The 283451-nt window shown below is 44.1% G+C and overlaps 7 protein-coding genes, 1 long non-coding RNA gene and 1 pseudogene across 17 annotated transcripts in view; 5 read left to right on the top strand and 4 right to left on the bottom strand.

Moving 5' to 3' along the window:
- The window catches only part of LGALS12 (galectin 12), a 9738-nt gene extending 552 nt beyond the window's left edge, over positions 1–9186 (top strand). The window contains exons 2-9 of one of the 3 annotated variants that reach the window (XM_068556352.1): positions 1243–1331; positions 1426–1639; positions 2493–2612; positions 3176–3214; positions 3837–3863; positions 4482–4570; positions 6247–6397; positions 6859–9186. In XM_068556352.1, coding sequence (XP_068412453.1) covers positions 1243–1331; positions 1426–1639; positions 2493–2612; positions 3176–3214; positions 3837–3863; positions 4482–4570; positions 6247–6397; positions 6859–7005 — 876 coding nt within the window. In that variant the 3' untranslated portion in view covers positions 7006–9186. Of the gene's footprint in view, positions 1–1242; positions 1332–1425; positions 1640–2492; positions 2613–3175; positions 3215–3836; positions 3864–4481; positions 4571–4862; positions 5120–6246 lie in introns of those variants that run through there. The other 2 variants (XM_068556353.1, XR_011075475.1) reach the window with 2 other exon arrangements.
- Positions 9187–22778: 13592 nt separating this feature from the next.
- Positions 22779–71713, bottom strand: LOC137771556 (phospholipase A and acyltransferase 3). Of its 4 annotated transcripts, none has more exons than XM_068555055.1 (6): positions 71638–71713; positions 70875–70952; positions 55961–56063; positions 51031–51299; positions 25397–25489; positions 22779–23788 (listed from the first exon to the last, which is right to left on the bottom strand). In XM_068555055.1, the coding sequence occupies exons 2-6, from the start codon at positions 70887–70889 to the stop codon at positions 23630–23632; spliced, it is 639 nt and encodes a 212-aa protein (XP_068411156.1). In that variant the 5' UTR covers positions 70890–70952; positions 71638–71713; the 3' UTR covers positions 22779–23629. The 4 variants fall into 4 exon arrangements, with proteins under 4 accessions (XP_068411156.1, XP_068411154.1, XP_068411155.1 ...); XM_068555053.1 differs by lacking the exon at positions 71638–71713 and adding an exon at positions 71438–71631; XM_068555054.1 differs by lacking the exon at positions 71638–71713 and adding an exon at positions 71401–71631.
- Positions 71714–75449: 3736 nt separating this feature from the next.
- ATL3 (atlastin GTPase 3) lies at positions 75450–136797 on the bottom strand. 2 transcript variants are annotated; one of them, XM_068554529.1, is made up of 13 exons: positions 136733–136797; positions 124507–124721; positions 124223–124366; positions 116560–116664; positions 116009–116059; positions 104289–104345; positions 103402–103494; positions 102249–102387; positions 83836–83963; positions 83166–83222; positions 81854–81925; positions 81031–81462; positions 75450–80244 (listed from the first exon to the last, which is right to left on the bottom strand). In XM_068554529.1, the coding sequence occupies exons 2-13, from the start codon at positions 124711–124713 to the stop codon at positions 80158–80160; spliced, it is 1572 nt and encodes a 523-aa protein (XP_068410630.1). In that variant the 5' UTR covers positions 124714–124721; positions 136733–136797; the 3' UTR covers positions 75450–80157. The 2 variants fall into 2 exon arrangements, with proteins under 2 accessions (XP_068410630.1, XP_068410629.1); XM_068554528.1 differs by lacking the exon at positions 136733–136797 and adding an exon at positions 136387–136692.
- Positions 136798–142884: 6087 nt separating this feature from the next.
- RTN3 (reticulon 3) lies at positions 142885–197068 on the top strand. 2 transcript variants are annotated; one of them, XM_068556229.1, is made up of 9 exons: positions 142885–143231; positions 152706–152756; positions 162798–165140; positions 189467–189674; positions 191585–191723; positions 192164–192233; positions 192714–192760; positions 194402–194460; positions 196097–197068. In XM_068556229.1, the coding sequence occupies exons 1-9, from the start codon at positions 143087–143089 to the stop codon at positions 196140–196142; spliced, it is 3108 nt and encodes a 1035-aa protein (XP_068412330.1). In that variant the 5' UTR covers positions 142885–143086; the 3' UTR covers positions 196143–197068. The 2 variants fall into 2 exon arrangements, with proteins under 2 accessions (XP_068412330.1, XP_068412331.1); XM_068556230.1 differs by lacking the exons at positions 152706–152756; positions 162798–165140 and having other exon boundaries at positions 142906–143231.
- Positions 197069–201590: 4522 nt separating this feature from the next.
- On the bottom strand, positions 201591–206915 carry ZFTA (zinc finger translocation associated). The gene is made up of 5 exons (XM_068556231.1): positions 206750–206915; positions 204097–204594; positions 203162–203551; positions 202309–202860; positions 201591–202146 (listed from the first exon to the last, which is right to left on the bottom strand). Exons 1-5 carry the CDS (start codon positions 206886–206888, stop codon positions 201683–201685), a joined length of 2043 nt encoding a protein of 680 aa, XP_068412332.1. The 5' UTR covers positions 206889–206915; the 3' UTR covers positions 201591–201682.
- Positions 206916–237425: 30510 nt separating this feature from the next.
- LOC137771584 (single-stranded DNA-binding protein, mitochondrial) lies at positions 237426–238056 on the top strand. Its single transcript, XM_068555095.1, has one exon. The coding sequence runs from the start codon at positions 237507–237509 to the stop codon at positions 237951–237953; it is 447 nt and encodes a 148-aa protein (XP_068411196.1). The 5' UTR covers positions 237426–237506; the 3' UTR covers positions 237954–238056.
- Positions 238057–245086: 7030 nt separating this feature from the next.
- LOC137772300 (large ribosomal subunit protein mL40 pseudogene) lies at positions 245087–246453 on the top strand (annotated as a pseudogene).
- Positions 246454–257838: 11385 nt separating this feature from the next.
- LOC137771840 (uncharacterized) lies at positions 257839–260528 on the bottom strand. Its single transcript, XR_011075414.1, has 4 exons — positions 260185–260528; positions 259463–259594; positions 258034–258185; positions 257839–257940 (listed from the first exon to the last, which is right to left on the bottom strand). It is a non-coding gene; the product is annotated as an uncharacterized lncRNA (long non-coding RNA).
- Positions 260529–260635: 107 nt separating this feature from the next.
- Positions 260636–272545, top strand: SPINDOC (spindlin interactor and repressor of chromatin binding). 3 transcript variants are annotated; one of them, XM_068555526.1, is made up of 6 exons: positions 260636–261021; positions 264334–264663; positions 264744–264893; positions 265045–265197; positions 265337–265537; positions 271751–272545. In XM_068555526.1, exons 1-6 carry the CDS (start codon positions 260895–260897, stop codon positions 271960–271962), a joined length of 1173 nt encoding a protein of 390 aa, XP_068411627.1. In that variant the 5' UTR covers positions 260636–260894; the 3' UTR covers positions 271963–272545. The 3 variants fall into 3 exon arrangements, with proteins under 3 accessions (XP_068411627.1, XP_068411629.1, XP_068411628.1); XM_068555528.1 differs by having other exon boundaries at positions 271789–272545; XM_068555527.1 differs by having other exon boundaries at positions 265045–265182.
- Positions 272546–283451: the final 10906 nt, after the last annotated feature.

The following is a 283451-nucleotide window of genomic DNA, read 5'->3' on the forward strand; positions in this document are numbered from 1 at the left end:
TCCACCCTCCCACTAATGAGCACTAATTATCACTTTCTCTTTACTTGGTCCTCGCCTCCCAGGAGAACCGCTTTGGCTCAGTTAATTACAGGCCAGGCCCAGGGCCTGGGAAGCAGGAGGGACTGACATGCTGAGCCTGGGTAAGCTGTGAGTGCCCTGACAGCCCGGGGTCTCCCACACCTCCCCAGGTGCCTGAGTGATGGGATCAAGCAGCCGCCCTGGTTACAGTGGCTCCTTGCTTTGCAAGTTGCGAAATCCCACCTGGAGGGCAACACGGTTGGATCTCAGCTCTTTCTGGGCAGTTCAGGCTTCTGAAGGCTGCTAGGAGTTGGAGAACACCGCATGAGGCCCAGTCTTGTGATACGGCCCAATGTGTACCTGCTGCACGTTCACATTTATTCTGCACATACCTCCTCAGAGTCCGCTCTGTGGCACGCCAGGCACTGAGCCTGTAGAAGCGACCGACAGGGCTTTGGCTCTGAAGGGCTTGTGCCTTCCAGCATGAAGAGCCAGCCACACGGCTCCCTCTAAGCCAGACGGCCAAGGGCCAAACTAGCCATGCCAGTGGAGAGCACGGTGAGGGAAGGAATAATTCAGGCACCAAAATGGATGATTCTTGGAGAAGGTGTCAGAGCCTAGAAAGTCAAGTCAGATTTCACAGGGTAGAAGGAGAGCAGAGGAAACAGCCCCAGAAAGGGTCAGGAGTGGTAAAAGTGTACGCTGTATTTTAGGACTGACAGGGGAAAGGTGAGCTGGGAAGGTAGGCTGGGTCATTATCAGGTATCTCTCCAGGCGTCCATATCAGGGTCTACGCTCAGATCCCAATTTGTCTACCCTTCTGCCTCCCACTTCCCAGGCTCTGGCCAATAAACAGTCCCTGGGAAGCCTTGACACCAGGCTTCTAGAGGCCAGGGTGGCAGCCAGAGGACAGTAAGCCTCACTGGGGACACTACTGTGCCCTAGGAGCTGGGGTAAGGGGCTGGGCTGGTGCTCCAAGGGGGCAGTGGGGCTGAATCTGGTTTGCCCGTGCAGTGTGGCTTTGATGTGTGATGGTCCAGGTAAGGGGAGTAGGTGCAAGAGAACACTTCAGAGAAAACTAATTTTTCCCCATTAGGACATTTTCTGTTTGGGGTGGGAGAGCTGAGTCTTCTTGTTCCTCTTCCCTCCCCACCCCGCCCCCGACCCAGGGGTCCGTAGGCCCTTTCTTCAACCCTGTATGGATGGGTTTCTCCCCTTGTTCAGGTGGTTCCTTATGTCACGACAATTTTTGGTGGCCTGCGAGCAGGCAAGATGGTCATGCTCCAGGGAGCGGTCCCTCTAAATGCACGCAGGTAAGGGGAGTGCGCCACAGGGCTCCCTCTCTACCTTCAGGGTCTCTGGGAGTCTCTGACCGGAGGTGCCCTTTGAGGGCCTCATCTCCCCTAGGTTCCAGGTGGACTTCCAGTGTGGCTGCAGCCTGCACCCCCGGCCAGATATCGCCATCCACTTCAACCCTCGCTTCCACACCACCAAGCCGCACGTCATCTGCAACACCCTGCACGGTGGGCGCTGGCAAGCCGAGGCCCGGTGGCCCCATCTGGCCCTGCGGAGAGGAACGAGCTTCCTCATCCTCTTTCTCTTTGGAAATGAGGAGATGAAGGTGAACGGAAGGGGAAATCAGGGGATCTAGAACTTGTGTCCTTCTGCTTCTCTTTCCTTCAGCCGAGTTCCCCATGTCACTGTGTTAAGGGGTATTTGGGGGGATGGGGCACAGAGTCCAGTACCCAGAGGACCAAGGAGCTGCCAAGCCCGGATCCAAGATGCCCTGGGCCCACTTGGCCCGATACACATGGCAGCATTCAGCAGGCCCTATGGTGCCGGCCCTGCAGAGGGCGCCACTGCCACCATCGCAGGAGCATCTAGAGAGTGCCTGCAGTATGCCGGGCGCTGTTCTAATCCCTTAAATATCAGCTCACTGCATCCTCACAGCAATCCACGAGGAGGGCACTTTCATTCTCCCCATCTCACGGAAGAGGAGGAAGGGACAGAGAGGGTGAAGCCTCAAGGCTTTCACCGCTGATGTGAACTCCTGCCAGGAAGATCTTCAGACTTCTCCAGGGGAGAGGGAGCCGCTGGGAGCCAGCAGTGGAGGGAGGGACCTGTGGGACAGGGGTCACACAGCCTCCTGAGGGTCCTCACCTGTGGATGGTGGGGAGGGCTCGGAGGGCTGTTGCTCCAGCTGCTGGTGGGTCAGCTGAGAGGCGAAATGGGGCCAGCATGGGGTGCCAGGGGCCAGGAGGGGCACTGAAGTTGCCAGCTCCCCAACCTTGGGGAGGCTACTTAAGCTCCCCAAGCCTCGGGCACCTGGTCTGTAAAACATGTCTGCCTCGTAGAGTTGGTGTGAAGTTAAATGAGGAAAATTCCAGAAAGGATGCTCATGATGCCTGGCACGTTAGTGTGAACTCAGGAACATCAGCTGCTGCTGAGCCAGCCTAGTCTGTCTGTCTCTCTAGGTGAGTGTAAATGGACAACACTTTCTCCATTACCGCTACCGACTCCCGCTGTCTCGTGTAGACACCTTGGGCATATATGGAGATATCTTGGTGACGGCCGTTGGATTCCTGAACATCAGCGTAAGTTCCCTTGGGGTCAAGTCCTGGGTGGCAGCAGCCTCTGACTTCCCCTGATGCCTGGACAGGCCCAGGACCCCCTCCCGCCCCAGACAAGCCCTGTCACACCAACTATAGCCAAGGTGGAGGGCATCCATCCAGGTGCTGGACATGAGGAGGGGTGAGGTGACCACAGAAGGTGGGTCCGAGAGCCTCGGGCAGCATCCTGTCCTGGGCATGGGGTCTGGTCAATGAGGAGCGGTGGCCAGAAGGCAAATGACTTGGAGTCTTGGACCCGTGGGGTATCATTCCCAGCTGAGGAGCTGATTAAAAATGCAGATTTCTGAGACCCGCCGTCAGAGATTCTGATTCAGTAAGCCAGAGGTGGGGCCCAGGAATCAGCATGTTCAAAATGCCGGGTTTGAGAAGCCCTGACAAGGCCTCGGGGGAGAGGAGGAGGTATCAAGGCCAAAGCTGGCCTCTGCCCCCTCCCAGGCACAGGAGGGCAGGTGGGAGCCAAATCAATCAAGCTCTGGGGCTTGCAGTGCTCCCGAATCTGGCCTGTTGCTTTTTCTGTCTCCTAACAGCCATTTGTGGAGGGCGGTAGCGAGTATCCGGTTGGACACGTGAGTCTCCTGGGAGCAGGGTTGGCCCTCGCGGTCCCAGCCACACCAGCTGAGCCACTGGCTCTCCCTCCTCCCCCAGCGGGACCTGCCCCTCGCTGGGCTGCTGCTCATTTTGCACAAGGCCCAGCTGCCCCCTCCCTCACTGGGCGGTTGCCATGGAGACGGCTGGCCCCGCCTCAGTCCCTGGGAGCCTTGATTTGCCTCTCCCAGCGCTGGGGTGGGCTGGCTTCCCGGAATGGGCAGGGCCCCAGTCTTCCTATCAGAAGATCCGTCTCAATTGGCGCTTTCACTTCTTAGCCTCCCTGTGAGGTAGCGGGTTGGCCTGCAGGGCGGAAGGGGAGCTGAGGCCCAGGGACTTGCTCAGAGGCACAGAGTGAGTGAATGACAGGACCGCCCCCACCCCTCACCGCCCCACCCCCGTCCAGTTCTTCTGCATTATTCCAGAGCTGCCGTCCGTCTGAATTCAAGAGGGCCCCACTGGGGTTCCAGTCATTTCCCCGTATTATCTCTGAGAGGGGCAAACCCCAAATATCCCCATTTTTTAAAGAATAATATCAAGAGGTTCCCTTTCAATGAGCAAACACCGTGTGGCCTCCATGTCCCCTCTTTCTTTCCTTGACAGCCTTTCCTGCTGAAGAGCCCCAGCCTGGTGAGTGACTTCCTCCTCGGCCTGGCAGAGGGACAGTCCCTCACCTGCTCCATCAGGAGTGGGAGGGCACCCCCTCCCACTCATATCCCATACGCTGGTGGCATATGGCCTCAGCATCAGGGTCTCCCCTTCTTTATAGGACACTGCAGGCTATGGGTGGGCCAGTCGACTTCAGGCTGAAGCTCCAGCTTCATTTTACCTTTTCTCCATTTATTCTGCACACAATTATCTGATACTCTCCTGTGCTAGGCCCAGAGCCAGGCTCTAGGATGGAGGGACGAATCAGTCCCAGCCCCCCAGCTGCCCACAGGCTGGTAGGGGGGCAGACCAATGAATGAGCCATTACAGTTTGGAGCACAGCATTAGGGGCTCCCAGCACGGGGGCTGGGCGGGTGGGGGGAGGCCAGAGAGAGCAGGGTACTGGAGACAGGCCTGCAGTAGGTGTTTAATAACTGAGCAGAGCTGTCTCCTCCTGGCTGCAGGCCTAGAGGCAGAGATTAACCTGCCCCGGGGCTCCCTGGCCCCTGAGGGCAGCCCATGCAGCAGCTCCTAGGGGCAGTATCCCTTCCCGGTCCCCTCTGTGAGTCCCCCTCTCAGTCATCTCCCGTGTTCCTTCAGGAGGTGCCCTGCTCGCGTGCCCTTCCCCAGGGTCTCTGGCCCGGACAGGTCATCATAGTGAGGGGGCTGGTCTTGCCAGAGCCAAAGGAGTAAGTATACAGACGGAGGGAAAGGAGGAGCGTCTCTGTGCCAGGCACAAGCTTGATAAACATCACCGCTTTAATCTCCAGCACCACTACTTAATCCCCATCTTCCAGATCAGGAAACAGAGGAGCAGAGAGCAGAAGTAAGTTGCCCAAGGCCGCAGAGCTTGTGAAAGTCTGATCTGGGATTGGGTCCAGGGCTCAGGTGCCTTCGTGGCACCAGCAACTCCCACTTCTGGGCGTATCTTCCAGCAACTCCCACTTCTGGGCGTATCTTCCCTGCCTGTGCATGTGGTCAGGCCAACCAGCCTCTCACCGCAGGTCCCAGCCGGAGCCTCAGGAGAGGCCCTTTAAAGGCACAGGCTGAGACCCAGAGAGAGGATGTGACCTCCCACAGTGCCCTGGTTTAGGAAACACAGCCAGGCGACCCCAGAGAAGAGGCCCAGCGCTGGGAGGTGGGGACTTGGAGGGACTCGGTAACCCAGTGGACGCTGCCTGACTTCTCCCACAGGGGGGGCTCCTGCCCCATTTCCCAAACCTGCGGACTCCAAGCCAGTAAGACAAGTGTCCTCCTCGTTCCCTTTCTTTGTTTCTTTCCTTTTCCTTCTTTCCTTTCCTTCTTCCCCTCCATCCTTCCTTCCCTCCTCCCTTCCTTCCTTCTGGAATTGCATGGGATTTCATGACTTTTCTGGGCCAGATTTCCTGGGTTTGACTTCTGCTGAGGACACTTAAAACCTGTGCAACTTCACAGCAGTTACTTTTCCTTTCTGTGCCTTAGTTTCCTTGTCTGTAAAAAGGGGGAAAAAAGTGCCAGCTTCAGGGATGGTGTAAATACGGAGAATTGTGCCAGGCACATAGCAAGTGGTCCACAAATGTGGTGATATCAGAATTCTTTGGGTGGAGGGCTAGGGAAGTAAGGCTAGTGCCCTATGTTCTCCCTGCCCTACCCCCTTCTGTTTTGTTTTTGTTTTTGAAGTCACTGACCTCACTAACCCTTGCCCTGCATGCTCTTGATCAGGCCTGTGAGTTATGGGCAGGCGTGCAGCACAGCCCTGGATAGCGTGAGCCTCCAAAGCCGGGCATGACAGGATTGGATTCCTGGTTTTGCCTCTTAAAAACTGTGGTCTTGGGCAAGTCACTACACCTCTCTTAGCCTGGAGTGCTGAGTTCCCCCATCAGAAAAAAAGGAGAAAGATAATCCCACTCTACAGGGAAAATGAAAAAGTTCCCAGTGAGGGAAAGAACCCCCACTCCTCCCCAAGCTTGGAGACAGGAGACCAGGTGCTTATCTTAGCTCAATTCACATGGTTATTATTAGTGACACAGCGAATGATTTTACTGCTTTCTCTCAAGGGCCATGAATTCACGTGTCCTCAGAGGCCAGGCAGGTCACATAAATAGTGAGGCACCAGGCTGGGAATGTGGTGAAGTGGAAAGAATATTTCCATAGATCTTCTGATGCCAGATCTTCTAATTATTTTAAAAGAGAAGCTGAAAGCTATCTTTTATATATAAACTTCCTCAGTTTTTGAAAATGGTATTACTTTAAAGTTAACGAATACCGTGGACCAGCCAGAACAGTTCTACAGGTTAAGTCAGCCCTGGGCCACCGACATCAAGGCTTAGCACCGCACCTGGCACTTAGCAAGCCTGCAAGCCCCTTCTCCGGCCCCTTTCCGCAGTTTCACGCTCAGTCTGCTGGACGAGGCCGCCCACGTTCCTGTGACGCTCAGGGCTTCCTTCGCCGACAGAACTCTGGCCTGGGTCTCCCGCTGGGGCCGGAAGAAACTGATCTTGGCCCCCTTCCTCTTCTACCCACAGCGATTCTTCGAGGTGGGTCGGAGCCAAGATGCCTGGTCCCTCTGGGGTGGAGTGCAGAGCTGCATTCCCATCCGGGAGACTGGGGGTGCGTCGGGGAGGCAGGGAAGCCAGTGCCCGCTGGGGGAGAGGAGATCTGGGCTGGGGATCCCATGCCCAGAAACCCCTCTTTAATTAATCAGGGGGGGCCCTGGCCTCAGCATTATCAAAAAGCCCCCCTAATGACTCCAGTGTGCTGCTGAGGTTGAGACCACTCGTCCAGGGAGAGCAACGACCCCTTTTACAGATGGTGAAACTGAGGCCAAGGCCTGGGCAGATCCTTGTGGAAGGGCTGATAACGAGCTGGGCCCCTAGTCCTGGTCTTTTCCACCACTGGGTGCCCCATGGGTCCAGTCTTTGTGTCCTTGCCAGGTGGGGCATCCGGCAGGCAAGGGGGGGTCTGGAAGCCTGCAGAGCCCCATGCCCTCCTTTCCCAGGTTCTGCTCCTATGCCAAGAGGGAGAGCTGAAGCTGGCGCTCAGTGGGCAGGGCGTGGGGGCCACCAGCCTGGGCCAGCAGGCCCTGGAGCGGCTGCGGGAGCTGCGAATCAGTGGCAGCGTCCAGCTCTACTGCGTCCACTACTGAGGAGGGATCCAGAGGGCCCAGCCGGAGAAGAAGAGGGCCAGCCTATAGCCGGGGCCCCACCAGATGCCCCCACTCTCCTACCCTCGTTAAAATCTCCACCTGTCACCACGGTGTCAGGCCTGGCTCACTTCTGGAACCAGGAGCCTGAGTCTGCAGGTGCTTTGGACCCCACAGCAGAAAGGGGGCACAAGAGTGTGAAGGCTCCGGAAAATCTGCAGTTCCCTCCACCAGGAGCCTGGGATTTGGCTCTGCCTTCCTTCAGGGCCTAGACAAGGAGGCAGGCTTTGTAGCCTAATGAAGATACTCTAAAATACAGCGGCTTTAAAAATTTAGATGTTTATTTCCTTCTCATCTAAACAGAAAAATCGTCCAGGTCAGTGGGGCAACTTTGCTCCTTATGGACCTTCTGGGTCATCCTAGTCATCACCCCACCACCCCCAGGGCACCAGCATCACCTGCGTGGCAGAAGCTCAGTAGCCACCATATCTAGGTTTCAACCACTGAGAAGGCAAATAGAGAATATGGACAAGGCCCATCTGATGTCATAAGCCCAGACCTGGGATTAGCACACGCTATTTACACTCACATCTCATTGGCGAGTACTCAGTCACGCAGCCACATTATCTGCAAGGGAGGCTGGAAGTGTCCTCCACGGGATGACCACGTGCCTGGCCATAGCTCTACTCCTGTGATTCCTGGAATATTTGGTTTTATTTATATTATACCATCTAATTTTGTGTTTTCTATTTACCATTGCTATTTTCCCTCATATTTTCAGCTTTCGTACTTGCTATTGGATTGATAAAGTCTTCTTTATCACCCTCCCCCTTTTTTTTCTTATGCTGATTTGGAAGTTGTAAATTCCATTTTATACTTCTAGTGGTTATCCTTACTTTTTATTTTATTTCTTAGTTAACACAATAAAATTGACCTTTGGGGGTGGGTAAAATTCTGTTTTAACATATATGTAGATCTGTGTGGCCACTACCACAATCAAGATATATAACAACTCCATCATTCCAAAAAATTCCCTGCTGTTACTTCTGTGTAATTGCACCTCCTCCACCCCCTCCCTTAACCCCCAGCAACTCCCTGATCTGCTCTCCACTACTATATTTTGTGTTTTTGAGAATGTCATATAAATGGAATCAGGTAGGATGTGACCTTTTGAAACTGATTTCTTTCAATCAACATTACCCTTTGGAGATTAATCTCCAAATTAATTAATTGCTGTATGTATCAGTGACTCATTCCTGTTTATTACTCAGTAGTATTCCGTTGTACCACAATTGACCCACTGAAGAACATTTGGGTGGTTTTCAGTTTTTTACAATTAATGAATAGAGCAGCTAAAATCATTTGTATACAAGTCTTTGTATGAATGTAACTTTTCATTTCTCTTGGGTTAATACCTGCTAGTGAGATTGATAGATCATATGCTAAATGCATGTTTAACTTTATAAGAAACTGTCACAATTTTCCAGAGTTGTTTCAGAGTAGTTTTGGGAATTTTGCTTTCCCACCAGCAATCTAGGAGATTTCCAGTTGTTCTGCATGCTCATCAATACTCATAATTGGGGCTTCCCTGGTGGCACAGTGGTTGAGAGTCTGCCTGCCAATGCAGGGGACACGGGTTCGAGCCCTGGTCTGGGAAGATCCCACATGCCGCAGAGCAACTGGGCCCGTGAGCCACAACTACTGAGCCTGCGCGTCTGGAGCCTGTGCTCCGCAACAAGAGAGGCCGCGATAGTGAGTGGCCCGCGCACCACGATGAAGAGTGGCCCCTGCTTGCCGCAACTAGAGAAAGCCCTCGCACAGAAACGAAGACTCAACACAGCCAAAAATAAATTAATTAATAAAAAAAAAGAAAAGAAAATTTTTTTAAAAAAATACTCATAATTGTCGGTATTTTTTATGTTAGCCATCTTCATTGGTGTGTAGAGGTATCTCATTGTGGCTTTAATTTGTATTTGCCTAGTGGCTAAAGATGTTGAGCATCTTTTTATGTGCTAATTTTCCATCTGTGTATTCTCTCTGGTGCAGTGCCTGTTCAGATCTTTTCTCCATTTTTAATTGAGTTGTTTGTTTTCTTATCACTGACTTTTAAGAGTTTCTTTATATAGGCTGGATAAATGTCCTTTGTCAAATATGTGATTTGTAAGTAATTTCTCCCAGTCTTAGCTTATCTTTTCATTCTCTAAACAGTTTCTTTCACAGAGCAAAAGTTTTTAATTTTGATAAAGTCCAATTCATCAATTTTTTCTTGAATTGTATTTTTGGTGTCATAGCTAAGAAGTTTTTGCCTAATGAAGATTTTCTCCTTTGTTTTCTTCTAAAAGTTTTATACGTCATAGTTCACATATAGATCTATGATCCATTTTAAATTAATAGTTAATTATGTTGTGCAGTTTAGGTTGAAGTTTTATGAGGTTTCTTTTGGTTTGGTTTGGTTTGTTTTTTGCATTTGGATGTCCAATTATTCCAGTAACATTTTTGAAAAGACTATCTATCCTCTGTTGAAGTGCTTTTGCAACTTTGTCAAAAATCAATTGGCCATATTTGGGCAAGCTTATTTTTGGACTCTGGTCTGTTCCATTAATCTATGTGTCCATCTCTTGGCCAATACCACACTGTCTTGACTACTGCATCTTTGTAATAAATCTTGATTATGGGTAATGTAATTCCTCCAACTTCATTCTTCTTCAACATTATTTTGGCTCTTCTTGATCCTTTGCCTTTTCTTATAAATTTTATAAGCAGCTTGTCCATACCTACAAGATACCCTGCAGGGATTTTGAAGGGAATTGCATTAAAATTTATAAAGCAACTTGGGAAAAATTGACCTCTTTATTATGTTGAATCTTTCAATCCATTAGCACAACAGGTCTTAGCATTTACTTAGGTCTTTGATTTATTTCATCAGCGTCTTCTAGTTTTTAGTATACAAATCCTATACATGTGTTGTTAGATTTATAGCTAAGTATTTCATCTTTTTAGGGTTATTGTAAGTGGTATTTTTTAACTTCAGTTTGCAATCGTTTATTGTAATTATATAGAAATATGATTGATTTTCTATATATAGAAGTGTTTTTGTCTACTACATAGAATCTGTTACATAAATCTTTTACATGTTGTCTGTGAAAAGGGACAATTTTACTTCTTCCTTTCCAATCTATAAGGCTTTATTTTTCTTGCCTTATTATGCTGGCTAAGAATTCTAGTGCAATGTTGAGTAGGAGGAGTGAGAGTAGACTTCTTTGCCTTGTTCCCAATATTAGGGAGGAAACCTTATGATATTAACTGTAGATTTTTTGTAGATGCCCCTTATCAAGTTAAGGACATACCCTTCTATTTTAGTTTACTGAGAGTTTTTATTATTATTACTATTATTACGAATTTATCACAAATTATTACAAATGGATGTTGAATTTTGTCAAAGGTTTTTTCTGCATCAAATGGTATGACCATTTGTTTTTTATTCTTTAGGCTATAAATATGGTGTATTACATAATTGATAATCAAATATTGAACCAGACTTGCATTTCTGTGATAAACTCTACTTTGCCGTGGTGTATTATTCATTTTGAAAATATAGACATACCTCGTTTTACTGTGCTTCATTTTATTGTGCTTCACAGATATTGCATTTTTTAACAAATTGGAGGTTTATGGCAACCCTGTGTCATGCAAGTCTATCAGTGCCATTTTTTCCAACAGCATAATTTTTTAATTAAGGTATGTATGTTGTTTTTTAGATATAATGCTATTGTATGCTTAATAGACTACAGTACAGTGTAAACATAACTTTCATGTGCACTGGAATACCAAAAAATTCCTGTGACTCTCCTTATTGTGATATTCGCTTTATTGTGGTAATGTGGAACCAAACTCACAATATCTCTGAGGTATGCCTGTAGCTGGACTTGATTTGCTAAAACATTTTTGAGGATTTTAACACCTGGTTTATGAAGGATAATGATCTCTAATTTTACTTTCCTGCACTATCATTGTCTGTTTTTGGTATCAGGGTAATGCTGTCCCCTCCTCTATTTTCTGGAAAAGTTTGTAAAAATTGGGGATATTTCTTTAATCTTTCATAGAATTTGCCAGGGAAGCTATCTAGACCTGGATATTTCCATTTGGAAGATTTTTAATTTAAAATTCAATTCCTTTAATAGGACATAGAAATAGGCTATGTATCTATTTCATCTTGGGTTGGTTTTGGTAGTTTGTGTTTTTCAAGAAATTGGTCCATTTAATCTTAGTCATCAAATGTATATATGTAGGTAGAGTGCATAATATTATTTTCTTATCATTTTAATGTCTGGGGGATCTTTAGTGAAAGCCCTTTTTTCATTTCTGATATTGGTAATTTGAATCTTTTTCCCTTTTTTTAATTGACCTTTTCAGGAAAACAGCATTGACCCTGTTGATTTTCTCTTCTGTTTTCAGTTTCCAGTTTTATAGATTTCCACTCTTATCTTTATTATTTCCTTCTTTCTGCTTGCTTTGGTTTATTTTGCTCTTTTTTTCTAATTTCTTCAGTTGGAAGCTCAGAATACTGGTTTTAAACTTTTCTTCTTTTCTAGTATAAGCATTTAATACAATAAATTTCTTCTCGGCACTTTAGCTATAACACACAAATTTTGATATTTTGCGTTTACATTTTGTTCATTTTAAAATATTTGCTAATGTCCATTGAGACTTCTTCTTTGACCAATGGATTATTTAGAAGTATGTCATTTAATTCCAAGTGTTGTAGATCATTCTGATATCTTTCTGTTATTGAGCTGTAGTTTAACTCACACTTTGTATAATTTCAATTATTTAAAAATTTTTAATATTTTCTCATGATCCAGAATATAAGCTTTAGTGAATGTTCTGTGGACACTTGAAAAGAATGTGTACTCTGATGTTGAGTTGAGTGTTCAATAAATGTCAATTAGATCCAATTTGTTGATGGTGTTTTTCAGTTCTTCTATATTATTGCTGGTTTTCTGGTCTACAGGTCCTATCAGGTTTTCAGAGAGGAATGTTAAGTCTTCAGCTACAATTGCATATTTATCTATTTCTCCTTTCAGTTCTGTCTGGTTTTGCTTCCTTTATTTTGAAGCTCTATTGTTCGGTGCATATCAAAGTGTGTTTTAGATATGATACTGTTTCTCCAGGGAAGTGGGGATATTTTGTATATTACTCATGTAGAATAAAAAAAGTACTGTGCAAAAAACTTTGGATTATTATGTCGTGCAGAAAAAAATTACCATGCTAGTCCTGAAACAGTGATTCTTAGAAAAGCCTGCTTGCGAGGTTGGCTCTTGGCTAGTATCTGGGAACTTAACTGGTAAACAACTCCCTATACTGACATAAAACATTCGTAAATATTAAGAGTGGCTCACTGTGCCTAAACTGTTTATATAAAAAATATAGTTTATGCTGAATACCCAGTTTCCTTCTGGGAATCTAGAATTTTGGTACATGCTAGGCAGAGGGTGCCTATATTACTTACCCTTTATAAAAAGCCTGAATTTCTAGACTCAAAGAACTTCCCTGGTAGACAGCACTGTACATGTCACAACTCATCAATGGAAGAACTAAGCACATCCTGTGTGAATGCACTGGAGAGAACTTTGGAAGTTTGCCTTTGGTTTTCTTCTGGACATCACCCCATGTGCCTTTTCCCTTTGCTGATTTCACTTTGTATCCATTACTGTAATAAGTCTTAGCTGGAAGTATGACTATATGATAAGTCCTATGAGTCCTTCTAGTGAATCACTGAACCTGGGGGTGGTCTTGGGGATCCCCAACACATATGCCTTCTTCTTAATGAATTGACTCTTTTGTCATTTTGTAAAGTCCCTAGTTATCCCTTTACTCTGAAGTCCACTTTGTCTGATATCAATATAGTCACTCCAGCTTTCTTTGATTAGTGTGTGTATGTTGTATCTTTTTGGCATCCTTTTACTTCTTTTTTTTTAATTGGAGTATAATTGCTTTACAATGTTGTGTTACTTTCTGCTGTTTGTGGATCAGCTATATGTATACATATATCCCCTCCTTCTTGGACCTCCCTCCCACCCCACCCACCATCCCAGCCGTCTAGATCATCACAGAGCACCGTTTTACTTTTAACCTATCTGTATCATTATACTTGAACTGAGTTTTGTGTATATAGCACATAGTTGGGTCATGGTTTTAGTTTTTGTTTGTTGGTTGGTTGGTTTTTTTAATCCATTCTGACAATATCTTTCTTTTAATTGGTGTGTTTAGACCATTTACATTTAAAGTAGTCATTGATAGGTTTGGATTTAGGTGTACCATTTTATTGTTTGTTTTCTGTTTGTTCCCACTGTTTTTTAGTCCTCTGTTTTTCCCTTTCCTGCCTTTTTTTGGATTATGTGAACATTTTTGGCATCCAATTTTAATTAACCTATTGTCTTTTTTTACTATATCTCTCTGCATAATTATTTTAGTGCTACCTCTAGGAATAATAATATACATACTTAACTTTTTTTAAAAAATCGTATTGAGATGTAATTGACATATAACATGATATTAGTTTCAGGTGTACAACATAATGATTCAATATATGTTTGTTTGTTTGTTTTTTAAATAAAGATGATCATCTCTGAGGTGGATTCATCAACTTAATCCATGAAGACAGCCTGGTTTTTTTGTTTTGTTTTTTTTTTATTAATTAATTAATTAATTTATTTATTTATGGCTGTGTTGGGTCTTCGTTTCTGTGCGAGGGCTTTCTCTAGTTGCGGCAAGCGGGAGCCACTCTTCATCGCGGTGCGCGGGCCTCTCACCATCGCGGCCTCTCTTGTTGCGGAGCACAGGCTCCAGACGCGCAGGCTCAGCAGTTGTGGCTCACGGGCCTAGTTGCTCCGCGGCATGTGGGATCTTCCCAGACCAGGGCTTGAACCCGTGTCCCCTGCATTAGCAGGCAGATTCTCAACCACTGTGCCACCAGGGAAGCCCCGAATATATGTATATATTGTGAAATGATCCCCACAATAAGTCTAGTTAACTCCCACCCCCATACATAGTTACAATTTGTTTCTTGTGATGAGAACTTATAAGAACTTATAAGATCTACTCTCTCGGGACTTCCCTGGTAGCGCAGTGTTTAAGAATCCACCCGCCCATGCAGGAGACTCAGGTTCGAGCCATGGTCCAGGAAGATCCCACATGCCGCGGAGCAACTAAGCCCGTGGGCCACAACTACTAAGCCTGTGCTCTAGAGCTTGCTGTCTCGTTTCATCCCTCCCCTATCCCAAAGGGTGACAAGTATTATCATCTCCCCTTAAGAAGTTGTCTCTTGAGCCTCAGGGAGATGGAGTAGCACGCAAGGACTCTGCTGAGATATGGTGGAGCCAGGATTTGGAAGCAGGACTTGCAAGCTCTGAAGGCCCTGCCCTCTCCTTGGAGCCAGACTGACGCTGTGTGGATCTTTTGCAAACAAGTTCCTCTGGGGACACGTGAGAGGGTTTACCAAAAAGTGCAACTCAATCAATGTACAACAAATTCCATCCTATGGAGAATAAAGTTTCGGAGTCTTTTACAATATGTCCAAAGAACTCAAGGTGCTCAGTGGGAAAGAACACAATTCAGTGTGCACACGTTCATGCTTCCAAACTCAAGGGATGATATTTAGACAGAAAATCCTTCCCTGCTTGCGGGGGCCAGATGGATCATGTTCTCATCTCGTAGCCACTTTGAAAAATCTCAACCAGGTCTCCAGGTGTAGTGTTTGGCCTGCCTGCCCTAGAACAGCCAGATGTACATGAACCTGAGCCCCACCGCCCAGAGAGTGGCTGCTTTGGGGGTAAGGGGGGATGCTTCAGCTTCATCAACTGGTGGGAAACTCGGAAGGTGCAAGCAGTTGTCTCGGCCGGCACCCTCACCACCACCACCCCCCACCGAGACATGGGAAAGGAGGGAGGGTCCAGGGACTGTGCTGGCTGAGTACACGTTCATTCAGATATGCCTTCACATGCACAGGGCTGTGTGGATGTGTTTCTGCACATGTGTACTCATGACATGGTATGTACAGCATCTTTCCAACATGTCCAAGAGCCAGGCCCACCCAGGACGACACCGAGCAGTCAGTCTCGAGTCCCTGCCCTTCTTGCACACTGACCCTCGAGCCCAGCACCCCCTGCTCGTGGTGTTCAGGGTCACACTGAGTCCCCCACTTAGATCCCCTCCTGGCCTCAGGATGCCCTTCTCTCAGAGCTGATGTCCTGAAGATGCAAGTTGAAGGGATCTTAATGTGACCCAACAGGCAATTCGGCCAGGGACCAGGACCTTGTGGGATCACACAGCTGTCTGCAGTCGGGTGGACACCTGCCATGTGGCCCTCGAGGGCGATGACTTGCTCAAGGTCACTTGTGTGAAGAGCTCGAGCTGGGTCTTTCCTCTGCCCACGTCTCTCACTAGGCACCCCATGGTCCTGACTTTCTTCCCTTCCTCACCCCATTCCTCACAGCCCATGTTCCACCCCAGGGCACCCCGGCTGCCAGAACTAATACTCTTTCTACTCCCTCTACATTCCTGATCTGGGGAATGACATCCCCCCTTCCAACCCCTCCTCCAGGTTTCCCAGTCCCAAAAGAGGGCCATCCTAAGTCTTCCATCTCCCTAGCACATCCTTTCCCTCTGCCCCTCCTTCACCCCAACTCCTGCCACCTGCATCCAATCACGAAGTCCAGTCAATGCCAACCCTGGAAGTTTCTCCTGAATTCACTGCCTCGTCCGTCTCCCATCCACTGACTTGGTCCAGGGCAGCCCCGTCCCTGCCTCTGTGACCCCTTCGGCCCCCTGACTGCCCCCCCCACCTCCTGCTCCCATCACTCCACATCCAGTCTCCCCAAGACCCTCTGTGACCTGCCTCCTAAGGGCACGTCTGCCCGTGACCTTCCTCTGATCTCAGAGCACAGGGCAGGTCCTTTGGGCAGCTCACAGCCCTTCCTGACCTGCCCTCCTCACCTCTCCTCGCCCTCCCTGCTCCACCCAGGCTGACTGGATGACTTGCCCTTTCCCTGACCCGCTGCTTGTTGTTGCCTCTGCTCCTGTGCACATCCAGTTCTCTCTGACCCCACACCCTGCCCCATACCCCCCTTCCTCTTCTCCCCCATCAGACACCCCACATCTGAGAAGCTGCCCTGCAGGACCCAGCCTGGTCAGCTGCCACCCTCTGGGTCCCCAGGCGCCCAGGACCTCTCCGTCTCCCCCCTGGTTGTGTCGTGCTGTGATTCCCTGTTCCAGTCTGCACCCCTCTGGGCTTGGAGCTCCATTCAGGCAGGATTCTGTGTGCTCGTCCCTCCCTCTCTGCATCTCCAGCATCCAGTGAGGGGCTTGGCTTGGGACAGGAGCAAAGCAATTGTGCAAGCAGGAGGGCTGGGGGCTCCGCGGGGCCGGGGCTCCGCGGGGCCAGGGCTCCTGCGCAGTTCCTCTGGTCTCTCACCCCAAGGCACCTTGTCAGCCAGGGCAGGGCCAGAGATGGTCTCCATCCGCAGAACATGTAGGGACTATTCACTCCATCCCTAAATGTCCCCAGATGTCTAAAACCATGGCCAGGGCACTGTCAATAGCAGTGCTGAGCTGAAGTCTACACTTGGCCCCCATCTGGATGAAGAAACAGGGGATCGTCACTAGGGGTGGGGAAGTTCCCTTCTGGAAAGAGGCCAGACAACCTCCTTTTTTTAAGATTATGATACATGCCTTCCTGGAATTGTTCCATTTCCTGGAATAAATGTATAAACACAGCTTATCTTTTTCAGCTGCACACCACTGAGCTGAATCCAACCCCGCCTAGAACTTCAATCACACAGAAAATCAAGGCTGCTGGATATTGCACAGCTGAAACTAGAATGGTCTTGAACTGGGAGGAAAAGACTGTGAAAGGAAGAGGGGGGACAGAGGTGCTGTTTGGGGGCTAAGAAGGGTCTAAACCCTCACCAGCAGCAGAGGGAGGCAAGACAGGGATTAGTTCGCCTCCCAGAGACCCAAGGTTTCCCCCATAGACTCAGTATCGAGGCTCCTCTGTGAACTGGGTGTGAGCAAGCTGGGCCCCAAGACCCAGACAGACACAGCTTCTAGAACAAGGACCAGGTCCCCGCATGTAATCACTCACAGTGCCTCCCCCTCCCCATGTGCCAGACATGTAGTCTGTGGTCACAGAAAGGAGATATCCACTCTGCAGAGACCTCATGGTCCCCCAGGGAAAAGAGGCTCTTATATAATAACAGAATCCTTATACAAGTTTTCAAAATAGCAGCTGGTGCCCACTCTTCCCAAGACCAGCAAAGGGAAGTGAGGGAGCCAATCCACTACGGATTTTCCCTTATCAATCAAGAGGACACAGTGTAGACATCACGGAGCCCAGGCTGAGTGTGCTCTCCTGCCCGGCCTTCTAGATGGACTCCAGCACCTCATTCTTGATTTCATCTGCACTGCTCAGTCTATGATTCACTGACCAAACTTGGATCAAAACTCCAAAGTCTGAGAAGGGGACCACAGTATGCAGTTGGCCCAACACGCACGGAAGCAGGAAATTAAATTTATGTTCACATAAATACCTGGACACAATTGTTCATGGCAGCTTTATTTGTAATTGCCAAAAACTAAAAACAACTAAAATTATCCTACAACAAGTGAACTGTTAAACGAACAGTGATACATCCATATCAAGGAATATTACTCAGCAATAAAAAAGGAACAAACTGTTGATGCAGGCAACAGCTTGGATGGATATCGAGGGAAATATGTTGAGTGAAAAAAGCCAATCTCAAAACTTCACATGTGTGATTTTATTTATACAGCATTCTCAAGAAAGACAAAATTGTAAAGGACAGATGAGCATTTTCCAGGGGTTAGCAATGGTAGGACGGAGAGGAAGAGCTGTGATTATATAGAGGTAGCTTGAGGGAGAGCTTTGTTGTAATGGAATTGTCTGTCTCCTGATGGTTATGGTGGTTACTTGAGTCTATACATGTGATAAAATGACATAAAATTGTACATACGCTTGTACCAATGACAATTTCCTGGTTCTGATATTGTACTATAGTTTTGTTCAATGTAACTATTGGGGGAAACTGGCTGAAGATAATAGGACTTCTCTGTATTATCTTTGCAACTTCCTGTGAATCTCTGAACTATTTTCAAAAGGGTTTGTAGCCACTGGACAGCGACAAAGATCCTTGATAGAAGGGACGTGTTGGAGGCAAGGTTCACATGTGCCCAGACTTATGCCTGAGGGTATTTCCCAAACCTTGGTGCAGGTAAACAGCGTCAGACATAGACTGACAGTCTCATTAAGGGCAGGAAGCAGATCAGAGTTCAGGGATTTTCTAAGACCACTGGGATTCAAGGATCAGGGTACCAGAGAACAGGGAGCTGCTGAGAAAGAGGCCCCCAAAACTGCATAAAAATGTCCCTTGGAAGAGTGAATGTGAATGTAAACTATAGATTTCAGGTGATAATGATGTGTCAATGTGGGTTCATTGATTATAACTATAATATAATACCTAGAGCAACCACCAAAAAAATCTACAAAAACACTATAGATAATAGAATTCTAAAAATGTTCAGGTAAGACATAGAAAGGCAAGAAAAGTGAAGCAGAAGAACAAAAACAGAAGGAACAAAGAAAGTATTTAAAACAGTGTAATGGCAGACCAATGCCCCTAACATATCAACAATTACATAAAATACAAATAGTTTAATAAATCAATTAAAAGAGAGATCGATAGGATGGATTAAAAAAAAGCATGTTGTCTACAAGAAACTCATGTCAAGTATTGATATAATGATATGTGGAGGTCAAAAGTAAACAAAGAGAAAAATATACACACACAAACATTACTCAGAAGAGAGCAGGGAGACCATAATAATATCGGAAAAAGTAGGCTTCAGAGCAAAGAAAATGACCAGGGACAGAGAGGAACATTTTATAATAATACAGGGGTCAATCCACCAAGAATACTTAGCAATCTCAAATATGAATGTACCGAACAACAGAGCTTCAAGTACATGAGGTGAAAACTGATTGAGGTGAAAGAGGAAATATATTTCTTATAGTGCAAGAGTGCTGGCAGTGAATTCTCCTAAGTGTTATTTTTTTTTTTTTTTAATTATTAGCACCTTTAATTATTATTTATTTATTTATTTATTTTTTGGCTGTGTTGGGTCTTCGTTTCTGTGCCAGGGCTTCCTCTAGTTGCGGCAAGCGGGGGCCACTCTTCATCGCGGTGCGCGGGCCTCTCACTATCGCGGCCTGTCTTGTTGCGGAGCACAGGCTCCAGACGCGCAGGCTCAGTAGTTGTGGCTCACGGGCCCAGTTGCTCCACGGCATGTGGGATCTTCCCAGACCAGGGCTCGAACCCGTGTCCCCTGCATCTGCAGGCAGGTTCTCAACCACTGCGCCACCAGGGAAGCCCCTCCTAAGTGTTATTTATCAGAATCCATTTTTCTTTCACTTTTGCTCTTGAAAAATATTTTAGCTGGATACATACTCTGATTTCTTATTTTATTTTTCATCACTGTACAGATGTTTAATTGTCTTCTGGCTTATTCTGTTTCTGGTGATAAACTGTTCTACTGTATTTAATGTGTCTTTTTTCTCTAGCTGATTCTAAGACTTTTTAACATTGCTTTTCAACAATTTGGTTATGCTGTGCCTTTCTGTGATTTTCTTCGTTTTTATCCTGCTTGGGATTTGTTGAACTTTGCAAACTTTGAATTTATATTTTTCCTCAGATTTGTAAAATGATTGGGTCCTTGGTGGCCTTGGTGAGCTGCTGAACTGAATCTGAGTCACCTGCCTCTGTCTTTTTGTTACGGAGACAGTGACTATCTAGGCTGTCAAAACCCCTTTTAGTTAAGGTCTACTTCTTGCAGCCAAATGTGTCCTACAGGGGCAATGAACTCCTGGGACCCACATGCTCCAAGGCACTCACCTCCTGAAGGCTTGCCCTGTGGAGTGCAGCACCCCATCTGGCCTGCCCCATGGCTTCTGACCCAATATTTCCTGGAGTTTTTATGATGGCCTAGGTAAGTGCACTCGGGGTTGGCACCTCTGTGCCTCTAAATGCCCCCCTTCCTGGAGTAGGAATAGTTGTCCAGGTTTTTGCTGAAAGAGACCTTGGTTTTCTCAAGCAGGAGCAGATTATAAGGTCTCCCTCCTACTCTGACTACTTTCAGGTGGCTTTAAAGCCTCGGTGATTCCATGTTTTGATGTAGGTAACTATTGACCTTTCCAATTAAAGCAAATCTTTAGTCTCCCTTAAAAAAAAAGTTTAGTGTTGAAAGCTTTTCAACAGTGTCAGAAGGAAAATGAAAGCAAAATTCTTAACTTTAACATAAAACTGGGTTCAGGAGTAGCTGAACTCCAGACACAGCCTTGGCTTCCAGATGGCTTCGGTAAGTGCCCTGAAAGCTCCCATCACTGACTCTGTGGTGAGAGGGCAGCTCCGCTCGTATTAAGGCCTCAGTCTGGCTGCCAGAGCCTGTCTTGAGAAGGCTTTCATGCGAAAATATATTTGGTGTTTGAAAGTCCCTTTTCCTGTAGGACCATGAGGTCACTGGGCAGAGAGAGAGTGTCCTCTCTGCATCCAGCGCCGTGAGGGGCAGGGACCTCCGCGGGGAGGAACAGCGGGTGCTGTGGGCGACGTGGGGGAGAAGCTGGGGGGGGGGTCGGGGGATGAGGGGGGGACCCTGGGACTTGGGGAGTGAGCACATCCCACCTATTCTGCCTCAGCCACTGGCTGGAGTTTGGTGCCTCCTCCATCCCCCAAGGCATTTGTCCTGCTCTGGAAAGCGCATTTGCATTTCAGTATTCTGACTCTGAAATCTCCCCTCCCAAGTAGCCCAATGTTTCTGAATGAGAGGAGTTTCAGTGGGCAGCAGGCTCCTTTCCTGGCGTGCAGCTGGGAAGGAAAAAGCCAGACTCCTGCCATGACTGAAAATCAACCAGTTCCAGGGAGAGGTGTCTCAGATTTCACAGGAAGGGGGGTGGGTGCGGCATCTAGCCTTGCTCTGTGCTGCTCTGTGCCTACATCCTGCCCCATTTCCTTTCCAAGTAGAGACACAGCTGAAGTCTTGCCTTTCCACCGGCTGCTGTTGTCAGTGCCCTGGCCATGGTCTTAGACATCTGGGGCCATCTAGGGATGGAGTGAATAGTCCTTACATGTTCTCCGATGAGGACCGTCTCTGGCCCGGCCCTGGCTGACGGGGCGCCTTGGGGTGAGAGAGCAGAGGAACTGGGCAGGAGTCTTGGCCCCTTCAGCCTCCAGGCCTCCTGCTTGCGCAATTGCTTTGCTCCTGTTCCAATCCAGGCCCCTCACTGGATGCTGGAGATGCAGGGAGGGAGGGCCGAGCACATGGGATCCTGCCTGAGATCTAGTCCTCACCCCTCTGGGACTACCAGATGGAATGACACTATCTTTCTATGACCAAATTGCCCATGGCTCAGCTGCCCCTGGGTTGAATGCTGAAAATTAGCCACCTCAATTGTTAGGTCAGTGAAACTACTCTGTATGATACTATAATGGCAGATACATGTCATTATACGTGTCCAAATGGGTAGAACGTACAACACCAACAGTGACCCGTAAGGTAAACTATGGACTCTGGGTGTTTATGTTGTGTCTGTGTAGGTTCATCAGTTGTAACCAAATGTACCATTCTGGCCTGGCATGCTGATAACGGGGGAGGCTCTGCATGCTGTGGGCGTGGATAGGGGATGAACGGAAATCTCTGTACCTTCTTCTCAGTTTTGCTGTGAATCTAAACTGCTCTTACAAAATAAAGTGTTTTTTGTTTTTTTAAATTAGCTGCCTCAGACTATTCCTCTGCTAATTCCCGGCATGTGCTGGGTGTGGTCTCAGAAGGGCCCAATCCCCATGTGCTCCTGCTTCCTCAGTGGCCTCTGCCACCAGGGACCCTCCTGAATGGCCACTCTATCTGGCCATCCTCCATGGTGCCACCACAGCCACTACCACTCTGGCTTGAGGATTAGGGACATCACCCTTTCCTGGGCTCTACCTTCCCAAGCCTGCAAAAGCTGGTGGGTCCCTCGATCCCCCAGTGCAGTGGAGACCAGGCTGGAACAATTCCCAAGACTCCTCTGGAAGCTCAGGGCTATAAGAAGGTTGAAGAACAAGGAGAGTCACTTACAATTGCTGCTTATCAAATGGGGCCCTGCTCATATCCCCAGGCTGAAATGTCAGCCTCCATTTGGGGGTTCCAGAAAGGTCCGTGCCTACCTTGCTTCAGGGCTCCCTTTGGCTCAGCGAGCCCTGCTGCTCTAGGCAGAGCCCAGGCCCAATAACCAGACGAAGGAGAGAGAGGAGGAGGCCTTCCCGCTTCTTACAGTCTAAGGCTCACCCCCCCAGACCTCATTTCCGGTCCAGGATCTATGGTTCCAGCGTCATGGACAGTGTGTGCTTGGTCTGCACGACCAGGTCACGTCCCCATTAAGAGTCTCAAGTGTCCATGTATCTGCCCTTCATGGGGATTCTCACAGTTACAATTGAACATTGATCCATGTGGTTATTTTACTTATATCCCACTCCCTGCTACAACTGCAGGGGTCCCAAGAGCTGGGACTGTCTAAGCTTGTTACCATCAGACCCCAGCATCAGTCACAATGTCTGGCCTACTATAGGTGCTCAATAAACAGTTGTTTCCTTTATTAATAAATTTACTAACCAATACATTAAAAACACAACTATTCTCTGCAATTGTGAGAAAAATTTTGATATGAAAATTTTAAAAATTTAAGCCATCATTATACAGGTTACCATCCACCAGATGTGTGTTGCTGTGAAGCTTAAAAATATGCTGGACTGGTTCCAGGGCCCTGCCCTCTGGACTGACTTCCATGAACTGGATTCCATTAAAATGTGAAAAGTATATATGTACATATAAGTAATAAAAAGCATGCTTTATTTTTTCATCATAAACTCATAAAATGTCTGAGCTATCTCTGGACAATCCTTGGTCTCAGCAAAACGTGTTTTTAAGACTATAACTTGCTTTCAAGAGCGTGCATATATTCCACAGCCTGATTTTTACGTCAAGAAAAGTTTAAGACCATGGTGATTGGTGCTGGAGAAATAGGAACCTTGGGGCCTGCATGGTATGACTAGGGTTGCCCTTCTGACGTCATTCTGTCACTTTTGTAAGACAGCATGTCCGTCCCCACTCTGGGGACTGTGGGACAGCTGGCAGGTCACCTGGAGCTTGATCCCCAGCGTGCCTGTGCCGGGCTCTGGATTGGATTCTGGTTGCCTGATGCTATCTGGGCACCAGAATCCTGCCTTCAGTGAGCCTGTCATGCAAGGTGTGGTCACAGCCCCTGAAAGGACGAGGGCTGTGTCTTCATTCTGCCTTCAGAACAGGCTGGACGGACGGCTCAGCGCCTCTTTGGTGAACACATGTTTAATAAATGCCTAGGTGTGTGACGGAATTTGGTCTGAGATTTGCTTTCATCATAACCTGAGGGGGAGGCTTGGGAGAGTATCTAACATGAGCTCATGGGAACGTTCCAGTGGTTTCCGCTATTGACCAAACAGAAGCCCAAGAGCTGTGCCTGAGCTGATAGCTCAGCTGGATTTGCTCAGGGAACCGGTTCTGCACCCACAGTGGGCCCCTCACAGGTGCTGGAGCTCTTCCTCTTCACCTTGCGGGCCCTCAGCGCAGACAGGACATCTGGCCCGGTGAGGGGTGGAGGTGGAGGGGACAGAGCCTTCTTCTCTCTCACTGCTCCTGATGGCTTCTAAAGAAACAGGCATTTGAGACATGAAAAAAATAAACGAAAAGTTTGGATTCAAAGATTTTCTTTTCCAAATAGTAGTGGTAGACTGGAGAATCAGATCTTATGAGAGATGTGAGCTGCAGTCTCTAATGCCAGTCAATGAATGTCCCCTGGGACAAGACCCAGGACCTCAGCAGCTTTCCAGGGGCCAAAGCTTGGTGCTGGCCCTGCCCCCTCCCCTGGGTGCCCTGAACCAATCATGCTTGTCTCACCCACAAATCCCTCCGAGTGAAACTGCCTCTCCTGTCAGTTTTGAACTATGTGATCACACTGCCTCCCGCAGAGCTGATTGGCCTAGTGGGATCACCTGACCCAAGGACAGCCAATAGGTAGGCGGGGCTAGGGTGTGCGGAGCTGAACCAATCAGATTCTCTCTCGGGAACTTGCACTGGGAGCCGCAGGCAGCTTGAGAGATGGAAGTGAGTGGATGCAGGAAGAGTAGCCGCAAGAGGGCATGCGCAATCAGACCTTGGGGGAAGACGGCTAACCCACGTGGTGAGGAGCAGGAGCGGGGGCGTGAAAGTAACAAGGCACAGGAAAGATGTGGAGAGCAGAGGGAGGTCATGACGCTAACGGTTCCTGGAATCCAAAGAAACAGGGAGTTACAGGAAGAACTGGGAGCCCACAGTCACTGGTGGCTGAGTCACGTTCGTGGTTGAGAATCTTCAACACAATTCCAGCTGCTGAGGTCCCGGGCTCTGGCAGGCGGACAGTTCTGGTTCTTGTTCATCACAGGTGTGTCTCCCCTGCCCCTCCTGTACCCTCACACCATAAAAAGAACACAGCCCTCCAAGAGGAAACCTGAGAATAGCAGTGAACAGCCCAGACGCACCTCAGTGTAGCGGGGAAGGAGCCCGTATTAGTCAGCTCTGGTGCCATAACAACACACCACAGACTGGGTGGCTTAAACAACAGACATTTATTTCTCACAGTGCTGGAAGCTGGGAACTTGAAGATCAAGGTGCTCCCAGATTCAGTTCCTGTGAAAACCCTCTTCCTGGCTAGCAGATGGCTGCTTTCTCACTGTGTCCTCACAAGGAGGAGAGGGAAAGAGAGAGCTCTGGTCTCTCTTCTTCTTATAAGGGAACTAATCCCATCATGGGGGGGGGGTCCAACCTCATGACTTCATCTAAATGTAATTACCTGCCAAAGCCCATCTCCAAATCCCATCACATTGGAGGCTGGAGCTTCAACATGTATTATGGGGGGACACATTCAGTCCATAACAGAGCTGAACTGTGTCTTTAATAGAATTCACGCTAGTCTGCATTTCCCCAAAAAACTCTTCCTGTGCTTTTATTTAGCTCCATTAAAATAAGCCTAAGGACTTCTCTGGTGGTCCAGTGGTTAAGACTTCGAGCTTCCACTGCATGGGCCACGGGTTCCATTCATGGTCAGGGAACTAAGATGCCGGATGCCTCACCGTACCGCCAAAAAAAAAAAAAATTCTTTTTAAAACCTAAAGGATGACGAAATAGTGAAATTAATAAAGCAAACTCCATGCCTGCTGGCTAAGTAAGATTCCTCTATATTAAATGGCTGCTGTCAGGACAATTCCTTGAACTTAACTGCTTTTCCTGCTTGCTTCTGGCTGGCAGGATCCCAGTGAGCTGGCGGCCAGGCACCTACTGTCCCGCCTACAGTCATGACCATGTGAGTGACCTGCAGCAGAGGAGAAGGGGAGGTCACACTCACCATCAGGAGTCCGACCATGGATATGTACGCCAAGAACCTTCAGCTCCGGAAAGACCCATCTGGCCCTTGTCCTCTTCAGAGCAACCACAGAGGAAACAAATATTTGCAGGGAAGGGGCCATCCGAAGAGGGCAGGCCACCCACAAAAGAGGGGAGAAGGTGGCTGGTGGGGAAAGAATGAGTGGGAGGAGGAGCTGTAGGTATGGAGTGCAGGGAAGGGAAACTCAGTAGCCCTGTGGGTACAACAGATCCACAGGGGGTGGGAGCCCAGATGATGTAGATCAGGGCTGACCAACTGGGAGCCTGGAAGCCAGTGTAGAGTGCGGGAAACCAGCCCTGGGACCTCTCACTCCCCAGAGCTTGAGGGCAGGGGGCTCGCCTGGATTGTTCTCTGTCCCAGGTGCTCAGCCACCGCCAGGCACATAGTAGGCTCGTGATTCATCTGCTGAACAAATGTCTTGACTCTGAGTAGCACTGAGGCTCTGCGCTTATGAGATAAGATTACCTGGCTTGTATGCTGTCAGGGAGGGAGAAATGCCCGCCCCCCTCTATCCCTCTTGAATTCTTGTGGCTGAACTAATAATACAATTGACTCAAGACAGACTGCCGGAGAAAAAGAAAGAAATCTTAATGCGTGCACACGGAGGCCTCGTGGAAATGGGACCGAAGAAGTGGCCAAAGCAGGCCGCTTTTATACTTTTTTAGACAAAGGAACAATAAATTTGTGAGAAATTGACAGGACAAAAAAACTTAGGTTTTGCAAACTATGGCATGTGGGTCAAATTGAGCCCACCACTTGTTTTTGTAAAAAACACTTCATTGGAACACAGCCTTGTTCACTGCACTACATATTGTCCATGGCTGCTCTGGGGGCTACAAAGCTACAACGGTAGAGACAGAGACCACCTGGGCCACGAAGCCTGAAATATTGACTATGTGGCCCTTTACGGGAAGAGTTTGCCTGCCCCTGACATGACCCAGGCTTTTTCCTCCTCCTGGCTCACACTGTTTGTTTCTTCTGTCTATAGTCCTATCACCCCTGTTTCCCAGTAAGCCTCAGCTCATTTTCCAGTTTCAGATTAACCAAAAGAATTAAATCAGACTCAGCTCAGGTGTCAAGGTGTCCTGTGAAGCCTTCCTTGATCAGGGCCTTTGGAGCAGAACCCACCTGGGTTCCAATCCCACCTCTGCACCATGGCTGTCATGGTCTAGAGACTCAGCACCTAAGTGTTGAATGAGTGTGGACAAGCTGCTTCAGTGCTGTGAGCCTCCGATTCTCCATCTGTAAAGTGAGGATAGTAAAACCTGCCTCTGGGGCTGCGGGAAGGGCCCGTTTCAGGGCCTGGTGGCCAAAGAGGGCTCGCCAACCGGACCAAGCATCATGGCCATGCTCACGCCCTCGGCCACGCCACCTAACCACACTGGGTCTGCAGAGCCCGTCTCCCCACCCCCGTCCCCTTCGACCGTGACATCGAAGGCAGGGGTTCTGTCTCTGCTACTTAGCCTTGTTTATGCCTCTGTCTCCACCCCAGCCCAGGATGCCCAGCCACTGTCTGCTGAGGTTCCGGGGGGCTCATTCTCTGTGTGGCCTCAAGCAAGTCCCTCCTCTTCTCACCTGCTTTTATCATGTATAAATTGAAGGGATTGGGCCTGGTGTTGTCCACGTTCTCCCAGCTCTAAATTCTCTGCTTCGCCTCTAAAGGGGGCCCTGGCCTCCTGCCTCACCCAGGCTTCCGGGAAGCTGGAACGAGAAGGCCAGGTGATGGCACCTGGAACCCTCAGGGAGGGGCTGATGGACCTGCTGGAAGCAGCAGGGCTCACAGGAAGCCTGTGGTGTAATGCCAATCTCTGAACAGCCAGTTCATCTAATGACCAGCTTCTAAATTCACTTGTGTGTGTGTGTGTTTAAACTTTAGTTCACCGGTTTGATTTTCTTTGCAAAAGGGCATTTTTAAAAGTCTCTGCCCCAGCTCAATCCAGCTGTAGGAGCAGGGATGGGGGCAGAGAAACCCTCTTCTGAGTCAAAACCAGGAGGGGCAGCACCAAGCTTTGCTGGGCTGCAGATCATTAACGAGAAGGGGTGGGTGGAGGAAACAAGATAAACATAGGCATGAAACTATGTCACCAAGAATGTATTCTTTTGCATGAGAAAAACACATTGTCTCCTCCATCTCCGCTCCCGGGGATCCCCCAACCCCGAGTCTCTCCTGGGTTCATTTTCCCTTTTCTGCCTCTCAGCTCTGAGATGGGCATCTTCCTTTCCTGGGTAGAGGGCGACCTCTCCTACATTGCTGTGAGGTACTTGGACAACAGCTGGGCAATTTCTTATGATAAACATTCACCTCCCATATGACCCCACAATCCTACTCCTAGGTGTTTACCCAAAAGAAATTAAACTCTATGCATACAAAACAAACCTGAATGGGAACATCTGTAGTGGCTGTAATCATTATTGTCAAAAATCAAAAACCACGCAAACGTCCTTCAGGTGGTGAATAACAAAGGGTGGGGCGTCCAACCAACGGGATACCACTCAGCAGTGAAAAGCAACAAAGCCCTGTCACTACTCTATTTTGCTACAATATAAATGAACCTCAAACGCATTCTGCTAAGTTAAAGAAACCAGACACAAAAGGCAACCTTCTGTATGATTCCGTTTATATGACATTCTGGAAAAGGCAAAACTATAGGGACAGAAAAAAGATCACAGGAGCTGGGGGTTAGGGGTTGGCTGACAACAAAGGGACGTGGGGGAACTTTAGGGGTGAGGGAACTCTCCTATATCTGTATTGTGGTGATGGTTACACGACTATATGTGTTTGCCAAAAGTCAAAGAACTGTATAATAAAAAGGGTAGGGCTCCCCTGGTGGCGCAGTGGTTGAGAATCCGCCTGCCAATGCAGGGGACACGGGTTCGAGCCCTGGTCTGGGAGGATCCCACATGCCGCGGAGCAACTGGGCCCGTGAGGCACAACTACTGAGCCTGCGCGTCTGGAGCCTGTGCTCCGCAACAAGAGAGGCCGCGATAGTGAGAGGCCCGCGCACCGCGATGAAGAGTGGCCCCCGCTTGCCACAACTAGAGAAAGCCCTCGCACAGAAACGAAGACCCGACACAGCCAAAAATAAATAAATAAATTTTTTTTAAAAAAAGGGTAAATTTTACTGTTCATAAACTGTTCCTCAATAAGCCTAGTTTTTAAAAATTTATTTGAAAATAAACCTACATATTTACACATATGCATACGTGTGTATACACACCTGCTGTACAGCTGTTTTAATGGTTACATAACGCGCCGTTAAATGCAGCTATCTCTTTTATTTGGCCAGCTCCCTGCTATCGAGTGGTTTCCCGGGTGCGGCATCTTCGTTAATGCTGTGATGTCCCTGAAGGAAAGGGGGCTGGTCCAGCACCTGGCCCAGCGCTGCACCAGCGCCTCCCCGGGCCCTCCTTCAACCGCTCCTTGCACGGCCCGGGAGGTAGGGATCCTTACCTGCTCTGCAGAGGGTGCAGCTGGACTAGCGAGGGGGAGTCGCCTGTGCAAGTGGCACAGTCAGTGAGCAGAAGACCCGGGATTCCAAACTGGTTCTTCTGGTTGGGAGGCCCACGCGCCTCCCCTTACGCTGTGCAGCCAGTTGTAAACTATTTGAAGGAAATAGCTGTTCCTCGCTCTTGTTTGTCCCTCCAGAGCAGCTAATAGACGTAGGAGATTGGACCCATGAAGGGGTGCTTCCCAGGTACAGCGGGTTGCCTGGAACTGAACCCCACTCTCTGATGGAATGAAGGTCAACAGTCTCTCCACGAACTCACTGCTAACGAAGACTAGCCGATGGTACACCCTGCAGGGGAGAGCACGATGCATTCAGGAAACGGCGGTTGAGTGCCCGTTGTGCCGGGCACTGAAGTGAGAGCCCGCACACGATCGTACAGCCGTTCCCACTCTCCACCTCAACGCTGGTGCTTAAACAGAGCATCTGTCCTCACCTGAGGGAGCCAGATGGACCACACAGCCGCATCCCAAAGAGAAGGCCCAGGGCTCACCACCAAAAGCAGAAATCCCCAACCGGTCTCCAAGTCTCAGTCTCAGCTTGGCATGAGACAGGAAAACCAGAGACAGGGAGAGGTGAGCCCTCGCAGGGAACATTCTAGAACCTGACCCTCAAGGAGCCCCAGTCCAGCCTGCAGGCTCCCTGTGTTCACCACCTGTAGGAGACGGGGCAGGGAGCTCTTCTCACACCGGGGAGAAGCCACTCTCTTTCCTGAGACGGCTGGGCTGGAAAGGAGCTCTTCAGAGGACAAAGAAGAGAAGGACGGGGGTCCAGGAGGTGGTATGGGTGGGCGTGCAGCATGGGAGTGGGTCAGAGTGATGTACACAAGCTGGGTGTGAGTGCATTGTATGCACAGAGCATGTGTGTGTCAGCGAGTGAATCTCTGACTCTCAGGACGTCTAAAATGTCTCGTAAAGGGCCACCCGCCTCGTACCCAGGCCCGTGTCTCTCGTGAGGGATGGAGCTCCGAATTGCACAGCTCAACGTGTCAGACGCAGTGCTCAACACTTGACCCACTTTATCCATCACTCCTTGGAGTAAGAACTGTCACTGCCCCACTTGACAGATGAGGAGACTGAGTCCCAGGGAGGTAAGGTAACTTGCCAAAGATCCTTACCTAGTGAGTAGAAGAGCAAGATTGAAACCTAGGTCTGAATGTTTCCAACGTTATGCCCTTAACGATCCCAGAACATCCCAGGCAGTCCTGGGGCACCTCAGGTCTGGGCTCCAGGCCAAGATCTGGGCTGGGGATCACAGTGCGGTTAGAGTTGGCAGTGGGGCAGCGCCCTTCTGGAGTTTACAGGAGCAGGAGGTAGGTGGCCCTGGTCACACTCAGAATGCGAGATACGCCCTTGACGCAGGAGTTCTATTTCAGGAACACTCTGAGGCCAGCCAGCACCCCACCTCCCCATGACTCAGCTGAGCCAGCCGAACCCGAGAGGGGGGCTGAGCTGCCGCGGGGGGAGCAGAGAGGAGACATGGTTGAGAGCAAAGCCTTTGACTACAGAAGTCATGACTCAACTTGGCCCAAGATGGGACAATTTGAACATCAAAAAGAATAACTACACGTAGATGGAAAAAATCCAGTAATTGAAATCTGTGTGCTCATCGTGATATTTTTTAAAAATTTGTCACCTTTGGAGGGTGCAAAAGACTCACCATGTCGTTTGAAAATCTGGTAAACAAAGGAAAAGATTCAAGCATTTCCTAAATGAACTATACTCAGGGAACCAAATTAAAAACTACAAGAAAATGCAAAGTCACAAAACAGCGCTGAAAAGGGAGCCCTACCTATGTATGCAAATGAGCAGAAAAATTTTCTGGAAGGACACACACCAGGCTGTGTAAAGGAGGAAGGAGCGTGGAAAGAGACTTTAGCCTTAATGCCAGCAGTTTTGATTTGGGTTGGGTTGGGTTGGGTTGTGTTGTTCCTGTTGTTAACAAGGAAAATGTATTCACATATTTCTTGTGGAATTAAAGAAACTGATTGTTTTTAAGGTAGGGCTTTGGAGCCAGACTCCCCTAAGTTCAGATCCCCGCTCCGCCTCTTGGGGAAGTCCCTTTACCGGAGCGTCAGTGCCCTCAGTGCACACCTGGGGGTAATTATGCCTGCTTCAGAGGGTCATTGCACAGTTTCGAGAAAAGCCTTTCTCGTGCTGCAGGCTGCAGCGAGCACTCAGGAAGTGTGGCTAGTTTTGAGCCACAAGGAAGAAGGAGCACGTGGAAGGAGGATGAAGGGATGGAGGGAAAAGCAAAGGGGCGGCGATGTTTGGAGATGAGAGGGAGACAAGGACGCCTTCTGGCGGCCCCCCCCCCCAGGGCTCACCACTGTGAACCATTTCCCTGGTCGCACCGACGAGGACAGTGAGACGGAGGAGGTGGGCCTGGGCACTGGGCAGAGGCTGCCCTCCCCGAGCCCACCACTCCTGCCCCCTCAGGACGGCCCAGAGGAGCGCTCCTCCCCCCACCCGGCCCCGCAGGCCTCAGCTTGTGCCCGCGCCCCTCTGTGCCAGAGCTGCAGACCAACAAGGAAACCCCACACAATCACCACCAACAGAGCTATTTTCAAAATAAAAGCTTATTGTAAGTTTGGGCTGACAGAGGCCATCCTTCTGTCAAGATGGTGTCTGTGTGTTGCTGCCTGGATGCCCAGCCTTTATCACTTTAAGAGTTTGGTTTTCCCTCTCATGCTGCCCAGGCATACAAATATTTAGAAACGTGAATCAAAGTTCACGTGAAAACTGCTCTGTCTTGAAGCAGGGCAGGGTACAGGCCGGGTCGACAAGCAGGCCTGGAAGAAGAGCCATCGGAGTTTGAGAGGTAGGTTCAGAAGGAGCTGGTGGTGGGTGAGGTCAGGGTCACGGTCAACACTCACCAAGTCTCAGGGCAGAGTGGAACGGGGAGGAGGGCAACGAGCCAAGCCCGGGGGGGCGGGGCCAGGCAGGGCGGAGTGGCAGAGCCCGAGGGGAGGAGTTTCACCAAGGAGGAGGAGCCCCAGGGAGACCCGAAAACTGGGACTGCTCTCCACCAGCCTCAAAGCCGATGGAACAAGACAAAGCAAGTCATCAGAGGCACCCTGCCCCGCCACACACGGAAAGAGAATGAGCCGCGCAGCCATCAGTATGGCAGGGGATCACTCCCCTTTCTCCCTGCGGCTCACAGTTCAGATACCTATTCTAGACCAAAGGGGAACCCCAAATCCACGACTGCCTGGGGATGGAGGGGCTGCCCTTTTAGGCACCAGAACGCTATCCTACCCAAAGCCTCCAATAAGTATCTCTCATACGACATGCACCTATGGGCTGTTACATCCTGGGCAAACTGGGCAGGGGTGGGTGGGAGCGGGGACCCTTAGCATCCTCACTGTGGGGCACGTGGTGGGGAAGCAAGGACCAGTAACCTACATCCTTCAGGCTTTCAGCAAAAAGGGGGGCTTTACCGTCAGGATACAGGTAGACTGGAATGAGACTGGACAACGATTGACGATCCGCCCCTCTCTGCAGACCATCTGCTCTCACAGCCCACGTGGTCGTGTTCCCGAGGAGACGCAGCGCCTCTCAGGATCTCCACTCCATTCTCCTCTGGTTTCAGGGGACAATCTTGGAAGTATCTCTCATCCTCCATTCTGGAAGGAGATAGCGGGGTTGGCTTAGCTAATTACCTCCCGGACCGTTGGCCAGAGCCCTTTGGGCCAGCCCCCACTTGAGGACGCTGGACACCTTTTGAGTGGCCAGCCTGGAGTCATGTGATCTTGCTTCCTCCAATCAGTGCCGTCCCCTTGCCATGACGTCACAACCCTGTTTCCCTGAGCAGGAGGGCTCGCTGTGCCCTGTCAGCTAAAGGAGCTTCAGATGAGGCCAGCATAGTGAGTAATGCAGTCGTGCATGGTGGCAACAGGAAGAAACGTCACTGTCACCGTGCTGCGGCTTGTGGCTTCTCACCTAATCCAGTCTGTTCAGGGTGTCAGAAAATCAGACCCAAGTGCCATATGACAGTCATCAAAGCCAGGGCTGGCGGGCTGGGGATTCTGCTTGTCCCTGTACTGTCCATGAAGCTGCTGGGCAGGAAAGAGGCCAAAGTGCCCCCCAACTGTGCAGAGAGTGGGGCAGGGGCAGGCCACACGCCAGCCTGCTGGCAAGCAGGACCACAGCCTGGAAGACATACCTTTTTGGTCTTAACTGTGTTTGTGTTCATGTATATGTAATTTTTTAAATTTATAAAAGGATATAAAATGAAAGATAAGCCTCTATACTCCCCACCCCCATCCCCTAGCCACCCAGGTCCCCTACCTAGAGGAAACCTTATCAATTTCTTTCTTTTTTTAATAAATTTATTTATTTTATTTATTTATATTTGGCTGCGTTGGGTCTTCATTGCTGCGCGCAGGCTTTCTCTAGTCGCGGCGAGTGGGGCCTACTCTTCACTGCGGTGCATGGGCTTCTCATTGCGGTGGCTTCTCTTGTTGTGGAGCATGGGTTCTAGGCATGCGGGCTTCAGTAGTTGTGGCTCGCGGGCTCTAGAGCGCAGGCTCAGTAGTTGTGGCACACGGGCTTAGTTGCTCCACGGCATGGGGGATCTTCCCGGACCAGGGCTCGAACCCGTGTCCCCTGCATTGGCAGGCGGATTCTTAACCCCTGCGCCACCAGGGAAGCCCAACCTTATCAATTTCTGATATCCTTCCTGGAATATCTTAGACTACATATACTTTTTAATGAGTTTTCTTAAATCTTATATCTGTATAAAAGAACAGTCATAAGTGTAAGACATAAGAAATAACAATAAAATACCCATGCACCAACACCCAGTTGAAGAAATAGAAAATCACCAATATCTTAAATAAGCCCCGTGACACAAAAAAGTCTGTACACAAATGTTCACAGCAGCATTATTCATAATTGCCAAATGGTGGAAGGATACTGATGAATGGATAAAAAACATGGGTAGGGACTTCCCTGGTGGTCCAGTGGTTAAGACTCCATGCTCCCAATGCAGGGGACCCAGGTTCGATCCCCGGTCAGGGAACTAGATCCTGCATGCCACAATTAAGAGCCCGCAGGCTGCAACGAAAAAGGTCTCGCGCACAGCAACGGAGATCCCACGTGCCACAACTAAGACCCAGTGCAGCCAAATAAATAAATAAATATTTTTTTTTAAAATGGGTATCTATCCATACAATGGAATATTACTTGGCCATAAAGAAGAAGGAAGTAATAATTCATGCTACAACAGGGAGGAAACTTAAAAGCATGCTGGTGAAAGAAACCGGTCACAAATGCTACCTATTTTAAGATTCTATTTATACGTAATGCCCAGAATGGACAAATATATAGAGACAAAAAGTAGATTTATGATTGTTTAAGAGTAGAGGCACAGGCAGTGCTCGGAGGTGATAGCTAAAGGGTATGGAGCTTATTTTTGAAGTGGTGAAAGTGTTCTAACATTGATCGTGGTGATTGTTTCACAGCTCTGTGACTCTACCAAAAACCACCGAATTATAGACTTTAACTGGGTGAAGTGGATGGTATGTGAATTCTATTTTAATAAAGCTGTTATAAAAAAATTAACCCAATCTCTCTCCCTCCTAGTACTGTTGTAGCCACTCTCCTGAATTTTGTGCCTATTAATGTCTTGCTTTTTAAAAGTTTTTACAAATAAAAAGGTATCCCTTAACAATATTTTTTTAATTTGGTAAAAACAGAATCAAACATCACACATTCTACAACTTGATTATTTTTGCTCACGATTAGGTTCCATGCTGACGGATTGTAGCCATTGTTCATTCACGTTCACAGTATTCCCTTTGTAGAATGCAGCACAGCTAATCATCCTGTCTCGGGTCAATGGACATCGGGGGTGTTCACTGGTGCTGACAAAACTGCCACGAGCGTCCTCATGCAAGCCTCCTGGAGCACCGGGTGGCTCTTCTCTAAGCAGAGGCTTTCAAACCTTTTTGACCAAGACTCAACGGTGACAAATACACTTTACAATGCATCAGGATATTGATGTATACAAGCAAAAGTCTTATCAAAAAATTTGCCAAAAAACAAGATGAAATTCACTCTGACAAATCCTATTCTCTATCATTGTGTTTCACTGAATGATTTTTAAAATATTGACTGTGACCCACTAAATAGAAGTTATCACTCACTAAAGGAGCACAGACCAGAGTTACTGGGTTGTAGGGTATGACCTTCAGCTTTATTAGAAAAAGAATGGAAAATTAAGCTTCCTACCAGCAGAATACCAGAGACGTAACTGCTCAATATTTAAATATTTGTCAGCATGGTAGCTGTAGATTAGGATCTTTTAATTCACATTTCTATAATTGCTTATGAAGTGCCCCATTTTGTCATGTGTTTATTTGACATTTGTATTCTCTCCTCTGTGGAAAGCCTGTTAATATATTTGTCCACCTTTCTGTTGGGTTGTCTTTTCCTTATTTATTTATTTATTTTTAATAGATTTATTTATTTATGGCTGCGTTTCGTTGCTCCCCGCGGGCTTTTTCTAGTTGCAGCGAGCAGGGGCTGCTCTTCGTTGCGGTGCGCGGGCTTATTGCGGTGGCCTCTCTTGTTGCAGAGCACGGGCTCTAGGCACTCGGGCTTCAGTAGTTGTGGCACACGGGCTCAGTAGTTGCGGCTCGCAGGCTCTAGAGCGCAGGCTCAGTAGTTGTGGCTCACGGGCTTCGTTGCTCCGCGGCATGTGGGATCTTCCCGGACCAGGGATCGAACCTGTGTCCCCTGCATTGGCAGGAGGATTCTTAACCACTGCGCCACTAGGGAAGCCCGCTTTTCCTTACTGATTTGTATGAGTTATTTATATATACTAATCCTTTGTCAGTTTTTGTGTTACAGGTATCTTCTCCCAAGTGTTGCCTATCTTTTCATTTACTTTATTATTCTTATTTGATGAATCAAGTTTACCTTTTGGTGCTTTACTTTTTTCTTCTGTATTATTTTGTGCTTATGAACTACAGAACGGTCATAAAAGTGTTCTCCTATATTTCCTTCTAAAAATTTTGTACTTTTGCCTGTGATGGTGGTGAATTTTGAGTCAACTTGACTGGGCCAAGGTATGCTCAGATAGCTGATAAATCATTATTTCTGGGTGTGTCTGTAAGGGTGAGTCTAGACGAGATTAAGCATTTGAATTAGTAGACTGAGTAAAGATCAGCCCTTACCAATGTGGGTGGTGTGAAATGTGAAATAAAATGGGGTCACTTATGTCAAGGGGTTTTTAAATGGAACCAGGAGGCCATTAAGGAGGTGGACTTTACCCACATCCTCCCTGAGCAGAACCTGAACTTTTGAATTGGGTGAAACCACAAATATTCCAAGGACTCTGCAAAAACACTTGCAACTTGTCATAGCAACGGGTTATTACCTCGCTCTAGTGATAGCCTTAGCAATCCTGTTCAACCAAGACTAGCTTCTGCGTCCAGCTCCAATTAAAATTCTTTGCAATGCAAACCTTCCTTCTTTGCCTTTAAAAACCCATGACATTAACTCCCTGGTAGGACACTGTTTAGGTTGCTATCCAAATCTGTGTGCCCTGCATTGCAGTTCTTTGATCCCAAATAACTGCTTTCTGCCTGAATATGGCCTCCTAGTTTTATTTAGGTTGACAGTGAGCATCAACCCATCCGCTGAAGGCCTGAATAGAACAAAGAAGGTGGAGGAAGGACAGTCTCTCTCCTTGAGCTGAGAGGTCCATCTTTTCCTGCTCTCAGATATCAGAGTTCCTGGTTCTCTGACCTTTAGACCCCAGGACTTACACTAGCGCCCTACCCTCCATGTGCTCAGGCCTTCACTGGGACTTAGACCATCGGCTCCCTTGGTTCTCCGACCTTCAGACTTGGACTGAATTACATCAAGAGCTTTCTGTTCTGTGCTTGCAAATAGCAGATGGTGGGATTTCTCAGCCTCCATAGCCATGTGAACCATTTCCTATAATAAATCTCCTCTTGCATCTATCTATCTATCTAGCTATCATCTATCTATATCTTCCATCCATCCATCTATCTATCTATCTATCTATCTATCTAATCTATCTATCTATCTATATCCTATTGGTTCTGTTTGTCTGGAGAGCTGCAACTTATATATTGCCTTTCACATTTAAGTCTGAAATCCTCCCCAAACTGACTTTTTCTGTACAGCGCAAAGTCCATAAGATTATGCAGTTTTTTGAGTACCGTTTATTGGTTGAGGATCAGCAAACTATGGCCCACAGGTCAGATCCAGCACTTTCCCTGTTTTCATACAGCCCAGTAGCTAAGACTGGGTTTTGCATTTTTAGATGGTTGAAAAAAATCAGAAGTTCATATTTCATGACCCATGAAAAGTACATGAAATTTAACTCTCAGTGTACATAGATAATGTTTTTATTCTTTTACAAATACAGTTTTATTAGATACACACCCATGTATTACAGTACATAGACGTGAATTGACTATGGCGGCTTTCCTGCTACAACAGCAGAGCTGAGTAGTTGCATCGCTTTGAGGCCTACCAATATTTACTCCCTGGCCCTTCACAAAAACTGTTTGCCAACCCTGAATAGTTCATCCTTCCCCACTGATCTGCAGTGTCACCTTTGTTGTAAATTAAGGTTTCATATATTTGTGGGGTCTGTTTTAGAGGTTCTACTCCATTCCATTAGTCAGCCTAACTATCCCTGCACCAAAAATGCACTATTTTGATCACAATAATAATTTATAATAAATCGATATTTGATAGTGCGAGTCTACCTGCCTGGTGTTTCTTCTTGGTAATGAAAAAGCTAACCTTGCCTCTTTACTTTTTCCAGGTCCATTTTAGAATCTGGTTGCAAATTTCAGGAAAGACCCTGTTGGAATTTGGTTTGGAATTGCACTGAATCTAGAGATGAATTTGGAAAGAAACTGACATATTTATGATATTGAGGTTTCCTAGCCATGCAAAGTCCTTCGATATTTTCTCCAGAGAGATCTCATTCATGTATTGCTTGAATATTTGGGGAAACTCCTCTGTAAAACCATCCAGGAATGCCATTTCTTTGTGGGACAAATTTTAAATACTGATTTAATTCCTTTAATGGTAATAGGACTACTTAGATTTTTTTACTTATTCTTGGTTCAATTTTGATAACATGTTTTCCTTAGAATGTATTAATTCCATCCAAATTTTCCAATTTATTGTCATGAAGTTATTTATTGATTTCTTGTTTTTTGGTCTCCTTAGCATCTGTAGTTATATCCCCCTTTTAATTCCTAAAACATTAACTTGTGTATTCTCTTTTATATGCTTATTTTGATTCATTTCTTTTGGTTCATATCTTTTTACTTTCTTCCTATGTTTTTCCTTTTGCCTCTTTCTCTCTCTCTTTTTTTTTTTTTTTTTTTTTTGGTATAATTGACATACAACATTCTCTTAGTTTCAGAAGCACAACATAATAATTTGATATTTGCATATATTGCAAAATGATCACCACAACAAGTCTAGTTAACATCTGTCATCATACATAGTTACAAAAAATTTTTTTCTTGTGATGAGCACTTTTAAGATCTATTCTCCTAGAAACTTTCAAATATGCAATACAGTATTATTAACTATAGTCACCATGTGGTACATTACATCCCCATGACTTATTTGTCTTATAAGTGGAAGCTTGTACTTTTTGACCCCCTTCACCCATTTCACCCACCCCCAACCCCCAGCTCTGGCAACCACCAATCTGTTCTCCATATCTATAAGCATGATTTTTTTGAAAGATTCCATGTATAAGTAAGATAATACAGTATTTGTATTTCTCTGTCTGACTTATTTCGCTTAGCCTAATGCCTTCAAGGTCCATTCGTGTTGTCGCAAATGGCAAGATTTCATTCTTATGACTGAATAATATTCCGTTCTATATGTATACCACAATTTCCTTATCCATTTATCCACTGATGGACACTTGGCTTGTTTCCATATCTTGGCTGTTTAAATAATGCTGTGACAAACATGGGGGTGCACATATCTTTTCAAGTTATGTTTTTCCTTTTCTTTGGATAAATATCCAGAAGGGGGATTGCTGGATCGTATGGTAATTCTATTTTTAATTTTTTGAGGAAACTTCATGCTGTTTTCCATAGTGGCTGCACCACTTTACATTCCCACCAACAGTGGACAGGGCTTGTCTTTTCTCCACATCCTCACCAACACTGGTCATTTCTTGTCTTTTTGATAATAGCCATGAGGTGATATCTCATTGTAGGTTTGATTTGCATTTCCCTGATGATTATTCCTGTTGAGTATCTTTTCATGTACCTATTGGCCATCTGTATGACTTCTATCTTCTTCAATTGGATGATTAACTCATTAATTTGTACCTTTTTCTTTCTTAATGTAAGCATTCATGCTACACATTTCTTTCTAGGTATCCCTTTACCGGAATGACCCAAGTACTGACCTCTAGTATTTTTGTTATCCAGTTCTAAATATTTTCTAGTTTCCATCATGTTTTCTTCTTTGACTCATAATTGATCTAACAATGTGTTCTAAAATTTCTAAAAGGATAGAGTTTTTCTAGCTATCGCTCTCTTATTGATTTCTAACTTAATTTCATTACGGTTAGAAAAGATGACCTCTATGTTACCAGCCCCTTGAAATTTGTTGCGACTTGCTTCAAGGCCAAGGGCGTGGTCAGTTTTCATGAGCATTCTTTTGTGTGTGGTCAGAAAGAATCTATATTCGACAATTGTACTATATGTGTTCATTAAATCAGCTCGTTGGTTTTTCAAAATTGCTGTATCTTTTGTGTCTCCTTGATTTATCAGTTCCAGAGAGAGGTGTATTTAGATCTCCCACTGTCATGGGGAATTTGTCATCTTCTCCTTGCAATAGGCCAAAATTTTCAGTATCTATTTTAGGACTTTTATTAGGTGCAAACAATTTTAGAAGTATTATACCTTCCTAGTGAGTTGAAACTTTTTTCAGAAACTTTTTTGGAGCCTTTTTCAACACCAGCAACTAATTCTCTGATTTCCCAGATACCAACTGGGTGTTCAACAATTCAGTTCAGTTTTGACACTAACCACTGGGAGCTGGCACAGACCTCAGAGCTTAAGTGCTCGGTCCCCTAAGACTGCCCTCCTTCACCTTTAGACACCTTTCACCATTCGCAAGACCCAGGCCACCTGTACTTCTGTCAATGGGCTAAAAATCAGGGGTTCCCACAACTCTTCCTGAGGTTCAATAATTTGCTAGAACAGCACACAGAACTCAGGAAGGCACTTTAATTATGCTCACTGGTTTATTATAATGTACGGAACTCAGGAACAACCAAATGGAAGAGATGCATAGGGCAAGGTGTGTGGGCAAGGAGCTTCCATGCCCTCTTCAGGCAGCCACTCTCCTGATACCTCGATATGTTCACCACCAGGAAGCTCATCAAGTCTCCTTGATCAAGAGTTTTTATAGAGCTTAATCTTCAGCTTGCCCACCCCTCACCTCCCCTTCTTAGAGATCAGTAGCCTGAAAGTTCCAACCCTCTAATCACTTGGTCTTTCTGATGACCAGCCCCACCTTAAGTTATCTTAGTGTCCCCACCCTAAGTCACCTCATTAGGACAAACTCAGGTTGATCAAAAGGGGCTCCTTAGGAACAGGAAAAGACATGCCTATCACTCAGGAAATTCCAAGGGTTTTAGGAGCTCTGGCCAAGAACCAAGGATAAAGACCAAATGTATTTCTTATTATGCCACACCTTTTATCTTTTTTCTGTCTAGTTATCATTTTTGGTTTAAAGCCTATATTGTCTGATATTGATATAGATATACCAGCTTTTAGTTAATTCGTATTAACTAATTAACCAGTTTTTAGTTAGTATTTGCCTAGTATATCTTCTTTTAATTAAAAAAATTATTATATAATTTATTGAAATAATTTCAAAAGTTTCATTTTATTTAAATTTTCACGTTCAAATTTCAGATACTTTTAAGATGCTTACTAGGTAAAAATTTTAATATACAAAAAGTACTAGAAAGACTAGTACAGTGGTTACCCATATACCCGATGCATAGATTAAAAACTTGTTTTGTCATATTTGCTGTATCTGCATCTATTTTGTAATAAGGTCATGTGTTGTACATAAATCTCATACCATTTTCACACTTCATAAGATTCATAATTTCTTAATATTCTTTTTTTTTTTTAATTTATTTAATTATTTATTTATTTATTTATGGCTGTGTTGGGTCTTCGTTTCTGTGCGAGGGCTTTCTCCAGTTGTGGCAAGCGGGGGCCACTCTTCATCGCGGTGCGCGGGCCTCTCACTATCGCGGCCTCTCTTGTTGCGGAGCACAGGCTCCAGATGCGCAGGCTCAGTAATTGTGGCTCACGGGCCTAGTTGCCCCGCGGCATGTGGGATCTTCCCGGACCAGGGCTCGAACCCGTGTCCCCTGCATTGGCAGGCAGACTCTCAACCACTGCGCCACCAGGGAAGCCCTCTTAATATTCTTAAATACCCAGTCCGTATTCAAATTTTCCCTATTATCCTGAATTGCTTTTATAGTTGTTTTTCACACTTAGTTGTTTTGTCTCCAACATGTCTTTCAGTCTAGGACAGTTTATACACACCGCCAATTTTTCTCCTTGATAACATTAATGTTTTAAAGACATCAGATGAGTTATCATGCACAATGTCCATCTTTTTAACTTCAGTCTTTGTGTCCTTATATTTCAATTGGATCTGCTGTAGACAGTATTCCCTGGATTAGTTGTCTAATCCAGCATAATGTTTGTCTTATACTTGGCAAATTTAGCCCATATATACTTATGGTCATTACCAATATATTTGGAATTAGTTCTTCCGTCTTCTCTGGTCATTTCTACACACCCCACTTTCTGTATGTAATGTTTATTTTTTAATTGAACTGGGTGTTTTCGTTTTGCTTTCTTGTGTTTATTCTACTTCATTCTTTTTTACTCGATAATTAATTTGGAGGTTTATGCTCCACGCCTCTGCATCACCTTATGCCATGCGACAGAGGGGGCTTCAAGAAACCCACCCTTTAATTTGGGCCTGTGTCCCTTGGGTTTGGGGAGCTTGAGAACTGGCACGACATGTGACATCAATAGAACAGAAACAAAAAGAAAGAAAACTACACTGGGAGACACTACTCTTACATCAACACTGGGACATGAACGGGCACAAGCTTATCCTGGACCAGGTGTGGGCCAAGCAGGAGGGAGCTGGCCAGGAGCCATTTGTAAGTCCTGTCCAGGATTCCAAAAGACTGATGGTCCCCAGACAACCAGGGCTGACGAAGGAAACATTCGCAAGCAGACAGAGGAGAAGACTTGCCCTGTGGAGGGAAGGACAATCGGCCCCAGCAGGGTACTTCTGAGGAACCCACAAAAGCCCCTTTCAGGAAAATGGTCACTTTGAACACCTGCCAAGCCCAGCGAGCAGCAGCAGGAAACCTCAAGCGACCAACCACGAAGGGTCGTGCCTTCTCCCCCAGACCCTCCCCCGAGGGCTCAGCAGCACCTACATCAGTCATGGGACCAGCCACACCCCCAGCCCGAAAGCCCCGAGGCAACCTTGTACCAGGTGACCTGGCCCCACTGGGCAGAGCTGATTGGCCTAGTGGGGCCACCTGACCCGATGGCAGCCAATCAATCAGTAGGCTGAGTTAAGTGTGGTGAGCTGAGCCAATCAGATTCTCTCCCAGGAGCTTGCGCTGGGAGCACCTCGCAGGCCACGGGGAGGGATGAAACTGAGCAGATGTGGGGAGAGAAGCCGCAGGAGCCGGTGTGGGATCAGAGACTTGGCGGTGGGGGGGTGGGGGGGAGGGGGGGAGGGGGGGAGGGGTGTCGTGACAGCCCAAGTGGAGAGGACGCAGGAGTGCTTCGGGGTGGAAGTGATAAGGCTGAGAAAAGCTGTGGAGATCAGAGGGAGATAAAGGAGGTTTTAACAAGATTGGCAAGAGCATATAGTCTTTCCTTATGGCTGAGGTTTGAACCCCGCGGACATAGACTCCACTACTGAGTCCTGGAAGCCAGCCTGGGTCTAGCTCCAGGCCAAAGGTCCTGGGTGTGCAGTGGTCCCTGTTCTTGCATATCAATCGGGTTTGTCTGTCTCCCTTGCTGCCCACCTGTATCCTCACCACTAGAAACCCCCATTACTTGAGATAACCAGAGTTGGACTTTGTTTCCTGCACGTAAAGAATGCAGCCCACAAATAGAAAGTGAGAGAAAATCACCGAAGAGGCAGAGAACAACATGGCATCAGCAGGAACAGAGCGCAGCTGCACCCTCAACAGACTTCACGCCAGGCAGTTCTTGCTGCATTTCCCCCAATAAAATCCTCCTTCGTTGGGCTTTATTTTATTCTGTGAAAATAAGCCTTATTGTAAGACAGAATAAATCCACAAACCAAACCTCAAACCCTCTAGCAAAGAAGGCCCCCTTAATGTATAAATTCACTGCTGACAAGAGAGTCCCTTCAAGTCATTGCTTTTGTTTCTTGTTTCTTGAGAACATGATTCCAATGAGGCCCATGGCTGCCAGGCCCACTCCTGCGATGCCAGCTACCATGATGGCATCTCTGACCTGGAAGAGAGAGGAGGGTGGATGAGGTTGTGTGTCAGGAATCTGAGTACACGCCGTACATTCAACAGGAACATCCAGCTCAGGGAGCCTCCTGTGCCCCTTGGCCTTCTTGACAAACTCAGGAGTCAACTAATATTGGCAGGGAAATGGGGAGAAGAGGGCAGGATGGGGAAGGAGTGGTGGATGGGGCCAGCTGGCCAATGACATACACAGGTCTGAAGCGGGAAACTCACTTCACCCTGTGAGTACTTAAAGCACACATCCCCAGAGGGTGGCTGTGAAAAGGACAGGGAGATGAAGCCAGATGGCTGAAATCCTGGCTGGCCAACAGGGAGCTCTCGAAGTAAGTGTGAAGTTGAAGAGTCATTGCCATTGAATCCTCAATAAACTGTGACCTCCGTCAGAGCAAAACCCTCACTTGCCTTCATCTTCGCTGTATCCCCAGCACCCGGTCCTGCCAGGCGCAGAGGTGCTCTTTGCATGTTCTTAAATGACTCAACTATGAAGAGTAGTAATGTTATACTTTAAATTATTAAGATATCTGACTTGTATTGTTTGTACTAGAAAAAAAAAAACTGTTGCAAAAGTAAGAGTAAGTTTCAGGGTAAAAATTGAACATGTATCAAATTTCACTCTTTCCTAAATCCAACTAAAAGTAAAATAAGGCATTTGTTTTAGGCATAATTCCACTAGGACCCAGAGAACACTAAATGCAATGAAGGCACAATGCCCGAAATCATGAAAACTGTACTTTTTCCCACTAACGGTATCATGAACATGGATCAAGAAATCTCACCCTAAAACCAAGCCAAGCATTTAAGCAGAACCAAGAACTGCAAAGGAAAAGATTCTTAATGATTTTACACCAAGAAGTCCAATGAGACAGTGTACTAAAAATCCCAGTAATAAAAAGGATGAAAATGTGGACTTGGTACCCCAAACCCACATCCTTACATGACACCGCCAACTCTGCCCTTGGTACCCTAAGCACAGAGCTTGCCTAGGTTGTGTATGTTGTGGCCGAAAAATTCCCAGATGCCCACCATAGAGAAGACTTTGAAAAACTTCAGTGGTTAAAAAGAATATATGTTGGCACTGCCCAGGCTTATCTGAGCCATAAACGTGTCCAGCATAGCTGTGTGAAATGCCAGGAAATACACCAGTGTAACTAACATCACAAGGTACCCAGAACACATGTCGACAAAAGTTTGAATGAAGCTACTGACCTAAGGTTTGACTGCCGGTCAGTCTTTAGACCTTCCTGTTAAATTAAAGGTAATTAGGCTTGGCTTTGCGGCAACCGTGGTCCTGTTGGGTTCTTGCTAGGGAGCCTGCATAAAACCACTTGTACCCAGTGTTTTCCTTGCTAAGCTATGTGTCAAGGTGGGAGAAATGGTTTGCAGATAATGGAGTAGGAACAATAAGCCCCCAGTTCTTTACAGAACCTCATAGTGTGAGGAGAAATGCTGATGGAGCCGGTTCATACAAAAGGTACTTTGTCAAGGAAAACAACAATAGCCTCATTGTTTGTGCTCATGCTTTGTACAGAGTCAAAGTGTGTAACTGAATACAAGAAAGTAGTATTTAGTTAGTCCTGAGAGTGCAGATTTTACGGAAAGAATGATCTTCCCAGGAGAGACAGAGCTACCTGCAGATGCCATTGATGATTTTCTTGTTGTAAGGCTGCTGGGTCCACACCGGCCACTGTGCTGAAACTACAACAGTTCTGATCAAGAAAATGGGCTACATGGTGTGCACCAGAGGTCTTCAATCAGAATATTATGAAAGAGAAAAACTGCCCCTCATTATCTTTTCTTTAAAGTGGGCAAACAGTAATCCTATCAGACTGCGGACAATTAGCTGTTTATGCTACACGTCTACTATGAGTTAAGCCCTGGAATTGTTTCTGGGAAAAAAGACAATTCTAATGTGCTTTCTTCACTTTCAGCAATGTTCTAAGTGGATATAAGAAGAGTAATATTATTCAGAAAGCAATTGAATTCAGACTATGAGAGGTTATAAAATAACAATGGTTATAAAATATGTGTACAGAAAGTTGGCTTTAATATTTACAGTAATTTTTAAATAATACCCTATAATTTATCCAGGTTTATGTAATATACACAATACCATTGGCCACATCTTCAATTTCTATTTAGCTTAAAATTTTATCTGACACAGAGTAGACTTCAGCATGAGTGTAGCTCCTAGTTGCTTTTTGCTAGAGTACTATTCAGTACAAGAGCTTACTAAGTATACATTTTTTGAAGCCTGAGTATTTTTAAGTAGGTAGGTGGAAAATAGGACCATCTTGATTAGAATACTCTTAGGCATGGAAAGCACAAACAACATTTTAGTTTAAATCCATTGTTTCCGTTTCTAACTGGAAACTTAGATGAGTCACATATAGTCCGTTGAAGGAAAATCTAGTCTGCTTCAAAGAGCTGAACACAAATAAACATAATGACCAATAAGATCCTTTTCACACAGAAAAATATCCTCATGAGTTAAGTGAAAAAGAGAGCTGCTGCTTTGATGGCTCTTACAAAAAAAAGTACTGCTGGACGTTATCCAGCACCCACTAAATCCACCCTCTCTAGTGAGATGGGAGAAGTGCAGAAGCTACATTATAATTTGGCCACGCCGTGTATTATGATCATTACTCACCTCGGCCAGTACTTCCCAAGGGGGTATAGGCTTGCCCTCTGGGGGAAATTTGGCAATATCTACAGACATTTTGGTTCTTACACCTGGGGGCGGAGGGTGCTACTGGCATCTAGTTGGGAGAGGCCATGGATGCTACTAAACATCCTGCAATACACAGGGCAAGTCATAACAATGAAGACTTATCTTCATTGTTAATGACTCAAAATGTCAATAGTGCTGAGGCCGAGAAACCCTCATCTAGGCCAAGAAATGAAAGAGGAAATCTTTGGAAACAGTATAAATGGCACCTCTTTTTGTTTTGTAGTATGTTCTGGTTTCATGTTCTCTGAGGGGGTCCAGTAGAATTGTTGATGCTGTTTTATCATCGTTGTGTTGTCATCGTTTTGCCTCTTTCAGGTTGCTGGCTAGTACATCGGGCTAAAGCCTCAGGAAGAGAATGGGATGTGTCCAATTTGTATTGTTTCATTTTGCAAGAAGGTGCTTGTAGAAAGAGGAAATGATAAAAAATATTTCTTGGTTCTTTCAGTATCTCAAGGTTTGGAATTGTATTTAAATGCTCTAAATATTATTTGTGCAAAATGGATTAAAGACCTAAATGTAAGGCCAGACACTATCAAACTCTTAGAGGAAAACATAGGCAGAACACTCTATGATATAAATCACAGCAAGATCCTTTTTGACCCAGCTCCTAGAGAAATGGAAATAAAAACACAAATAAACAAATGGGACCTAATGAAACTTAAAAGCTTTTGCACAGCAAAGGAAACCATAAACAAGACGAAAAGACAACCCTCAGAATGGGAGAAAATATTTGCAAATGAAGCAACTGACAAAGGATTAATCTCCAAGATTTACAAGCAGCTCATGCAGCTCAATAACAAAAAAACGAACAACCCAATCCAAAAATGGGCAGAAGACCTAAATAGACATTTCTCCAAAGAAGATATACAGATTGCCAACAGACACATGAAAGAATGCTCAACATCATTAATCATTAGAGAAATGCAAATCAAAACTACAGTGAGGTATCATCTCACACCGGTCAGAATGGCCATCATCAAAAAATCTAGAAACAATAAATGCTGAAGAGGGTGTGGAGAAAAGGGAACCCTCTTGCACTGTTGGTGGGAATGGAAATTGATACAGCCACTATGGAGAACAGTATGGAGGTTCCTCAAAAAACTAAAAATAGAACTACCATACGACCCAGCAATCCCACTACTGGGCATATACCCTGAGAAAACCATAATTCAAAAAGAGTCATGTACCAAAATGTTCATTGCAGCTCTATTTACAATAGCCAGGACATGGAAGCAACCTAAGTGTCCATCATCGGATGAATGGATAAAGAAGATGTGGCACATATATACAGTGGAATATTACTCAGCCATAAAAAGAAACGAAATGGAGGTATTTGTAGTGAGGTGGATGGAGTTAGAGTCTGTCATACAGAGTGAAGTAAGTCAGAAAGAGAAAAACAAATACAGTATGCTAACACATATATATGGAATCTAAGGAAAAAAAAAAAAAAGGTCATGAAGAACCTAGTGGCAAGATGGGAATAAAGACACAGACCTACTAGGGAATGGACTTGAGGATATGGGGAGGGGGAAGGGTAAGATGTGACAGGGTGAGAGAGTGGCATGGACATATATACACTACCAAATGTAAACTAGATAGCTAGTGGGAAGCAGCCGCATAGCACAGGGAGATCAGCTCGGTGCTTTGTGACCACCTATAGGGGTGGGATATGGAGGGTGGGAGGGAGGGAGATGCAAGAGGGAAGAGATATGGGAACATATGTGTATGTATAACTGATTCACTTTGTTATAAAGCAGAAACTAACACACCATTGTAAAGCAATTATACTCCAATAAAGATGTTAAAAAAAAAATTATTTGTGCACACTGACATATGTATTTTACTAAATTACGTAACAATTTTGTGAAGAAATGTTCTACTTATATTAACTTGTGACTCTCTTCTTTAGTCTATTAATAATCACTAAAGGATAACTAAAAATGAGATGATTTGGAGATATTTTATAAATCTACCAAATCTTCTTAAAATAGCACCCTGAATTTGGTATCTTATACTTCCCAAATTTGTATAGTAATCTCTATTTGGAGTTTATTGCTGCATAGCAGGGTGGACATTTACCTGAAGTAGAAGCCAGGTGTAATCAACACCTCAATTGTTATGCAGGATCACCCATGAAATCAGATTTATTTAGCATATGTTCCTCTGTTTTATGCTGATATCATCACTGCTACTTTTTAAAAAACTTCTACTGTACCCAGATGTACCAATAAGTGTTAGTTTTCTCATTGAAAAAGATAAATAATTGGAAAACAGGAGAGAGAAGAAAAGAAAATCAGAGGAGCAGTGTAGGGGTACAACCTCTGAATAATCAGTGGTCCCGAATGAGAGAAGAGAAAATGGAAAATTTCCCAGAATTGAAGGAATAGGGTTTCCACATTGAAAAGTGTCATCAAGTGCCCAGCACAATTCATGAAAACAGATCCACACAAGGTTTATCATAGTGAAATCTCAGAACACTGAAGATAAAGAGAAGATTCTATAAGCTTCCAGAAAGATAAAATTGATCACATACTAAGGATCAAAAATCGGAACCAATTCAGACTTCTCGTAAACAATAGCATAAACTAGATGACAATGGAGCAATACCTTCACATTTTTAAAAAAATTCTTTTCAGCCTAGAATTCCATACCCAGCCAAACTATCAATCAAATACGAGGATAAAATGAAGACATTTTCAGGCATAAACAGTCTTTTTAAAATGCATCCTTTCTCAGAATCTATTAGAGGTGGTATTCCACCAAAACAAGAGAGTAATCCAAGAAAGAGAAAGATGTGAGTTGCAGAGGATAAAAGCATTAATACAGGAGAGAACTGAAGGGCATCTCTAAAGGATGCTAGTAAAGAGAGATACCAGGATGACAGTATGCATCAAATGTGACTCAAAACAAATGTTTTGAAGGCCATTATCCCCCCTAGATAGATATGTTGAGTGTCATCATCACCCAGATTCCTTCTGGTTGCCTCACACTTGTAATCTGAGTCATGAGGTTCCTCTCATGGACCTGCCCACTGACTTTCCCAGAAGGAGCCTCTTATAAACTGTCAGGGAAATTGAAACTAGACTCTGACTCAGAGATTCTGGGACTCTTCACCAAACATTGGCAGTATTGCCCTATCCTTCCCTAGCTAGGTGTGTACTTGCTACTAGTCAATTTTTGTATTAATCATCTTTCACATTCACATATATATATATACACACACACACACTTTTATTTATTGTATGTATGTACATATATGTATATGTAAATATATGTATCACATATACATGTACTTATAAACATTTTTATATATTTACATACATGTTTATTGAATAATAATAACATGAGTGATTGAAGAAAAAAAATAAGAGAATACCCATTGGAAGATATCTACTGTATCATCACAGAGCATAGGATGAACTAACCAACATGCAAGTCAGTGTAGTAAACACAGCTGATTATCAGCAGTATGAGGAAGGCTGAGCATGATCCTTGTAGGGGGTGTTGGTGGATGCCTCCCCAGCAAGTCACTGTGGCCCAGACAGGCCAGTGGACAAGACACTGGGTGAACCAAGAAAAAGAATGAAGATGAGGACCATTATGACTACTTCAACTACTACAATTTATTAAGTGTATTTTCTGAGTTGCCACTCTGCTAGCCTAAGGATGCTCTTATTTAATTCACACAGTAACCCTCCTAGATCAGTATTATCACTTGTACTTTACCAGGGTTTAGAGAACATGAATCAATCTGTCTGCCAGGCCATGCCCTTGACCACCACAATGACCAAGGAAGAAGAGACCAGATCTCAAAAAATTAAAAAGTACTGAAAATCAACAACCTGATGGATCTTAAACTCATCCTTTACTGAAAGAAAAAAAAATCATACTCTTTTGCATCAACAGGCATCCAAGAACTTTTTCAAACAATTTCTCACACACACACACACACACACACAAAAATGAGGGGGCTGCAGGGAAGGGCCAGAAAAGGAGAGCAGAAAGTGAGAGAAAATGGGAAGGAATTTAGTTACCCAGGTGAAAAAGCAATTCAAAGAAGAGAGTGGCCATGGCCAAAATCAGCTAAGTAAATAAACACACCTGCATCCCCTGGGGCCTCCCGGACTGCCCCTTGGCTTCAGGCAGGGCTAAGCACAGGGCTTTTTATAAGTCCCGGCAGACCTGGGCTTCAGATCCCACCTCTGCTACTTATCAGCACAGTTGGAGACAACTCTCAGGAAAAGAGACAACACAGATTTGTTTGATGAAATGAATGGCCATCAACAAGTGCTGTGAGCCTCAGTTTCCACATCTGTGAAGCGGGATAGTAAAACCTGCCTCTGAGGTTGTGGGAAGGGTATATCTCAGGGCCAGGCAGCCAGGGAGGGCTGGGCACCGGGCTGACAGTGAAGGCTGTGCTCACACCCTCGGCCATCGTCCCCCGACCACACTGGTCCGCGGTGCCCATCTCCCCACCCTCCTCCCCACCCCAACTGTGACATCCTTGAGGGCAGGGTTCTGCCTCTGTTATTCTGTCTTGTTTGTGCCCCTGTCTCCAGCCCAGCCCAGCCCACACTGATGCCCAGGTCAGCTGAGGAAATGGTCTGGTTCCCAGGGATGGGGACACACTGAGGACGCACCTGGTCACTGCGGGGGACCCCGTAGCGCAGCTCGTTGACGAAGTGCTCGCAGTTCTCACTGGTCAGCTTGTAGAGAACTTCCTGGCCCACCAGCTCCTCCGCCCGCTGGACAATTTTGTTGGGAGGCAACGGCGCGTACTTGCCATCGTGCTTATTGTTGACCTGGTACCGGTCTCTCCCGGCCACGTCGCACAGCCGATCCTTCTTCACTATGGCCTTGTCGGCCAGCGCAGACATGGCACTGGCCATACCAGCTCCCGCGATTTCACCTATGGATTCAGGATGAGAAACAGCAGGACTGGTCCTGAGCCGGCCCACAGGGGCTCAGAGCAGCCCCAAGCCTGGCATCCACCACATCCACAAGGGCATGAGCAGATGTGAAAGGGCCACAGCTGTGTGGCTATGAATAAGGCGCTTATGGTCTCTAGGCCTTGGTTTCCTTATCTGAAATGAGGAGGAGTAAAGTTCCATGATTTGTTGTGATTATTTTTAACCTAGAGAAGCTGGCCTCGTACACCCTCTTGTTTGTGCAAATATGGGCCCTGAGCACACCCACCTCCTGGGAGGAATAGAGTGTGAACTTTTTGTGATCCTAAAAATGCTACACTTCCTTGACACATACAAAGCTGATTACTGCAGAAAAGGTAGATGGATTTGCAGAAGTGGATCCCATCCTTCTTGGAGCAAAGGGACCAAAACCCCACAGCTGCTCCCAGAGGTGTGACACCAGGGAGGTCCACGGGGAGGGGCTGGAAGAGGCAACAAGTTTCCAGAAATGAAACTGCCTTGAAGCAAGGGATTTTGGCTCAGTGGAAGGACCAGGATAGCTGGGAGGGAAAGCTGATGCCAGCACAGAGATTGGGCATAGCTCCTGAGGCAACCAGCCTACCCCGTGGGGGGAGGGGCAAGCTTTTGGTATGATGGCTGAAGAGGTGGGCTTGCACTACAGAGGCGGACCCCAGGGAACATCGCAGAGGAGGCTCACTGTTCCTCAAAGAGCCTCTGTGGCCCTGCCGCGATCGATCGGGAACCCCCAGGGCTCTTCTCAGCAGGGGAAACATCCTATTACACTGGGCAGGACCCATCTTCCGCTGTGACACCATGTGACAGCAACAAGCAATGGCAAGAGGGTCTGACCAGAGGCCAGGTCCTGTTCTGCTAGGCTTTCCAAAGAGGACTAAACCCCTCTGCCCTGAGCATAATCCTGAGATTTTAGAAAATCAGAAGAATTCAGACTTGCTACTAATAGGGCACGAGGTGCTTGAGGATTCAGTGAAGTAAATAAAAGATGGTGCTGTGTTTGAGCCCCGAGTTTGTGGAAAGGCTCAGTGTGGTGATTGGATCAGGGGAGCTCCTGAGACCCATCCACCTTCAGCCCCTAGGCGCGTGGGTGGCAGGGCTGGGACTGGGGCGAGGCAAGCAACGTGCCTGGAGCACAGAATTTCTGGAGGTACCAACTCTCAGGGATGCAAGTTCAGAGTCAACACCTAAGAGTGAGGGCTTCCTTACACTTCACACCCTGGGTACCACCCTGGTGAGTGAGTGCACAGGCTGACAGTCAGAAGCTCTGGGATCTGATTCTGGCTCCATCACTGAATGGTCTTGACACGTCACTTAACTTTGCTGAGCCAACACTGGGAATCCACAAATACCAGCTAAGATGGATTCACGGACACACATCAATATAGGAATTTAAAGTTCCTTTTAAAAGAATTATTTGACTTTTTAAAGTTAGTCTATTAAAGAAAATACCAATTAAATAATTGGAGAGAGGACACAAGGATATGGCAAGCAATCAGTGACTAAATTTTGGGAAACCTCAGACTTGACAGTATAGCAGCATGTGTAAGGGCAGGGAACAGAGAGTCAGATAGCCAGGGTTTGAGTCCCACCTCCACGACTTTCCTGCTATGTGACCTTGGACAAGTGGCTCAATTTCTCTGAGTCCACAATTCCTTGTAGAATAGGGTCAGTTCTACCTGTGCCTACAGTACTGGACGGGGAGCTGCAAGGATTAAAGAAACTGACTAGGTAAGGTGCCTCCACCAGTGCCTGGCACAGGGTGAGTGCCCAGCAAGTGTCCGCTCTCATTAGTATTGGGTTGTTCTCTAAGCTTCCTTCCAACTCTAATTTCCACCGTTTTCTCAGTAGCAGGAGGTCAGTCCTCCTTGCCTCACCTATTTCACGGGGCTCCTGTGAAGCTCGAGTGAGAAGATGCAGATAGAAGCACATTTCCCTCTAAGGAGCATCACTCACCCAATGAAGGGTGTCACACCTGTCCACCCAGATCTCCTGTCATGCCGTTCCCTGCCTCCTGTCCAGCAGTTACACCCACTCAGTGCAGTCAAGCAATCCTGAGGCCCTACTACGTGCCGGGCCTTGCCCAAGGTGCTGAGCACAGACATGAACTAGATAGCGCACCTGCCCTCAACTAGTTTACACTCTAGTGAAAGGACACTGACAAGGAACAAATAGAAAAAATAACACACTTTCAGGTACTGGAAATGCTATGGAGAAGATTACGTGAAGTCACATAGGAGAGGATGACCAGGGCAGGCTGCTCTCACTCGGGGTGGGGAGGGCCACGCCCAGAAACAGGCATTTGAACTGAGACTTGAACGATGAAGAGGAGGCAGCTGTGCTGAGAGCCAGGAAAGAGCGTCACAAGCAAAAGGTAGAGCAAAGGCAAGGACCTCGGGAAGAAAGGCACGTCGCATGCTTGAGGCTGCGAGGAGGCCAATGTGGCTGAAGTCTAGAGACCCAGGAGGAGAGAAGAGGAAGCTTCAGGAACGTCAGAGAGGCAGGCAGAGGCCAGACCACGTCAGGCTCACAAGCCACAGCACAGATCTGAAACTTATTCTACGTGTGATGGAAAAGCCAGTCGAAATTAAAAGAAGATGAGTGACATAATCAGATTTACACTTTGGAATGATCACGCTGGCTGCCCAGTGAAGGAAGGACTGACCGTAAGTAGACAAGAGGCAGAGAGACCAACCAGAAGCTGCAGTAGCATCAGGTGAGAGAGGATGGTAGCTTACCCCAGGGAACAGCAATGGACATGCTGAGAAGTGATCAGATTGGCGGTCTGATTTGGAGGTAAAGCCAATAGGATTTCCTGATGGATTAGACGTGGGGTGAGAAGGATCAAGGATGATGCCTAGACTTTTGGCCTAAGCAACTGGATGGTACTGTCCACTGGAGCCCTCCATTTGGGGTGTGTCAAGTTCAACATGCCAACTAGACACCCAAGTGAAGATGCCAAGTCGTCAAGAGGTTACACACGTCTGAAGCTGAGCAGGGTTAAAATCAAGTTAAGGTAATGGTCTAAGGGAGACACCGACAAATAGAAGGTGTTAGAAGCCAGGGGACCGGATGAGGGAGGAGTAAGGATTAGGGGTATTGGAGAGGAGGAGCCCCCCACACACAGGAGGCCAAGAAGGAAGGGCCCAGCGGGAAAGGAAGAAAGGCAGCGCCAGGTGAAGAAAAGAGAGAGGCCACTCATGTTAAATGCTGCAGAGAAGCCAAGTAAGCCGTGACCAGGATATTGATTGTATTGATGTAGCCTTGATAAGAGCTGCTCCAGGAGGGGGGTAAATACTCCCTGGTGGAGGGAACAGAAGAGAGGATGGGAAGTGAGGAACCAGCAGGGGCCACGGCAGACAAGAGATCTGCTCCATGGGAAGTTAGCTAGAGAGGATGTGAGGTCGAAGGGGTGTTTGTTTGTTTTATCAGTGGGAGATATTCCAGTGGTTTCTAGGCCAACAGGAATAATACAGAATTATTATTAATTTGAGGGCACAGTGCTTGTGAAAGTAAGAGAAGGGGGTCCAGGGCCCACACCTAAAGGCTGGCTTTTAAAATAAGGGCAGGGGCACATTTGCACTGTAACAGAAGAAAAGGCAGATTATGTGGTTCTAGATGTTGGTGGTTTGGTTGATCAGGGGTGGGGATGGTGACATCTACCCTGGTTACTTCTGATTTCTCTATAAATACAGGGTGAGGTCATTCATTTTGCTACCATTCTTGGTCAGCAAAAGACACATCCAAGAATGTCCACAGCAGCTGCACCCAGAGCAGCCCACTGATGGAAGCATCTGATGCCCATCAGCAGAAGAACAGATAACAAACTGGGCAATGTCCATATAACCAAGGACACGCAGCAATGGAAAAGTAAGAACAACACAGATGACCTCACGGGCCCAGGGAAAGAGCCGGACACAAAAGAGCACAGGCTGTGTGATTCCTCTGCTCTGAAGTTCTACAACAAGCACAGCTAACCGACGGCAGGAGAACCTAGAAGAGTGGTTGCCTCTACGGAGGGAGAGAGCACATTGAAGAGGCACGAGGGGGTCTTTTTGGGGAGCGGAAATGTTCTAGATCTTGATCCGGTCATTGTCACATGGATGGATACATTTTTTTAATTCACTGACTATACACTTGACGATATTGTGCCCTTTACTGTATTTCGGTTATACCTCAGTTTAAGTAAAACGTTTGAGAAAATGGGTGGGGAATTCTCCCAATAATCCTCCACATTAAGGATTCTTAACATCAGTTTACAAATGAGGAAACCAAGGCCGGAGAGTGAAAATGGATTCACAGCCAAGTCTGCTGCCCAAACACCTGTGCTCTTCCCAGGAGATTTGCACTTCAGGATCGAATGTGTTTTATACGAAGTCATAATACATAAAATACATGAAAAGCAGAACTGCCCCCTTGGAAGCCCACCTCAGTCTCTCTGCATGGCCCTGGTGTTCCAAGGTGCAGAGTCTGAAAACCACTGCCCCACACCGAGCTGTCTTCTTGTAGCACCCAGGAACCAACCGCCAGTTGGGGGCGAAAGAAGAATGTTGGGGTCCCCTGTGAACCCCAGCTCCCCCATCTCCCTCTGCTCCCAGCCCCAGCACAGTGGAGCCCTGGGCACCCTTACTTGGGGGGGCCAGGTGGATCACATATCCATCGCCAACGTAGACGGCCCAGTGTCTGTAGAAAGGGCGGAAAATCTCGATCAGGTCTCCAGGCTGGGGCTCTGACTGCAAAACCAAGAAGAGGACTGTTTCAGGTGATACAAGTGCTTGGAACCAGGGGCAGGGCTCAGCTAGGAGGGTGCAGCTCCGCGGCCTCCAGCTAACAGCTCTCCAGGGTTTCCTCCTGAGCCCCGCCCAGCCAGTCCAATGCCAGTCCGACTTCACAAGCCTGTGTCCCAGACCTGCAGGGACTACGGGCCTGCCCACCTGTCATTACAACCTGCAAAGTGCATGCCTAAAGGGTTTCTTCATTAGCTGGGGTTTCTGCCTTATTGTTCCTCTTTCTAGGAGTATTATTTATTGAACTCTTACTCAGAGCCAAGCAGTCTGCTAAGTGTTTTACAGGCGTAGCTCAATAAATTCACACAACCCTCCTATGAGGTGGGCACTGCTGTGAACCCCATGTTATGAACGAGGATATCAAGGCTCAGAGATGCAAAGGAATGTTCTCAAAGCCACACAGCCCCTGAGTGACGTGGCCAGGACTCAACGCTAGGCTGCCTGATTCCCAGGCCCAGCGTCTTGACCACCACACTGACCGTCAGGCAACACCACAGGTTATTTGATTAGAGCTGTGCATCTGGAGACTCTGCCGGGGGGTCAAATTGGGGGGTGTCACACAGACACTCCCCGACCTGGCCCAGGGCCTGGCAGAGAACTGGTGTCAACCTCTGGCAGTAATGTCTCCCTGACTGCTCATCCCAAGGATAAGAGGGTGTATGTGTGTGTGTCAGTGTGTGTGCGTGTGTGTGTGCGTGTTGGGGTGTATGTGTGTGTGTGTGTGTGTGTGTGTGACAAGCAAAGGAAAACTCTCCCCTGCACTGTGCCCGCACCAGTACTCCTGACACTGGATGTGTGGGTTTTCCAAGCTAAGCGATTCAATCCTCAGTGCACGCTGACCGGCACCCACAGTTTACCTCAGTTCTGACACTAACGGCCCGGAGTTAGCACAGACCCACAGGCTTAGTCCCAGAAGACTGAGGTCCCCCCACACACTTTAGACGCCAACTGCAAGTTGCAGGTTGTTAGCTGTGTTCTGAACAACCGGCTGTAAATTGGGGGCTCCCACAGCCCCCTCCTTGGGTTCAGTACTTTGCTGGAACACCTCATAGAACTCAGGAAAACAGTTTACTTGCTAGATTACCAGTTACTAGAAAATATACAACACAGGAATAGCCAGAAATGCAGAGGGCAAGCTGTGGCGGGAGGGGCACAGAGCTTCCATTACCCCTCTGGGGACCGGCACTCTCCAGCACCCCCATGCTTTCACCAACAGCCTAGGTTAGGGGTTTTATGGAGGCTTCATTATGTAGGCACGATTGATTAAATCATTGGCCACTGGTGATTAATGCAACCTCCAGCCCTCTGATCACCCGGTCGGTTGAAAGGGGCTTATTCTGAATGACGAAAGACATTCCTCTCACCTCTACTGCTCAGGAAATTACTCGGGTTTTAGGAGCTCTGTGGCAGGAACCCGGGACCAAGACTAAATATCCATTTCTCATTATATCACAGTGAGCGTGTGTGGGAGTGAGGGTGTGAGCGTGTGTGCAGGGGAAGGTGGGAAGGATGCTGAAATGCTCCTTGGAGCCCCGCCCTGTTAGGGGAGCACAGCAGCCCAGAGCCTGAGAAAACCTGGGGAGGTTCAAGAACACTTTCATTCAACCTATTGAGGTCCCAGTGCCAGACACTGGGCTAAGTACTGCGGGTAGGGACACTCTGACCTGGACCAGGATCAGGGCTGATGAGCTTCTGTGGTCCAAACCAACCTTAAATCTCTTTCGAACACCTGGAGACAGAGCCCATCAGTGGTCGTTCCAGTCCTCTGTCCTTTCCTGCTCACCTGCTTGCTCTTAGGGGACAGACCCATAGGGGTTTGCCCACATCCCACTGCCAAACTCTGTGGGCCTGACTGAGAGATTCCATCAAAGATGATGGGGGAGCATGGACTCCCCCTTGTATGGCCTCCCCTGGGATAAGAATGATGGTCAGTGGAAGAGCCAATCACAACTCTATAATGGCTAGGAAGCAGGGTCAATGACAGTTCATTTCTACTTATAGAAACAATAAAACTGCAAACAAACATCCCACGTGGTAGGAAAAAAATCTTTTCACAGGAATTTTACAGATAAATCATATTGTCTTATTGCAGTGATTATAATTTATCTTCCCAGAGGAAGGCGCCCAGAACTTACTGGGAAGCTTTCAGAACACTGGACAATGGTCACAATTGATGAATCCCATTTGTTTTCCAGAATAAAAGAAAAAGTATATATTAATTGTTTGGTGAGAGTTATGGGGTCTTCAAGGATCCCCAAAGAGCAATTTAACTGGACATTTCCATGAATAAGCCAGGACATAAAAGCAAGGCAGAGACCCAGCCCTCAGGGAGGCTACTGATTAGAAAAGGAGACAGTTGGGACATCAGTAATATGACGTCAAGTAATAAGCAGCCAGTAGGTACACAGACCCAAGGAGCTCAGGAGCTCACTGTGTTCCAGACGGATATCAATGAAAGATATTGATATACAGAGAAACATGCTTGCAAAAATAAATAAATAAATATAAATATATATATACATACACACACACACAGACACACACACACACAGTGACAAAAATATCTACAAAGAAACTCAGACTTTATAACACTAAATACTGATGCTAAGTGAAAGAAGCCATACCAATAATCTACATACTATGTGATTCCATTTACATGTCATTCCAGAATAGGCATCACCATAGGACAGTAAAGTAATCAGTGATTGTCAGGGGCTAGGAGTCAGGAGAGGGGTTGACAAGAAAGGGGAATGAGGAAATTTCAGAGCAATTAAACTTTATGTACTGTCCTGTATTTGATGGCGGTGAATGGTTACTCAGTTGTCCATGTTAATCAGAACTCATCGAACTGAACACTAAAAGGGTAAATTAGACCTTAACTTTTTTAAACACTAATTTTTTTAATAAATAAAAAATTTTAACTTAAAAAAAATGGATATCCACAATTTGAAAGCAAAAAAGCTGTGATTTTCTTTTTAATACTCAGTCATGTTGCCTGTCCCTTGTAAGGGCAAAAGGCACATATTTCCAAATATGCACTAGCTTAAAACATGACACCACTCAAGGAAACTTCTTTTAAAAAATGAAGTGAAAGGTGCTGGACTCGCCCACGGAGCCCTGTGCACTAGTTAGAAGCAAGGACTCGATGTTCACATGACCATGTGGATAATCTTTTAGATACAGTGCTGAGTGAAAAAATGAGATTGAGCTCCGCAAAATACCACTTATACATATTAAAGATATCCACACACAAACCAATAATACATGTCTTAACCAGAACCATACCCAAAAAAACAATTTTTAAAAACAACAACAAAAGAATCTAAAGAATACATATTAAATATATTACAATGCTACATAGCCATTGGGAAGATGGAGAGGGAGAGGAATGATGATAAAAGGGAACTTAAAAAAAAAAAACAGAAGACAAGGGGTCTTGCAGGGACCAGTGAGAACAGGGTGCCATGAACAGGGATATAAATAATTCACACCCTTTCACTAAACTCTAATTGGAGAAACAACTGCTTAATGATACACACAGCCAACTGAGCTGAATCAAAATTAAGAACTCAAGAAAGCATGTTATAAAATTAGAAATATGAGAACAAAAGTCCTTGGGCCAAATTTGTGCCTCTGCTTATTTTTGTATGCAGGCAAAGAATGATCTTCACATTTTTCAGTGGTTGGGGGAAAAGTCAAAAGAAGAAGAATATTTTGTGACACATGAAATTATATGAAATTCAAACTTCAGTATCTATAAAGCTTTATTGGCACAAAGCCACCCCCATCATTTACCTTGTGGCCGAGGCTGCTTTCTCTCTACAGCAGTAGAGTAGTTGCAACAGAGACCAGAGATAGTAAAATATTCACTCTCTGGCCCTTCAGTTTGGATCAACAGTGATCCTTCTCTCACTCAGCTTGATCCCCAGTCCCAGAAACCTAGTTGTACCCTGTTGTCAGGTGGTTCTTCCCCCAGGAACAAGGTGAGCCAGCAGGAAGCCAGAAACTCTCCAGAGCACAGTAACCAGGGCTCTCCCACACAACACAGCCAATGACAGTGGCAAAGCAGAGACTCTGCACCCACAGGATTTCAGAACAAAAAGTCTTTATCCTCTCCACAAAAGCACGGTTTACAAAGAGCTGTGTAACAGCCATTTGCCTTAGCAAGCAAATGGAGAACAATATCTGGCCTCTGCAATTCACACTGGAAAAACCACCTAAACGACCATTAATAAGGACCAACGAAATTAATTATGTTATATTTATATGTACAAACAGCCAATAGAGAGAACAAGTTGGATTTACGTAAGCAGACATAGAAATAATCAAAACAAGTAAGTTGGAAAACATTATCCCATTTTTGTTTAAAAAACATTGTTATACATTCACATGCAAAATGTATTATACACTATGTATGAGCTGAGGAAAATACACCAAACTGTTGTGTATTATATACAGTGGGGGTTGGGATTCAGAGACTTTTATATTTTGCTATATTATTTTATTATTTTCTTACCAATGTGAATTATTTTTATAATAAAAACTTTTATTAAAAGAGTTTTAGATGGGAAAACATACTTCATATTGATGAACTTGCAGTTTTTTAATTGAAAAAGGTGGATGTTATCTGTCACCAAAACCTCTTGAAACCATCTCCCATCTGGAGCCTGTAAATATTACCATGTTAATGATGCTTAAAAATCATTAACACTTAAATGTAACACATAAAAGCATAAAATAAAATTTAAAATAATATAGATGGATATGTTTCAGATCTTAGAATAGAGGAAGAAATTCTAAAGATAAAGTCCAAAGAAAAAGGCATAAAGTAAAAGACTGAGAGTTTTTACAATTGAAAAATGTTACAGTTCTTATTAAAAGTTTCTATCATTGCCTGTTAACGTTCATACTCCCTTTTAAGAGAAAATGACCACCCACAATCCCGACTGCCCAGGCAGCCATATTTTATATCATGTGACCATTTCATCCCAGCCTCCATCAGCTAGACTAGAAAAAGGCACGGTTCCCAAGCAGGTCACCATCCTATGATCCTCCATGATAAGTGGACCTGGGCCAACCAAATTTTCTCTCTCTCTCTCTCTCAAAAATCGGAACCAAGTAATGAAAAAGAAAATAGGTTTTGGCAGAGAGGCTAAAATTGAAAAGTCATGACAAAGAGGAGGCAAGGGAGACCCCAGTGAACCACAGGCCAAACCAAGGGTTGGAGTTCTCACACCCACTCTGACCAAGTAGAAGACCCCTGTTGACAGTGGGAGAGAAGGAAGCAGGCACATCAAGAACAGCTAGCTGAGTCACACCAGTGGTGGAGCACTAGAGGAGAGATGCACAAACTCCAGCTGCTGAGTGCCTGGAATCACCATGATCCTGAACTGCCTCCCAGCCCCTGGGAGGCCCAGCCTTAATACAGCTCCTATACTTAGATTTTCAAGAGAATCCCCTTACCGCTCCACATGTGTCCTTAGAATAAACTTTTTTCACTTGAGCTAGCTTAAGTGGGCTGCTGGTTACTTATAACCAAAAGAGCCAGACCAACTGGAAGAAAATGACAGCTTTAATACATAAAGAGTTTTTATGAATCAATAAAAAATGTAAACACCAAAATAGAAAAAAATGGAGAAAGGGTATAATAAATAATTTTAAAAGGAGAAATACATATTACCACTAATACAAGAAAATACATTCTATCTCACTAGTAATCAAATTAAATTAAAAACTGGTTTGGGGGAAGATTAAAATACTAATATTAAATATAGGAAAAGATGCAGGTAAACAGGCACCCTCAGTCACTGCTGGTAGGAGTATAAATAAATACAACTTTTCTGAAGGTCAATTTGGCAATCTGTATCACTAACCTTAAAAATATTCGTATCCTTTGACCCAATTTCTATTTATAGACCAGATCTTAAGGAAATAATCTGAAATACCTACAAAAGATGTCACAAAGTCACATCTAATGGCAAAAAATTAGATACCTAAATATCCTACATAAAGAGATTAGTTAAATATTGCCATAATTATATATTAATATACAGTTATGTTTTAAAAGTTATATTTAAAGGAATACTTAAGGACAAGAAATGTCCATAATAGAATGGTAAGTAAAAAAGCTTTACAATCAACGATAACTCAATTTTTTTTAAGTAAAAATAAAAAAAGCTTTACACAAAACGGTATTTTTTTTAAACTTTGTTCAAAAAAGATAACCAACACATTTTTTTTTGAAAACTGTGGAAATACACCAAAACGTAAACAGTGTTTATTACTAGGTGGTGAAACTTGGGGTATTAATTTTCTTTTTAATTCTGTTCTAGTTTTCCAAATGTGTAAATACATATATATTTGTTTTAGAATCAGAAAACAATGTAAGGCTTGACAAACACCAGTGTGTTCAATCTGGGGTAATCCGTACAATTACTATTATGTAACAAAATAAATACACACAACAAAAAACTAGAAAGATGTATACTAACATCCTAACAGAGATTCCCGCCAGGGGCTGGGGCTAAGTGTGGTTATTGTGATTATTTTGCTTCCTTCTATTTTTCTGCATTTTCCAGCTTTTCTGCAATGAGCAGAAAAGTTTATAACATGCTTTGCAACACTGTTATGAAAATTATTCAAACATTAGTTTGAATTTTCAAATGTTCAAAATTGAAAGCATTTTTCAGTAAACATCTGTATGCCCCACCACCTACATCTACTGTTATGCTACTGAATTTGCTTTATCACAAATATGTCCACCTACTCCACACAAATTACAGGAGGGGAGGTTGCTGGCATGCGTGCAGAATCACCCTGCCCTTAGCAAACACCCTCCCCCACCCCAGGGAAACAGTGTAACTGGTCAACGACACTCCTTGAGAATCCCTTCACTTTGGGGATACCCACCTCTGCCTGAGAGGGTCAAGGAACTCTTTCATTTGCTCATTCATTCTACAGATGTTCACAGAGCTGGGCACCTGGGCTACGCCTATGAACAAAAGCCGAGATACCTGACTTCACGGAGCTTTTGTTCAGCATCAAGGAGAGAGACAGAAATTTTTTTTCAATTTCTTTAAAGCCTTAGTAAATGAGTAAATCATACAGAATAGTAGAAGAGATACCAAATAAAAACAAAAAGAAAGAAAGAAAAGGTAGGGCAGGGTTAAGGGGCTGGAGTGGGATGGGAAGGGGGAGGGGATTGCAATAGTAAAAGGGGGTCAGGGAAGGCAGAGAGTGGGCCCTGCAGATGTTGAGAAGACCCAGGCCGAGGGGACAGCCTGAGCAAAGGCCCCAGGTAGGAGTATGTTAGGGGAACAGCCCGGAGGCCAGCGTGGCTGGAGTGGAGTGGGGAGTGGAGGAGGGGAGGATGGAGGTTGGAGGATGGAGAGAGAAGCTGATGGCTCAGACAAGATGGGGGGAGCAGGGGATGAGAAGTAATGCATTCTGGATTTCTTTGAAGGCAGAGCCAACAGGATTTGCTGTTGCAATGAGGTAAGGTGTGAAGGAAAGAGGAGTGAAATGTGACTTCAAGGTTTCGGGGAGGCTGAATGGGCAGGCTGCAGACACGGAGGGCACGCTGGGTTGAAATAGCCACCAGGTAGCCACCTGGAGAGGCAGGGAGGCAGCTGCATGCGCGAGTCTGGAGGTCAGAAGAGGGGTCTGGGGTGAGGGTCACTGTCGATCTTTAGGAGAACAGCTCCTGTTGGGAGTTGGAGGCGAAAGCCGGCTGAAATGGGTATAAGAGAGACTAGGAGAGGACCTCCTCCTAGAAAAGGGAGCAGCTGAGATTTTGCTGAAGTCTTAAAAGATGACAGGGAGCGTGTACATGGTAAACACAGAATTCAAACCCAAATCCTGCACTTTTGTTTTGTTTTGTTTTGTTTGGCCACACCTCGAGGCATGTGGGATGTAAGTTCTCCCACCTGGGATCCAACCCGTGCCCCCTGCAGTGGAAGCGTGGAGTCTTAACCACTGGACCACCAGGGAATTCCCCCAAATCCTTCACTCTTTTTTTTTTTTTTCCATATATATGGAATCTAAAAAAAAAAATAAATGTTTCTGAAGAACCTAAGGGCAGGACAGGAATAAAGACCCAGACGTAGAGAATGGACTTTAGGACATGGGGAGGGGGAAGGGTAAGCTGGGACGAAGTGAGAGAGTGGCATACAATACCAAATGTTAAATAGATAGCTAGTGGGAAGCAGCCGCATAGCACAGGGAGATCAGCTCGGAGATCAGCTCGGTGCTTTGCAATCCTTCACTCTTAACCCTCACACTCTCCTGCAATCAGAGGAGGCAGTGGGGAGGAAGTGGCCAGAAAGGGGAAATATGGAGACGGGGCAGACAGGAGCAAAAGCACAGCGGTGCGGGTGTCTCCAGGTGATCTTGCGGTTGGGTCAGAAGCAGGATCCCTGGGGTGGAACCCAGGCCTGGCAGTTTTGTAAGCTTCCAGGTGATTCTACCGTGCAGCCCAGAGAACCACAGGAGAGACGGGTTAGGCAGAGAGGGGCAGTCATACCTCACTTTGCAGGTGGGGAAACTGACGCTAAGGAAATGAGGTCACTTATCCAGGGTCAGCCCGAAAGTAGCAAAGCAGGAACTTGAACCACAGCCTGGTCCCCAGCACGAGGAGAATCTGCCAGCCTTCTGGCAGATTTCACCATCTGCCCCTGCATGTTAATCCACATTCACTCCTGCAACTCTGAGCCGGTGTGAGACCCTCAGCCGTGGGCAATGGACAGGACCAGATGGAAAAGTAAGGGCACTTCCAGAAGAATTTTCAACCCAAGGGTTGAAACAAAACAAAAAGAATGTTTTTCTTTATTCTTTTTAAATTTTACTTTGAATGGGGTACCTATATTTTTAGTTAATTTTACTTATTTATTTTTTAAAATATTTATTTATGTATTTATTTTGGCTGCGCCGGGACTTAGTTGCGGCACATGGGATTTTCGTTGCAGCAATGCAGGCTCTTTAGTTTCAGCATGTGGACTCTTAGTTGTGGCATGCATGTGGGATCTAGTTCCCTGACCAAGGATCAAACCCCGACTCCTGCACTGGGAGTGTGGAGTCCTACCCACTAGACCACGAGGGAAGTCCCTAGAATGTTTTTCTTTCATTCAAGGCCACTAAGGAAGCATTCCAATCTGCCTACACACAGCTCCATTTAGCCTCCTCATCAGAAGTTTGCAATTTTTTTATTTTAATGAAATATTTCAGGCATACAAAAAATACAGAAAGTAGGCTAATGAGCGTTACTGCTCTGCATTTAAATTAGGATGCATTTGGTTTTCAGAAACTGCATACTGATTACAGCCGTGGGGCTCTGAAGCCAGACAGCCTGGGTTCAAATTCTGGCTCTGCTACTTAACTAGCTGGATAGCCTTGGGCATGTTACCCAAATTCTCCCAGCCTCAGTTTCCTCAGCTCTAAAATGAGGATAATTATAGCACCTGATTCATGAGGTTGTCCTGAGGATCAAATAAATTAGTACCTATAAAACACTCAGCAAATACTACCTGGCACATAGGTAAACGGCAGTATTTGCTGCCACTGTTCTTGGGGGTGCTTTTATTATTTTGGATTTGGAAAGGTCAGAGGCAGCTCCAGGAGTAGCTGGAGACACTATGGAGGTTGTGAAACCCAGCCTGAGAGCAAGTTCTTGTTCCCAAATCACATGCTGTGGTGAGTGTGGAAATCCCCCACCTCACCCACTTCATTTCTGATACTCTGGGGAAAGCATCTACAAGCATGTAATTCAAAAACCTGAAGTCCAGGGAGGGTGCTGAAAAGGGACTTTTCCAGCAGAGAGTTGGGAGTTTTGATGACAAGGCTTTAAGAAGAAAAGAAACCCCCGAAGAGCCCACCATCAATCCTGTCTATCTGAGGCTGTGTTGTCAGAAGCAGGACCCAGGCCCCCTGCAAGTGAGGCCCCTCTGCTCTATTGCTGTGTGACCTTCAAGAATCATTTAACCTCTCTGAGCTTCTCTGGTAAAACAGCGCCATTAAGATCCATCCAGCAGAGTTTGTGTGAGGAATAAGTGAGATAATGGGGGTGAAAAGCTGCAAAACCCCTTAACGTTTATTAGAGGGTTGAGACACTGTGCCCCAGGCTGTGTGGGTCCGGGGAACTCGAGGTTGGGGGCAGACTCCCCAGCCTCGGGCCCAGTGAGAAGGTAGAGGAGGGATTGGGCTGACACATCACCTCTTCCCTTGCCAGCCTCTGGGAGAGGGACAGTGGCAGCTCCAGTGGGTACCAGGTCCAGCCACAGCAACCCAAAGGTCATGTGTATCCTGGAAAAAGGAGGCAAAACTCATTCGCCCTCCCAGGCTCTTGACCTCCAAGCCTCAGACCTGTTCTACATGTTGAACCTCCCCCCACGGGAACCAGGATTCCCCCTGAACTCATGTGGGAACCACCACCGCTGTCACCATGCACTCCTTGGGGTTTTCACAAGTTACCTGGAATCCTTACAGCAGCCCATTTTACTGACCAGAAAACAGCTCAGAGGTAGGAAGTAACTTGCCCAAGAGAACTCCCTGAGAAGCAATGCCAGGATTACACTGCTGGTCTTCCTGCATCCAAAGGCCAAGTTCTGTTCACGCACCCGGTAATTCACACGAAGCTACTGACATCTGATCAGCATCCCCATGGTGAGCTTTGCCTCCACATCACTGTGTTCTAGTCCTGAAATGCCCCTGACTGTTCACTGCCAGATTCCTACTCATCCCTCACGTCTCCACCTCCTCAGTGCCTCCCCCAGACTCCAGGGCAGAGAGTGTTTATCAGCCGCAGCCCTGTGTATCCGATGACGATAATTGTTGGGCTGAGCCCCTGGGAAGGAATGATCAGTTTCCCTGCCCAGCTCTCCAGCTGGACTGAGCAACCAGCCAGGCACATACAACATTCTCAGCAGAGGTTTGTGGGCAAGAGGGACACACTGCTTCCTCCTCAAGCCCCTCCCAGCCTCTGGTCCCACCCCCTCCCTTTTGCACCTTAACTAACCCCACAGAGATCTGTCAGATCATCCGGCAAACCTAGAGGGTCATAAAGAAGTCAATAAGTGAGTCTAGAGTCAGAGACCAGAGCAGGCCCATCGATTTCTGCATATCTGGAGCCTCAGACGCCCTTTGGAGCTTCACGTCCCCAGCAGCCGCTGCTCAACAAGCCACAGGTTTAAGGGCAGGGTGGGTGGAGAAGGGAAGGCAAAGCTCCTGGCCCACGAATTCTAAGTAAATTTAGAACACAGAGGGGAGGGAAATGGTCAGCGCTGGCCCTGACCAGGAGGACTCAGGGCTGGGCTAAAGGGCTCGGAGAAACGTGGGCCCATATGGTAGACACACAGCCTCTCCGTCCCAGGGAGGTCCAGGCAGCTGCTTTAACAACAACTAACATTTGTCAAGCCCTAAGAGCCAGGGAGTGGCACACCCAGAGCGGGAAAGTGAGAGCCAAATCCTCTGGGTGCAGACAAATAGGGGAGAGTTGTCCATAGAGAATTTTAAAACCATAAGACACACCAAAAATCAGTCTGCTGTTTATTATCACCATGTGCCAACACTTTTAAACAATATCAGTGATATTGGTCTAAGTTCTAACTCATGCAATTCCTGTTGAGAGTTAATAATATAGGGACTTCCCTGGTGGCACAATGGTTAAGAATCTGCTTGCCAATGCAGGAGACACAGGTTCGAGCCCTGGTCCAGGAATATCCCACATGCCGCGGAGCAACTAAGCCCGTGCGCCACAACTACTGAGACTGCGCTCTAGAGCCCACGAGCCACAACTACTGAAGTCCGCGTGCCACAACTACTGAGCCCACGTGCCACAACTACTGAAGCCCGCACGCCTAGAGCCCGTGCTCTGCAACAAGAGAAGCCACCACAATGAGAAACCCACACACCGCAGCGAAGAGTAGCCCCCACTCAACGCAATTACAGAAACCTGCACGCAGCAACAAAGACCCAACACAGCCATAAATAAATAAGTAAATAAATTTATTTTAAAAAAAATAATAATAATATATATGTGAGCTTTAAATTAGCACACTTTCATTTCTTATTCTTTCAGTCTTCTCTGTGGAAGTTTAATCAGAGAACACCCAGCTATACGGTCAACCTCCAACACACACAGACTCAGCTACATGTGTCTGTTCCAACAGTAAGTTCTGAATGGCTCAGAATGGTTCAAGTTCACTTTCAGCACAGTCTGGGCTGCCAACCCCTGTGGTCCTACATTTTCCTGTGTTTAAACAGAAGACAAGAGTCTGCTCTCCCAGCGCCAGAAGAAAAGTGTTTGAAAGAGAAGTGTTTGGAAGTCTGGACCATTTTCACCAAGAACTAGACTCTCATTCTAAAGCAATGGATTAAATAAATGTCAAAGTTCACCATCATTCAGCCATTTTCTCTGATTTTTGCCAAGGAAGAAAAACTGGGGAGAATTTTGCCGAATAAGATAAAAGCTTACAATGAATTTTCTGTTGAATATGTTTCAGTGAAAATGTTTTAAATGTGGATATATTTAAAAGCCACTAGAATGAGGACTTCCCTGCTGGTCCAGGGTTAAGACTCCACGCTCCCGATGCAGGGGGCCCGGGTTAGACCCCTGGTCAGGGAACTAGATCCCGCATGCCGCAGCTAAGAGCCTGCACGTGGCAACTAAGACCCGGCATAGCCAAATAAATAAATAAATGTTTTAAAAAATAATAATAAAAAATCAAAATTAAAAAAATTAAAGCCATTTAATTACAACAAATGTCCTACTGTATAGCACAGGGAACTATATTCAATATCCTGTGATAAACTATAATGGAAAAGAACATGAAAAAGAATGTATATATGTGTATAACTGAATCACTGTGCTGTACAACAGAAATTCACACATTGTAGTCAACTATACTCCAATAAAATAAATTTTAAAAATAAAAATAAAAAATCGGGAATCCCTGGTGGCCCAGTGATTGGGACTCCACACTCGCACTGCCGAGGACCCAGTCCAATCCCTGGTCTGGGAACTAAGATCCCATAAGCCATGTGGTGCGGCCAAAAAAAAAAAAGAGAGAGATATCTAGAGATCAGCAAAAATAAATAAAAATAAAAAATAGAAGCCACTAGAATTAATTTTTTTAAGACATAGGCAGTGTTGCAATTTCTCCAATTTATTATGAAATGGGATTTTTATGAATTTCTGACAAACTTATCCTAATGTTTAAGGTTTTTCCAATTTGTATATCTGTTGTTTCATATGAGAGAAGCTTTTGAAATTAAGATTAATAAAAAGTGTCTTCTCGACATATACACACTACTATATATAAAATAGATAACTAATAAGGACCTACCGTATAGCACAGGGAACTATACTCAATACTCTGTAATGACCTATATAGGAAAAGGATCTAAACAGTGGATATATGTATATGTATAATTGATTCACTTTGCTGTACAGCAGAAAGTAACACAACATTGTGAATCAACTATACTTCAATAAAAAAAATTTTTAGCAAATTTAAAAAGTGTTCTTCAACTGTGAATAAAGATAAATGGACAAATCGAGCTCTACTGAGTGTTGAACATGAATATGCAAAGAAGATCAATTTTGTCAAAGTCAAGGACAACTTTTCAGAAATTAAAGTTCCAAAACAGAAACTGTAATGGCATTATTATTCACTACTGTGACCAACCTATATGTAAGAATACGTTTTCTTCAAAAATAAACTAATGCAATTAAAAATTATTAACCCATTACTTCTATTTTTCTCTATAACACCTACTTTATTTTTCAGTTTCTATTTTTTCACTGGCATGATTTCATATACAAAGCTCAACAGAAGAAACTTGACTGTGTTTCTTTTCTGGCCATTATTACTATTCATTTCATGATTATTACTGAAAATAATGTTGCTAGATAAAGGAGAGGATGTTTTCAAATGACCGCTCCAGACATCAAATATTCCAGGTACACCCTAATACCAGGCACTGTGCTAAGCCCTTTACATGGATTAAATCATAATCATAACAACAACATAATCATAATCATAATAACAACAATGAATTACAGTTGAGCACATAATATGTGTGTGAAGCACTGTTCTGAGCACTTCATAAGTATTAAGTCATATAATCCTCACTCTGGGGAACAGAGTGGGTTTATTTGAAACTTGGTCAAAGTGCCACAGCTAGGTGCTCAGCAGGAACACAATCCCGGGGGGGAGACTACCTCAAAAGCCGGGCTCAGAACCTCTCTGGAGCAGGTCCAGCTAGGCTGAAAGGAAGCATTTGCTAAGCCCCTTTATGATTTCTGAACCATAGGAAAAGTGAGAGTTGGGAACTTGCTGGCAGGGCTGGTCATGAGGTGCATCAGCTGAGGCCAGAAGAAGTACCTGTTGCCAGACCCAGGCGCGGAGGCAGCAGGTGCAGCCCCAGACACTCAGCCCCAGGAGCCCATCCAGGTGTTCTGGTCTGACTCGGGAAGGCAGCACAGGGCCTTGGTGGGGCAAATCTCTCCTTGCTGCCTCCCCGCTCCTGGGGGCCTGTTTCAGGCAGGGCGGCCTCCCAACCCACCCACTCAAGTACTCACACTGAGACAACTCCAACGGATACCCACCGACGCGCACCTCACACCTGATGCCCACCGGCCAGTGGGGCATCCACATCTGGAGGCCACATCCTCAAGGACCCTCCCTCTGAAGTGATGACTCAGACCCACCGAAACACGGCCCCCACTCCCAGCCCACTCGCGCCCCACCCCCCGCAACTTACCATTGGGGCGCGCATCTTCTTCGGTAATGAAGGCCCTCAATTTCACGCTGGAGTTGGCTTTATCAGCTGCGTAAACGCCTGAGGCAGCGGGGGAGCAGGGATTCATGGTCAGTAGCAGGAAACAGCGTCCCCAAGACCCCAGAGGACTGTGGCTTCTGGCGAGGGAGACCGTGCCCGGTTGGTCTCTAACCCCTCCGAGAACAACGGGCTCACTCCCTGCCAATTCCTCGCCCGCCTCCTCCCTGCCCCTGCACTTGGTCGTGAACGGATGAATCCCTTGCAGGGGGCAGGGAGGTACACCTGATACCGGAGAGCCGGGCGGCGCAGCGGCGGGGAGCGCGAGCCGCCGTGTCACCTACCAGGGCGCGCTGCGCCCCCAGAGAGTCAGCGGGGCCGCCCTCGCGCCCGGCCCTCCCTCCCCGGCCGCTGCCCTCAGCTGCTCCCTAACTTGTTTACTCCCGCCTCACCCAAGCTCTCCATCCCCCACACAGCCTGGAACACCTGAGAGCCACCCCAAGCGTCTCACCCTTCCTTAAGCTCCCGGGAAGTACCGCTCCACCCACCTCGAGGACTTGGAATGCAGTGCGGCCTCCACTGCAAAGGGAACTGGCTAAATGGCCGCAGAGTCCAGGCCAGCGTGAGGTCACCCGGCCCCTCCCCGTGAGACTGACTAATTAAGAGCCTCGCAGAGCTCCCTGCCCCGGCGACAGTGACAGCCTGCTCCCGCCTCTGGGGCAGACAGACCAGGACGCTCCCCGCTCACCCCGAAACCTCTCAGCACACCCTCCCCTGCGCGGAAGCGCCTCCAGAACCCAGCGCAGGGCCACCGCCTCCTCCCCTCGTCTACGCACGCGCTGCGGCCCGCTCAACTTAAGTTCTTGTATACACATCACACTGGCGTGTCATCAATCTGCTTATTTCCTCCACTCAAGTGGGCTTATACTGTAGTTTAAAACTACAATAGGCCCCCGTTATCCGCGGTTTCTTTCTCTGCAGTCCGCTGGGTAACAAACAGGGAGACAACACCGTGGATAAGCGGGGACTATCTTAACGGTTGCGTACTTCCTGCGGTTTCAGGCATCTGCTGGGGGCCTTGGAACGTATCCCCCTAGGAAAAGGGGGGACTACTGTATATTAAGCTGTAAAGCCATTTAAAGGCAAGGGCAGGGCTTCCCTGGTGGCGCAGTGGTTGAGAATCTGCCTGCCAATGCAGGGGACACGGGTTCGAGCCCTGGTCTGGGAAGATCCCACATGCCGTGGAGCAACTGGGCCCGTGAGCCACAACTACTGAGCCTGCACGGCTGGAGCCTGCGCTCCGCAACAAGAGAGGCCGCGATAGTGAGAGGCCCGCGCACCGCGATGAAGAGTGGCTCCTGCTTGCCGCAACTAGAGAAAGCCCTCGCACGGAAACGAAGACCCAACACAACCAAAAATAAATAATAAATAAATAATAAATTAATTTTAAAAAATTAAAAAATAAAGGCAAGGGCATACCAGAGAGAAAGTACTTTTACCTATTGGGTCTTAAGCCATTAGATATCCCCAAAACCTGGCACCCACCTGGCACACAGTAGGTATTTCATGAATGAATGAATGGATCAATGAATCAATGAGTGAACGAGTGACCAAAGACAGGCCCTTCCTGTGCACTGGTCTGTGACTCCGCAAGGGTAGAAGCAGCTCCTGGTCATCTCTATTTTCCTGCCCCCTCCTGCCGGCACTGAGCTTGGAATCAGGACACGTGGGCCAAATCCTGTCCCTGGCTACCTACAGGGTCCAGGGCACCCTTCCCTCTCTCAGCCTGTTTGTTCATCTGTCAGTGGAGTGGTGATGATATTGTACAATATATAAGATAATATTTAAAAAATACATTCCCCAAAGGGAAAGCAACAGATGAAATGAGGCTTATAAAGTGGGAGCCCGATGTCTGGCTCCGGTCAAGTTCTCATTCGGGACCCACTGGCTGTTGTTAACAGGAAGAAGGAAATGCTCATCAATCACGTTATTCACCAGCTTCCCAGCAAGGAGAGTCAGAGGCGCTGTAAATAAACACCAGAGCTTTATATGCATTACTACTCACTCAACAAATTGTTATGTGTATTGAGCAAGAGACTACCTGTAAGGCAGTCAAACCCAGGATGGAAAGGTTCGGTTTTGAGGAACCACACTGATTCTGCCTCTTCTTACTCTCCGCTTTCAGTATTGCCCAGATGTCACTTCCTTTACTTATTCTTCCTTCCTTCCTTCCTTCCTCCCTCCCTCCCTTCCTTTTTTTTCCCTGTTGCTCTGCCAGGAAAAACAAAATAAAAAGAACGCTGAGGGGCGGGGATGTCAAGGAAGTGATTTTGACCTTTCACACAGCTCTCAAAAGTGGAGCTCTGTAAGAAAATCCCCAAGAGAAGATACCATGTGATGCCACCACCATCCCCAGCAAGACAGTCTGCCCTTAAGCCCCATTCCAAGTCCAAGACAATGATTTGGGTGGAGAGCCAAGATCAAAACAGCCAGGATCAAACTGCTATCTGCCCACGAAGCCTCCAGTCTTTTCTGCAACCAGCTGTGGAGCCCCGGTCCTCTTCTTGTGACAGGTGGAAAATATTAATTTTTAATTCTTTGCAATCTCTCCATTCTCTGCCTTCTGACGGTTCTCCTCCAGGAGATCCATTGTCGTGCTGCCTCTGAGGAAGAAGTAACTGAGGAAGTGGGAGGAAATGGCACGAGGCTAAATGCCGAGCAGGCCTGAGAGACCCTGCGGGGATTCTGAGCAGGTGGGGGGCGGGTCTGAGAAGCAAGGCCAGGCCAAGAGGAAAGGGGGCGGGGGAGGAAGAGTGGGCAGCAAACCGCATCTAAGGGAGCAGAATCCATAGCAGGAGCATTTCATGATAACATGAGCGCTCTGACGCTTAACAGCAGCTCAAACCTGGAGCACCCCTCAGGGGAAAGGTGCTCCATCAGCCAAGTGAATGCAGGCTTTTTACGTGTATCCAGGCCACTCTGGGCAGGCTTTGAGAATATGCCAATTTTGACAGTTCGTCCTGGCTGGAAAAATCAGGCTTTCATGAAAGGAAGGTGAAGTATAACTTCCTTGTGGATTGCCTCTCTCTGCAACCCCTCAAGCCCTACTGAAGGGGTGAGAATAAACCCCTCTTGAGAGGCCCCGAAGAGCTTCCACTGCATAAACGCGCAGTATCACCACGTCTATTTCCCCTTAAAAGCACATTCCCGAGATGTTGCAGGCTCTCGTTCCACTATGCTTGTTAAAAGGCCAGTCTGGGGAACTGAAAACTGCAGTGGACATTCGTTTTTGTCCAGCAGTCTCTCACCTGGTCACTCCATGTGGTTCTGGTGGAGCCGCCAATCACAGTACCCCCCATCACCCCGAGTAGGGACACATGTGACCTACATATGGCTGGTTATCATGCCCCAGCCCTCAGGTTAGGCAGTGGCCCTGGAAGGAGCGTATGACCCAAGCCAGACCAGTCAGAATCTTTCTCTAGGATGGAGGTGTGTATATACATATAAAATACACATTTTTGAATAGGCAGTGGGTCAAAAAGCCTCTTTCCTCTGGGGACTTAAAAGAGAGATGATGCAAGCCTAGAGCCATTTGTTCCTGCCCTCCCCAGCAGCATGGAGGAGATCTATCTGCAAGAGCAAATAATGCAGCCACTGCATACAGGAGATAATAGTCCTGTTGACATTTGAGTCCTTCCAGGGCCTCATGCTAGCTTAACTTCTAGACAGCCAATTATAAGAAACTTTTTCCTAATTACAATTTTTTTTTTTTTTTTTTTTTTGGTTATTAAGCTAGTTAGAGTTGGACTTATCTTTGGCAAACTGTTTATGGTCATCAAAGGCAACAATGCCAATGCACCAAAGACAAGCCACAGTTTGCTTGACGTCTCCCCACACACACATGACCACCTTTCCCACCCTGGTCCTTCCTTCCCCCCAGCCTGATGGAGGAATCATCACTCCCCATACTCTTCGTATCACATCTACTTGTGAGTTTGCCCCTTCCCTACTAAACTGCGATGAACTCAGTGCAACACCCAGCCTGGTAAGATCAGGGATGGATGGATGGATGGATGGATGGATGGATGGATGGATGGATGGATGGATGAATGGATGGATGGAGGCTACTGACCCCACCCAGTATATGTTTCAAACTAGGAAATAAATCTTTTTATTGTAGGGCTAAATTGGGTATGTAAAGTGATTAATCAATATTTGAGAAGTTCAAACCAACTTCCCCATTGCCTCCAAGGTCGTCAGTGAAAGGAAAAGCTTTCAGTAGAGCTTTCCTTACCTCACCCCACTCCCAACAAGGAACCACTAACCAGTTAGCTCCATTTTACCCAATACCTCCAACAGCACAGCTTGCTCCAGCATTATGCTAGTAAGATACTAGTTCAGTATTGTTTTGCAGGACAGAGAAAGCTGACTCAAACCACGTTACCACTGCCGCCTTTGACCCAAGTTTTCATCCCCTTAGAGATCCTATTTGCTTTGCCAAGCCCAAATGTACTTCACAGATCCTCCCATGTTAAAGAACAGAGAAAGAAGAAACACAAGTAACATGGTGCTGTGATCTTTATTCCATTAAATGACCTTAAAACTAAGAAACAGAAACATGCTTTTAATACACTAATAGCATAATCTAATCCATTGCACTTTTTAAAAAGTATATTAAATTTTAAAGCCATTCAAAAAGGGTCTAGGAGAAAGAAAGTGCTTTGAACAAATCATTTTTTTTTGAAGAAAAAGAAATCGGAGAGGAAATTCTATATATGCTCAAAATTAATATTAACTCCTTTAAGGCTTAAGTCCATGATAGCATTTATTCATCTAAATTGGAAACTTTGGGAATCAAATGCAACCTTCCCTTGATCATAAAACACTACATTTAAATTTTAGTTCTGGCACCTGAAATTCCTTTCCCAGGAAGAAAAATTTCTTCTAAAATCTTTCTGCCCTTAGATCTATCTTGAAAGTCCCTGGTAAGGCCTATTTTGTGGCTAATTTTCAGAGTTAGGATCTTCTCCTTCCTTTTTGTTCATTTTTACTTAGGCTTAAGGTTTTCTGTGCATAAAAGATTTAGAGGTTCAAGTCACAGTGCTGAATTTTGCTTTTTAAAAGAAAAACAACTTTCAAAATAGTTTTTTTTTTTTTAACCCTAATTACACCCGTTAGTAAATAGGATACTTGTACATTCATTTCTCAGAGAAGGCACTAGGGCTTCCTCATCTAGAAAAACATTTTCACAGAACTTAGATAATCCTCTAGACTAAAGGCATCCTTATTACTCCGAACACTGTAAACTCTCAGTGATTGTATCTGGCAGTAGACCACCTATTCTGAACCTCAGGCAAAAGCCATCCACTTGCCTCCAGACAATACTGAATTGCACTTTCCCATCCCTCTGAGCAGTCTCTCTCGCTGTGGTCTCTGAACCACCTGTGATGCTGTTTTTAAAAGTGGTGATTCCAGGGCCACAACCCAGACCCAGACCCACTGAGGCAATCCCTGGGTATAAAGCTGGGAATTTGAATTTTTTAAAATATGCCTCCCAGGGGTAAGTTTTATGCACTTCAAGACAGACGAGAACCACTATCCAAAACATAGCTACAATAGGACTTAACAGAAGGAAAACAATTCAAATGCAAAACGGTCTCTTACAAATGGGCTTTTGAATGTCATTTTAAAACACCACCTACACAAACAGTTTGTGTTTTAGTAACTGAAGCTTGTCTTCATTATGCCCTTATTCTTGACTTAAATTTTGCTGGATCTAAAGGTAAGCCAGAATGATGCAGCCCATGTTTGCGACCTTAGATGGCAGCCATCCTAAATAATCCTAAATTACATTTCAATAGTTCTATGAAGATGCCCATATAAGTTACATTATTTTTAAAAAAAATACTCTAGGGAAAAGTAAAACTGTTTTTTAATCACTTTTGCCTGGACTTAAATCAACTACTTAATTTCTCTGTAACTCATGCATACGTGCACACTCATCCAAACTCACCCTATCCAAGACACCATTTTCATAAGCCAGGTGGAACGCTGGGTATGACCTGTTAAAGAAACGCACTGCCAGTACAAGGCAGTTTGTCTGTTTGTTCGCATAAAGCATTTTACTTCATGAAAGAGAAAAAAAAAAGAAAAACCAGGTAAAACAAAAACAATACTCACAGGCAACTCTACCAAGTATGAAGTAGCTCTTACTATATAAACCTCTGCGGGACAAACAGATCTGTTGGTATACTGCTAAAATAAGGTTATGACTCTAAGGATGTTTTATCACCATACATGATCGTTTTCCCGATCGTTTTCCCTCATTTTGTCTACACACCTCAGTGAAACAATCGAAATTTTGATTCTATTATTTTTACTTAGAAGCTAACTGGAAGTATTAAGAAAACAAAAAACTTAACAATATGTAACCTCTCCTAAAATGAAGTATTTTCATAGAAAATTCTGAAAACCTTTTATATGTTAATAGGAATGTGCCCCATATACTGTTTGGAATGTGCAAATTAAAAATGCTTGCATGGGGCTTCCCTGGTGGCGCAGTGGTTGAGAATCTGCCTGCTAATGCGGGGGACACGGGTTCGAGCCCTGGTCTGGGAAGATCCCACATGGCGCGGAGCAACTGGGCCCGTGAGCCACAACTACTGAGCCTGCGCGTCTGGAGCTTGTGCTCTGCAATAAGAGAGGCCGCGACAGTGAGAGGCCTGCGCACCGCGATGAAGAGTGGCCCCCGCTCGCCACAACTAGAGAAAGCTCTCGCACAGAAACGAAGACCCAGCACAGCCAAAAATAATAAAATAAATAAACTAAAAAAAAAAAAAAAAAATGCTTGCATGGGAAGGCAGGAGTGGCAGAGCAACAAACACCAAGCAAAAACTTAGTCCTAAGTAATGTCCCTGACCCACAAACTAACGGCTGAGGGGAGATATGGGGTAAAAGACATTCTTTTCAACCTGGTTATAAACCTCCCCAGGACTATTTATAGCCAGCAATGAGAATGTACCTTTTATTGGAAAAGCTGACATAAAATCATCAATTTTCTGTTAAAAAAAAATGAGGCCAAAGGAAACTCATAAAAATCCTCACTGAGAAAATTTTACAATTTCCAGAGGCAGAATAAGTTAACTGATAAAGACAAAAAAATAAGGGTTCCCCAGGGTAATTAAACAAAGTTATTCCTTTAAGATCAAAACAGAAATGGTGGATTTAAACAGTAACTAAATTCTAAGATTTCGTTAAATCATACATCATATATTTTTTATTTTAAAAAATCTAATATTTTAGTATTAAAATAAAATTTAAACACAGCATCCTTTTCTCACCATTAAAAGTAGGATAATTCTAGACAATATTTCTGAAATCTATAAATGTGCTTATACAAATGCATTAAAAGCTAAGTATCTCAACATCTGTAAGGCCTTTAGCAAATAAGTATCAACCTTCAGGAAGATGAGAGGCCACCTGAAAATGCACCAAAATTTTAAAACTAAGCTTTTAATTTATTGATAATAAAGCTAAGTATCACTGATATGCAAGTAAACAGTTTTTAGGACAAGCTGGAATTTTTCTAAAATTTAACCACGGTTGAATAAAATAGCAAGAACTTCAGGGCAAGATGGTATGTAAATATGAAAAAATACATAAAACACTTGGAATTAATTCATAACTTGTAAAAATACTTGAGTGGTAAAGTGTTAAAACAGTCAAGAGAAATATTCTTTGACAAAGAGATTACATGCTAGAAGAGACTTTTTCTACCTTCCATTCATACTTCGTGTATAAAGAATTTACACTCAGAATTTGCCTAAACCTCCCTACCTCCCTCCCTCCCACAGCAAAAGTTAAATTATCTTAAGAATTAAGGCTCACATACCTGAATGTTTATATAAATACCTGCAGGCAAGTTTTATGAAGTTTTAAAATCCACAACAATTCACCATTATAAAACCAAAGGAAAAGGCAACTGATAAATTTTTTTATCACATGATCAAGGTAAATGAAGAATACTTAGATACTTCTAGATATTATATGTCCATATTTGGGTGGGACTTTGGTCCTTACTAAGCCAAAGCTATTTTAAAGCTCCCAGACTAGTCATGTATAAAGTTAAATAAGGGATGACTCACTAAATAAAACTGACAGTTTTAGCTCCATTATTAAAAACATTAGACAGTGAATAGGAGAATGCAAATAAACACTGTGGATAAAGACCTGATTTACTGCTAAACCACATGAAATAGGATGTCAGTTAAAGGCAGTATGTTTGGTAAATGTCTTTCCTCTAATCCTTGATAAAGATCTGTTCTCATACAGAACTCTAAAAAACAAAAACTCTCAAGTGACAATTGTGTGTGAGTTATGTATAATACATACATGTATATAAACCTACAATCAGTGAATCTGACCAAGGCACAAGTTCAAATGACTTATCAGAGGTCACATGGTTCATTTAAACTCAAGCTTTTTTCTTAAAGTATGAAAGCTCATTCCTTTTATTACAAGCTGCTCTGGTTTCTCAAGCCACGTTTGTCTCTTTTCTAGAAAGAAGCTATAGGAATGAATGAAGGCAAAAAAAAAAAAAAAAAAAAAACCAGAATATGTTCTAACAAAACTGCCAGACTGTCAGGAAACAGACCTTAAATTTCAGTGTACGGTAGAGTTAAATACGATATAATTTTTCCATACTATGTGGCAAAAACAATTCTCTAATATTGTAAGACTTTAAAAGTGTAATGACATCATTTTTAGTCAGTCTTTAGTTCTGAAGCTTTTGCAAGTTTTGTAAACTTTAAAAAAAAAAAATCCTTTTCAAGAGTAAGGGACAAAAGAACTGATAATTCACCAAAACAGCATCTTTCATGTGGTTATCCTCAATCCCCTCCCTATTGTGTCCTCAAAAGCATGGATTCAACCTTAAAAGGCACTAAATGGCACATATAGGACAAAACCGCATTTCCATTTTTTCTTTTAGCTTTTTCCCCATAAAGTGCACAAAGCAGAGAGTAATAAGAAGACAGACATAGGCTTGGATCTACACCAGCAAGGAAAAGAAATGCTTCCAAGAGAAATGGAAGTGTGTTTAAGAATTTGAAACCACAGGAAAGGTCTGCTCATTTATTAGTGCCGTGTTTCAGCTCTTCCCAGATGGTCCCAGGTCTGCGTTCCTTGGGACCTGGACCTGTGGCCGTGGCAGAAGCCCAGAAATCAGAAGGGGCTGGCCGGGGTCTTGTTGGATCCTCTTGTTAAGATGCTACTGAGCTTTTTTATCCGAGGATGGCCTCCCAACAACTGCGTCCCTCACAGCAGCCTGAGTGGAATTACCAACGTGAGAAGTGGCCTGCAAAAGTCCATTTATTCAACATGTCAGTTAATAAAATACAGCACAGCATCAAAAGAGTAAGCCATTGGAGACAAACTTTCGAAAATCTCTGTCTACGTTGTTAGTATGTTATAGAAAATAAGGGAATGAAAATGCAGGGGTCGGGGAGCCTGTGGCAGCTGCTAACTCCCCAGAGAGTCCGTCAGCTGAGCCTTTGCTACCTTACTGGAATGGGGTGGGCAGCTCTCCTGGCTTTACCACAAGCTTCTAACTTAACTGATATGTTCCTGCTACTCAGAAAGAGAAAGCCGAGTCTCAAGGATCTATAAACCTAGAGATCATGTCAATGTCAAAAGCCACTGGCTTACTGAATGATTTAAGTGAAAGACATGCCATCCATTAGTAGGTCTCAAAATAGAACAGTTTGTTAAGTTCATATTTTTCATAGCTTGTGACTTTCAGTGAAGCAAACTAACCTTGGATGGGGGAGAGACTCACACAGGAATTATGTCTGATGAACACGCAGTTAAAAGTTTCCCATGAAGAACACAACATATGTAAGTTGGAAATTTTTTTGCATTAAAGAGCAGTTTTTAAGCATGGAAACAAAATATTACAAATAAACATTAATATCCTAAAGAAGGATAATGAAACGTAAGGCCTATTAGAAAAAAAAAAATGGCCGGGGGAAGTTTCTCATGCCTTCTTTCACTATTGAACTCTTCCAAATGGAGATATTTTACAATAAAAGCACAAATATCTGTCCATTACCAACCGTCAGCCTGCTCAGCTGGCACCACTTACCTGCTCTAATACATATGCTGCACCAGAATCGATAGCACCGCCCAGCTCACGATACTGACCAGAGTACCTGATGTACCCCCAGGTGAGAAGCGCTATTAACAGCAGTCCAACCATACAGTTGAACAGCTGGGCCACCACCTCAAGACCAATAAAGCCAGTGAGGCCTGAGGCTATGTACAAAGCCACAATGCCTGTGAAGAGCACTGCAGGGGTTCGGAAGGTGCTGAAGACATTCTTGCTACCATTGTGCTTGCAGAAGTTCTCATAGAGTTCCTTGATCTCCTCCTCCAGCTCCTGCTGGTAACGAAGGCTAAAATCCTTCCCACCCATCTTTTTTATCTTCTTAAAATGGTCCAGAGCAAGTTCTTTGAATTCACAGTGCTTCTCCTCTAGAATGTCTGGAGACAAATAAGGTTTGTCGCCCCCAGAAACCTAAAAAGAATAAAGACACAATGTGAAGGGTGAAGAACCCTTCAAAAACAAATGCCAAATAAAACAAGTGAAAACACTGAAAAGCTTAGAATATTTTAAGATATTAGAAATTAACTTTAAAATGATGACCAAGACCAATAGAGGTCTGGCTTCAATTCCTCAGAAAAGCACACTTAGTAACCAGGGTGATATGGATTAGTGAGAGCAGTGACACTGTAAGAAAGCCTTGCTTAGAAAGGGCCATAATTAAAAGGCCCCAATAAGCAGGAAGACCTGACTGTTGCCTCATCATCATAAGATACACTAAACGGGATCAAGTTTGGACTCCTGAAGTCAGCAACATGCCCAGTTATGGATATTTCAGAATAAGACAACTGCCCAGCACACCCACCTCTTCCATGTTGTTATAGTACATGTCCTTGGCAGAGGCTGCAGCTGCTAAATTGTTGGCTTCAGCAGTGGCCTTTTAAGAAATGAAAGCATAAACCGTAAATCCTTTCTCTTTTAATATTCCTCCACAAATAACCAAGTACAAATTTTCTCTCACCCTATTCCCCATTCCCCTTTCTTTATTCTTCTTCTGTTTTTCAGCTTTCCATATAGCCCAATTTATGAATTAAAATACACCTCTTCTGCCAAATTTTCTGCCAAAAAATGTTCTCATACATAAGAATCTTCATCATAAAATTAAACCTCTGAAAGTATTTCCTTTGCTTCGATTTTATGTGTTAAAAAATAGATGTAACACAGAAAAGAAGAGGAAACATTTATCTTTACAACATCAATCCCAATCTCTAGCTCCCTTTGTGAAAATGTTATCCTACTAAAGAAATAAACATTTGGGGCTTCCCTGGTGGCGCAGTGGTTAAGAATCCACCTGCCAATGCAGGGGACACGGGTTTGATCCCTGGTGCGGGAAGATCCCACATGCCACAGAGCAACTAAGTCCATGCGCCACAACTACTGAGCCTGCGCTCTAGAGCCCATGAGCCACAACTACTGAGCCCATGCACCACAACTACTGAAGCCCACGTGCCTAGAGCCTGTGCTGCACAACAAGAGAAGCCACTGCAATGAGGAGCCCGTGCACCGCAACGAAGAGTAGCCCCCGCTCGCCGCAACAACTAGAGAAAACCCGCGTGCAGCAACAAAGACCCAACGCGGCCAAAAGTACTTAAATAAATAAATAAATAAAAAGAAATAAAGATTTGGCAATAAATGGCCTTATCTTCAGCACATGAAAGTCAGAAATTATATGTTTTAACAAAATGACATCTTGGAAACATCAAAATGTTGGAAATAAAACTATTTGCAAATTAAAAACCTGATTAGTAAACAGGAAATATTTAGATACATCGGACATGTTCTATGAAAAGAGACAACAGGTAACAGGAAATGATTTGTCTAACAGAACTGGGTATGTTTAACCTGGGAATAATAAAACACTGTTTTCCACAGTATGTTTTGGGGGAAGACCAGGCCCAGCAAGAAGCCATTCTGTTCTAACTTCACCAGCATGAATACAGACAAGAAAACCGGAAGGGAGTCACACTGCTGGAAAATGTGCTAAACATGAACGGACCTCAGCATAATAAAAAGGGGGGGGACCAACAGCATTCTCTTCTTAAAGGACTCTGCTTACTGTATACGGGTCAACTCAAGTAATCAAAGGATATCATTTAGGATGCCAAAGAACTGCTTACCTGAAGCATGGATTTGGGGTGAGGCAGATCTTCTCCTTGGTAAATTTTAATATATGCCTTAGAATATAAACATAAAAACAATTATGAAAAATGGCGTTCTGTCATATTTAACTGGACTTTAATTTTTAGAAACAGTGACCATACAATTGCATTTTCCTAAAGACCTAGATCAACACCCAGGAATTAGCAAAAACACAGCACACCTCTGAGTGCATGTTAGCATTTTTTAGTTAACTGAAAATATTCTCAAAGCAGCACAAGTCTAGGACTCCCACCAGGCTCCCCATGCACACTGGCCTCACCACTACCTGTGGGCAGAGTGACCATCCGCCTTGAGGTAGTCGTGTCACATCTAGGTGCCGTCTCCTCCTACTCACAGCAACTTCCTAACCACCTCCTGTCCACACCATCTTCCTTGCGGAACAATCTTCCTTTAGCCACAGTAATTACTCCTCTAAGAGAGTGCAAACAACATCCATTTGGTTCTTAGACCGATACTGCCACCCAGTGGCCCACTCCTGGGAGGACACTGGAGTCTCTCAAAACGCCTCTCACCATCTCCCCCTTGAAACTTTCCCCCAGGCTTTAAAATATTGAAACCAAGTTAGTTTATAACCTAGATCAGTTTAACCAAAAGTCAAACATTTTAATAATTAAAACCCACATTTACCTTAAAATATTCCAATAGCCCCCGACAGGTGACTTTTGAGCCATTGATCTCCTTTTCCATTAAGTTAGCTGGGTTTAATACATATGGTATCAGTGTCTGTAACTGCTCTTTGAATTCACTGGCAATATCTGTTCACAGGACCAAGAAAAAGGAAACAATAAGCCCAACAGATTTATCCAACCAAGGGGAGCATAACGCACAATCTTCACACTCTATCTAGTTGTTCTAACGTTTGCTAGCTGAAAGACAGGGGCGGGGGTCCCAGACTGTGAGTCTGACACTTTCTGACAATGACCAGATTGCTGACGGGCTTCTGTTCTCATGTACCTGTATTGTCTCCTTCCCTTCTGCAGTATTAAGTCCTCTCTAGTCCAGAACAGAATATGCAGAATATCCCTACCCTGCTTTCCATTCTGGGAGATTCAGTCTACTCCCTAGACTTTCAAGAAATTTCACTTTTTAAAGAATTTCATTAACAGGTCTTCAAGAAAATCAAGTATCAACCCCTCAGGTTCTCCCAAGCCAGGCCTTTGCTGTACCCTCACTCTCCCCCTTAAATCCATTAGATTTCACTATTCATCCACGTGCTTTATTTTTGTTCATTTTCTAATGTTAAAGGAAGTAAAAGCACCTGGACCCCATGATATGTATTTTCTATTACCTCCTCAGAGAGGCCCTCTGGGCCACCCCAAAGGGCAAAGGCTACTATCTCAGGGAAGGTGACAGCTTCTACAAAGTTCTCACAGAGGGTTCAGGAGAACCATTAAATAGAGCTCTTTCCTAAAAGTGAGAATTCGCTGGCCCAACTATGAAAATGCAAGGAATCTGATTTATATGGTCCAACTTCTTCCTAGGTTCCCAACTAATTCAGACTATCAACTGAAAAGAAAGTAGATGGGACCCCACATCAAGATAGGAACTCTTTCAACAGTCCATAACCCAAATTTACAAAATTGAGACATTCTTATTTATTCATTCAACAGTTTTGGGGCACCCTTTTGTGGCAGGCACTGCTGTAAGAGTTGGGGATAGCATAGTGAATAAAACAAAAGTGGTTTATAAATTTTTCCAACTACAAATATCACCATAAAAATCTCCATGGAAAAAACTTCAGGTTACTTTTACCTCCTTAGATTATAGGGTCAACTAAGAGAAATTACTAGGTATGTGACAACAATGTAGACTCCTGGAAAACATTCAAAACTATTTTTAAAAAAACAACCATACATAAAGCCCACCATCAGACAATCACAATTAACATTTAAAATATCCTCCTTCCTTTTTAAGGCTCTTATATATTGCTAAACTGCTTCTGTAGAAGATTGTACCCATTTATACCCCTACCACCAATGTAGGAGAAGACTTGTTTACTACTCTGAACACACCGAGATTTTTATTGTTTTTAAAACTTTTACTGACTTGATTGGTGAAAAATAGTATCTTGCAGTTTTGCTTTGTTTTGTTTTTAATTTATTTATGTTTTGGCTGCATTGGGTCTTCATCGCTGCCTGGGCTTTCTCTAGTTGAGGCAAGCAGGGGCTACTCTTCGTTGTGGTGCGCAGGCTTCGCATTGCGGTGGCTTCTCTTGTTGTGGAGCACGGGCTCTAGGCACACGGGCTTCAGTAGTTGTGGCATGAGGGCTCAGTAGCTGTGGCGCACTGGCTTAGTTGCTCTGCGGCATGTGGGATCTTCCCGGACCAGGGCTTGAACCCATGTCCCCTGCATTGGCAGGCGGATTCTTAACCACTGCGCCACCAGGGAAGTCCCTATCTTGCAGCTTCTGCTTCTGACAGTACTAAAGACTAGAGAATCTGAAGGGACCTTCTTCCTAACAAGATCCTGCACACAATATATTCCGTTACAGTGTAGACTTCGAAGTAAAAGAGAGCTGCAAGGGGCTGAGCAGGTGGGCAGTGAGCTGAAACCAGAGCACTGAGCTAAGTACATGTGAAGCTGTGGCTCATTTGAGGCCATTCACTGCAATGCAGTGACAAACTTTGGGCAAAAATAACTCCTAAATTAAGTTGGATCATGAAATGGGGCTGGAATGGTCCCAGGTGGGTAAGCCCCTAGCTCCCCAAAGGAGCAAACACAGATCTCCTCTGGAGGAAAAGAGATCTGAATAATGTACCAAAGAGCAGCACAGAGAGATGATGATGGGAAATAAGGAAGAAAATTAAGATATGGAAGACAGAATAAGATTATTTAATATATGTCTAACAGAAGTCCTGGGAGATGAAGGAGAGTGAATCAGAGGCAATAAGAGAAGGGATGATGGTTGAGAACTCTCTAGAACTGATGAAGTACATGAATCCACAGCTTCAGAAACCAGAGCATATAACAAGCAGGTTAAATAGAAAGAAATACACATATAACAGTAAAACTGCCACACGGCAAAAACCTTCTGAAAGAAGGAAAATGTTTCCAGAAGGAAGGTGTGCAGGACAAGAAAGTGAACAAAGAAATTCTTTAAAAATGTAAGAAAAGCTAAACAAATATTATCTTATATAGTAATAATGACAGTTAATTGATGAGGTTAAAAAGAAAACAGAACTGAAACACTAGTTGGGAGGAAGGTAATCAGGTAATCTGTTCTGAAGCTCTGTATTGTTCAGGAAGGAGATTAAGTTATTTCTTTACATTTTAAATAAGTACATGTGGTAAAGTTTCAAGGGTAACAACTGAAAGAATTTTTATAGGTGGTGTAACTTCTATAACAGGAGGGGACTGGAATAAGAAAACTAACACAATTTGTTTTAAAAAGACAAATAGGAGGGGGAAAAAAGCATAGAAAGAGTAAAACTAATAGAAACCAAAAGGCAAGATGGTAGCTCTAAAACCAAATATTTCAGAAATCAGAAAATGGACTAAACCCACCAATTAAAAAAACAGAGGTTATCAAATTGCATTTTTGTTAAATCCACGTATATGCTGTTTACAACAGACACACACACCTAAAACATACAGTCACAGAGAGGTTGAACATGACAGAAAAAGATATACAGACAAATACTAAGGAAAACAAAGCTAGAATCGCCTTATTAATAAAGATAAAAATGCTCAAACAACAACAAAAAATGGTATTAGGGATAAAGAGGGCTACTACATATTGCCTCAATTTACCAAAAAGACGTATCAATTCAAAACTTTATTAAAATAGCCTCAAAATATGTGACAGAACAATAGGGAGCACTGACAAATCCACCAAAACAGTGGAATATCAATACATATATGTTATTGATACTCAAGGAGACAAAAATTAGTGAACATTTTTAAAATGACATAATTAACAAGTATGATTTAGAGATAAAAATGAACCTTATACCCCAAAATTAAACAAAATGTCCACTGTGCTCAAGCACATATGGAACATGTATAAAAAGTCTAGGTCATAAAATACATATCAGCAAATGTTTAAGACTCAGTGTCATAGCAGTCAAACACTATCAAAGTATTCGATAAAATGTGTCAATAAACGCATCACCAAAAGCTTAAGTAGCAGAGAATTAAATTTAAAGTTTTTTAATTCACATAACATTTGGAAGTTAAAAATCATACTTCTAAATAACACATAGGTCAAAGAAACCATACAAGAAATCAAACACTACATATTTAGAAGTGAATGATAATGAAAGTGTCACCTAACACAACCATCTAAACTGCACCAAGAGAAATTGACAGCCTTAAAATCTTACATTGGGACTTCCCTGGTGGCACAGTGGTTAAGAATCCGCCTGCCAATGCAGGGGACACGAGTTTGAGCCCTGGTCCCGGATGATCCCACATGCCGCAGAGCAAATAAGCCCGTGCACCACAGCTACTGAGCCTGTGCAATAGAGCCCACAAGCCACAACTACTGGGCCCACGCACCTAGAGCCCATGCTCTACAAGAGAAGCCACCACAATGAGAAGCCTGCGCACCGCAACAAACAGAGTAGCCCCCGCTCACTGCAACTAGAGAAAGCCCGCGCACAGCAATGAAGACCCAACGCAGCAATCAATCAATCAATCAATCAATACGTAAATAAATAATCTTATATTAAAAACGGGCTACCCACCACCAGAGCCTCCCATCAAGCCTCTTAGATAGCCTCAACCACCAGAGGGCAGACAGCAGAAGCAAGAAAAACTACAATCCTGCAGCCTGTGGACCAAAAACCACAGTTACAGAAAGATAGACAAGATGAAAAGGCAGAGGGCTATGTACCAGATGAAGGAACAAGAAAAAACCCCAGAAAAACAACTAAATGAAGTGGAGATAGGCAACCTTCCAGAGAAAGAATTCAGAATAATGATAGTGAAGATGATCCAGGACCTCGGAAAAAGAATGGAGGCAAAGATCGAGAAGATGCAAGAAACGTTTAACAAAGACCTAGAAGAATTAAAGAACAAACAAACAGAGATGAACAATACAATAACTGAAATGAAAACTACACTAGAAGGAACCAATAACAGAATAACTGAGGCAGAAGAACGGATAAGTGACCTGGAAGACGGAATGGTGAAATTCACTGCTGCAGAACAGACTAAAGAAAAAAGAATGAAAAGAAATGAAGACAGCCTAAGAGACCTCTGGGACAACATTAAACGCAACAACATTCGCATTATAGGGGTCCCAGAAGGAGAAGAGAGAGAGAAAGGACCAGAGAAAATATTTGAAGAGATTATAGTCGAAAACTTCCCTAACATGGGAAAGGAAATAGCCACCCAAGTCCAGGAAGCGCAGAGAGTCCCATACAGGATAAACCCAAGGAGAAACACGCCGAGACACATAGTAATCAAAGTGGCAAAAATTAAAGACAAAGAAAAATTATTGAAAGCAGCAAGGGAAAAACGACAAATAACATACAAGGGAACTCCCATAAGGTTAACAGCTGATTTCTCAGCAGAAACTCTGCAAGCCAGAAGGGAGTGGCATGATATACTTAAAGTGATGAAAGGGAAGAACCTACAACCAAGATTACTCTACCCGGCAAGGATCTCATTTAGATTTGATGGAGAAATCAAAAGCTTTACAGACAAGCCAAAGCTAAGAGAATTCAGCACCACCAAACCAGCTCTACAACAAATGCTAAAGGAACTTCTCTAAGTGGGAAACACAAGAGAAGAAAAGGACCTACAAAAACAAACCCAAAACAATTAAGAAAATGGTCATAGGAACATACATATCGATAATTACCTTAAACGTGAATGGATTAAATGCCCCAACCAAAAGACATAGACTGGCTGAATGGATACAAAAACACGACCCATATATATGCTGTCTACAAGAGACCCACTTTAGACCTAGGGACACATACAGACTGAAAGTGAGGGGATGGAAAAAGATATTCCATGCAAATGGAAATCAAAAGAAAGCTGGAGTAGCTATACTCATATCAGATAAAATAGACTTTAAAATAAAGAATGTTACAAGAGACCAGGAAGGACACTACATAATGATCCAGGGATCAATCCAAGAAGAAGATATAACAATTATAAATATATATGCACCCAACACAGGAGCACCTCAGTACATAAGGCAACTGCTAACAGCTATAAAAGAGGAAATTGACAGTAACACAATCATAGTGGGGGACTTTAACACCTCACTTACACCAATGGACAGATCATCCAAAATGAAAATAAATAAGGAAACAGAAGCTTTAAATGACACAATAGACCAGATAGCTTTAATTGATATATATAGGACATTCCATCCAAAAACAGCAGATTACACGTTCTTCTCAAGTGCGCACGGAACATTCTCCAGGACAGGTCACATCTTGGGTCACAAATCAAGCCTCAGTAAATTTAAGAAAATTGAAATCATATCAAGCATCTTTTCTGACCACAACGCGATGAGATTAGAAATGAATTACAGGTGAAAAAACGTAAAAAAGACAAACACATGGAGGCTAAACAATACGTTACTAAATAACCAAGAGATCACTGAAGAAATCAAAGAGGAAATAGAAAAATACCTAGAGCCAAATGACAATGAAAACACGACGACCCAAAGCCTATGGGATGCAGTGAAAGCAGTTCTACGAGGGAAGTTTATAGCTATACAAGCCTACCTAAAGAAACAAGAAAAATCTGAAGTAAACAATCTAACCTTACACCTAAAGAAACTAGAGAAAGAAGAACAAACAAAACCCAAAGTTAGCAGAAGGAAAGAAATCATAAAGATCAGAGCAGAAATAAATGAAATAGAAACAAAGAAAACAATAGCAAAGATCAATAAAACTAAAAGCTGGTTGTTTGAGAAGATAAACCTAATTGATAAGCCATTAGCCAGACTCATCAAGAAAAATAGGGAGAGGACTCAAATCAATAAAATCAGAAATGAAAAAGGAGAAGTTACAACAGACACCGCAGAAATACAAAGCATCCTAAGAGACTACTACAAGCAACTTTATGCCAATAAAATGGACAACCTGGAAGAAATGGACAAATTTTTAGAAAGGTATAACTTTCCAAGACTGAACCAGGAAGAAACAGAAAATATGAACAGACCAATCACAAGTAATGAAATTGAAACTGTGATTAAAAATCTTCCAACAAACAAAAGTCCAGGACCAGATGGCTTCACAGGTGAATTCTATCAAACATTTAGAGAAGAGCTAACACCTATCCTTCTCAAACTCTTCCAAAAAATTGCAGAGGAAGGAACACTCCCAAACTCGTTCTATGAGGCCACCATCACCCTGATACCAAAACCAGACAAAGACACTACAAAAAAAGAAAATTACAGACCAATATCACTGATGAATATAGATGCAAAAATCCTCAACAAAATACTAGCAAACAGAATCCAACAACACATTAAAAGGATCATACACCACGATCAAGTGGGATTTATCCCAGGGATGCAAGGATTCTTCAATATACGCAAATCAATCAATGTGATACACCATATTAACAAATTGAAGAATAAAAACCATATGATCATCTCAATAGATGCAGAAAAAGCTTTTGACAAAATTCAACACCCATTTATGATAAAAACTCTCCAGAAAGTGGGCATAGAGGGAACCTACCTCAACATAATAAAGGCCATATATGACAAACCCACAGCAAACATCATTCTCAATGGTGAAAAACTGAAAGTATTTCCTGTAAGATCAGGAACGAGCCAAGGATGTCTACTCTCACCACTATTATTCAACATAGTTCTGGAAGTCCTAGCCACGGCAATCAGAGAAGAAAAAGAAATAAAAGGAATACAAATTGGAAAAGAAGAAGTAAAACTGTCACTGTTTGCGGATGACATGATACTATACATAAAGAATCCTAAAACTGCCACCAGAAAACTGCTAGAGCTAATTAATGAATATGGTAACGTTGCAGGATACAAAATTAATGCACAGAAATCTCTTGCATTCCTATACACTAATGATGAAAAATCTGAAAGAGAAATTATGGAAACACTCCCATTTACCATTGCAACAAAAAGAATAAAATACCTAGGAATAAACCTACCTAGGGAGACAAAAGACCTGTATGCAGAAAACTGTAAGACACTGATGAAAGAAATTAAAGATGATACCAACAGATGGAGAGATATACCATGTTCTTGGACTGGAAGAATCAACATGGTGAAAATGAGTATACTACCCAAAGCAATCTACAGATTCAATGCAATCCCTATCAAATTACCAATGGCATTTTTTACGGAGCTAGAACAAATCATCTTAAAATTTGTATGGAGACACAAAAGACCCCGAATAGCCAAAGCAGTCTTGAGGGAAAAAAATGGAGCTGGAGGAATCAGACTCCCTGACTTCAGACTATACTACGAAGCTACAGTAATGAAGACAATATGGTACTGGCACAAAAACAGAAACATAGATCAATAGAACAAGATAGAAAGCCCAGAGATTAACCCACGCACCTATGGTCAACTAATCTATGACAAAGGAGGCAAAGATATACAATGGAGAAAAGACAGTCTCTTCAATAAGTGGTGCTGGGAAAACTGGACAGCTACATGTAAAAGAATGAAATTAGAATACTCCCTAACACCATACACAAAAATAAACTCAAAATGGATTAGAGACCTAAATATAAGACTGGACACTATAAAACTCTTAGAGGAAAACATAGGAAGAACACTCTTTGACATAAATCACAGCAAGATCTTTTTTGATCCACCTCCTAGAGTAATGGAAATAAAAACAAAAATAAACAAATGGGACCTAATGAAACTTCAAAGCTTTTGCACAGCAAAGGAAACCATAAACAAGACGAAAAGACAACCCTCGGAATGGGAGAAAATATTTGCAAACGAATCAACGGACAAAGGATTAATCTCCAAAATATATAAACAGCTCATTCAGCTCAATATTAAAGAAACAAACACCCCAATCCAAAAATGGGCAGAAGACCTAAATAGACATTTCTCCAAAGAAGACATACAGACGGCCACAAAGCACATGAAAAGATGCTCAACATCACTAATTATTAGAGAAATGCAAATCAAAACTACAATGAGGTATCACCTCACTCCTGTTAGAATGGGCATCATCAGAAAATCTACAAACAACAAATGCTGGAGAGGGTGTGGAGAAAAGGGAACCCTCTTGCACTGTTGGTGGGAATGTAAATTGATACAGCCACTATGGAGAACAATATGGAGGTTCCTTAAAAAACTAAAAATAGAATTACCATATGACCCAGCAATCCCACCACTGGGCGTATACCCAGAGAAAACCGTAATTCAAAAAGACGCATGAACCCGAATGTTCATTGCAGCACTATTTACAATAGCCAGGTCATGGAAGCAACCTAAATGCCCATCAACAGACGAATGGATAAAGAAGTTGTGGTACATATATACAATGGAATATTACTCAGCCATAAAAAGGAACGAAATTGAGTCATTTGTTGAGACGTGGATGGATCTAGAGACTGTCATACAGAGTGAAGTAAGTCAGAAAGAGAAAAACAAATATCGTATATTAATGCATGTATGTGGAACCTAGAAAAATGGTACAGATGAGCCGGTTTGCAGGGCAGAAGTTGAGACACAGATGTAGAGAATGGACATATGGACACCAAGGGGGGAAAACTGCGGTGGTGTGGGGATGGTGGTGTGCTGAACTGGGGGATTGGGATTGACATGTATATAAAAAAAAATAAAAATAAAAAAAAATAAAAACGGAAAGAAAACTAAAAAACTAATGACTAAAACTGAAGATAATGAGTTTAACTGAATCAACAGTGAAAAATATTCACACACACACACACAGACTTGAGGAGTTTCAGGTTTCTTCTACCACTTTTAAACACCTTAATGTGATGTGAACTCTTCCAGAAAACAGGGTGAGGAGAAAGGGTGAGACCAGTATGCCAAAACCAGACAACGGCATTTGTGACCAGAAAATTATAGACCAATCTTGCTCATAAACTTAGATACCAAAATTCCATGCATATTATTAGGAAATCAAATCCAGCGACAGATACTTATTTTAAAAAGAAAGAAAAAAGATAATATATCAGGACCCATTTATCCCAGAAACGCAAAAGTGGTTTAGTTTAGCATTAGAAACATCTGTTATCATTCACCACATTAACAGACTAAAGCAGAAAAACCACATGTTCATTTCAATAAATGCAGAAGAAACATGTGACAAAATACAATACCAATATATAATTTTTAAAATATTTTTGGCAAAATGGGAATGGAAGGGAACTTCCTTAGTCTAAAATGGATATATACTAAAAACCTACTGCAAACAATAATGGTAAAATGTTAGAAGCATTCCCTTTAAAATCAGAAACAAGATGAAGATGCCTATTATCATTGCTTCTATTCAACACTGTACTGGAGTCCTAGACCTACAAGTCAAGAACAAAATTAAAAAATATAAAATCCGATGTGGAAAAAAGCAAAAACTCCATTCTCCATAAATTACGTAGAGAATACCTAATATTTACAGATATATTACTAGCAATAACGAGAGTTCAGCAAGATGGCTGAATTTATCATATAGAAAAATCAAATGCATTTCAACATACCAGCATAATTAGGAAAAATAATTTTTAAGATTTCTAACTTCTAAGGAAACTTCTAAAATAAATCTAACAAAACATGTATAAGACCTTAATCAAGTTTTTATATTCTTCATAAAGAAACTAAAAAACCTAAATAAATGGAGAGAGATTACTCTGTTCAGGATAAGAATACCTTCCCATTGTCATAAATACATGCCAATCCCCATCAGACCAATTTATAGATCCAATGCAATTCCAATCAAAAACCAAACAGAGACATTAATGAACTTGATAAACTGATTCCAAAACTTACACAGAAGAGCAAAGACTAAAGCATAATTAAGACAGTCCTGAAGATGACTACAGGTAAAAAAGGGAGGGAACCGTTCTACCAGATATCAACTCTTATTATAAATTAACAGTAATTATGATAATGTAGTAATGGCACAGAGCTGGACAAAATGACCAGTGGGACAGAATTAAGAGCCTAGAATCTGACCCATGCATTTATAAAAGGATTTTTTTAAACATAACAGAAATTGCAAACAACGGGAAAACAGAGTATTCAATCAATGATGTCAAAAGTATTGGCATCTATGTACAAAAATAGAAAACGGATCTCCACCTCACATACACAAAAATTAATTCCCAGTCGACTAAACACAAATATGAAAGACAAAATTTAAGAGTGTTTGTATGCATGTGTGTGTGTGCAGAGAAAGGAAAGGATTTTCTAAAACAAGACTTAAAAAGTACTACATAAAATCAAAGGTGAATGAATTCGACCACATTAAAACTAAGACCCTACTACTAAAAAAAGAAAAGGCAAGACACAGGATGGGAGAAGATACCTGCAATGCAAAACCACCAACAAGGCGCATATCTTTTTTTTTTTTAATAAATTTACTTATTTTATTTATTTATTTTAGGCGCATTGGACGTTCATTGCTGGGCACGGGCTTTCTCTAGTTGCAGAGAGTGGGGGCTACTCTTCGTTATGTTACATGGGCTTCTCATTGCGGTGGCTTCTCTTGTTGCAGAGCACAGGCTCTAGGTGCGGGCTTCAGTAGTTGTGGCTCACAGGATCTAGAGCGCAGGCTCAGTAGTTGTGGCGCACGGGATTAGTTGCTCCGCGGCATGTGGGATCTTCCCGGACCAGGGCTCGAACCCGTGTCCCCTGCATTGGCAGGCGGATTCTTAACCACTGTGCCACCAGGGAAGCCCAAGGCTCATATCTTAAAGTAGACATACAGGATCTTTACAGTGCAGAGAAAGACAACCCAATTAAAACCGGACAACAGGAATTTCAAAGGAAAGGAAACATGAATGGAAATAAATACATGAAAAGATATTCAATCCCATTAGTAATCAGGGAAATGCAATTTAAGATCACAATGAGATATTTTATATCACTAATTTAGCAAAACTAAGATGTTTGATAATACCAAGTGCTGCCAAGGATATGGATCAATGGGAATTTTTATATACACTGATGAAGGGACTATAAACTGGAACAAGAACTTTGGAAAACAATTTGGCATTATCTAGTAAAGGTGAAGCTATATTACATATTCCAATATCCATCAATCCCACTTTTAAGCACATACCCTTGGGAAATTCCCATATATCCACACATACAAGAATGTTCATAGCAGCACTGTTCATAACAGCAAAAAAACTGGAGAAAACCATTGAGAATAAACTGTTATATTCACAGAAGGCACTATTATACTACAATGAAACTGAATGAAATACAACTACATGCAATAATACAGATAACCTTAAAAATAAAATGCTCAGTAAAAATTCAAGTTGGTCACATATTACATTTTTATAAAGTTCAAAATTAAAGAAACTTAGCAATAGACTGTTAAGTGAACCAAACACAAGTAATAACTTTTTTTTAATTCAAGGACAGAAAAAGCAAAATTTACAATAGTGGTTATTTCTGTGGAGAGGCAGGGAGATGGGAAGAAGCATACAGGTATAGAAAATAGTACTTGTAATGTTCTGTAGTTCTGGAAAGCTACAGCCCTTGGGCCAAATACAACCTGCTAACTATATTTGTAAAGAAAGTTTTATTGGAATACAACCATGTACATTCATTAATACAATTGTCTATGGCTGCTTTCTTGCTACAACAGCAGAGCTGAGTAGTTGTAAGGCCCACAAAGTCTAAAACATTTACTATTTAGTCCATTACAGAAAAAGTTTGCCAATTCTAGTTCTAGATAGTAAGTTGGGTAGTGGGTTGATGATGTTCATTAAGTGATGTTTCATACCTTACATATATACATTACGTGTATCCTTTCTTACATGTAATACTTACGCTTTCTTTCGGATATCTAATAGCATATTTAAAAATTTAATGGTAGGTCATTATTTCAATTTGCTTTTATTACTAGTTAGGCCAAACTTTCTCCCATATTTGTTCATCAGCTGATTTCCTTTTCAGTGAACTATTTATTAGGGCCTTATCTTGGAATACAGACACTCTTCAGCAAGTAAATAAATATGTTATCCTTATGTGTACCATGATAACTAAAATATTTTCTCCAGTTCGTTTGCCTTTTTGTAAATATGCATAAGATTAATTATTATGTATTCAAAACTACAGCACTTTTCCTTGATAATTTCTTTTATTCTTTCTAATTTTAATGAGTCCTTCCCCAATTCCAGAGGTCTAATAAAATTTACTTTTCCCCCATGCTTTAAATTTTATAATTAGAATTTATTTATGGCTCCTAAATTGAAATCTACATGAGATTTTTCTCTAAATAGTAACATATACTTCCAATCACTGATTTCCACCCCATCTTAAATAACTAATCAATCATAAGATCTCTTGACATCAAAAAATTTTTTAAGTTTTTCAATGTCCTACCTAAATAAATGGGTACCAATCTCCATCTAAATACTCTTAATTCTATAGTCTTTTCAGGATGGCGCCAAAATATGGCCTATATCAACTTTAAAAAGGGATTGATCCCTATATTACACATTGATTAGTAGCTTAACATTTGATAAAGGTGACATTTCAACCAGTGGGGGAAAGTTGGACTATTCAACAAATAGTGTTGAGACAAATAGGCGCCCATTCAGAAAATAAGCTGGATCCAAACTGTATCATAAATTATAATGTGAAAAATGGAACCGCAAAATTTCAAGAAAAAAAAGTGGGACAAATTCTTTATAACCTTGGGGTGAACAACACATAGGGTACATAAAATGCTATCCCGTGTATATTTATATTTGCTTTGCATATACTAGAAGAAACTCTGGAAGCCTACAAAAATGGAAGAGAGACTTTTCACTAAATACTTACTTCTTAATCTTTTCTGGGATTTTAAACATGTGAGTGCATTACCTATTCAGAAAAAAAATTTTTTTTTATGGTTTCAACGTTCATCGCACTGAAAGAATGAGAGCTTCAGCAATTATTTCACAAAAGACGCAGCAGGATCTAGACACCACAGACTGTATTATCCATGTTTTTATCCAGATTTCATAGACCCTCAGCTATTAATGTTTCTATGAAGGCTGTACCAAAATATGAGTTTTAGACTCAGAACAGACAAGAACTCTCTCACGACTGAGACAATCTCAGTATCTCATGGCATCCAAGAAGACTGCTCCCTACAATCTCTTCTGTTTAATTTCTAAACAATTCAGTAGTTACTGTATTAGGTCTCTCTGCCCTAGTAAAAAGGAAGACACTTTTCTTTATGGTGAAGACAGTCGTCCTGTGTCGGATGAAAAGGAGTCTCAAAAATGAGCTCATCTCCTAGCTAACTATTGTAGGAACAGCAGCTCAGCACTGATTATACCAAAACTGTCTGGCAGGTGTTCACCTCTGAATAAATGGTTATTCTTTTTTTAAAAAAATAAAATAAAACCACTAAAACAATCCCTAAAGTACTTAGGGGAACATTTGCAGAAAATAGCTTCAGAATGTAGTTCTTAATAAATTTAAATGTCCTACAGAAACTACATGAAGATCCTCTTCTGGATTAACCGTAAACATTCTCAGGCTAATGGTGTCTTGCCCAGGTTATATGGGGCGGGGCTGCAGAACCTCAACCAAGTCATTGTACAAGAATATACTTGAGAAAATATATTGAAATGTCTAGGTATTTTTCTAACTCTGAGAAATGTATCAGCTCTACTTAAAGATCCCCCCCGACAATGAAGTTTATGTGGTTCTCAATCAAGCACTTGCCAAATATTCACAAGTCACCTACTATTTGCAATGTAGCATCCTAAATTTACTCTTCACTCAACACCCTTCAATATCTTGTTTAAAAGATTCCCTAAAATTACAAACTCCAAACTCCAAACCCAACTCCAAAGCTAAAAAGTACATACATGTTTGCAGAGCTAAGAAGAATTCTTCATGAACAATCCTCCTAATGACTATAGTTCCCTAAATAGACACACAAGGGCAAACTAATATTTTTTTTCCTCAGGTTTTTTTTTTTTTTAATTTATTTACTATTTATTTATTTATTTGGCTGCTCGGGTCTTAGTTGCAGCACACAGGATCTTCGCTGCAGCATACGGGATCTTTCACTGCAGCGCATGGGCTCCCTAGTTGTGGCGCGCAGGCTCAGTAGCTGGGGCACAGGGGCTTAGTTGCCCCGCAGCATGTGGGATCTTAGTTCCCCGACCAGGGATCAAACCCGCATCCCCTGCATTGGAAGGCAGATTCTCAACCACTGTACCGCCAGGGAAGTCCCAGGGCAAACTAATATTAACATACTTTTAAAGTGAAATAAAAAAGGAAATTTTTATTTTTCAAATCTTTCCTTTTGAAAACATCCTTATATGTACTTATTTTTAGGATCTTACAATATATGCTACTCTGCAATCTTTTTACATTTAATAACATATCATGAATATCTTTCTATGTAAATACAGATAGATCCATTTATCTATCTTATCTTTTAAATGACTTCTTTTCATTCCTTTGTGTGATGTACCATAATTTAACCAATTCCTCAAAAATACATATTTGGGTTGTTTCCAATTATTCACTATTATAATAATAATGCCACAGTAGTATTATTCTGGTCCACATATTTTTATCTACTTACATATGGACAGTCCCTTAGGGTAATCTCCTAAAAGTGAAATAGTGGATCAAAAGACGTGAACATTTAAAATGTTGATACTGTCACATAAAGACTGTGTACCAATACATTTGTACTTTCTTGATTACTGTTATGCAACACATATTTTCATGAATATGTCTTAACCATTTGTATTTCTTCCTTTGGGACTTGCCTTTTCATGTAGCAAAGGAAAATTTTTAACCCTATAAATGTGTTTTATAGTTCAATCATGCATTGGGGAAGCAAATAGTACATAATTATGAGACTAAAGTTTGCTTACATAGAATTCATTCCTTATTTTATAAATAAAATATGAAACTTAGCACACTTAATATTTAGTGATAAACCCTTCATATCTGTAAATATGTGTATGGGGTTGAGCAGTGTCCCCCCCCCCTAAAATGCATGTCCACTGGAATCTCAGAATGGGACCTTATTTAAAAATAGAGTCTTTACAGATGTAATTAGTTAAGTTGAGATCATACTGGAGATGGGTGGGACCTAAATTCAAAGAGCAGTGTCCTTGTAAGAAGAGAGAACACAGAGAGAAGGTGGCCATGTGACCACAGAGACAGAAATCAGAATGCTGAAACTAAAAGCCAAGGAATGCCAAGGATTGCCAGAAACCACCAAGAGAAACACAGGACGATTCTCCCTCAGGGCCTCCAGAAGGAATCTACCCTGCCAACACCTTATTTTCGGAATTCTGGTCTCCTGAGCTGTTAGGGAATGAATTTCTTTTCTTAAGCCACCCCGTTTGTGGCACTTTGTTACAGCACTCCTAAGAAACTAATACAATATGCATATTGTATTACAATATGCATTACATATTGTATTGCAATACAAAATTTCAAAAGTCAGGGTTACAGAACTTTAAAAAGCTCTTCCTATTTCCTGGAATACCATGATAAAAATGAATTTTAAAACAGAATGTTCTGGGGGCTTCCCTGGTGGCTCAGTGGTTGAGAATCTGCATGCCAACGCAGGGGACACGAGTTCAATCCCTGGTCAGGGAAGATCCCACATGCCGCGGAGCAAGTAAACCCATGTGCCACGACTACTGAGCCTGCACTCTAGAGCCTGTGAGCCACAACTACTGAGCCTGCGTGCCGCAACTACTGAAGCCTGCGCACCTAGAGCCCGTGCTCTGCAACAAGAGAAGCCACTACAATGAGAAGCCCGTGCACCGCAACAAAGAGTAGCCCACGCTCCCCGCAACTAGAGAAAGCCCATGCACAGCAACGAAGACCCAACACAGCCACAAATAAATAAATTTTTTAAAAAAAGAAAAAAAAAGAATGTTCTGAAATATTTAAATGTTTAATAATACAGAGGAATGTCATTCTGCATGTTTATGTCCGATAACCTGAGACCACCCTAAGACAAGAGGAAAGGCATGAAGAGTCATTCTAACCCACCCTCTCCTAAACATCCTCAGTTAAGAATTCCACTGGGGGCCTTCCCTGGTGGCCCAACGGGTAAGACTCTGCGCTCCCAATGCAGGAGACCCAGGTTTGATCCCTGGTTGGGGAACTAGATCTCACATGCATGCCACAACCAGAGTTCGCATGCTGCAACTAAGACCTGGTGCAGCATGAATGAATGAATGAATGAATTTTTTTTAATTCAAATGAAAATCAAGTACTTAAAAAAAAAAAAGAATTCCACTGGACATCTTCCCTACCAGTGATGAACAAACCAGAGCTTAGGTTTGGTAAAAGTATGTCTAATAATGGAACGTTATAACCCTAAAAGAACACATCACCTACACACTCAACTTTCTCTCCTACCTAACTCACAAAGTGTTGCCTAAGCAGATTTCTCTCCAAAGCCAGGCCCCAACCTTGGATTTCTGAATTGCCAACCAATAGGCTGTGGAAGTTTCCTGCTCAGGAAAGCTGCCAAACACATAAAAATATCACACAGGTGACAAATAGAAGGTAAAGGTAAGTCTCTCAAACTCGGTTTCTTTTGCAATATTAAGACCAGCTGGAATGTAAATCTTAGGTTGGACAAGCATATTAACTTTCTTGAATCAACTGAGCCAAATAAACTGAAAAAGATGCATTTTACGTTTAATATGAGGCTATGAAAAATTCCCACTTCAAAAGGCAAGTTCTCCTACTAACTAAACAGTATATATCCTCTAAATGACTTCCCCAATGTAACAGAACTTCTAGTTTAGCACAGTAAGGCTTTGAGGCAAGAAGGACGGGGATGTGAATCCCTGCCCCACTACTTACTAGCTGAGTACTTTGAGCAAGTTGCTTAACTTTCCTAAGCCAGCTTCTTCATTTTTAGGATAAAGGAAATACCAACTCCATGGAATTACTGGGAACATAAAGTATAAAAGTAACGAGCACAGTGCCGGTGCTATTGTCTGAATGTGTGCCCCTAAAACTCATATGGTTGAAATCCTAACCCCTAAAGGTGATGGTATTAGTAGGTGGGGCCTTTGGGAGGTGATTAGGTCACGAAGGTGAAGCCCTCAAGAATGGGATTAGTGCTCCTATGAAAGAGATCCTACAATCAGAACTCTTGAGACCAGAAAGAGAACCCTCACCCAACCATGCTGGCACTTGGATCTTGGATTTCCAGCCTCCAGAACTGTGAGAAATGAATTTCTGTTGCTTATAAACTACCCAGTCAATGGTATTTTGTCATAGCAGCCTGGAGAGACTGACAGTTGGGAACACAGCTGGCCTCTAAAAACGGCAGCTATTATTATTTCTACTTTACTCGGAACCTAAGAAGCTCAGATAAGTTTATAAACAAAAGCACTTAGTTTAACACATGTGTAAACTGAGGACTAGCCATTAAATGACTCAAGGTCTCAGTGAAAAAGGAACAAAAATAAGGTAATGGAACCCAAGTGTCCCACCTCTGATTTCTCTAAGCTACCATCTAGTCAGCATTTCCTGATATTAACTCATGACCCAGCATCAAGTTTTGCTATAATCACAAATAAGATGAAAACAATAGGCATGCCGTGCATCATGCTACCTTTGGGAATTTAATTTTACATCATAAAAATGAGCTAATGATAAGTTTTCCCTTTTTTAGCACTTTTATCTCTTGTAAACCAGTAATCATAACATCTCTCTTAGAAAGATCATTAATGGGTATTACCACAACCATTTCAGATGGAGAAACTATGGTCACAGTAAGGCAGGAGCAAAAACTGAACTAGATTCTAAATACTGTTCTTTCTAAGAGAACATACTATTTCTCTTAGCATTTACTATTCACAATTGATATTTTCTGGTCACTATTTAATTCCCAACATAAAATCACATGTATAAAATAACATCATTTGAAACACACCTTTCACTTTGCCATCAAAGTCAGGGCTTGTGGCGACCTGGAGCCCTGGATGCGGTAGCAGAAAACAGGTGACACTGGAGAAACATGAGTGAATGTGATTTCGGACATTCTGAATTTCTTCATGTTGATGTTCTTTCACCTGCCAATAAAGGCCGACAATTTACAAAAGACCATTTGATTTTCCTCACCAGCAACCACTAGTATATGACAAAGGAAAAACTTCCCAATTCTAATGGATCGTAGTGGCCTAGGTGTTATCCAGTGAGAAAACTCAGAACCCTAAGAAGCAATAAATGCATAAAATCGATTAACCATGGCTTGGCTCCTAGAGCTATCAAAGAACAGCAACTAAAGAGTTTCTTAAAAAAGAGTATTGCACAAGACTTAGGAAGAATAAGGGAAGGTTTGTGGGCATGAAGCAGGGTCTAACCAATTAGCAGTGATTGACAGAGGCCTCCTGTGTTTTTTTTGTTTTTGTTTTTTTAATAAATTTATTTATTTTATTATTTTTATTTTATTTATTTATTGTTTCTGGCTGCGTTGGGTCTTCGTTGCTGAGCGCAGGCTTTTTCTCTGGTTGCTGCGAGTGGGGGTTACTCTTCGTTGCAGTTCCCGGGCTTCTCTTGTTGCAGAGCATGGGCTCTAGGTGTGCGAGCTTCAGTAGTTGTGGCACGTGGGCTCACTAGTTGTGGCTCGTAGGCTCTAAGCGCAGGCTCAGTAGTTGTGGTGCACGGGCTTAGCTGCTCCGTGGCATGCGGGATCTTCCCGGACCAGGGATCGAACCTGTGTCCCCTGCACTGGCAGGCGGATTCTCAACCACTGCGCCACCAGGGAATCCCGACTTCTGTGTTTTGAAGCCTGTTTGTATCCACACCAGAAACAAAAGGCACATATGGACCCACATGTAAAATGTGAAACGGAAATTGCAATCAAAGCTTGGGCTTTTGCACGGGGCTCTGCTCTCCAATCCCTGTGAGTTATATACATGGGTTCTCTAATCTTACCATGAATAATATTATTGTGTGCTAATATTCCGGAGTGTTCAACACACAGGGTAATTTTCCATGATGTGCTTTAAATACAATAGCTAAAGGCAAATGAGAAAGTTATCACTACTTTAGGTAATTCCTCAGAAGATTATATTTCTATTTACCTGTAGACGCTTTTCCAAAAACGACATTCCTCCCTGTAGTCCATAGTTGTATTCATAAGGGAAACTCCAGTCTCGAACCAGAAACATCAGTGTCTATTTAGAAAGACAGCAGAATGTATTATAATACTGCATAAATGTATTTTCAAAATAACCATTCAAATACTTCTTTGCATAATGCCAGCTTCTTCAAAGGGGGCAAGAAAATGTGCTAAAGGATTTATCAACTCTGTAATGTCTTAGAAACCTTATAAACACTAGCAGAACATGTATAAACCATATGTGAGGTCAATATCCCATCTGATATTTTTGTTCTCATGGGTTAATAATTAGGAAGAGACTGATGAGAAAATGTTAAATTCGGGGCTCTGCTCGAAACACAAGTATGAGGAATGTGGTGGAGCACAAGAAAAACATATGGCACTAGCTACTCATAAAATGATATCTACTTTTAACATCAGAAAGGAAAAGAAAACTAAAACAATAATACTTAGAGATCCCCTAATCTTACTGAGGTTACTATGCATTCTTACCCTCATAAAACAATTAGCTAAAGCAGGGGTCAGCAAACTTTCTGTAAAGGGCCACAGAGTAAATATTTCAGGCTGCTGTAGCAAGAAGCAGCCATGGACAATACAAATGAGTGTAGCTGTGTTCCAATAAAACTTTTCACTGTGGACACTGACATTTAAATTTCAAATAATTTACACGTCATGAAATATTATTCCTCTTTCGATTTTTTTCAACCATTTAAAAATGTAAAAAAGAACATTCCTAACTCACAGGTCATATGAAAGCAGGCAGCTGGCCAGATCTGGCCTGTGGATTGTAGTTTGCTCATCTCTGAACTAAAACAAAGATATGACTTAAATTTATAGTTAATATTCTACCTGGAAGGGTTTTTGGAAAATTTCATCCATCGCCAGACGACCATATTCTGTGAAGAGCTTTAAAAAAAAGAGTTATGGTTTGTAAGGCAATATTACATAAAGTATTTCTATGGCTATTCTATAGCAAATAATTCATTTAACAGACTGAACAGTACTTATATGAGACCAAAATTCTACAGTTTCAAAAGCCCGCAGGAGTCATGAACCTTAAAATAATCTTGACTATTCCTCTCTCTCACATTTCTTATCCCAATTCATTAGCAAACCCAAAATCCAACCACTCACAACTTCCATGTGGCTTACAATATTGCAATAGCTTCTCCCGCGTCAGCCCTTGCCCCCCACAGACTCTTCTCACTACAGCGGCCACGGTGGCTCTGTCATACACAAGGTTAGTCAGACCACATCATACCTCTGCTCAAAACCCTCCGACCTCATTCAGGATAAAAGCCAGTCCCTACAGTGTGATCCAGCCACACTGGCCCTCCTTGATGTTCCTCTAACCTGCAGGGCACACTGCTGCCTTAGGGCCTTTGTTTTCACTCCTCCTTCTGCCTGCACTGTTCTTCCCCCAAACATCTGCACAATCAGCTCCCTCACCTCTTCAGGTATTTACTCCAACGACTCCTTCTCAATGAAGCCTCCCATGGCCATCTACCTAAAAAGATTACAGTTTTCCACATAATATTTCCTACCCCATGCCCTTGTGAAATTTTTCTCCTTCACCTGTCTCACTACCTAACATAATATACCTTTATTTATCTTGATTAGTGTCTGTCTTCACTACTAGCATTTAAACTTCGTGAGGGCAAGGACGTTTGTCTGTTCTGTGCACTACGGGACCTCCAGCAGCAACAGTAGCATGTACTGGAGCTGTAGGATGCATGCCATTCAAATGACCCAATGAATGAATTCTTTAAAGTCAGGGTTTACACATACATTTACCTCTATTTCTTCATGAAGCCTCACTAAAAAGTAAAGCAAAACGAAGTTTAAAAATTGTAAACTCAGGGCTTCCCTGGTGGCGCAGTGGTTGAGAGTCTGCCTGCCAATGCAGGGGACACGGGTTTGGGCCCTGGTCTGGGAAGATCCCACATGCCGCGGAGCAACTGGGCCCGTGAGCCACAATTACTGAGCCTGCGCGTCTGGAGCCTGTGCTCCGCAACAAGAGAGGCCACGATAGTGAGAGGCCCACGCACTGCGATGAAGAGTGGCCCCCGCTTGCCACAACTAGAGAAAGCCCTCACACAGAAACGAAGACCCAACACAGCCATAAGTAAATAAATAAATAAATAAATAAACAAAAAAAGATATAAAGCGGTAATCTTTTAAAAAAAAAATTGTAAACTCAAAAAAAAAAAATTGTAAACTCACAGGACAGAGAGGATCAGAAATGATATGAAAAAGAGGAGTTGTCACAAACACGCTGGAAGGAAAACAAATGAGAACTGTCTCGGGTTTTGGCTTTCTCCGCCCTGCTAAGAAATCTGTGAGGCAGGGGCCAGAAAGGAACAAGCAGAGTCTCTCAGCAGAATCCCTGAAAGGCTCAGAAATTAGAAGCACCAGTCACCCTGAAGGAGGGCGTGAGGGAGCTGGGCTGACAGCTAAGGAAATGGCTGGAAGTCTTTGGAGAGATCACCGACACTCCCAGATCCTGCTCCCTCCCCCTGCTTCAATCCCCTTCCTGCCCCCACAGAAGATGGGAAGTGAACCAAAAAGAATTTAGACTTTGAAACCAAACTCAGCTGAAGATGGGAGTAAGTCCCCTACCTTACTGGAAACAGGTACTTAAGTCAAGTCTACATGTGCCACAGTGAGACTCCTTGGGCCTCTCACCCTGCTGGAGCCACAGCAAGCTTTACCCACCCAGGCAGGAGTTTAAAGATGTCTCTGGAGAAACTGACAACCCAAGAATAATAGTCTGCAAATACTGACATTTAGGGGCTGCAACAAAATAACTAAATAATCTTGCCCAATGATCTCACTGGTGATCCAAACCAGTACAAAAGGCCCACTCTCTTACCAAAAGCTCCCAGTTGGTATTTTAGTGGCTCACTCTTAAATACAGATGACCAGGGACCACCACACCTTTGAGAAAAGCTTATAGCAGGGAAGACAAAAAACTCATGTCTTTCAATTCTAGAACATCATCTTAATCCTTTTATAATTTCTTTCCCTCCATTTTCTGTGCTCTGTTTTACTAATATCGATTACCAACATGTTAAACCTCTCCTGAATTGATCCTCAAATTTTCCTATTTTTCGGTGCCCTCCGTTTTCCCTCTCCTCCACCCCTCCCTCTCCTCTTTTCCACCCCTATCCCTTCTCTCTCCTCCCCCCTCTATCTCTCTCCTCTTCTCTTCTCTCGATGCTCCACTGCCCCCCTGCTACTGATTTCTACTCTCCGTCTTTTTAGTCAACCTGTTAGGAAAATTTTCTCCAATTTACCTTCTAACTCCTCCTGTACTGAATTTTCCATTTTTGCTGTCATAGTTGTAATTTCCAGGAGCTCTTTCTGGTTTTTTTTGTTTTTTTTTTAATTAATTAATTAATTAATTTATATTTTTGGCTGTGTTGGGTCTTCGTTTCTGTGCAAGGGCTTTCTCTAGTTGCGGCAAGCGGGGGCCACTCTTCATCGCGGTGCGTGGGCCTCTCACTATCACGGCCTCTCTTGTTGCAGAGCACAGGCTCCAGACGCGCAGGCTCAGTAGTTGTGGCTCACGGGCCTAGTTGCTCCGTGGCATGTGGGATCTTCCCAGACCAGGGCTCGTACCCGTGTCCCCTGCATTGGCAGGCAGATTCTCAACCACTGCGCCACCAGGGAAGCCCTCTGGTTTTCTGAAGGTTGCTTTATACCAGCATCCTGTTATTTCTTGGTTGTAACAGTTGCAACATCTTATTTTTCTGAGGACATAAGTGTACCAAGAATGAAGAAAAAGCCCACACTAAGGTACATAACCATGAAAATTCATGCCAAGAATCAGAAGATCTTAAAAGCTTCAGAGAGAAACAAAAAGGTCACATACAAAGGAATCAGATGATGTGGGACTTCAGCTGAGACACTGGAAGCTGGAAAGTAATGAAACGATGCCTTCAATTCTAAAACAAAATTATTTCCTATAATTCCAGGATAAAATTAACACATGCTCAGACTTATTAGACCTCAAAAATGTTATCTCCTATGCAGCCTTTCTCAGGAAGTTACTGGAGAATGCATACAATGATGGACAGAATAAACAAAAGATTAAATGGGATCCACCTGAGAAAGGGATTGAAAAGAAATTGCCCGGCCCTGATTTCAAACTATATTACAAAACTATAGTAATCAAAACAGTACGGTACTGATATAAAAACAGACACACAGATCAATGGAACAGAACAGAGAGCCCGGAAATAAACCCTCATATATATGGTCAATTAATTTTGGAAAAGGGGGACAAGAATACACAATGGGGAAAGGAGAGTCTCTTCAATAAATGGTGTTGCGAAAACTGGACAGCTACATGCAAAAGAATGTAACTAGACTACTATATTACACCATACACAAAAATTCACTCAAAATGGATCAAAGACTTGAATGTAAAACCTGAGACCATAAAACTCCTAGAAGAAAACATAGGTGGTAAGCTCCTTGACATAGGTATTGGCAATGATCTTTGGATTTGACACCAAAAGCAAAGGCAACAAAAGCAAAAATAAACAAGTGAACTACATCGAACTAAACAGCTTCTGCACAGCAAAAGAAACCATCAACAAAATGAAAAGGCAATGTACCAAATGGGAGAAAATATTTCCCATTCCCAAATCATATGTCAGATAAGAGGTTAATATTCAAAATATATAAAGAACTTATGCAACACAACAGCCAAAAAAAAAAAAAATCTAATTAAAAAACAGGCAGAGGACATGAATAGACCTTTTCCCAAAGAAGACATACATGTAGCCAAGAGACACATGAAAAGGTGCTCAACATAATTAATCATCAGGGAAATGCAAATCAAACCCACAATGAGCTATCACTTCACACCAGTCAGAATGGCTATTATCAAAAAGACAAGTGTTGGAGAGGATGTGGAGAAAAGGGAGCCCTTGTCCACTCTTGGTGGGAATGTAAATTAGTGCAGCCACTACAGAAAACATTATGGAGGTTCCTCAAGAAATTAAAAATAGAACTACCATATGATCCAGCAATCCAACTTCTTGGTATATATCCAAAGGAAACAAAACCATTATTTCAAAGAGATATCAGCACTCCCATGTTCATAGCAGCATTATTCACAATAGCTAAAATACAGAAACAATCTAACAATCTAAGTGTCTGTCAATGGAAGAACAGATAAGAATGTTATGTATATTATATATATATACATAATGGGTTATATATACCACAAGGGAATTTTTTTCAGTCTTTAAAAAGAAGGAAACCTTGTCATCTGTGGCAACATGGATGAAACTTAAGGGTAATATGCCAAGTTATATGCAGATTAACCCTCCATGTTGTTCAAGGGTCAACTGTAGTTAATAATACTGTACTGTATACTTGAAAGTTGCTAAGAGTTTTAAAAGTTTTTATCACACACACACAAAAATAATAAAAATAATTTTTTATTAAAAAAAAGAAAATAGGGACTTCCCTGGTGGTCCAGTGGGTAAGACTCCATGCTCCCAATGCAGGGGACCCATGTTCAATCCCTGGTCGGGGAACTAGATCCCACATGCGTGCCACAACTAAGAGTTCACATTACGCAACTAAGAAGTCCACAAGCTGCAACTAAGGTTCTGCATGCCGCAACTAAGAAGTCCACATGCCGCAACAAAGATCCTGCGTACCACAACTAAGACCTGGCGCAGCCAAAATAAATAAATAAACAAACAAATAAACAAATAATTGTAATAAATAAATAAATACATAAGTAAATTACTAGGATGACGGCTATGCCCCAGGTCTAAAAGAAGCACTCCAGACTAAAGGAAGAAAACACAGGCCAAGAAGTCATGCCTCCCCAAGGAAAAATAAAACAGAACCTAAAGTATTAAGATCAGACTGAGACATTTTTTGAGTCTCTCCTTTGCAGACACATTACTGATAAGCACAGAACACTAAACTAATGAAAAGAGTGATATAAGACACCTCAGTTATGAAGAACATATACATATATCCATATAATAAGGCAAATACAAATACTTTTTTTTAAATTTATTTATTTTAATTAATTTATTATTTTTGGCTGTGTTGGGTCTTCTTTGCAGTGCGCGGGCTTCTCATTCTGGTGGCTTCTCTTGCTGCGGAGCACAGGCTCTAGAGCACGGGGGCTTCAGTGATGCGGCATGTGGGCTCAGTAGTTGTGGCTCGTGGGCTCTCTTAGAGTACAGGCTCAGTAGCTGTGGCGCACGGGCTTAGTTGCTCCATGGCATGTGGGATCTTCCCAGACCAGGGCTTGAACCCGTGTCCCCTGCATTGGCAGGCGGATTCTTATCCACTGCACCACCAGGGAAGCCCACAAATACTTTTTTAACCAAAAATTGCAACGTTAACTACTGGGAAGATGAGAGGAAGGAGACTGAGTGAAGGGTAGGAGTTGTAAAGAGAGAGAAATCCTAATTTTATATAAGAAATAATACTTAAGTTTTTTAAATCCAGAAGGAACAATATAAGCACGTTCTTTAAAACTGTAGACACAAATAGCAGAAGACACAGCCAAAAGGAGTACAAGTGGCTGCCTCTGGAGAAAGGGAATGGGACGTAGAAAGGATGCTCATTATGAACACTGCAAGACTACTGACTTTTAAACTATGAATACAGATCACCATGTTAAAAATAAATGTTTTTTTAAAAAAGTACAGGTTTCCCTGGCGGCGCAGTAGTTAAGAATCCGCCTGCCAATGCAGGGGACACGGGTTCGATCCCCGGTCCGGGAAGATCCCACATGCCGCAGAGCAACTAAGCCCGTGTGCCACAACTACTGAGCCTGCACTCTAGAGCCTGTGAGCCACAACTACTGAGCCCACACGCCACAACTACCGAAGCCCGTGCACCTAGATCCCGTGCTCTGCAACGAGAAGCCACTACAATGAGAAGCCCATGCACCGCAATGAAGAGTAACCCCCGCTCGCCACAACTAGAGAAAGCCCAAGCCCACACACAGCAACGAAGACCCAATGCAGCCAAAAATAAATAAATAAAATAAATAAATTTATTAAAAAAAAAAAAGTACCCGGTAAATTAAAATACTATATATAAAAAAAGACAAACACACACTATAAAACTATATACAACTATGATTTCCTATCTGTAATTCTGAAATCCAAAAAGCTCTAAAACCCCAAGTTAAGCAGCAAACTCATTTGGAGGAAAGTCTGCCTTAAACTGATGTAAGGCTTTAAATAGGTTTTATTTATCCTATTTCATATAATTAGTGACACATTTCACTGCAGAAATATTAATGTGTTTAATTAGAAGGTATTAACCAAATGCCCATTCCTATCCTAGACATCATGCTATAATATATGCACCATATTATCTATCTAAAATGCAAAAACGAGACTTCCCTGGTGGTCCTGCGGTTAAGACTCCGTGCTCCCAGTGCAGGGGGGCCGGATTCGATCCCTGGTCAGGGAACCAGATCCTGCATGCCGCAACTAAGAGCCTACCTGCCACAACTAAAAGATCCCACATGCTGCAACTAAAGATCACACATGCTGCAACTAAAGATACCGCATGCCACAACCAAGATCCCAAGTGCCACAACGAAGACCCAGTGCAGCAAAATAAGTAAATTAAAAAAAAATTTTTTAATTTTAAATCCAAAAAAATTTGAACTCCAAAACACCTGTAGCCTCAAAGCGTTTGGATAAGGGCTTGTTGTCACATGTCATATATTTCCTATAGGGATACATACCTGTTTACAGAAACGCAGGAAAAGAATAGAAAGGATATATTCAAAACTGATCGGCATAGTGGTTACCTCTGGGAAGGGGGAGAGGGGGACTTCAGCCTTATCCAAAGTGCCCAATTTTTTGAAAGGATATTTCTAATTTCATAAGTAATATTGTACATTATTAACTTTTAAAAAGAGAAAAAGTATTACAATGATAGATATCATCTTACCCATTTAGAGAGCTTAATTCTAGGCTCTATGAAGAAGGCACAGAGTGAAGGGAGTATCTCCACCAGGAAACCTTTCCCAATCCCCCAGGCTGGGACCTCTGATACCTGGGCATCTCTCTCCCTCAGCACTTAATAGGTAACAAACTCCTGTTCAGAACCCTGTTTTTGTAATTTACATGGAATCAAATCTAGCCACTTTTTTTCTTTTGTCTTCTTCCTTTGACATCTTGCTTAAAAAATTCTCCCTCGGGACTTCCCTGGTGCTCCAGTGGTTAAGAATCTGCCTTCCACTGCAGGGAATGTGGGTTCAATCCCTGGTCAGGGAACTAAGATCCCACATGCCGTGGGGCAACTAAGCCCACATGCCTAAACTAGAGACCCCACGTGCCACAAAACACAGAGCCCACGCGCCCTGGAGCCCTCGCACCACAACTAGAGGGCCCGTGTGCCATAACAAAAGATCCCACGTGCCACAATTAAGACCCGATGCAGCCAAATAAATAAGCAAATAAATATTTTTTTTTAAATTTCTCACTCAGGGCTTCCCTGGTGGAGCAGTGGTTAAGAATCCGCCTGCCAATGCAGGGGACACAGGTTCGAGCCCTGGTCCAGGAAGATCCCACATGCCGCGGAGCAACTAAGTTCATGCGCCCCAATTACTGAGCCTGCGCTCTAGAGCCCGCGAGTCACAACTACTGAAGCTCATGTGCCTAGAGCCTGTGCTCCGCAGCAAGAGAAGCCACGGCAAGGAGAAGCCCATGCACCGCACGGAACAGCCCCTGCTCACCGCAACTAGAGAAAGCCCGCGTGCAGCAATGAAGACCCAATGCAGCAAAAAATAAATAAATGTATTAAAAAAAAAATTTCTCCCTCAATATTGCATATTGGCCTATTTTTTCCAGTTATTTATGGTTTTTTTTTTACATCAAAATATTTAATCATCTGGAATTTATTTTCGTATATAGCACAAGGTAGGCATCTAATTTCTATTGTATCTAAATACATAGGCAACTATCCTAACATCATTTACTGACTGATCCATCCTTTATGTATTATATATTCTTAAGTAGAATGAAATATATGAAAATGTACTGTATCATAAGTATATATCACATTAATCTATTTTTCCCTGAACCAGTGCCCTGTTGCAGTAATTATAGCCTTATAAGATGTCCTAAGTCAGTTTTCTCTTATTTCCCCCACCCCTTGTAATATTCTTGGCGGTTTTACAATTTAACTTTCCAAATGAATCTCAGAACAATTCTGTCAAGTTCCCAAAAGAATACCTTTATGATTCTGTTTAATGGGAAAGAAGTAACAACTTTATAATACTCAGTCTCATATGAGGTAACATTTATAAAATACACAGCAGTGTCTGGTACAGAGTAAGCAATAAACGTGTTAGCTCCACATATAGAAGATACATATGAAATATAGATATTTACAGAAGAAACAAGGTGTATTCCTGCATGTGGTTAAATCTTTTATATGCCTCATACAACACTGAAGTGCTTCATACAGGTCTCCTTAAATTTATTCCAAGTTGTTAACATTTTGCTACAGCAAATGTTTTCAATTACATTTTTAAACTGGTTAATGTTGGTAGATAGGAAAGCCTACAGATTTTTGTATTTGTACTTTGTGATTGGTACCGAATTTTTTTTTTTAGTTCTAAATAGTTCACCAGTTGATTCTTGTGAATTTCCAGGTACACAAGAAAACTATTGTCTCTTTCATAAAATTTATATTTATTCAACTTCTAGATCTACCATCAATCAGCCTTGTCCAATGAGACAAGGCCTCTGGCCATTAGGCCCAATGGTCACCCTCCATAGGCGTAAAATCCATCCGACCCACCATCCCTGTTCTCACTGACCAGTGCCCTAACCCTAGTCACATCCCCCCTCCGGCTTCACAGTCGAAGGCACTGGCACGACCAGCCACTTAATTCTCCGGTCCCCCCTCCCCCACCCTCAGACAATTCCACTGTTTCTCCTGCAACTTCAGAGCCACAATGAACACTCTCCTAAATTTCCAGCTCCTTCTCTGAGAATTTCTTCTACCTCCCTGCTTTAACAAAACCTGAGGGCACAATTTTCCCCATAAATATCTGAAGTAGCAGCTGTTATTCTCTCACATCCTATGTGTCTCCAGATCAAAAGGTGGGGTTGGTGACTTCCCTGCTCCCCTTTATCACTTCTCAACCATCATCCTCCATCTTCTGGTAAAAAGCCCTACTCCTTTAGGATTTGCGCCATTCTGTAGAATAACCTCTTTCCCCATTCTTTATTGCCATCCATCTGCAAACCATGTGGTCATTCCCTATCATTCATCAAGCACTTTGACACCTGTCCCAGTCCTCTTCATCAAAGCAGGCACTTCCATTCAATCCCTGCTTCAGCCAAGAACCTACGATGAGTAAAGATTTTTTCCTCCCCTACAGTAGGACATAATTAACAGAATCAGGAATGTTTAGTTTTGAAATGATTATGGGAAAGACATGTTTAAACACATCTTGGGTTTGAGGAACCAGAGGATGGTGGAGCTCTTGAGAATAGTATCAAAGGAGAATTACGTAACTGCATCATAATCCTTATCACCTGTTATGGAGTTGTGCCCACCCCCCCAAAAAAATAGGTTGAAGTCCTAATCCCTGGTACCTGTGAAATGTGACCTTATTGGATGAAGGGTCTTCTCAGATTATTCAAGTTAAGATAAGGTCATTAGGGTAAGACTTAATCCAATATGACTAGTGTCCTTTTAAGAAGACATAACAGAAACACAGGGAACAGAATGCAACGGGAAGACACAGACACAGGGGGAAGACAGCCACATGAAGACAGAGGCAGAAACTGAAGTGTTACAGCTGCAAGCCAAGGAATGCCAAAGATTGCCAAAAAACCACTAGAAGCCAGGAAGAGGCAAGAAAGGATTCTCCCCACAGGCTCGCAGAGACTGTGGCCCTGTCAACCACTTCATTTTCGACTTCTAGCTTCCACAACTGTGAGATGATACAGTTCTACTGTTTTAAGCCACCCAGGTCGTGGTACTCTGTGACGGTAGTCCCAATACATCACCCATGCCTAGTCATTTAGGTACCCTCTCACTGACTGGACTACAAAATCCATAAAGAATCATGTCTACCTCACATACTATGGTATCTACAGCACTTGGTCCACTGCCTCACACAAATTAGGCACTCCAAAAAAAGGAGCTTAGAAAGGAATAAGTTTCAGGTGAAAAGGTGTCAAACTCAAGTTTTGAAGGATATGTACTATGGAACAACAGCTCTCAACCACTGAACGATGGCATTGGTATAGAACCACCAATTATGAAGTACAGGTAACTGCTAATAGTAACATTAAGAGCCAAAATTTAGGAATTATTTCCTTTTTTTTTTAAAAGAAATAGAAATTAGAACTAATTCAAGGTAATTTCTATAATAAAAGACACCCCCACTCTGGTATTGATATGTTTCTTGAATGCCGGTGGGAGGAGTAGAATTAGAGAAGCATGCCAAATTGCATCCAACTCTGGAATACTCAATGAAGAGGATTTTACAAGAAAAATGTAGAAGAACTGCTACTATTGGGACTTCCCTGGTGGCAGAGTGGTTAAGAATCTGCCTGCCAACGCAGGGGACACGGGTTCAATCCCTGGTCTGGGAAGATCCCACATGCCGTGGAGCAACTGAGCCCGTGCGCCACAACTACTGAGCCTGTGTGCCACAACTACTGAAGCCCGCACGCCTAGAGCCCGTGCTCTGCAACAAGAGAAGCCACCGCAATGAGAAGCCCGCGCACTGCAACGAAGAGTAGCCCCCACTCGCCACAACTAGAGAAAGCCCGTGCGCAGCAACGAAGACCCAAAGCAGCCCAAAAAAAAGAACTGCTACTATGGAGAAGAGGAGACAATGACTAATAACAGTAGCAGTGATAGGTATAAATAATGGCTAGCAGTTATTAAGCACATACTGTTTTCCAGGCACATGATCCTATGTATTTTATAAATATGAATTTATTTAACCTCGCCTGAATTATTGCAATAGCTCCATAACCAGTCTCACTGAATGCGCACTTGTGCCTCTAAAAATCTATTCTAAACACAACAGCCAGGGTGATCCTTTCATAATATGTCAAATAATATCACTCCTCTGATCAAAACATGGTTCCCATCTCACCCAGAGGAAAAGCCCAAGTCCTTACAAAGGCAGGGCATCACTGGAAGCTGAATGCCTCTCTGACTTCATCACTTGGCCTTCTCCTGTCTCACCCTCCAACCCCACCCACTGGCCTCCTTGCTGTTCCTGGACCCCGCCAAGCACACTCCACCTCAGGGTCTTTCTTCCTGCTGTCCCCTCCCCTGCACCACTCCCCACACCCCTCCCCCCAACACATCTGCAGGACTGACCCACCCACTTTCTTCTGGTTCCCAGCTCAACTCACTAAGGCCTTCCCTGACCACTCCAGCCACAGATACAGAGTGCAGGATTACCATGAACCCCAAGCCTTCCTCCAAGTTTCAATCTTTGGCTGAAACTACTCAGTTGTAAAACTTACCTTAGTCTTAAAACTTTTAAATGATATATTAACATTTTTATGAGAAATATATACCTGTAGCTGTTGAAGATCATCTTCCTGAATGTTCTGGGACAAATTATAAATCTAGAAAACAAAAGTTCAGATTTATTCTACTCTAGCTTACTTCAAATGACTCCCAAATAAGCCTAAAGGACTGAACAGAAGCTTTGTACAATTAAAGATCTGCATATAAGAATATGAGGTCTGTTTAAACAGTAATAACATCTGTCTTTTGGAAAACTATGCATATAATGTTGAAATCACATAATCTTTCCTTTACACTTTAAAATATAGTTTTCTTCAATTTTTACCAAATCTACATTACATCTATGATGTAAATGATATAATTTCGATTTTCACTTTTCAGACTTTTCTTGGAATATACTACATATATTTATGACCAAAATGGAAAAATAGTTTAGGCTCCTTCTTAAGCTTGTAAGAACTTAACTTATATCTGTAGTCTAAAAAGAACATTTACATATCACCATAGGAATGCTGATAACAGAACAATAACTGAAACTAGATGTATTCTCTTCATCTTATTTCTTCTACAAACTTTTTTCCTAGTCAAATGGCCTTACCTGAACAGAACTAGTCATGGTACTTAGAGCAAAGATGGTAGCACAATCTTTCACAGTGGACTGGCTGTCAAATGCCCCCTGGGTATCCATCAGAACAACTGCAACCTATGAAAAAAAGGAAACACAAACAAAATATGTAAAAGTGAGAAGGGGAGACATGCAAGGAGAAATTGAAAAGTACAGGTAATATTTAAATGAGGCTTAAGCACCTGCTCGTAGGTTCTATCAGAAAGGTACAATTACAGTTGACCCTTGAACAACAGGGGTTTGAACTGCGCAGGTCCACTTAATACGTGAATTTTTTTCAATAAATGTAAGTATTCAGCTGCCTTGTATTTTTGAACAGAGAACTTTGCTGGAGAAGATTATCTGCTCTCACCCGGTGATATGATACAAAATAGAGGTATACAAAGCAATATGAAAAGAGGGGAAAATCACCCTAACAATCAAAACAGCCAAATGTTGAAGTCAATTAGCTCACTTTCGAAGCCAGTCATTTGGATTGGCTAAGTCAATTAACTAATTGACTTAGTTTAAACTTAGGCATAATCAAAAAATAAATAAATAAAACATATGGTGTGGGATATTTTTGGCATTTACCTGCAAGGCTGCATTCTTCTCTCAAATTTCTAGAGTTTTCTGGTTGTTTGATAAAATAAAATGAACATTTATTTCAATCTTTATGAAAGAGAGACCACACCACAGATGCCAAATGAAAGCAGGAGAAACTAGGCTATCATTCACTCTATGTAATTTGGTTTCATGAAGACTTAATGAACATTCCCACCTTAAAAGTCAGATGTATGCAAAATGTTAAATAAGATATAGTACCTTATAATCCTTATACAACTTGCTATAATTTTCAATCATATAATTTAAAAATAAAACTTTTCAAACTCATGCATAACTGGTTCCAAAAGAGGACAGGGTTTAACATGTTCAGAAAAATAAGTAAATTCATCAGCAAGTGCCTAGTTCTTTACCAATACCGAAATTATTGCAAAGGCCAGAAGGGAAGCTTTCTATGAAGCTCTATTGAATACAAGTAGAGAAATGCCATAGTCAAAAACATTTTTAAGTAAGATTTATGATAACAAATACAAATCAAAATTTTTATTCTTAGAAATGACATTTTTATTACTTAGAAAAGTATTTTTATTCTTAGAAATGATAATAAATCATTTTATATAGTTTATATATCAGGGCCCATTAATAACATATATTTATGGATTTTCATATACCCAACGCACTACTGTGATTGAATACATATGATATAAATTCAATCAAAAGAAAGCACTATTCAGAAAAAAAAGATCAATTCAAATGAAATGAAGTTTCTAGCCTGAATACACTGAAACCTAATGACAAAAGACTTCATCTACCCGTACTTTAGCGGTTTTCTGAAGAGGATACTGTCAAACTAAACGACCAATCAAGACTAATCATGGGGACTTCCCTGGTGGCGCAGTGGTTAAGAATCTGCCTGCCAATGCAGGGGACACGGGTTTGAGCTCTGGTCCGGGAAGATCCCACATGTCGCGGAGCAACTAAGCCTGTGGGCCACAACTACTGAGCCTGTGCTCTAGAGCCCGCGAGCCACAACTACTGAAGCCTGCGTGCCTAGAGCCCATGCTCCTCAACAAGAGAAGCCCGCGCACTGCAATGAAGAGTAGCCCCCGCTCACCGCAACTAGAGAAAGCCCGCACGCAGCAACAAAGACCCAATACGGCCAAAAATAAATAAATAATAAATTAATTAATTAAAAACAAAAATAAAACTGAAGGTTTAAAAAAAAAAGACTAATCATGGCTGGAACAAGTGGATTTCCACATGTGAAAGAAAGAATGGTTTTGGATCCCTACCTCACATCATATACAAAAATTAACTAAAACAGATCAAGACCGAAATATTAGCGCAAAACCCACAAAACTCATAGAAGAAAGCATAGGTGTAAATCTTCATGACCTCAGATTAGGCAATGGTTTCTAATATATGACACCTAAAGCACAATAAACCAAAAAAAAATACACAAACTGGACTTCAAATAATTGCAAATCACATACCCGATGACGGTCTAGTATCCAGAATGTGTAAAGAATTCAACAACAAAAAGACAACCCAATTAAAAAATGGATTTGATTTGAACAGACATTTTTCCCAAGAAAATATACAAATGGTTATGTGAAAAGATTCTCAACATTAGTCATTACTAGTGTTACATCATGGATGGGCCTTCAGGGCACTGGGCTGGGTACGAGAGGCTACACAAACGACCCATATGTTATGTGACTCCATCTGTATGAAACAGCCAACATGGAGGAGGAAAGTAGATCGATAGTGGCCATGGGCTGGGAGAAGAGGGAAATGGGGAGTGACTGAGTTTCTTCTGGGGGTGATGAAAATGTTCTGGAATTAGATGGTGATACCTGCACAGCCTTGTGAGTGTACTAAACACTGCTGAATTATATATTTTAAAGGTTGAATTTTATAGTATGTGAATTATACCTCAATGAAAAAGAGAACATCATGGCATCTGCTAATGAGAAAAATGAGGCCAAACAGAGGGAAAAAGAAGACATACTAAAGAGAAGCTCTTTGAGGAGTGGGAGTCATAAGTATACTTAAAGTGCTGCATATTTCAGGGAAATAGTATTCTCATATCATGTAGTGGAATAGTAAAATACCATAACTACCTTCAAGAACAATTTGGCAATAGCTAGAAAAAGAGGAAATGGGCATTCTCAGACCCAGTAATTCCACTTGTAGGTGGCTTTCTAATTAGACAAGCTCTAAGCTAAAACCTCACCAAGTATAAAATAAGACAATCTTGCTAAACTTTTATTTGGCTAACTTCTAAAGAACTGCTTATCAGTATACCATTTATCCAATATTAATTTTTTTAAATTGAAGTATAGTTAATTTACAATGTTGTGTTAGTTTCTGGTGTAGGAATACTGATTTTTTTTAAAGCACTCCTGATCCTGCTAGATGTCTGAATGTAATTTTTTTTAAAACACATTAGAAACACAACAAGGTATTCCTACACACCAGAAAATTGACAATACCAAATGCTAACGAGAATATGAAACATCAGGACCTCTCACTCATTGCTGGAGAGCATGCAAAATGGCACAACTAGTTTGGAAGACAGTTTGGCAGTTTCTTACAAAACTAAGCATAATCTTACCATACAATCCAACAGTTGCACTTCTTGGTATTTACCCAAATGAGTTGAAACTTATGTCCACACAATAACCTGCCCATGAATATTTACAGCAGCTCTACTCATAATTACCAAAACTTGGAAGCAAACAAGATGTCATTCAGTAGGTGAGTGGATAAACTGTGGTCATCCATATAGTGGAATACTATTCAAGAATAAGAAATGAGCTATCAATACAAACAGATGTGAGGAACCATAAAAATATGTACATTGCTGGGCTTCCCTGGTGGCGCAGTGGTTAAGATTCTGCCTGCCAATGCAGGGGACACGGGTTCGAGCCCTGGTCTGGGAAGATCCCACATGCCGCGGAGCAACTGGGCCCGTGAGCCACAATTACTGAGCCTGCGCGTCTGGAGCCTGTGCTCCGCAACAAGAGAGGCCGCGATAGTGAGAGGCCCTCGCACCGCGATGAAGAGTGGCCCCCACCTGCCACAACTAGAGAAAGCCCTCGCACAGAAGTGAAGACCCAACACAGCCAAAAATAAATAAATAAAATTTAAAAAAAAAAAATGTACATTGCTAAGTGAAAGAAACCAATCAGAAAAGGCTATATACTATATGATTCCAACTATATGACATTCTGGAAAAGACGAAACTATGGGGACAGTAAAACAATCAGTGGTTACCAGGATTTCAGGGAGGGGAGGAGGAACAAACAGGTGGAGCACAGAGGATTTTTAGGGCAGTGCACTTCCTCTGTTGATACAGTAATCGTAGCTACATATCATTATACATTTATCAAAACCCACAGAACGTGCAACACAAAGAGGGAACCTTAATGTAAACCATGGGCTTTAGTTAATGACAACCTATCAATACTGGTTCATTAATTATAACAAATGTATCACACTGACAAAAGATGTAAATAATAGGGAGAAACTGGAAGGGGGAACTCTGCACTTCCTGATCAATATTCCTATAAACCTAAAATTACTCTAAAAAATAAAGTCTATTAAATTTTTTTAAAGGGCAGGAAACCAAAATGATGTCAATAAACATGGAGCTCTATAGAGGAGTCAATTCAACAAGATAAAAAAATGAGGGCACTATAAATGTCAGATAACTAAAAGCAAAGCCTGCTTACTACTAACACTGTAGAGATTTCCTAAACTCTTAAGGAGAATTAATACACCACATTCCCCCAAAATTAAAATGAGGCCCACCAGTTCTGTACAAAGGGATCACATAGTCAACAATAATTATTTATTCCTAAAAACAAATTAAGAAAGCATCTACCGGGGGGTGGGACGAATTGGGAGATTGGGATTGATGTATGTACACTACTATGTATAAAACAGATAACTAATAAGAACCTACTGTTTAGCACAGGAAACTCTATCTGTGGTGACCTAAATGCAAAGGAAATCTAAAAAAGAGTGGACATATGTATGTATAACTGATTCACTTTACTATACAGCAGAAACTAACACAACATTGTAAAGCAACTATACTGCAATAAAAATTTTTTAAAAAAATGCCTACCACACATTACCAGAAATGTAGAAACAGAACATGATACAGAAAACAAGAACTGAAATGAAGGTCATAGGGCCTTGTTGTGGTGCCGTCTCTAAGAGTCGCTATGTTACCCACAGCAGGCCCTTAACTCACTGGGTCATTTTACAGCATCTCTAAAATGAAGATTCGACTTCCATTTCCAGTCAAAATGGAATAACAGACTGGATCTACCCTCCCACCTAAAACCAAACATAACAGACGAAATATATGAAACAACAGTTTCAAGACATTGGACATCGGGTAACAAAGGATAATGATCCTTGAAAGAAAGGAAACAGATGAGGTGAGCTTTACAGTTGACCCAGCTAACTGGCCAAGGCACAGGGAGGGGAAACCCAGGCAGAGCCACCAGATTCTGAGTCAGGAAATACAGCTGAGAGTCAGGAAGACCAAGGAAACAGGAGTTCTTAGGCAGAGCACCTGAGAAGAGAGCTACAGAGACAAGGAACACCAGGGATCTACAGAGGGTACCCATCAAGTGTTCAGCTGAGTCCTGACCAGCCCATGTGAATAAGGAAATTACCTGAGGCTGGAGAAAGAGCCATTCAAAAGGGTTAGAGGGAACACTACCTAAGGCTCACAGAGGGCCAAGAACAGCACCTGTTCCCTCCAGTCAGACTACAAAAACCCCATAAAAGCAACTAGACAAAAAGACACGTTAGACACACAAGAACAATGATAAGGATAACAGCAATTTCTCAGCAGAAGTAATGTCAGCAAAAAGGCAGGGGAGGGACTTCCCTGGTGGCGCAGTGGATTAGAATCAGCCTGCCAACGCAGGGGACACAGGTTCGATCCCTGGTCCAGGAAGATCCCACATGCTGTAGAGCAACTAAGCCAGCGAGCCACAACTACTGAGCCCATGTGCCACAACTACTGAAGCCTGCGCGCCTAGAGCCTGTGCTCCGCGACAAGAGAAGCCACCATAATGAGAAGCCCGTGCACCGCAACGAAGAGTAGCCCCCGCTCGCCACAACTAGAGAAAACCCGCACGCAGCAACAAAGACCCAACGCAGCCAAAAAAATAAATAAAATTAAATCTTTTTTTTTGGCTGCGTTGGGTCTTCGTTGCTGCGTGCGGGCTTTCTCTTGTTGCGGAGCACAGGCTCTAGGCGCACGGGCTTCAGTAGCTGTGGCACACGGGCTCAGTAGTTGTGGCTCGCTGGCTCTAGAGCGCAGGCTCAATAGTTGTGGCGCACAGGTTTCGTTGCTCCACGGCATGTGGGATCTTCCTGGACCAGGGTTCGAACCCGTGTCCCCTGCATTGGCAGCTGGATTCTTAACCACTGCGCCACCAGGGAAGCCCTAAATTAAATCTTTAAAAAAAAAAAAAAGGCAGGGGAGTGACATCTTTGAGGCACTGAAAGATAAAACTGCCAGCCTAGAATTCTATACCCAGCATAAATATTTTCAAAACAAAGGCAAAATACTTTTCAAACATAGAAAGAAAGCTAGAAGAATTCTGCACCAGAAGAGCAGCACTACAAGAAATATTAAAGAAGTCCTTCAGGCTGAAGGAAAAATGAATACAAAAAATAGATAAAAATCTGGACACAAAAAGTGAAGAGCAGTTAATGGTAACTGCATGGGTAAATATATGGCTTTTTTCTTATTATTTAAATATCTTTAAAAGATAACTGACCATTTAAACAAAAATAAAAACAATGTTATTAAAGTAAAACAGTGACAAAAGCACAAAAGCTGGGAGGGGAGAAATGGAACATCAATTAAATTTCAGTAAAGCTGTTAAAAAATTAAAGGCTGGATAAAATAATATCTAAAGATCCTTCCATGCAAAAGTTTCTAATGTTATATTCCAAAAACTCCTTATTCTCCTACATTCTCTTCTCTTAAAAAAAAATGTGTGATAATCTCCCCATTTTGCCACGCATTTCTGCATGTGTATCTATGCTAAAAAAAAAAAAGGAGGGTTTTCCAATATACCTTTCTCCTGAAACTTCACTAAAAAAAAAGAAAAAAAGAGAAACAAACAAAACATGAAAAGAATAAGGAAATTTATAAGGAAAAAACACAGAAGCTGTGGAAACAGTGATCAAGAGTCATGCATCAGGGACTTCCCTGGTGGTCCAGTGGTTAGGACTCCTAGCTCCCAACGCAGGAGGCCCAGGTTCGATCCCTGGTCAGGTAACTAGATCCCGCATGCTGCAACTAAAGATCCCGCACACAGCAACGAAGATCCTGCGAGCCGCAACTAAGACCCAGCGCAGCCAAATAAATAAATAAATAAGTAAACATTAAAAAAAAAAAAGTCGTGCATCAACTGTCCAGCTCTCAAAATATTTAATTACTTAACATCAAGGAAACGGCTGAAGCTGAACAACCTGAAGGGGGGATATGAAACCTGAAGCCCTGGAAAGACTCAAAAATGAGAGGCACAAACAGCTGTGAAGGCATGCTTTAGGGTGAGGCTAAAAACAGAAGGAATGGGTTAAAGTCTGTTGAAGAAACCGTCATAACCCCAAATCCCCTCTTCCACTTTAGGAGACACATGACTTGCCCCTGCTGACCCTTACAATTCTACCTGGGGAGAAGCTCTACAACTGAAGCTTATTAGGCTCGATGAGGTGGGTAAGATGCCCTGCTGACAGCTGGAGGGGTGGGGGAAGTGAATGCTCACAGGAGTAAGAGTGTAAAGAACAGAAGTAACATCTGAACAGAACAGCTGAGAGCATTAGCCTCTGGGAAGTGAAAATGAGCAGAGGAGGACTAGGGCACCTGACGGCTATTTTTCGTTAGAAGCCTTATGTTACTCTTTGACCTTTTAAACTATATTCATGAATTAGTTTTAAACGTGCACTTATATCATTCTGATAAAAATCATTTTTAATTGGATTATCAGGCTACACATTAAAGTTCTCATTTTGTTGTGTTTGTTAGTTTATAAGTCTTTTTCTTCCTTACCTTCTTCCCATCTGGCTTCTCCACAGTGAAAACCTCACTCCAGATCTGAATCCCAGTGGTTTCTGGGTCAGAGCCCCCTCTCCATGAAAACCCTGTTAACGGTTCTTCTGGGTCACCCAACCAATTTGAACGGCCACCTTCCTTCTATAGGAGAAATAAGAAATTTCCATTAAGTCTAAAATTTCGAGTAACTTTACACATCAAGGATAATTCACGAGCTTAGTTTGCTCTTTTGGACATGACAGTCTCACTTTCTAATTTGAAATGAAATAATTCTACTTTACCTGGAAATATAAGTATCGTAGCATGAAGTCCAGAAAGAAGGACTTGCCCTTTCGGAAGGCACCAGCCACTGACACCACCACCACATCAAGGTCTCGGATGTGTTCCTGTAAGAGGATGCTGGCCAAGGCTTTCTCTTCTAGCTCAAAGGCATGTTGGTCTTTCTGAACCAAAACAACCTGCACTGGACAAGGCTTTGCACTCTCCATAGCATCACCTATGTTGTTGTAGAGAAAAAAAATTAGTTTCAAATATTTTTAAAATATGTATTTTTTAACATGGGAAGAGTAAAAAGTTCTTAAACACGGCACAAAGCACCAACCATAAAAGAAAAAAATGACAAATTCAACTTCATTAAAATTAAGAATTTTTGTTCATTAAAAGACATCCTTAAGGGAGTAAAAATGCAAGTCACAGGCTACGAGGAAATATTCCTAACACCTAAATCCAAAGGACTCATATCCAGAATCATTATAGAAAAAGAAAAGAAAAAGACAACCATTTCACCTTTAAAAATAGCAATGGGTAAAAGATTATGAACGAGCATTTCATTAAAAAAGGATATGCAGGGCTTCCCTGGTGGCGGCGCAGTGGTTGAGAATCTGCCTGCCAATGCAGGGGACACGGGTTCGAGCCCTGGTCTGGGAAGATCCCACATGCCGCGGAGCAACTAGGCCCGTGAGCCACAATTACTGAGCCTGCGCGTCTGGAGCCTGTGCTCCGCAACGAGAGAGGCCGCAATAGTGAGAGGCCCGCGCACCGCGATGAAGAGTGGCCTCCGCTCGCCACAACTGGAGAAAGCCCTCGCACAGAAACGAAGACCCAACACAGCCAAAAATAAATAAATAAGTAAATAAAATTAAAAAAAAAAAAACTACAAAATTCCATGTTCAAATAAAGGAGATTTAAAAAAAAAAAAAGGACATCCAGGACTTCCCTGGTGGCACAGTGGTTAAGAATCCGCCTGCCAATGCAGGGTACACGGGTTCAATCCCTGGTCCGGGAAGATCCCACATGCCACGGAGCAACTAAGCCCGTGTGCCACAATGACTGAGCCTGCGCTCTAGAGCCCACAAGCCACAACTACTGAGCCCGCGCGCCTAGAGCCCGTGCTCCGCGACAAGAGAAGCCACCGCAGTGAGAAGCCCGCGCACAGCAACAAAGAGTAGCCCCCACCCGCCACAACTAGAGAAAGCCCGCGCACAGCAACGAAGACCCAATGCAGCCAAACATAAATAAATAAATAAATTACTTTAAAAAAAAAACATAATGAGATACCACTGCCCACCCATCAGAGTGGCTAAAATTTCAAAGACTGACAATATCAACTGTGGGAGAGACTGTGGTACAAACTGTAATTCTCATACATTCTGATAGGAATAGAAAAAACCGTTAGGCAGTATCCACTAAAACTAAACATAACTATGATAAAGCAATTCCACTCCTAGGTATACACCTAAGAGAAATAAATGTGTATATCCACCAAAAGACATATATACAAGAATGTTCACATCAGCTTTACTCAAAATGGTCCAAAACTAGAAATAACCCAAACGTCCACCAACAGAAAGGGTGACTGCCACTGCTAAGTGTGCTTTTTTGGGGGTTTTTTTGGCCGCAACACGTGGCTTGTGGGATCTCAGCTCCCTGACCAGGGAAACCCTAACCCTAACCCTAACCCTAACCCTAACCCGCGGCCCCTGCAAGGGAAGTGCAGTCTTAACCACTGGACCACCGGGGAAGGCCCTAAGTCTTTTAAATACATCATTTTACTTAATCCTCAGAACAACCCTACAAGGTAAATAACACTGCCCCATTTGAAAAATAAAAAAACTAAGGCTTACAAAAGTTAAGCATCTTTCCCAACAGGTTCTGGAGAAAAGCATGAAAAGATCTTTAGGTGGCTATGTTTTGCAAATCACTCTTAATAACCTAGTCAAGGTTTTAGGGACAATTAATTCTTTAGTTCAAAATTAAGCACTAACCAGTAGTTTCTCTTCTAGAGTTGAAAGCACAAAGATATTAATTCTTTGAAATTCAGAGCCACTTAGCTATGTGGATTTATGGAAGGTTTACGAAAAAACAGCAGTGGGGCCTATGAAATGAGGCAAAGCACTATTTCCCTTCCCTAAGTGTATGTACTAAAGGAGATGTTTTTAGGTAGTTAAAAGGACACTTGTTTTAATAATTACGTATTTTAATGACTATTAAACATTAGGAAACAAAACCATGTTTTAATGGATTATTGCTTAGAAGGAGGCTAAGTTTTAAAAACTAATCAATATGAAGTAAATTGAAGGAAAAATATTAAGTTGAGCATAGAACAGGTAGGCAGATTTGGCCAAAATCATACACATGGTCCCAGAAACACTTTCATCTGGGAAGCACTGAAGGCTGAATGATAACAGCAGGCAAAGTCGACAAAACAGCTTGGCTGCCAGACTCTAATCTTTAAGTATGGGAATTGCTGCTCACTTTTTATTTTTATTTATTTTTTTATTTTTATTTTTTTTTGGCTGCATTGGGTCTTCGTTGCTGACCATAGGCTTTCTCTAGTTGTGGCGAGCGGGGGCTACTCTTCATTGTGCTGTGCAGGCTTCTCATTGCGGTGGCTTCTCTTGTTGCAGAGCACAGGCTCTAGGCACGCGGGCTTCAGTAGCTGCAGCACACAGGCTCAGTAGTTGCGGCATGCAGGCCCTACAGTGTACAGGCTTCAGTAGTTATGGCACGTGGGCTCAGTAGTTGTGGCGCATGGGCTTAGTTGCTCCGCGGCATGTGGGAGCTCTCCAGACCAGGGATCGAACCCGTGCCCCCTGCACTGGCAGGCGGATTCTTAGCCACTGCGCCACCAGGGGAGTCCCGCTGCTCACTTTTTATACTTACTGTATCAGACAGCAACAAAAGCGTTCTTGCCACTTTTTAATTTTTTGCAAACTGTTGGAAAACAATTTATAAACATTGATTCAATGTCATTCTAGCATTATAATACATATATACTAATACTTTTCTTTCCCATTATTTCCTATTATAAAAAGGAAACATTTCTGTAAATAATCTCTTAGAGTTCTTATTGCCATAACAGCAGGTGAATCCAGGACCTAAAGACCTTCAGTCTTTTATATCAAAGAAGAAATGAGAACAATTTATTCACACCTTATGGATAAGCCACAAGGTTAAGTACTGTGCAGTACTCAAAGCAATACCAAAGTCCCTGAGATGGCCGGTTGCTCCCCCAATATTCATTTTCTCCTCCTGCTATGGTAATATATTTTTAGCTGGGCACATAAATGCTCAGAAGAAACACATTTCCAACCCAACCTTGTATGTAGGGTATCACTGTGTGACTAAGTTCTGACTGGAAATGATATAGCAACTTCCATATCATGCATCTTCCCCCTTCCTGCTCGCTATATGTGGAAGTGGGAGCGAGTCACCCTGGACCAGGCACGTGAGGGCAACACCCTAGGAATACTGGAGCAACAAGAGAGGTAGGGCTGAGGACTTGGTGTAGCAGAACTGCCATGCTGGCTCACTTTCATATGAAAGAAAAATGTCTACCTTGTTTAAATTACTTATTTGGAGGCTCTATGAGATGTAACCAATACAATAGTCCCCCAGGACTTCACAATTAAGTTCATGGTACTGGCTCTTTCAATTTTATCTATTTCACTATTAAAGTTTACTGAGCAGTGTGAATGTACTGATACAAAGCAGGCACACAATAAACAACTGTAAAAAGGATGAATGATATGTACCATAATATAGTTGAAAGCTACCACCCTAAGGATGCAGGTGATGCTGTCAGGGCAACAGGTATGGAAGATAAAGTTACCTGGGCTACAAACAAGATAGAATAATCACATGACAAAAATGTATGCAGTTGTAGACAACGAATTGCACTTCAAGAGAAGATGAAGACCAGTAAGAAGGACAGTTTAAAAAAAAAGTGATAAAGCCTTCCCTCATCTCTTCCTCTTTCTGCCTATAGCAAAGTGAAAAAGAAGAGAACCAGGCTATATTTAGTTGAGGGAGCTGGGGTGATCCTGCATTTCTCTCCGACAGTATACTGGGCACACCGGATTTTAAAAGATCTTGTTCCTTTGGTTTGGATCCACTTAAGGGAAAAATCATTTTAAACTGTACACATCACTAATAATTTAATTTAAACAAATAGAGCTGCTCATTTTTCACCACACTATCTTTATCTCTCACTTCCTAAGACAAGAGAACTATATTATTGATCATCCAAGTAAAAATCTTATTTCCACTCACCCTTTTCTAGATATCATGTAAATTTCCTTTGCTGATTTATCCTCGCATCTCGGACAACCTGCCCCCCAATCTCATAGATCCCTTAATCAAAACCTCAGGGCCCTCTCCTTTAGCCATGTCACCTTCCAACCTTTCCTGCCTGTTAGGTTGATCACGCAAGTCAACATCCCCAAGTGTTGCTTTAAGGATGTTACCTCATCCTTCAGGGATGAATGCCTTCATTACAGTACATAAACATATCATGACAGCAACTACATAAAAAAAATCAAGGACTTCCCTGGTGGCACAGTGGTTAAGAATCTGCCTGCCAATGCAGGGGACACGGGTTCAAGCCCTGGTCCAGGAAGATCCCACATGCCACGGAGCAACTAAGTCCGTGTGCCACAACTACTGAGCCCATGCTCTAGAGCCTGCGAGCCACAACTACTAAGCCCGCGTGCCACAACTACTGAAGCCCGCACGCCTAGAGCCCATGCTCTGCAAGAAGAGAAGCCAACACAATGAGAAGCACGCGCACCGCAACCAAGAGTAGCCCCCGCTCGCAGGAACTAGAGAAAGCCCGCGTGCAGCAACAAAGACCCAACGCGGCCAAAAATAAATAAATAAAATAAATAAAACAAATTTATTAAAAAAAACTACAAAAACATTTTATGGATTGATGGCTGAAAGCTAAAACATCTCCATCCTGTAAGTCAAAGCCTTTCACCATTCGCCCTACTGCCTTCATTCCTCTAATTCTTTATTCTCCTCATCCTCCCAGGTAAATTTATACTCATTGGTCTTCCTCCTAGGAGAAAGTTAGGATTCACGTCCTGTCCTGTCTTGATTCCAAATTTTCAAATATACAGCCTATTCAACCATTTGTTCTCACAGCCTGAAATGTTTCTTCCACTTGATTCCAGCAAACACTTGCTCATCCTTCAACAATCACCTTCACCCTCCCTCTGTCCTGATCGCCCACCCCATTCTCTCAGAGTCCATCACTTTGCACGGTACACGAAAAGCGATCAAGAGAGACAGCAGGGCTTAAATCCTTTCTTTCTCACCTCTAGAATGTAAGCTCCATGAAGGCAGAAATTTGTGTCTCTTTTGTTCAATGCTATATCCCCCAAGAACCAGAACAGTGCCCACAGAGAGTAGACATCCAATAAACAGTTGGGGAATAAACGAAAAACTCCACCATTTAGTCACAATGTGACTGTGGATAAATTTCTAACCATTTGTAGCTCCATTTATTTATAAATCTAATACCCATCTCAAAGCACAGTGTCTGACACATATTAGGGACTCAATAAAAAGAACCCACTTTCCTATTTCCACTAAAACCTTTACTATTATTCCACTCATTACAACATAATAATATTGTAATGAGCTCCTGGGAGCCCCTGGGGAGTAGGGAAACCACCACATTCAGCCCCAGTACCTACCATAGAATAATAGCTTCCTAGTACTGTAAACACTAAACCCTACAGTACATGTAAAGAACCTCAATAAAAGTCAGTTTCTTCCCTTCCTCCTCCCAGTCTCCTTTCTTTGTCAACCTCCCTGAAAGTGTGTCTTCATCCACTTATCTACCCATTCCCTTCTTATCACCTTGCAATCTGACTTTCCTCTCAGTCTCTCTGTTGAAACCATTCTCTAGTTCATCAATGACCTCTCCTGCCAAATCCAATAGGCCTTTCTTGATTCTCATTCAACTCTGCACCTGTGATATAACACATTGGCCAACCACTTCTAAAACTTCTTAAAACTTTTGGACTCCACAACAGTGCCCACTCCTAGTTCTCTTCCAGCCTCTTTATCATCCCCTTTCACCGGTTCTCCTTTTCAGCCTCCTGTGATACCCACCAACGCCCTGCTTTAGCCTTCCGCAGTTCTCAACCTCTCCCTGAATAAGCTCTTTATTCTTATAATTTCACTACACCCTCTATTTTGGTGATGCAACTTCATTAATTTCTAACCTGCACTTAGGTCCAAATGTGCAATTGCTTAAGGGACAGATTCACCTGGATATTCCACCATCAGCTCACTCTCGGAGGAGTATTACGGAGAAATATATGGGTATAAGAGTCAGGAGAGGGCTTCCCTGGCGGCACAGTGGTTGAGAATCTGCCTGCCTGTGCGGGGGATGCGGGTTCGAGCCCTGGTCTGGGAGGATCCCACATGCCGCGGAATAACTGGGCCCGTGGGCCACAACTACTGAGCCTGCGCATCTGGAGCCTGTGCTCCGCAGCAAGAGAGGCCACGACAGTGAGAGGCCCGCGCACCGCAATAAAGAGTGGCCCCTGCTTGCCGCAACTAGAGAAAGCCCTCGCATAGAAACGAAGACCCAACACAGCCAAAAAAAAAAAAAAAAAAAAAAGAGTCAGGAGACAAGTTCCTGTTCCAGTTCTACCACTAACAACCTGTGTGATTCTGGGCATGTCTAGTCTTCAGTCTCAACAGTAAAATGAGTCAAGATTTAACCTCTAGCAACCCTTTCAGTTCTAACATTTTATAAGTCTACATTTAGCATCATCAAAATGAATCCTCTCAGCTGCTCCACTTCTCTCAAATCTCCACCTTTCAGCCTTCACATCTTCCCTGACTCCATCTTCCTATATGAAACATACCACCAGACCCTATCATTTCTTCCTTCTATGACTTAAGCTCCTGGTTTGGCAAAGACTGTTATAACAGTGAAGGAGTATCTACAGGAGAAAGGCCTTCCCTAACAATCAGGAAAGACCAGATTTCTGGGCCCAGTTTCGTACTAACTGTAACAGCGTGAGTAAATCACTTTACTTCTCTGTGTCTCAGCTTCGTCCACAAAATCAGGCAGTTAGGTAAAGCCATTTTATAGCTCTAAAATTCAATCTCTCTTGAACAACTGAAAATTTCCTGAATATCTAAATTGGCCAAACTTGCTGGGTAACGTATTCATGCCTTGGCTTAATTTAAAATTGTATAGTCCTGGCTAAAGAACAAAATTTACGATGATAAAAACATTAAAGCAACTTGCTCAGCAAGGACCCCACCAAAGACTTGGGGGTTTGTTTTAGGAGTTTTTTAAGGGGGGGAGATACTCCATTTGCAGTGAAATTACTCCCATGTCTCAGTAATCTTATACTCTGGAGATCTAACCTCCAGGGACAGTACTAGAAAAACCTTTAAGTAGCAACCTTATATGCCTTCTCCCTTTAGCGAAGCAATCATTTCCCAAGGTCTAGATATGCATTCTGCGATGACAACAACAGTAAGGCTCACTTACATGAAGTTAATGTTCGATATGAAGAGGTAATGCTCTATTATGTTCATTTACATGAATACCAGATGTGACATTTTATACACATACAAAGATATGGCCTGACCACAGTCACATCTATCATCTGTATTTTTGGCCGCACCACGCAGTTTGTGGGATCCTAGTTCCCCGACCATCTGTATACATTTAAGTGAACTTAAAACCTAAGTTTAGGGAAAACCTAAGTTTAGTGAACTTAAAACCTAAGTTAAAAAAAAAAAAAAAGTGAGTGGTAGAACTATATCATACTGCCAATTCTGATTAGTGCTGTAAATAGCTCATAGCAATACTGCATCAGCCATCATTTCGAAGTATGTAGAAATGTTGAAATATTTGCATAATTAAAAAGGACTCCAATAGTTGATGTGGAAGCTACAACATTTTTTCTAATTACTTTTAAAGTACTGACGTATCCTTTACTTTGGACACAACACACCTTAACCCAGACTAACCAATAGGTTTAAGTATGCCTATTCAAACAATCGTTGTATCATTGGATTCAACGGAGAAGCTCTGCACTAAAACAAAAACAGACAACCCAAACAGAAGGGCTGAAAGACTAACAAGAGAAATTAATTATTATAGGGACAAATTTGTAGAGATCTGAGCAAATTACAGCGCTGATTCTTCCTAGAATTATTTCTGAATTTTCAAAGGACTGAAAGAAAAAAAAAAAAAAAGTAGCTGCACAGGCTAAATAAAAGTAGATGAGACTTCTGAATTACAATTGGCCTTCCTGCTCCTATGGAAAATGTAAATTTTAAGAAATAAGTTCTATCAGAAAAAGCATTATGGGGAAAAAAGTTTAAATGTCCCTCAAATACTTGAGAAGACCATCTGAACAGTGATAAATTCAATGAAACTAGTTATTTGGAAGCAATTACAATTGCTATTTCAGATAATTCAGACAGAATTTAGCAGATCAAGTCAACAGTTTAGACCAGGGTTTCTCAACCTCAGCACCACGGATATTTGGGGCTGGATAACTCTTTGTTGTGGGGAGCTACCCCATTCACTGCAAGATATTTAGCTGCATCTCTGGCCTCTACCCACTGGTTACCAGTACAGCTACCTCCTGATTGTGAGACCCAGCAATGTCTCCAGACATTGCTAAGTGTCCCAACCAGGCAAAATCGCCCTGGGTTAAGAACCACGGGGGTAGAGCCAGCCTCAGTACTCATCCTTACTGTCCAGAGAGTTTTGAAAAGCAAATCCTAACTACAGTTATAGAAACATTTCACTGAGTAGCGTGCATGACTCAGGGTAAAGTTATGACCTGAGTTTTCCACTCTCCTTTTGAAATACCACATTTTCTAAAGGGCAAGAGCAACACACCCAAAAACAGAAGCACACCATTTTCATGCCTTGTTCTTACTGGCAGTCTTTAAAGTTCCTAATTCACAGAAAAGGCCAAAGAAAACACATCATCATATGTAAGGCTAAGTACACTAAAGCCCTCAGCAAACTCTACAACTGCTGGGTGTGGCTCTTTTTTGGTGATGGTGAGGGACTGCTTTTATACACTGTTTTGTCTCAAGGCAGTAAGCATGCCGGTAGATACACGTACATTTTTAATGTTGTTTCAGTGAAAATTCTATTTAAATGCAACTTAACAGAATAGTAGGGGAAATTTGTACCTTAGCACAGAATGCTGAACAAAACCACATTTTCTCTGTCAATTTAGAATTCTGTAGTGCTTAATGGATTTATGAAGATCAACTATGACTAAACAGTATTAAAGATTCAGAAATGCAGAGACTGGGCTGAATCTAAAAATGATGCCAGGCTATACTATAAGCATCTAACTTAATACAGGCATTTAATAAAATAGATGCCAGGCTATTCTATTAAAAAGATAAAAATCTTTCTAATAGAATGAATTCAATATTCATCTTATTTGACTTTACCCTAAAAATAAGAACACCACCAAAATCAATCTGGTTACCTGAAGGTTTTAATTACCTGTATTCCAGTTGAATAAGACTTTCTTAACTGGCAATATTTGATTCGGAGTCCTTATCATTTCAAGACAAAAAGAGTTAATCTACTTCTTTGCTTAGTCACCTACTATAGGACTAAAACCTATTTTCTGATTTGTAATATATTGATACTTTATCTGTGAAACATATGTAACACATTCTAACAATCAAAACATATTCTAACAATCAAAACACATACCAATAAAAGGCATTCTTTAGATATTTGCATGGAAGAGTATCAACTCAATACAAAAATACTGATATTACAAATTATACTTCCTATAAAGTAATAAATCAGTTCAAATTAAGCAACCACCTAGAGAAATTTGTATACATTAGTATAGAAATTAAATTACTTGGGTTTTGGGGTTGTTTTTCTTTTAAACTGTTGCTTGGCCCCTCAATATATTAAATCAGAATCTGTGAGTGGGCCCCAAGCATTGGCAGGTTTTAAAAACCCCAAGTTATTCTAATGTGCAGCAGCAGGGCTGAGAACCACAGCTCTACAGCAATTAAAAGACTTATTTCGTTTAACTAAAAGCTTTCCCCTCACTTCTCCCCCTTGATATTTTTTTAGAGAATATGCTCCTAGAATCTCAAAGATAAGTTAGGAAAATGTTCTAAAATTCAGACTAACTTTAAACTGTAGTTTTGTTAAACAATTTCTCAGTATAAGACACAAGGCCATAGAAAGTTTAACAGGCATGCCGAGTCACTGCAGGTAAATTTTAAACAAGTTCACACAACCTAGGGTTCCCTAAGGTACTTGAAAGAAATCTTAGAATATATGACCAAACTGTGAGTAATGACTACCACTGGGGAACTGGGGAAGCAGAGATGACTTTATATTTCTTGCTTCTTACAATTCCCTATTATTTCATTTTAAATAATCAGTGTGAGTATACCTTTTATTTTATGGCTTAGGAATCAAAAAAATGAAAAATGCATGTGGTACTCCATAGAAAACCAATTCTAAAAAAGCCTAATCTAAACAAGTCCTATTTAGTGAAAACTAAGACAATTATGCTAGTACACATCATCACATTTATCCTCTACTTTTTACTACTTTTCTTAATTTTATGATTACTCCAATAAGACAGTAAACAACAGCTAATAAAACAACCTGCTCTACTAGTGTTAATGCTTCATTAGGTAGAGGTCTTTTTCAATCAAGCGTTTTCTTTACAGGTGTTAAAGCAGCAACAGAGATTTCTATACTATGAGCTGGTTTCTGTGGGGATTGAAAGAAAACACTAATTTGAAATTCAGTACACTGCAATGCTGAATACTTGTCGCGGTTTAAAACTACGTAGGTTTTGCTTCTCCAAAAGCCAGCCAAAATGTGAAACCACGTTTTTGGTCCGTTAGTTTTCTCTCCTTCCCAAAACATTCCATCCAACTTCGTATTCAAATTTGAGGACTAGGATTATATTAAAAGAGTCTTCAAACAATGTTCTTTTCTTCTTTTTTTTTTGCCTTTAGATTTCACAAGTGAAAACTTCCGGCCATTTCAACAGCACACACAGCAAACAAGAATAAAGTCAGGTAGAATGACAGATGAAATTAAAATCCATGAATTTATGGTGACTTTTGTTTTTTCTTTAATACTTTCACTATGCTTTGTGTCTTCAAGAAAGCAAACGAACAAAGTACTGTACCAAACGTACTAAAAGAACTTCCTAAAAATCAATTTAGGCCACATTCTTTTATCTCCTTTACGGAGATAAGTGCGGGTTGAAAATCGACTTCCCTAATACCTCCTGTAACTCAAGGTCTTTAGGATAAAAATAAAGCTTCCAACTCAAAGACGCTTCGCAGCCCTCTAGAGCTTTTTAAAAGGCTGAACAATAAAGCATCTACCTTCCCCACTCCCTGGGCCCGTTAATACGGCCAGAGCCACTCAGCCCGAGGTTTCCCGGCCAGCGAGCGAGCGAAGCGCCCTAGGCAGGGAGAGGGCAGCAGCCCGGAGCGCCCAGCTCAGACTCTAAACGCCGCCCCAGGACCACCGACCCTCGGGGTCCGCCCCAGGTCGGGAGGGGAAGGGCCAGATGGGCGGCGGCACCCCCGAGGGGCACTAACGGCCTCCTCCGGGCCCAGGGCCCGACCCCCGAAGGCGGCCGCTCCCAGCCGGTAGCGGAGGAAGGCGCCGCCCGCGTCTGACTGGTCCGGCCCCGCGAGCAGCCCCCGGACCCGAATTCGTCGGCCAAGGGACCCCAGCGAGAGGCGCGCGGTCCCAACACCAGGACGAGGAAAGGCGGCGGCGCGGGCGTCCGGTCTCCTCGAAACTATAGCAGGGAGGGCAGCGGGGGTGGCCACGGAGCGGGCTCGGGGGAAATGGCGCGCCTCACCTGCTCCTCCCGATGCAGCCGCTACCACTCGCTGAGGGGACAACATGGAGCCTCCGCCTCCAGCAGAAGGAGCAGGGGCTCAGAGAGGGGCGGACTGGGGCGGGAACGAACCAGGCCCTGGAGGCGGGAAACGGGCGTGGCCTGGGCTCTACAAAAAACTAGGGAGAAGGAGAGGCGCGCGAAACCACGAGACGGCGCGTAAACAGCGGACTGGCGAGGATCAACCGCCACCCCAAGGTGCAGGGAGCGCCGAGCGGGCTGGAGCGGGAAAGCGCACGCCGCCGAATTCTGCCACCGCCCGACGCGTGTGCGCGTGCGCCGGAGTCCGACACCCGCTGCCGGCTACCTGGGGCTGCGCCCTGGGGGCAACCGTCCGTTGGGAATTGTAGTCCCACGCTCTTTGGGTACCCTCCAACGGTTCCCATTCTGCGCACTCATCCGGGCGGAGAGGAAGCGGAAGAGAGGGATGGGGATTGCCGCGGCTCTTCGACGACTGAACTACAACTCCCAGCAGGCTGTGCAGGGAGCGGTGGGCCGCCCAGTCATCCCCGCCCTGCCCTCACTTAGCCTTGAGGCCAGGCCCCCCAGCGGAGGCGTTGGTGGAACCGGCCTCAGACCCTTGCCGGCCGCGTTTGAGACGGTTTCGGTGTTAAACGCTGGCCGGAGCCGTAGGTCGGCGGCACTCTGCCCTAAGGACCGAAGGGAGGCCTCAACCCTGGGTGACGTGAGCATCGCTGTTCTTTTAAATGATTTTGACTTCACAAGGAGAGGAGGTCGTGACTTCATTATCACCATCAGCAACTTCGCCCCATATTCCCGTCCCTGTCCAAGCCTGATGGCGCACCAGAGCCGCTCTAATAGCTAACGTAAGAACTTCCAGGCAAAGTCCTTCCACTGGCTTTGTCCAGTCTAAGCCATGGCCATATTTTGTAAATCTCCGGCTTAGAGGAGCTTGTTTCGGAGCTGCTTTGGCAATCACACTCTTACTTAAACTGTATGGTAGGTCAGTACAAAACTGGGTTCTCCAAAAATGCTTTTATTCACGCTTCACGTGTGATTGAGAAAATCTCAGTTGTCACAATTGAAGAATATTGTTATTTTGGACTCGTTGGGGTAGGGGCAGTTGTCTTGGGGCTAAATAGTTGGTGGAGCTTATGAGAGGCTAAAGCCTCTATCTCCCTCCCCCCCACTGCTACCACCTCTTGGCATCACCATTGCCTCATTCACTCGACAAATTATTCCACTTTCTCTCTTCCGCCTCTACCTTAACTATTATAACCTACCCAGAACCTCCTTCCAGCTATCTCTAGGCCCTGCCACGCCCTTGAGCTGTTTTTCACTCCCCGAATGATTAGGCCAGAAGTGAAAAGGTAAAGATAATTCTACCTAATCTTACCTGAAGAGGTCCTGTTTTGGTTTCTTTTCCCCTGCACCTTCTGATTCTCTGCAAACTCTCAAGATTATTTGAATACCCTCGTCCAGGCTTTATATTTGAGTTTAGGTTAGATCTAAATTAACTCTGGCCAGCAAGAAACTAGATGAGAACCTCACGACAGACAAGTGGTTCCTGGGGTTTCGCATTGGGTGTGCAGTAAGCAGGACCTACAGGATGTGACACAAATCCAGGGCATTATGAGGCATGCTCAGAAGAGAAAGGGGCCAGAGGCTAATGACTTGTCACAATTGCAACATGCAGTGTAAGAATTTAAAATTGAGCATATCTCCCAGCATTCTATATTCCCCTTCCCCATCCTTCTCCATAAGACTTCTCACCATCTAACTTTAAGTTTTACTTTTATTTTTGTTTGTCTCTTCCCACTAGAATATAAGTTCCAAATGGACAAGAATTTTTGTTTTGGTTCACTGCTATATCTCCAGTGCCCCCAGACAGTGCCAGGCAGATGGTAGAAACTCAAATATTTATTGAATGGAAGAATAAAGAAGGTATACGTTAGGGACTTCCCTGGTGACGCAGTGGTTAAGAATCCACCTGCCAGTGCAGGGGACATGGGTTCAATCCCTGGTCTGGGAAGATCCCACATGCCGCAGAGCAGTTAAACCCGGGTGCCACAACTATTGAAGCCCGCGCGCCTAGAGCCCGTGCTCCACAGCAAGAGAAGCAACCACAATGAGAAGCCTGTGCACCGCAACGAAAAGTAGCCCCTGCTCGCCGCGACTAGAGAAAGCCCGCGCACAGCAACAAAGACCCAGTGCAGCCAAAAATAAATAAATAAAATAAATAAATGTTTAAAAAAATACATTGCATCTTTCTCAATATAACATCAAGGTCAGTGCCAGCACATCAGCCTCCCCAGACAGTGTAGAAGTTTTGGGCACTTAGAACAACACTACAAATTATAGGTACACTTTAGGATTAGTCACAGCTTAGAAAACAACCCCTGTAAATAAGAAACCTGTTTTGTTATTGTTGTTTCCTTCCCAAGTATCCAGGGTCATCAAAACAGTGGAGGTTCAAAATGCTAAAAATTGATGAGACTGATTTGAGCCTGCCTTCAACCATCTCACTCTGAATTGAGTCATGTGGTATGACCAGAGGCTGAGCTTTCCTTCTGGTTTTCCAGAGTAGGTGACATGTAGACATGCTTGAATGGTCAAGGCCACTGGCTTTGTGGTCAGACTGAGCTGGCTCCGAATTCTAGCTCTGATGCTCACTAGCTGGGCAAACTTGGGTGAGTTAGTTAACCTCTTTGAACTCGTTTTATCATCATCTGCCAAATGATTTGAATACTCAAGTCACGGAGTTGTAGGTTAAATGAGACGTAAGTGTTTGGCAATTAGAACTGATGCATAATTAGTGCTCAAAAATTGGTAATCATTATATTCATTCTGGAAAAGCAAAACAAAGTCATAAATATTCGAGATACTGAATTATGTTATAAAGCACAAAAATAGAAAAATTGTTTTCTGCAGTAATACCCACTGTGACTCAGGATCCACAGCTTTCCAAAAATAGGGTGTTTATTGCGTGCCAGGCACAGTGCTAGGCAGTAATGCTGCAACAATGCATAAGACACATTCTTGTCCTCCAGAGACTCACAGCCTCCTGGGGTAAACAGCCAAGTAAATAATTGTCACTCACTGACTGTGCTGACAGCTCAGCCTCCTCTCCTACCACCTACTTGCAGGATCCACATTTAAGCAACAGACTGGGCACTCAGAAAAGACAGACTGGACTACTGGCCAGTCTGGGTGTCATTTAAATACCTTACTTTGCTCGTGTATAAAATGGTGTATAGGGCTTCCCTGGTGGCACAGTGGTTAAGAATCCGCCTGCCAATGCAGGGGACATGGGTTCGAGCCCTGGTCTGGGAAGATCCCACATGCCACGGAGCAACTAAGCCCATGCACCACAACTACTGAGTCTGCGCTCTAGAGCCTGTGAGCCACAACTACTGAGCCCGTGTGCCGCAACTACTGAAGCCCGCGCGCCTAGAGCCTGGGATCCGCAACAAGAGAAGCCACCGCAATGAGAAGCCTGCGCACCGCAACCAAGAGTAGACCCCGCTCTCCACAACTAGAGAAAGCCCGCGCGCAGCAACAAAGACCCAACGCAGTCAAAAATAAAAATTAAAAAAAATTAAAAAGGATATAGATTTGCTATATTCACCTGTGCATTTGCCACAAAAAGCTCCTAACAGTAGTTACCTATGTGAGTGTAGAGGGGGAGACCAGTGGGTGGAGAGGGGTTGGTGATAGAATAAAACTTTATAGTATATATACTTTTGAATATAAACACATATATGGCATGTGACTATATTAAAATTTTTAATTAAATAATTTTTTTTCTAAAAGTCAAGAAAAAAAAATAAACTGGGTAATAAGATGGCCTAGAAAATGATGTGGGAAATTAGCTTTGTAAATACCTGTCCCATAAGGATAGGAGCAAGAAAGAAGATTTCCCAGCTCAGTGCCTCAGCAGTAAAAATTGCTCAGAACTCCTGAGAAATGGCTGTACTTCAGTGAGCACTTTAACAATCCAACCTGAGCCCTTCCCTGCCTGAAAACTTATGCTGAATCCCCATTAGCCTTAAGATGAACCCTCAGTTCTTTAAGGCTCTGTTACTGCTTCTCCACACTCTGGCCCCAACCCATCTTCCCCATTTTATCTCCCTCTTGTCCTAATTCAAGCCCTTGGCTCTAGCCAACCTGGGCTAACCGTACCCAAAACATCTCACACTTCTAGGCCTCCAGCCACCACAGAAGGCTGTGTTGTGTTGCACTAATGCAGCCTGTGGAGGGGAGGGGCAAGATGGGATCAAATCTAGGCCAAGTTCTGCTAGTCAAGCCAGCATTGACGTGCATCATGGGCTGGGCTGGGAGGAAGGGGTGCTTTTTTGTGATTGGTCTGCCCAGAAGGAGGTGTTATTGTATACTTGCACAAAAACAGCCCATGCATTTGCTTCACACCATTCTCCCTTGCCTTTAATGACCTCCTTACCACTCCTAACTCCTGACTTAGCTTCTTCATAAAACCTCCCCAAGTCACTATAACTCCATAGTGATTCCCTATACTCTTAAATTCATACAATTCACTTGTCATCTAATCATAGCATTATAATTTTGTGTTGTTTGGGGGTTGTTTTTGGTTGCTATTTAATTAGTATTTTTTTAACTTTATGTATGTTCTAAGCCCCAACTAGCTTGTAAGCTCAGGATAAACATATTTTTTGGATCCCTCCAAATTTCCCAGGATACCGTCATACACACAGCAAGTGACCAGTAAACATCTGTGGAACAAACCATGTACACAAATAACATCCCAAGCAAGAGTCAGTCTCAGGGAAATTTACTGGTACAGCAAATGAGAGCAGGAAGGAAAGGCAGCTTCAAGAATTGGATCTAGCACAAAGGCCTCTTATGTAAAAAATCTGAAGGGTTTGAAGAGACCACCAAGACCACACCAATGTCTTGATTTTTATCTTCTTTTCTCTCTTTCTAGATATGGAAACAAGATTCCTTTCCAGCCAGGGTCTGCAGATCCTAGCAATTGCTGTCAGAGTTAGGGACTAGCCTCATTCATTTCCTTATCCAGCACCTAATAATGTAAATTTTTAAAATTTATGCATTTACCAGAATGGGTAGATAACTGGCTTGGTTATCAGATTGGATTGCATTTCTCTTTGTCATCTAAGAGACAGGTTGCTGCAGTGTCAACTGATGCTGTTAAGTGCCAGAGTTAGATATTTGCCACAAAGTTATTTTGGGAAATATTCTCTGTGCCTTTTTTCAGAGTGTTTCAATGGCCAGGAGTTTTTTTCCTGTCTGGGCTTTACCTGACCTTAAAAACTGTCAAGGACAGATGTAGTCCACTGACTGTTCTAGATTTCCTCTGGTCAGATCACTTTTCCTCTCTGTGGCTGCTTGACTGGCTACCTCCCCCTTCATGAGGTTGCATCTTTACAGGATCTGCTGATCCTGCAATTGCCCTTCTGGTCATCGATTGCTGCTTTAGTAATAACAAAGCCTACAGTCTTCATCTTTATTACTTCCAGTTTACATTTCCGTTTTTAAAAGAATCAGGCACATTTCAAATCACTTGACCAGACCTAGGGAGAAGGCTTTGAATTTTGCAAGCCGACCAAAGAGAAGCCAAAAAGTGAACAAAATCCAGTATAAGCTAGATATCTGGTTTCAAATACAGTTTTCACTAAGGACCTCTTTTAGGCTACAAATAAAATTCAATTACGTGTCTTTTGTGCCATATTCTCAATTTTTAGTACCTCATTTTACCATCCTCCATAACCACAGCCAGGTTGTCTCCTGGCTCTTCCTTTTTCATTAGCTCAGCTTTTTTTTCATTCAGAATGTGTCTTCTCTATCTGTTAGTCTATTTAGAGGAAAGGACAACCTTAAGACCCAAAGTGGATACCTCTTTCGGAACAGTAAAGAGATAAGAACATGAAGCAGGTTCTGCGGCTGCATTGCAATGTGATTGGAATAAGTTATAGTTTTTCACTCTGTACAGCATCTTTCTCCACCTACCAAATGGGAGATCGTGCCATTTCTGCCTCATGGTGATGAGATATTATGACACATCCAGAAAAATTCATAAAGCACCTTGCAGAGTGGGCCTACACTGTGGTTTTCACCATTGGGGTTAAGAGTGGGAACGCATCAGACAAAAAACATCGGCTCTGGAATCTGTGGGAAAGATATTCTCCACTAATGGAAGCAAAAAGAAACTTCTATCGTTAAAACACATAATCAGCCTACGCTAAAACATTCACAAAAAGAGCCGTGAAGCAACAGTAAGCCGCAGGCCCCCTCCCACTTCGGCCGCAGTGGTGGGCGGGGCTTGATTCTTGGCCACGCCCCTTGCGCCTGGTCCCCGAGGGGCGCGGCCCACCCCAGCCACCGGCCCGGGCGCTGGGCGAAGCCGGTTTTGCCCCTCCTTCCCTGCTAGAGCGCGGAGGGACAGTTCTTGCGCCTGCGCTGGGCGCCTCAACTCGACCGCCTCCCGCCCACGCCGCCAGCCCGAGGGCCCTTTGTGCGCCTGCGCGCTCGCGCTTCCGCCCTCTCGCGGCGCTCGGCTAAGGCAGTCTGTCTGTCGGACTCTGTCCTTGGAGCACAGAGAGGCAAGGCGACTTCGGAGAGCCAGCCGCCCGATTGTTTTCCTTTCCCTCCCTCTCTCCCGTCCCACATCGCTATTCACCCCTCTCCCGCCTTTGCTCGCGCAGCCATGGCGGAGCCGTCGGCGGCCACTCAGTCCCCATCCGTCTCCTCGTCATCCTCCGTGGCCGAGTCCTCTGCGCCCGGTGGCGGCGGCGGGAGCCCGGGAGCCTGCCCCGCCCTGGGGGCGAAGAGCTGCGGCTCCTCCTGTGCTGGTGAGGCGCGCCGGGGGACCCCGACCTCGGGAGGGGGGGTCCTTCGGGGTCAGGGACTGCAAATCACCCTCGCGTACTGGAGGCTTCAGCCCCCGGGAAGGAGCGTTTGGAAAAGGGGGTAAGGGGGAGGGGAGCGTCAGGTCTTGCAGGCGGTGAGGAAATAACGGGGTGTGAGGAAAACAGGTTGGGGGAGGGGAGATACTCTCGAGAGTGGGCGTTAACGCCGAGACTGGGCTGGTGGGGAAAGACACGGGTTCGGGGAGAGCCGTCCTCTGAACCGGGGTGATTTAGTGGAGGATTAGAGAGATTGAGCGGATTGGGGCAGGTTGGTGGTAGGAGAAATGACTCCTTACGATTTTGAGGGGATGGTGGTGAAAGGGTTGGGTTGCATTGCAGGTTTTGCAAACAGGTGTTGACATAATCAGCCATTCGTAGTCTTCCAAAAAGCATGGATTTTTTTGGTTGCCCGTGGGAAAGATGAGGAAGTTTAATGGAAACACTGAGGCCGTTTTCTATACTGTTTTCATCTGCCTTTAATTTTTTGTGGTCAGACACCGAATGCCCGATTTTTCTGAGGCGTGATGAGAATAGCTCAGGGAAGATTTGGGAGGGAGCTGCTGATGGTCCAAGATGGATCCGTGGCTGCATCTGCAACACAGCCTGCTCTTCACTGGCGCGGCGTGGGGGTGGGGACACGAGGGTAGCTGCTTATATTCTAGAAGATAATAGGTAGAGTCATGCCAAGCCATCAACATATTTTAATTTCATGCTTTTTGTCGGCTATTATTGATCGAAGTATAACAAAAGGGGGTGTTTCCCGCAGACAAGGGGGAGGGGGAGAAAAGTCAGACAAAGCAGGGGCTGGTTGAACCCCCTTCTCCTCCCATCTCTGTGAAAGACTAGGAGGGAAGCTGCAGGCCGCTTTCAGTTTCCATTGTATAACGCGTCTGCCTGGTGGTGGGAGCTGGCTGGCAAGCTCCCCTCGTGCAGAGATCTGCAGTGCAGATGCCTTCTTGAGGGGAAAAAAAAAAAAAGCACCACGAGCAGGTGGTGGTTCTTAAAGGAACTCAGTCTTCCAAGAAGAAGACAAAAAAAAGCTTTTTGTCAAAAGAAGGGCCATAAGCTTGGCAGAGTACAGATAATTTTGCTGTTTATTTAGTTATCTTAAAGGATTTTGAGACGTTTTAAAATGCTTCATCGTCTCCTTTGCCAGAATCTTGGGTTGATTGTTCTAAAGAACAAAATTGATCTTAGCTTTAAATATATTCTCTACGTGTTTTTCGAACAGTGGATTTCCACGTAAGAGCTTTGGTACTCATTTGGATTTTCCAGTGTGGTTATGGCCATTTCAGTCGAAACAGTATCAGAGGAAGCTTCTGCAAGGCCAAGATTAGCTGTCCAGATAAAGGAATGAGGCAGCAAATTTAGAACCCTTGTCCCCTTTAAACTACCACTGTTTCTCCTCCAAATTTTTGTGTTCTGGGCAAAGGTCCAGATGAACAGCAGCTTCCTTATATATTTAGCAACTTGGTGTTTTGACTCTAATCACGTGTCATTGGTTACTCTTTGGTTGTTGGCCCTTTTGTGCATACCTTTTGATTTTTCTTGGTTTTGATACAGTTGAAAAATAAATTAGATACTCTTTCCATCGTAAAGTCTTACCCACTGCAAATATGTATTAATATTATGTAAAAATCATTAATACAGTTTTAGTGGGTTCAGTGCAAGATCCTCATTTGTCAGGTCACTACTGGAAAAGTTTAGCTTAAACACTGCAGTGTATAGTCATCATTTCATTGCAGAAGCTCTTCCTCCTTGCAGAATGCTTTCTCCATCTCTCAGAGGAAATGTCTCAAGCTTTTGCACCATGAAAATGAGATGAAGTCTGTTATTCCAAAATTTGACTCATTTAAAATGGATTCTTAAAAAATATACCTTGTTTTAAAAATCTGTAAGTGTTGATGTCAGCCTTTAGCTTCACTTTCATTCACCAAGCTCCTCTTGGTTTTAGAGACTTTAAAAAATAAAAAAAGAAGAGGAGGTGGTCACTTGGTGCCTGCAGGACACAATTGTGTCTTGACTGACCTGTCCAGATTTTAGAGATTTAGTTCCTACCTAAAGGTGATTAGCAATAGCACTCTCTCTTCCAGTGCATCGGGTGTTAGTGCAGCTGGCAATGATGTACGCTTGGAGAAGGTCGGGGCCAGGATTGGCTTCCCAGATTTCTGCCTTTGAAGTAAAGCGAGGATTTCAAAGGCAGAAATTTGAGGTTGAGGTAGAAAATACGTAAATAATTAGTGCTCTTTTCAGGATGAGGGTTGCCTTATTAGACATCAAGTATAGATACCTGTCTATTGTCTGAAGTTTAAAAGTGCTTTAATAACTTGTTGTCTATAGCCTTTGAAATTCTATAACTTGCTAGAGACTGTTCTTTATTACTGCTCTGAAAATCATGGTGTCAAAATAAAGCTACATTTCTTGTGTCTGTTTGTGGAAGTTAGCTTAAAGCAAAAACAGCTTGGACAACTAAAAAATATTTTAATGCTTTAAATACTTCTTTTTCACTCATGAAACTGAGTTGTTCTGTGTACTTTTTAAGGCATCATTTTTACGCTTTGTTCTAACACGTCAATCAATCATATGATTATGTAACTTGTATTTTCAGTCTTAACTCTTAAGTAAAAAAGAACTCTGACCACCTGTTCAACACTGACATCTGTATTGTATTCATGTCAGATTAGCAGTGACAGTATAACATCGTGATAAACACACAGACTTGAGCCCCAGAGACACCTAGATTTCAATTCTGTCTCTCTCGTTAATTGTATGACCTTGTGCACATCCTAAACCTCAGGAGTGTGACCTAGACGAATTTGCTTTGCTGCCCTTAGATCCTAACTTTGACTGAATAATGATACCTAGTACTTGATACATCTATTTGCAGGTTTGAAACACATAGATACAACAAACAGTTGAATTACAAGTGAGAAATCATTTAATCTTCCTCCCAGTAAAGGATGCTCTTATATCTTTTTCTGCTTTCTAAAAGCGAGTCAGTTGTTTCAGCTTTTGACCCCTCATATTAATAAGAGCTGCGACTCCTTTCACTCACCTGATCTGTTGAAGACGTTGGGAGGGAGCCAGGATGTTTCATAGATCGCTTGGCATCAGTATGCTTAAATACTTTCTGCAGCATTCTGACCATAAGTATAGTTATGATACATTGTGAAACTCCTATCAGTGGAAGCAAGAGTACAGGAGACAGCAAGAATGGTCATGTCAGTATGGTTCATAAATGCCTGCTGACTAAGGTGGTTTTTATTCCCCAGGAATAGAAGATTTCTTTTAATGCTGTTTTCTTTTAGAGTCAATTCACAAATAGTTTAACGACTATGATCAAACAAACCAGTCTACATATATTTAACACTTACACCTTCCTTAAATTGAAATCTCTTGGGAATTGTTTATGCAGTAGCTGGTAAGAACATCAGTGTTTTTATTTTTATTATTTTAGTGATGGTCTGAAAACAAAATAAAACTAATATTATTGCTTTTATTGTATTCTGTGGTGAGGAAATTATATACTGGTCCTGATATAGGAGGCACCTGTTTAATCCTGTGCAGGTTACAAGCATTTGTAAACAAAGCTTGGCAGTGAAGGAATTGGTGACGTGCCATTGAAGGGCCAGGGGAAAGTTAAGGTTTCCAGTTTTGTGTGAGCCAAGAGGTTGTTTGTTCTTTAGGAGGGCACTTCTCTTTAGACTAGCCATAAACCTAGAATTTACCATTTTTGTAATTCTGAGCAGAATTACAAAAGCTCCAAATAAATGGTTAGCTATGCATATTTGTTGCGTGTACCTAGCTTATAGTTTGTGTTCAACTTTATTGTTAATGATGAATTTATAACTGCCTCCTAAACTGTACAGACTTGTGAAAAATATATAAATTTCATAGTAAAACTTTTAAAATAAAATCTACCAAGTCGATATTATGTTCATATCATTTAAGACATTCAGGAGTTGTGCAGGAGACTGACAGCTTTAATTGTTTATTCATAACAGCTATTCTAGAATTAATTTGGATCATTGGGTATGTTATAGGTGTTTTGAAAAAGTACGTATGCTACATAAGTTTAGCTGTAATCAGTATTGCTTGTGATTACATCACTGAAGTCTTTTACTGCATATCTGACTAGTAACATCTGTTATTAGAGTATGACATGTTACTCTGTAATACTGCAATTTCAGAGAGAATCCCTTTATTTCTTTTTTTTTTGGTGGGGGCGGCAGGGGAGGCTGCACTGCACGGCTTGTGGGATCTTAGTTCCCCGACAAGGGACTGAACCCGGGCCACGGCAGTGAAAGCGCCGAGTCCTAACCACTGGACCTCCAGGGAATTCCCAGAGAGAATCCCTTTAAATACTGTATAGGATTTGCATTTCTGTTTTACGTTTTGGTGGGGTGGGGGTGGTAATTGTTACCAGTTAGCCTCCTCTTGTGATGGTCTCTTTAAATTTAAAAGAAATATTCGTATCTGTTTTTTCCAATCTACTGGTTTAGTTTTGCCTGTAAGCACATCATCATAACCTAGTGGGGAGGCGGGTGGGGGAGTGGCAAAAGGAGCTGTTTGACTTGTTCCTCACTGGCAGTTTGCCCTTGAGGGTATATTGAAGGGTATTCTGAAAAACATATTTAGCAAAATTAATACAGAGCCACCTGAAGGCATTTCAGCAGTGAGCATTGTCTTCTTTTTACATAAAGGTGGAAATATTTGATTTTTTAAATCTTACCTTTGTGTATTGCTTTTATGGTTTAATTTGTGCCCATACATTAACTTAATTCAACAGGCTGTATTCAATAGGAGAAAGACTTATATTTTTTATCTGTGAGGTGGGTAGTGAAATAAATCTCACTTTACAGATGAGGAATCAGAGAAATTAAGTGATATGCCCAAAGGTTTGTGTCTGTGAAGTTGAAGATAGGATAAAACAGGGATTGAGGACCAACTTAGTTCTTTCAAATATGTACACTGCCTCTCTTTGAAATTTGAAACAACATGCGATAAAAATGGTTCAGTCACCCTCTTGAATTCAGTTACTGGTTAACTGAGTCCAGTTAACTTAGAAACCGTCACTTCTGGTCCCATGGTTCCTAAGCCGGGTGCCTTTTTGCTCCAAAGTTCTACAGAAACATCTCTTGTCAAGTTCACCAGTTATTTTCCACATTGTTAAATCCAGTGGTTACTTCTCTTCCTCATTTTATTTTATTTTATTTTATTTTATTAATTTATTTATTTATTTATTTTTGGCTGCGTTGGTTTCTTTGTAGCTGTGTGCGGGCTTTCTCTAGTTGTGGCGAGCAGGGGCTACTCTTCGTTGCAGTGTGTGGGCTTCTCATTGCAGTGGGTTCTCTCATTGCGGAGCACAGGCTCTAGGCTCGTGGGCTTCAGTAGTTGTGGCACACGGGCTCAGTAGTTGTGGCACGCAGGCTCAGCAGTTGTGGCGCACGGACTTAGTTGCTCCACGGCATGTGGGATCTTCCTGGACCAGGGCTTGAACCCGTGTCCCCTGCATTGGCAGGCAGATTCTTAACCACTGCGCCACCAGGGAAGCCCTCTTCCTCATTTTAAATGCCCTTGATTCCTCTCTTTCCTTCATACAACAATCAGCAAATCCTATTGATTCTGCCTTCAGAATATATTCAGTGACTACTAGTTTTCTCAAGTTCCAGTGCTACCACCCTGGTCCAGGCTGTTATCATAGCTCTCCTGGATCAGGAGAGCAGTAGAGGCAGTTGTCTCCTAAGTGGTCTCCAGACTTTCTCCCTTGGCTCTCTTCAGTCTTTTCTCTGCACAGCAGCCGGTGTAAGCCTGCGAAAAATATAAGTCAGATTATTTCACTCATTGGCAAATGCTCCAGTAGCTTCTGATCCCACTCAGATTAAATGCTGAAGTCCTTAGAAGGCTTATGAAGCCCTGCAGTATCTGGTCCCAGCCTCCCCCTTGCTCACCCAGCTTTAGCCACACTGATCTTGCTGTTCTTCACACCAGCAATACCTCTCTACCGCAGTCTTATTTGCTGTTCACTGTACCTAGAATGCTCTTCCCTCATACATTCTCGCAGCTCTTCACTCTCTCACCTCCTTTAGGTCTTTTCCTGGCCACCTGATCTAACTTGCACAAGAGAAAACACACCTTATAGGCCTTTCCTGCTTTATTTCTCTTACCACTTGTCATAATCTATCTTACGGTATTTGACTTATTTATTTTGTATATTGTCTGTCTGCCACGGTAGAATATAAGTTCCATCAGAGTGGAGATTTTTGCTGCTTTATCTATAACCCTGAGCCTATTTATATTGGTAAACAGTTTCCTCTTTGATATGCCTTAGACAACTTATTTTTTAGTGGAAATTAATATAAAGAATTTCTTCTCTGTTTCATTCCCCAACCAAGTGGCATTTCATGTAGTCCTTCAGTCCTTTGATTTTTGCTTCTCCAGTCTCCAACATCCAATGACCAAGTCCAGGCCATTCTGTCCTGTCGTATCTATCCCCTTATTCCCATCCTCACTGCCTTAGTTAAGCCCTCATGTCTTGCCAAGATTATGTAGTAGCTTTTCATTTAAGTCCATACTCTACCTTGCTGCCAGAGTTCTCTTTAAAATACATGTGATACTGTGAATCGCTTACCTTCAGTGATGCCTCATTATACATAATATAATCTAAATTTCATTACATGACATTTAAAGCCATTTGGAATCTGATCAGTTGTTCCTTCTCTCCAGAATGCCTTCCCCTGTCTTGTTCACCTGATGAACATCTCTTCTGCCTCTGCTGCATTCCCATAATGCGTACAGTTTTACTGGTTTGTCTTTTTCAGTTGCTTGTGCACAACCATCATCTCTGTGCTAATACAGTGCCTAGACCTAGCTACTTGAAGATAACGTTTGATTTAATTAGTAGTATTTGAGCATTAAGGTTGCCTTTTTTGGGTTCAGTTGCCTGTAGCATAAATATGGCATATGAATACAACATGGTTTTGTAAGTTAGAAGACCTCATGCAATATTGTTGCAAACTACTACTGGTTATCTGTGTTCTGTATCAAAATAGATGCTATTGCATAAAACTTTGTATGTCGAAATTTTCCATTAGGAGGGGTGTCGGGTGGAGATGAAAAGTTCATAGGATCTTTTTTGTCATCAGGCTTATTTATTAGCATTTGGATTTTCAGATTTGTTCAGTTGGCAGAGATTTAATGTTGCAGATAATTGCATACAGAAGTGAACCCATCTGGGGGGCTTCCCTGGTGGCGCAGTGGTTAAGAATCCGCCTGCCAATGCAGGGGAGACGGGTTCGAGCCCTGGTCCGGGAAGATCCCACATGCCGCGGAGCAACTAAGCCCCGTGCGCCACAACTACGGAGCCTGCGCTCTAGAGCCCGTGTGCCACAACTACTGAAGCCCGAGTGCCTAGAGCCCGTGCTCTTCAACAAGAGAAGCCACTGCAGTGAGAAGCCCGCGCGCCACAACAAAGAGTAGCCCTCTCACCGCAACTAGAGAAAGCCCGCGCACAGCAACGAAGACCCAATGCAGCCATAAATAAATAAATAAATTTAAAAGAAAAGAGATGAACCCATCTGGAAACATTAAAGAAATAGATAGAAATGCTTGCTTTAACAAGGAAAGGCGAACTGTTTTTCATTTGTAGGAGTAAATGTGATGCTTCATTTTAGGATAATTAAAAAGTAGTGAATTTTAAAATTCTGGTCTTGAGTTACTGAATTACTGCCTCTTGTCCACTAAATTCTGCCTTGGTGTTAACATGTTCCATGTCTGTTGACTAAATAGTTTGCTTTTTTTAACTGAAGTATAGTTGATGTTCAATATTATGTACATTACAGATGCACAATGCAGTGGTTCACAATTTTTACAGGTTATACTCCATTTATAGTTACTATAAAATATAGGCTATATTCCCTGTGTTGTATTTAGATTAGTACTTACAGATATAGTGATGGCCCAGTCCTTTAAAGCAATCTCCTCATTTTAAGTGTATTTCTAATATTTGTGAAAACATTTTTATAATTGCAAGAAAAAAGACGTTAAGTGAAGATCAGTATATTTAGGGGCACTTTTGGAGGGTTTTGTTTTTCACGTGCTGTTTTAATTTTTTTTCCATTTTTACCAATGGCAATTTATATTCTGTTTGATTATTTTTCTTTTAAGGCCAAAGGTTGTAGTGAAAAGCAAATCTCCCTCCTGCCCCAGACCTCAAAGTCCCTTTTGTTGCCAGTTAACAAATGGAGGCACACGGTATGCACTAAAGTACTTTGGGGTTTTTTTGTTTTTAATTAATTTATTTATTTATGGCTGTGTTGGGTCTTCGTTTCTGTGCGAGGGCTTTCTCTAGTTGCGGCGAGCGTGGGCCACTCCTCATCGCGGTGCGCGGGCCTCTCACTATCGCGGCCTCTCTTGTTGCGGAGCACAAGCTCCAGACACGCAGGCCCAGTAGTTGTGGCTCACGGGCCCAGTTGCTCCGCGGCATGCGGGATCCTCCCAGAACAGGGCTCGAACCCGTGTCCCCTGCATTGGCAGGCAGATTCTCAACCACTGAGCCACCAGGGAAATCCCCAGTACTTTGGTTTTTAATTTAATATATCAACATATATAGCTGTACCTCATTCTTTTTCATAGCAGCAAGTATTCCATTATTTGGATGTAACTATATAAGTAGACGTCTATTGATGGCCGTTTAGATTATTCCTAGATTTATAACCAGTGCTCTTATGAATATCCTTATATACATGTCTTTGTACATGTATGCAAATATATCTGCCAAGTTAAAGAATATGTGCAGGAGGTGTCAGAGAAAGTTTATGCATTTAAAATTTTGATATATGTTGCCAAATTTAGAGAAGTGTAATTTAAGATATGGAAGATTTCTCATGTTGGTCCTATTTTCCCAGTGGATTAATTGTGATTAAAAGTATTTAATCATTAAAAGTATTCAGGGTCAATTTTACATGTTTGCCAACTATAATGTTTAGTACTCATATTCGTGACTGACTCCTCAAAATGAAGTTGAAAATGGTTACAAGCAAAATCAGTACACAGATCCCTGTTTTTCCTTTCCCACATGAAGTTGCAGGCGAGCATTATCTTTCTTGAGGTTATACTTGTTTAAAAATGCTAGGAAAAAAAAAAAAAATGCTAGGGGTTCCTCTTTTCTTCCTTTGCAGGTGAGAATATTTGACCAAAAAATTGAATTGATTACCTTTTAGAAATGCATCTTGAAAATGAAATAAGGTTTTGTTGCCAGGTGAGTGAAAACAGTAATTGGAATTATAGATTTGGGTTTTCTCATCTTGCTTAAACCCAGTGAAATTAAGGTGCTTGGCCAAAAAAAAAAAAAGGAAAGTTAAAGTTCAGATTCCTGTGTGAGGTTGTCAAATTCTCACGCTGTATATTTTCTTTCAGATTCCTTTGTTTCTTCCTCTCAGCCTGTATCTCTATTTTCGACCTCACAAGGCAAGTCTGTCATTTTTTGTGTGCATTAATAAAAGAAAAATGTTGAGAAAGAGGCTGTAACTGGGGATACGAGGCGCAGGTTTTCTGTTACCCCCAAATCCCCTAAAATAAAAACCAAATCCAAGCCAGTGCTTTCTATTTAGCAGTTTCTAATGGATTTCCCGTAAAGCTTAATAAAATAGAATGAGGCTAGGTGGACCCTTTAACATAGCGTAAGCTTTAGGTGTAGTTTTGAGTATTTCTTAAAAATTAAAAACTTGCCCACAGAACTTGGAGTAGATAGAATTGTGGCTCAGAAAACACACCACGTCCAGAATGCATTTGACCTATAGATTTGCAGTTATGTAACTGGTTTGGATAGGTAGTAGATTTGGAAAAACTTTTAAAGCGTGTTTCCACTGAACTAATACAGTGTCCTAGCTAGAATACTTTAGTGTGAACCTATCTGAGATTCGTCCCAAGAGGTAGGCCAATTCCAAATTGCCTAGGAACATTGAACAAGTCGGTTGAATTTTTGGCAAGCAGGGCTTGTTTTCCTAGATATTAAGTTGTGGTGTTTTGGAGGGGTTGTTTGTTTTTAATCTGTCAGCCAGTGAGGAAGGGAATCAGAGTCGTTAACTCTATGTTTTGTAGGGGAAGCACTGCCAAGAACCTGGAAGAGAGAGTGTGCTTCTTTGATTTGCGCTAATAATAAAGTGCTGTTTCATTTGTGCTGTTGTGCTCCTCCTCGAGTATAGGTCAGCGGAAAAGCATTATCTGAAAAAAGGTAATTAAACTCACTCGATAGGTCTAAGAAGCCTTGTGCAAAGAGTTTATTGTCCTAGCTGGAATGCAAAGTCTGGGTGCTGGTTTGTTGGGAAGACTTTGACTTTATAGGAATAAAACCATAAATGGGATAAAATGAACATAGTAAATGTTTTTCAGAGTTTCTGCTTCTTAGGAAACATGATAGATAGATAATTTGTTGGTTTTAATTCAGACTGATGACATTCAGAGTCCCCAGCATTTTTATAATGTGCCTCATTGTGTGAATTTGGATATCTTCTGGGTCAAATCATGACCTTTGAAATTTAAAAAAATTGTTTACATTAAAAGATATTTTGTGAATGTTAGAAAGTAACTCAAACATACAAATTGATCCTTGACATCTGGAACCCAACCAGATTTATATTTCTAAGGGTTCTTTTTTTTCCTCATGAGAAATTCAATAATTTAGGCAAATAGGTGTTACATTTATTCTACTCTGGAAGATAAATCAGTAAAAATATCATAGTGTAAATAGAACAAATAATTTTATTTTCTCTGTTGTATTTCAGATCTTCTAAAATACATTCTTCATAGTCACTTTTTTCATACAGAAAGGGAATAATTAATATCCTAAATAGTGTAACAGTACAACCTAAGCACAACATACCTAATGTATAGAATGTTGAGAAAGATAAGTGTCAGAGTTTAAAAAATTACTTTAATCCCCGTTAGGAGAAATTACATATACACTCAGGTAAAATGGAGGTAAATAAAGAGGATTTTTGTAATTAAAAATGTTTAAGTAGGCTTCAGTTTCAGTGAGTATGAGAGTTTGTTAAAGAAAATAGATTTGTCATTCTTCCTTTTTCTTAATAGTTATTTCGACCAGTGCAGATTCAGGGTAGTGTTATTGTTAAAAGGGTATTGCATTGTAAAGAAGCATTTAAAAATGTCATATCCCTGAAGGTGTTCCAGTGTAGCCTCTATTACCAACATTTTCTCCTGCAAAAAAACATAATGGAAAAGCAACCCAGTTGGTGCTCTACTTCATTGGCAGGTCTAGAGATCAGCCTATTCAGTTTTTTGAGGGTACTCCTTGGCAAGTGATTAGGTGTGTTCTAAGGTAGCCAAGTCTGGTAGCTTCTAGTCTGCCTTAATAAAACTAAGGGAAAGGAAGTTGTTGGTATACTTGGTTAACTGGATTAAAACCCCTGGAGAGAACAGCTAGGACCAGTTCCACCCAACCGCAGGCCTTTCAGAGTGACTGTCACCAGCAGGTACCTTGAGTCCATCATTGGCACTAACCCAACTAATCTGTCTCTGGCTTCCATATCCCTTAGCCATTTAGCCTTGGAGGATTGTGCCTTACTTTTATATATCTAAACCATATCAAGCAATATGTAGCAGTAATTAAATAGGACATTTTCATATTTAAGAATGACATTTTTAACCCTGAAATATATACTTATCATTAATGGGCTTTAAGGAGATGCATGTACTAAAAGTTGTCTTTTTTTTTTTTTTGGCCACACCTTGCAGCTTGTGGAATCTTAAATTCCCCAACCAGGGATCGAACCCAGGCCCACCGCAGTGAAAGTGCTGAGTCCTAACCACTGGACTGCCAGGGAATTCCCAAAGTTGTCATTAATTTGGACTGAGAAGAAAGGGCAGTTAAATCTTTCAAAAGGAAATTATGTAATCTTTATTAAATTGTACTACCTTGAAGTATACAGCTACTTAAGCTAGTAAATTAAGCTTTTTGAAAACTAACGAATAGATTTGTGATGAGAATATCAATGGAATAATCAGTTCCTTCTTAAATAAGTTGTACTCCTGAGTAGGTGCTTTGCAGTCTTTTGCTTATTGAGTCCTTTTTTCTCATCAAGCAGAGTTTAATTTCAGCTTAATCCCCAGGCATCTCAAAATAGGGGAGTAAATTTTAATGATGTTTTCCTGTACTGTTAAATAAGGATATTAACAGAGGTATAGATGTGGTATGTGGCCAATTTTTTTTTTTCCCGAGCTTTTACTGTGCTCAGTACTTTATGTGAATCATCTCATTTAATCCTCACAGCCAATTTTATGGAGGAAAGGTACTGCCTCTTTTACTAATTGAGGAAACTGGGGTTTAAAATGGTGAAATAACTTGCTCAAGGTCACGCAGTAGGTGACACACCTAGGACTCCACCGTCCATGCGCATAACCACTACCTACAGTAAAGATGATATATTAGTTGTATTTTAGGGTTTACAGGTATTTTTAGAGATGTCATTTTGAGGTTAATGTTAAAATCATGAGAGCAGAAGAGGCAGAAATTACTATTTTAACCATATTATTGCTATTAGTGATGTAATTTAGTATCATCTGGGGGATGTACTCCATCAGACACAAAATCAAACTGAAATTTGGTTTCTACTTTGGAAATCTTTGACAAAAAGTGGAGGCTGGAAAATACTACAATTTTCTTTAGAAAACATTGGAAGAAAAGTGGGTGAAAATAAGATTAGAAAGAGAGGATCTACCCACCATGTAGAATTGGAAGTACATTTGCAGTAATGAATATTTGCGTTCAGTTTGAGTAATGCAGTAGGCATCTGGAATAGGAAGTTAAGCACTGAACTTTGGGGCAAGCGTTGAGGAGAAAAAATATGCCAGTTACAGCCTTTTTTTAAACAAAAGCAAAACATTTTTCTTTGTACAAAAGAGACTTTTTGTTTAGGATCTAGCTTGGCTGCAAAGTGTCTGCTGGCTAACTTCCTATTTTGATGCTTTGGCTGAAAGTTGCTGATACTGTTTTGCACGATAATTTGTCTTTCCCTCTTGTTTTGTGAACATGAGAAAATTCAAGTGTAGAAAAACCTATACCTGAATATTTCAAGCCTCCCTTGTATGAATATGCATAGTATGTATGTGAAAAAGTAACTTAGTGGTTTACTATAGGCTGGCACCCTTTCTTCACTGATGTGTATGCTTTTTCCTTGTTACAGGTATCCTTTGAGTTAAAAGAAATGAATTTCCTGAGGGGGGGTAGTAACCAAATGGTAACTCCAGTATAGCATAATTCTAAGTTATTCACTCTTTTAAGGAAGAAGTCTCATATTACATTCATTATTGCTTACTTGTTTCTAGATCACATTGTGTTTTCATTATTAAGTTATAAAACACTTGAATAAAAAAGTACTAAACCTTTTTCTAAAAGACAGTTTGGGGAATAAGAAACAAAGTAAAGAGAAGGGTGTTTTTTGTTTGTTTTGTTTTGTTTGTTTTTTGCCACGCTTGTGGGATTTTAGTTCCCCGACCAGGGATGGAACCCAGGCCCACGGCAGTGAAAGTGCCGAGTCTTAACCACTGGACCGCCAGGGAATTCCCTCAAGTTACTGTACTTTAAAATTAGTATATGGAAGTATTTAAAGCAGGCACAAAAGGATCACCCCTGCCCCATGCCCTACTAACCTGTAAGTTGTGCTCCTGGACAAAGAGAATCTGTGGTGAGTGAGAGTGAAGAGTGCCAATCTCTACGCCCGTGGAATTTTTACAGGGCTAAAGTTCTGAAGTACAGCTTGGCTTTTCTACCCCTCGAAAACTAATAAAACGCTGTAAAGCTGTGGTTCCCAAACAGGGTTCATTACTGGCAAACTTGTCATGCAGATTCCTGAGCTCCATCCTACTCAGTCAGAGAGATAGAGCCCATGAAGTACTAGTAGTTGTTCTAAAGTTTGAAAAGGACTATAAAAGATGGTGCCAAGGGCTATTTTTATACGAGGTTGTTAAATTGTTCAGCTAGTTGTACGTTGAACTAAAATATACTTTGATGATAGTAAAGATCATTTGCTGAAACATTTTGTTAAGGAAAAGTTCTTTTATCTTTCAGCATTGACTTAGAATTTTTTATATGTTGGGTTGTACTAAATGTCTTTATCCACATAGTACTTTGCACAATTCTTGGAATGTCATAGGCATTTGGTTTGTACTAGATGATTCAGAAGTTGCATCACCCCAAATTTTGAAGTAGATAAAAGCTCTTTAAATTACTTCCTTTTATTTATGGCTGGTTGGAGGGAAAGTGTCTAAAACTCTAAATGAGGATTTTCTTTATTTTATACCACGTGAAGGTGGTTGTGATTTGGCACTATGCCTTTTTTCTCTCCCCAAACAAAAAGGCATATGGTCTGGAGTCTCTATGTTAGGAGATACTTTTTGGAGAATGTGGTGTTTGGGGACATTTTTTGAAGATTTATTAAGTGCCAGATCCTGTTCTAAGCACTTCACATGTATTAACTCATTTAATCCTCACAGCAGTTCTCAAGTTAGGTGCTTTAGTATCCCAATTTTCAATTTTCAGATGAGATTAAGCAACTTTAAGATTAAGGAACTGAGATTAAGGCCACACGATTAGTAAGTGTGATGAAAGGATTTTGCATCTGTTTGGTTTTGTTTTGTTTTTTTTTTTGGCTGCATTGCGTCTTCGTTGCTGCGCGTGGGCTTTCTCTAGCTGCAGCGAGCGGGGGGCGGGGGGTGCTCTTTGTTGTGGTGTGCGGGCTTCTCATTGCAGTGGCTTCTCTCGTTGCAGAGCGTGGGCTCTAGGCGTGCGGGCTTCAGTAGTTGTGGCACACAGGCTCAGTAGTTGTGGCTCACAGGCTCTAGAGCACAGGCTCAGTAATTGTGGCGCACGGGCTTAGTTGCTCCGCGGCATGTGGGATCTTCCCGGACCAGCGCTCGAACCCATGTCCCCTGCATTGGCAGGCGGATTCTTTTTTTTTTTTTTTCAAGTTGCTTTGTTTGGTTTTTTTTTTATACTGCAGGTTCTTATTAGTCATCAATTTTATACACATCAGTGTATACATGTCAATCCCAATCACCCAATTCAGCACACCACCATCCCCACCCCACCGCAGTTTTCCCCCCTTGGTGTCCATATGTCTGTTCTCTACATCTGTGTCTCAACTTCTGCCCTGCAAACCGGCTCATCTGTACCATTTTTCTAGGTTCCACATACATGCGTTAATATACGATATTTGTTTTTCTCTTTCTGACTTACTTCACTCTGTATGACAGTCTCTAGATCCATCCACGTCTCAACAAATGACTCAATTTCGTTCCTTTTTATGGCTGAGTAATATTCCATTGTATATATGTACCACAACTTCTTTATCCATTCATCTGTTGATGGGCATTTAGGTTGCTTCCATGACCTGGCTATTGTAAATAGTGGGCAGGCGGATTCTTAACCACTGCGCCACCGGGGAAGACCAGATTTTGCATCTTTTAATAGGAATTTTTGGTTTGGGAGTGGTCTAGAAATTTAGAATATGACTGCCAGCTTAAATTCCTAGTCTTATTTAAGATAATATACATAAATGGAGACTTCTGAGTATTTAGAGTTTAAGAAGAAATTGAGTAAGCAAGGAGCTCAGTACTGAATACATTTGGGAACATTCTCATGATCGTTGCGGGGTTATGACATTTTTCATCTCTTACCATATATTGATTCCCTTTTTGACAAATCTATTAGATGTGTAACTCTTGCTTGTATAATTAGAATAATGCTATATTTTTAAGTAATTAGACTTTTGGAAAATGAGTGTGCACATTAAATTGCATTATAGCAAATAACTAATCTAGAAAATATTCATAATGAGGAGATTTTTGACAGACATTTGTTTTGAGTAATGTTGAAAATATCTTGTAGTGCATGTGAAGGACTGGATGTTTTGAAAAAGGAAAGGTAGTAGACATTTTCTGAGATGTAAGATAATCCAGAGTTATTCCATCAGGCAGTTTTGCAGTATATAGTATTTTTAAAAACTAACATCCTTCAAACTCCCTGGAGTTTTCTGCTGTTTTGCCAGGTACTGACTTTGACAACACTAATGACTATTAAAGTGTCATACTGACTAATTGGAAGAGTCTTTACTTATGGGAGCTTAGTTTCTAAAGGCTTATTAGATTCTGGTCTTTGTTTTATTTAATGTTTTCATGCCATTATAAGTTCCTTACTTCCAGACCAGTTTTTTCCATTGTCTTTGTACAAGTCAGCTCTGTTCAAGTTTGTGAGGGTTTCAACTAGCCAAATAAACTTCTTTCCATTTGCTGAAATTCTAAACAAGATAATTATTAAAATTAAAACAAAGATGAAGATGCTAACTTATTTTGCTACATGTGGGAAACCTTGATTGACAATCATGAGAGCTAATATCTGCATCTCACAATCACTGAGGAATGAATGCGACATCATACTCTATGTTTACCCCCTAAACCTGTGCCCTGAAAACACTATCCACTCCAAGTATTAAGTCACAAAATTGTTAGGGAACATGATTATAGTTCTTTTGTATATATAATAATTACATCATATTGACAGATCTTTAGTAAAATGTTTGAAGTCTGTCAAGCAGTCATGGCATTCAGTACAGAACTTGTTATTCTGAGAATACGATTTCTAACCTAATCTTCTAGCTTTACCTCAGATTATTATATACCTAACTCGAAACCTTTGGAGTATTAAGAGTTCAAGGAGGGACTTCCCTGGCGGTCCATTGGTTAAGACTTCACCTTTCAATGCAGGGGGTTGCGGGTTCAGTCCCTTGTCGGGGAGCTAAGATCCCACATACCTCTCAGCCAAAAAACCAAAACATAAAACAGAAGCAATATTGTAACAAATTCAATAAAGATTTTTTAAATGGTCCACATCAAAAAAATCCTTAAAAAAAAAAAAAAAGAGTTCAAGGAAGTTAGAAAAGAAACAAGGCTTAGAAAACGGAGAAGTTTGTGTCCTGACAAAGCAAAACATTTCTACCATGCTTTTTTTTTTTGGCCGCACTGTGTGGCTTGCGGGATCTTAGTTGCCTGACCAGGGCCCACGGCAGTGAAAGCACCAAGTCCTAACCACTGGACTGCCAGGGAACTCCCTACCTTGCTTTTTTGGTTTGTAGTACTGTGTGCATTCTTTCACTAGCATTCAATGTAGGTTGCTTTCTTTTTCATTTCATCGAATCCACCTCCACATCATCATCATTTTACTTATTGATTTTGCTTATTTTCTGTCTCCCGCTCTGTATTGTAAGCTCCACAAAGGCAAGGATTTTTTTCTGTGTTGTTCATTGCTTTTAATCTAGTTTCTAAAACAGTGTCAGGCACGTGATAATGGCACTCAGTAATTACTAATGCATTATTACTAATTCATTTTGTCCACTTGTTTCTGTAAAATGACAGGTCTAAATCTTCTGAAATCTCAGTCTCTATAAAACATAAGCTGAGCCTTCCCTCTGAGGTGGAGTCAGTTTTGCTCACCTCAAGGTTCCATTCCTGTTTGTTTGTTTGTTTTTAAATTTTGGCCGCGTTGGGTCTTTGTTGCTGCGCGCAGGCTTTCTCCAGTTGCGGCGAGCGGGGGCTACTCTTAGTTGTGGTCCACAGGCTTCTCATTGCGGTGGCTTCTCTTGTTGTGGAGCATGGGCTCTAGGTGCACGGGCTTCAGTAGTTGTGGCACATGGGTTCAGTAGTTGTGGCTCGCGGGCTGTAGAGCGCAGGCTCAGTAGTTGTGGCACACGGGCTTAGTTGCTCCGCAGCATGTGGGACCTTCCTGGACCAGGGCTTGAACCCATGTCCCCTGCATTGGCAGGCGGATTCTTAACCCCTGTGCCGCCAGGGAAGCCCTGTGGAATATTTCTGATTTAAATGTAGGCCATAGTTCTTTAAATTTCAGGTTTTTTAAAACATTTTAACCTACAGTGGTGAGCTTCATTTATCCTTAATCCAATCTTGCTGAGTAGCCATACTATACAGTGATAGATGCAAGCCATGTTTACTGCATTAGAACTAAATATGAATTACAGCTTACTTCTGTCTCACTGGTACAGTTTGTACCACCAAACTTTATTTTTCCTCAATTTACAAAGACTTTCCCTCCCCCCCCACCCCCCCCCCCCCCCCCCCCCGCCTCCGATGATTACAGTTACACTGTTCTAAAAGTCAGAGATCCTATTACATCAGATTTCAGTGATGTGTTAGAATAGGGGAACTTTATCTGGCATTTGGAAACATTTTTATAATAGTGGAATTTTATTTCTTGCAATAAGATATTATTTCTTTTCATCTTTATAAAATGGTTTTGAATAAATCATAATTTTGCTTTTGTCTGGTAATTATTCAGCTTCTCACTGAAAAAGAACATAAGCTGAGTAAAAGTAATCCCAAAGCTTTTTCTCTTTCACATCTTCCCAATTACTCATTCACACTCAAGGAAGGCATTGCTGTCCTGAGCCTACTTAGGTCTCATCTGACCAAGCTGAATCTTTGATTCATTCATTTGGAACTATTTATTTAAGACCTACTTTGTTCCAACTCCAGAGATACAACAGTGTGTAAGAAAGATAGTGCCTGCCCTTGGGACAGTTGTTTTGAGCTTTTCCCCAGTAAAAACTTCCTAGATTGGTTAGTTGGAAAACAGTGTGGTAAATCAGTGGCTACTGTGTTATTAAAAACTGTTAAGACTTAATTAATGTATTGCTTTTAGGGAGGTATTTTCTGTTTTAAAAGGATTTCTGAAGTTTACTCTTCTTCATAAAGGAAACCAATTTACACAGTTCAGTTTTGTTGGAATTGGCAAGGTGGTGCAAGAGATTTTGGAACAGACCAACCTTTTCAGTGCCCTTTAGTTTAAGACATTGAGGCCATCTGTACCTGGGGCCCATCTTCCCTGTGGATGGAATAGACTACTTCTAGTCTGATTTTTAGGCTTAGGAGGGGTCCGCTATATCTCTGGTGGTGGTGGGGGAACTCTGGTCACTTCTTTTTTTCCTTTTCAGACTGTCATACTCTAACAGTGGTTTTATAGAAGGTGCGTGTCCTGAATTGTTCCCCCTACAGATGAGAGCATATCAGTACTTCATAATATCAAGTTGTTTGTTTTATATGGATTACATTGTTTCTGTTGAATAGCTATACCAAATACCAAAGGAAAAACACTTCCCCAGATTATCCATCTTATTATACCCTTCTTCATGCTTTACCATTAAAGGGAAAAAGTAAATTGAAAAGTATTTTGTCTTGAAAATTTTTTGTTTTTTGCAATTTGTGGCATGATAAGCCTTTTCTGTTTCACTGCTGACAATTTTATGCATGTCTTATAGGATAACTGTTGATCATTGTTTTGTTATATATTTATGTGTGTGTATATATACATCCTGTGTGTATATATACGAATTTAAAAATAAAAAGCATGCTGCTTGGCCTGACTAGCTAATGTGTAATTGTACCTGGTAAACAATTGTTTTTTCTTTGAAATTCTGACCATAGAGGGATTGAGCTCTCTTTGCTCTGATGAGCCACCTTCAGAAATTATGACTTCCTTCTTTTGTTCATCTTCTGAAATATATAATACTGACCTTACAATACTACATGGAGAAACAAGCAAAGTGTTAGGCAGCCAGCCTATTTTAGCCAAAGAAAGAAAAGACTGCTTGGCTCTTCTAGATGTGAAAAAGATGGAAAAGCCTCAGGAGACCAGTAAAGACATAGCAGACTCCCCAGTTTCTGTTGCAGAAGGAGTTCACTGTAACCGTCCTTCCATTCCAGACAGTTTCCCAGATCATCCTGCTTTTCTCTCAGAGGAAGTTGGTCAAATGCAACAGCAGATAAATAAAGATCAAGAGTCCAAGAACCCAAATGAGGTACCAAGTAGGGACGATAGAACTGCCTTGGATGCAGATGACAAATTCACTTTGCTAACAGCCCAGAAGCCACCCACCGAGCAGTATAAAGCAGAAGGTATTTGTACGTATTCCTTGTCCCCCTCTGAAGTTTCAGGAGGTGGTATTATGGAAAAGGATTCCCCTGAATCACCATTTGAAGTAATTATTGACAAAGCAGCATTTGACAGAGAATTTAAAGACGCATATAAGGAAAACATAAATGATTTTGGTAGCTGGGCAGTGCACACTGATAGAGAATCACCTGCAGACATTTCTGAGTCTAATGACAAAGTATTTCCACTGAGAAATAAAGAAACAGGGCGTTCCCCAGCTTCTGCCTTGCTCACTAGGCAGTTTTCACACACAACTGCAGCATTGGAGGAGGTATCTAGATGTGTAAATGATATGCATAACTTTACTAATGAAATATTGACTTGGGATTTGGTTCCCCAAGTAAAACAGCAGAGTGATAAATCTGACTACATCACAAAAGCTGCAGGACCTGACATGGGTGAATATATTTCAGAAATTCCAGTTGTAAGTCTTAAAAGTAACACTCATCAGAAAATTCCTGTATGTTCTATTAATGGGAGCACTACTATCCCTAAATCAACAGGTGATTGGGCAGAAACATCTCTCCCACAGGAAAATGCTATGCCAGACCATCTCAACTCTACACAGGAAATCAGTATCAAAGGTGTGCGAGGCAATGTGCAGAAAAGAGATGACACACTTTCAGAGTTACCTGGATCTCCATTTGAGAAATGTGTCTCTCTTGGTTCTGGAGTGGCCACAGTGAAAGTGGTTTTACCTGATGGCCACCTGAAAGGTGCAATGAACTGGCAGACCTCTGTGTTGGGAGAGGTGACAGAGGCTGGTAGTTCTGGTGAGTCTGATGACACGGTGATAGAGGACATCACAGCAGATACTTCATTTGAGAGCAACAAAATTCAGGCTGAAAAACCTATTTCCATCCCAAGTGCTGTTGTAAAAACAGATGAAAGAGCAATCAAAGAGATTCTTAATTGTAATAGGGAAGACAAAACATCTGGAAACTTTGACGGGTCCATCAGTGACTCTGCGCCACGACAAGTTCAGCCTGATGTTCTTGGAAGGAGTCCAGCTGGTGAGGCAGCATGTTCACAAGTACCTAATATGAACGTCACGTCAGAAGATGTGAAGCAGTCAGATAGTATGAGTGTAGTTGCTCCTGAAAAGCTTGTTGCAGCTGAGAACCCCAAACTTCCTTCAGAAGCATCTCCAAAGGTTTTTAATGATAAGACAGAATTCTCACGAAATGTGACAACCTCTGCCTATTTGGAGTCATTGCATGAAAAAAGTGTTAAAGATACAGATGATTCTTCCCCAGAGGACCTGATAGCAGCCTTTACAGAAACCAGAGAGAAAGGAATAGTAGGTAAAGGTGAAGGAAATACCTTCGAAGCAACATCAGAGAAAACTAAGGACTTTAAAACAACTCTTCCGGTAGATGTTTTACATGAAAGTGAGTCAGGTGGTTCTGAAATTGAAAACATAGAAGGCAAATACAGTGAACAAAGCAAAGAAACAGATAGGAGTGAGCTTCTGGATGTTTTCCCTACCCAGGGTACCCCAGTGGCATCTCTTGATTTAGAGCAGGAACAGCTCACAATCAGAGCACTGAGAGAACTGAGTGAAAGGAAGGTTGAGAAGTCCGCTTCTGCACAGGATAAAGTAGAATCTCCCGAAGAAATACTCAAGCAGACTTTAACATTTGCTCCAGAATCTTGGCCACAGAGATCCTATGATGTCCTAGAACACAAAGATGTCAAGACTGGATCTGATCTCGGGATTTCCAAGAAGCCCACTATTACCAAAGAAGCTACTAGGGTAGATACCACTTCCAGCCTTAGCAAGACTGAACTGGTAAACAAGGATGTCCTAGCAAGACTTCTGACAGAATTCTCAGGTAACTGTTTACATTAGAAATACTGCATGTGGTTAATTCTGCTATGATAGATTATTTAGAGTGCTATTTTTTTAGTCTCTGATTTATATCACCAAAATTATAGCTAGAATAAAAATATACAGTAAAATGGGGAAAGGTAGATTTTTTTTAATGGTTGCTTGATTTGGTTTTCTTTTTTTTTTTTTTTTTTTTGATTTGGTTTTCTTATACAAATATTTTCCAAAGCAGTAGACTACTTGTTAAAATTAATATTCTCCTAAAGAAAAAATTTTATGGTCCAGTTTTTTCAAGGTTCTGCTTTCCTTATACATTGGCCCTAGGGGAGATGGCTGCTTTTAAGAATATCGCTAGGCTCTTATTTATTTACAAAGCTTATTTTTAAATCTCCGTAATAGCAGCACTGCTTGGCACTTGGGTTTTTTGCTATGGGCCTTGGAAAATCTATTTAGCAATCAAAGATAAAGGAATCCCTGCTGGGAAGATAGTAAATGAAACTTTTAATTAATTTGATCTTACACCACAGAGATTTTATGCTCTGAAAGTAGGTAACCAGTATTGTAGTACAACTTTGTGAGTAATACTTAAGAGAACTCATGCATTCTTCTACTTTGGACCTTGTTTATCGTGCTTCAGGCCAAAACCCAATATATGGTACTAGAAGCCCTTCCCCTTGTCTTCTATTTATTTGAGTGATTACTTTCCTAGCGGTTGGCCTTCAGTTAAATTATTTCAAATGCTCTCTGTTCTGGTGTCTTAGAAAGTGTAATGAAAAAAAGGATATATAAAACCCTCCAAAAGTGACCCCCAACCTCTAATCTGATACCAAGTTCTGCACTAACTGTATGGTCAGTGTTAGGTGCTATGTAGGACTCGGTGATTTTCCAAACTTTTTAAACAATAGATCGCTTCTTTCAAATGAAATCATATGCAGAGTTATAATATTTAAAACAAAAATGAGATTTTTGTTAGGATAAATCTATAAGTGAGATTATACCATTTACCTTTTTTTTTTTTCTGTAAAGGTTTTATTATGCAGAGTAAGGAGGGGGGCTCAGTCCTTAGCAGCCACTTTCCTCTCCTCATAGTATCCAGAACACTGCCCAGCTCCTCCTGCAGGGCACTCCTTGTAAGGAGTGAAACCCCACCCCTCTCACAGCTTGTCCCTCACTAACTTGCTTTGCTTGGTAAGGTGCCCTGCTGGCATCTGTGGGTCATCTTCCTTGCTCACGTTCTGGGTCACTTTGAAGCCCATAGCCATGGGCTGCTGCAGAGCCATGGCTGCTGCCCTTAGTGCCTGCAGCAGAAAGGCACTGTTTACTTTTTATAAAGACATTTCCTTACTGAAGACCATGGGCAGATTATTTAATTTTACTAAATTTTAATCCTTAAAATAGAGATAATAATGGTGCTTACTTTATAATAATAGTGAGAGGGTTACATGTGAAAATGCAGGTAATGCAGGGCCTAGTATATAGTGAATATTCATTTAGCACCAAGTACAGGACCTGGCATATAGTAGGTACTGGATAATTATTTGTTAGTGAATGAATTGTTAATAATTATCAGTGAAAACATCGAGGCTTTTTTATAAACTCAAAAATTTGAAATGGCAGTTACGGATAGCTGTTATACTCTAGTAATTGAAGATTGTTGAACTTGGATAAAAGAGAGCTGAATTATTGTTGCTTTACAGTGCCTAGAAGTATGACTTTAAACAATTACATTAATCACCTTTTGGGACCTCAGTTGTAAAGTGAGGATGTTGAAGTAGGTGATCATCAATATCATTTCAATAATATGATTCTGACTCTGGTATAGTCTAGCTTTCTTCATGAGTTGTTGTCAAAATTCTTAAAGGTAATCCTTTTGAATGATGAGGCATGTAGAAATTAGGCAACAATCCAGAGTCTAATTCTGGCAAATACCTGCTTTAGTGTGACCTTAGACAACTGGCCAGATTGGTTTGGCATCTTCCTGTGTTAATATTGTGGTAGTTATTTTGCCCTGCTTCATAGTGCTGTAGTAAATAAAGTACTGTGTACTAATTATCAGTAAATCTCAACTGAGTTATTTAATCTAGTGTGAGAGGTAAAAAGGTATGGAAGTTTAGGATATTTGTCACTGACCAAATTCTGTGATTAGTAGATATTTTTAGATGATAATTAACAAAGACTAGTATAATTAGACCAAGAAGCTAAAAAGTCTTCCTTAAGGTTTCAGAATTGAAAACCTTTTAAAATTGTCTTCATGAATAAATCTTTTAAAATATAAACTATAGCAAAATATACCAGAGTCTAGTTCTAAGTAGTATATCTGAGTAGTCTTCCTTTCTAAAGTAAAACCAGTTCTGTAATTATGTCCTGCCTAAAGTTGTTGGGGAAAATAGGCAAAAGAAACAATGAAAAAATTAATGGTATTTTATTTTTCTTTTGCTGTTTTATGGTATATATGACAGTATATAACAAAGAACTAGAAATGACCTAGCAGTTTTGTTTCTAGGTATGTATTCTAAGTTAAAAAAAAAAAAAGCATTTATGTGCAAAAACAACTACAAAGATGTTCTTTGTAGGGCTGTTTATGATAGTGGCAGATATCTCAGTATCTTAACAATTAGAGATTGTTTGAGTATCTTTTACTATATTTGTGCAGTCGAATACTGTATAGCCATTGGAATTGTTATAGGTTGGTGTTTCATTTTTTTTTTTTTAAGAAATGGAAAAATATAGAAAAGTACAAAAAGACATACACTTGTATTTCTACATTTTAGAATTAACTCTATTAATTGTTAATTAGTGATAATATTTGCTTCCAAACTAAAGGACCCTTTGATTACCACATGACCCACTCCTTCCCCTTGCCCAGAGGGTAACTACCGTCAGTGGAGCTGATAACATCCTTCCACTACATTTTAAATTTGTGCATGTGTGGTATTGTTTTATACTTTTAAAGCTTTGCTAATATTATTTTTGTTATGCAACTTGTTTCATTCAATATTAGGTTTTTGTGACTCTTTTCATGTTGAGATATGTATAATTCTATTTAACAGCTGTGTAGTAATCCATTTTATTACTATGTTATTTCCCTTTTAATTAAGATTTGGATTATTTTCCATTATTTACTATTATAGACAGTGCTGAAGTTAACATCCTTGTACTTGCCTGTTTTTACACACATGCACATATTTCTCTAAGGTCGTTGTGCCACCGCTTATAAGTTTCACTTCTGGGTATGTGCATTATTTTTCTAGTTACTGTCAATTTGCTGTCAAAGTTGAAGTTTCTTCTGTTATGTGAAAATGTTCATAATTTATTAATAAAAACTATATTATTGAATATAGCAGAGTTTTTATTACATGATGAATGCTTAAAGTAGAAAAAAACAAGTTAGAAAACAAGGTTTTCAGAATAATACCTACTTTGGTATCATTAAAAGTGAATCTGTATACCTACACACAGTGATTCTGAAGTAAATTTTTAAAAACAAGATCACGATGACTTTTCTTGCAATACGGCCAAGTAGGCTTTCACTGGACCTGATCTTTCTGCATGTAACTATGTCCTCTGGATAAAATTGTTGGGGCAGTGAGGGAGACCTGAAAACACTGGGAAATGAGCAAAAGCAGACAGAGTCTGAAAAAAGGCTGACACTTTCAGGAAGAGATAGCATGAAATTAATTTTCCATTTTTACTGCTTTTAGCCAGGGGAAGGCTGAAGTTGGCACCTGGCAGCTTGGTTTAAAACTTAATAGAAAACTTATCAGAGGACAGAATTCAGGTCAGCCACAGCCATTCGACCACTGAAAAGTGAGGGAAGGAGGAGTCCTGGAAAGGAGAGATCTAGAGAGTGACAGCCTAAAATTCTGAGTATAAGCTCTCTATATAAGCTTCTGTTTAATCCCTGAACCACAAAGATAAAAGAACTGAACTAAGATTTGAGGTATTGATTGCCCAGAGAGTTTGCAGTTTGGGTCTGGCCAAATTTAATTGCATACTGAAACAGAAATATCGGTACTCTCCAGAGGAATATAACAGAGTCCAGAGGCTATACAGCATAATATTCACAATGTCCAAGATATAATCTATAACTACACAACATTTTTAAAACCAGGAAAATATAACTTAGTCTGAAGAAAAAAGACAGCCAACAGAAGCGAACTTCATATGTTAGAATTGAGAAACAGGTTTTAAGGCAGCTATTATAACTGATCAGTTGAAGTAAAGAAAAATATTCTTGCACTGAATGAAAACAAAGGAAATCTCAACTGAGAAATAGAAACAAAAAAGAGCAAAGTGGAATTCTGTAATACAGCAGCTAAAATTAAAATTCACTGAGTAGCCTTAACAGTAAAACAGAGATGATAGAAGAGTCAGTGAACTCGATGATAGATGAACAGAAAACTACCCAACCTGAAGAATAGAAAGAAAAAAAATATTACCAAGCTTCAGGGACTTTTGGGACAATATTGTAAGAGCTAACATGTATAGTTGGAATCCCAGAAGAGAGGAGAGTGAGAGGCTGGAGAAGAACATATTTGAAGATAAAATGGCAGAAAAAAACCCTGCAAATTGTATGAAAAACATATTTACTGATTAAACAAGCTTAGCAAACACCTACTAGGATAAGGATGAAGAAAACCATACCTTGGTACATGTGTCAGAGGTTCCCAAGACCACTGTCAAGCTCAATGATTTGCTAGAAGGACTCACAGGATTCAGAAGCTGTTATACTCACTGTATACAGCAAAAGGACACAGATTAGAATTGACAAAGGGGAAAGACACCTGGGATAAAGTCCAGGAGGAACCAGGTGCAAGCTTCCAGGTGTCCAGTAGAGTCACACAGAGCTGTTCTTAATTCTCCCATCAAGGACACATGACAGCATGTGCAAAGTGCTGCCAACTAGGGAAGCTCACCCAGTCCTGGGTGTTCAGGGTGGCACGCAGTACCCCCATGACTGACCTCAGCTACTCAGACCCCAGCCACCTAGAGCAAGAACAGGTGTTTGCCATAAATCATATTGTTCAGGTAGACTTAAGTGGTCATGCTGGTACAGCATGGCCCAAGGCCCCAGGTATGCAAAAACACTTATCAGCCAGAATATGCCAAGGGCTCAGAGTTCATCTCCTAGGAGCCAGGCAAAGGCCAGTCCTGAAGACAGACCTTTCTTTGGCATGTTCAGGGTTTGAGCATTCCAGAACTGCCAAGTTAATCCTTTCCTTCCCAGTATGTCTTAGTCAAATTGCTGAAACGAAAGATAAGGAGAAAACTGACACATATAAAGGAATGACAATTATAATTAGAGCTTCTTACCACTAACCACAGATGCCAGAAGACAGTGAAATAACATCTTTCAAAGTGCCAAACGGGGAAAAAAGTCAACCAGGATCTCTGTTCAGCAAAAATGCCTTGCAAGAATGAAGGCAAAATAAAGACATTTTTAGGTAAAAGAAAACTAAGAGAATCTATCACTAGAAGACCTGTACTACAAGAAACAGTAAAAGAAGTTCTTCAGATTGAAGGGAATTGATACCAGATAGAAACTTAGACCTTCAGGAAAGAATGAAGAGCATTGAAAATGGTAAATAGCTGAGTAAATATAAAAGACTTATTTTTTTCCTCTTCTTTAATATATGTAAGACTGTTTAAAGGAGAAATTATAATGTGTGCGGAGATTATAATGTTTATTTCATATGACAATTTATAATAAAAGACAGAGTATGTGAATCTATACTATAGCAGGGGTTCCTACATTTTTTATGAAGTGGTACAATATTTTAAGTAGATTGAAAAGTCAAGGGTGTATGTCTCCCAAGAGGTGGGAGACTTGGTGCAATCACTATGTTAGTGGACTGAAGACTACAATCAGAGTGACAGACTGCATAAAAATGCAAGACTTACTTATATGCTGACTATAAAAGATATGTATTAAATGTAAAGACACAAGTTGAAAGGAAATGGATGGAAAAAGGTATACCAAGAAATATATAAATGTATGCCATGCAAAAGTAAGCATAACAAGACAAAGGGTATTACCAGAAGTAAAAAGTGACGTGTGATCATGATAAAAGATATCAAGACGTCTTGACAGTTATAAATGTATATGTGCCTAATAACAGCTTCAAAATAAATGAGGCAGGACTTCCCTGGTGGCGCAGTGGTTAAGAATCCGCCTGCCGGGCTTCCCTGGTGGCGCAGTGGTTGAGAGTCTGCCTGCCAATGCAGGAGACACGGGTTTGAGCCCTGGTCTGGGAAGGTCCCACATGCCGCGGAGAAACTAGGCCCGTGAGCCACAATTACTGAGCCTGCGCGTCTGGAGCCTGTGCTCCGCAACAAGAGAGGCCGTGATAGTGAGAGGCCCGCGCACCGCGATGAAGAGTGGCCCCCGCTTGCCACAACTAGAGAAAGCCCTCGCACAGAAACGAAGACCCAACACAGCCAAAAATAAATAAATAAATAAATAAATAAATAAATAAATAAATAAATAAATAAATAAATAAATAAATAAAATTAAAAAAAAAAAAAAGAATCCACCTGCCAATGCAGGGGACATGGGTTCAAGCCCTGGTCCGGGAAGATCCCACATGCCGCAGAGCAACTAAGCCCACGCGCCACAACTACTGAGCCTGCGCTCTAGAGCCTGTGAGCCACAACTACTGAGCCCATGTGCCACAACTATTGAAGCCCACGCACCTAGAGCGTGTGCTCTGCAATAGGAAAAGCCACCTCCATGAGAAGCCCATGCACCACAGCGAAGAGTGGCCCCTGCTTGCCGCAACTAGAGAAAGCCTGTGCACAGCAATGAAGACCCAATGCAGCCAAAAATAAATAAATAAAATAAATAAATAAAATAAAAAAATAAATGAAGCAAAAATTGACAGAATTAAAGGGAGGAGTAGGGAGTTCTTTAATCATAATTACTGGTTTTAATACCTCTTTCTCAGCGATTGATAAACCAACTACACAGAAACACAAAGATGTGAACAGCACAATCAACGACTTTGGCCTGCATGATACTTACAGAACACTGTGCCCTACAGCGGCATAATACACATTCTTTTCCAGATGCACAAGGTATACATTCACCAGTATAGACAATATGCTAGTCCATAAAACAACTCAGTAAATTTAAAAGATTAAGTTCATACAAAATACGTTCTCAGACCATAATGAAATAAAAACTTTAAACAATGAAAATAAGGATATCTAGGAAAATTCCCAAATATTTGGAAATTAAGCAAGTCACTTTTATATAATCTATAGCTCAAAAGAAGAAATCATGAGAAAAAAATGTTAATGTTTTAAACTGAATGACAGTGAAAATACAATATATCAAACTTGTGGAATGTAGTGCTGAAAGGGAAATTTATGGTTCTAAGTGCATGTATTAGAAAAGAAAAATATCTAAATTCAATGATCTAAGGTTTCAACTTAAGCTGGAAAAAGCAAAGCACATCCAAAGGAAGTAGAAGGAAAGAATAAAGATAAGAGCAGAAATTAAAAGAATAAAAAACATTAACAAAGCCAAAATTTGGTTCCTGAAAAAGATTAACAAAACTGATTTCTTGACTGATCAAAAAAAAAAAGCAAATACAGATTACCAATATTAAGCATGAAAAGGGGGTTATTTCAGATCCTACAGATATTAAAAGGACAATAGAATATTATGAACAACTTTATGCCAACTTAGATGAAACAAATTCCTTGAAAAATACAATTTACCAAAGCTAACACAATTTCTATTAAATCCATTATTAAAAATCTCACCAAAAAAAGTCGAGGCCCAGTGGTTTTACTGGGGAGTTTTTTCAAGCATTTAAGGAAAAAGGAGGAGAGAACACTTTCCAACTCATAGACTAGTATGTGTATATTAATAGCAAAACTGGAGAAAGATACTACAAAGAAAATTATAGACTAGTATCCCTATGGAACATAATAAGATGAGAAATCCTTCACAAAATATTAGCAAATCAAAAAAAACAAGTTAGCAAATCAAATCCAGCACTCTGTCAGATACAGAAAAGGTATTTGAAAAAGCTCAACATCCTTTTCTGACAAAAATTTTCAGCAAACTAGGAATAGAAGGTAATCTCCTCAGTCTAATAAATGATATCTATTGAAAACTATAGCTGACATTATGCTTAATGCCAAAATATTGGACACTTTCCCGTAACATTGGATACAAGGCAAAGATGCTCACCCTCACCATTTGTATTCAGCATCATACTGGAGGTCCTCCCCTTTGAATTAAGACAAGAAATAGAAATAAAAGGAATGACTATTGGAAAAGAAGTTGTTAAGCTGTCTTAATTTGCAAATTACGTGATTGTGTACATAGAAAATCCTAAGGAATCTGTTGATACAAAGCAACTACTAAGACTAGTAAGTGAATTTAATTTAGCAAGTTTACAGGATTTTAGGTTAATACACAAAACTCAGTTTTGTTTGTTATATACTAGCAACAAATAATCAGAAAATTAAAAAGTTTTAAAGTTCCATTTACAGTAGCACCAAAGCATAAAATAGGAATAAATTTAACCAAAAGGAAAAAATGTGTAAGACCTCTGTACTGAAAATTACAGAACTGCAGAGAGAAGCTCAAGAATTGTCTAAGAAGAGAACCATGCTGTGTTCATGGATTGGAAACCTCGATACCGTAAAGAAGTCAGTCCTACCCAGATTCACCTATGGATTCAGTACAGTTCAAAGTCCTAGAAGAATTTTTCAATAGAAATTGACAAGCTCATTCTAAAATTTCTTTGGAAGCATACAGACCTAGCAAATCCAAAGCAATCTTGAAAAAGGACAAAATTGAGGGCTTGGAATAGTCCAAGACATTATAAAACTCCAGTAATAAAGACTGTGGAACTTGCAAAAGAGGCAAGAAGTAGATCAAAGAAACAGAGAATCCAGAAATACCACATTGCCAAAAATTTGGCAACTTAGCACAACTTTATTATCTCACAGTTTTCAAGGGTCAGGAGTCCAGGCACAGGTTAGCTGGATCTCACCAGACTGAAATAAAGTGTGATTCTGAAATCACCAGGTGTGAACCAGGGTTGGGATCTCATCTGAGGCTCAGGGTTCTCTTCCAAGCTCACTGATTGTTGGTAGAATTCAGTTCCTGGAGGTTGAACGACCGGATCCCTCTTTTCTAGCTTGCTGGCGGTGGGGCGGGGCTCGTGCTCAGCACCAGGAGGCTGCACTCAGATCCTGGTCTTGTGGCCCTCTCACAACACGGTAGCTTGCTTCTTCAAAGCTGTCAGGAGAATTTCTCTCTAGTCTGCTGCAGGATCTTATATAGCTGAAACTTAACCACGAGAGTGACTATCCCATCATATTCACAGGGTCTGCTCACATTTGGGGGTAGGAGGAAGTATTATATAAGGCATGTACACCGAGGAGTAAGAGTCTCGGGGCCATCTTAGCATTCTGCCTACCACAATCCCTACTGCATATGATATGCAGAAATGAACTTAAAATGGAACATTAAAAACTAAAATCATGAAACTTTTAGAAGAAAGCGTAGGAGAATATCTTCATGACTTGGAGGTAGACAAAGGTTTCTTAAGTCACAGAATGCACTAGCCATAAAATAAAGGATCGCTGAGTTAGACTTCATCAGAAGTAAAACTTGCTTATTAAAAGACACCACTAATAGGCAAGCCATTGACTAGGAGAAAGTATTTACAAAACATGTGTCTGATGAGGGACTAGTATCCAGGAAATATTTAAAACTACATTTCTACAATAAAAGTGCAGACAACACAATAAAAGAAATTGGGCAGAAAAGATTCTGGCACTGTACAAAAGATATACAAATAACCAATAATCCAATGAAAATGTGTTCAACTTCACAAGTCTTCACGTAATTAAAATCAAAATAAGTTATCACTACACATCCACCTGAATGGCTAGAATTAAAGACTGACAACAACTAACTCTCAAACTATTGGTAAGAAAGCAAAATAGTACAGATATTTTGGAGAAAGGTTGGCCAGTTTCTTAAGAGAACTAAACATGCATGTGTCCCATGACCTAGCAACTCCACTGCAGGGAAATGAAAACATTCATACAAACACTCGTATATGTTCATAGCAGTTTTATTCATCACAGCTCAAAGCTATTCATCGATAAAGGAGTAGATAACCTGTGGTATAGCTAGTTATCTTTTGATACTTGCAACAAATACGGATGAATCTCAGAAATTATGAATAGTGGAAGCAGCAGTACAGAAAGGATTCATACTGCATGATTCCATTTATATGAAATCGTAGAACAAGCAAACTATTCTATGTAGGGAAAAGAACCAGAGCAGAGCAGTGGCTACTTCTTGGTGTGTTGGCTGGGAAAGGACATGAGAAAACTTTTTGGAGTGATGATAATGTTCTGTAGTTTGATAGCATTACATAGGTGTGTGCATGTGTCCAAACTCAGCGAATGTATTGTATATTTCATCATATGTAAATCTTAAAAGAAAAACAGTAAATATTGAACTTTGTTAATGATATGTAAGCTGAAGATGATTTCCTGATATGTGTTATTTACTTTGAAATATATTTTTAAAAATTGGGCTAGTGGATAAGAGGAACAGATACATAAGTATAGTAAAACATTAATGATCATGGTGATGGTTACACAACAATGAAGGTACTTAGCGTCACTGAACTATATACTTAAAAATGGTTAAGATGGTAAATTTTATGTTACGTATATTTACCACGTAAAAAAATTAAAGTAAGACATTGCTAGTATTGAATAAAAATCTAGGTAGTGATTATATGGCTGTTCACTCTAAACTGTTTTCAACTGTGCTATATGTTGGGAGGAAGTTAAATGTTGGGGGGAATAAGGCAGAGTGGAGAAAAGCTGTCCCAGTTACCGACCAGATTCCCATTTTTCCCATGAGGGAAACACTCAGTAGAGCTCCCAGGAAAATAGAATGAGATCTCAGAAGTCAAGGGTATGTATATTACCTAATACTTCATTTTTAAAATTTCTTTTGCTTATTACTGGTAAAGATTTTAGAGACTGTGAGCTGTTTTTTAGAAGAAAATAATTTTATCACTTAATTATGATAGTCTGAAACCATGTCACTTACCTGCATTACTTAACAGACTGTCAAAGAAGCATGGAAGTCCAAGTGTATTGTAACCATAGGAGAAGTGTCATGTTACCAATAACAAGACTAGCATCGGAAGATTGAATTAGAAATAAATGTGTGCAAAGGGCATAAAATCACTTTTTAAGTTTGGGCTTTCACAGTTATTAGCAATTAGCTAGTGTTTTGTTTAATTTTAGATTGGATCTGGTTATCTTCTGCAGACTTAAGTCTAGACTTTCTTAGTTGGAGAATTAAGTAGTTTTCAAACATGTGCAAATAACCAACTGTACCTAGAAGAAAAAAAAAGGATAGAAAACTAAAGCCAGAGTTTTGTGCGTTTATCCTTTCCATCATGATTCAGCACTGCATTTATTATCTTTAATTATATTCTTTAGATAACTTAGTTCTAAAGTTCACATTTTCAGATCCACCTAGTTATCCTGTTGGGCAAGGGTAGTCAAGGCCATTTTGTCTTCTGTGCTTTTAAAATCTGAAATTGAAAGCAAGTGGGGTTGTTAGGTTATTTTAATGAGTGAAAAACTTTTTTCTTGACAGTCTTTGAGAAGAATGCTAGCTTGAAAGGGGTTCCTACAAATTTCTTTGGCCTGCTGCCAGGTGCATCCGTGGCCAAAAGCATGTATGTTTGTCTTTGACAGTGACAGTTTTGTATTCTGCCAGTGATCCTTCTGTGCCATCTTGAGCGGAGTGTCTTTGGTAAGCATAAATCTGTAGTAGAGCAGACTATTAACCCATTTCAGCAGCCACAGAATTTAGATCTGAGTTTATAAACACGTTATCCACAATGTCTTTTGCAACTCAAAAAGTGGTTTCACTTATTATGAACTATTAATGCAAAAGTGACCAAAGAAAAGAACTAATCAATGTGAAAATGTCTGCATACTTTTCTTTACATAAGTAATTATTCATATAAAAAACTGAACTGCCCATTTCCATTTCCCCTTTTATTACTGAACAGTTTCCCTTTTGTGGTCATAAATCCTTTGTGTTTTTTTTTTTTTCTTTTAGCTCTTTCAGTTACATTTAAATCTTAGAGATACATATTTACAAATTTTGAAAGTGCACAGAAGATAGAACATGTTGTATGGATCCTTAGTTGGTGATTTATTCTTGAAAATGAAAAAGCTGATAGACTACTGAACCTTGAAATTTCTTGCACATTTATTCCTTTTCAGAATAAGCATTTGAGCAGCCTTTCTTTTCTTCCTTTGAGGTGTATACTTGGGAGAGTAAAGTTTGAGAATGGCTTTGGGAATGGTTGAAGTTGTCATGAAACCAAGAGATTTCCCCAAATTTAGGAATGAAAATCAGTGGTGCTGCTCTTCTTTGAATTGGCAGGAACCAATTTTTTTCCCTCTGCCTTGAGATTACCTTTGGATGTGTTAGTGCCCTCTTTTGGTGTAAGGACGGTACTGCATCTTTAAATAATACGGGCAAGAGATAGACATCCTTAAAAGTTTTTAAAATAAAAAGTATGCTCACATTATAGAAGATTTGGAAAATAAAAGGAAGGAATGAATCAGTCATAATTCTACCAGTAATATAAACACTCTTGGTGAACACATACATTCATTGTCAGATGCTTTATCTGCCATTAGCAAAATAATTAAGGTAACTGAGAAATTATTGACTTTACTTACATAAACTTATACAAAAAAGCTGTATTATATATTGATGGATTCTAGGAAATACTTAGTACAGCACAAGACTTTAAACATATTGAAACATAACTAGAAAAAAGGGTCTTTCAAATGAAAATAAATTTTAGGTCATGTGATAATAATGATTAAGTTATAACTGGAAAGTAAGGAAAACACTGACTTTGCACTTCTGAGAACTTTTGGCTTTCATTTTTTTCCAGTACCCATTGAACTAGCTTGGGTCAGTACTCAGGACTTTGGAAGAGGCTAGCCAAAGCTTAATTCTGTCTGTCAGGTAGTGCTAGAGTGGCAGTTTGTTAGCCCACTGGCTCTCAATTAAGATATTCTTTTCCTGTGGATAGGTTCAAGGAGGTAGACTTTGTCAGGCCATGGTGTTTGGATGTGGAGGGTGAGGGAGAAGGAGTGGTGAGCCCTGTTTCCGTAACTCTGTCTTGGGTTACTGCATGGAGGGTAGAATAAATGGGGTTTGAGGTGTTATGAGATGCCTCTAAGTGATCTCTTCTGTTCCCGTGGCTTTAGGTTTCCACCTCTATGTTGAAACCTCCTGAATCTGTGCTGGTCCAGCCTGCCCTGTAGGCCCACCTGTCGTATTGCATTTACCTCCTGGCCCTCTGCCGCCCTCTGACCTTTTACAGGCCTTTCTCTTTATTTAATCATAGTGCTGACAGTGCAACTTCTTTTTCATTGGAAATTTTATGTGGAAGCTTGGTCTGTAAAATAGATCAAAGGAGCTGATTTGGTTGAAAGGGTCCCTAGTAATCCTCCAATCTTAATTTCTTAGTATCATAGCAACAAAGAGGAAAGGAAAAAAACTTTACTTCTCTGTAGCAGATTTTAACTTTAGTTCTTCAATTTTCCATTTTAATCGTAGCAGGAATTGACAGTCAAATGAATAATAATAATAATAATAGCTAACATTTGTATTACTACCTAATCAATAGTGTTCTGAGCACTTCTACAGATTAACCCATTTAATGCAGGCAACATCCCTGAAAACCAGATACTGTATGATTCCATTTTGCAAATGAGGAACCCAAGGCACAGAGAGGTTAAGTGTCTTGCTCAGAATCACACAGCGAGTAAATGGAAGAGGATGCAAACCCAGGCAGTCTGGAGCAGAGTTTGTTCTTTGCCGTACTGACTCTAAAGCTGGGGATAAAGCGTGTCACCAAGTAGGGATCTGGAGCCAAGTGGAAGCCAGGAGGCATGAAGGGGCTCCAAAGAGAAAACTGGAATAATCCCTAAAATAAACATCGCTTAATTCACAATTGTACCTAAAGCTGGATCTAACTAATGCCTTTCATAATCATCTCTGATGTTGCCTTAGCATCCAGGACCATAGGTTGCTCATCTCTGACACAGTAACCAGATTTCTAGAGTAAAGTTTTCTTTGTTGGTAATTTTTAAATAAGATTTAATCTTTGTAAGTATGTGTACATTTGTTGTTTATAAATAGTACTTCTGACTCGTTTAAGGGGTTGGGAAACTGTTCTGTTATTTATCAGACATTTATAGACGATACAGAGGTAAGCTTGGGCTGGTTAGATTATTGTGAAGTCTGAATTCATAGTAAAAGACTTCAAATTAAAAAGGTTTTACTGTACATTATTCTTCCTTTTCCTCTGATTCTGTCTCATGCATAATTGTTAAGTTTTTAATTTGTTAGGATAACCACTTGAAGACCAAAAATGATATATATTACCTCGTGGTCATTTACGTTTTTTTTAAAAAACAACTTTATTGAGGTATAATTGCTATGCAATAAATTGCATATATTTAAAATATACAATTTGATAAGTTTTGACATATGTATACACCCATGAAACTATCACCACAATCAAGATGAACATCTCCATCACACAAAAATTTCATTGCTCCCTTTTTTAATCTCTCCCTCCTGTCAGACAACCGCTGATCTGCCTGCTGTCACTAGATTGGTTTGCATTTTCTAGAATTTTATCTATATGGAATCATAAAGTATGTGTACTGTTTTTTTAATCTGGCTTCTTTAACTCAACCTAATTTTTTTGAGATTCATCCATGTTGATGAGTGTATTACTGAGTAGTTTTCCATTGTATGGATATAGCATTTGCTGACAGACATTTGGGTTATTTTCCATTTTTGCTGAATTTTTGAATTTTCAGTTTTGCTTATTTATTTTACAAATAAAGCTGCTATGAACATTCATGTCTTTATATGGACACAATGTATTCTTTTCTCGGGTAAATACAAGTGAAATGGCTGGATCATAGGATAGTCTTATTTAACTTTGTAAGAAACTGCCAAATTTTTTTCCAAAGTGGTTCGCATTATTTTATATTCCAGCCAGCCATGTATGAGAGTTGCGGTTCTTCCATGTCCTCACCAACATTTGGTATGGTCAGTCTTTTAACACTAGACATTGTGCCAGGTACATAGTAGGCTCTCATTGTGGTTTTAATTTGCATTTCCCTAATGACTAATGGTGGTAAGCATCTATTCATGTGTTTACTTGCTATCCATATATCTTCTTTGATGAAAAAGTCTGTTCAAATTTTGACTAGTTTTTATTGTGTTTGTTTTAGAGAATGGGTGTGTGTGTATGTTTATACACATTCTGGATACAAGTTGTTTATCAGATACATTCTTTGCAAATACTTTCTCCAGTCTGTGGCTTATCTTTTTATTCTTTTAACAATGTCCTTCAAAAAGAGCAGAAGGTTTTAATTTTGATGAAATACAGTTTTTCAGTTTTTTCTGTTATGTATCAAATGTTCATTGTTGTATATAAGAAATTTTTCCCAATTCCAAGGTCACAGAGACTTTTGTTTGTTTGTTTTCGTCTAGTAGTTATATAGTACTAGGTTTACATTTAAGTCTGTGATTCTTGTGCGTTAATTTTTACATGTCATGTGAGGTATTGATAAGAGTTTGGGGGTTTTTGCATATGTATATTCTGTTGTTCTGGCACCATTTGTTGAAGACTCTCATTTCTCCCCTGAATTGACTTTGCAACTTTGTCAAAAAATAGTTTGTCCATATATGCGTGGGCCTGTTTGTGGACTTTGTATACAGTGTCATTGCTCTGTTGCCTGTCTTTAAGCCAATACTACACCATCTTGATAATGGTAGCTTTATATTACCCTTGAAATCAGACAGTGTTAGTCCTTCAACTTTGTTCTTCTTCACAGTTGTTTTGGCTCTTCTAGGTCCTTCGTATTTCCATAGGAATTTTAAAATCAGTTTGTCTATTTCTATTTTAAAAAGCCTACTGGAATTACTTAGAATTATAGATAAATTAACACCTTAGCAATTTTGAGTGTTTTAACCCCTGAAAACAATATAGCTTTCCATTAATTTAGGTCTTCCCCTGTTTCTCTTAGCAGTATTTTATAGATTTCAGTGTACAGGTCTTACACATGTTTTGTTAGATTTATGCCTAAGTATTTCGTATTTTCATGCTATTTTAAATGGTGTTTTTAGCTCAGTTTCCTATTGGTTAATACTAATATATGGAAATATAGTTAATTTTGTGTCCTGCAACCTTGCTAAAACTTATTACCTTTTTTGTAGATTCTGTCAGATTTTCTACATAGGCAGTCAAGCCATCTGTGAATAATGACAGTTTTACTTCTTCCTTTCCAATTTGATGCCTTTTAATTTATTTTTCTTGATTTACTGCACTGGCTAAAACCTCTAATACAGTGTTCAACAGAAGTAGTAAGAATATCCTTGCCTTCTTTCATTAAATATGATGTTAGCTCTACGTTTCTTGTAGATTACCTTTATCAAGTTGAGGAGATTACCTTCTATCACCTAGTTTGCTGAGAGGTTTTATCAAAAGGGTTATTGGATTTTGTTTTTCCGTATGTTTTGAGATGATCATATGGTTCTTCTTCTTTAGTTTGTTGATATGATGAATTATATTGACTGATTTATGAATGCTAAACCAGTCTTGGATTTTTGCCAAAAAAACACTTGGTCATGATATACTCTTTTTACATATTGTTGGGTTGCATTTGCTAAATTTTTGTTAAGAACTTTTGCATCTATGTCCATGAGCAATATTGGTCTATAGCTTTCTTTTCCTGTAATGTCTTCATCTAGTTTTGGAATCAGGGTAATGCTGGCCTTATAAAATGTGTTGGTAAACATTACCTTCTCTTCATTTTCATGGAAGAATTGTGTAGAATTGCTATTATTTCTTGTTCAGTGTTTGGCAGAATTCCCCAGTGATGTTGAATTCCCCTGGAGTTTTCTGAATGGGAAGTATTTTATCTATAAGTTTTGTTTCTGTAATAGATATGGGACTATTCAGTTTATCTATTTCTTGAGTGAGCTTTGATAGTCTGTGTCCTCTTCATCTAACGTGTCTAGTTTATTGGCATAACACTGATCATAATATTTCCTTATCCTTTTAATGTCTTTAGAGTCTGTAGTGATGTCACCTCTCTGATTCCTGATATTGGCAATTTGTGTATTCTTGCACTTTTTTTTGATCAGTCTAGCTAGAGTTTTATCTATTTTATTGATATTCTCAAAGAACCAACTTTGGTTTCACTGATTTTTCTCTGTTGTTTTTCTGTTATCTGTTCATTGAGATCTGCTCTGGTTTTTACTCTTTCCTTCCTTCTGTTTACTTGGCGTTCAAGTTGTTCTTTCTCTAGTTTTTTAAGGTTGAAACTGAGATCACTGATTTCTCATCTTCTTTTCTAATATAGGCACTTGGCTGGATCCCACTGATTTTGATTTTCATTCAGTTCAGAATACTCAGTAATTTCCCTGTTGATTTTTTTCTTTGGTCTGTGAGTTGTTTAGAAGCATATTTAGTTTATACAAAGTTTATTATTGGTTTTCCCAGTATCTTTCTGTTATTGTTTCTAATGTAATTACATTATAGTCAGAAAACATGAAAGCGTCTTGAATCCTTTTGAAGACCCAGAATTTAGTTTATCTTGGTGAACGTTCCACATGTATTTGAAAAGAATGTATATTCTGCTGTTATCGTGTGGAGTGTTCTTTCAAATGTCAAGAAGGTCAAATTGGTTAATAGCGTTCAAGTCTTATACTCTTACTGATTTTCTGTCTACTTATTCTGCCAGTTATTGAGAGAGGTGTTGAAATCCCTGACTATAATTGCAGGTTTGTCTGTTTGTCTTTTTAACACCTATATTGAGATATAATTCACATACTATACAATTCATCCATTAAAGTGTACAGCTAAATGGTTTTCTGCCATCACCACTATCCAATTTTAGAACATTTTAGTCCCCCCACAAAAAAGAAACCCCATACCTGTTAGCAATCACTCCCCATTTCCTATCACCACCACCACAGCCCTAAACAACCACTCATCTACTTTCTCTCTCTACAGATTTTTTTTTTTTTTTTTTTTTTTTTTTTATGGCTGCGTTGGGTCTTCGTTTCTGTGCGAGGGCCCTCTCTAGTTGCGGCAAGCGGGGGCCACTCTTCATCGCAGTGCGCGGGCCTCTCACTATCACGGCCTCTCTTGTTGCGGAGCACAGGCTCCAGACGCGCAGGCTCAGTAGTTGTGGCTCACGGGCCCAGTTGCTCCGCGGCATGTGGGATCCTCCCAGACCAGGGCTCGAACCCGTGTCCCCTGCATTGGCAGGCAGATTCTCAACCACTGCGCCACCAGGGAAGCCCTCTGCAGACTTGCATATTCTAGATGTTTTATATAAATGGCATCTTACAATATGTGGTCTTTTGTAATCAGCGTCTCACACTTGGCCTAATGTTTTCACGTTTTGTCTGTGTTGTAATATGTAGCATCAGAACTTTATTCCTTTTTATTGACAAATAACTATTGCAGTGTATGGATATACTACATTTTGTTTGTCCATTCATCAGTTAATGGATGTTTGGATTGTTTCCACTTTTTCCCTGTTGTGAATAACGCTTCTGTGAACATTGGCGTACACAGATTTTTGTGTTGTATGTTTTTATTTCTCTTGGCCATTTGCTTAAGAGTGGAACTCCTGGGTCATATAATAACTCTATGTTTAACTTTTGAGGAACTGCTAAATTGTTTTCCAAAGCGGCTGCACCATTTTTCATTCCCACTAGGAATGCATGAGGTTTCTAATTTCTCCACATCCTTGCCAATATTTGTTATTGTACTTTTTATTATAGCCATTCTAGTGGGTTCACCGTGGTTTTGATTTGCATTTCCCTAATGACTAATGATGTTAAGCCTCTTTTTATGTGCTTATTGGCCATTTGTATATCTTTGGAGAAATGTCTATTTGGATCCTTTCTCTTTTTTTTTTAACATATTTATTGGAGTATAATTGCTTTACATTGTTGTGTTTGTTTCTGCTATACGTATACTTATATCCCCATATCCCCTCCCTCTTGTGTCTTCTCATTTTTATTATGTTTTTTATTTTTTTCATTCAGACTGTTCTTTTTATTATTGAGTTATAATTCTTTATTCTTATATATATTTTGGACACAAATACCTTATCAGATAAGTACTTTGCAAATACATTCTCTCATTCTATGAGGTTTCTTGTCATTTTCTTGGTACTACTTATAGCACAAAGGTTTTTAATTTTGATATAGTCCAATTTATTTTTTCTTTTGTCATTTGTGCTTTTGGTATCATATCTGAGGAACCATTGCCTAATCCAAGATCAGAAAGATGTGCTCCTGTGTTTTCTTCTAAGAGTTTTAAGACACTTTCTCAATTTTCTGAAACAACCATTTCATATCTTTTTCTGTCTCCATAAACCGTCTTCACCCCCCTGCCCTCTTCCAGCTGATGACCTCAGCTCCCTTTTGTTGAGAAAATAAAAACATTCAGACAGGAGTCCCTCCTCTTCCATTCTTCAGATCCATGAATGGGCCTGCGTCTGTGTCTCTTCATCCTCTTCACTACGTTACCCTAACAAGGATCAGTCCCTTCACCTGGGCTCTGGATCTCCATCCCTCCTTCCTCGGGGACTTCACTGCCTACCTTCAGTCTCCCTTTGCTTGTGACTGCATAGAAGCGTGCTTTAGTGTTTCCCATCTGTTAAGCCATCCCTTGGCTCTGAATGTCTCTACTCCCCTTCACAGCCAAACTTCTTAGGCATTTTCTTTCACACTGCCTGCGTGTCTCGCCACTGATTCCTCTTCAGCCCCCACCAGCTGTTCACTGAACAGCTTTGATCAGATCACCAACTATCTCCATATTGCTAAGTCCATGATCACTTTTTTCCTTATCCAACCTCAGCAGAATTGGCCCGTTTCCACAAAGCACTCCTTTCTCAGCTTCTATGATGCCATACTCTCCTAGTTACCCCCTGCTTCCTTGGTTATTTCCTCTGTTCCCTTCCTCTAGTTCTTCTACTTTTACTCAGCTACTAAATATTGGAGTACCTCAGAATTAAGACTGAGCCTTCTTCCCTATCAGTACTACATAACCTCTTCCATTTCTGTGACTTCCTTTTTTTTTTTTTTTTTGGCGTAGTCGGCAGTCTATGACTCTTAATATTATTTGTGTGCTGATGATTTCCAAATGTGTATCTCCAGCTCAGACTTGTCCTGTTTGCTCCCCACTGGTAGATCTAACCACCTTCTTTATGGCTGTCTCTAGACATCCATCCCAAAACTAACATGGCCTATACTCTGCTCTTTCTCATCTCAGTAAATGACACCACATCCATCCATTTGCTCAGGCCCCAAAACTAGGTCTCATCCATATTTCTTTCCCCCATCACCTCCCATATCCAGTTCATCACCAAGTTCTGTCTGTTCTGCCTCCAAAATATAGCCTGTCCACTCTGCTCTATCCTGACCTAATCTAAATGACAATCATTTCTTATTTGAAGCCCTGTGTTAGCCTCCTAGGGAGTCTCTCTGTCTGTACTCCTGCCCCATCCCAATCCATTTTCTATACAGCAGTAAAAGTGTTCCTCTTTTAAAAATATATCATGTTGGGACTTCCCTGGTGGCGCAGTGGTTAAGAATCCGCCTGCCAACGCAGGGGGCACGGGTTCGAGCCCTGGTCTGGGAAGATCCCACATGCCGTGGAGCAACTAAGCCCCTGAGCCACAACTGCTGAGCCCGCGCGCCTAGAGCCCGAGCCCGTGCTCCACAACAAGAGAAGCCACCACAGTGAGAAGCCCACGCACCACAAGGAAGAGTAGCCCCCGCTCACTGCAACTAGAGAAAGTCCGTGTGCAGCAACGAAGACCCAGTGCAGCCAAAAATAAATAAATTTTAAAAATATATATGTATGTATCATGTTATGCCCCTGCTTGGCATTCTTTAGTGACTTACCATTTCACCTGAGGTAAAAAGTCCAAGCTCCTTACTTTGCTCTGTGAAAATACTCCATGATCTAGTCCCTGCCAGTCTCTCCAGCCTTATTTCACGCCGCTCTCCCCTTCACTCACTACATACCATCTACACTGGCCTTCTGCCCTCGCCTAAGGAATGCCAAAGCCCACCACCACCATCCCAAGAGCCTGTGCACATGAATCTTCTAGCCTAGAATACCCTTCCCCTGGCTTTTTGCATGGCCTGCTTCTTATCCTTCATGTCTCACCTTTAGTGTCAACTCCGCAGAGAGGCTTTTCCTGACCACTCTACCTACAGTAGTGCGTGTGTGCACACACATTACTCTCATCATAGCACAATGGGTTTATATTCTTACCAGCCTCGGTTACAAGTGACATGTATCTTGTTTGTTATTCATTGCTTCTCTTCCCCACTGGAATGTGAGTAAGGACCTTGTTTGCTTTGTTTACTGTTGTGTTGTATTCCCAGTTCCTAGCACTTGCCTGGCACGTGGTAGGCACTAAATTAAAGCTTACTGAAAGAGAGAAGGATGGGAAAGGAAGGAAAGAAAACACATTAAAAATAAGGAATTTCCTGTTTTAAAAAGTCTTACACTGACGTAGTAAGAACAGGTGAATAAAAGTAGAAGAGAAAAAGAACACTTCATGGAATCGAACCATTGCAACCTCTTGCTGGTTTCCTGGTTATGAAATAAACACTAAGTCTAGTGGCTTCACATTTTAAACTTTTGGCATCTGTCTCCTTTCTTGCTTTTCCTACGTGTGTTTCATCCTCCTAAGTCTCCCTCAAGGATCAGAGAGGAAAATGTTTGCAGACTATGCCTGTTTCCTTTCTTTGATATTGTGTACTCAGAATCCTTGGTCCACTGTACTTGGTAGGAGTTAGGTGCAGAAACTTGACTACATTGAGAGGGATTATCAGAAAACAAAGTTGTGATTATGCCATCTCTTGGTCATTAGCTTAGTTTAGCTCATATTTAAGTATTCAACAACAGCTCTGAAGAGCCTGCTATGAGTAAATAAAGTGACAAGTGCTCTGAAGAAAAATAAGGCAGAATGAGGTGATAGAGAGTGATGAAAGGAGAGGATGTGAGACAGGGTGGGCAGTCTCTGAGGCGGTATCCCATGCACCAGGACCTGAATGGGATAAAGGAGCAAATTGTGGGAAGTTGTGGACAAAGAGCATCCCAGAGGTTTGTTGTACTGAACCATCTTTTCCTAGCTTTCCCTCTGTTAGCCCCCTTCTAATCAGTGTGTTCCTGCTTCTAGCCCAGACCACAGTTCTACCGTTGTTTTTAAGGCCGAGCCCAGGGCCTTCCATACTGTTACGCAGTTTGTATACTGCACACCTATAGGGGGCACCAGTCACATGTGTTATCATTGTAGGTTTGACTGTTTCGTCACAATTTTCCAGCAGATGGCAGTAAAGTTCACGAGGAAGGGTGGCTTTTTCTAATTTGCACAAAGGTAGATTTGCATTTAGGCTAACGTTTTTATGCCTTTTTCCTTCTCTAATACGTTAAGGTCTTTTTCTCTCTAGGCCCAGCCTTATCCTCTAAGCTTTTCTCTTTCTGTCCTTCTTTCAAATATTTCAAACTTAAAGAATTGTAAGCATAGTACAAAAAACTCCCATATAACCTTTGCTCTAGTTCACCAATTGTTAACATTTGACCACTTTTGCTTTATCACTCCCTCCTTCTCTCTATAGAACATGTTTTTTCCTGACCATTTAAGAACTGCTTGCAAACGTCCTTCCCCTTTACCCCTAAATATTTTGGAGTATGTTTCCTTCAAACAGAAATTGTTTGGAGTTGTTTTGCGTAGCCACAGTATATTTACTGAATTTAGGAAATTCAACATTGATACAGTACTTTTATCAATTATATAGTGTACATTCAATTTTTTTCACTTGTCCCAGCGATGATCTTTATAGCTGTTTTCACCCGCTTATCCAGTCTATGATCACACTTTGCATTTATGTGTTGTCAAGTCTCTTTACTCTCCTTTAATCTGAAATGAAAAAGTTCTTCAGCTTTTTCTTGTCTTTCATACCATTGATATTTTTGAAGAATATTGGTCAATTGTTCTGTAGACTTTTCTCAAACTGGTTTTATCTGGTGCTTTCTCATTAGATTCAGGTTATATGCTTTGGCAAGAATACCATTGAAGTGATGTGCCGTTCTCAGTGCATTACATCAGGAGGCACATGGTATCTGTTGGTCCATTACTAAGCATTCTGTGTTGAAACGGTTCTTGTAGTCATGTGAACTGTGACATACATATATGGATTATAGTTAAAATTTGAGTGTTTACCATGTGTTGTGTACGGTGCTAATAAGCGTTCTGCATATGTTAGCTTTATATGTTCCTTAAAACAGCTCTAAGAAATAGATGTCACTTTCTTCATTTTATAAATGAGAAAACAAAGGTTTAGAAGGGTTAATTAAGGTAACATGGCTAAAAATTACCAGAACTCAAACTCCTGTCTCTCCAATTCCAGAGTCCTTACTCTTCTTTAAAAGGAAAGAGTAGCACAGAAGAAACTTGCATAGGGCTATTAGTGTTGAAGTTAGACTTCATGGATTGAAATTCAAATGTTGTGTCATTGCTAGATTGGAGGTAATTGCTAGCCCTCACACTCGGAGTTTTTGAGGTGTCTTTAAGGAGAGGAACTTAGCTTTTTCCAGTTTGGATTTCCCAACCATAAGACCCACTTGCCTGAGACAGTCTTGGTTTATACTTATTTCCTAACAGTTATTAATAGTGTCCCCATTCATTTTCAAAAGTATCATCGTTTAGTAATTATATGGTCCCCTACCCATAATCCTTCCTTGAGTTCTCTTCAGATGAACATAGAGACTGGTGTTTCATTGTAACCAACACTAACAGAACTTGGTATGTTTTTATAAGCATGGTTTGCTTAATTTAGTCAACAGTTAGCAAGATTTTCCCACAGTTGCTCTACTGAAACATTTAAAGTAAATGATATTTTACCCCATCGTACTTCAGTAGCCATGACTAAAAAATCAGTTTCTAAGTTTCTGTAAACCTATCCAGAAACCAGAGGTACCTTTGGCAGTGTGAATCATCACCCCTGATGTAATTTGATTTCCATTTATCATTGTCTTAAGGAGGGGGTGCACCTGTGATTGCATGCTAGTGTAATGCTTCTCCAGTGTGCAGGACACAGCCAGGGAGAACAGTCCTGGCCTTGTGGCTCATGGGTGTTCATATAACTTATGTTCCATTTTCTTTTGGCAGTGCACGACTTAATTTTCTGGCGAGATGTGAAGAAGACTGGGTTTGTCTTTGGCACCACACTGATCATGCTGCTCTCCCTGGCAGCTTTCAGTGTCATCAGTGTGGTTTCTTACCTCATCCTGGCTCTTCTGTCTGTCACCATCAGCTTCAGGGTCTACAAGTCTGTCATCCAAGCTGTACAGAAGTCAGAAGAAGGCCATCCGTTCAAGTGAGTTGAAGTATCACAAGTAACACTCTACAATTTAGGGAAGGGATTCACTGAGGCTGGTCAGATCTAAATCAGACCTGATTAAAAATTAAGAATTATAGGGCTTAACGCAGCCGATCAGTGGCATGAAACATCAACTTGAGACCGCCTTATGAAGTGAACAAGTTGGGAGCCAGGAACTTTTTAACCAACTAGAGGCTCACCAAAAAGGACTGTCTGAATTCCTGAGCAGGGTCAGTAGGGAAAGCAGAGCATCTAGGACAGCACTCAGATGGGGTCCCAAGTACATGTTTAAGCCGCCACATAGTTAACTCTTAAAATAGCCTTGAAATCTTGGTGTTGAGGCTGCATTCTTGGAGATACCAGAACTCAGTGTGTTTACTCTTGGTTTTATTACTGATTTCCTTCCTATCTCTCCTTTAGTTTCCTTAATACCAGGGGCAGGTCTTGATTAAGTCAGTAGGTCATGCATTTCTAGAATCCAGTTGCTAACCTTTCCTGCTGTGCTATGACTTTAACAAATGTTTTCCTCACGCTTTTCCTCTTGAAAGTCTTAGGCCATAAAAACTTTAACATCAGCAAATGACAGGTTTTTTTTATTTGTTTGTTTTTAATTTACTTTCAAAATGACAGTTTTTTAAAACCCCTTCTCATGGATAAAGAAACACTTCTATGATCTCTCAGAACTGTGACAGAATAGGTGTCTGGCTGCAACTCTGGTCCTTGTATTTTCTCCTGGTGAAAATAGAAGCAATAATTTAAACTATATATGACATTTAAAAAGTTATTTGCAAATTAGTTTTAACAAATCAGTAGTTGGTTGGTTGGGTGGATAAATTTTACTGTTTTGCCACAAGTTCCAATGTGTTAGCAGGGTTTTTTTTCCCTTTTGCGTGACACTGTTATGGATTTATAAAATGTGTTTTGCTAAGTTGTATTAATTACAGCATCTAATTTTTATAACTTTTCTATTTGGTAAATATTTTCTTAATAAATAGGAAAGAAAAACATGTCTGTTACTCTTCTGTTTTTCCCACAAGACTATCGGCTCTTTAAGGCAAAAGCAGTTTTATCTTTCCTGATATCCCTACACCTAGCAGAGGGTCTGGTGCTCAGTAGGCGCTCAGCACGTACTGAGTGAATGAACAGATTATGAGCAGATGGTTATATCTCAATTCTGTAATGCGTCTGGGGACAGAACCCAGGTCTTTTTGGTTTTTTAACAAATATTTTATAACGCCTCCTTTATCATTTTGAAATGAAATTCATAGATAATATACCATATAGTATAATGTTATATAATATACCATTATAACAACATTTTAAAAATTGATCATTATTATAAAGAGTGATAAATAGAGAGGCATTGACAATAAAATAATGTGTATTCCAGTCAATATTTAATTGCTTGGACATAACTACACCAAAAAAAAGCCCCATAATAAAGACTTGCACATACATGTATAATCTCCCTTACAGGTGTGATTTTCTAAAATGATGGAAAAAAATCTTAGTAAGGTTTTAGCATAAACAAAATACAGTTTTAGACAATTCAGGATATGTTAAAACTGTGGGAAAAAATACTTTGCTTTTATATGTTCTGGGCTCTTGATAATTATAAATAGGTTCACCTTCATGAATATCCTATGAGGCAGTAAAAGTTATGCAGGACGTAGGGCAGTTCTTTTTTGTGCATGACACTCCCACACTGCAGACATCTGGCAGCTTTGTCTCTGCCCACTAAATGACAGCGGTGCCCCCATCCCACCCCATGGCAGCAAAAAATGCCTTTGCAGATTGCTAAAACACACCCCTGGGGGAATTTCACACTCTAAAGAACTTCTGTGCTAACAGAAAGAGATCTTTTCCTGCCATGTCAAATGTGTGACTGTTGTTTCTTCTTCTGGAAGAGCCTACCTGGATGTAGACATCACTCTGTCCTCAGAAGCTTTCCATAATTACGTGAACGCTGCCATGGTGCACATCAACAGGGCCCTGAAACTCATTATTCGTCTCTTTCTGGTGGAAGATCTAGTTGACTCCTTGAAGGTTAGTTGCCTCTACAGCTTTTGGTGGTGAGGCTGAGGAAAACCAGGGACTAGGTTATAATTCAGAGGAAAAGCAGTTAATAGGGTTTTATCAGACAAAAGCAAATGTATGCTTTTCTCAATCAACCTGTGAAAATGGGGATAGGAGTTAGTAAAGGAGGTACCTCTGCGCCTGGAGAACTAACATCAGAACAAGGCTAATGTATTGATAATTGACAGAAATGCAGTTACAGTCTGTTTGGGGGCCTGAGAGAACTATAGAATTCTCTTATGCACCCTCAAATGTATAGTACAAATGAGGTAACCTTCCTTTTGAAATTATTTATGGCATACATCACTAAATTTATGCAGACTCAGTTAGCTAGAGAAGAATGGCATCAACTAACCTGGATTTTGCATTATGATTATTCCTGCTTAACCGTCTGATGTTGGCCTTCACAGCTGGCTGTCTTCATGTGGCTGATGACCTATGTTGGTGCCGTTTTCAATGGGATCACCCTTCTGATTCTTGGTAAGATGGCAAGGAAAACGTCTCCAGGCTCTATGAAGTAATTGGTAAGAGTAAGAGCAAAGAGAGTTCTCAGCATGGCTCCAGTCCTTCCACACTGGCCCAGCCTTTAACATCCATAGAGACCTTGACCTCAGAGGAATCTTTGTGTATGGCCACAGGTTTATTAAATGGTCCTACCTATAAAGAAATATCCAGACAGCTAGAAATAAAGGAGAGTTTTCTAGATTTGGTTTAAATATGGGGATCTTATTTGTAGAAATCATTTTCATAATTTGGAAATTATTTGTGGTACAAAGAAGGAAGCCTGTGTACCTGTATCTAACTGTCCTTAATTGAGAGCTCTGGCCAGGATTTCTCATATTGAAGAAGATCTGTGTTTCCCTATATTTTATGAGGAAAAATGCTCCTGTTACTTGTGTCTTGACACTTTGTGACCAGCTCACATTTACACTTGCCATGTCTCATGATTCTGTCTTACAGCTGAACTGCTCATTTTCAGTGTTCCAGTTGTCTATGAGAAGTACAAGGTAAGCATTTGTCTGTTTCTAATCAGATATGCCAGTTGATGTACGACTAATTTTAGTTCATTTTTTAGGCATTGAAAGTTCAGAGCAATCCTTTTCTAACCATTTTTACAGTCTAATTTTATAAGTCAGGTACCTGTAAGAAACTGGTAATAGTGCTTTCCTTTAAGGAGAGAAGCTGAATGTCTAGGAGAGATAAGGGCAGGAAGGGAACTTACACCTTGCTGTGTGCCTTTTGAGTTTTTTGTTGTTGTTGTTGTTTTTATTTGGTTGCGCTGGGTCTCAGTTGCAGCAGGCAGCCTCCTTAGTTGTGGCATGAGAACTCTTAGTTGCGGCATGCACGTGGGATCTAGTTCCCGGACCCAGGGATTGAACCCAGGCCCCCTGCATTGGGAGCGCAGAGTCTTATCCACTGCGCCACCAGGGAAGTCCCCACCTTTTGAGTTTTTTTTTTTTTTTTTTTAAATATAACATTTTATTTATTTATTTATTTATGGCTGTGTTGGGTCTTAATTTCTGTGCAAGGGCTTTCTCTAGTTGCGGCAAGTGGGGGCCACTCTTCATCGCGGTGAGCGGGCCTCTCACTATCGCGGCCTCTCTTGTTGCGGAGCACAGGCTCCAGACGTGCGGGCTCAGTAATTGTGGCTCACGGGCCCAGCTGCTCCGCGGCATGTGGGATCTTCCCAGACCAGGGCCCGAACCCGTGTCCCCTGCATTGGCAGGCAGATTCTCAACCACTGTGCCACCAGGGAAGCCCACACCTTTTGAGTTTTTATCACATGGATCTGTTCCCAAAAACATAAGCTGAAAAAATGCTTAAATAAAAGCTGGTGTCTAAAAAGAAGCTTAAACTGTTAAGGCTATTGTGGGAATCCATCAGTATGAACAGATGTTTGCATCGTAGAGTGGTGTATACAGAGTATACTAGATGCTATGAGGTTATTCTTGATAGATTAAGTCATGCATCAGCAGACTTTTATTCATGGCTTTTTTTTTTTTTTAATTTATTTACTTTATTTTATTTAGTTTTGGCTGCGTTGGGTCTTTGTTGCTGCGCCTGGGCTTTCTCTAGTTGCAGCGAGCGGGGGCTACTCTTCGTTGCGGTGCACGAGCTTCTCATTGTGGTGTCTTCTCTTGTTGCGGAGCACGGGCTCCAGGCACGCAAGCTTCAGTAGTTGGGGCACACGGGCTCAGTAGTTGTAGCTCACAGGCTCTAGAGGGCAGGCTCAGTAGCTGTGGCGCACAGGCTTAGTTGCTCCACGGCATGTGGGATCTTCCCGGACCAGGGCTCGAACTCGTGTCCCCTGCATTGGCAGGCGGATTCTTAACCACTGAGCCACCAGGGAAGCCCTATTCATGGCTTTTTGATATTAAATGAATTAGTCTCACCCAGGAGTCAAAACACATTTCTGATTACAGAATATAGATTAGACACACAGTTTCTAGTATTCAGAAAATGCTATATACTCCAGTGTCTCTGAAGGAAATACCTAGCAAGTACTTTTTAAAACTGAGCACTATTTTCATTTTCCAGAATATTCCATAGTGTTTTTTAAAAATGGTTAAACTAGACAAAAAAAATTACCTTCAGGAAAACTGTTAATCTGTGTGTTGCCACAACTGAGTCGCTTTTCTTCGTTAAAGATCCAGATTGATCACTATGTTGGCATCGCCCGTGATCAGACCAAGTCAATTGTTGAAAAGTGAGTATGCTTAGGTTCCACATTTCATCATGACATGTGCTTTTCTTCCCCCAATTATTTTTAGTCTCCTGTGTAAAATGCTAATGCCAAAGAAAGTAATTTTTAACCTGGGGAAAGAGAAAACCTTGGTTAGTAGTTTGATTTTACTAAAAATTATTTCATCTGCTTCTTTGTAAAGCATGCCTTGTATCTTAGATTAAAAAGGATCAATGGAGTTAGGACCACTCTGCCTTTTTGAACAGGTTTTTAAATGTTCGTGGTTGTCTACTCACCTTCATTTATTTTCACAAATATCAATTTTATTTTATTTTATTTATTTATTTTTTGGCCGCGCCACGCGGCATGTGGGATCTTAGTTCCCCAACCAGGGATCAAACCCACAGCCACTGCAGTTGAAGCGTGGAGTCTTAGCCACTGGACCAAGAGGGAAGTCCCCAGTTTTCACAAATATCAATTTTAAGCCAAACTCTTCCCTCCCTTTTCAGAAATAAAAATTTTAGTAAATCAATGTATTAAAGTTCAAAGCTACTTCTTTTTTCTAAGACTACCAAATCCTTCTGTTTTAACCGATTTAATATTTAAATCAAGTAATAAAATGTTGGTAGACATTTTTATGACTCCCTATATCACGGAACTGTTTCTCTTTTTTATTTTCAATTATTTGTAACAAACACTGTGGAACCCAGCACTTTGAATTAAAATGTTAATATTTTTCCATATTTTCCATATTTTCTTCAGCTATTCTTTAAGAGACAAAACATCACAAGCATTTAAATCCTCTTTGTGCCCACTCCCACCTTTCACACCCCAAATTTTAGTGCTTTTTCCAGCTTTGATAAGAGGAAATCTTGACTATATCCAGACAGCTCTGGCTTGATGCCAGGATCTTTACCTACTCTTTTGCTTTCTTAGGTAGACATTGGAGCTCAAGCCAGACAAGGGCAGTTAGGACAAATTTGTGTATGGCTGCTGTTTACTCCTTACTGTAAAAGATGATCATAACTTAGCTTTAAACCTAAAGTCTTGATTAGCAGTGTGAGCTGATTTGGCCCACTCTGTGATGTATCGTTTGTGGGGAGTAGCTTTGACATTAGCTGAGGGATGTGAATGTCCCTTGGTACCCTTAGTGATGGGTAACCTCAGTGCACAAAATAAAGGACAGCTTTAGTGTCCTGTGAGGGGCGGGGAACTATTGCCAGCTCCTGTAGTTTTTTTATATATGACCTTGACCCTTGACTCCTGGTTCCTTCTGTGACACTAATGGGTAGGTAACCTGGCATTCCAAGATAAATGGGCTCTTGGCACTGCCATCATGTAGAGCACAGTCAGCAGGCATTAAGCCTAGATACATCTCATTCTTCTCTGGAAGTCCCAGTGGAGGAGCCGGGAGGTTCAGGCAGAGGAGGACAGGCAACAGGCACGGCAGCAGGCAGGGGGACGGGTCTCGGTGCACTCAGCTCATCCCAGGCCAGGCCTAGCCCCTGCCGCTTGTCATCCGGAGGAAGCCCTGCGGAAATGGGAGTGTTTTTCACATGGCTCCGGTAAATCCAGGAGTGTCTTCCAGCATCAGTGTTAAAATAAAAACGTAGAACTAATGTCTATATTTTCACCCTTTTTTTTCCCTTTTCCTCAATAGGATTCAAGCAAAACTCCCTGGAGTTGCAAAAAAAAAGGCAGAATAAGTACATGGAAACCAGAAATGCAACAGTTACTAAAACACCATTTAATAGTTATAATGTTGTTACTTGTACTATGAAGGAACCGTGCTCAGTGTCAGCTTGAGCCTGCATTCCAAGCTTTTTTTTTTTAATTTGGTGTTTTCTCCCCTCCTTTCCCTTTACCCTCAGTATCAAGAACAAGAATTGTTGGACTTAAAAAAGAACTGATATCTTAGAACCCAAAAGAATAAAGAAAGAATCAAATTAATAGGATAAATCAATACCTTAATGATGGTGGAGCTTTACCTGTAGCTAGAAAGGAGGGGAAAGATTGGAGGTAAAGGAGAAAATGGAAAATAAAACACGTCTCTTGGGTTCTTCTATTCAAATTTCAAGGACTAGTCAGTCTTACATGGCTTTCCATCATAGTTTTGCCCTTATTTTTAAGTTAAGAAATAATGATTAACTTATGAAGAAATTATCTGGGGACAAGAATGGGATTCTTTCCCTCTTTTTTGTTGTTGTTGTTGTTGTTTTGTTTTATTTTGTTTTTTGCAGCCCTGTGATCCCATCTTCCTGCCCCACAATGTGAGCAGCTACCCCTAATATTCTTCTTCTTCATTTAACGATATAACTTTCAACTCTATGAATAACTTATAGTTGATAGTGATAATTCCTGATTCTCAGAATGCCATCCGATAACCAAGAATGGAAAGTAGGATGAGAAGGAGTGCACAGGGGTGCTGCTGCGACTCCCGCTCACCCTTAGGAGAGGAAAGGCTCCGCCATGTGGGACGGTGGGGTCTGTGTCATTTCTTTCGGACACCAGTTCTGAGCTTTAGTTTGAGAGCTTATTCCTGAATGGGCTTTCCTCCCTCTTTCCTACCCTCAAGTTTAATAAATATGGTTGTACTTTTCTTATTATAAAATAAATGTCTGTAACTGCTGTACACTGCTGTAAACTTGTTAGAGAAAAAAACTAATCTGCATGTGGGCTCCTCAGTTATTGAGTTATTGTAATCCTGTCTCAGTCCGTGGTGGGGAGACATTCTCAAGGGGTGAACTACAGAAACACAAAGGCCTTTTTTCTCTTTTATCTTTTCCTCCTGCACATGGTACATCTTTAACCTGTGCTCATCGTTTTCCCCTAAGGACCAAAGCTGAGCTGGCTTGAGAGGAGATTGTGTCTGTGGTTAAGAGATCACAGATTAGTGTAAGGAAGTGCATTTTGTGATTCATATGGAGTTTTAACTTGGAGGCTAGTTTATTGGGTGTGTGTTGTTTGAGGGTTCCTTTCATTTTCAGGCACATAAAATGTCTTGGCACCTCTACCATGGTACAGGGTGCTCCTTTTGAGAGTGTTTTCCAAGAAGCTTTAGGTAAGGGTGATCAGGCAGGGCCAGATTGTGTTGACAGGCTCCGTGCACAATTAAAAGACAACAAACCAGTTCACGTTGACATCAGATGGAGGGCGTTTGGGAATCTTTGATTCCCATTGGAGACTTATGAGTGTCTTCCTCCCTTTCCAACATGAAAATTCAGTAAATTTGAAAGAAAATCATCTGTGAGTTCCTTCAGGTTGTAACTCATAGTCGTGATAATCCAGAGGGAATATGCACTGGTGACTTTAAAGGCTACAATCTTTGACAGTCCCAAAGTAGTGCAGCTCTGCAGAAGGTAGTGGAAGGAAGTTTTCCTTCTATTTTGTTGAGGAAATTACTTAGGAATTTAGATGGGTAAAAGGTACCCTTGCCTTACTCCACTCTCTTATTTTCTTAGCCCCCTTTCCTTTTGAAATGTTTAACTGATTTCATGTCATAGTAGGGAATGCATTCTCCATCCCCATCCTTTGCCCTCCCAGGAAGTAAGTGTACTGATCATCTTTTTGGGCTTCCCCTCCAAAGGACCTTTTTCTGCACTGGAAGCCTCCACACCTAGCTCTTTGTTTTGTTAGTGCTGTGTTTAGATTAATTTGGACAGATCTTTGTGCCACACAAGAATTTTTTGTTTTTTTAAGAAAAATCTATAGGTGAAAAATTACTAATGAAACTGTGTGTGCGTGTATGTGCGTGCAACATAAAAGTACAGTAGCGCCTAAGGAGCTTGAATCTTGGTTCCTGTAAAACTGCAAATTGATGTGGTATTAATAAAAATAATAATAAAAAAAAGAACACAGTGACTGTGGTGTCATTCTGCTAACTTTATTCTTTATACACAGTTTGGGTAAAGTAAGAACCAAACAAGGCTTCCACTGGCCCCCATCCCCACTCCACTTTTGAGGCTTTAAAAAGCGACTAATAGTTGATACTGGTAATGATTTCCAAGACTGTAGAATTTCCATAGTAGAGCAAAACTGTGCATTTGGTTTCTGAAAGAAAATAAGAGACCCTCTAAGAGGTGACCTTAGGAGAAAGATGATGAGTGGAAGGGGGCCAGAGGGGTCTGTTGTCCCAGTTTACACCAACCTAGGAAGGTTCCCCCACCTGCAACATGAAGCAGCCTATAACTCAGTCACAATGTACTTAAAATGAGAGTCAGTCACCATGGCAAATGGAAACTTTTCCATCAGGTTTTTGCTGAAAGAACTTGTTGTGTCGGATTAGCTCTTTCCCAAAACTAAGGCTGCCATGACCCTTAAGCTGGATTTTTAAAATTTATTCAACCATACCTCTTAGAAAACTTAGGCTGAAATTTTTTAAAAATAACTGATGCAAACAACTTCACAAATACGCATACAAATGTTCAAATAATATCACTAACATGGTATATAAATATGTATTCAGAGTAACATTTACATATTGGCCATAATAGCAAGCATACCATTAACAAAAAAATTCATGAAGAAACTTCACCTGTTCATGTCAGACTCCCAAGGCAAGGAGGAGGCACCTAGAGATGGGGACCACCTCATCTCCTAACTCATGAGTCTATAGCTGCAAAGTAGTCATCACTACAGTGGCACTTTCTAGATCAGTGGTGCTCAGAACTTCAGCGTGCGTCACGATCACTGGAGGGCTTTTCAAAACGGACTGCTGGGCTCCACCCCCGTTTCTGATCTACAAGGTGGGGCCCAAGAATTTGCCTTTCTACTAAGTTCCTAATGGGACGGTGCTGTTCTGGCGGCCACTTCTGAGAACCAGTGGAGTGCTTGGGGCTGCTGCTTAATAAAGACACCCACTCCTGCCCTCCCAAGTCCTCTCCCTATCAAGGGGAGAAACCGTTCGCACCCTGCTCTCTGCCCTGGCTTACCTGAACTTCGGCAGAGGGCTTGGATGACTATAATAATTGCCCCAGTTTGCCTACTGTTTTTGAATAGGCAGAGTAGCAAAAGTGGCAAAACACTCCTTCTGGATCTGAAAACAACATGCATGAAGGAAAATAAAAGAATGGCAGTATCCAACCTGGTGCCATCCATAATCCCTGTTCTGAAGCTTTTAATACTGTCTCAACAAACCTGGAGGTTCAGACACTCTAGGAATTCACTTTTCAGTCAACTGACAGCCCATGCAGTATTTCCTGAACCCCTGGTGGCATCAACAACACAACACCAGAGCCTTGCCCAGTAGAGAGGCCTTGGGCCGGGCGGCAGTCAGCCCTACTTCGGGAGTTCTGATGGAGAAGGCTGCTGCTGGTGCCCTCCAGCTGAAGCCAGTGGTGGCAAGACTGCCCTGTAGAATACTCATTCGTTACAAGGAAGTGTGCTGTTCTTTGCCATCCCCCGGAGGCCACAACTGCTCTGAGGGCCTGCAGCACCCAGCACAGGTCATCCTTCGGCAGGCCTAACGGTAAAAGAAATTTTAACTTACCAGAGATTGGGAGGCCGTGTAGTGTAGTGCAAAGAACACCGAATTGGGAGTTGAGATTTTTATTCTAGTCCTAGTACTATTCCTGCCTGGTGTGTGATAATTTCAGTTTCCGGGCTTCATTTTACCTATCTGTGAAAGGGGTGGGGGCAGGTACTAGATCTCCAAGGTCCTTCCAACTCAGACAATCTTGAATTATATAAAAATGCTATAAAATCCGTGGTATAAAATTCAATTCCCAATCAGGAAGAGTCAAAGGGACTGGGCCTGAGGCACTTGAACCTTGGGCTCTGGCCTGGGGGCACTGGGATGAGAGGAAGGGCTTCTTTGCTGTCTGCTTTCCCACCCACAGAGGCAGCTCCTGGCCCCAGGTGCCAGGGCCCCTTCCCCTCCAGACCCAGCCCTGAAGTCCCAACCCGCTGACCTCCCCACTCTCAGGCTTTAAGACCAAAGGAACTGGCCTATGTGAAGAGCAGACAGTGGGTACCAGAGACTCCGAGGAGGGGCCCGGTGAGGCACACATTAGTCTGTGATGTTTGGGGTCCTCCCATCCGCGCCTCCTCGCACCTCCTCCCTTTAGGTCCTTCCTCCACCACCTCACAGCTTATCTCTGATACACGCATAATAAATAAGACATTTGCACATAAGGGTGACGGACAGCTCTCTTCCCGCCCCTCCCCCTCTCATATAAAAGCATTAAATACAGTTTCAAAATAAAATACAAAGAGCAAAAAGGGCCTGATCTTGGGGCCACCTGTTCTCCACAGGAGAATGAATCTACACATCCCTCTCGGACCTGCCTGGGAGATCGTGGGGCCCACTCCCGGCCCCTCAGGACCTGGCGCTGCCGCGGGGAAGAGAAACGAAGGCCGAGGCCCGGCCCCAGGCCCTGGGGGTGGTGCGTCCACCGCGTACAAAAGGGGACAGGAACAGAACGCCAACTGCCGGGACCTCCAGTGCCCCGGGCTCGGACTGACGGGCGCTGAAACACGAGCGCCTGACTGAGCTCAGGGTAAACGGAGGCCCTCGGAGCAGGAGAGGAGCAAAGGAAAAAGTGCTAATCCCTTTACAAGAGCTCGGTGCGGGCGGCCGTGGTAGGGGCCGGGGAGGCGGTTGGGGCGGTCCCCGGAGAGCCCGCCCCGGAGGCAGGCACAGAAGGCCACCGCCCCGCCCGACCACCCGCGGTACTACGCGCCTTCACCGCGGGCTGGCTCCGCAGCCCCGTTGCCTCTCCTCCCGAGGAAGGCCCTCGTCCGCAGTCCTGGCCCCGGAGCCGTCGAGAAAGCCAGTAACGACTGGGCACCAGCCGCCCCGACCCGGGAGCCGTGCCTGCCGACGCGCAGCTCTGAGAGCTGGACCCCCGGCCGTGAAAAGGGGTCGGTGCGTCCTTTCTGCCTCCCCCACCTACTTGGGGCCCTAATACTGACTGTCGGTGCCCCCGTCCCGGCCTGGCACAGGATCGCCTCGCGGGTGTGGCCGGGGCCCGGAAGCTCTCCGTGCAAACGCTGTGGCTTCTCAGGAACGTGGGGCCCTGAGCGGCGAGGGCCTGGGCTCCGGGTCCGAGAAGAGAGCGCGATTCCTGCGGCGCCCCGACTAGCCTGGGGAGCTCTCTGGAACCCAGCGCAAGCCGGAGACCCCCACCCAATCCCGAATCTCCGCCCGGCCCGGCCAGCGGGGGGCAGCGGCAGCGGCCAGGGCCGCGGGAAGCTGGGGCTCCCAGCCGGACAGCCAGCTGGGCACGGCCCCTCGAGTGCGAGTCCTCTACGCCCGACACACGGCGCCCGCCTTGAGGTCCGCGCCGCCGTCGCGCGGCGCCGGGGCGGGCGGTCCAAAGCCCTCGTGGCCGTAGCAGCGTAGTGCCGCCTCCTCGTAGGCCTCCAGGATGGTCTGGCGCTCCTCGGGCGTGAAGTCCATGGAGAAGGGGTGCACCTGCAGAATGTGCCGCTTGATGGTGCTGACCTTGAGCGTGGCCAGCGCGCCCCCGCACACCATGCACACCAGGCCGCGCCGGCTGCCGTCGTAGTCCATCAGGTACTCGCCCCGCCAGCGCGGCTGGTAGTTCCGCCGCTGTTCTCGGCTGCGGGGCGGGGGCGGCGGCGGCGGGGGAGGTGGCGGCGGCGGCAGCGGTGGGAAAGCGAGTCCCCCGGGCTCTGGGCCGTCCTCATCGTCCTCCTCTTCCTCGGCGGGCCGCTCCGACGGTTCTCCAGGGGAAAGCGGGACGTCGCCTAGGACGGAACAAAGGACCTCATTGGAGCGTCTGGGCTTCGTAACCCCCCACCTTTGCCCTGTCCCACCCTCCCCTCTCCCCTTCGACCTTCCACTCTCCCCACCCCCTTCTACCCTGGCCCCTCTCCCTCTCCACCTGCTCTGGCCCTCCGCCAGCTCACCCCACCACTCCTCCTCCTCCTCTGGCTCCTCCTCCTCTTCCCCTCCCCCCTCCTCGGAGGCTGCGGCTGTGCTGGGGGCGGCAGGGTCCCTGGGGGACTCGGGGCAGGGCAGCCCCAAGGCCAGCAGGTGGGCGGCCTTCTCGCTCCACTCCTGGGCGATGAGGGCCCTGACTGGCCCGCTGAGGCGCGTGGAGCCCGGGTGGCGCTGGCGGATGTGCCGCTTGATGGTGCTCATCTTGAGCGAGGCCAGCGCGCCCCCGCACACCATGCACACCAGGCCGCGCCGGCCGCCGTCCAACTCCATGAGGTACTCCAGCCGCCAGCGCTCCTGGTAGTGGCGGCGGTGGTCGCGGCCCCGCGGAGACCGGCCCGGGATCCCCACCCTCTCGCCCTCCTCCAGCTCCTCCTCCTCTGCCGGCCCGGGCCTCTCAGGGACCCAGCCAGCCTCTTCCTTTACGTCTGGGGGGCTGAGATCCTGAGAGGAGGGGGCTCCAGCAGCGGGGGCCGAGTCCCGGCTCTTTCTGGTCAGGTCCTGGGGGACGAGGTCATCGTCTGTTGGGGAATGGGTGAGGGAGAGGGGCTCAGCCTGCTGGCTGGGTTGCCCTTACCCACACAGAGGGGGTCCCTTGCTCCTCACCCCAGCCCTAAGCTAGAGGCCCCAACCAGAGAGAGGGAGAGAGAGGGAGAATGTGTGTGTGCGTGTGTGTGTAGGGGGGGGGAATGAGTCCTCCGGTTGTGTGTGTGTGTGTGCGTGTGTGTGTGGGGGGGGAATGAGTCCCTCCCGGTTCTGGCCACAGACCTCACTTTGCAGCCCTTATATGGAGGGGTCCTGGCCCTAGGATGGGCCTCGCACCTGGTGGGGAGGGCTGGGTGAGCTCAGACAGTGCCTCAGGCTGGCCACCCCAGGCTTGCAGCAGGGCGCTGCGCTGGGGGCCGCTGAGCCCCAGGGAGCTGGGGTGCACCTCCAGCACGTGGGCACGGATGTCATCCAGGTGCAAGCTGGGTAGCGCCCGGCCACAGGCCATGCACACCAGCCGGTTCCCCCGCGGGTCATAGTCCATGAGACACTCTGCCCGGAACCAGTTCTGCAGGGACTCCTTCAGCCTCCGCTCCAGGCGCCGGGCACCCAGCCCCCTGCTGCCCCCAGCCCTCCGGGAGGCAGACAGGCGCCGACGCCGAGCCCGGGGTGCCCCTGGGCCCCCTCGCCGCTGGCGCCGGCTGCCCCCACCAGCTGGGGCTTTGCCTGAAAGGGTTGGAGGAAGGGAAGGAACTGAGATGCTGGCCCTCCGGGGGAGCCCCCGCCACCGCAGCCAGGTCCTCCATCCATAAGCCTCTCCCTCACGCTGACTCTGAGCCCTCTGCCTAAGCTTCACCCTTCCTTCCCTTCCTCTCCCCTCAAGTCTTAACTCCGCCACCTCCTAATCCTCCTGAACACAAACCCTCAGCCCACCCGACTCCTCCCCCAGACCCAGATTCTAGCCCCTTCCCTAGACTTCACGGTCAGTCATACCTTTCCAGTACCCTCTGCTCCCAGACCTTCCCCTGCCTCTCTCCCCAGCCTCCACTCCCTGGATCCTTCTAAAACCACAGAACGTCAAAGCTGTCAGGGACGCTGGAGACCCCCTCATCCCACTGTCTCTCCCCCACTATTGTCCAATAAACAGACCTCACCCCAAAAAGGAGCAGTAACTTGCTCCAGAAAACCAGCTAGTTGGCTAAGAAGCCCAGGCTGTCCCCACCTGGCCCCGTCCACCACCCAGGCCCTTGCTTCCCCATGTCCAACATTACCTGGGCCCTTGGGAGGGCAAGCCTGGAGGCCGGCCCCTTCCTCCTCCTCTTCCTCCTCCTCCTCCTCCTCCTCCTCAGCCCCCTGGGCCCCTAGGCCCTCAGCCTCTCCACAGGCCCCCAGCCCCAAGTGGGCATCCCAGCTGTTGCTGATGACTTCCTTCTCCCGGGGACTCCAATGCAGGGAGTAGGGGTGCTTTTGGCGGATGTGTCGCTTGATGGTGCTGAGCTTGAGAGTGGCCAGGGAGCTGCCGCACACCATGCACACCATGCCGTGACGGGCAGGGTTGAAGTCCATCAGGTACTCCAGCCGCCAGTGGTCGTGGTAGTAGCGCCGGTGGTCACGGCCAGGGATGCGGCTCTTTCCAGGCCTCGAGGCCCGGGCCTCACAGTGGTCTGAGTATTTCCTGCCTGAGGATGCTGGTCCCCTGGCCCTGGAGGAGGGCAGGGGGGCACTCCCCCAGGTCCCCAAGGCACCCCCTTCCAGCTGAAGATCTTGCCCTGAAGAGGGGGAAAGGGAGACAGTTTTTCAATCTCCAATTTCCAGGGAAGGAACCTAGGGCTTCGATTTTGCAAGAGAAGGGAGGTGGGAGAGAGGTCGTTCAGGGGCAGGAAAGGGATGGCAACAGCAACAAAAGGGAGGTGGTAGAGCAGGGCGTCAAAACATTGGTCCTTTACAAAGAGCAAGACCCCTTTAAGAGAGGATCAAGAACAAAAGAATGCAGGGCACAGCTCTGACTTTTTAAAAAATAAGGTGAAGGCCAAGGAGGCAGCAGGCTCTGCAAGGCACCCTTTTTGGATGAGAGCTGTAGGGGTACAGCCAGGAGAGCAGCATGCCCTGGCGGTTACAGCCGCAGCAGGGTGAGAAGAACAAAGGGGGCATCTGTCTGCATCCAGGGCTGCACACAGGACCCACTGCCCAAGGCCCCAGCCAGGAGGGCCCCACCCAAAGATGATCTTCTCCCTTTTTCCAGTAATGCCTCAAATACACCCTCCTGAGAATCCCATTTTAAGGGGCACTAAGCAATGTCAGTTCCCCAAATTTAGAGACCCACAGGAGGGATCCCCATGACAAAGCTGTCAGCACCTCCAGAGAAAGGAGTTTTTAGGACTCTGACTTTCCTAGAGTCTGGGAGAGCTGATGACTGAAAGGGGATGATGGCAGGAGGGCCACCAGATTGGCTACTGAAGACTCTGCAGCAGGGAGTGGCCACCACCCACTGGAGTCCATTAAGTCTTTCTGGGGATTTATTTTTTGCTCTGGCCGGGAGCCGGCCACTGCCCAGCAATCAGAGGGCAGTCAGTGGAAAGGCCACCAACCCAGTGGTGTTCCCTTTTGCCAAATAGAGACACTGAGCAGTCCCCCACTTTCCCTACAGTTTGGACCTTATTTTATTTAGAAAAGGGTCTCCTGGACAAATAGGCTGAATAGACAGGTGTGGTCATTCTCCCAGTGGAGAATCCCCCGGTCTGGGAAACAAAAGGCAGGATCAGAGAGGGCTCCTGTCATCACTGTGTTTTTGTTTGGTTTTGGTGTAAGTAGAGCCAAAGAAAAAGAAAACACTAGTTTCAGAGTCAGAAACCTGGGTTCGACTCCTGGCTTCACTGGTAACTTGCTCTGTGACCTCTGACAGGTCATGTCCGCTCTCTGGGCCTAAGCGTCTTTGTCTGCTAAGGCACTGGATAGCTAGCTGGTCTCTGAGCATCCTTCCAGCGCTGGATCTGTTAGTCTAAGGTGGACTGGCGCTTTAAGAGCCGAAAAAAGGGGAGGAGCTGGGATTCTTTAAAAACAAAAGGGGATGGGGAATTTCTGGGAGGGGAGCTCAGGGATTAGGGCTGAGTCTCCCTAGCCTGGACAGACGCTTCATGGGTCTTAAGGCGTTGACCCTGAAGCAGAGGGATGAAGAAAAACAGTCTCCTTTGAGAGCAAACTAAGAGGACTGGCTGGTCCCCCTATAGCTGACAAATTGTGGCAAAATTTTTGAAAAGAAGGGAGGGGGTAACGCGCGGACAGGAGGGGGTGTATGCCTTTGTGGGCGAGCCCATCCCTTTAAGAACTGCCCGCCGTGGGGAAGGTACTGGTAGGTCCCCAAGAGGCGCAAGCCGTGCTCTTTCCCAGGGAGAACGTAGGAAAAAAGAAAAAGGGTTTCTTTCTCTAAGCAAGGCCACAGAGGAGAGGACAGCCCAACTTAAAACAGCGGAGTCCCCAGCTCAGTTCCTCTGGTGGGAAGCCCGGAAAGGGACCCAAGGTCTGGGCAGACTTTTAAGAGACAGCCGGATAAGGGAGACCACCTGGGAGTCTGAAAGAGAAAGGGGCGGGGGCCGCAAGTCCAAGAGCCTAGAGCGCGAGCCCCGCGGCGCCAGGCCAGGCCCTCTGGGGCCCCTCCAGCTGGGCCTCCAAGGCGGGGGCCTCGGGTCCCTTTAAGGGGGAGGGGATCCGCCCGAGCCCCGCGGGCCAACCCCGGGAGCTGGGCGGGGGGCTCCCCCGCTGGCCCTGCAGTCGCCATCCGCGCCCGCCAGGTGGCGCCCCCGGCCGCCCTGCCCGCGTCCCCCCCTTTGTTCGGCGGAGGAGAGGGGCCCGGAGCCCGGAGCCGCAGCCCTCCCCTCCCCCATGCCGGGGCCCCCGCCCGAGCCGCCGGCCCCAGCCAACTCTTACCGCCGTCGTCCTCCTCGGGCTCCGCGCCGCCGCTCGATCCGGCGGGCGGCAGCCGTCGGCCCCGTGCCGAGGCCGCTGCTGGCCCGGGGCCGCCCCTGCCGCCGCCGCTCCGGCTCCGGTGGTCCCCGCCAGGCTCCATGCGCTGCGCTGCGGAGCGGGGCCCCGGGGCGGCAGGGCGCGGGGCCGCGGGGCCGGCGGCGGCCCGCGCGCGGCGCTCGGTGCGCGGGGCCCCGGAGCGCGGGGCGCATGCACTGGGCGGCCGGCCGCACGGACGGCTGACTGCTAGCTCGGCGGCGCGGGCTGGACCGGGGTGGGGATTCCTGTCTGGGGCCCCTGGGGCTCCTTTAAGGGCTCCTGGGTAAATTTAAAGGGGCCGCGCGCTATTTCCTCCTGCCAGCTCGCGGGGGGCTGGGGGGAGAGGCGGGAGGCGACCAGCCCGACCAAGGCTCCGCAGCCTTCGCCCGCCGCGGACGTTAGGAGGACGGACCTCGCCGTCCTCGCGGGCCCGCGCCGCCGCCTCCGGGGCTCGGGTCCCGGCTCCTGAAGGGTCACCGAGGCGGCCAGGGGCGCCGCGTCCGTTGCGACGCGCTTCCACCCAAGCTCGGCTCACAGCCACTGCCCCCTCGGGGCATCTAAGCGCCCGGCTCCCCGCACCGGCGCTGGCAAGGGGGTCGCCCGGTGGGGAGGCCCCGGTCCCTGCCAGGGACTGCCTCCTCCCGCGCGAGCTAGGCGCGGGCCCCAGAGCGGACACGACTGGCAGGGGCCCCAGATGGCCGCGTCCCCGCAGAGAGGGTGGAGCCGCGGGGGTGGCCGCGCCCCCTCCCGCGGGAGCCGCCCGGGAGCGCTGGGAGCTCGGGCTTCAGCACTGGAGGGCGGACGGGCCAAGCTCCCCCGGAGCTGGCCGGGGCGGGGACCGCGGCCGCGGAGACTCAGGCGGAGGAGAGGGGGCGCGCAGTAGACCGCGGAGAGCGGGCTGCGCCGGGGCCCGACGCTGCCGGGCGGAGGTGGCCCCAGGATGGAAGCCGAGAGGGGAGGGCGTGCGCCGCCGTGACTCAGGCTTCTGCCCCCGCAGGCCTGGGGGTGCGACACGAGGCCCTAGACGCGGTCCCGGACCCTCTGCCCCGCACGAGGAGGGGAAGAACGCTGACCCCGGGCGGGGAGTCGGGCACCTGGGGACCCGCGCCACCACGGCTGGGAAGCTCTGGGGCGGACCCTGGTTGCGAGCCCCGGGATGCCTCGGAACCCCCAGGTCCCAAGAAGCGGAGAGAAGGGACCTGGAGAAGCAGCTAGGGGCACGGCAGCCTGGGGTCCTTCCTCGAGGACCGGCTGGAGAAGCAGGTGCTTTCTGTGCCTGTGGTTGGTCGCCCACAACAAAGGCGATTCCTAGAGATCCAAATTACAGGGTGCGGGAGGCCATACAGGGTCTCATTATTTAGAGGTGGGTTTTATTCTCTTTTTCGGGGAGGTGCCCAGCAACCCGTTAAAGAAGTCACTCTTGACACATTCATTTGCTCACTCTACACCTATTGTGTGCCAGCATGCTCCCAGGCGCTGGGCAGACAGCAGTGAGCAAGATGCGCGAGTCTGATACTGTTTCTGACTTAGCACCCACAGCTTACAAAAAGGAAACGATTCCAGTCCTTGGGGAGCCATGGGAAATATTAAATTGCTTGGAACACAGGAAGCCTGCTTCCTAAGTGTTCGTGAAGAGGGACCAGGAACTAAAATTTTTGAAGTGTCTAAAAGGTGACTGTCCCATTGGAGATGTTGTCCCATCTCTTCCTCAGTCCCCATGATGGCCTGCAAGAGACATCACCCTGGGTAAACAGAGTCTCCGTTCTACAGCTCTGCTCTCTCCACTACTGGCCTTGCTGCACTCCACCCACTTGGGTGCCCACCAGGGGCCCTGGTGCTGATGTGGTGCCAGATGGGACCATGAGATGGGGGATTCCCTTATTCATATGTCCTTCACCTACGCCCGGCCAGGGACACAAAAGGAAAATAAGACACAGACCTGGCCTTCACATGTTCCTAAGTATGTTTTTTAAGCAATTACAAAGACAACCCATGTTCAGAGCTGGCCACTGAGAGACACTTTTGGTAAATGTCCTTCCGGTTCTTTTTCTCTGTGTATAAATAGGATAATTTTGCTTGTTACCAACAAAAAGGTATCGACACCACCTAGAGCCATTTTTAACAACCTCTGGCTCCTCTCCTTGCTCACATCCTGCGTAGCTTCAGGACCGGCTCCAAGCTCCACAGGTCCAAGGCATCTTCCACTCACCATCTGATTCTCACAGCCACCCTACAAAGATGAAGCTTTGCTTTGCAGATGAAGAAATGGAGACTCAGAGTCAAGAGTCTCACTCAAGTCCATTCATTCATTTACTTATCCACTTATTCAGAAAGCATTGACTGAGCCAGTCCTGAGTACGTAGCACTGGGCTGGGGATACAGAGGTTTAAAGATTACATAGCACAGCCCTGGGAGGTTCCATTCCCCACTTCCTAGGAACTCTCAGTCTACTGGGTGGACAATGGCAGTCAGGGTCACATTAAGACTTTTCATGGATCCTAGGTACTTTTGCCTCCATGGGCATCTTCCTCCAAAAAAAAAAAAAGAAAAAGGAAAGGAAAAATGATTTAATGGATTTTTATGGGCCCTACAATTTTTTTTTTCTGGTGTGAGAAAAAATAACACATTTTCTTTGACCCTTAAAGTTCTTTTTTTCTTCTGATTTTTAAATAAGTTAAAATAGTTTCATGAGCCCCTAAGATTATCAAGGGCTCTAGGCACTGTGCTCCCGGTGCCCAATGTCTAGCCAGCCTTGATTGCAATACAGGGTGACAAGTGCCAGGGGAGAGGCTACCCAACCAACTGGGGAAGACTTCTTAGGGAAGGTATGGCTTGAGCCAAGTCTTGAAAGGCCAGGAGGTATTGCCAGGATGAGAAATAGAGGCAGGGAAGCTCTGGGGTGAAGGAAGATTTCCGGTGGGAGAGGCAGAAAAGGAAATGGAAAGAGCAGGGACAAGAGTCTCGGGTGCCTTGCTGAGAGTCCGCGTTTGTCCCAGAGGCCTGGGGAGTGCCTGGAGCCAGTGTGCAGGGCAGTCAGCAGGCAGCCCTGAGAACACAAGGGAGGAGGACGAGAAGAGAGAGAAAGACTGGACGCAGTTGGAGCCGTCCACGCCAGCCACAGAAAAGCTGTAAGGCAGCAGCTACAGGGTGGATGGAGAGGAAGCCAAAGATTTGAGCAGGGTCCCAGCACATTGTGATGCCATCTTCATTGCACACAGAGACACTGGAGGGGGGTGTGAAATGCCACCTGTGCCCCCAGCTGAGCCAGGAGGAAGGTGCACCTCATCTCGCCCACAAGCTATTTGTTAGCCAAGCGTGTACCTGAAAGCTGCCTCCACCTAGAGCAAGCGTCTTTTCCTATTTCACTAGCGCAGAGAAGCACCGCACCCTTTTAAAATGAATGTGATTTTTTAAAATATTTATTTATTTTGGCTGCGCTGGGTCTTAGTCGCGGCACGCGGGATCTTCGTTGTGGCATGAAGGATCCTTCGTGGCGGCATGCGGGATCTTTAGTTGTGGCGTGCAGGCTTCTTAGTTGCAGCATGCGTGCGGGATCTAGTTCCCCGACCAGGGATGGAACCCGAGCCCCCTGCATTGGGAGCGTGGAGTCTTACCCACTGGACCACCAGGGAAGTCCCCAGAGAGGGCCCTTTTAACTAATTTCTAACAAAGGTCCTGTAGATGCCAGCAGTGGCCCTAGATTGAGCTATATTAAGAGGGTAGAACCTACAGGACGTGGTGACTGATGGAATGTGATGGCAAGAGAAAAGCCTGGCTAGCTCCCAGTGTCTGCACTGGAAGGGCAGGGTTAGAAAAAGAAAGACAGATTTGCGGGCAGAGACAGAATGAGGTCACAAGTGGAGACCTTGGAGCCTGTATGGAAATCAGAACTCCTCGTTTTTGCACCAGGCCACTTCCCCTCCATTCTCTGACACAGATGCTTAGGCCACCGTCTGTGGTCCTCAGCCGGCAGCACCGCAGGCTCCTTAGGGTGGCTGGTCCCAGGCTGCAAGAGCCAGAGTCTCTCGGGGCAGAATCGGAGTGTCTTTCCAGGGCCTCAGTGGCTCCTCTAGAGTCCCGTTGAAGGAAGGGCCTCCCTAGTGACTAGCAGGGGGTACTGTGGAGAGCGTTCCTAAAGGAAGTTTTTCAGGCCGTAAATACCATCCACCTCACTAGACCCAAATTTGCCACAAATTCTAGATTCTACTTTTCGAAATGTCTCAGAACTGTAAAACGGGTTCAGAAAAGTAGGTTTTCAGTGTTCCCTAGAGGGCAGACCTAAACCCTTTCAAAGAACAAAAGTCAATGGGTCATATAGCCTATGACTGTCAAAGGGACTTTCCATGTAGACTGTACATTAAATCATCCCTTGTAAAACTCCAAGGGAATTTCAAACCTAAAGATTATCTCCAGGGCTTCCCTGGTGGCGCAGTGGTTGAGAATCTGCCTGATAATGCAGGGGACACGGGTTCGAGCTCTGGTCTGGGAAGATCCCACATGCCGCGGACCAACTAGGCCCGTGAGCCACAACTACTGAGCCTGTGCGTCTGGAGCCTATGCTCCGCAACAAGAGAGGCCGCGACAGTGAGAGGCCTGCGCACTGCGATGAAGAGTGGCCCCCGCTTGCCGCAACTAGAGAAAGCCCTAGCACAGAAGCGAAGACCCAACATAGCAATCAATCAATCAATCTTTAAAAAAAAAAAGATTATCTCCAGGTGTAAGGTAAACTTCAAACTTTATATGTGCATGTTGAGGGGAGAGAGAGGGGAGGAATTTCAACCCCAGGCACTCAAATTTGCAAATAAAACAGCCAATGATGTCTCTGTTTTTAGAGAAGAGAAAACTGGCAAAAGCTGTTTCCCAATGTTAACTTAGTCGAGTGTTCATTGCAGGTGAAGAGGATGTGACATATCCCAAGAGGGAGAGTCACAGGTGGGAAAGGAAGTAACTTGTCCAAAACACAGCTAGTAATTGGTGAAAAGAAGACTTAAACTCCAGCCTCCCGGTCTCTAAAACCCTGACACTTAAAAACACTTTTTTTAATTATAAAATATTTCAAACATACAGAAAAAAATTATATAAGTACCTATGTACATATTCTCATACCTCCCAGCTTTAACAACTCTAAACATTTTGATGTATCTGCTACATAACATTTTTTAAGAAAGAAAATATCACAGAGACAGTTGAAGCTCCAAGGCAAGCCTTCCTGCTCCATCTCCGCCCTCCCTCCCCAAGTTCACCCTTCCTGAAGCTGGTGCTTAGCCTTCCCATTCAGCTTCCAGTACTTTCACTGCCCACGTATTCATAAACAATATAAATCAATGACTTACATGTTTTTAAGCTTTAACTAAGTGGAATTACTCCATACGTATCATTCTGGAACTTTCAAAGTTTCTTGTACTTACCCACACTACACAGTTTATTCTCAAACACATTCATTTATTCATTCATTCTTTCATTCAACTCTTGTTTATTGAATGTTTGTTACAGATATCACCACTGAGGTTGACTCACAGATGAAAACCCTAGGTCTCACCTTCTGATTTCTGATTCTGATTCTGGAGGAGCTGGTCCAATGAAACATTCTTTTATTTGTTTGTTTTTAAGTTTAAAAATTTTTTGTTTTTATACAGTGTTTAAAGGTTACTTTCCATGTATAGTTATTACAAAATATTGGCTATGTTCCCTGTGTTATACAATACCTCCTTGAGCCTGTCTTACACCCAATAGTTTGTACCTCCCACTCCCCCCACCCCCAGTGAAACATTCTTAATGCCCAGGCTGTATAACTATTTATTGGGGTGACGTGATCACTCAGAAAATACAGGATAGCATTCGTGTTCTTACCTGTTGGTGCCAAAGGAAGAATAATTCTAAGGACCATGGCTCAAGTGGCTTGAGTTCCCACTAGTGCCGAAAACCATAGATGCATCAAAAGGTCCTCAGAACCAGCCTCAGATGCTGGCCTGCTGCTGGGTCCCCAGCTCCTCACTGTGGGGATGTCTTCAAGATGGTCTCAGTGTCCTACCCTCCTGATCTGGTATAAACATTTGAGGATTTTAGTCTTCCCTCTACTTCACCCCACTAAGGAGAGACAAGTCTCATAATGGTCCAACTCCCTGACCCGGCCATGAGCAGAAACAGGCAACAAGAAGTAACTGAGGGACTTCCCTGGTGGCACAGTGGTTAAGAATCCGCCTGCCAATGCAGGGGACACGGGTTCAAGCCCTGGTCAGGGAAGATCCCCCATGCCGCAGAGCAACTAAGTCTGTGCGCCACAACTACTGAGCCTGAGCTCTAGAGCCCACGAGCCACAACTACTGCAGCCCGCGTGCCTAGAGCCTGTGCCCCACAACAAAGCGAAGCCACCGCAATGAGAAGCCCACACACTGCCACAAAGAGTAGCCCCTGATCGCCGCAACTAGAGAAAGTCCGCATACAGCAACGAAGACCGAACGCAACCAAAAACTAAATAAATAAATAAATAAATAAATAAATAAAAAAGAAGTAACTGACCAGCAAGGCCTTCATCCCTGTCCCTCTTTAAATGTGTCAAAACCAGACATGTGGGAAACTTCCCTAGTGGTCCAGTGGCTAAGAATCCACCTTCCAATACAGGCGATGCAGGTTCGATCCCTGGTCAGGGAACTAAGATCCCACGTGCCACAGGGCAACTAAGCCCGCCACAACTACTGAGCCCACACGCCACGACTAGAGAGAAGCCTGCACATTACAACGAAGAGCCCCCGCGCCACAATGAAAGATCCCATGTGCTGCAACTAAGACCCGACGCAGCCAAAAATAAATAAATATTTGCTTTATAAAATGCTTGCTTTATAAAAAACAAACAACATCAGACATGTGGGATTTCTTTGTCCCTTTTCTATAACCTGTCATCCAACACAGAACATTCCAGTGGTTACTTAATGTTTCATTAATCCTGTCTCAGTATGAGTCAGCACACTTTTATTGGTAAATGATGGAAAACACAACTTAAATTTGTTCAGTATTTTTTTTAAGGCGGGGAGAGGGTGTATTTGTTCATGGGACTGAAAACTACAGAAGAGCTGTCTTCAGATGTGACTTGACCCAAAGCTCAGTAGTGTCACCATGATCTTAGTGTCTGTCTCTCCCCCTCTTTGTTTTTATTTTTTTATTTTAAAAAAAACATTTATTTATTTATTTGGCTGCGCCGGGTCTTAGTTGCGGCATGCGGGATCTTTATTTATTTATTTATTTATTTATTTATTTATTTATTTTTAGCGGAACTGCTGGGTTTTAAGTTTTTGAACTGCTTTTGGAAGTGGCTACACTATTTTACATTTCCAACAACAATGTATGTTCCAATTTCTCCACATCCTCACCAACATTTTCTATTGCCCATCTTTTTTATTATAGCCATCCTAGTGGGTGTGAAATGGTATCTCATTATGGCTTGACTTGCATCTCTAATGACTGATGATGTTGAGCATCTTTTCTTGTGCTTATTGGCCATTTGGATATCTCTGGAGGAACTTCTGTTCAGATCCTTTGTCCATTTTTTTTTTTAATTAATTAATTTATTTATTTTTGGCTGTGTTGGGTCTTCGTTTCTGTGCGAGGGCTTTCTCTAGTTGCAGCAAGTGGGGGCCACTCTTCACTGCGGTGCGCGGGCCTCTCACTATCGTGGACTGTCTTGTTGCAGAGCACAGGCTCCAGACGCACAGGCTCAGTAATTGTGGCTCACGGGCCTAGTTGCTCCGCGGCATGTGGGATCTTCCCAGACCAGGGCTCGAACCCGTGTCCCCTGCATTGGCAGGCAGATTCTCAACCACTGCGCCACCATGGAAGCCCATGCGGGATCTTTAGTTGCAGCATGCGGGATCTTCGTTGCGGCATGCGGGTTCTTAGTTGCGGCATGTGGGATCTAGTTCCCTGACCAGGGATCGAACCCGGGCCCCCTGCATTGGGAGCACAGAGTCTTAACCACTGGACCACCAGGGAAGTCCCTCTCTCTTTGTTCTTACCCTGCTTCCCTGGTTCCCTTTCGGACAGGTCTTTCAAATGATGGCCCCTAGCAGTTCCAGACCTGTTACTTCGCCACTTCAAGGCCCTCAGAAAAGAAAGATCTTCCTTTCTCCAGCAATGTGAACAAAATCCCAGGTCTAACTCTCATTGGCCTGAATTGGATTACATGCTTAATCACATGTTTATCCCTCAACCCATCACTGTGGCCACACACATGGGATGTGTCACCTCCCTGTACCTGGGGTCAGATGCCCTTTCCGGGAGGAGTCAGCATGGGGACTGAGAAGGGTGGATGCTGTAAGGAAAAACCATATGAAGTTAACAAAAGAAGGGATGCCGAATGGCAGAAACAAGATGTCTAGTCACTCATGTTGAGAATCTATTGTCATTCCAGCTACTAACAAGACACCAGTAATACAGGGGCAAGGCACATTTGGGGGGTCATCGCTCCTATTCTATCCATCACAGTCCTGCAGGAGCTGGCTGTCCTCTGGCTCTCTGCCCAGCTCACCCCTCCCCACCCAGAGTGGGAGCCCCCAGCAGCCACCTTTCCTCCATACATTCCAGCTTAAGAGCCTAGAGGTGACCATCCAGTGGAAGTGTCACCCTGACCCATGCAAAGCCAATCAGATCCTCTCTCCTGACACTTTTTGGGATTTCATAGACAGCTAGATGATGGCTGAGGGTGGGTGGCTGAAGCTGCATCGATCAGGACCAGGCCTCTCCCACTATGCGGAACAGAGTGAGGAGACCCAGACTGTGGAAAGGGGAAAAGATGCTGCCTGCCCTTCCTGCTTCCAAACCCTGAAGAGGCCTCATTACACGCATACTTGGGTCCCCTGGGATACATCCCCTTTTTCATTTCCTTAAATTAATCTCTGATTCTTGCAACAAAAAGCACCTACTATGTGCCAGCAGTGACTATGACACAGCCCTTCCCCTCACAAAGTTACAGGGTCTTACAATTCAATAAGAAAAACTCATCATACACTTAAAAAAAAAAAAAAAAAAAAAAAGGTCAAAGGCTAAGAATAGGCAGTTCATAGCCCAGGAACGACAGGTGGCCAGCAAAGCGTAGTTCAGCTTTACTTGTATTCAGGAAACTGCTGATTAAACAGCAAGATACTGTCAGTCACCCAATTGATTGGCAAAGATTTTAAAGTTTGATACTATCAGGAATGGGGAGGGTATGAGGAAAGGGGGACACACAGCTGGGAATGTGTCAACTACTAGGGCCAATTTGTTTTTGTTTTTTTAATTTATTTATTTATTTATTTTTGGCTGCACTGGGTCTTTGCTGCTGCGTGCGGGTGTGGGATTTCTCTAGTTGTGGCAAGCGGGGGCTACTCTGTTGCAGAGCACAGGCTCTAGGCGTGGGGGCTTCAGTAGTTGTGGCACGCGGGCTCAGTAGTTGTGGCTCGCAGGCTCTAGACGGCAGCCTCAGTAGCTGTGGCACACGGGCTTAGTTGCTCCGCGGCATGTGCAATCTTCCCGGACCAGGTCTCGAACCCGCGTCACCTGCATTGGCAGGCGGATTCTTAACCACTGCGCCACCAGGGAAGCCCCACTAGGGGCCACTTCGGAAAGCAATTTAACCAAATCTATTGAAATCTAAAAATGCACAGACTCCTAAAGGCAATGTGGTATCCTGGATTGGATCCTGAAACAGATAAAGGACATTAGTGGAAAAGCTAGTGTTATGGACTGAATTGTGTCCCCTCCTAAATTCATATGTTGAAGACTTAACCCCCAATGTGACTGTATTTGGAGACGGCCTTTAGAGTGGTAATTAAGGTTAAATGAGGTCATAAGGATGGGGTCCTAATTCCATAACACTAGTGTCCTTCTAAGAGGAAGAGATACCAAAGAGCTCTCTCTCTCTCCCCATGCAGGTGTGCACAGAAGAAAAGCCGTGTGAGGACACAGGGAGAAGGTGACCATCTGCAAGCCAAGGAGAGAGACCTCATAAGACAACCCTGTTGGCGCCTTGATCTTGAACTTCCAGCCTTCAGAACTGTGAGAAAATAAATTTATGTTGTTTAAGTCACCCAGTCTGTGATATTCTATTATAGCAGCCTGAGCAGACTAATACAACTAATGAAATCCAAATAAAGTCTAGAGTTTGGTTCACAGTAATATGCAAAAGTTGTTTTCTTAGTCTTGACAAATGTACCGTGATAATGTAAGATGATAACATTAGAGGAAACTGGGTGAGGGATATATGGGAACTCTCAGTACTCTTTGCAACTTTTCTATAAATCTAAATTTATTCCAAAATTTTAAAAAGTTTATTTGCAAAATGCATGTACTCTCTGATCCAGAGATTCTACACTAGAGAAACGTACATGTACAAGAAGACATGGATAAAGGGTGTTCCTTGCATGTCAGGTAATGACAACCCAGGAATTACCTAACTGTCCTTCAGCAGGGAAAGAGCTGAATAAGCCAGAGAATGTTCATGCTATAAATACTATATGGCAGTAAGAAAGAATGAGGTAGAGCTATGTGTATTAAAGCGATAAAAGTAAGATGCAGAAGGATTTAAGTTATTCAATAAAATACTGTCATGAGAAAAAGAGGAAGAGTTGGGGGGAGATGGAGCAGCTTGGAAGCTGCTGGGGCTTTCAAGTGGGTGGGCACCTCTGCCCCCTTGGCCACTCGGTGCCCACTGCCCCTTGGGCATGTCTCCTCCTTCCTGTTTCTCTGTCTTCTTTCTTCCCCCTAACTGTTCACTAAAAACAGTCATTGTATTTCATTGAGGTTATATTTGCCCAATTCTTAGGGAAAGACAAACACTTTTCTGATTATCTCCCCACTTATTCATGCAATATATACACAATTACTATTTCTTGTATGTGGCCTTCAGGAAGTTCTTTGAAACAGCAGCCCTGAAACGTCATGTTCTCTATAATCAAGGACTCGCTCAGTGTGCAAAGCTGGCAGCAGGGCAGGGATACATAGAAGCTGCCGCCTTAACTATTGGGACATTTACATCCTTTGGGGGGTCCTATCGGTTTTATAATGTTGGGGAATGTGAATGGTCCCCAACATTCCATGTCCAATCACACAAATGCCTTTAGATTCTAACTCCTAAGCGTCTCTCCCCTGCTGACCGAACTTTCAGAGCCTGTTGTTAAAACGTATCGAGGCGGGACTTCCCTCGTGGCGCAGCGGTTAAGAGTCCGCCTGCCAATGCAGGTGACGCGGGTTCGAGTCCTGGTCCGGGATAACCCACATGCCGCGGAGCAACTAAGCCCATGCGCCACAACTACTGAGCCTGCACTCTAGAGCCCACGAATCACAACTACTGAGCCCGCGTGCCACAGCTACTGAAGCCACACACCTAGAGCCCGTGCTCTGCAACAAGAGAAGCCACCGCAATGAGAAGCCCGCGCACCGCAACGAAGAGTAGCCCCCGCTCGCCGCGACTAGAGAAAGCCCACGCGCGGCAACGAAGACCCAATGCAGCCAAAAATAAATAAATAAATGAATGAATAAAAATTAAAAAAAAAAAGATACTGAGGCACATTAAAATTTTAGGAATTTATTTGAGAAAAAATCCATCCAAATTGGTCATCATCAAATGGGAAGTGGTTAGAAGCACTCCACAGATGGGAGCCGGGGAAAAACTTTTATAGAGAAAAGGTGGAAGCAAAGTAAGGAAATTACTGATTGACTATAGCTTAAACGCTATTTGGCTGTTAATGATTGGTTGTTAGGTTTTGCTTTCATAACCTCGAAGTATTTACAGGTTAACATTTTGGTTTGCTTACGTAGGTGCTGAGGCACTAGAGCCACCTCAGTCTAATGGTCTCTTTGTTTAATTTAACAATTCTCCCTTTTGATCATCCGGAGGATGAACAAAAGTTTAGCGATAGCCCCATTCTCAGTCACTATGAGAGTTAAATTGCTCTTATCAGGTTATGATGTCAGATCCATAGAAGAATTGCTTTTGCTGTTTATTCCATTGTACATCTTGTTTCTGTTTCTCCAAGCACAGTGAGACCATCTGATTTGCTGCTGATGGCTGCACACATGCATTTGAGATCTTTTAGGCAACACAGCCCACCAGGGAGACTGCGATGATGACTACCGGGGGATAATACCAAAAGGCTGAAGTCTACTCCTTAGCCGGGGCCCCCACGAACCAAACCAGTTGGTATCAAGTAAATCAAGGAATGTACCTGACGTGGTACCAATCTGTTTTAGCCAAGTAGTTTGTTTGTTAATTTCTTGTATTTGAGTTTTTACAACACCAGAGGTGTTAATTCAGGTACAGCAGGAGGTGTTAGCTATGGCACAGACCCCTTGTTCAGCCAACAAATAATCTAAAGCGATTTTACTATCTAAAACCACCTTAGCTAGAGAGCCTAGGTACTTTTGTTGTGCAGCCAAGGCCTTAGCGGTAGACTCAGCTATGGTTGCCAGAGTTAAGAATAAGTTTCTAAACATATGTTTGTTTGTACTAACTCCAAGCCAAGGAAGAAGGGACCATCCAAATGATGCCCATCCAAAGGTGTTAACATCTGTTGACAAACTTCTTTTTGGTCCATAGTATAAATTCAAGGGAGTGGCCAACGTTGAGTTTCTGAGGTATTATGAAGGGACAATGGAACACTAAATGCAGCAAGAGCACAGTGCCCTGGGACTTCCCTGATGGTCCAGTGGTAAAGAATCCGCCTTCTAATGCAGGGGACGCAGGTTTGATCCCTGGTCAGGGAACTAAGATCCCACATGCCGCGGGGCAACTAAGCCCATGCGCCACAACTAGAAAACCCACATGCCACAACTAGAGAGAAGCCCGCGCACCACAGATAGAGAGAAGCCCGCGCGCCCCAACGAAAGATCCCGCATACCGCAACGAATATCCCGCATGCTGCAACTAAGACCTGACACAGCCAAAAATAAAAATAAATAAAATATTTTTTTAAAAAAAGAGCACAGTGCCCTTTCATCCTCCAGCTGTCAAGACAATGAGTTGCTCAAGCATAGAGGCCAATACCAAAACTTCCACATATAAAGCCATAACCAGGAAGTGTACATAGGGCTCCCTCGTGAGTATTAGCATCTGTGGGCTCATTGGCTGGTACAGAGGCGTTAGCACCATCCTACCAAGACCCAACATGCTGAAAGACCACCTAAATACATGGGCCTGTCAGCAAGCCTATAAATGGTCTGATTTACATTGGCTGCTCTGCAGTGTTTTTTATATATATATATTGAGTGAATCTGGAATTTTCCCATCCCAGGGTTGGATTAAATTGAAGCAAGGAATGGGGATATGTAGATTTAGTATTTTTACCTTTATAAAAGGGAGCTGCCGAACAATTCAGGCACACAGTGGCATTTGGGATTTCAGTGAAATTACTTATAGGGTAAACTAAAGGGTCTCTCCCTTCATGTACTGATTTTGGTTTAGCATGACAAATCCAGCAGTTAGTTAAGTTTCCTGCAGTAGCTATTGTTTGTGAAATCCTAATTATAGTGTTATCTTTCCATGCATTAATGAAGAGAAAAAGCAGATAGCAAGTAGGTGAAAGGGATAAAGATTTCATAATGGAGATAAAGATCTTGATCTGTGATCTTGAGAGAGCTGTCCACCTCAAGATGTCATTTGTTTCTGGGGAGGAATCTCCCAATTTTAACTTTAGATTTCCGGCTAGTATGCAGTTCCAAGAGTTTGGAGGAGCCCTTTACAACTGGGAGGTGTGGACCCAAGGTTCAAGTCTCTGAAGTTTGGCTGCCATCTGGGTAGGGAGGAGAACCTGAATGGTCCCTTCTAACGAGGTTCAAGGGCAGTCTTTCTCAGGTGTCGTTTCCTGAGAAGAAGACCCACTCTCCAGGTTCTAAGTTGTAGAAGCCTCGACAATCTGTAGGAGGGTCATGGAAAGCTTCTTTTACCTGGTGGAAATACACTTTGGCATAATACGTTAAAGCTTTACAATATTGAATCATGTCAGAATTTGAGTACAGGAGACAGATGTGGTTCTATCACCAAGGGCACAGGTTTTCCTGTCACTATTTCATAAGGCATTACTTTATCCTTTCCCATAGGTGTTGATCTAATCACCATTAAAACGAATAGTAGAACTTTAGGCCAGGGCAGTCCAGTTGATTCTGTTAATTTAGCTAGCTTTAGTTTTAAGGGACCATTTGTCTGTTCAACTTTACCAGCTGACTAAGGACAACAATAATGCCATTGAGTCAGCAGTGCTTTATTTGTTTAATTTTTTGTCTGGTGAAATGAGTTCCCCTATCATTGAAGATTTCTCTGGGGAAGCGTCATGAAGGAAATATATTTTCTAAAAGTTTCTCAGCCACAGTTGCGGCATCAGCCTTTCTGCATAGGAAGGCTTCAATCAATCCTGAGAACATACAAGCAATTACAAGAACACATCAGTAACCCATTGAGGGAGGCAAGTGAATGAAATCCATCTGTAAATGTTCACATGGCCTGCCCAGTAGGTGGTGAGAACGCTGCATCTAATACCTTAATAGTCTTTCCAGGGTTATGGGTTTGACAAATCAGGTCTTGGTGGTAAACCAAACTTGTGACCTTGGAGTAGTCATTCCACCAATACTTCTTCATAATTTGGATCATTTTATCTGCGCCATGATGAGTTGCAGAATGTAGAGCTTTTAGTAATGGCACTTTCAAGGATTCAGGAAGAACCAGGCAACTGTCCTGGCCCTCAGTGAATTGTTTAATATGAAATTTGCACCCTTGTTGGTCCCAACATTGTCGCTCCAGCTCAGATGCCTGATTTTGTCTTTTATATAAATTATCATAAATAATTTGGTTAGAATCAATCTTGTGGAGTTCATTCAAGTTGCGTATTGGTACAGTTTTAGTGCTGGCTGATTTAGCATGGAAGTCTGCTAGAGCATTTCCCTGATACTCAGGTTCTGTCTTTCCAGTATGAGCTTCAGTTTTAATCACTGCAATTCAGTTAGACAATAGAATGACAGAGAGCTGTTCATTTACTTGGGGCCGTGGTTTGTTTTTTTCTTTTTTTTTTGGTCACCCTGAGCAGCATGTGGAAATTCCCCGACCAGGGATAGAACCTGCACCCCCTGCAGTGGAAGCACAGAGCCCTAACTACTGGACCACTGCGGGAGTGCTACTTGGGGCCCATTTTTTTTTAAAGATTTTAATTTTATTTATTTAGTTTTGGCTGTGTTGGGTCTCTGTTGCTGCGTGCGGGCTTTCTCTAGCTGCGGCAGGCAGGGGCTACTATTCGTTGCAGTGCACGGCCTTCTTACTGCCGTGGCTTCTTTTGTTGCGGAGCACGGGCTCTAGGCGCACGGGCTTCAGTAGTTGTGGCACACAGGCTCAGTAGTTGTGGCTCGCGGGCTCTAGAGCGCAGGCTCAGTAGTTGTGGCACACGGGCTTAGTTGCTCCGCAGCATGTGGGATCTTCCCAGACCAGGGCTCGAACCTGTGTCCCGTGAATTGGCAGGCGGATTCTTAACCACTGCGCCACCAGCAAAGCCCTGGGGCCCATTTTTGATCAGCCTTCCACCAGCAGTGAGGAACCTCTCTGTTTCCATAATATACCAAAGTCATGGACCACCCCAAAGGCATATTTACTATCTGTATAAAGGTTTACTGATTTTCCTTTGAATAGCTGACAACTCCGAGTGAGAGCATATTGTTCTGCTGGTTGAGCAAAGTTAAACTGGGGAAGGCTTCACCTTTCCAATAATTCCTATTGAGCTGTCATAGCATATCCTGATCGATTTTTCCCTTCCGCATTCTTAGCACAGGACCCAGCGACAAAGAGTATCAAATCTTGGTTTTCTAACGATGTGCCCTGTAAGTCGATGCAAGGGGTCAATAACCATGACACCACGTCTACACAGTTACAGTGATCTGTACCATTGTCTGCAAGGGCAGCAGTGTTGAGAAAGTTGCAGCGCTCAAGAAGAAGCTTAGATGTATAGCACAGGGAGAACAGCTTGATGCTTTGTGACAATATTGAGGGGTGGGATAGGGAGGGTGGGAGGGAGTTTCAAGAGGGAGGAGATATGGGGATATATGTATACATATAGCTGATTCACTTTGTTGTACAGTGGAAACTAACACAACATTGTAAAGCAATTATACTCCAATAAAGATGTAAAAAAAATATGCATATATATACACACACATATATGGGAATGAAATAAAACTATAAAATGAAAAAAAAAAAAAAAGATGGAGTTTAGAAAGTGAAAGGAGGGACTTCCCTGGCGATCCAGTGGTTAAGACTCTGCGCTTCCACTTCAGGGGGGATGGGTTTGATCCCTGGTCAGGGAACTAAAATCCCACATGCCGCGCAGCTAGGCCAAAAAAAAAAAAAAAAAAAAAAAAGTGAAAGGAGAAGGATCTCATGTTAGTCGGCTTGCTGAAAAATGTTGAGTCTGATGGGAGTTTAATAGACTCTCAACAGCATGAGGTATAAGTCATATCCTAATATGAAATGGAAAAATTCTTAGAAAAGTACAACCTTCCAAGACCGAACCAGGAAGATATAGAAAATATGAACAGACCAATCACAAGTAATGCAATTGAAACTGAGATTAAAAATCTTCCAACAGGGACTTCCTTGGTGGCACAGCAGTTAGGAATCCACCTGCCAATGCAGGGAACAGGGGTTCGAACCCTGGTCCAGGAAGATCCCACATGCCACGGAGCAACTAAGCCCATGCACCACAGCTACTGAGCCCGCGTGCTGCAACTACTGAAGCCCATGTGCCTAGAGCCTGTGCTTTGCAACAAGAAAAGCCACCACAATGAGAAGCCCATGAATCACAAAGAAGAGTAGCCCCCACTCACCGCAACTAGAGAAAGCCCTTGCACAGCAATGAAGACCCAACGCAGCCAAAAAAAAACAAAAACCTTCCAACAAACAGAAGTTCAGAACCAGATGGCTTCACAGGCAAATTCTAGCAAACATTTAGACAAGAGCTAACACCCATCCTTCTCAAACTGTTCCAAAAAATTACAAAGGGAGGAACACTCCCAAGCTCAGTCTATGAGGTCACCATCACCCTGATACCAAAACCAGACAAAGATATCACAAAAAAAGAAAATTACAGACCAATATCACTGATGAACATAGAAGCAAAAATCCTCAATGAAATACTAGCAAACAATCCAACAACACATTAAAAGGGTCATACATCATGATCAAGTGGGATTTATCTCAGGGATGCAAGGATTCTTCAATATACGCAAATCAATCAATGTGATACAACATATTAACAAATTAAAGAATAAAAACCATACGATCATCTCAATAGATGCAGAAAAAGCTTTTGACAAAATTCAACACCCATATATGATAAAAAAAAAAAACTCTGCGAAAGTGGGCATAGAGGGAACCTACCTCAACATAATAAAGGCCATATACAACAAACTCACAGCAAACATCATTCTCAATGGTGAAAAACTGAAAGCATTTCCTCTAAGATCGGAACAAGACAAGGATATCCACTCTTGCCACTATTATTCAGCATAGTTTTGGAAGTCCTAGCCACGGCAATCAGAGAAGAAAAAGAAATAGAAGGAACCCAAATTGGAAAAGAAGAAGTAAAACTGTCACTGCTTGCAGATGACATGATACTATACATAGAAAATCCTAAAGATGCCACCAGAAAACTACTAGAGCTAATCAATGAATTTGGTAAAGTTGCAGGATGTAAGATTAATACACAGAAATCTCTTGCATTCCTATACACTAAAAATGAAAAATCAGAAAGAGAAATTAAGGAAACAGTCCCATTTACCATTGCAACAAAAAGAATAAAATACCTAGGAATAAACCTACCTAAGGAGGCAAAAGACCTGTACTCAGAAAACTATAAGATACTGATGAAAGAAATCAACGATGATACAAACAGATGGAGAGATATACCATGTTCTCGGACTGGAAGAATCAATATTGTGTGGGACTTCCCAGGTGGTCCAGTGGATAAGACTCCACGCTCCCAATGCAGGGGGGCCAGGTTCCATCCCTGGTGAGGGAACTAGATCCCACATGCATGCTGCAACTAACAGTTTGCATGCCACAACTATGGAGCCCTCCTGCCGCAACTAAGGAGCCCACCTGCCACAACTAAGGAGCACACATGCTGCAACTAAGGAGCCCTGGAGCTGCAACTAAGGAGCCTGCCTACTGCAACTAAGACCCGGTGCAACCAAATAAATAAATAAATAAGTATTAAAAAAAAAAAAAGAATCAGTATTGTGAAAATGACTATACTACCCAAAGCAATCTACATATTCAATGCAATCCCTAGCATGTTACCAATGGCATTTTTCACAGAATTAGAACAAAAAATTTTACGATTTGTATGGAAACACAAAAGACCCCGAATGGCCAAAGCAATTTTTTTTTTTTTTTTTTTTTTGCCTGTGTTGGGTCTTTGTTGCTATGCGTGGGCTTTCTCTAGTTGCGGCGAGTTGGGGCCTACTCTTCGTTGCGGTGCACAGGCTTCTCATTGCGGTGGCTTCTCTTGTTGTGGAGCACAGGCTCTAGGCACGCGGGCTTCAGTAGTTGTGGCTCGCGGGCTCTAGAGTGCAGGTTCAGTAGTTGTGGCGCATGGGCTTAGCTGCTCTGCGGCAGGTGGGATCTTCCTGGACCAGGGCTTGAACCTGTGTCCCTTGCACTGGCAGGTGGATTCTCATCCACTGCGCCACCAGGGAAATCCGGCATTCACAACACTTCTGAGAGTTAAGGGCTTTCATACTTTAGAGTCTCAATTTCATCAATTCCTGCTTGCAGAGAGCAGAACACCTCAGGTTCAGGAGGGTCAGGAAATTCCTTCTGAGTTAAATTTTATGCAACTCTTTATTTTAGAATGCAAATCTCATCCTAACAGGCTTACTGGGGCCACGTCACACAGAAGGAAAGTATGGTTTCCCAAAAATGGCCCTAGTGTCATCTGGGCTAGTTTAGTTTAGACACAAATACCCTTTGCCTTTGGCTAGAAACCCCCAGTATGGAAATACTTTACTCCAAGGGATTTGCTGTTTTGTGAAAGTCGGTTTTAATATAGATAAAGTGGCAATGGTAAACCCCAATACTGTGCCATATTCTGCATTGTTTATCTTAGTTTCCCTTTTCTCATTTAGAGGAATCCTGGGGAGCAACTTACCAAAGGATCCCTCAGAGCCCCATCAATGCTTATTATTTCAGTAATCAAATTTTTTGACTTCCCCCAGTGGAAAGGCAGTCTGGACTAATAGGTGGAGGTCTCTTAAACGATGGGTTCAGCAGGGGGCATTGCTTTTTTCAGTGCCCCACTCGTTTACAGCAAAGGCAGACACTTCAGGGCACAGTATTCCTGAGTGGAGAGTCTCTAGGTTCTGGCTTGAAATGTGTTCGTGGAGGTCCCCTTGGCCCTTGGAACTATTGTAACTTCAGGGCCATAAATTGGTTGGCTTTTTGAATTTCATCTTGCTCCAAGGTTTTTTCAAAATGCTTAGCTAGGGCTATTAATTCAGCAAGAAAGGTGGCTTCCCAGCACAGCTTGTGTCTCTTTATTAGGCTACTTAGTTCAGCCAGAGCTTGCTAATGAATAAGGAAGTGAAGGTGTTTTCTGAGCCTTCGTTTAATAAAGCAAGCCCAGAATTTCACAAACAGGGCTTCCAATTTTGTCTTATGATCTGAGACTGCTTCATTCTTTTTTTGTTGTTTGCAAGATTGACTGATAGACCCGTCAGTCTTTTGAGGCAATACCTTATCAATACTTTCAAATAGGCACTTTCCTGGTGGCTCAGTGGTTAAGAATCCACCTGCCAACGCAGGGGACACAGGTTCGAGCCCTGGTCCGGAAAGATCCCACATGCCGTGGAGCAGCTAAGCCTGTGTGCCACAACTACTGAGCCTGCGCTCTAGATCCCATGAGCCACAACTACTGAGCCTGCACGCCTAGAGCCCATGCTCTGCAATGTGAGACGCCACTGCAATGAGAAGCCTGCGCACCTCAACAAAGAGTAGCCCCCGCTGTCGCCGCAACTAGAGAAAGCCTGCGCGCAGCAGCAAAGACCCAACGCAGCCATAAATAAATTAATTAATTAAAAAAATTTTTTTCACGTAGGTCTTGGGCTATTTTTCTAGAGTCTGTTGGGCCATCCCTGGCAGAGCAGTTTGCATGTGGGTCTTTTTTTTTTTTTAATTTATTTTATTTATTTTTATTTTTGGCTGTGCTGGGTCTTCATTGCTGCGTGCGGGCTTTCTCTAGTTGCGTCGAGTGGGGGCTACTCTTCGTTGCGGTGCGCGGGCTTCTCATTGCGGTGGCTTCTCTTGTTGCGGAGCACGGGCTCTAGGCACGCGGGCTTCGGTAGTTGTGGCACGCAGGCTCAGTAGTTGTGGCTCGCGGGCTCTAGAGCGCAGGCTCAGTAGTTGTGGCGCACGGGCTTAGTTGCTCCGTGGCATGTGGGATCTTCCCGGACCAGGGCTTGAACCTGTGTCCCTCGCATTGGCGGGCGGATTCTTAACCACTGCGCCACCAGGGAAGCCCTGCATGGGGGTCTTTAATATCACTCTTGGGGTCTTCCCACTGGGCTTCAGTCATTTATTTTTGGGCATTGCTAGGTCCTAATGTCATATGAATAAACTGGCAGCAATCTGGGAGCCCATATCATAGGCTGCAATTAGAATTCTAAATTCCTCATAAAAATTTTGAGGATTCTCTTGAGGATTTGGAGAACCTTTTATGATGGCCCTAATTCAGCCTTTGACCATGAGAAAAGATGGTTACATTTAGTATTCAAGGCTCAGCAGAGGGCCTCACTTTAAAAGGCAATTGAGTGGGACTTCCCTGGTAGAGCAGTGGTGAAGACTCCACGCTCCAAAGGCAGGGGGCCTGGGTTTGATCCCTGGTCAGGGAACTAGATCCCACACGCATGCCACAACTAAGAGTTCACATGCCTCAACTAAGGAGCCCATGAGCCGCAACTAAGGAGCCCACCTGCCGCAACAAAGACCCAGCACAACCAATAAATAAATAAATTTTTTAAATAAAATAAAAGGTGTAAAGGGATTGGTAGGTTCAGAAAATTTAGGGAGGGGAGGTTTAAGGGAAGGAGCAGTTGGAGTCAAGTTAGTCAGTGTGCACTTTTTAGATTTTTTTAGATTCACTGTCAACTTGTTGCTTAAACTTTTCATTTGTGTTTTGTAAAGAATCTTTTAAAGAAGCAATTTTCGATTCATTGAGTTTCTAAGATGCTTCAGCATACCAGTAAAAAAAAAAAAAAAGCACCCCATTGTTTGGGGGAGATTTGGGACCCTTTTTTTCTCTAGAGCACCTTGTAAAGATATGCTTGTCTAGGTTAAAAGTTCCCTACCATGACCACTGCAATTTAAGGTTATCTTTGGTAAGGTTAACCCACTGGTTCAGAAAAACACAGATTCTGGGCCCATAATTTTATACATATAGTTAGCCAGGGTCCCAGACAGAGGAGTCCCAGATTTTTTGGACTCAGGGAACCAATTTTTCTCTTTATTTCCCCCTTATTACCTGAGGCCTCACACTGGACCTGTTGCAGGAAGGGAGACCCGTTTCAGGGCCCAAGAGTGGGCTCTTGTCTAACATTCGGAAATGAATTGTCCAAGGAGACACACGTGCTGACAAAGCAGGAGACATTATTGGGAAGGGGCACCCGGGTGGAGAGCGGGAGGGTAAGGGAATCCAGGAGGACTGCTTTGCCACGTGGCTTGCAGTCTCGGGTTTTATGGGAGTGGGGTTAGTTTCCGGGTTGTCTCTGGCCAATCATTCTGACGCAGGGTCCATCCTGGTGGTGCATGCATCACTCAGCCAAGATGGATTCCAGTGAGAAGGATTCTGGGAGGTTGGAAGGAGAAATGGCCTGGCGTCTCCTCTCTCCTTTTGACCTTTCCTGAATTCTTCCAGTTGGTGGGAGCTTGTTAGTTCTGTGGTCCTTACCAGGACCTCCTGTTTAAAATAACTCATGCAAGTGGTTACTATGTTGCCTGGCCAGGGAGGGCAGTTTCAGTCAGTATTTCCCCTAACAGACCCAGTCCAGCTTAAGTCAGACCTAATCTGACCCTGGACCCAGTCCAGTTTTTTTTAAGTCAGCTGGCCCCCAGACCCAGTCCAGAGAAAGAATGCTCGAATAAATTCGGGGAGCTCTTTCAAACACAAAACCTGCAAACCTCAGACATGAAAGGAACTTACCCAACTTGCAGATGTAGCAAGAAAGCAGTGAGCTAAATGGGCTCAGCGGGTACCTCTGTCTGGTTGCTTGTTGCTCCTGTGGGCCATTTGGCATCTCCTTTGTTTTTTTTTTTTTTTTTAAAGAATTGTTTCTTTTTTTTTTTTTTAATTTTATTTATTTATTTATTTTTGGCTGTGTTGGGTTTTCGTTTCTGTGTGTGGGCTTCCTCTAGTTGCGGCGAGTGGGGGCCACTCTTCATCGCAGTATGTGGCCTCTCACTGTCGCGGCCTCTCTTGTTGAGGAGCACAAGCTCCGGACGCACAGGCTCAGTAGTTGTGGCTCACGGGCCTAGTTGCTCCGAGGCATGTGGGATCTTCCCAGACCAGGGCTTGAACCCGTGTTCCCTGCATTGGCAGGCAGATTCTCAACCACTGTGCCACCAGGGAAGCCCTGGCATCTCCTTTGGATCCCACTTCTGACACCAGAACAGTTAAAAGATAAACTGAGGCATACTAAATTTTTAGGGAATTTATCTGAGCAAAAATCAATTCAAATAAGGCAGTGCCAAACTGGAAGTGGTTAGAAGTGCTCTGTTGATGGGAGCTGAAGAAAACTTTTATATGGAAAAACTGGAAGGAATGTATTGATTGGCTATAGCTTAAATCCTAGTCGGCTCTTTGTGGTTGTTTGTCTTTACATTTTGCTTTCATAACCTTGAGATATTCACAGGCTTAGATTTTGGTTTGCTTCCATAGGTGATGTAGCATTAGAGCCCCCTCAGGCTAATGGCCTCCTTGCTTAATTAATTCACACCGTCATCTCTCCTGCACCACTGCATCAGCCTCCTCCTCTATCTCCCTGCCCCAGTCTTGTCCCCTGCAATCCATTCTCCACACAGCACTAGAATGATCTTTCTAAAGCAAATCTGGTGCAGTACCTCCCTTGCTTAAAGCCCTCTGGCTTCTCATTGCCCTCAGAATCAGAATCCATTCCTTCACAGCCCAGCTTACCCCTTATCCTCATCTCTAACTACTAGCACTCCAGGACCCCTCAAGGAGGAGGCTGTACACATACAGCACCTGGAATGCATTTCTCGCCCTGCTCCTGGTTCAATTGTCCTCATACTTTAGGTTTCCTGTAGGCATTTCAAGGACCTATGGTGGTCTGCTGCAAAACCCAGTCAGGAAAACACAAGAATATAATTACCTTCTTATTTGTATGTCAAAATAATGTACTGAAATGTTAATTTGTCTTCTGTTCTCACTGCTATGGAAGAATTAGCCGGTCATTGATTTGAAAGCCTGGGTTCACAGAAGCAAAGCAGCTGGATTGTTCCAGAGGGGAAGGATCTCAGCAATTGAAGGGAATCCTGGCAGGATTCCAGGGGAGGCAGGGAAGAGATACCTGTGGACATCTCCTAGGTCTTGAGAGCAATGGAGAGGGTCTCTGTGGACAGGAAAAGGCTCACCTGAGAAAGCCAGGATAAAGGAAAGATCTGAAGGCAGAGCAGGAGTGCGTCAGGGGAGTAGAGGTGGGGAAGATCAGTCTAGGCATTCCAGCATGTGCAAAGGTCCTGTGGTGGAAGGAAACAGACTCATATAAAGAGGAAAGTGGCATGGATGAGATACGGCTTGAGGCAGGGCCAAGCATGCAGGGTTTTAAAGGCTTTGTTAAGGATTTTGGTCTTTTTTCTAAGAGTAAGAGGAGGTAACCGAAGGGTGTTTAAACATTGTGGGGGAGGTTGACATTATCAGATTTATATTTTGAAAAGATAACTGTGGAAAGATATTGCAGAGGAATAAAGAGTAGAGGCAGGAGATGGATAGAAAGCCTTTGAACTGGACCAGGAGAGAAAAGAGGAGCTGCTAGGAATAGGACAGTGGACGTGGAAATGTAGAATGCAGGCAGATTCCAGAGTCACTGAGGAAGTTCAACAGAAATGGGGGAGGGACAGGGGGAGGAGAGGGAGGCTCCAGTGATGACGTTGAAGTTTTGATTTGCATGAAAGGAAAGGTGATGGTGTTATTATTGAGCTGTGGGACATCGGGAGAAAAGCAGGCTCAGGGGAGGGAGCAGATGAGCTGGGGAGCATGTGGCTTCAAGTACCAGAAGGCAGAGGCTAAACGATAAGGCTGTTTATTGTTTACAGATGAAGCCCGGAGGTTGGAGTTTCCAGAGTTTTCTCAGACTCTTTCCACTCTTCAGCCCCGTCATTTTTTGCATGCTGGCTTTTTACTCCTATGTTTGTTGTCTCATGACGGACATAGCTGCATATATCATGTGCTTACACCAGCGTTCCAAGTAAAAAGTAGGGTGCAGGGGCACAAGGTCCTTCCCTTCAGGGGCTCTGTCTTTTTATCTGGGAAGCAAAATCCTCTCCAGAAACTCCCCAGCAAATTTCCCCTTGCCTCTCATGGGCCAGAACTAGCTGCATGACCATACCTGGACACAAAGGAAGCTAGGAAGATTTGTATCAGTGACAAAGATTCTTCCTTGACAAACTCCAGTCAGGCTCCTTTGAACTCTATTCTCACCTATGCCCTGACTTTTGGGCTTCTGTATTCATCTCTGCGTCGTTCAGTTTTAGCAAGACTCTGTTAGGTCGGTTTAGCCACAATCCCACCCTCACCCCTGAGGTTTCCATTTAGTAATTTTCCATCCACTGACCCCCACCCTGTTCCTTGGCTATAAATCCCCACTTTTCCTTATTGTGTTCGAAGTTGATCCAGATCTCCCTCCCCTAATACAAACCCTCATTGTAGTAGCCCCTTGAATAAAGTCTTACTGGTTCATCGTCAACAGTTGTCATGAATAATTTTCCCTTTAACACCAGTCATTTGGCAAAAAAGAAAAGGATTACCATTGGTAGTTTAGAGTAATCATAATTTATCCCCCGGGGCTGAGGGCAGAGCCTATATTCCTAAAATCGAGGGAGTGCTATCTACTTCCTGTACCAAATGGGGATCTCTCAGCAGGGATGAAGGAGCTGGGGAAGGGCTAATGGGTCGCAATGAACGGGGTGTGCACGGAGAGTATCAAGGTCAACTATCATTTGTGCAGTCCGCATCCATGCTTCTTTCTGGAAACAGCACCTCCATTTTTCCTTCTGGAATTGGGCTTCTCAAACTTCAACCAAGTGGTTTGGGTGTGGTTGATCTCATCCCCCACACTGTGGGACTGGTGTATGACCCAGGTAATGTTGCCAGATAAAGTACAGGATGCCTACTTGGGACACGTGGATCTTCACATTTTATTTATTATTTATCTGAAATTCAAATGTAACTGAATGTCTCATATTTTTATTCATTAAATCTGGCAACTCCAGACCCAGGCCTACCCATAGGACACAGACATTGGTTTGGAAAAGGCCATGAGCCCTAAGCCAGGCAGATGAGAACCCCCTTCAAACATTTGATGGAGCGCTCAGGAAAGAGGCTTTTTTATTTCACTGGGTTGCAAAGCTAGCAGAACATAACTTCAGCTGCAGGAGTCAGCCTAAGACCTAGATCTGGCTCATCCAAAGATTCCTTCTCCAAATTACAATGACTGGTTCATAGCAAGGCACAAAACCCAAGCAAAGTCAGCAAGACTCGAGCCTGGAGTTGATGATGGAATTATTGGGAAAGCAGAATCTCTGTCTGTCTGCTGGAGTCACTGAGCTGGAAGCATGTAAGCCTGTTGGTGCTGGTGACCATCTCACCCTAATGTGAGGAGGGTAAGCCTAGAAGTTAAGTCAGCAGAGGGAATTCCCTGGCAGTCCCGTGGTTAGGACTCCGCGCTTTCACTGCCGAGGGCCTGGGTTTAATCCCTGGCGGGGGAACTAAGATCCCACAAGGTAACTCGGCAGAGAAAAAAAGCAGAAGCAAGAGATGGAAAAACAGATACTGTGTCTTGTCAATATCATTGAGCCTCTAATATCAGTCAGCCAGGCCTGAAGTCATCCTACCCCTGGACTTTTCAGTTAACTAAGCCAATAATTTTGCTTTACGGCTTAAACCAGTTTGACTTGGAGTTCTGCCACTTGCCACCAAGGGAATACTGATTAGGGGAAGATCCCTGGTTCAATTTTGGACATGTTGAGTTTGAGATGCCTCTGATGTCAAGTAGGCTGTTGCATGTGTGAATCTGAGCTAGAGGTTTAAATTAGTAAGCCTCCTTTGTAGAGTTGGTGATCGAATTTCCCATGCCTAGAACCCAGCCTGGCATAACGTAGGCATTCAGTGAATATTTGATGAATACATGAATGAATGAATATAGCAGTCTGATAAATTCTTAGTAGCCCTTCAAAACCAGAAGTGCTGATCAGTCCAGGTAGATGGCACAAATAAAATGAATACAGCTGAAGAAAATACTAGTGAACTGGAAGACCAAATTGAATAACTTTCCCAGAAGGAAGATTCAAAAAAAATTAGAAAATATAAGAGAAATAATATAAGTTACAGAGTATTAAAGTAGAAGTAAAAATACCCAGATAATAAGACTTCAGAAAGAGAAACAAAGTTGGAGAGGAGAAAATATTTGAAGAAATAATGAAAGTAAATTATACAGAATTTAAGAAAAGATCAAAAGACTTCCGTTTCTAACCAGGATATAGAGGTTTTCAGCAGACCAATGCTCCCACTGCAGAAATTAGAAGAAAAACAAAAAATTGCAAGAACCGTTTTTTTAAAGTCAGCAGAGAGCTATGACTCAATGAGATGAACTAAAATTCCAAAGAGAGAAGAGCTTTCATTCCTGAATAAGCTGAGGATCACTGGTCAAATATTTTTCTCTGGAGGCATTTGCCAATTCTGGACACAAAAGCTTAGCTCAGGCAAAGGAACATTACTGGGAGAAAGAGAAACCAGCAAAGATTTTTTTGAGGAGCTGGAGGCTCCTGGAAGCCCCTGGAAGCCCCTAAAAGGTGGAGGGAGCAAAATCTTCTGCAGTTGCGTGGTGTTTAGGAGACAAAGTCCAATTACAGAAAGAGGGCCTGCCTGAAACAAAGGGGCCAGATTTTGAAGATATGTGGGGCGGGAGGTGGGAGAGTTAAACTCAAAACCTCTAAAAGACAGAATAAAACCTCCCACAGCCCACAGGTTGAGACAGAGAACGTCTAGGCTCTCATTCAAAAGCCCAGAAGGCTCATGCCTGAGAAATGAGAATGAAACAAAGGTAGATAGAGTATTCATAAAACTGGACCTTATCCCCAATCCAGCTCAATCCCTAACTTCATGTGATCAATTTCTTAGTGCAGGAGCCCAAACAGTAAATGTAGAACATCCTCTGGTGAAAGATTAAAGTCATCTGGATAAACAATAATGGTCCTTTGGGTGCAGCACATAAGAAGCTTGGAAGTTGCTAGTCTGTCCTAACAGCAAATAAAAAGGTGAACAAACTGAAAAATCAGCAACTCTTCTTGATGTGTAAGAGAAGTGAGGTCACAAGTGACAGAAGGTCACAGAGGGCCAGGGACCTGTGACAGTGAGGTCACAGAAGTGAGGGCAGCAAACTGCCATGCCCCAAATTGGAGAGAAAGACAGGCAAATACGGAGAATCAGATCTACCCAAGCAGAAACCCACAAGCTGAAACGTCCATGGGCACCAGTGCTGGGTAGGGAAACCTGAATTATAGTTGATGAATTGCTTGCAGCTCAGAGTGGACACTCCAAGTTAAAATCTCTAGGGGGACCCTGTCATAGGAGGATCTACTTATGGGAGATTTTCCAAGGGCTCTACCTGGTTCTCACAGTGAATATCAGAGAAAAAACCCTCATGCTCTGGCAAGGGGAGGGGAAAAGGAACCATTCTGAAATATGCCAAATATTCTGTTCTTAACAAGGTCTGCCTTCAGGAGAAAATGTTGAAGCAGAGCCTAACCTGCTGGGGTTTTATCAGAACCTAACTGACCTTGAGGAAGGGAAGTACCCAACTCCAGACAATTCTAGCCATCCTGTCCCACCCTAGAAAGGTAAAAAAACGAAGAAACACATGTGAAGTTCACAGTCCAGAGGCACAGGCTCACTAAAAGAGTGAGACCTAATCATGGGACTATAGAATGCTTCCCCCCCTCCCACACTTTAACGCCACATTACTAAAGGCCGATTTACAGCAGTTCCTTTTACCTAGTACATTATGCCTGGCTATCAAGAAAAAATGACAAGACATGCTAAAAGGAAAAAACAAAAACAAAACAAACAAAAAAACCCCACTACAGTTTGAAGAGACAGAGCAAGCATCAGAACCAACCTTGGCAGGGATGTTGGAAAGATCAGACCAGGAATTTGAAACAACTATGATTAATATGCTAATATGATGTCCAAAAGGGCTCTAAAGGATAAAGTAGACAGCATGCAAGAACAGATGGGCAATAATCAGAGAGAAGGAAATCCTAAGAAAGAACCAAAAGAAATGCTAGAGCTCAAAAACACTGTAATGTAAATGAACAGGCTTATTAGTAGACATGACACAGCTGAGGAAAGAATCTCTGGGGTTCAGGAGACATCAAGGGAAACCTCCAAAACTGAAAAAGCAAAAAGAACAAAGATGGAAAATAACAAAACAAACTATCCAAGGACCGTTGGACAACCATAAAAGTTATAACATACACATAATGGGAAAAACAGGAAAAGGAGAAAGAGAAAGGAACAGAAGAAATATTTGAAACAATAATGACTTTTCCCAAATGAATGTCAGATACCAAACCACAGATTCAGGAATTTCAGAGAACATCAAGCAGGATAAATCCAAAAAATAATAATAAATAAAATAAAACTATACACAGGCATATCATTTTCATACTACAGAAAATTAAAGATAAAGAAAAATACTAGAGATCCTAAGCCAGAGAGGAAAAAAATACCTTACCTATAGAGGAACAAAGATTAGAATTATATCTGACTTCTCAGAAACCATGCAAGCAATAGAAGAAAGTAGAGTGAAATATTTAAAGTGCTGAGAGAAAAAAAAAAAACAACCAACCTAGAATTCTGTACTCTGTAAAATTATCCTTCAAAAGTGTAAGAGAAATAAAGACTTCCTCAGACAAAAACTGAGAGAACTTTTTGCCAGTAGACCTGCCATTTCTTTTAAAAAATGGTAAAAGAAGTTCTTCAGAGAAAAGGAAAATAATGTAGGTCAGAAACTTGGATCTACATAAAGAAAGGAAGAATATCGAAGAAAGAATAAGTGAAGGTAAAATCAAAACTTTCAGTTTTCTTATTCTTTTTTTAAAAATGCTATTCTATTCTATTCTATTTATTTATTTATTATATTTGGCTGTTTTGGGTCTTAGTTGTGGCACTCGGGATATTCGTTGCGGCGCGTGGGCTTCTCTCTAGTTGTGGAGTGCGGGTTTTCTCTCTCTAGTTGTGGCACACGGGCTCCAGAGCACGTGGGCTCTGTAGTTTGTGGCATGTGGGCTCTCTAGTTGAGGCACGTGGGCTCAGTAGTTGTGGCGCATGGGCTTAGTTGCCCTGTGGCATGTGGGATCTTAGTTCCCTGACCAGGGATCGAACCCACGTCCCCTACATTGGAAGGCGGATTATTTACCACTGGACCACCAGGAAGTCCCCCAGTTTTCTTATTCTTAATTGATCTAATAGATAACAGTTTGTTCAAATTAATAATAGTAACAATGTATACATATATAATGTATATTTATATATAAGTGACATGAATGACAGCAAAGGGACAGGAGGGAAGGGTTATGATTATTTTGCTATTGTAAGAAACTCATTACCCACGAGGTAGTATACTGTTATTTGAAAGTGGACCTGGATTAGTTGTAAATGTATATTACAAACTCTAGGGCAACCACTAAAAAAACTAAAAAAAGAAGTATAGCCGATATGCTAAGAAAGGAGAAAAAGTGGAATCATATAAAATGCTCAGTTAAAACCATGAGGGACTTCCCTGGTGGCACAGTGGTTAAGAATCCACCTGCCACTGCAGGGAACATGGGTTCGAGCCCTGGTCCAGGAAGATCCCACACGCCGTGGAGCAATGAAACCCGTGCACCACAACTACTGAGCCTGCACTCTAGAGCCCGCGAGCCACAACTACTGAGCCCAAGTGCCACAACTACTGAAGCCACACACCTAGAGCCCATGCTCCACAACAAGAGAAGCCACCGCAATGAGAAGCCCATGCACCACAACGAAGAGTAGCCCCTGCTTGCCGCAACTAGAGAAAGCCCAAGTGCAGCAACAGAGACCCAACGTAGACAAACATTAATAAATAAATAAATTAATTAATTAATTTGAAAAAATAAAACCATGAAAGGCAGAAAAAGTGGAATATAAAAATAGGAATAAAAAAGAAGGGCAATAAATAGAAAACAGTAACAAATATGGTCTAAAGGAACCAATCAAAAGACAGACATTGTCAGAGTGGCTCACAAAAGACCCAGTTATATTTTGTCTACAAGAAACCCACATTAGGAAATGATTTCTTTCCTGGAGGCTGTCAGAGCCTGAGCGTCAGGAACAGGTTAAAGGTTAGATTGTAAGAAAAGGAAATAGAAGCCATGTTTCGAAGACCTGTAGTGCAGGTCCTTCATCAGTTTGTAAGACATGAGTCTGAAATAGCTGGCAGTTTGGTTCTCGAAAGATCTCTGAATCGTGTGCAGTTACTTGGTCGAGTAGGTCAGGACCCTGTCATGAGACAGGTAGAAGGAAAAAACCCAGTCACAATATTTTCTCTAGCAACAAATGAGATGTGGCGATCAGGGGAAAATGAAACACACCAAATGGGTGATGTCAGTCAAAAGACAACGTGGCACAGAATTTCAGTATTCCGACCAGGCCTGAGAGATGTGGCATATCAGTATGTGAAAAAGGGGTCTCGAATTTATGTGGAAGGGAAAGTAGACTATGGTGAATATATGGATAAAAATAATGTGAGACGACAAGCAACAACAATTATAGCTGATAACATTATATTTCTGAGTGACCAGACGAAGGAGAAGGCATAGAGTGGACGATTCTTCTTTGGCCATTGTTTGGTACAGTCTCGTTTCCAAATCTTGATAGTCTTTATAGTTTCTGAGGGCAAGAATTAAAATACTCTATGTAAAAAAAAAAAAAAAAAAAAAAAAAAAAAGAAACCCACATTAAATATGAAGACATAGATTAAAAGTAAGTGGATGGAGAAAGATATTCCATGTTAACACTAATCAAAAGAAAGTAAAAAAAAAAAAAAAAGAAAGAAAAAGAAAGTAGTAGTAGCTCTATTAATTTTAGACAAAGCAGGGATAAAGAGGGGCATTACATAATGATAACATAATATTGTACATTAACAACATTTCAATTTTTAAAAATTAACACAAAACGAATCAAAGACAAGTGTAAGACCTAAAACTATAAAACTCTTAAAGGAAAATATAGGGCAAAATTTTCATGACATGGCATTTGGCAGTGATTTCTTGGATATATCCAAAGTCACAGGCAACAAAAGAAAAAAAAGACAAATTGGACGTTACAAAAATTAGACATTTTGTGCACCAAAAGCCAATATCAACAGAGTAAAAAGGCAACCCACAGAATGGGAGAAAACATTTGCAAATCATATATCTGATAAGAGATTAATATTCAGACTATATAGAGAACTCCTAAATCTCAACAACAACAAAAACTAAACAACCCAATTCAAAAATGGGCAAAGGACTTGAATAGACATTTCTCCAACAGAAATTTCTCCAACTAAATAACAAGTTAGGGACTTCCCTGGTGGTCCAGTGGTTAAGAATCCGCCTTCCAATGCAGGGGACGCGAGTCCAATCCTTGGTCAGGGAACTAAGATCCCACATGCCACAGGGCAACTAAGCCCGTGTGCCACAACTAGAGAGAAGACCGTGTGCTGCAAGCAAGAGCCCACACACAGCAATGAAGATCCTTCATGCTGCAACTAAGACCCAACGCAGCCAAACAAATAAATAATTTAAAATAAATAAATAAATAAATAAATAAATGACAAGTTATTTAATGCGTATCAACAAACTGATTCTAACGTTTTTAATGGAGAGGAAAAGATCAGAATAGCCAACATACTATTAAAGGAGAAAAACAAAGTTGGAGGACTGACACTACCCAACTTACTGTAAAGCTACAATAAACAAGACAGTGTGGTATTGATGAAGGAATAGACAAATAGATCAGTGGAACAGACTAGAGAGCCCATAAACAGACCCACATAAATGTAGTCAATTCATCTTTGACAAAGGGGCAAAGGCAATACAATGGATAGAAGCTAGTCTCTTCAATAAATAGAACTAGACATCCACGTGCCAAAAAACAAAAAGAAAGAAAGAAAGAAAAAGGCACAAACCTTACACCCTTCACAAAAATTAACTCAAAATGGATCACTAACCTCAATGTAAAATGCAAAAGTACAAAACTCCAAGAAGATAACATAGGAGAAAATCTAGATGGTCTTCCGTTTCTAAATGACTTTAGATATGACACCAAAGGCACAATCCATGAGAGAAAAAATTGAAAAGCTGGACATAATTAAAATTTTAAAATTTCTTCCATGTAAAAGACACTGCCAAGAGAATGAAAAGACAAGACACAGACTGGAAGAAAATATTTGCAAAGTACATATCCGACAAAGGACTGTTATCCAATGTATACAAAGAACTCTTAAAACTCAACAATAAGAAAACAAATGACATGATTCAAATATAGTCCTGGGGACTTCCCAGGCGCAGTGGTTAAGAACCCGCCTGCCAATGCAGGGGACGCGGGTTCGAGCCTTGGTCTGGGAAGATCCCACATGCCGTGGAGCAACTAAGCCCATGTGCCACAACTGCTGAGCCTGTGCTCTAGAGCCCGCGAGCCACAACTACTGAGCCTGCACGCCACAACTACTGAAGTCAGCGCGCCTAGAGCCCGTGCTCCACAGCAAGAGAAGCCACCGCAATGAGAAGCCCACGTACCGCAAGGAAGAGTAGCCCCTGCTCGCCACAACTAGAGAAAGCCCACGTGCAGCAACAAATACCCAATGCAGCCAAAAATAAAATAAATAATAAATTTATTTTAAAAAACCCTCAACAATAAGAAAACAAACAGCATGATTAAAATACAGTCCTGTCTTAGTCCACTTTGGCTGCTACAGCAGATCATATATTGGGTGGTCTATAAACAACAGATATTTATTTCTCACAGTTCTGGAGGCTGGAAGTCCAAGATCAGGATGTGATTATGGTCAGGTTCTGGTAAGGACCTGATTCCTGGTTCATAGATAACCATCTTCTCACTGGAACCTCACATGGTGGAAAGGGAGAGGGAGCTCTCTGGGTCTTCCTTATAATGGCACTAATACCATTCATGAAGGCAGAGCCCTCATGACCTAATCATATCCAAAGGCCCCCACCTCCTAATGCCATCACATTGGAGGGCAGGATTTCAACATATGAATTTTGAGGGTATGCAAACATCCGGTCTACAGCAGGGCCAAAGACTTTAACAGACACCTCACCAGAGAAGATATAAAGATGGCAAATAAACACAGTAAAGGATGATCTGCATCATTTGTCATCAGGGAAATGCAAATTAAAACAACAATTAGATAACACTACACATCCATTAAAACGGCGAAAATTCGGAACACTGATAACACCAAATACTGGCAAGGATGTGAAGCAACAGGAACTCTTATTCATTGCTGGTGAGAATGCAAAATGGTACAACCACTTCGGCAGTTTCGTACAGATCTAAGTATACTCTTACCATATGATCCAGCAATTGCACTCCTTGGTACTTATCCAAAGGAACTGTAAACATATGTCCAGACAAAAACCTGCAGAGGGATGTTTATAGTACCTTTTATCATAATTGCCAAAACTTAGAAGTAACCAAGATATCCTTCAGATGAACAGATAAAAACTGTGGTGCATCCATACAATAGAATATTATTTAGCACTAAAAAGAAATGAGCTAGCAAGCCATGAAAAGACATGGTGGAACCTGAAATGCACATTACTAAGTGAGTCTGAAAAGGTCACATACTGTAGGAGTCTAACTATATGACACTCTGGAATAGTCAAAACTATGGAGACAATAAAAAGATCAATGGTTGCCAGAGGTTAGTGAGAAGAGAGAGGGGGATGAATAGGTTAAGCACAGAGGATTTTTAGGACAGTCAAATTACTCTGTATGGTACTATAATGGTGGGTGCATGTTATTATACATTTGTACAGCACCAGGTGGGAACTCTAATGTAAATTATGGTCTTTGGATGATAATGATGTGTCAATGTAATTAATCATTTGTAACAAATGTACCACTCTGCTGGGTGATATTGATAATGAGGAAGGCTACGCATGTGTGGGGACAGGAGGTATATGGGAAATCATGGTAACTTTCTCTCAGTTTTGCTATGAACCTAAAACTGCTCCAAAAAACAAAGTCTATTTTTTTAAAATTTATTTATTTGGTTGCACTGGGTCTTAGTTGCAGCAGGCAGGCTCCTTAGTTGTGGCTCCAGGGCTCCTTAGTTGTGGCATGTGAACTCTTAGTTGCACCATGCATGTGGGATCTAGTGCCCTGACCAGGGATCAAACCTGGGCCCCCTGCACTGGGAGCACGGAGTCTTATCCGCTGCACCACCAGGGAAGTCCCTAAAGTCTATTTTTTAAAAAAAAAATTGTTCTTTTGTACAAAATATCCAACAGACAATCGATATTTACTAGACATGCAAAGAGGCAGGAAAATAAGACCAACATTCAAAAGAAAAAAAAAAAAGAACAGAAATTAGAAGCAGAGTCACAGATAATTCAGAAATTGCAATAAGTAGACATAGACTTTACCATTAATATGTTAAAGAAAATACAAGAGAAGAAGAGAAAATGGATGAAAAGATGTAGCAGAATTTCCCTAGAGAATCAGAATCTATTACCAGAAAAAGTCCAATGGACAGATATAATTTCTGAAATTAAGAAGTCATCGGATGGACGTAGTAGCTTTGTGTTGTATTTTTGGCTAAGATGGAAATACATGTTCCAAAACCCCCCTTTCTTTTGTGGTCCTGGGTCAGAGTTGGCCCAAAGAGACAACTGTGAGAGTTTGAGGAAGCAGAAGTAATGAAGCAGCCCTTCCACTTTGGTTAAAGATGCCAGTGGATCCCAGACTGTCCAGCTCTTCTTTCCAACCGCTGGCCCTGCTACCCAACAGCAACACCCAGCCCAGCACCAGATGCAGAGGCAGCAGCCTTCCCTAGACATCTGTACCAGCTATACTTTCTGGTCCAAGTCTGGCAGCTGATGTGCCCGACTTCCCAGATTCCTATGGTGCCTACTCTAATACATTGCCTCTTCTCTCTCCCTATAGCCTGATAGGGTATTCCTATGAGCAGCTAACCAAGGAAGAAAAACTTTGGGCCTGGTTTACAAGCGGTTTGGCATAACATGTTGACACTGTCTGAACTTACACAGCTGCGGCACTACAGCCCCGCTGAGGGCTGGTCCTGAAAGACACTGGTGAAGGGAAAGACTCCCAGGAGACAGAAACTTGAGAAGCACACTTTGTGGCTCACTTTTTCTAGAAAGAGAGATAGCTAACGGTACAGACCTACACTGATTCATGAAGAGATAACCATGATTTAATTGGATGGCCAGGGACTTGGGAGAGATGTGATTGGAAAATTGGTAGCAAGGAGGTCTAGGAAAGAAATAGGTGAATGGACCTCTCTGAAGTGGCACAGAATGTGAAGATATTTTGCTCTGTATGAATGCTCACTGAGAAGTCAAACAGCCCACTAAAATGGGCAAAAGGCTTGAACAAGTTCATCAAAAAAGAGGACATTCCAGGGAATTCCCTGGTGGTCCTGTGGTTAGGACTCGGCACTTTCACTGCCAGGGCCCAGTTTCGATCCCTGGTGGGGGAACTAAGATCCCGTCAGCCGTGCCACACGGCCAAAAAAAAAAAAAATTGTGCACTTTATTGCACACATTTTAGCCTCAATTTTAAAAATTAAATTAAAACCTTACAGAAAGCATCATCCTAAAAAGAAAAACATTAGAATTATTCCCCTGGAAATCAGGAGTGTCTTAGTCAACCCAGGCTGCCATAACAAAATAATAGAGACTGGGTGGCTTAAACAACAGACAATTATTTCTCACAGTTCTGGAAACTGAGTTCAAGATCAAGGTGCTCACAGATTCAGTTCCTGTGAAAACCCTCTTCCTGGCTTGCAGATGGCTGCCTTCTCACTGTGTCCTCACAAGGAGGAGAGGGAAACCTGGTCCCTCTTCTTCCTCTAATAAGTACATTAATCCCATCATGAAGGCTCCACCCCTATGACATCATCTAAACCTGGTTACCTCCCAAAGGCTCCACCTCCAAATCCCATCATACTAGGGGTTAGGGCTTCAACATGAATTTTGTGGGGACACATTCAGTCCATAACAGAGCCCAACTGTGTCTTTAATAGATTCACTTAAGCTGCATTTCCCCCAATAAAATTCTTCCTGTGCTTTTTTTAGCTCTACTAAAATAAGCCTAAAGGATCACAAAGAATGAAATCAGTAAACCAAATTTCACAGCCTGCTGGCTAAGCAAGACTTCTCCATACTAACTGGTTGCTGTCAGGGCAATTCCTTGGCTTTATTGCTTTTCCCACTTGCTTCTGTCCAGCAGGATCCCAGTGATGCCTATGGCAGCCAGGCCCACTCCTAGGATGCCTGCTGCCACACTTACTATCATGACCATGTCAGTGACCTCCAGCAGAAGAGAAGCAAAGGTTCACACTCAACATCGGGGGTCTGATCATGGATACATACACTCATCCTAAAATCCAAATAGAATCTCAAAGAGCTCCAAATAGCCAAAACAATATATTTTTTAAATTAATTTATTTAATTTATTTATTTTTGGCTGCATTGGGTCTTTGTTGCTGTGCGTGGGCTTTCTCTAGTTGTGGCGAGTGGGGGCTACTCTCTTCGTTGCAGAGCACGGGCTCTAGACATGCAGGCTTCAGTAGTTGTGGCACACGGGCTCAGTAGTTGTGGCGCACGGGCTTTGTTGCTCCACAGCATGTGGGATCTTCCTGGACCAGGGCTCAAACCCATGTCCCCTGCATTGGCAGGCGGATTCTTAACCACTGTGCCACCAGGGAAGCCCAGCCAAAACAATACTGAAAAAACAAACAAACACACAAAAACAAAAAACAAAAAAACCTCAAAGTCCTAGGACTTATACGTCCCAATTTCAAAACTTACTATAAACCCATAGTAATCAAAACAGCATGGTACTGGCATAAAGATAGATGTACAGATCAATGGAATAGAATTGAGAGTCCATTAAAAAAAACATATATCTATGGTCAACTGATTTTTGACAAGGGTGCCAAGAACATTCAGTGGGGGAAAAAATAGTCTCTTCAAGAAATGGTGCTGGGGCAGCTGGATATATCCACATGCAAAAGAATGAAGTTGGACCCTCACTTCACACCATATGCAAAATTTAACCCAGAATAAAACATGTGAGTAAATCTTCATGACCTTGCATTTGGCAGTGGTTTCTTGGATATAAAACAAAAGGCATAGGGCTTCCCTGGTGGCGCAGTGGTTGAGAATCTGCCTGCCAATGCAGGGGACATGGGTTCGAGCCCTGGTCTGGGAAGATCCCACGTGCCGCGGAGCAGCTGGGCCCGTGAGCGACAATTACTGAGCCTGCGTGTCTGGAGCCTGTGCTCCGCAACAAGAGAGGCCGCGATAGTGAGAGGCCCGCGCACCGCGATGAAGAGTGGCCCCCGCTTGCCACAACTAGAGAAAGCCCTCGCACAGAAACGAAGACCCGACACAGCCATAAATTAAAAAAAAAAATAAACAAATACTTAAAAAAAAAAAAACCAAAGGCACAGGAAACAAAAGAAAAAAATAGACAAATTGGACTTCAAAATTTAAAACTTTTGTGTATCAAAGAACACTATCAAGACAGCGAAAAGACAACCCACAGAAGAGGAGAAAATATTTGCAAATCATACCTCTGATAGGTCTAGTATCCATAATGTATAAAGAATTCTTACAACTAACCAACAAAAAGAAAATACTCAATTAGCAAATGGGCAAAGGACTTGAATAGACATTTCTCCAAAAAAGATATACAAATGGCCAAAAAGCACATGAAAAAAATGTTCAGTGTCATTGGTAAGTAGGTAAATGCAAATCAAAACTGCAATAAAAACCACTTCACATCCACTAGAATGACTATAATCATAAATACAGAAAATAGCCAAGTGTTGGCTAGGATGCAAAGAAATTAAAACCGTTCTACATTGCTGGTGGGGATATAAAATGGTGCAGCCACTGTGGAAAACACTTTGGCAATTCCTCAGTAAGTTAAACACAGAAGTACCATATCGTTCCACTCCTAGGCATATACTCAAAAGTGAAAACAGGTGTTCAAACAAAAACTCATACACGAATGTTCATAGCAGTATTATCCACAATAGCCAAAAGGCGGAAACAACCCAAATGTCCATCGCTGATGAATGGGTAAATAAAATGTGGTATATCCATACAGTGGAATATTATTCAGCCTCAAAAAGAAACGAAGTACTGATACATGTTGCAACATAGATGAACCTTGAAAACATTATGCTAAGCAGCCAGATACAAAAGGCCACATACTGTATAATGATTCTATTTATTTGAAATATTCAGAATAGGCAAATGCAGAAAATAGAGCAGGGATGGCCAGAGGCTGGGGCAAGGAGAATTGGGATTTCCTTTTGGAGTGATGAAAATATTCTGGAACTAGATAGTGGTAATGGTTTCATACATGGTGAACATACCAAATACCACTGAGTTATACACTTTAAAGTGGTTAGAAGGTCCCTGCTGGAGTGCCCCTGCGCCCCCCGAACCAGCTTCTGGGAGCTTGGCAGACACAGATGAGAGACACCACCGGAGCTTCATTGTTGTGCTTCTGGGGACTTGTTCCCAAGAGAGCAGAGCCCCTGAGGAAGAGTAGGAGAAGCAGGAGAAAGAGGAAGAGGAGGAAGAAGGAGAAGGAGCAGAAGAAGAAGAAAAATCCAAACAAAAGGCCAAGCTGCAAAGGACCGCTTGAAAAAGAGGATGTCACGACAGGAAAAGGCCAGCCACGAGCTAATTTCCCTTAAGGATTTTATCACGCCTGTGAAGTTCCCAGGGAAAGTGAGACACCGGCCTGCGGTGCAGCTCCCCTTGGAGGAGAGCGAGCAGAGAGCTCTGCTTCTGAAGAAGTGGTCGCTCTACAACATGGAGATGGAGAAGGACGCCGTCAGGTCCATGCTTGACGCCCAGCAGGGAGTCTGCAGGAGCTGCAGCTCACATCCCTGGAACGCCATGAGGCGGCCACCGAGCGGGACCCCAGTCTGTTCCCCTTTGAGAGACAGGGGCTAGAGTGCACGCCGCCGATCTCCAACTACCAGCCCCCGAAGGCAGGTACCACGACATCGCCAAGGTGTACACACAGGTGGAGTTCAAGAGTTAAGAGCTGCAGGCAGCTGTCCACAGAACACGCTGGCCCTGAGAGCCGGAATGACCAGGGCTCAATGCTTGACTTGGGCCATTTGGACATCTCAGAACATATTGATCTATTACAGAGGGAGTCATTCTGATTGCACAGGATGAGCAAGAAATGTCTAGTACACTGGAAGCGTGGTAAGATGCATGCAGTTTTTGTTGTTTTTTTAATTGAGGTGTAGTTGATGTACCATATTGCATGGGTTGCAGGTGTACAGTATAGTGATTCACAATTTTTAGAGGTTGTGCACCATTTATAGTTATGGTAGAATATTGGCCGTGTTCCCTGTCTTGTACAGTATATCCTGTGGCTTTCTTATTTTCTTTTTTCTTTTTTTGGCCATGCCACGTGACTTGTGGGGTCTTAGGTCCCCGACCAGGAATTGAACCCGAGCCCTCGGTAGTGAAAGAGGTACGTCCTAACTACTGGACTGCTAGGGAATTCCCTTCATCTATTTTTTTAAATTGAAGTATAGTTGATTTACAATGTTGTCTTAGTTTCTGGTGTACAGCAAAGTGATTCAGTTATATATGTATATTATATATATATATACACACACACACACATATATACATATTCTTTTTCAGATTCTTTTCCATTATAGTTTATTACAAGATATTGAATATAGTTCCCTGTGCTATACAGTAGAACCTTGTTTTCTAATCTATTTTATATATAGTAGTGTGTATCTGCTAATCCCAAACTCCTAATTTACTCCTCCTGTCCCCTTTCCCCTTTAGTAACCATGACATGAAAGCAACCTAAGTGTCCATCGACAGATGAATGGATAAAGAAAATGTGAGATATATATATATATATATATATATATATATATATATATAATGGAATATTACTCAGCCATAAAAAAAGAATGAAATAATGTCATTTGCAGCAACATGGATGGACCTAAAGGTTATCATGCTAAGTGAAGTAAGTCTGACAAAGACAAATATCATATGATACCACTTATATGTGTAATCTAAAAAAATGATACCAATGAACTTATTTACAAAACAGAAACAGACTCACAAACATAGAAAACAAACCTTGTAGCTTATTTTATACATAATGGTTTGTACCTCTTGATCCCCTGCCTTTGTGTTGCCCTTCCCCACTTCCCTCTCCCCACGGGTAGCCATCGGTTTGTCCTCTATATCTGTGAGTCTGTTTCTTTTTTGTTGTGTTCACCAGTTTGTTTGTTTTAGATTCCACATATGGGTGATATCATACAGTAAAAACAAACAAAAACAAATAAAATAAATTGGTTAAAATGGTGAATTTGATGTTTTGTGTATTTTAGCACAATTTTTTTTTTAAGTCAAGAGAAGGTACTAAGTCTGGGTAATTCAGCTTCTCAACAAAGGCAGATTGATGCGTTGGCTTCTCTGTGAATCTCACTTTCTCTTCATGGTTTCAAGATGGCTGCCACAGCTTTAAGCTTCTCATCTTCCCATGACAACATCCAAAGAAGGTAGGCAGAGGCTTCTCCTTGATGTCCTCACTTATTTTCTCAGGGAGGAAAATATTTCCCAGGAGCCCTCCAGCAGCCTGCCCCTTAGATTCTCATTGGCTAGAGCCAGGTCACATGCAGACCCACAAACCAATCACTACAATAGGGATGGGATTCCAGGCCTTGGGTTAAACCAATTATGATTCATCCCGAGGCTGAGTGAGCGGCTCTCCTTCCCTTATCATCTTGCTGCCTAAAAAAATTTGGACTCTGTTAGGAAGGAAGAAGAGGAACCCAGCTGGGACTTCCCTGGTGGCGCAGTGGTTGAGAATCCGCCTGCAACTGCAGGGGACGCAGGTTCGAGCCCTGGTCCGGGAAGATCCCACATGCCGCGGAGCAACTAAGCCCGTGTGCCACAACTACTGAGCCTGCGCTCTAGAGCCCGCGAGCCACAACTACTGAAGCCCACGCGCCTAGAGCCTGAGCTCTGAAACAAGAGAAGCCACCGCAATGAGAAGCCTGTGCACCGCAACGAAGAGCAGCCCCCGCTCTCCGCAACTAGAGAAAGCCCGTGCGCAGCAATGAAGACCCAACAATGAAGACCCAATGCAGCCAAAAAAAATTAATTAATTAATTAATTAATTTAAAAAAAAGAGGAACACAGCTATTTGTTAGGCGATGGTGTATGCCACATCCTCCTCTTACAATAATATCATCTTAAATATCCTTTGGAAATACCCATACATCACTCTCAAAAAAGTCGTTCATTTGGGGTGATCCCAACCCCAAAGCATCAGAAGTGGACAATAAGCCAAAAGGTTGGTCCAAGATGGGTATATGACCTAGCCTCACTAATAACAGGCATCCACTGAACTTTCCTAGGATTTACTGGACAAGTTGCATTCACTCCCTGCTGAGCTTGATAAACTACCAGATTATAAACCTGAAGTCACTATGTGTTCATCTCTGCCACCACATAGTGGATTCTCCCTGAAAATGAAGCCAATACAGAGGACAGAGCCTGGAGATAGAGAGAAATGACATTCCCAAAAATATGTGTGCTTCTGAATCCAGCTGTGCCTGAAGCCAGTGTAGCTCAGGACTTTTCATATATATGGGCAAATACTTTCTCTTTTTCACTTGACCCAGTTTGCATTTGGTTTTTTATCATGTGCAGTTGAAGAGTCCTTAATAATACAGGAGACCAGCAGGGACCAGATCATAAAAGGCTTGAAAGTGAGGCTAATAATTTTGGACTTTATCCTTGAGTAACTGGGAACCATGGATGAATTTTAAGTAAGGGAAAGACATGACCAGATATGTGAGACATGGTCCCTATTGTGGAAACTGGAGAGTCCTTCCCTCTGCCCTAGAATAAGCCAAAGTCAGATCGGCCACATGTTATACTGTTTAAATCAGGAAGAATTACCAAATCCCCCAACCCCACCACTATCAACTTTATCAGAGGGAGACTCTAAATCAAAAGAACTTAATGAAAACTACTCCCTGGGTCATAAGTCAAGTAGCCATTGAAACTGGGTATGGATTGGGACTTCCCTGGCAGTCCAGTGGTTCGGACTCCGCACTTCTACTGCAGGGGGTGTGGGTTCGATCCCTGGTCGGGGAACTAAGATCCCACAGACTGTGCAGCGCGGCCATAAATAAACAAACAAATAAATAAAAGTGGGTATGGATTAATGATGCCCCCAAGACCCAAGCAGTGCAGGAAGGAATACTTTCTGAAAAGAGAGAGAGCCATGCAAATGGGGAAAACATTTTTTTAGACATTTATCCTTACTGCTTCCAGAAACTTTTTGGGGGTCTTTGAAAGATGTGTATACCTAGGAATAAAATCTAATAAGGGAACCAGCAGGCCCTGCAGTTTTCACTCTTCCAACTGAGCTAATAAAATTGGTGGGCCCACTATAGGCATCCTTGCTCTGGGTCCTAGAGGCCGTTCATCACCCATAGCTTGCTGGGCTGGCAGGAAGCGAGCATCAGTGCCCTTCCGGCTGAAGCCCAGGACCCTGCTCTCTTTAGACAACAGGATGCAGGAAGGAACCCAGAAGGAAAACCTCCTCCTGTGGAAGAGGGCTGGAGCCTTCCTTAGGAAGAGAGAAGTCGTCTTACATAGAGACTAAGAAGGAAGTTCATGTATACATGCTTGGTGCACCTGAGGACGGGAATGCCAAGTCAGAAGAGGAAAAGCATCCATGAAGATGGAGACAGACAGTCATATAGTGCTTTTCTGTGTGATGCGAGGGAATGTTCAAGTGTGCCAGGGCTGTAATCTCTGCTCCTCTTATAATGTAAATTCCTTCAGAAAATGCCCTAATTCAGTGTTCTGCAAACTTGTTTAGTGTGCATAGGAGGCACCTATAGGGCTTGTTACACGTATAGATTCCTGGGATCCTTCTATAGATTCTTTTTTAGTAGAAAAAGTGGGTAGCTGTTGTTTATACCTGTTCAGTATCCTTCACCCCTTCTTTTGGTATCCTTGGGGAAACAAAGTGAAGGACAAATGTGTAAGCACTTATTCATTAGCTCCCATCCCTGTTGGTCAACGATGGCCCCAGGGGCATACATTCCACCCTCTTCTAGGGTGCGCATATATTAGTGCTGAGTGGGTCTCCAAGCATCCCACACTGAGGGGTCAGAGAAGCCCCAGAGCAAGAAGTGAGAGGTGCAAAGTATGGGCAAGGTGCAGTCGGGCTGTACCTGTGCAAAGTTGGCAACAGTGGCTGGTAAAGAGGTGTGCCTGAGAAGATGTGAAGTAATGCACCAGAGTTTCCTGTATGGTCCACATCCTGAACTCTCAGATCTGTTCAGGCCCTCCATTAAGTCCAATCCATTACAAGAGCATATACAAGATAAGCTATATTAATTATCCTCCTGGTCTATACCCATTCTTGATTTCTCTCGCCTACACCCAGCATTGTGCTCACCTGGCAAGTGACCCTCAGGTGAAGAAAACACCACCATTAAGTGGTAGCACTAGTGAGCATTTGAACCCACACAGTTTGTCTCCAGAGCTTGGGCTTTTAACCACTACAATGCCTGTAGCACAGTGTTGAGGAAAGTTTCAAGGTAGGTGGCATCCAGTTTCAGTGAGAAAAAAGTGCCATAACTGCTTCGGGATGTCGACCACGAACAAGGAGGCTGGTAGACACACCACCAAAAGCAAAAGTGACCAAAGAAAAATAAATTGGACTACATCAAAACTTAAAGCTTTTGTGCTGCAAATTAAGAGAGTAAAAAGACAATCCACAGAATAGAAAATATTTACAAATCATATATCAGAGAAGGGTCTAGGTTCCAGACTGTATAATGAACCCTTACAACTCAACCATACAAAGAGTAATAACCTAATTTAAAAACAAGCAAAGAATTTGAATAGACATTTTTCCAAAGAAGATACACAAATGGGGAAACAGCACATGAAAAGATGTTCAACATCATTAGTCATTAGGGAAATGCAAGTCAAAACCGCTATGATATACCGCTGTGCACCCACTAGGATGGCTGTAATATAAAAGATAGACAATAACAAGTGTTGGCAAGGACGTGGAGAAATTGGATTCCTCTTACACTGCTGGTAGGAATGTACCGTGCAGCAGCTGTGGGAAACAGTTTGGCAGCTCCTCAATAAGTTAAACATAGAATTACCGTATCACTCAGCAATTCCACTCCTAGGCATACACCCAAAAGAACTGAAAACAGATGTGCAAACAAAGACTTGTACATAAATGTTCATAGCAGCACTATTCACAGTAGCCCCAAAGTGGAAACAACCCAAATGTCCACTACTGATGAAGGGATGAGTAAAATGTGGTCTATATGTACAACTGAATATTGTCCAGCAATAAAAAGAAATGGAGCACTGATACATGTTACAACAAGGATGAACCTAGGAAACATGCTAATTAAAAGAAATCAGCCACAAAAGGCCATGCTGTATGATTCCATTTATATGAAATGTCCAAAATATGCAAATTTATAGACAGGATGTAGATTAGTGGTTGCTGTGGGATGGGGGCTGGGGACAATGGCTAGTGACGGCTGATGAGTCTGGAGCCTCTCTTAGGAGGGACAAAAATGTTCTAAGATTAGATTGTTGTGACGGTTGTACAACTCTGTGACTATACTAAAAAAACATTGAATTGTACACTGTAAATGAGTGAATTGTATGGAATGTAAATTATATCTCAATAAAGCTATTTTAAAAAACCTGCAAGCCCCATGTCCTAGGAAACCCCTCAATCACTCAGGCAAACCAAGAGGGTTTGTCCCCCTAATGCCACCCTCAGCCATATAAAATTTTTTTCAAAAAAGAGCAAGGGGATTGGGGAGAAAATGCAGGGTCTGGAGTGTTATTCAGCTTCTTGCTGTGGCAAGGCTGTGTAATAAACAACCCCAAAATGCAGTTGTTTAGAAAAGCAAACACTGGGGACTTCCCTGGCGGTCCAGTGGTTAAGACTCTGCGCTTCCACTGCAAAGGGCTCGGATTTGATCCCTGGTTGGGGAACTGTGATCCTGCATGCTGCGTGGTGCAGCCAAAAAAAAAAAAAAAAGAAAAGCAAACATTTATTTCTTGCTCACAGGTCTGTGGGTCAACTGTGCCTCTACTGGGCCAGCTGGACTTGGGTGTCTCCCATTCTAGGACCCAGGCTGAAGAAACAGCATTTCCCTGGGGCATGCTCTTCTCATGGTGGATGGCACAAGCAGAAAAGGCCAAGGCATGTCACACAAACATGCATGAAGCCTCAGCTAGGATATAGCTTACCTCATGCCTGCTTACACTCCATTGGACGAGGCAAGTCTGCCAAGCCCAAAGTCAGTGGGATGGATAAATATTCACTGCCTAATGAGAGGCACTAAAAAGTCTCAAGGCAGCGGGGCTGGGCCTGTAATCTTATTATGGGGGGAGTGGAATAGTTGGAAATAAGCCAATCTACCACAGCCAATGGGCCAAATACTTGCCATTCCTGCACTATGAGACGTTTGTCTAATGTCTGCTGCATTGGGAGCCTTTTTTCTTTAATAGAAATGACTGTATATTAAATTCTGATTGTAAAAGTAAAAAAATCAGACAATACAGAAAACCTTAAAATGTAAAAGCTATAATCCCACCATTCAGGGTTAACCAACGTTAACAGCTTAGTGTTTATTGTTATACAATTTCTTACATATATATAATCACACTGATGTTATTTTTAACATAATTAGGATTACGATATACATACCGTTTTGTAATCTCTATTGTCAGTTAAAATTTCATGAATACCTTTCTATATAAAAATATGTCATCGCAATTTTTAAAATAAATTTATTTATTTATTTTTGGCTGCGTTGGGTGTTCGTTGCTGCGCGGGGGCTTTCTCTAGTTGCAGCGAGCAGGGGCTACTCTTCGTTGCAGCATGCAGGCTTCTCACTGCGGTGGCTTCTTTTGTTGCAGAGCACGGGCTCTAGGCACGCGGGCTCAGTAGCTGTGGCGCACGGGCTCAGTTGCTCCGCGGCATGTGGGATCTTCCCGGACCAGGGCTCAAACCCGTGTCTCCTGCATTGGCAGGCGGATTCTTAACCACTGCGCCACCAGGGAAGTTCCTATCATCGCTATTTTTAATGTTTATATTTTTTCACCAATAATTCTGCCATCATAGCAGACGTATTTCCATTTCTCATGTTTACTTCCAATCTGTAGCACTTGTTATTCAATTTTTTGCTGCAACATAATCATAGTGTACAGGTGGTCCCTGGCTCACGATGGTTTGATTTATGATTTTCGACTTTATGATGGGCGGAAAAGGATATACATTCAGTAGAAACCATACTTTGAATTTTGAATTTTGATCCTTTCCCAGGCTAGCTATATGCAGCCTCTCTCGTGATGCTGGGCAGCGTGAGACACAACTCCCAGTCAGCCACATAATCACAAGGGTAAACAACCATTCCGTACTCAGACAACCATTCTGCTTTTCACTTTCAGTACAGTATTCAATGAGACATGAGAAATTCAACATTTTATTATTAAATAGGCTTTGTGTTAAATGATTTTGCCCAACTGTAGGCTAATGTTTAAGAAAGGCTAGGCTAGGCTACGATGATCAGTAGGTTAGGTGTATTAAATGCATTTTCTACTTACAATACTTTCAACTTGAAACAGGAAGGAAGGGGGCAGGGCACGATCTTTATTTATTTATTTATTTTTTAAATTTATTTTATTTATTTTTGGCTGCGTTGGGTCTTCGTTGCTGTGCGCGGGCTTTCTTTAGTTGCAGTGAGCGGGAGCTACTCTTCATCGCAGTGCGCGGGCCTCTCACTATCGTGGCCTCTCTTGTTGCAGAGCACAGGCTCCAGACGCGCAGGCTTAGTAGTTGTGGCGCACAGGCTTAGTTGCTCCATGGCATGTGGGATCTTCCCGGACCAGGGCTCGAACCCGTGTGCCCTGCATTGGCAGGCAGATTCTTAACCACTGCGCCACCAGGGAAGCCCACGATCTTTAAAAGAATGACATAGCCATAGGACATAACAAAAACTGGTTAGAACCAACTAGGTCCAAGATGGCGGAAGATTCGACTTCCAGTAGACCTTGAGCCTCATTATGTGCTCATTGTAATACATTAGCATATGCTAAATGACACACCCACCAGTGCCATGGCAGTTCTGAGGCTAACCATAAAAGGTCAAAAAGTGGGCGGTGTCCCAAGCCCTGGAAATCTCTGCCCCTTCCCCAAAATAGTTGGAATAATCCTCCCTCTCGTCAGCCTATGAAATTACCCAGCCCATAAAAACTAACCACAACATAAATATTTTGGGGCCTCTCGCCTTCTGAGATGGCCCACACTCTGTCTGTGAAGTGTGTTTCTCCCAAGGCCCTTCTCACCTTTTGAGACAGACCGCGTTCGTCTATGGAATGTGTATCTCTCTAAATAAGTCCACTTCTTAATAAATCGCTTTGTCTCTCACTGAATTCTTTCTGTGATGAGACATAAAAAACCCGAGCTTCATTAAGTCCTGAGGCCAGCTGTGTGATCTCAATTAAAAGACCCTGGGTTCAAGTCCGAATCTGAGTTGCACGGTTTCAAACTTAGGATGGGTTTATGGGGATGTAAATCGAGGAAGATCTGTGTATGTTTGTGGGTTTGCACACTTAACATTATTCCATAAATGATCTTCCATGTTGTTACAATCTGGAAATTTGTTCTTTGTGGTGCTATCACACCATCATTTAATTAGCCAATTCCTATTATTGGGCGTTGTGGTTATTTCTAGTATTTTACTATTATATTAACTCATTCCAAAAATTCCTGTTGCATTTGATTGGCTGAGTTTTTTCTCCCTTCTTTTCCACCATTCTTCCCCTCATGTCAGGTGGAGGAGGGATGGCCATTGGCAGTTCCCAACTGTTGAGTTCAGTAGCGGTGTAGTAGTTCGGCAGCAGGAGCTTGCTGGTATAGATGTGTATCGTTCATAGCCACTTCCCTATACAGTTACTGATAGCTGTCCTGAGTAGGGATGGCTTCCAGAAATTCTCCTAGTGCCCACTAAGCTGACTCAGGTCACTTTGTGACACCAAAGCGCAAGCCCAGAAGTCATCTGGTGATAGGGGTGTGGTCTACAGCGCCTGGCACCCGAGGCCCATGTGGGCAGTGGAAGAGAAACAAGGTTTGAAATGTACTGAGCTAGAAGCTAGTGGATGGGAAATGGTGGGAAATCTCCTGCTAAATGGGAAAAAAAAAAATATCTAACAAGGAGAGAATAAGGCTGATGCACAGAAAGAGGCGGAGACCAAGATGGAAAGATCGTACTGGTGGCGTTTGCGTCCTGCCTGTCTCCCTGCCCTCCCCATGATCAGGCGTTCAGCCCTTCCCTGAATTCATGAGCCAATAAATTCATTTTGTTTGAACAAGAGCTTTGCGGTGTAGACACCGAGCTGGTGCTAACACCATAGCTCCTGGAACAGTGCTGGAACTAGAAAGGTAGATGAGAAATAAACCTGCCCTCTGGGAACCCACAGACTGAGGAACTGGGAGATGCTGACAAGTGATTATAGCACAAGTTACACAGCAGAGGTGTTGAAGCTGACTCAAGAACCAAGAGAAGGGGACCCCGGGCTACACGCAAGAACTGAATAAGATTTCAGCAAGGAGTGAGAGTCTAAGTTTTAGGGAATGAATAGTTCAAGCAGTGACTGCTACTGTGACACCTTTGTTAGGTTATTTTTCTGCTTTCAGATGACTTTAAGGTAACCTATGGTAATAGGATTATTGAGCTAAAGAGCATGGACATATATTTATTATGGCTTTTGTAGACAGCTACAAAATGCCAAGGAAGTTAGGAGTGAAGCCACACCCCTCCTCTTAGCCTTCAAACAGCCCTCTCTTCATCTAGCTTCATTTCCCACAGCAGCCCGCCCCACCACCCGCCCCGCCCCATCCTGTCTCATCACCAAGGCCCCCAATGCCAACAGTAAGAGCTGTATCAAAAGGAAATGCTTCCATTCCATGTCCTGTAATAACCTATCATGGAAAAGTATATAAATGTATATATATAGGGGCTTCCCTGGTGACACATGCCAATGCAGGGGGGACACGGGTTCGAGCCCTGGTCTGGGAAGATCCCACATGCCGCGGAGCAACTAAGCCCGTGAGCCACAACTACTAAAGCCCGCACACCTACAGCCTGTGCTCTGCAACAAGAGAAGCCACCGCAAAGAGAAGCCAGCGCACGGCAAGGAAGAGTAGCCCCCAATCACCGCAACTAGAGAAAGCCCACGCGCAGCAACGAAGACCCAACGCAGCCAAAAATAAAATAAAATAAATTTATTTTAAAAAACAAATAAATATATAAAAGTCACAACGATACCCATTTTAAAAAATATATACTGAACAATAAAATTTGAAACAGTTTGAATCACTTTGCTGTACACCTGAAGCTAACAACATTGTAAATTAACTACAATTTTTTTTTTTAAATGTTAAAAAAAAAAAAAGGCAATGCTTCATCCCAGCTTGGGCCTCCAACCCAGGGGATGATGTGGGGAATGGGCTGGAGCAGCTAATTACTGCAACAGAGGCCATTGTTTTCAACTCTCCTATCTCTAGTCTGTCCTTCCCCTGTTTTAGGAATCTCATAATCCAAGGCCAAACTCACAAGTTGCAGACATACCTGTCTAGTAAATCTCTACCCTCTCTGCTCCACACGGGGCTAGCTCAGCAATTAAAATTCCAATTCCTTCAAAAAGGACTCAGCATGGACTACATAGCTGGGATGGGAACTGGTAACAACTCCATCTAAGATGGTCCAGAGTTTCCCCTCGGATGCTTGGTGCAGAGAGGGCTCCCTCAGCAGCAGGCATGATGGAAAAGAGCTGAAGCTTTGCAGTCAGAATCGCTCTGTGACTTGCAAGTCATTTCATCTCAAATGACTTATTTCTCTCGGATTCAGTGTGTGTGTGTGTGTGTGTGTGTGTGTGTGTGTGTGTGTATAAAAGCTAATAATATCTACTCTTTCATTCATTTAACAACTATTTAAAGTTCACTGTGAGGCAGCGTGGTGGTGCTGTAGTGGAAAGAGCAAGGCCAGGGAACTGGCAGAACCAGAGTTGAGTCCTGCTTTTGCAACTGATTGGATTACATTCAATCTAGGGAAAGGTGCAACATGAACCATTATTTTAGGCAACCCTAACAAAAAACGCTGCCAAGTTCTGACACAATAATTTCTTATCTCTTGGAATTGTATTTTATAGTTATTAAAAGAGGTCTTTAGACTTACTGATATCTTGAGGTAGATTTTTATCATATATCATTCTTCATATATCTAAAAATAGAAAATGTAAGCAAAATAAATTGGTTAAGGTTGTCAAAGCCCTTGACCAAAGACCACCAGAAACACACTCATAGTCAAAAAAAGTCAGGTTTATTTAACTTGAAGCAGTAAGGAGAGTGCATCCTGGGGACACCCTTGTGTGTATCTCCTTAAATCTGGGCTTTTGTTCCACGGTTCTGCGGAGGGATTAGGGAAGTGGGGACCAGTTCTGGATTAAATGCTGTCAAGAGGAAGAGGCAATTCAGACTGGGTATCTTTATAATGCTTACCTAGGAGGCAGGAGGATTCACGGAGGGCTAGAGTTGTATCTTTGGTAAAGAAGCACCAATCGGGAATTCCCTGGTGGCCTAGTGGTTAGGATTCCGGGGGGACCCAGGTTCAATCCCTGGTCAGGGAACATCCCACAAGCTGCGTGGCGTGGCTAAAAAAAAAAAAAAAGGACCCAGTCACTCAGAGAAAGGCGAAGTCATTTTTGTGGTCACAAAGTGGCCCCATCTGAGCATCTAAGCATGTCTCATTCTAAGCACTGATAAATAACAAAATTCAACTGAATAAATCTGAAGATTTAACTGGCTTTATTTAATGATTCAGCATCCTATCCAGTAAACAGAAAAGTGCTCCACGGAATTGTACAAAATGGAAGGGTTTTACAGAAGGAAGGACGGGTGGCTAGGGAAGTTATTAACAAAAGGAAAGAACTGTTTCAGGCCAGGTCATATTCTTTTTTGGGGGAAGGGGACGGAAGGGGTCTTTATGCAGATTACCTCACTAGTGCTGATCAGGAAATTTCAGATTATCTGTTTATAGGTCACATTCCTGGGAGAGATTAAAACTGCAATTAAGTCTTGGTTTGCTGTCATGGGGGCAAATGACTCTGTTCTGGGGCCTGTTGTTTCTTCTTCTTCTTCCTTTTTAATAGCATGGTTTATGTTCTGCTGGTATCATCACTATCTGAATATCAGAAGGGCCATCTTACACTTTCTTAGCTCCGGACCAGGGATCCAACCCACGCCCCCTGCAGTGGAAGCACGGAGCCCTAACCACTGGACCGCCAGGGAAGTCCCCATCTTACTTTCTTGATAGTCTTAAAACTTCACATTGATGTCCATTAGAGAAAAAAGCACCCCCATTTCAAAGATGCTAAAATGTAGGGGAAAATGTTCATGCTAGATTTGATGAAATAGGATTCATGCTGTATTACCCTGGGCAAGTAATTTAACCCTTTAAGGCTCAACTTCCTGCTCTGTAAAATGGGAACAACACAATCTACTACATAAGACTTGTGAGGTCTAAGAAATAATGTCTACAAAGTGCCTGGTATAATACTGGCTGTATCGCTCAGGGTCCAACCAGGCAAACAGGAACCACTCTAAGAATGTAAAAACAGAGAATTTAATGCAGGGGATTGGTGACACGGGTGACAGGGGTGATGGAAGGGCTGAGAAGCCCAACAGCAGACAATGAGGCAACCCAGAGATTAGCAAAAACCAGAAGCTGCCCACACTCCTTAACTGGAGGGACAAATTAGAGGAGGTGGAATTAGTGGAGCCTGGCCGGGAGGACCACCATCGGAAGTTGGAACCACAGCAGCCTATCCAGTAGGAGGTGGCGCCACAGGGGAGCCTCGCCTGCTGCTGGAGACCTGCCAGAGCCCGAGCAAGAGAGAGAAAGAGAAGAAATAACCTGGCTTTTTCATACCTCCTAACTTCCAGTCTCCTGCCAATGTCTCCCACTGGCCAAACCCAAGCCTGAAAGGCAGCTGTCCTGGAAGCCTGAGAAACTACACCCTGCAAGGCAATACAGAGCAGAGCAGAAGCGCAAGGAAGGGATCTGCAGCAAAAGGGTAGAGAACAACCATTAGATAGAAATAGGTTAAACAGGCTTGGTAATGCCTATATTTGTAAAACCTTTAAAGTACTGGATACACGTGAAAATAACAAAATCATTCACTTAAAACCATACCATAATCCACATAAGCTAGTTCACATCTCCCCTCCCACCCCAACCTACTACATTATTCTGATTACTGCTGTGTCTGGTCTAATACAGTGGCATTTTAAGACGGATTTTCAGTGTCAGGCATGTTCTCCACTGAAATCTCATGAGGGCTTCTACGGCAGAGGGAGATGCCCATTCTATGTCACAGAGGTCAAAGCTCAGCCACAGTAGAATTATGATGCAGCAGCGTCATGGCAACTGGACGCTGATCTTGGAGCTCTCAAGGACTTCTGCAAGACCTGTGGGAAGGGTCACAATCTCTGGACTCACTTTTAAAAAATGGAAATCACAACCCTCGGGATGGTTTACGCGCGCCCACAACACTCCACTTGGCTCTTCATCTTTCCATTCCCTTGTCCAGAAGGCTCCACAATGTTCTTTGAAATAAAGGATAAACTTGTCTAAGAAAACAGATAACGTACCCAAGATCACAGAGCTAGCAAATCGGAAGGAATTCATTCTCTACTCTTCCCACGCCAAGGCGCTTTCCGCTCCCCCACCGGTTCTTTTCGCGCCCCGGACATCCTCTGGCGGTGGAAAGCTTGTTCAGGGAAAGGCAAGAGAGACCCCGCTCAAAATCCTGGGGCACTTGGTAGCGCTCTTCGTGCAGCCAACGTGCCCGACTGGCGGCTCAATAGAGGGCGACCCGCCAGGCTCGGCCGGCCGGCTCAGGACGCTTCCGGCTCGGGGGAGCTCAGGGTCCTCTCCCGCAGGCCCGCGACCCCCACCTCCGCGCCAGGGGGCAGCCGGAAGCCAGCTGCCCTGCCCACCCCCTGCGGGTCGCGGGGTTTCTAACGGAGCCGCGTGCCAGGGGCGGGGCCACGTGCGATTGGCCGCTCGAAGTCGGGGGCGGGCCCGCAGCGGGCCGGTCCGGCGGGCGCCGACAATGAGCCTCCATAAAAGGGAGCGGCGGGGGGCTAGAGCCCCGGATTGAGCCCTCCCCGCCCGGGGTCCCGACGCTCTAGGTCTCGGGGAGGCCCAGACGCGACCGTCGCAGGCCGGGCCGGCGAGCGGCGGGCGGCGGGGAGGGGGCTGCACGGGGCGGGAGGCGGGAGGCGGCCGCCAGCTTGCGCGCAGGCCTGCGCGCCAGTCCTCCGGCGTCCGGTCACCGAGAGCCCCCCCCGGCCGCGCCATGGCCGTGAAGGCCGAGGGCGCCGCGCTCGACTGCTTCGAGGTGACGCTCAAATGCGAGGAAGGGGAGGACGACGAGGAGGCCATGGTGGTGGCCGTAATCCCGCGGCCCGAGCCGATGCTCAGAGGTGAGAATGGGAGGGGAATCCCACTTCCGCGTCATGGTCCGGGACTCGGGCTTCCCCCCCCCCCATCAGTCGGGGGTCTGGGTACCCCCTCCCGCACCTCCAGTCTGGGATCCAAGCGCCCCCACTCCACTCCGGCCTGGTGCCCGGGCGCCCCCTTCCCCCTTCTGTCTGAGGCCTTGGCGCCCTCTTGCTCCACCCCCAGCGGGGTTTGGAATCTCAGGCCTCCCCGAATTCCCCCTCCCCCGCCCCCGCCCAGGGTCTGGAGCCTTCGATCCACGCCCCGCGAGCTCCGGATCTTCCGGTGCCCGAGCGCCCCCTCGCCCGGGCCCAGCACGACGGCTTCGAGGTGACGCTGGCGGGTCCCGCCCCCCCCCCGCGGAGGCAGAGGCAGAGGCTGGCCCAGGGGCCAGGCCGTGTTCTAGGCCGAGGGCCGAGGGGCGGCAGGGCCGAGGGGCTGCAGGGCCTCCACGCCGGAGCTAGGGGCCCCGCACCTTGGTGTCCGGAGCGATTCGGTGGGTGGAGGCAGGCGCCGCTGCAGCCCGCCAAAAGGTGGATTGTAAGGGCGCTCCGTGCAGAAAGCTTTCCTACGCCCCCCTCACCATCCCCGGACCTTGCACTTGCATAAGCCACAGGTGTCAGATTCTAGCGCTGCAAGGGTGAAAGGGGTTGCATACGACACCTAGTTTGGGAAAAGGAGTGCTTGCTACGCGCGCCCTCAGCCACTCTAGAAGGGGATTGGCCTGGGGAGGGGGTTTGAGGAGCGGTCTGGAAGCACTCGCTTTCCCCTCCTCCCTCACCGATTTCTCCAGTCCTCAGGATCTTGCAAACCCTAAGAAAACAAAGAGCCACCTTAGTGGAAGACACAGTATTCATGAAAATGCAAAATCTTTTCGTTCCTAGATACCCCGTCCCTCAGGAGGACAGTACCCAAAAGGTTGAGAGCAAGGCCATTCATTTAGCCTCAGCAGGACATGATGATGTTTCCCTGCACTGCCTCTCCTTTTTGGAATCAAGAGTGCTATAAAATGAGGGAAATAAAGGCCACTACCCTTCTCAGAGCTTTCAATCCAAAAAAGAGGTTCTTTCTGTACTTCTGCTAATATTTCTCGAGTGCTCAGTGCCAGGCTGTCTCAGTTAACCCTCTCAACAACCCTGCGAGAGTATCCTCCTTCCCCAGAGAAGTGAATTCATTCAACAAGTATTTGGGGGCACCTCTTATATGTCAAGCACTGTTTTAGGCTGGGCATGCTAATCGCTATAAACAAAGTCGAAACTCTGCTGTTCTGAAACGTATATGTAGACACTAATGACCAAAGATAGATGAAGATAAATGTATAGCATGTCAGGTGGTTCAGAGAACAGGAAATCAAAGTAAGGAGAAAAGAGTGAGGGTGTTTCATCTGGAATATCAAGTGGTCGGGAAAACCTTCTCTAATAAGGTGAATTTCGAACACAAACCAAAGGAAGCGAGGGAGAGAACCCTGTAGATAATTGGAGGTTAAGAATTTTTGGCAGAGAGACTAGCAAGTACAAAGGTCCTGAAGCAGAAGCTTCTTGAAAGATTTGGGGTGGGAAAGAAAAACAGACGAATTCAAGGGTTTTGGCCTGAGCGACTGGAAGGATGGACTTCCCATTTGCCGAGATGGAAAGACTGGAGTGCAGGCCTGCGGGAGATGGGGAGTTAAGGTTTGAACATGGCAAGTTTGAGAAGTTTATGACACATTCAAGCACAGATGTCAGATGGTAAGTAAGACATGTGAATCTAAATTTCCTGGGAGAGTCTGGTTAGAGGTATAGACGTGGGAGTTGTCAGCAGGCAGGCACTGGGATGAGACCACCAGAGGAAGGAGGTACATAAAGATGGGGTCCCAGGACCATTGTGGAATGCTCCAGTGATTCCAGTGTGGAGACTGAGTCACTCCTCATCAAACACTGCTGAATGCCACTACATGCCAGGCACTGTGCCGAGTGCTGGAGATACAGTTGTGAAGGATCAAAAATCCATGCTGTCTTGGACCTACAGTGTAGTCAGGAGACAAAGGGAACGAGTAGGAAATGAAGCAGTGAGGGGAACAGGGAGCTCAGGTGGGGCAGATGGCAGCTTTCTAAGGGACGGCAGACAAGCCTTGGGTGAGAAGACAGTTCTGTTCCGGAGAAGAGACTGGCACGGGTGCCCGAAAAAGAGCCCCAGTGAAGTAAGAGAAGAACCAATAGAAGGTGGTGCCCTGGAGTCCAAGTGACGAAAATCAAGATGGAAGAAGCCATCTGTCAAAGGACAAAGTTGAAGAGCTGACCGCTGGGTTTAGCATTGGTGACCTTGACGAGAGCTGTTTTGGAGGAGTGGTGGGAAAGAAAGCCCAACTGCAACCAAGAGATTCCTGCCCACGGTCACATGGGAGAGGGGTACAACCCAGCCTTGGAGCTAGACCTTCTGAGACCAAGCCAGTTCTCAGACCCGTTTCAAATGCCACCTCTGCCAGGCAGTCCCCAGGTGTTAGGGTCTCCCATATTTGTCTTTCGCTCCATCTCCACAGGTGGGAGGGAGGTGCAGCCACGAGGGATCAGAAGCGCTGAGCTGCCAGGCTAACGTGGGTCTGAGCCTGCATCCTTTGCTGAGCTGAGAAGGGTTCCCATCCTGTCGGAGCTTATGGTCCACGTGCACAGGGAACAGGTGCCGTGTCGACCAGTAGGGACGAGCGAGGTCACCGCTGCAAAGGCTTTGGGAGGGGAGGCTATTTCCGACAGGATGGGAGGCCTCTTGAAGGGGCCTCAACAAGTGGAGGAACAGGCGTGGATGCCATTCACTGACCCGAGGAGGCTCATTGAGCGTCTCCTCTCCTACGTGCCAGGCCCTGCGGGGCCAGTAAGATGACAACATTTACCATTCTTGTCTTCAAGGAAGTGCTTCGCCGTGGCCTGGTAGTCGCATATGGATATAATCACCTGCCAGGGGTTGGAGGTCAGGAAGGCTTCACAGGGCTGAGGATTTGAGCAGGGCCACGAAGGAAGTAGAGGAGTTTGCCAGACTGATGGGCTGCCAAGGCCGAAGACATGCAGGAACGCAGTCTGTTGGACTGAAATACCTGTTGGACCTGTGGTCCGAGGCTAGATTGAGGTCGCAGGATGCCGAGGCATGTAGGCTGTGTTTATCGTGGCTAGTGCCTTGTGGACTCCAGGGGAGGGGAGAAAGAGACTCTGGGTGGGAAAGTTCCTCCCCTACGTACGCCACCGGGTTTGGGGAGTCCTGTTCTCTATATCGTTGGTTGTGGGCACCTTCACTGACAGTCCCCGCCCCCTCCTCTCCCTCCGTAGTGGCCCAGCGGGCGAAGTCCCCACCGCCAAGGCCCAGCCTGCTGGAGGCAGGTGGCGACGGCTGTGAGGAGCCCAGGCAGCAGGTGTCTTGGGAGCAGGAGTTCCTGGTGGGGAACAGCCCGGGAGGCAGCGGGCGGGCGCTGTGCATGGTGTGTGGGGCCGAGATCCGGGCCCCCTCGGCGGACACGGCGCGCGCCCACATCCTGGAGCAGCACCCTCACACCCTGGACCTGAGCCCTTCTGAGAAGAGCAACATCCTGGAGGCCTGGAGTGAGGGGGTGGCCCTTTTGCAAGACTTCAGGGCCGAGCAGCCATCCCCGCCCCATTCAGGTAGCGGGGCTGGGGGAGGGGTGGAGGGGGAAGGCAAAGTCAGGACTCCCTCGTTGCTCACCGGCGTCTGCCCCCTGCAGACTCAGGCCAGGAGGTCGAAGTGGACCCAGACTCCGACCCGGACCCTGCCGAAATGCCAGCAGAGATTGTCGTTCTCCTCGACTCCGAGGACAACCCCTCCCTCCCTAGAAGGAGCCGGCCCAGGGGACTCCGCCCTCTGGAGCTTCCTGGTCAGTCATCCCAGAGCCTTGGAGGCTGGCTTGGGGGGGAGGGGAAGCGTGGGCCCTGCCATCTGGGTGGAGAGAGGCTGCTGGGCAGGCACCTTCAGCAGCCCTGTGGTTACGGCAATCAGGCCTCTTAGAAAGGTCTTGTCTCTTGCAGCGGCCCCTGTCCCAGAGCCGGTAAGCAAGAAGCCACGTGGTCAGAGATGGAAGGAGCCCCCTGGGGAGGAGCCGGTCAGAAAGAAAAGAGGCAGACCCATGACCAAAACCCTGGACCTGGACCCGGACCCGGACCCAGGTGAAGGCGAGGAAGGTGTGGGCTCCAGGAGGAAAGCTAGGACCCTGGGGGGGCTGAGGGGATGCGTGGCAGAGGGCACCTGCGCCTCAGCTGAGGCCGTGGGCTCAGCCCCTGGGAGTCTGACCTCGCAGTTCCATCCTGTCCTCCCTGCCAGATCCCCCCTCACCCGACTCACCCACCGAGACTTTTGCGGCTCCCGCCGAGGTCCGACACTTCACCGACGGCAGCTTCCCCGCTGGCTTCGTCCTCCAGCTCTTCTCCCACACCCAGCTCAGGGCCTCAGACAGCAAGGACTCGCCCAAAGAGGGGAGAGTGGCAGAAAGAGGCCTTCTCCAGCCGGAAAGCCCCTCCCCAGGTGAGCTCCTGAGCGGGGATGACAAGTGGGGGGTCAGGAAGGCCACATCCCGGGGCTCTGGCCTCCACGAGGCTGCTCGGCAGCAGAGCCCAGGGTAGAGGTGGCTGGTGCTCCAGTCCCCTGGGAGCGGGGCCGAGGGCAGGTGGATTTAAATACGGCGGCCAGCCAGAGAGCTGAGTTTTTCTGCGAGCTCCTTGGGAGCGTCCTGGCTGGTTGCTAGGTTGGGTTAGGCCAGTGCTCCCCAAAGCCCGACACCCATCACCACAGTTAAGGTTGATTCCAGCTGGAGCCTGAGGTGCCCTCCTTGGCCCCGGTGGACCAGGGGCCTAACTGGGACCGATAGCAGAATAGACGGGGCGAACACTCAGCAGACACCTCAGCTCAGTTTACGTCTAATAATAGCAGTAAGCGCTTGTGTTTTTATCATGTTCTCCGATTTTAAGAAACTTTCATATGCAGCTCATCTGGCCCTTATAAAAGTATCTTTTCCAGATGGACCGACTGAGTCTCAGAGAGACGGTTCCTCCTCTACGGTCCTTGTATTCATTTCCTGAGACTGCTGTAACAAACTACCACAAACTTCGTGGCTTACAACAACACAGATATACTACTTTTTAGTCCCGGAGGTCAGAGGACTGGAACGGGTCTCACTGGGCTACAGTCAGGGTGTCAGCAGGGTTGAGTTCCTTTCTGGCTCCTAAAGGAGGAAGTCTTGCCTCTTCCAGCTTCTAGCAGCTGCCTGTGTTCCTTGGCTTGTGCCCTCCTTCCATCTTCAAAGCAGGCCGTGGCCAGTGCAGTCTTCCTCAGGATGCCATTTTTGGGTCTGACTCTTCTGCCTTCTCCTTCCCCTTTAAAGACCCTTGTGATTACACTGAGCCCACCCAGATCATCCAGATCTCTATTTTATTTTAAAGTTGGCTGATTAACAATGTCAGTTCCATCTGTAGTCTTAATTCTTCCTTGCCCTGTAAGATACTGTATTCACAGGTCCTGGGGATTAGGACTTTAAATGTTCGGGGGACCGGTATACTGCTACCACAGTCACGTAACCTAGCAGTAGCAGAATTGAGATGAGACTGGCCTGTGTTCCAGCAGGGCAGGGCTGAGCCTGGTTCCTCTCTCTCTCTTCGTCTCGCCAGGCCAGGCCCTGCTTGCAGCATCTCAGGCGCAAAAAATGGTTTTTCTTTTTTTTTTTTTTTTTTTTTTTTTTTGGCTGCGTTGGATCTTCGTTGCTGCGCACGGGCTTTCTCTAGTTGTGGCGAGCGGGGGCTACTCTTCATTGCGGTGCGCAGGCTTCTCATTGCGGTGGCTTCTCTTGTTGCGGAGCACAGGCTCTAGGTGCACGGGCTTCAGTAGTTGTGGCTCGCGGGCTCTAGAGCGCAGCCTCAGTAGTTGTGGCGCACGGGCTTAGTTGCTCCGCGGCGTGTGGGATCTTCCCGGACCAGGGCTCGAACCCGCGTCCCCTGCATTGGCAGGCAGACTCTTAACCACTGTGCCACCAGGGAAGCCCCAGAAATTGGTTCTTGAAGGAGTGAATGTGTGACACAGAGAGTGCCTCGTCCCGCCTGCCTGAAATGGGCGTTTGGAGTTGGAGCCCTGAGAAAGATGGCACACGGGGTGCTGGAGGCTCCCCAGAGCAGGGCTCTCAAAAAGGAGGTGTACTTTTTGCCTAAAGAAAAAGGCAAACCTGTCACTTCAGCCCACATCACTCAGTGGTGACCACTGTCAAAAATTTGGCTTGCATCCTTCAGATCTTTTACAAAGCTCTGTGTGCACGTCTCTGCACGTGTGCTTTCATCTATTTATCTTTTACCACTTTTTCTAGTCTGGAGGCAGGCCTCACCCCTGTGAGGTTTTAACTGTCTCAGGTTTCAGCTTGAGTCACCTTCCAGTCCTGCTTCCCCAGGACCGTGCTCTGCCTGGACTTGACCGTTTCCCAGGCCCCCTCGTATTGTCAGTGGACCCCTGCTCTAAATGGCTGATCTCTTCCACTGACTGATGAGTCTTCTGGTTTCATTCTTGAAAGTGGGGCCTTTATTTTGACCCCTGGGGTACCCTGTGCCCAAACCCCACCTGTGTGGAGTGACCAATAGGTGAGAAGGGCATCCTTGAGATCTCAGGTTTATTTGGGGTGAATGGGCAAAGCCTGAGATTTGGGGTTCAGCAAGCTGATTGAATGATGTGAGAGGGATGGAGGGGGCTGAGAGGTGTTCTCGGCAGAGGCAGGGACCTATGGAGGTTGGAGACGGTCCAGAAACTGCAGGAGGTGCTAAGTGACACAGCAGCAAGTGTTCCTGCAGCCCAGCTGTGGGAAATGACAGGAGTGCCACAGCCTTTATCGCCACGAAACTCACAGTCTGCCTAAGGGTACAAGTCAGCAAATAGAGAATAGTGTGGTGCCCACGATGGTTCTGTGCAGAGCACAGGCTCCAGACCAGTGGTTTCAGGTTGATTTGGGGTTTTAAGTACCCAAAGCTCAGATTTCTCAGGAACCTGTGAGGCTTCAACCAGAATGTCTCTACTTTGAGTTGTTTTATTTATTGAAGCTCTTCAGAGATCTTATTTGAGTAAAGATCCTACCACTTTAAAAGAGATTAAAAATCAAGGATATAAAAGTTGGGGGGCGGGGAGTCACTGTGGTCGGGTCAGCTGACCTGATGGATGTGAGTGTGACGCAGTCAGGGACGACTTGCTGGGCTTCCAGGGGCCTCCCAGGATGAAGGCGGGGAAGGCCTCCCGGCCAGGAGAGGAGGTGAGCCCTGAGGGCCCACTCGCAGACAGTGGAAAAAAGCCTCCTGCTGGGTGTGTGTGTGTGTGTGTGCGCGCAAGAGAGAGAGAGAGCACCTAGAACAGGGCCTGGTGTGTGTGTGTGTCAGCACCTAGAACAGGGCCTGGGGGGGGGTGTGTGTGTGTGTGTCAGCACCTAGAACAGGGCCTGGGGTGTGTGTGTGCGTGTGTGTGTGTGTGTGTGTGTCAGCACCTAGAACAGGGCCTGGGGGGTGTGTGTGTGTGTGTCAGCACCTAGAACAGGGCCTGGCACCAAGAAAGCCCTCAGGAAAGATTTTTTGACAGATGAGTGGATGGCGGCTGCCTTCACTTGTCATTCTGGTGGTGACATTTCCAGAGTCTCTGCTCAGAGACAAGCCTTAGTGAGAAATGAGAGAAGTGGGCCCCAGCCACCCCCTGGAGAAGGTGTACACATTTACACACACATGCACAAGTGTAGAGGAAGGGGAGGGGGATGAAGCTGGGGAAGCAGAGGGGTTGGGCCAGGAGGGAAGTAGGGGTGGTTCTGGGGTTGGGGTGCTGAGGGGACTCAGCTTGTCCCAGGGACAGAGAAGTCCTCTTGGCTTGCTCTCTGATGGCCCGGGGCTCTGCTCATGCACTGCTTCTGAAAGAAGATCTCTCTACCACACCTCAGGCCTCGCTCTCCTGAAACTCCCCTCCCCACCACCCACCCCTTTGCCCTCCCTGCTATCAGGAAGAATTGGCACTTAATTCCAATGTACTGAGTTCTTTTAATATATTATTTCCTGAAATCCACAGGACCACCTTATAAAGGATTATTATGTCCACTTTACAGAAGAGGAAACTGAGCCTTGGGCAGGTGTGTTTCGCCCATGCGGCACCCCGCCTGCAGTGAGGGCCAGGAATCAGTTCTCTGTCAGACCAGGAGCTGTTCTTTCCTCTGGGTCTTCCCCATCAGCCTACGCAAAGCTGTTGTTTCTCCCTTCTTGACCCCTCATCCCATCGTAGCCACTGTCCCATTTATCCCCAAGCCTTTTCAGCAAAGCTGGAGAGCTCTTCTGTACTGTATCCAGTCTGTCTTTAGAAGCCACTTGAGTCAAACTCATGCTCACCACCCCACACTAAAATGGCTTTTTTGGCAACATTGCCATTGACTTCCATAAAGTTAGATCTGGTGGTCAGTTCTCAGTCCTTATCTTTCCTGACCTGGCAAAAACAAGGAACCCCTCCCTCCTTCCCTCCTTCCTGGAGACCCTTTTTGCCCTTGGCCTCTCAGGCAGCAGCGTGCCTGGGTTGCACCTGCCTCTCTTGCTTGTTCTTTCCTAGCTCCCCAAATGGGGATCCTATGGTGGTTTTTCTTCCCGTTTCTAGAACATATGCTCCTTTAGGTCAGGATGTTTGCCTGTTTCATTTACTGTGATATCCCCAGTGCCCAGCACCGAATAGGTGCTGCTTCTGTATTTGGTGAATGAATGAATGACCCAGCCGTGCGTCAGGATCTGCACTCACGCCCTGGGTGATCCCGTCCAGGCTCACAGCTTGAAGTACGGTTCTCGTGCTCACGGTCCCACCTTTCTCCTCCACCCCAGACCTCTCCCTCTGGTTCCAGCCTCTCTCTTACCCATATGACGTGTCTGATTGGTTGCCTAAAAGATCCCCCAAACTCGGAGTTCCTGACGGCGTTTCTGAATGGAACCCCCAATCTCCTCCCCTCACCTCCAGCCACTCTATTCCCCCCCAGTCTTCCCTTCCCGAGGAAGCTGGCAGCCCCGTTCTTCAGTTCGCTTGGACCAAACCCTCAGAGTCATCTTCTGTCTCTCTCAGACCCCACATCCGTCCATCAGCAAATCCTGTTAGCCCCACCTCCAAGATGCTCAGAATTGACCTCCCTGTCACTACCCACTACTGCTGCTACTTTCATCCAAGCTTCCTTAACAACCTTTGAACTTGTCTCCTGGCTTCTGATATTTGCCCTCTGTGGTCGGTCTCATACAGCAGCCAGAGCCCCTGTTGAAAACCCAAGTGGGATCCTGGCACTGCTCTGCTCAGAGCCCTCCAGCGCCGTCGCTGTCGCACTTCAGATAAAAGTCAGAGTCCTCGTGGAGACCGGTGGTCCTCAAACCAGGATCTTCACCTCTTCTGCCCACCAGGGCATCTGCATTTGCTCTTCCTCCCGCCAGGAATGCTGTTCCCCAGCTAGACACGCCGCTGACTCCTCGCTTCCTGTACGTTTTGCTCACGCGTCAGCTCTGTGAGGCCCTCCCTGCTACCCCGTCCCCTTCCCTGGTGTACTTTTTTACTTTGCTTCTGTCTGTATATATCGCATTGCATTCTTGCTTTGCTCATCCTGTTTATTGGCTCTCACCACTGGAATGTCAATTCCAGGAAGGCCACTTGGCCTGCACCATGTCCTGGGGAACCCCCAGCAACTGGACTAGTGTTGGGCACAGTATAGTTGCCCAGTAAGTTATTGCTGAATTAAGGAGCCAGTGAGTAGGCTCCCCCTGCCCTCAAGGAGCTTAGAGTTTGTCAGGGAGACAAACCAGCTCGTGTGACTACAAAGCAGAATTTGTTCAGTCGCACGACCCAGTGGCAGCCATTGAGTCATTTTAAATCCCGGCAAACAGTACAGCAAAATTGTACCTGTTTTCTCTGCCAGATTTTAAATCACTGGGTCTCTAGAAACAGTGCAGAAGAAAACCACAAATAATATAGACACCGCAACAGTTACAGTCACCATTTTCTGGCTTTGTTTTTTGACGTAACTTTTGCGCATGCCCATGCCGAACCGGACATTTTGGTACCTGAACGGTGGCCGTCAGCAGTTCACGTCCCCCTGTCTTAAGGCCTGGTTCTGCCCCTTGTGAGTAGCTTCTCCACGCTGCTAAGGTGGACGTCTGACCCCTGCGTGGTAGGTATTGACTCGGGAGGTGAAGAGCCTGGTTGAGGTTCCAAAGCAGAGCTGGATGTTAACCCGGGACTCTCCGTCCAGTGCTCTCTCCTCCGCCCTGCATATTCACCTGGGAGCTCCTTTGTGGGCACAGTCATGTCTTTTTCTGCTTTGGGGTGCTCCCCACCCCACCACCTCTGCCCACACAAGGCAGAACCCATCAGGCTAGGGTGCCCGGTAAGTTCTAGATGAAACGGAGTCAGCTGAAGGTAGTTGAGGGGAGCGGAGTACAGCACTAAGCATCCGTGTGCCAGAATCCATGAGGGAGGAAGGCTGCAGAGGGCCTGCGCTGATGCCTGAGGAGGCGTGATGCCCTTGGGGTTGGTGCTGGTCCTTGGATGAACTAGGAGCACAGCCTCCCACTGTCCCCGTGCTTCTCCTCAGACCACAGGGTCTGGGCTATGGAATTGAAGGCCAGGAAATGGGGGTGTGGTTTACAGAGACCCTCGGGGGACATCCTCAAGGTGGATTGTCAGGAGGGCCCTGACTCTCTCTTTGCTCCCATCCTTGCCCAGCTCCCCCTCCGGGGCTTCGCGGGACGCTGGATCTCCAGGTTATCCGCGTGCGGCTGGAGGAGCCCCCGGCAGTCAGCCTCCTGCAAGACTGGTCCAAGCATCCCCAGGGCACCAAGGGTGTGGGAGCAGGTGACAGCCCAGGCTGGCCCGCGGTTCTGTCGGAATCCAGCACCCCTGTCGGGGGGCAGCCAGAGGCAGGGAGTGGCCTGTAGGTTCTTGCTTTTCGGGGGGGTGGGAGAGGAGGCATTGTCCCCCTTCGGCTTATCACTCAGAGCTGCCCAGCTCGGCCACCTGATGGAGAGTAAAACCAGGTGCCAAGGCAGGATGGAGGAGAGGAAGGTGGGCAGCATCCGCTATGGCTCGAGGACGCTGGAAAATGCCTCCCCGAGGTGAGGCGTGAGGCCAGGCCCTGAGGGGGATGGGGGTGCCAAGGGCTGTCGTGCGGTAGGGCATTGGGCCTATGGAGAACACCCACCCGATCCTTTTGCTGACCCAGACCTCTCTGTCCCCCTGACCTCCTCCCACCCTCTCAGCCCCCCACCATTCTCCCTTGGCACAGTGCCTTACGCAAGAGGTGGTCGTGACGGTGTTGAACTGAGTCCCACTACCTCGGGGGACGCCTCTCCTCCCCCACCTGTTTAGGCTCCTAAATCAGGAGGCCTCCATTACCTCTTCCTGCTCCATCCCTGCAGGTGGCTGAAGCAGCCTACCTGGGGGCTCGGTCACTCACACTCTCCTCTTCACCCCTTTTCCTGTTGTATATATCTCCTTTGTTGACAATAAATTATTTTTTTTTATTAAGAGAGTTCCGTCTGGGCCATCATTGGGGGAAGGGGTTTGCTAGCAGGATATCTGGCCTCCTGGAGTGACCTTGAGGAGGGCTAAGAGGTGGTCCTGGGTGTGAGCCAGAAAGCTGCTGCCCCAGAGGCTGGAACAGGGTCAGGGCAGGCTTTGTTGGGCCAGCAGACCGAGGCTGAGTCAGTCAGCAGGGCACCTCGCCCCCTCCCCTTACCCGTGCCCTCCAAATGGGGTCAGAAACACCTTTAACATGTCGTACCTTCTGACTCACTTGGTAAGCCTCTGTCTGTCCAAGACAGGCCACGCTGGGGGGCCCAGGGGAGGAGCTGAGACTTAACATGACCTTTACAAAGTGCCCTGGCTGTGGCCAGCGTGCAGGGGAAGAGAAACCTCCCCTCCCCCTTCCCCAGGAAAGGAAGGCAGGCGGTGGGGTCCTGAACGCCCCCAACCTTTCAGCGCTGAACACTCGGCCTCGTGGTCTGCCCGCCCTTTCCTCGGCTTAATTACACCAAGCCTTTGGCTGGTTTTCCTGTTCCCCGACTCTTCACCAGACTCCTAACCCCTTATCCTCCTAAATTAACCATCACCAGCCAAATCTGTGTAGGGTTGTGGTTTTCCTCTTTGGTGAAGGGGGCTCTCAAGAGAGGCACAGAGGGCTCTCAGATCCCAAACTTCACTGTCCCGTTCAGAGTCCAGGGGTGAGTGGGATAAATAGGGCCATCCACCCTCTGCAGCTGGACGGCTCCACTGCTCCTGCTGGATCCCGCGCAGCCGGGGAGAGGCGGGGCAGAGGCAGGACTCACAGGGCAGTTGTTCCTGTATGACACCGACCCCGTCAGGTTTTGAGACTGACCAGAGAGCTGGTCCCTAAATTAGGAAGGGTCTGGGCTTGAGCGCGCTGTGCTGTGTGCCTGTCTGAGCTGGTGTCACCCGTGGGCTCAGCCAGGTGTGAGTGATCTCAGCGTGGTTGGCTCATGGGAAGTGGTCCTTTCTCCCCATCTGACGAGCTCGGGAGAAAGAGCCCCGGGACATCTGGGGCCCTCTTTCAGGGGAGACCAGAAGATTGGTGGTGTGGTGGGGGGAAAGAGGGCAAGGATTCAGGACCCCTCGTGTCTAGGGCGGCTGCACCAGCGTGTGATGTTGGGGGGCCATAGAACTACCCTGTATCTCTACCACCATTTCTGCAAATTGGCAAAACTTGTATCCTTCCTAATAGGAAGGAATGAGTAATGCTGAAAGTCTGACTCTGAAACACAGACTATGAATTGTCACAGGTGGTCGCTGTCCGTCCTTTCAATCGTGTGACTGTGTTTACATTTATGCCAATGTGCTTTTAAAACAATGTGGCTGTGTTGCTGGGTGGTGACAGTTGGGAGAACTTATATAAAAGCTCATTGTGCAATTGTGAAGCTACATGCACCTTCGCGGCTGTTAATTATGATTGAAGGTTTGGCCCGCTAGACTGTGAGCTCCTTCTGGGCGAGGGCTGGATTGCATTGACTTCGTTTTCCTAGCGCCCTGCATAGGGCCTGGCGCATAGTAGGTGCTTAATAAATGTTTGTCTGGTGCCCTCTTGGTGTGTATTCCTATGCGACGTTTTTGCAGTGCAGGCCGGTCCCTGCAGTGTGGTCCTCTGCACGAGGTGGCTGCCATGGTGACTGCTGGTGACGTGGTTGTTCCATGGCTTAAGCCCCACATCCTGGGTGGCAAGGATTTGTCCAGCCTCGGCCAGGACCCCAGGGACTCTGTGAGCATGTGTGGCTGGGAGCTGCCTGTGGGCACCTCTGGGCTTCCAGGGAGAGGCGGAGAGAGTGGAGCCCGGGGCGTGGCTCCACCCAGAGTGCAGAAGGGAGTTTCTGAACGTAGGTGAAGGATTGCTTGGGGTCCGCCGCCTGGGCCAGAGGCACAGTCCTAGAGCCTGTGACACCAAGAAAGCCTCCTTTGCAAATATCAGCGACCTGAGTGGCTGATGGTGGTGACGTTCTCCAGGTGTGATGCTGAAGTCCAGCCACGACCAAGTGAAGGAGCGGGGGAAGAGGATGCCGCCGCCCGACCCCTGAGCCGTACCCCCGCCCCTAGTCCCCAGTACTCCTCTGTGCTCTGAAGGCGGCCACCTGCCACCCTTCACAACTGCCCTCCTTGGGGTCCAGTCAGGGAGCTCTTTTTGGAGACCAGTGACAGCCCTGAGGGCAAAGCCAGTCCGAGACCAGGGAAGAAGCAGCCCCTTCCCTCCTTGAAGAGAAACTGCAGCGTGTACGGCCGTGGTTGGAAAGGAGGGAGCACGGTTGGAAAAGGGGGAGGCTCACTGGCTGGGCCCCCGTGCAGCGCCCAGTCCTGTCACTGCTCTGGTCCGGACTCCGCGGCTCCTCCAACCCGCCCGCCCTTTCCGGGGGCCCCCCACCCCATTCCTCACACACACAGCCAGGCTGCAGTGTGGCTGGAATGAGACTGCCTTCAGGGCCCTTTGTGAAGTCCTGCGAACCCCTGAGGTGTGGAGGAGGCTGGGGGCTGGGGTGGGAGAGCGTCTCTGAGGGGACTGCAGCCTCTGCGTCTGTCCCCACGGAGGGTCTTTTGGGAAGGGGGCACCCAGCTGATCTCCGCAAGGCAGGATGGAGGCTGCTGCTTGCAGGTGTGACAGGTAAGGTGACTCCACAGCACGCCAGTGTGTCTGTTTCCCACCTTCCTGGAACCAGGTGCCTTCATATCACCGAATCTGGCCTGTCCCTTTCTTCCCTCGAGCAAATAGCCTCACTCTGTGGACAGAGTGCACCACGAGAAAGGAAGAGAAAGGAAACAGAGCCACCTCTTTGGCCGCCCTAACACCAACAGCAAAGCCTCAGGTCTCCTCAGGCCCCGCATCTAGGAGGCCCGGGCAAGCAGGGGCTGGGACAAGCACCCTGCAGGGTCAGCTTGCACAGCCGTGGATGAAGGCCCCTGGGCAGCCACGGTGCTGGGAACTGTGGGGTGCAGAGAGGACACCTGCCCTGGTCTCCACTGTGGGTCACCCCACCTTGTGCCCGTGATACAGGTGAGGAAACTGAGGCACCTTGAGCTGCATGTGGTACCTTGCCTGCCATCCCAGAGCGGCTAAAGGAGCAGAACCTGGCTGAGCCCAGGTCTGTCTGACTGCAGAGCTGTTGTCTCCGGCACGCCATGGCCTGTTTGTGCTTTAGGAAGACCCTGACACACCTTCCCTCCAGAGCCTGGGGACCCACGGTAGGTTCAGGGCTTGGGGCTGGAGTGGACGCAGATGGGAGTCGGGAAGCTCATTCGAGACAACAAGTGCTCACACCTCCTTTGCTCAGGAGCATGATAGTGGTGCCTAGTGCCCCTGCCTTGCCAACTTCCAGAGTCCTCCAGGGCCTGGCCCCTGCTGGGATCATGCCCTGTGCCTGGCAGTACCCACTGGAGGGGCTCACGGCAATGTGGAGGGGTGCTCGTCACACCTGTCTCAGGCGACGGTGTCTGGGAACCAAGCTGAGGGCTTTGAGGGTGTAGGGAGTCCTGTTCCTCACCTGCCTCTTTCTCCTGAAAGGCTCCTGGGCCCCTGGTGGGTCCCGCCTGCTGGCCCTGGCCTCCCTCAGCGACCTCTGACCCTGGCTCAGGCTGGACTTGGTATTTGGAGGCTACAAAAGCAGTGCCAGGTGCAATGATGTCCACATGAGCTTGGGCTGCCCTCGGGGACAGGGCAGAGGGAGGGGCTTCTCCTTTCCAGACCCTGCCCTGTCCCTTCCACTCCTTCTCTTTGACCCGACCACTTGCCCACCATGGCACCCACATCTTCCTGGGTGAGCGGTTGGCCTCAGAGAGACTAGTCCATGGCCCTCCAAGGTTAAGATCGCTGTGCTGTTCAAAGCTCAGGCTCAAGGGGCCACGCAGACCCGGGCTCACAGCTGCCAGCTGGATGAGAGGCATTCACGGATCAGGTGTTTTGAATATAGCTGTGAACAAGAGAGACAGCACCCCGGCTCTCCCCACACCCCCATTCCAGGGGAGGCAGACGGCAAACTAGGCGCTTCTCAGTGTGTCCAGCGGGGAAGAGCACTGGGCGTGACGGAAGGGCACTATTCTTTTTTCTTTTCTTTTCTTTCTCTTTTGATCATGGACATTTTTTTTTTCCCCCACACTGCGCGACTTGTGAGATCTTAGTTCCCCAACCAGGGATCAAACCCGGGCCCTCGGCAGTAAAAACGCGGAGTCCTAACCACTGGACTGCCAGCGAATTCCCAATGATGGACAGCTTCAAACACACCCAAAAGGAGAGAGAGAGAGAGAGAGAGAGAGGAACAATGAACCCTGATGTATCCCAGCTTCAACAAATATGGCCAATTTGGGTTTATCTTTATCTCCCCACATCTCCTTCTCTTCTGGATTATTTGAAAGCAAATCCCAGAACTTGTATCATTTCATCTGTAAATAGGTGTGTTTGTATCTCTAGGAAATTCAGACTCTTTTCAGTAAAATATATATCACACTTTAAAAACTAATAATCCCTTAATGTCGTTTAATATCCACACAGTGTTCACATCCCCCAATTGGTCCATGAATATGTTAAAAAAAAAAAAAACACCTTTTTTTAATTGTGGGAAAATACACATAACATGAAATTTACCATTTTCTTTTTTTTTTTTTTAATTTAATTAATTTATTTATTTTTGGCTGTGTTGGGTCTTCGTTTCTGTACGAGGGCTTTCTCTAGTTGTGGCAAGCGGGGGCCACTCTTCATCGCGGTGCGCGGGCCTCTCACTATCGCGGCCTCTCTTGTTGCGGAGCACAGGCTCCAGACGCGCAGGCTCAGTAGTTGTGGCTCACGGGCCTAGTTGCTCCGCGGCATGTGGGATCTTCCCAGACCAGGGCTCGAAGCTGTGTCCCCTGCATTAGCAGGCAGATTCTCAACCACTGCGCCACCAGGGAAGCCCCAAAATTTACCATTTTCAAGTGTCCAGTTTAATAGTAAGCACGTTCACATTGTTGCGCAACCGATCTCCAGAACTCTGCCATGAATCTTTTCACAACTGATTTCTTTGAATCAGGGTCTAAGTACATTCCACACACTGCATTTGGTTGATGGGTTTCAACCTGTAACAGCCTTTCTTTCCTCTTTCTCCCTATTTCTTTTCTTTTTTCTTAAGAACACAGTGGCTTGTTCTGTGGACAGAATTTCCTCCGTTCTGGATTTGGCTGATTGCATTCCCATGATATCCTTGCATGTTCATTCGTCAAGGGGTGCAGTTTTGAGTTGGGGGCTAGAGAGGGCTTCCTCTGGAGACATTTAAGCACAGAGAGAGCCATGCAGTTACATAGGGAAAGGGAGTTCAGGGCAAAGGGGACAAGGAGGGCCAAAGTCCTGTGGCTTTCGTTCCCCAGGGATTCACAGACAGCCTGCTATGTGCCCAGCACTGTTGGAACCACCAAGGACACCGCCAGGGCCAGAAAATGTCCCTGCTGTCCTTGGGGCTGGGGACCTCAGCCACTGTCCTCCCTAGGGAGGATGGGGAGGTGGTAGGGAAAGTGGGAGTGTTCCCCCAGACACACCTGCTGCCGGCCAGCCAGGAGCAAGCATGCAGCTTTGAGTACGTGGGGACATCATCTCAGACACTGATGAGTCATTGGCCGGCCTCCCCCGCCCCTCGTCCTCCAGGAGGCCAGTTACAGCCAGCTGGTACCGACTCCCCTCTGCCAGCTCCAAGTCTGAGGCTGCTCTTGGCCCATCCCCATGAGATGGGAACTCCTTGAGAGCCGGCCTCCTTCATGCCTCCACGGGCTGCTCCTATTTCTGTCAGTCGTTCCTTGCAGTCCTCTGCTTCTCCTTGGGGTCTGACTCTGCATCACCTCCTCTAAGAAGCCTTCCTTGCTGCTTCTTCCGGTCCCCATGCTCCCACAGGCCCCAGATCATCCATTTTGGGTATCCCCCCTCTGAGCCCCAGTAAAAACTGCCCACTTCTGCTTTCCCCTTTGCCTCCCACTGACATTGCTTCTGCCAACGTGGCAGCCTGGCTTTCCATCCAGAATGCCCAACCTTCTTAACGATGGAGGTGGCAGAACTCTGCCTGTAGACAGTGACACAGTATGGGAATGTGAGTTGATCCAAATGGCACCTCCTCCCAGGAGAACAAACACTGAAGGTGGCCTCCCTGCCTGATGCCCCTTCCTCTCCCCCTCTCCCCTCCTCCCCCCTTCCCCCAAGTCAATATACAGTGACCTCCATGGGCAGCTGGACTTTCCTGCTGCGCTAGGCACATATGAGCAAGGCTGGCAGGAACATTGTCTCCTCCACCCCAGGCACAGTGCCAAGTCATGGGCGAAGAAGGACAAGAGTGACATTGTCGCTGGGTTAGGGTTTGGGAGATTATCTTAGTCTGTCCAGGCTGCCGTCACAAAATACCATAGACTCATGGCTTATAAACAACAGACATTTATTCCTCATATCTCTAGAGGCTGAGAAGTCCAAGTTCAAGGTGCCACCAGATTCAATGTCTGGTGAAAGCCCACTTCCTGGTCCATAGACAGCTGTCTTCTTGCTGTGTCCTCACTCGGTGAAGGGACCAGAGAGCTCTGTGGGGTCTCTTTTATAAGGGTCCTCATCCCATTCATGAGGGCTCTGCCTTCATGACATAATCACCTCCCGGAGGCGCCACCTCCAAATACTATCACCTCGGGGGGATTAGGATTTCCACATATGAATCTTGGGGGGCAGACACACATTCAGTCGACAGCATTATGGAAGACCCCGCAGAGAGCAAAGAAGAAGCCTGAGGCCCCAAGTGGGCAAGGGGGTTACCTAACGGCTCACATGATCCATTAGTGACAGAGCTGGGGCCAGGATGGACTCTCTTACATCTGATCCAGTGTTGTGCTTCTGGGACGTGGGGAGGATATAGTAGAGAGACTTAAAAGAAGCCTCAGGGAGGCTGGCTAGTCTGCCTAATAATAACAGCAGCCCACACAAAGCGCTGGCTGTCCACCAGGCTCTGTCCTAGCCTGTTTCATGTATCATCTCATTATAGCCTCACAAATCAGCCCTGTGAGGTAGGTACTTTTATTATCCCCATTTAACAGATGGGGAAATTAAGGCAGAGAGACGTTAAGAGGCTTACTTAAGATCACAGAGCTGCTAAGGAGCAGCCTGGCAGTAGGGTCTGTGTGTTTGCCCACTACCCTACACAACCCACCTCTCATGGGCCGGGAAGCCCAAAGTTCATTCCCCTGTTCCCACTCCCACTGGCAAGGGACCAAGCTTCTCTATGCTTCAATTTCCTTCTGAGAAAAATGAGGGAAATAACAGTGCCTCCCACTTGTGAGTGTGAGTATATCCACATAGGGTGCAGCTCTCCGTGTGGGTTAGCCCTGAGAAAAGGGAAGGAGCCTGGGAGTTCCTGTCCTAGTGTAGCTCACATCCTGGTGGAATAATAAACATATTCTATTCCATCAGTTCTAAGATGAACATCTGCCCACACTCTAACATCTCTGAAATGTCCTAAATTCAATATGGTGTATGGTAATGGCGATAAAGTGCATGATGGGGCTTCCCTGGTGGCGCAGTGGTTAAGAATCCGCCTGCCAACGCAGGGGACACGGGTTCGAGCTCTGGTCCGGGAAGATCCCACATGCTGCGGAGCAACTAAGCCCGTGCGCCACAACTACTGAGCCTGTGCTCCAGAGCCCGCGAGCCACAACTGAAGCCCGGGCGCCTAGAGCCCATGCTCTGCAACAAGAGAAGCTACCACAATGAAAAGACTGTGCACTGCAACAAAGAGTAGCCCCTGCTCACCGCAACTAGAGAAAAGCCCGGGCACAGCAACAAAGAACCAATGCAGCCAAAAATAAATAAAATAAATAAAATTTTAAAAATAAATAAATAGGGCTTCCCTGGTGGCGCAGTGGTTGAGAATCTGCCTGCTAATGCAGGGGACACAGCTTCGAGCCCTGGTCTGGGAAGATCCCACATGCCGCGGAGCAACTAGGCCCGTGAGCCACAACTACTGAGCCTGCGCGTCTGGAGCCTGTGCTCCGCAACAAGAGAGGCCGCGATAGTGAGAGGCCCGCGCACCGCGATGAAGAGTGGCCCCCGCTTGCCACAACTGGAGAAAGCCCTCGCACAGAAACAAAGACCCAACACAGCCAAAAATAAATAAATAAATTAATTAATTATAAAGAAAGAAAGAAAGAAAGTGCATGATGGAAGTTCAGAGACATCAAGAGAGAGCAAAGCTCAGTGAGATGGGAGGGTCTCTGTGAGTCAAAGGGCATGTGTGGGTCTTGCCACACCCCGTTATCTGACTCTTGATCAGAGGGCAATTCTGGACCGCTCTCCCTACCCCCCAGGGTGGCCTGCCTGAGCAGGCTCTCTGGCTTCACTGGATGGGAGGAGAAAGATGGAGAAGAGTTGCAATGGTTCACAGGGGTGAGAATGAAGGTATCTTCCATCCAGCACCTTGGGCTCCCTTTGGCTTTTCCCCTCCTGGCCCATCCATGCGGGGGACTGCTACTTCTAAGGCCCCTGTGCCTCTGGTGCCGGGAATCTGTAACCCCTGCCTTCCCTGATTCCGGTGGGCAACATGGCTGCCCTGGAGCACTGGTCCTATCCATTGGTTTCTACCTGGTCTGGGGCTTGTGGTAGAGCCTTTACTTTTGTGTTTGTTTTGTTTTCGGTTATTCAGGTTGGAAAGCTTGGAATTATCCTTAGCTCTTGTCTCTCACATACCTCCTAAACCAATCCATCAAGAAATCCTGTCGGGGGCTTCCCTGGTGGCACAGTGGTTAAGAATCTGCCTGCCGGGACTTCCCTGGTGGTGCAGTGGCTAAGAATCCGCCTGCCAATGCAGGGGACACAGGTTCGAGCCCTGGTCCGGGAAGATCCCACATGCTGCAGAGCAACTAAGCCCGTGTACCACAACTACTGAGCCTGCGCTCTAGAGCCCGCGAGCCACAACTACTGAGCCCACGTGCCACAACTACTGAAGCCCGCGTGCCTAGAGCCCGTGCTCTGCAAGAGAAGCCACTGCAACGAGAAGGCCCCGCACCTCAACGAAGAGTGGCCCCTGCTCACCACAACTAGAGAAAGCCCCTAAGAAGCAACGAAGACCCAATGCAGCCAAAAATAAATAAATAAATTTGTATATTAAAAAGAAAAGAAAAGAAAATAAATCCTGTCCGGGGACTTCCCTGGTGGCACAGTGGATAAGAATCCGCCTACCAATGCAGGGGACACGCGTTCGAGCCCTGGACCGAGAAGATCCCACATGCCACGGAGCAACTAAGCCCATGCGCCACAACTACTGAGCCTGCGCTCTAGAGCCCACGAGCCACAACTACTGAGCCTGCGCACCACAACTACTGAGCCTGTGCACCACAACTACTGAAGCCCGCATGCCTAGAGCCCGTGCTCCGCAACAAGAGAAGCCACTACAGTGAGAAGCCCGCGCACCGCAATTAAGAATAGCCCCCACTCGCTGCAGCTAGAGAAAGCCCATGCGCAGCAACAAAGACCCAACACAGCCAAAATTAAATAAATAAATTTATTTTTTAAAAAAAGAAAGAAAGAAATCCTGTCGGCTGTATCTATCACAAATCTGACCAGTTCTCAATACTTCCACCACTGCTGCCTTGCTCCGAGCCATGGTCATCTCTCACTTGAATTGTCATAAAAGCCTCCTTCAGGGTTTCCAGAAGGAAACCCTGCCCTGCCCCTTCACTCTATTCTCAACCCAGCAGCCAGTCAGGTCATGTCACTACAGTGGCTCCCCACCTCACTACAAGAAAAAGCCAAAGCAGCGGCCCACCACGCCTGGCCCCACATCACCTTTCTGCCCTCTTCTCCTACTGTTTACCCCCACACTCTCAAACAGCCAGGCCCGCACCTGCCTCAGGGCCTTTGCACTGGCTGCACCCTCTGCCTAGAATGCTCTTCCCCCAGACAGCGGCAGAGCTCACTCCCTCATCTCCTTCAAGTCTTTGCTCAAGTGTCACCTTCTCAGTGAGGCCTGCACTGACCACCCTAATACTGCAACTTGTTTTCCATCCCTTCACCTCACTTCTGCAATCCTGATCCCCCTTAGCTGACTCTAGTTTTTTTCCCATGGCACTTAATATTTACTATCATGTATTACGTTTGTTGTCTGTCTTTCCCCAGTCGAGATGTAAGTTCCCCAACGGCAGAGATCTTTTGTTCACTGATATATCTGAAGAGCTTAGAACAGTGCCTTGCACATAGTAGATGCTCAATAGAGATTTATGAATGAATGAATTTGCAGATTAGAGAGAGGCAAATGTGTGGCAATAATTAATCTTTGAAGAGGACTAGGTGGGTATGAGAAGACGATATTTGAACTGGATCTTGAAGGACATCTAGAATTCCAGGTGAGGTAGGTGACTGGCAATTGATCAGCCTGAACAAAAGCATGAAGGTGAGAGAGCTTGGTGGCAGGGCACGAATTGAAGGGAGGTGTCAACCAGTGATACCTAGTTGGAGAGGATATTCACAAGGTAAGTTGAGGCCAGATTGTGCAAAGGTTTCAATGCAGCCCGAAGTCTTTTCCTACCACCAGGACCAGGTACAAAATTTGTGGGGCCCAGTGCAAAATGAAAATGCAGGGCCCCCTTGGTAAAAATTTCAAGAGGGGTGACAGTAGAGCATTAAATCAAGCTCAAGGCCCTTCTTAAGTGTGGGGCTTTGTGTGACTGCACAGATCATAGGCCCATGAAATCAGACTGCCTAACCCACAGGGGAGCTGGTGAGAGCCTTCTAGCAGGGCAGAGATGTAATTGGAGCTGGACTTTAGGAAGATTATTCTGGCATGGCTGGTGGGGCAGGTTGGAGGGACTCTAGGCAGGGAGACCGGTTAGACAGCCTTGCGAGGAAGAGGAGAGAACAGGTAGGATGGAGGCAGGGGCTAAGGGGCAG

Source organism: Eschrichtius robustus, chromosome 11 (assembly GCF_028021215.1).
Source record: "Eschrichtius robustus isolate mEscRob2 chromosome 11, mEscRob2.pri, whole genome shotgun sequence".
NCBI classification, from domain to species: domain Eukaryota; kingdom Metazoa; phylum Chordata; class Mammalia; order Artiodactyla; family Eschrichtiidae; genus Eschrichtius; species Eschrichtius robustus.

Coding starts and splice junctions, on each gene's coding strand:
- LOC137771556 (XM_068555055.1), bottom strand. Junction 51,300..55,960: donor GATCCACCTGGCCCCCCCAA/GTAAGGGTGCCC, acceptor CTGAATCCATAG/GTGAAATCGCGGGAGCTGGT. Junction 25,490..51,030: donor GGGTCCCCCGCAGTGACCAG/GTGCGTCCTCAG, acceptor CCTCTGCTGCAG/GTCACTCACATGGTCATGAC.
- ATL3 (XM_068554528.1), bottom strand. CDS start 136,432: ATGTTGTCCCCTCAGCGAGTGGTAGCGGCTGCATCGGGAGGAGCAG. Junction 83,223..83,835: donor GGCTATTGGAATATTTTAAG/GTAAATGTGGGT, acceptor TTATATTCTAAG/GCATATATTAAAATTTACCA. Junction 80,245..81,030: donor CAGCATATGTATTAGAGCAG/GTAAGTGGTGCC, acceptor GGACTTTTGCAG/GCCACTTCTCACGTTGGTAA.
- RTN3 (XM_068556229.1), top strand. CDS start 143,087: ATGGCGGAGCCGTCGGCGGCCACTCAGTCCCCATCCGTCTCCTCGTCA. Junction 152,757..162,797: donor TCTATTTTCGACCTCACAAG/GCAAGTCTGTCA, acceptor TTCTGACCATAG/AGGGATTGAGCTCTCTTTGC. Junction 165,141..189,466: donor ACTTCTGACAGAATTCTCAG/GTAACTGTTTAC, acceptor TTCTTTTGGCAG/TGCACGACTTAATTTTCTGG.
- ZFTA (XM_068556231.1), bottom strand. CDS start 206,888: ATGGAGCCTGGCGGGGACCACCGGAGCCGGAGCGGCGGCGGCAGGGGC. Junction 203,552..204,096: donor TTGCCCTCCCAAGGGCCCAG/GTAATGTTGGAC, acceptor CAACCCTTTCAG/GCAAAGCCCCAGCTGGTGGG. Junction 202,147..202,308: donor GGAGGAGGAGGAGTGGTGGG/GTGAGCTGGCGG, acceptor GTTCCGTCCTAG/GCGACGTCCCGCTTTCCCCT.
- LOC137771584 (XM_068555095.1), top strand. CDS start 237,507: ATGTTTCGAAGACCTGTAGTGCAGGTCCTTCATCAGTTTGTAAGACAT.
- SPINDOC (XM_068555526.1), top strand. CDS start 260,895: ATGGCCGTGAAGGCCGAGGGCGCCGCGCTCGACTGCTTCGAGGTGACG. Junction 264,664..264,743: donor GCCATCCCCGCCCCATTCAG/GTAGCGGGGCTG, acceptor TGCCCCCTGCAG/ACTCAGGCCAGGAGGTCGAA. Junction 265,538..271,750: donor GCCGGAAAGCCCCTCCCCAG/GTGAGCTCCTGA, acceptor ATCCTTGCCCAG/CTCCCCCTCCGGGGCTTCGC.